General features: G+C 44.2%; 3 protein-coding genes across 14 annotated transcripts; 1 reads left to right on the top strand and 2 right to left on the bottom strand.

Annotated features, from left to right (window-relative positions):
• Positions 1 to 7,517: 7,517 nt before the first annotated feature.
• On the bottom strand, positions 7,518 to 17,359 carry LOC141154483 (cholesterol 7-desaturase nvd-like). The gene is made up of 7 exons (XM_073640472.1): positions 16,930 to 17,359; positions 11,100 to 11,288; positions 10,529 to 10,707; positions 9,927 to 10,052; positions 9,438 to 9,557; positions 8,809 to 8,985; positions 7,518 to 8,680 (listed from the first exon to the last, which is right to left on the bottom strand). Exons 1-7 carry the CDS (start codon positions 17,345 to 17,347, stop codon positions 8,519 to 8,521), a joined length of 1,371 nt encoding a protein of 456 aa, XP_073496573.1. The 5' UTR covers positions 17,348 to 17,359; the 3' UTR covers positions 7,518 to 8,518.
• Positions 17,360 to 73,058: 55,699 nt separating this feature from the next.
• On the top strand, positions 73,059 to 193,082 carry GRIN1 (glutamate ionotropic receptor NMDA type subunit 1). 12 transcript variants are annotated; one of them, XR_012247439.1, is made up of 21 exons: positions 73,059 to 73,933; positions 93,745 to 93,879; positions 94,005 to 94,181; positions 104,145 to 104,207; positions 105,100 to 105,200; positions 107,475 to 107,596; positions 107,735 to 107,909; positions 109,333 to 109,477; positions 109,779 to 109,862; positions 149,034 to 149,169; positions 149,253 to 149,380; positions 150,154 to 150,318; positions 155,445 to 155,563; positions 155,825 to 155,937; positions 156,523 to 156,671; positions 157,886 to 158,043; positions 159,122 to 159,283; positions 178,175 to 178,284; positions 180,038 to 180,218; positions 185,667 to 185,712; positions 191,815 to 193,082. XR_012247439.1 is itself a non-coding variant. In XM_073640484.1 (21 exons), the coding sequence occupies exons 1-20, from the start codon at positions 73,484 to 73,486 to the stop codon at positions 182,012 to 182,014; spliced, it is 2,841 nt and encodes a 946-aa protein (XP_073496585.1). In that variant the 5' UTR covers positions 73,059 to 73,483; the 3' UTR covers positions 182,015 to 182,060; positions 191,815 to 193,082. The 12 variants fall into 12 exon arrangements, 11 of the variants coding, with proteins under 11 accessions (XP_073496585.1, XP_073496579.1, XP_073496574.1 ...); XM_073640484.1 differs by lacking the exon at positions 185,667 to 185,712 and adding an exon at positions 182,012 to 182,060 and having other exon boundaries at positions 180,038 to 180,183; XM_073640478.1 differs by having other exon boundaries at positions 180,038 to 180,183.
• A 7,228-nt stretch (positions 193,083 to 200,310) lies between these two features.
• On the bottom strand, positions 200,311 to 206,652 carry LRRC26 (leucine rich repeat containing 26). Its single transcript, XM_073640486.1, has 2 exons — positions 205,762 to 206,652; positions 200,311 to 202,825 (listed from the first exon to the last, which is right to left on the bottom strand). Exons 1-2 carry the CDS (start codon positions 206,372 to 206,374, stop codon positions 202,518 to 202,520), a joined length of 921 nt encoding a protein of 306 aa, XP_073496587.1. The 5' UTR covers positions 206,375 to 206,652; the 3' UTR covers positions 200,311 to 202,517.
• Positions 206,653 to 288,358: the final 81,706 nt, after the last annotated feature.

A 288,358-nucleotide genomic window follows, 5' to 3' on the forward strand; every position in this document is an offset into this window, starting at 1 on the left:
TGTAGGATTTTCCTACTATAGGCTAACTGTTGGCCCGATATGTGCAGATTGTGTTCACAGAAGGTGCAGAAACTAGACCAGGTTGCGGCCCTACATATCTGGTCCACAGAGGCTCCTGCCCTCTCGGCCCAAGAAACGGAGATTGCCTGAGTGGAATGTGCCTTAACATCCTCCAGAGGAATTTTTTCTCATGCCATTCATATGCCAGGGCAATGGTGGAAGTGATCCACCTGGCTAAAGTAGCTTTCAATGTCTTCTTGCCTTTGTTCCTGCCTAAGTACTGAACAAAGAGCTTTAAATCTTGTCCCAGGGTTCCGTAACTACAACATAACATATAATTGACGACCTTACGTCCAGTGCATGGAACAATCTTTATTCGTACTCCCATGACAGCACCACGAGAGAGAGGATCCGCCCATCAAGGACAGGAAACCTAAAGGTTAAAAAGGGCGGCACCTCTCTCCCGCCTCAGTTTAGGTTTCCTGTCCTTGATGGGAGACCTCTCAGGCTTACCTGCAGGATGAAGATGGTCTCTTGCCCCAGATGGAATCGACAGGGTCTTTGGAGCAGTGAAGGTTCCCACCCTAGGTCGGTCCTGGAACTCTGTTGACGCCACGGCAGGGCTCATTGGGGCACCTCTGTGTGCGCTGCGGCAGGCGTGACATCCCCTCTTGTGGAGGTAGATGTCCGCCATGTGTGGAGCCGCATGCGGGCATCCTCAAACCCCCCCCCCCCGCTATACTGCGCAGGGAAATCACAATCGGCCCAGGTGGGAGGGAGATTGTCGTTATTTTTCCCAGCTTGGGAACATATTTCACATAGTAATTGGATTTTGAGCCTGATTAGATTTGGTCTTAAATTTCAATTTCAAACTCTTCCTTACAGAAGATTCATGATTGTTCCCTCTAGTTCCTCTCCAGAGCGGCAGACTGCCCTCGTATCGGAAATTCAAGTCCTAATAAAGAAAAACATCCTGATTGAGGTTCCGGATTCAGAAGAGGGTCACAGATTCTACTCCACGCTTTTCCTGGTCCCCAAACCAGATGGATGTTTCAGGACAATCATAAATTTAAGATCCTTAAATAGCTTTCTTAAAATAGACACCTTTAAAATGGAATCCTTAAAAACGATAATAAAATTACTTTTTCCCCACTGTTATATGGTAGTTCTGGATCTTAAAGACGCATATTACCATGTTCCCATTCATAAGGACTATCAAAAGTATTTGAGGGTGGCCATTGAAATAAGTGGGGTGGTTAAACACTTTCAGTATACTGCACTTCCCTTTGGGTTAGCTATAGCCCCGCAAATTTTTACCAAACTAGTGGCAGAGGTTATGGCCCATATAAGAGAAAAAGACATCTTAATAATCCCTTACCTTGATGATTTCCTGATAGTGGGGAACTAATTTGTTCAATGCGAGGCCCACCTTCAGGTAACTATTTCTGTCCTGGAAGGACTAGGTTGGTTTCTAAATCTGGAAAAATCTATATTGACTCCACTAAAAGCTCAACAGTTTCTAGGGGTCATTTTAGATTCTGAAAGACAGTTATGCTATTTATCAGAAGAAAAGATTGCAAAAATCCAGGGCTTAGTAAGAAATTGTATGGATAGACCCTCTATGTCACTCCGTAAAGCCATGTCATTATTAGGAACCTTGACCTCGAGTTTTACCGCAGTGCGTTGGTCCCAATTTCACTCCAAGGGCACTTCAATGGGATATATTGTATAACGATTCAATCCTAGATGGACATCTAGACCGGGAGTTTACCTTGGCCCCTCGCTCCTTACAATCCCTTCGTTGGTGGTTGGTACACACTAATCTTTCTAGGGCAGTCCCTTGGGAATGTAAACCTACTGCAGTCTTGACTACAGATGCAAGTGCTACAGGTTGGGGAGCTCATTTTGAAGGTAACTTAATTCAGGGGACCTGGTCAGAAAAAGGTACTTTTTTCCTCAAATGTTAAGGAACTTTTGGCAGTTGGTTATGCGTTCAATAAGTTCCTTGTATATTTACAGGGCCAGGATGTCCGTATACTATCGGACAATCAAGTCTCAGTAGCATATATAAATCATCAAGGGGGAACCCGTTCAAAAAACTTAATGAGAGTAGCGAACAAACTTCTTCAGAATGCAGAGGATCATTGTCTCTCCCTTTCTGCTGTTCATCTAAGAGGGAAGGAAAACGTCACAGCAGATTTTCTCAGTCGTACTTCCATAAAAGAAGGAGAATGGTCCTTGAACCCTCAGATATTCTCCAGGATTGTGGCAAGTCTTCCAACAGTCGACTTGTTTGCGACTAAATCCAATCGAAAGGTGACGGCGTTTTGTTCCCTAAACCCCAGGGAAAGACCCCTGACAGTGGACGCCTTCATGGTTCCTTGGGAGTTCCCTTTGGCGTATGCATTTCCTCCCATGATCCGGCTTCCGTCAGTCATATGGAAGATCAGGGCAGACAAAGCCAGAATAATCCTCATATGCCCCTTTTGGCCAAAGAGACCGTGGTTCCTTTGCCTCCGGAGAATGTCCATATCAGACCCCTGGGTTCTTCCGGAGATTCCGGACCTTCTCACGCAGGGTCCGGTTTCCCATCCTCCAGCCTCAAATCTTCATTTAACGGCATGGAATTTGAAAGGGCGCTGTTAACCAGCAAAGGTTTCTCCACAAATGTAGTAAACACTCTCTTATGTAGCAGAAAACCCGTTACTACCCGCATCTACGCTAGGACTTGGAGGAAGTTTCTGTCCTTTTCGAAATTTAAACCAGAGGATGGGCCCCCTATTGGGAAAATACTAGAATTTCTGTAGCGGGGTTTGGAACAGGGCCTTACCACTAGTACATTGAAAGTACAAGCTTCGGCTTTGGGAGCTTTGTTTTCTTCCGATATAGCGGCTAATTAGTGGGTAGCACGGTTTATAAAAGCTTCTTTTAGGTGTAGACCTATTATTAAAACTAAATCCTCTCCATGGGATTTAAATCTAGTTCTAAATGCCTTGACTAACCCTCACTTCGAGCCCCTAGCTTCAGCCTCCCATAAAATTCTTCTTCTTAAAACAGCCCTGTTAGTTGCCCTGACTTCAGCCAGAAGAGTAAGGGACATACAGGCTCTTTCTATATCCCCACCATTTACTCAAATTCTGGATGATAGAATTGTATTAAAACCTGACCCAGCCTTTCTTCCAAAGGTAGTCACTCGGTTCCATAGAACTCAGGAGATTAATCTTCCAACTTTTTGTTTTCCCCCTAAAAATCAGGAAGAGTAGAAACTACACACATTAGATGTTAGGAGGTGCGTACTTAAATACCTGGAGGTTTCACACAGTTTTAGGAAAGATAGTTCCCTATTTATATGCCATCAGGGGGCTAGGAAAGGTTGTAAAGCTTCAAAATCTACGATTGCGAGGTGGATTAGAGAGGCCATCTCCCTCGCCTATTCCTCAGGGGATAAGGAAGTACCGGAGGGGTTGAGGGCTCATTCCACCAGAGCAGTAGCAACCTCCTGGGCCAGAGAAGACAGGGGTTTCCATCGAAGACATTTGTAAGGCTGCCACCTGGTCTTCTCCCTCCACCTTCTATAGGCATTATAGATTGGATTTGGGTGTCTCTTCTGATCTCACCTTTGGGAGAAGGGTGCTTCAAGCTGTGGTCCCTCCCTAATTTCCTTTCGTTTCTGTAATTCTCTCGTGGTGCTGTCATGGGAGTACGAATAAAGCCTTAGTTACTTACCGGTAACGGGATTTTTCGGAGGCCATGACAGCACCCTTATATTCCCTCCCTACACTGGTGTTTTGCACTTCCGTAGAGTTAATTTCCCTTTTTGCACCCTCGGGGGGAAGTTAGTTAAAGTAATTGGTTTAAAATGAATTTGTTTTCTTGTTATTAACCTTGGCGGTCCTCTCATGCTCTGTTAACTAAACTGAGGCGGGAGAGAGGTGCCGCCCTTTTTAACCTGTAGGTTTCCTGTCCTTGATGGGCGGATCCTCTCAGTCATGGTGCTGTCATGGGCTCCAAAAAATCCCGTTACCGGTAAGTAACTAAGGCTTTCCTTCTCATTCCTTGACTGTTGACAAAATGAAGGTAGAATGATCTCCTGGGGATAGGATCCATGGTACCCCTTTCTGGAGCTTTGTTAGGGGTGTCCACCATGACAGTGAAGACTTTAGACTTGAGTATATGTTCATCTTTCTGTATAGTCCGGATGACTGTCTGTTCCAGGCTGTCAGAACTGCTTCCTGCAGGCCTATTGAGTGGGTCTGGCTTTACTGTACACTTCAATCTCAAGATTCTCATTGCATACTTGACCAACACTCTTTCCTTCCTCGGGAAAGATCAAATTCTGTTTCTGATTTCCTCCATTTTTATAAGGAGTAGAAAGGATATCCTTTCTGCGTGTCCGGTTCTAAATTGGACTTTTCCCAATTGCTGAACCATCCTTGATTCTTGAGTGAGAATAGTCTCGGTGAGATGCTGATTTAGATGAGTCACCAAGTCCACCACCAAGGGAAGATTGTCCAAATATGGGACGATACTTATCCATTTCATTCTCAAGAAAGCCACAACCTTTGTCATTAGTTTTGTAAAAATACGAGTTGTCGAGGAGAGGCTGAATGTTAGGCACTGGAATTGGAAGTGCTGGATTATTCCAATACACCAGTGCAAACTTCAGGAATTGTTGACAAGGGAGATGGATAGCCGCATGATAACGTGCACATTACTGAATCCCTTCCTATTAACGAGATAGTTGATTTTATAGTCTCCATTTTGAACTTCCTGTACCTGACCCACTGATTTAGGGGCTTTAGGTTTATAATGGTAAGGTATTTTCCTGAAGTTTTTTTTTTTTCTTTTAATGGAGAAGAGACTGGAATAGTGGCCCTGACCAATTTCAGAGTGTGGTGCTGGAATGACTGCTCTGGACCCCATCAGATACCTGACATCTCCTAGGATTCTTTTTAAGGAGGTTGGGGATTGAGGTAAGGTGAGGCAAAACTTTTGTGAGGGGAGGTGGGGGTTGGGTAAATTCTATTCTGTAGCCTTCCTCTACAGTTTGTAGAATTCACCAATTTTCGAAGTTGACCTACCAACCCTCCAGCAAAAAAAAAAAAATATTCAGACCTTCCCCCCACCGTCAAGGTCTCCCTGATAGGACTAAAGCTAAACTGGGTAGCTCTACCCTTACCTCCACCTTCCTGTTTTACCCTTCCATTTGAAATCATGACTCTAGGATTGATGGGACCTATGAAAGGATTGCTAGCACCTAGTCTTCGCTTCAGGGAACACTTTGTCAGATGCCCTCTCCAGGATCTCGTCTAACATGGGACCAAATACTTGTAGACTTGAAAACAGGATGGTGCAGAGCTTATTTTTTGAGTCACTACCCCCAACCATGTTAACCAGATGGCCCACCTTGACAAGTTAGACAGGATGGTGCTTCTAGCTACAAACCTTACGGATTCCGCTGAAGCAGGCGCTGCGAACTGTGTTGCCATTTTTAGCATGGGAAGAGATTCTATTACAATCTCCCTTGGAGTATTGGATTTTAATTGGGCTCTTAGCTCATCAATCAACAGACACATGGACCTAGCTACCGTGGAGGCAGCTATGTTGGCTCTAATGATGGTGGTTGATGCCTCCCAGTTTCTTACCAACGACTCTGCCTTACTATCCATAGCATTTTGGAGTCTTCAAAGGGGATTAAGGGTTGTTTTTGTTTTGCCGCTCTGGCACTCAGAATATCAATTTTTGGGCTCTCTTCCCAAATCTTAACTTCCTCTGGATCAAAGGGGAGATGAGTTTTGAAATCTCTGGGAATGACCAGCCTCTTTTCTGCATCTTCCAATTCTTCCATAATCATGGCTTATGCTTGTTGACTGGGGACACACTTTCGCTGGGTGCTTAGTCCTCCAAACATCTAGTGCACCACCTGAGAACCTTCATTGTACTCCGCACCACATGTACCAAGTCACCCATGTCCTCAGATAAGAAATATTTGTCTCCTCGGAGGGGATCTGGGGTGTTACCTAGTCTTCTAGGCCCTGATCAGAGTAATAAGAACACTTCCTCCTCTGATGATTCAGCCATCTCCCATCTAGCATCTAGCCCTTTTATGACAGGATGTGCTCTGAGCTGTCCAAGTGGGTACTGGACTAGAGACCACACTGTACTTCCTCCCTGTTCATGGATTGCATGTCAGTCATGAATGAGGTTTGTTCCTCTTTAAGAACTTTCATCATACATTCCCCACATAAATATGTGGCGCTGGCAGTTTGGTGTTATAAGCCGGACATCTTTCAGATTTCTTCCTGGAAGAACCAGCTACTAAAGAGGCTCTTCTATCCTAGATTTAAAATGACAGGAGACCTACAATTTAACTAAAACCTCTATCAGGAGGGTTACTGGGGCCAATAAGGTTCTAAAACTTACAATGTCCAGGTATTGTTCAGACGGTGTCTGAGTGTCTAGGATTAACATCCATGGTCTGACTGTGTACAGCAATCACCTCTCCAATAACCCTTTTATACAGTCCTACCTTGTCCCAGGTGCATGGCATGCTCACAATGCCCTTGCGTTCCATGCTAGAACACACTGAGTGGTTAATTTCCTCTGTTCCCCTTAAACCAGGATAGGTGCTCCACCCTGGAACGCACACGCGTCAGCAGAGTCCTCTGGAAATGCATTCCACCTCGGAATGTGCATCACCGGATGCAGCGTGACACCAAGAGCCCTCCACTGAGGGAAGCTGCGAAGCCACTTCACTCTGACCTAGCTGAGGCACCCTTACCCAGCAAGGTATCAGCCCAGAGCCTCTTCACAGGGGAAAAGGAAGAGATAGATCCCAGGTAAATCTTTGTGTTGATGCACATTCAAGTCCTGCTAGGGACAGGAAAAAAAAACACTGAGGGGTATGGGGGGGGGGGTTTAACCTCTGTTTCCTGTCCCTAGAGGATGAGGAGGACTACCTCTTGACATGCTGCCATGAGAGACTTCCTAGAAAGTAAAGTTTACATTGAATAATTGGAAGGACATATACAAAGTAGCAGGAAGAGAGGAGGAGAGAAAAAAAAAAAAAAAGTAATCCGGTCGCTAGAGAGTGACATGGTTGCAGGGTGTGGATATCAGTGTGTTGACAGCAACCTCATCAGAAAGTTTTACACCCAGTGACCAGTCAGTGGCACAAGATGTGATGCTGCAACTAGGCACAGCCCAGGGCTGAGCTCAGAGGACTGACAATTACTTCACTATTAATAATTCCTCACCACTTTCTATACATTACTCCCCAACCATTATCACAGTAAGATAATCGGGGGACCGGATCACATTGTTTTTCTAAGCAACTGTTCATGAATAATCAAAATTCACATCTTTATCAGCGATTAACAGTATCAGAGCCCAGCATTGACCTTGTGCTAGTACACTACATACAAGAGGAGATCCCACTCTGAGTTGTAGCCCAGATTTTTTTCCTGCTTTACAAAACGGACAAACAGAAATTAATTAATTCTGTGCAGATTCAGACAGAGGTTTAAAAACTGGTTTTATTGCTGGGTGGAGTAGCCATGCTGGCATCAACAACTGCATAGAGTATAGAGACAATGCTCATACATTAGAGGCAGGAGGGAGTTTAAAAAAAAAAAAAACAAAAACAAAATACCAGGTAAAACATTTATGTACAAACCAAATCACAAACAACCAGGACCAAAAAGGTCCTCAGACACTGAGCAAACCTGCCAAACTCACCTCACCCAGTCCTGATCCAGGAAAGGGGAGTTTATCGGGCTACTTGCCACCCACCCAGTGATGACAGCCCACCAGCTCCATAAGACAAGTGACACCGACTCCACCCCTGCTTAGTTTTTATATACAGTGATTCATACAGTTTATACAATTCAACCATTTTCATGAAAAAAAAAACAAAAAACACATTACCCATGATTCCCAGCACATATTAAGCCATACTGAACCAGAAAACCCAACATAAAAGAGGTGATCTTCTTGGTGTCCAGTCATACTGTGGTACAGTTCCTCAGGGGTTTGGTCTCCAAGGCACCACGCACCATCCCTACGTTACAGTGTCATTCCAGCTGAACTGAGCTTTTTGGTACTTGGTAATGTCTGTTACCCAGAGTCCTTCAGTCCAGCATTGGTGACTCAGGCTACAAGTCCTGGTTGTACCATGAGATTTAAGTGCACAGGGGCATCAGCACAAGAACTAGGAAAGACCCTTTGGCACTTTGAGTAAAGGGAAGACAGTCACGATTTACATGCTATAGGCACTTGAAACACCAGAAGAATTTCCAGATCAGCCCAATGGCACCAAATGCCATCCAAGGATTTCAATACTGTGTCCGTTCAGCCCCACAACCAACCACGAGGCTCTGGTGCTCAACCTAGTGGTGAATAGAGTGTGCAGAAGTCTTTGCTTTGTGTAAAAACAAGATCAATAAATATGAGAATATTCCATACCGTCCTTTGGATAACTTTCTATAATACAATGTCTTTGGTATCAATCTCTCCCTCTTCACCAATCCAAGCCATCCTCTTGGAAAGAAAGTTGGGGGCTGTTTTCACTGTAAAACTGTGAATACCAGCGGCGGTGTTTCTGGATGGCAGAGTCCTCCTTCACCAGAAGCGGCTTAGAAATATATTTCTTGTTGTTCCAGACCATCACATCCCGCTCAAACTGAAAGACAACCAATGTTTTAGTCATTGCAATAAAGCTAGAACCTACTGCTCTCCTCCTCTACATGGGACAACTCCAGTACAAGTAGTCTGCAGACTACGCCACCCCCCCCTCTCGCTGGCACCTACCTGGATGCACTCTGCCTTTAGAATAAACTTGGGGACGATGGCAGGGATATTCTTCTGGTAGTAGATGCTGTGGGATACTTTCTGTAGCAGGGGTTCCACTGGCGTCACACCCTGCAGAATGATCCCTTGGCCAAGGAAGGCATGAGAGAAATGCAAGAACACAATACCAGGGCCGACCTGTGGAGGTGAAGCAGAGGCTGTGAGCAAGGAGAGAGGCCACTGGATGGCACCAGGGGGACAGATCACACATTTACCTAATCAGGGGAAAGAAAAAAACCACACACACACACACACACACACACACACAATCACACAATAAGCCATTGTGTTATGGAGCCACGATTTTAAGCCGGCGGACCCTTATCCAATGCAGGCACAAGTCTCACATTACCAAGACCACATCAAGTGTAGCTCAGCAGAAGCAGCCTAGATCTGAGCTTCCTCATCTATAGTCAGGGATATGATTGGTATCTTTTGAGGTTTTCAAGGAAAAAAAAAAAATCTATACATTGTCACCTTGCTAGAGAAAAGGAGAATAAAGGATCTAAGCAGCCAGCGCTTCCTGATGGCAAATATCCAGCGGATGAAACCGGTGACAAGCAGGACATCACCAAGTCTAGAGATCTCACCTGGCGGGCAACAACATCCACATCAAGCAGGGAGAGGTGTTTCCCGAAGACCATAGAGGCATGATGGAGGAACATCTGAGAGCAGTGCTTGTTGGGGGCCGATTCTGGTTCCCACCGGACCTGGAATCAGGAAAGCTCTAAGTGGAGATATCACACAGGTTCCTGACTGGGGCAGAGGCAAGGAGCGGCCTAAACTCTACCCAATGACAACACTGACTGGATCAATGTTCCCATCCCCCACCAGTGTCACTTTGCATCCCAATTTGCTTGTATATGGGCAGTAGCCATTGTGTTGACCATAAATACCATTCATCTTAATATCCACCATGGCTCTGATCTGGCCTGGACATGTAGTCATGGGGCCTTTAACAATTCTCAGTCACAGACTCTCATCTCTGACTATACTCCACTAGGTTGAGGTCTCTGATGTGCCTCCACTAGGTCCACTGGTGCACAACGTTCTTCAGCAACAGCCTGGAGGATTCTTACCTTCCAAGTGTGCTTGAAAAAATCCCAGATCCGTGACTTTGTGTATCGGAGATCGATCCCACTCAGAATACCAGGTTCATGCAGGAAAGTAAGATGAGCAATGTCTGCAGCATTCTCTGGGATCTCCTGCAATCAGATAAGGCATATGGTGAAACCTCAGCACTGTAGGCAGCGAGGACATTGCTGCACGTCAAAGGAAACTTCATAGATTTGCATATACATAGCATGGTGGGTAGGAGGGCTCTAGAATTACAAGCTATTGCAGAGCAAGGGGCCTGTATACAGTTCTTGCAGGGCAGGGAGAATCTGGGAAAGGCTTACTAGAACTGCCATCGTTGGCAAGGGGTGAACTCAAGCAAATAGCCTAAAGTGGCTGATAACCGCGAACAATAAATCGTATTCAATCAAGTCAATGACTGCAGGTTTGGGCCCTCATGTGGTTTTGGTTCAATGGTGACAAATAATGTTAAAAGTGGAAGTTTGTGAGTTTAATGTCACCACATTCTCCATGTGTGGAGCCACATTCCAGAACAGGAGCGGCTGCATTCTCCGTAACAATCAATGGGAACAGGAGAGATGAGCAGGTGGACAGCACCCCTCACCTCTATATGAGAGTTGACGTAATGCTCGGTGCGACCTCGATATATCCACTTCTTACTGGCGATCTCAGCCTGCTCTGGGATTTTCCACGTAGGGGCAATCCGGTCACAGTGATACCAGATGAAGATCATCGCATTAACATCACAGCACGGCCAGGTCTTGATTTTGGCAAATTCTGGGACTGCAGGAGATTGTCATGTTATAATGTTATAGAGTCCTAACCATGACCCTCAGCAGTGTCCACAGTTAGAAGACTTGGCCTCTGTCACCCAAAAACAGTGCACAGGTTGTGCGTGGTGTTACAGTGCAGACCCATCAGACTTGAGCTGCAAAACCACCACCTGTCAAGGAAGTCAGTGGCCATGGAGTCCATACCCCATAGTATAATCCAGGTTTATTTCCCTCCCATGTGATGCATTATGTATTGGTTGTCAGGCATGAACTCTTCACATCCTGTCTGGGTGACCCCCATTTATCTACGAGAAGTTCTGCTATACAGTGCACTGCACATCCACAGCACACACTTGTTTTAAGGCTCAGGTATTCAGATAGTTTGCATACAGCGCTTCCTACCTTTTTCAGCATATGGAATCCTGGAACATTTGCCATCCTCTCCACGGAACTGCCAACCATGGAAAGGACATTCAATGCAGTCTCCGACCACTCTACCTCCCACAGCAAGATTTGCACCAAGGTGAGGGCAGTAAGCATCTACAGAGTATACTTTGCCATCCAGGGTACGGTACACTGCGATCTGCTCACCTGCAAGACCAGAAGGGTGCCATGAGTCTACTGGAACAGCCAGACTGTCAATGAGCAAGTACTAGCACAAAAGAAGGATTTTCTGCATCGATACCCTGTTACTACGATTTGGGCTCAATCAGCGTCCCCCCTCTTCCATAGGAAACCCATGGGTGCATGCTCACTGGCAGGCCATGTTAGTCTATAAATCTGGTAACAAGTGACATTTAAGGCAGAATGTACAGAGCCTTACCTCTATGTGTGACATTCCTCCTGGCCACCCAGGTTCCCTCCCAACCCCCCCGATTCCCACGAGCCAGGCTCCCTCCCAAACCAACCCCCCCACCATCCCCACGAGCTAGGCTCCCTCCCAACCCCCCCCCCCCCCCCCCAACACCCACGAGCCAGGTACACACACACACACACACGGCTCCCTCCCAACCCCCCCCCCCATCCCCACGAGCCAGGCTCCCTCCCAACCCCCCCCCCATCCCCACGAGCCAAGCTCCCTCCCAACCCCCCCCATCCCCACGAGCCAAGCTCCCTCCCAACCCCCCCCATCCCCACGAGCCAAGCTCCCTCCCAACCCCCCCCATCCCCACGAGCCAAGCTCCCTCCCAACCCCCCCCATCCCCACGAGCCAAGCTCCCTCCCAACCCCCCCCATCCCCACGAGCCAAGCTCCCCATGCACCCATGAGCCAAGCTCCCCCCCAACCTCCCCATGCACCCATGAGCCAAGCTCCCCCCCATCCCAACCTCCCCATGCACCCATGAGCCAAGCTCCCCCCCCATCCCAACCTCCCCATGCACCCATGAGCCATGCTCCCCCCCATCCCAACCTCCCCATGCACCCCCCCATCCCAACCTCCCCATGCACCCATGAGCCATGCTTCCCCCTCCCCCCAACCTCCCCATGCACCCATGAGCCATGCTTCCCCCTCCCCCCCAAACTCCCCATGCACCCATGAGCCATGCTTCCCCCTCCCCCCCAACCTCCCCATGCACCATGCTCCCCCTCCCCCCAACCTCCCCATGCACCCATGAGCCATGCTTCCCCCTCCCCCCCAACCTCCCCATGCACCATGCTCCCCCCAACCTCCCCACGCACCCATGAGCCATGCCCCCCCCCCCCATGAGCCATGCCCCCCCCCAACCACCCCACACACCCATGAGCCATGCCCCACCCCCCCACGCACCCATGAGCCATGCCCCCCCCAACCTCCCCACGCACCCATGAGCCATGCCCCCCCCCCCCAACGCACCCATGAGCCATGCCCCACCCCCCCAACCACCCCATGCACCCATGAGCCATGCCCCCCCAATGCACCCATGAGCCATGCCCCACCCCCACGCACCCATGCGCCACCCCCCCAACCACGCCACGCACCCATGAGCCATGCCCCCCCCATCCCAACCTCCCCATGCACCCATGAGCCATGCTCCCCCCCATCCCAACCTCCCCATGCACCCATGAGCCATGCTCCCCCCCCCCATCCCAACCTCCCCATGCACCCATGAGCCATGCTCCCCCCATCCCAACCTCCCCACGCACCCATGAGCCATGCCCCCCCCAACCTCCCCACGCACCCATGAGCCATGCCCCGCCCCAACCTCCCCACGCACCCATGAGCCATGCCCCCCCAACCTCCCCACGCACCCATGAGCCATGCCCCCCCCACACACACACACGCTCCCCCCCAACCTCCCCACGCACCCATGCTCCCCCCCAACCCATGAGCCATGCTCCCCCCCAACCTCCCCACGCACCCATGAGCCATGCTCCCCCCCACGCACCCATGAGCCATGCCCCCCCCCACGCACCCATGAGCCATGCCCCCCCCACACACACCCATGAGCCATGCTCCCCCCCAACCTCCCCACGCACCCATGAGCCATGCTCCCCCCCCAACCTCCCCACGCACCCATGAGCCATGCCCCCCCCCACGCACCCATGAGCCATGCCCCCCCCCCACACACACCCATGAGCCATGCTCCCCCCCCAACCTCCCCACGCACCCATGAGCCATGCTCCCCCCCCAACCTCCCCACGCACCCATGAGCCATGCTCCCCCCCCCCCCAACCTCCCCCCCACACACCCATGCTCCCCCCCCCCCCCAACCTCCCCACACCCATGAGCCATGCTCCCCCCCCCCCAACCTCCCCACACACCCATGAGCCATGCTCCCCCCCCCCCCAACCTCCCCACACACCCATGAGCCATGCTCCCCCCCCCCCCCCAACCTCCCCACACACCCATGAGCCATGCTCCCCCCCCCCCCCCAACCTCCCCACACACCCATGAGCCATGCTCCCCCCCCCCCAACCTCCCCACACACCCATGAGCCATGCTCCCCCCCCCCCAACCTCCCCACACACCCATGAGCCATGCTCCCCCCCCCCCCCCAACCTCCCCACACACCCATGAGCCATGCTCCCCCCCCCCCCAACCTCCCCACACACCCATGAGCCATGCTCCCCCCCCCCCAACCTCCCCACACACCCATGAGCCATGCTCCCCCCCCCCCCCAACCTCCCCACACACCCATGAGCCATGCTCCCCCCCCCCCCAACCTCCCCACACACCCATGAGCCATGCTCCCCCCCCCCCCCAACCTCCCCACGCACCCATGAGCCATGCTCCCCCCCCCCCAACCTCCCCACGCACCCATGAGCCATGCTCCCCCCCCAATCTCCCCACGCACCCATGAGCCATGCTCCCCCCCCCAACCTCCCCACGCACCCATGAGCCATGCCCCCCCCCACGCACCCATGAGCCATGCCCCCCCCCCACACACACCCATGAGCCATGCTCCCCCCCCAACCTCCCCACGCACCCATGAGCCATGCTCCCCCCCCCAACCTCCCCACGCACCCATGAGCCATGCTCCCCCCCCCCCCAACCTCCCCCCCACACACCCATGAGCCATGCTCCCCCCCCCCCCCAACCTCCCCCCCACACACCCATGAGCCATGCTCCCCCCCCCCCCAACCTCCCCACACACCCATGAGCCATGCTCCCCCCCCCCCAACCTCCCCACACACCCATGAGCCATGCTCCCCCCCCCCCAACCTCCCCACACACCCATGAGCCATGCTCCCCCCCCCCCAACCTCCCCACACACCCATGAGCCATGCTCCCCCCCCCCAACCTCCCCACGCACCCATGAGCCATGCTCCCCCCCAATCTCCCCACGCACCCATGAGCCATGCTCCCCCCCCAACCTCCCCACGCACCCATGAGCCATGCTCCCCCCCCCCCCAACCTCCCCACGCACCCATGAGCCATGCTCCCCCCCCCAATCTCCCCACGCACCCATGAGCCATGCTCCCCCCCCCAATCTCCCCACGCACCCATGAGCCATGCTCCCCCCCCCCCCAACCTCCCCACGCACCCATGAGCCATGCTCCCCCCCCCCCAACCTCCCCACGCACCCATGAGCCATGCTCCCCCCCCCCCCAACCTCCCCACGCACCCATGAGCCATGCTCCCCCCCCCCCCAACCTCCCCACGCACCCATGAGCCATGCTCCTCCCCCCCCCAATCTCCCCACGCACCCATGAGCCATGCTCCCCCCCCCAATCTCCCCACGCACCCATGAGCCATGCTCCCCCCCCCAATCTCCCCACGCACCCATGAGCCATGCTCCCCCCCCAACCTCCCCACGCACCCATGAGCCATGCTCCCCCCCCCAACCTCCCCACGCACCCATGAGCCATGCCCCCCCCCCACGCACCCATGAGCCATGCCCCCCCCCCACACACACCCATGAGCCATGCTCCCCCCCCAACCTCCCCACGCACCCATGAGCCATGCTCCCCCCCCAACCTCCCCACGCACCCATGAGCCATGCTCCCCCCCCCCCAACCTCCCCCCCACACACCCATGAGCCATGCTCCCCCCCCCCCCAACCTCCCCCCCACACACCCATGAGCCATGCTCCCCCCCCCCCCAACCTCCCCACACACCCATGAGCCATGCTCCCCCCCCCCCAACCTCCCCACGCACCCATGAGCCATGCTCCCCCCCCCAATCTCCCCACGCACCCATGAGCCATGCTCCCCCCCCCAATCTCCCCACGCACCCATGAGCCATGCTCCCCCCCCCAACCTCCCCACACACCCATGAGCCATGCTCCCCCCCCCCCAATCTCCCCACGCACCCATGAGCCATGCTCCCCCCCCCCCCAACCTCCCCACGCACCCATGAGCCATGCTCCTCCCCCCCCCAATCTCCCCACGCACCCATGAGCCATGCTCCTCCCCCCCCCAATCTCCCCACGCACCCATGAGCCATGCTCCCCCCCCCAATCTCCCCACGCACCCATGAGCCATGCTCCCCCCCCCAATCTCCCCACGCACCCATGAGCCATGCTCCCCCCCCCCCCCCCACACACACACACACACACACACACACACACGCCATGCCCTCCCCCAACCTCCCCACGCACCCATGAGCCAGGCTCCCCATGTGTCATCTCACACTCCTGGCACAGATAGCATTTATCCAATCTGCCATGTCCTGGTGGGATGCATAATTGACATTACTGCAGACGTTAACATTGTATAAGGGACTGTGAGCGGCATGGCACAAGACAAAGCATGTTCTGTAGTTAAATACTGAATAGACTAGAGGACCCCAGTGAGGAGCAACACACCTTTCCTCCCATGAGGTGTTCTTCCCATAGATCAGAGCCCTCACGTAACCGGCCTGCAACCAAGGCAAATTGGACGGAATATGAGTAGATTTCATTTCTATAAACCATATTGCCATTTCACTGCAGTCAGCAGGGATCTTTAAAATGTTACTGATGTTATTAGAAAATTATAGCACTATTAAGATTATGCTTCGAGACTGAAAAGCACTTGTGACCGGCTGACAACTACTTCTATTGCTCCGCAGAGGAGCTGAGAACTTTCTGCAGAATGAACTCGCTCCTCTAGAATTGCCTCTTCTTAATGGTACAAGACACAGACTGCTCCGACCCCACATTCCTGACTGCGGGAAACTGGTTCTACCAGAATAACCGAGTACAGAACAAAGGTAACTATAGTGGATGATTACCCTCACTGGGATTATCACCACCATCATTGTCAGTATGGACCACAGAGCAGGGGCCGGGAGATGGCACCTGCCCTACATGACAATGTCACCGCACGCTGATGGGAGAAGGTCATCTAATGATTAGACAGCTGAACTAGACATGTCACCCCTGCCACAATGCAATAGATTTACCAGTGCTTCAGTGGAAAGCCAGATGACAAACTCCACTCCGCTACATCGGTGAGTTACCATTACCCTAAGATCTACACCGGGGCTTAGTGCTGGATCCTGTGCAGCGAGGAGGACCAGTCCAAGCTCTGCCCCATGCACCAATGCCCTTATGCCAGTCCTGCTACTTACATGGCAGGAGCAGTGTGATCACTGGTGCAGCTCTGCTACACTATCATCCACCTCGCGCCCTGCAGACTATCATCCCCTGAACCCTCCACACCACTAGCTGCTGGGACTTGTAGTGCTCCTCCATCTTCAGAGGATTGGGCACTCTAGGGAACATCCTGCTCACACACAGCGGGCAGCTCGTTACAATGTGTCTGGGCCGTCCACACTGACACTTGTACCGAGCCCTCAGTCCACCAGTGACCGGCAGCAGCGCTCTTACCGCATACGGTGAGGTTGTGCACGGCTCCGGGCAGCAGCAACGGGGAGTCCAGCACATGGTACCAGCCGTTGGGGTAGACCGGGGGCAGGTCTCCCTTCTTCCGCCTCCTCCGGACCATGTTGGCGGTCTGCCCCCGGCTCCTGCCCCGCTCCGGGATGTAGCCCACATCGTCCGGGCTCCGCAGCACCTCCAGCGGGCGGCTCAGCAGCCGCCACCCCCAGAGCCCGAGCGGGAGCAGCAGCAGTGACAGGCAGAGCAGCAGAGGGCTCCTGGCGGGGGAGCTGGAGGCTGCGGAGCGGGGCAGCTCAGGCAGCAGGCGGGCGCTGAGGAGCAGACTCCCGGCACTGGCCAGCAGCACGGCGCCGAGCACACACAGCACGGACAGGGAGAGCAACGACCGCGGAACCGACTCCATCATCCCCGCCGACACCTGTGTCACAGCCCCGCCCCCGCTCCGCCCTCTTATACCTGCCGCCTCCATGGCAACCGTAGCTACCCAGAGCCGCTGCCTGGTCACATGACCCATACACCTGCGCTACGTGCCAACGTCCACCTCTGACCACGTGATCAAAGAAGCACCTCCACAACTAGCACTTCCATAATGATACTCTGATCCACCGTCAGAGGTCGCAAGAAATGGGGACAATGAGCCTCATGCCAGAAACACCATTGTGGTCCCTCCTGCTACCAGATCTCAGCACCAGGCGACATGTCGCCACTGGTCAGCGCTTATTTACATCTGTGGTACATTTTACCTTTTTTGTGCCTTTTTCTAGACTGTTTTACTCATCAACTAAATCTGCAGTTTTTCCATTCATTGAAAGACAAAACCAGATCAGAGAAAAAGTATAAGGCTGTGTGCCTACGATGCGTTTTTCATGCGTTTCTGCTGCGGAATTTCCGCCGCGGAAACGCATCAAAAACGCATGGTAATCCGCACCCCATGGTCCCCAATGGCATTCCGCAATGTCAATGCACATGCTGCAGATTTTTCCGCAGCGTTTCTGCAGCGCAAATAAATCCGCAGTGTGTCCATTAATTTTGCGGAAGCGCCGCCATTGACTTGCATTGAGACGCATAGAATCCGTGTCTGTACATTTGTACAAGCGGATTACATGCGGTTCAATGTGCGGATGGTACCCAGGTCTGGAGGAGAGGAGACTCTCACCCAGACCTGGGTACCATTGTACCTGTGAAAAAAAGAATAAAATAATAAATAAAGTTTATATTCACCTGTCCAGCGGCCCCTGCAGCGCTTCTCCTTCCAGGACCTGAGATGACGTCGCGGTCATGTGACCGCAGGCTGTCTCACGATGTGCCGGCAAGCCAGGAAGGAACCAGGAAGGAGCGCGACGGCACACGCCGGGGCATCGGGGGTAAGTATAGCTTTATTTTTTTATTTTTACGGTCACACTATATAAATCCATGCCTTTTGCATGGATTTATATAGTGTGACCTAGTTGTCAAGCACTTTCCAAGTGATGCTATCGCATGGAAAGTGCTTGTCAGTCCGCATGCGGAAACACATGCGTTAACGCATGTGGGTACGCATGTGAATCCGCATGTATTCTGCAGGAAAAACGCATGTACAATCTGCATGCGTTTTTTCTGCCAGGGAGATGCAGAAATGCTGCAGAAATTTCTGCTTCATTTCTGCATCGTGGGCACATAGCCTAATAGAAACAAGTCACCAATTCTGCATTTATCACCCACTCCTGGTTTTGGCTCCCACTCCTGAGAAAAAATACTGACCAAATACTGATAGTGGGGTTGTGGCCAAACAATGGTAATTCCATCTCTGGAGGATGGCGCGGGGCCAGGATGCGGTAACACCCACCATCGGTGTAGCAGAGCCGAGCGTGGCACTGCACCATCCGGACCATACTAATTACAGACTCAGCTCTGCTGCATCTGTTTGGTATCCTTGTGTCAGATCGTCTGCTATGTGCAGAGAACTGGGTCAGGACTGCGGCGTCCACAGAGGGGGCACGATTTAGGAGGAATTCATCTTTTAGCCGTCCATCAAATGATGCAGTTGCTAAGGAGATGGGCCTGGTTGCTAGGGAACAGGACGGAGCAGTCAGCGAGCAGATACAAAGCGTCAGTGGAAACAATCAGGATTTGTGATGAGAAAACAGGTTTAATATCAGACTAGAGAATCCTGTAGCCGGCGGCGGCCATAGTGAGATGTCAGGGAGGCCCAGGATGGCCGCACCTCAGCGAGGGCATGTAGAGAGTGATACCACCAGCCCACTCCATGTGTGCCGGACACATTGTACGCGGATGTAATGCACCATGCCAGCTACACCAGCTGTACACCTATTGGCGCACATCCTACAAGATACTGTAGGTTCTGGTGACCGAATGATTCCCACTGGTCGCCCCTTCTATTCTGCTCTCTACCTTGGACAAGGAGCCTGGGTGGGCTACAGCACTATGCAAGTCCAAGAGAACCATGGCCTGTCACCCCTGAAATATTGTCCGGGGGCCACTGCACAGGTTCTGGATGCCGGGCTGGTATGCGCACCTCAGCTTCCAGGGCTTTCTCCCCCCTCAACTCAACCTTTCTGAGCTCTCATGGTCGGCCTTCAGGAGCGTGGGTGTATGAAGACCCCCATGATGAAGACAGCCATATCACTTCAGGGGAAGGGGTCCGACCTGGTGATTCTCATCTTTTCTACAGCACTCAATCCAAGCCGCCAGCTGAGGGAGACCGCAGTAAGGAGAACCCCGGATCTGTTGAGAGCTAAAGCCAAGGGACATGTAATCCAATCTGCTTATGAGGTCCTTGAGGTTCTTAACCAGTGATCTCACCCACTTTCTGTATTAATTGCTCCTTCAAGTCCATTTCAGGTCTTTCCAGACCAAGCTTTTTGTTTTTACTTCATAGATATCAATTCATATCCACCAGGGGCTGACATACTATTGGTGGAAGCTGTTCGGTCTACCAGGGGCCCAGGAGGTAAGGGGGCCACTACCATCTCCAAAGCAGGTGGACTTGTGTATTTGATGGGCTATTGGACTGTGATGGGCCCTTATCCTGTTCTTGCAAAGGCGTCTCTTCTATCTGTCTGCTCCTCAGTCCATTCTATAGCTGTCAGCAACCTATGGCACGTGGGGCATGTTTAGGGTGTATGTAAAAATATGCGCTCATTGATACTACTGCAGAGTGGCAGGGTTTCGGCTGCAGTGACCAACGGACTGTCGCTGTGGTTAAAACCCTTGTTGGCCAATGACTGCATGACTTTGGAGGGTTAGCCATTGACAAGCTGTGGGTGAAGGTTCTTTAGGCGCAGCCAGATGGTGTACTAGAATGGCTACCTTTGTCACAAAGATAACCAGGTGGGTATAATACCAGGCTGGCCAGGTGCATAATGCCCAATTAAGCTTAATAGGAGAATGCCAAGGTATGCAATGGGCAAGTGTGGCTGAGGCTGGTTAGGTGCACAGAGCCCTGGCACAAAGCGACACTGTACCTGGCATCACGGCTGGCACTAAATTGTGGACATGCCCCTCCGTGCTGGGTTATCAGAGCAATTCTGATAATACCGTGATATTATGAAATTGCTATTTGAGCCATTCCCGCACTCTCTTTATGATTTTAGGGACGTGCTGCGCAGCACATGGTTGGGTCACCAGCTTAGCGTGTCATTGTGTACACAAGTCTCGGAGCAGCCTGTACAACCTCAGCCCTGCAGGAATCTTTACGAGAACAGAAAAGAGCTCAGCGGCTTCATTCATTCTCTCAGCTGCAGGGAGGGGGAGCAGCGCTTGTTTCTCGTGTCATCTTCTATAGCTGGGATCTTCAGAGAGCGGAGAAAATTTGTACAGTCACAACTACAATGTTCTATTGCATTACTGCTACCAAACCACAGATGCTCCATACAACACCAGAGAGACCTGGGGGGCACCAACCCCACAGTCGGGAAGTGACTGTATATGGGGGGACTGCTAGATGGCAATGCTGCTGGAGAAACGAAATCATCATACAAGGTCTATTGAATGCAATGAGCCTTCTCTAAAGGAGTCCTCCGACCATGCAACCTTAGTAGAACTGCACTGCACCTGAACATCATAGTCATGCACTCATAAATAGCTTGGAAGACTTGTTTCTCCAGGCACCAACAGGATAACCACTGGGTATACGTCTGGATTTGACTGTGCCTGGTGACATTGGCAGGGCACACACCCTTCAGTCTTGACTTTGTACCTGGATACAGAGAAGCTGCTTCAACTTCTGCAAACAAACCCTGACATTGTTACTGGCCGCCTGTTCTCAGGTTACTTGGGTTCAATGGCAGCTAATAATCACAGCACCCAAGATAATTTAGAGTAGGGGCTCCGAATATTGGTCCTAAGCTACCCAGCACACTTGTAAGAGGGGCTTCTCATGATAACATAACTGTGCGTCCTTGGCTTGGCATTGGCATTAGTAGCCTGTAACTATGCCAAGTCCTTAGTACTAATCTTAAAGACAAACTCTGATTGGCGCATGAAATCATTCCCACTACCCATCCTTGCTTTGACCAAGCACCACAAATGCAATAAAGAGGAGGAAGATTTCCTAAGAAAAGGAATCGCAGGACAGCGCTAACTGAGCATAGTATTAGATGAAATTATATAGGTGAAAGAAAAAATCTCACCTTTGAAGGTTGTGCAACACAGGACACAGCTCCATAGTGTAAAATGACTACGAGATATTGCAATCAGGTGCAGCCCTCCTAATCGGCTTCAGGCGTCTCCAAGTCAGGGCCTGGCAGCCAATGAATAGCAAAGGTGAGATGACTAGGTGACTTGGCGCTCTAAAAAGACAACCACCATCAATTCAATGCAGCTTTATTTAAAGCATGAATAAAAATACAACGCGTTTTGGCTGTATCCGACCTTCATCAGGTATGTACAGGCAGTAACACTTAGCAGATTTAAATACACATCCTAAATTGGATGGACGGAGTTACCACATACAAATGCTTCTCACTAAATTAGAATATCATCAAAAAGTTAATTTATTTCAGTTCTTCAATACAAAACGTGAAACTCCTATATTATATAGAGTCATTACAAACAGAGTGATCTATTCCAAGTGTTTATTTCTGTTAATGTTGATGATTATGGCTTACAGCCAATGAAAACACAAAAGTCATTATCTCAGTAAATTAGAATATTTTATAACAACAACTTGAAAAATGATTTTAAAATCTGAAATGTATGTTCAGTAAATGCCCTCAATACTTGGTCGGGGCTCCTTTTGCATCAATTACTGCATCAATGCGGCAATGTGGCATGGAGGCGATCAGCCTGTGGCACTGCTGAGGTGTTATGGAAGCCCAGGTTGCTTTGATAGCAGCCTTCAGCTCGTCTGCATTGTTGGGTCTGGGGTCTCTCATCTTCCTCTTGACAATACCCCATAGATTCTCTATAATAGATTCTCTATGGGGTTAAGGTCAGGCGAGTTTGCTGCCAATCAAGCACAGTGATACTGTTGTGTGTAAACCAGGTATTTCTACTTTTGGCAGTGTGGACAGGGGCCAAGTCCTGCTGGAGAATGACATTTCCATCTCCAAAAAGCTTGTCGGCAGAGGGAAGCATGAAGTGCTCTAAAATTTCCTGGTAGACGGCTGCGCTGACTTTAGTCTTGATAAAACACAGTGGACCTACACCAGCAGATGACATGGCCCCTCAAACCATCACTGATTGTTAAAACTTCACACTAGATCTCAACCAGCTTGGATTGTGGCCTCTCCACTCTTCCTCCAGACTCTGGGACCTTGTGGAGTGTGTCAATGACTGCTTTCTGGACATCTGTCAAGTCAGCAGTCTTCCCCATGATTGTGGAGCCTACTGAAACAGACTAAGGGACCTTTTTAACCGCGTAGGAAGCCTTTGCAGGTGTTTCTTGTTAGTTATTGTAATTTACTGAGATATGACTTTTGTGATTTTATTGGCTGTAAGCCATAATCATCAACATTAACAGAAATAAACACTTGAAATAGATCACTCTGTTTGTAATGACTCTATATAATATATGAGTTTCACTTTTTGTATTGAAGAACTGAAATAAATTAACTTTTGATGATATTCTAATTTAGTGAGATGCACCTGTATATGTGTACTTAATATAATGTATATATAGCTCTGGCAAAAATTAAGAGACCACTGCAAAATTGTCATTTTCTCTGATTTTTCTCTTTCTACAGTCATGGCCAAAAGTTTTGAGAATGACACCAAAATGATATTTTCACATGATCTGCTGGCCTCTGGTTTTTATTAGTGTTTGTCTGATGTTAATATCACATACAGAAATATAATTGCAATCATATTATGAGTACCAATAGGTTATATTGACAGTTAGAATGAGTTAATGCAGCAAGTCAATATTTGCAGTGTTGCCCCTTCTTCTTCAAGACCTCTGTAATTCTCCCTGGCATGCTCTCAATCAACTTTTGTACCAAATCCTAACTGATAGCAGTCCATTCTTGCATAATCAATGCTTGCATTTTGCCAGAATTTGTTGGTTTTTGTTTGTCCACCCGTCTCTTGATGATTGACCACAAGTTCTCAATGGGATTAAGATCTGGGGAGTTTCCAGGCCATGGACCCAAAATCTCTATGTTTTGTTCCATGAGCCATTTAGTTATCACCTTTGCTTTATGGCAAGGTGCTCCATCATGCTGGAAAAGGCATTGTTGGGCGCCAAACTGCTCTTGGACGGTTGGGAGAAGTTGCTCTTGGAGGACATTCTGGTACCATTCTTTATTCATGGCTGTGTTTTTAGGCAAGACTGTGAGTGAGCCGATTCCCTTGGCTGAGAAGCAACCCCACACATGAATGGTTTCAGGATGCTTTACAGTTGGCATGAGACAAGACTGGTGGTAGCGCTCACCTCTTCTTCTCCGAATAAGCTGTTTTCCAGATATCCCAAACAATCGAAAAGGGGATTCATCAGAGAAAATGACTTTGCCCCAGTCCTCAGCAGTCCACTCCCTGTACCTTTTGCAGAATATCAGTCGGTCCCTGATGTTTTTTCTGGAGAGAAGTGGCTTCTTTGCTGCCCTCCTTGAAACCAGCCCTTGCTCAAAGAGTCTCCGCCTCACAGTGCGTGCAGAAGCACTCACACCAGCCTGCTGCCATTCCTGAGCAAGCTCGGCACTGCTGGTAGTCCAATCCCGCAGCTGAAACAGTTTTAAGATACTGTCCTGGCGCTTGCTGGTCTTTCTTGGGCGCCCTGGAACCTTTTTGACAACAATGGAAGCTCTCTCCTTGAAGTTCTTGATGATGCGATAGATTGTTCACTGAGGTGCAATCTTTGTAGCTGCGATACTCTTCCCTGTTAGGCCATTTTTGTTGCAGTGCAATGATGGCTGCATGTGTTTCTTTAGAGATAACCATGGTTAACTGAAGATAAACAATGATACCAAGAACCTGCCTCCTTTTAAAGTGTCCAGTGATGTCATTCTTACTTAATCATGACTGATTGATCGCCAGCCCTGTCCTCATCAACACCCACACCTGTGTTAATGGATCAATCACTAAAACAATGTTAGCTGCTCCTTTTAAGGCAGGACTGCAATGATGTTGAAATGTGTTTTGGGGGTTAAAGTTCATTTTCTGGGCAAATATTGACTTTGCAAGTACAGTAATTGCTGTTAAGCTGATCACTCTTTGACATTCAGGAGTATATGCAAATTGCCATTACAAAAAATGAAGCAGTAAACTTTGGAAAAATTACTATTTGTCTCATTCTCAATACTTTTGGCCATGACTGTAGGTATATTTTTGAGTAAAATGTACATTGTTGTTTTATTCTATAAACTACTGACAACATGTCTCCGAAATTCAAAGCTAAAAATTTTGTATTTATTTGCAGCAAATGAGAAATCGTCAAAATAATAAAAAAGAAACAGTGCTTTCAGACCTCAAATAATGCAAAGAAAACAAGTTCTTATTCATTTAGAAATAACAATACTCATGTTTTAACTGAGGAAGAGTTCGGAAATCAATATTTGGTGGAATAACCATGATTTTTAATCCCAGCTTTCAAGCGTCTTGGCTGCTTTCCACCAGTCTTTCATGCTGCTTTTGGGTGACCTTATGCCGCTCCTGGCACAAAAATGTAAGCAGTTCTTTGTTTGATAGCTTGTGACTATCCATCTTCCTCTTGATTACATTACAATGGGGTTCAAGTCTGGAGATTGGGCTGGTCATGACAGGGTCTTGATGTGGTGCTTCTTCATCCACACATTGATTGACCTAGATGTGTGGCATGGGGCATTGTCCTGCTGGAAAAAAACAGTCCTCAGAGTTGGGGAACATTGCTTGAGCAGAAGGAAGTGTTTTTCAAAGATAACCTTGTATGCGGCTTGATTCATACGTCCTTCGCAAAGATTAACCTGCCCAATTCCAGCCTTGCTGAAGCATCCCCCCCGATCATCACCGATCCTCCACCAAATTTCACAGTGGGTGCAAGACACTGTGGCTTGTATGCCTCTCCAGGTCTCCGTCTAACCATTAGACCACCAGGTGTTGGGCAAAGCTGAAAATTAGACTCATCAGAGAAGATTACCTTACTCCAGTCCTCTATGGCCCAATCCTTATGGTCTTTAGCAAACTTCAGCCTGGCTCTCCTTTGCTCCTCATTGATGAAAGGCTTTTTTCTAGCTTTACATGACTTGAGGCCTCTAGGAGCCTGTTACCAACTGTTCTTGCCGCGCACTTCACCCCAGCTGCCATTTGCCATTCCTTTTGTAGGTCACTTGATGTCATCCTGCGGTTGCTGAGTGACATTCGAATAAGATGACGGTCATCCTGGTCAGTGGAGAGTCGCTTTCGCCCTCTGCTGGTCTGTAGCTTTGTTGTCCCCAATGTCTGCTGCTTCACCTTGTAATGGACTGCTGTCTTCGAAATTTTAAGGATGGAGGCAACATGACGCTCACTGTATCCCTCTGCTAGTAAAGCCAGAATTGAGCCCTTCTTTTCCCACTCAAGACTTTTCTTTTCAACTCCTTTGGCATGGTTAAAAGTTATTTTTTCAATCAAATTTCTTTTGGGCTATTCCTAGCACTTGTTTTGTCCTCCAGCTTGTCCTATTGCAAGAGGATTGAGAAGACCACAGCAGTGTTTTTTAGACTTTCCCTCGTTACATAAGATTTGGTTCAGGTGATCACCTAATCAGAAGCACATTAAGTAGAATGAGGTGTACTTTGGTTGGAATTCAACGGACACTGGAATGGAATGGCTGTCAGAGATGTAGAGATGGGGATTTTTAGGAAACTGTGCCGTGGTCTCTTAATTTTTACCAGAGCAGTATATATACACTGCTCAAAAAAATAAATGGAACTGTAAAATACCATGTCGCAGAGATCACTGAACGAAATATTCCAGTTGCAAACCTTTATTCATTACTTAGTGGAATGCGTTGAGAACAATAAAACATAAAAATGATCAATGTAAATCAAAATTAATATCCCATGGAGGTCTGGATTTGGAATGATACTCAAAATCAAAGTGGAAAATCAAATTATAGGCTGATCCAACTTCAATGGAAATGCCTCAAGACAAGAAAATGCTGCTCAGTATTGTGTGTGGCCTCCACGTGGATGTATGACCTCCCTACAACGACTGGGCATGCTCCTGATGAGGTTGCGGATGGTCTCCTGTGGGATCTCCTCCCAGACCTGGATTAAAGCATCAGTCAACTCCTGGACAGTCTGTGGTGCAACGTGGCATTGGTGGATGGAACGAGACATGATGTCCAGGATGTGATCGATTGGATTCAGGTCTGGGGAACGGGCGGGCCAGTCCAAAGCATGAATGCCTTCATCATGCAGGAACTTCTGACACACTTTAGCCACATGAGGCCTAGCATTGTCCTGCATTAGGAGGAACCCAGGACCAACCACACCAGCATATGGCCTCACAATGGGCCTGAGGATCTCATCCCGGTACCTAATGGCAATTAGGGTACCTCAGGCTAGCACATGGAGGGCTGGGCGGCCCCCCAAAGAAATGCCTCCCCACACCATTACTGACCCACTGCCAAACCGGTCATGCTGGAGGATGTTGCAGGCAGCAGAAAGTTCTCCATGGCGTCTCCAGACTCTGTCACGTCTGTCACATGTGCTCAGTGTGAAGCTGCTCTCATCAGTGAAGGGCACGGCGCCAATGTTGAATCTGCCAATCTTGGTGTTCTCTGGCAAATGCCAATCGCCCTGCACGGTGTTGGGCTGTAAGCCCAACACCTACTTGTTCACATCAGGCCCTCATACCACAATCATGGAGTCGGTTTCTGACAGTTTGAGCAGAGACATGGATGTTAGTGGCCAGCTGGAGGTCATTTTGCAGGGCTCTGGCTCTGCTCCTTCTATTATTCCTTGCACAAAGTAGGAGGTAGCGGTCCTGTTGCTGGGTTGTTGCTCTCCTATGGCCCCCTCCGCGTCTCCTGGTGTACTGGCCTGTCTCCTGGTATCTACTCCATGCTCTGGACACTGCTGACAGACACAGCTACCCTTATTGCCACAGCTCCCATTGATGTGCCATCCTGGATGAGTGGCATTACCTGAGCAACTTCCGTGGGTTGTAGACACCGCCTCATGCTACTGTACCTCTAGGGGTGAGAGCAATGAAAAAATTCAAAAGTGACCAAAACAACAGCCAAAAAGGATGAAAATAGAGAAATGGTCTGTGGTCACCACCTGCATAACCTCTCCTTTATAGGGGTGTGTTGCTAATTGCAGGAACTGCTGACACACTCCAGCCACATGAAGTCTGGCATTGTCCTGCATTAGGAAGAACCCAGGGCCAACCGCACCAGCATATGGTCTCACAAGGGGTCTGAGGATCTCATCTCGGTACCTAATGGCAGTCAGGCTACATCTGGAGAGCACATGGAGGGCTGTGTGGCCCTCCAAAGAAATGCCACCCCACACCATTACTGACCCACTGCCAAACCGGTCGTTTAGAAGGATGTTGCAGGCAGCAGATTGCTCTCCACGGAGTCTCCAGACTCTGTCACGTCTGTCAAATGTGCTCAGTGTGAACCTGCTTTCATCTGTGAAGAGCACAGGGCGCCAGTGGCGACTTTGCCAATCCTGGTGTTCTATGGCAAATGCCAAGCGTCCTGCACGGTGTTGGCCTTTGAGCACTACCCCCATCTGTGGACGTCGGGCCCTCATACCACCCTCATGGAGTCAGTTTCTAACCGTTTGTGCAGACACATGCACATTTGTGGCCTGCTGGAGGTCATTTTGCAGGGCTCTGGCAGTGCTCCTCCTGTTCCTCCTTGTACAAAGGCAGAGGTAGCAGTCCTGCTGGTGGGTTGTTGCCCTCCTACGGCCCCCTCCACGTCTCCTGGTGTACTGGCCTGTCTCCTGGTAGCGCCTCCAGCCTCTGGACACTAAGCTGACAGACTCAGCAAACCTTCTTGCCACAGCTCACATTGATGTGCCATCCTGGATGAGCTGCACTACTTGCAACTTCTGTGGGTCGTAGAGTCCGTCTCATGCTACCACAGTGTGAAAGCACAACCAACATTCAAAAGTGACCAAAACATCAGCCAGAAAGCATTGGTACTGAGATGTGGTCTGTGGTCCCCACCTGCACAACCACTCCTTTATTGAGTGTGTCTTGATAATTGGCAATAATTTCCATTTATTGTCTATTCCATTTGCACAACAGCATGTGAAATTGATTGCAATCAGTGTTGCTTCCTAAGTGGACAGTTTGATTTCACAGAAGTTTAATTTACTTGGAGTTATATTCTGTTGTTTAAGTGTTCCCTTTATTTTTTTGAGCAGTGTATATACAGTACAGACCAAAAGTTTGGACACACCTTCTCATTTAAAGATTTTTCTGTATTTTCATGACTATGAAAATTGTACATTCACACTGAAGGCATCAAAACTATGAATTAACACATGTGGAATTATATACTTAACAAAAAATTGTGAAACAACTGAAAATATGTCTTACATTCTAGGTTCTTCAAAGTAGCCACCTTTTGCTTTGATGACTGCTTTGCACACTCTTGGCATTCTCTTGATGAGCTTCAAGAGGTAGTCACCGGAAATAGTTTTCACTTCACAGGTGTGCCCTGTGAAACGAGTGGCCATCATTACTTTAAGAAATGAAGGTCAGTCAGAGCGAAAAATTGGGAAAACTTTGAAAGTGTCCCCAAGTGCAGTTGCAAAAACCATCAAGCGCTACAAAGAAACTGGCTCACATGAGGACCGCCCCAGGAAAGGAAGACCAAGAGTCACCTCTGCTTCTGAGGATAAGTTTATCCGAGCCACCAGCCTCAGAAATCGCAGGTTAACAGCAGCTCAGACCAGGTCAATGCCACACAGAGTTCTAGCAGCAGACACATCTCTTCAACAACTGTTAAGAGGAGACTTTGTGCAGCAGGCCTTCATGGTAAAATAGCTGCTAGGAAACCACTGCTAAGGACAGGCAACAAGCAGAAGAGACTTGTTTGGTTGGACATTAGACCAGTGGAAATCTGTGCTTTGGTCTGATGAATCCAAATTTGAGATCTTTGGTTCCAACCACCGTGTCTTTGTGCGACGCAGAAAAGGTGAACGGATGGACTCTACATGCCTGGTTCCCACCGTGAAGCATGGAAGAGGAGGTGTGATGGTGTGGGGGTGCTTTGCTGGTGACACTGTTGGGGATTTATTCAAAATTGAAGGCATACTGAACCAGCATGGCTACCACAGCATCTTGCAGCGGCATGCTATTCTATCCGGTTTGCATTCAGTTGGACCATCATTTATTTTTCAACAGCAAATGACCCCAAACACACCTCCAGGCTGTGTAAGGGCTATTTGACCAAGAAGGAGAGTGATGGGGTGCCACTCCGCTGTGTGTGGAGAGTGCTCCTGGGAAGGGAGGAGAGCCAGGCGGAGGTGACCGAGCGGACCGGGAGGACCAGTAGGAGGCGAGCGGAGAGACGAGCGCAAGAGAGCGCTGTGGCAGCGTGCAGTGCCGGCCAGCGGAGGGTGCCAGGTGGTGGTGACCAGGAGGTGATCAGGAGGACCGGTAAGAGGCGACCGGAGGGACAAGCGCGCTGTGATAGCGTGCAGCGTCCCTATAGGAGGTGAGTGAGGGGCAGAGGCCGCGATAAGCGGCCCTACTGAACCCAAGTGTGTACTGTACTGTATTGTATTTGTATCTGTATTGTAATTGTATTGTATTCCCTAGTCCATATTTAATTGATTACCCCCCGTCCATATTTAATTGATCACCCCCGTCCATATTTAAATTGATTCCCCTGAACACCCCCGTCCATATTTAACTGATCCCTCTGACCACATTAAATTGACCCCCCCGTCCTCATTTAATTGATCCCCGACCACCCCCCGTCCATATTAAAGTGATCCCCCTGACCACATTTAAATGATTGACCCCCCCAGCCCATAATTGATTGATCCCCCTTGTCCTATTTAATAGATTCCCCTTGTCCACTTTTACTCATCCCCAGTCCCTATCTATTTGTCTTATCCCCCACCATATTTAATTAACCCCTGTCCATAATTAATTGATTGATTCCCCAGACCACAATTAATTATTTCCCCAGTCCATATTTATTGATATTATTGATACTTATTGATCCCCAGTCCTTAGTTAATTGACCCACCGTCCATACCTATATATTTGCTTTACCCCCCATCCTATTTAATTAAACCCCCTGTCCATAATTAATTGATTGATTCCCTAGTCCACAATTAATTATTTCCCCAGTCCATACTTATTGATCCCAGTCCATAGTTAATTGACACACCGTCCATACTTAATTAATCCACCTGACCCACTCAGCTGATTCCCCGTCCATACTTAATTGATACTTAATTGATCCCCCGTCCATACTTAACTGATCCCGCGCCGATATCTAATCGATACACTTGCACATCCCTAATTGATCCCCGTCCATACACCTATATATAAATAATTGTGTTTTGTACTTGTACATATATACTGACTGTATCCCCATATTTAGAATGACGTCCATGTTGGCCGGAGCCGTGCAGTGTACATCTTGCGCAATGTATGCATTCCCTGAGCTACCGCTCAGGGATCCATACTGCTGCGAGAGATGTGAGCATATCGTGCACTTGGAAGCCCAAATCCTGGATCTAAGTGCTCAGATAGCGGTACTGAGGAGCATCGACAACATGGAACGGAGTTTGCTGCTCACCGAGCAGACACTCAATGGGTCAACACTGGGGGTGGAGCTTAGTGGGGAAGCGCAGGCTGAACAGGCAGGGAGCTGGGTAACAGTTAGAAGGGATAGAGGGAAGAAGTATAGGAAGGCTGGTTCAGAACCGGCATTATTGGAGCACGACAGATCCTCTGACTGCCGGGGGAGTGTATGCTCCAGTAATGAGGGGGAGGGGGGAAGTGTAGGGCAGGCTAGACAGGTCCTGGTAGTGGGTGACTCTATTATTAGGGGGACAGACAGGGCAATCTGTCACAAAGACCGGGATCGCCGAACGGTGTGCTGCCTCCCTGGCGCTCGAGTCCAGCACATCGCGGATCGGGTTGACAGGTTACTGGGTGGGGCTGGCGAAGACCCAGCGGTCATGGTCCACATTGGCACCAATGACAAAGTGAGTGGTAGATGGAGGGTCCTTAAAAATGATTTCAGGGATCTAGGTAGGAAGCTTAGGGCAAGGACCTCCAAGGTAGTTTTCTCAGAAATACTACCAATCCCGCGAGCCACACAGGAGCGCCAACGGGAGGTTAGGGAGGTGAATAAGTGGCTAAAGAGTTGGTGCAAGGCAGAAGGGTTTGGGTTCATGGAGAACTGGGCCGACTTCGCTGTCGGCTACAGGCTCTACCGTAGGGACGGGCTGCACCTCAATGGGGAGGGTGCAGCGGTGCTGGGGAAGAAGATGGCTAATAGGTTGGAGGAGTTTTTAAACTAGAGACGGGGGGGGGAACCAAGGAAATAGGTGGGATGTGAGGCAAGCAAGGGGGAAGGGGAGAAGTGAATATAATGAGGGTGGAGAGGGGGGTGGGGATAGTACAGTTAGATCGTTAGAGAAGAATAGGATGCTAAATAACCCCAAAGTTTTATCTTGCATGCTGACCAACGCAAGAAGCCTGACCAATAAGGCGGATGAGCTGCGGGCGCTTATATCGGAGGAGAGGTATGACATCGTAGGTATAACAGAGACTTGGCTAGACGATAGCTACGACTGGGCGGTAAATTTAACAGATTATAGTTTATTTAGAAGGGACCGGAAACAGGGGAAGGGCGGAGGAGTCTGCTTATATATAAAGTCACGTCTAAATCCCAGACTAAGGGAAGATATAGGAGAGGGAGAAGAGGGGGTCAAGTCCATGTGGGTAGAGATAGAGGGGGCAAAAAATAATAATAAAATATTACTGGGGGTCTGCTATAAGCCACCCAATATAACAGAGGAGAATGAGAAACTGCTATTAGGGCAAATAGACAAAGTAGCAAAACATAATGAGGTGATTGTAATGGGGGACTTCAACTACCCGGATATTGACTGGGAAACAGAAACCTGTAGATCGCAGAAAGGAAAAAGGTTCTTGACAAATATCAAGGATAATTATCTCTCCCAACTAGTGCAGGAACCAACGAGAGGGAAGGCAGTGTTGGACTTAATATTGACTAATAGGCCTGATAGAATAACTGAGGTACAGATAGGGGGGCACCTAGGTAATAGCGATCATAATATTATCAATTTCAAAATGCCCTTCAGTAGGGTTATCAATAAGGGAACAACAAAAACATTAAACTTTAGGAGGGCGAAGTTTGATCAGCTGAAAGAAAACCTTCAACTTATAGACTGGGACAAAGTTCTTAATCAAGGAAATACAAATAGTAAATGGGAAACCTTCAAAAGAATTCTGAATACTCAGTGCGAGAGGTATATACCGTATGGGAATAAAAGGGCCAGAAATAAGAGGAAACCAATATGGTTGAATAAGAACGTAAAAGGGGCGTTAAATAGCAAAAAAGAGGCATTCAAGAGATTAAAACAGGAAAACAGCAAGGAGGCACTAATGTGTTACAAGGAAAAAACGAGAACCTGCAAAAAACAAATAAAAATAGCAAAGGAGGAAACAGAGAGACTTATTGCTAGGGAAAGTAGATCAAATCCCAAACTGTTCTTTACGTATATAAATAGTAAAAGGATTAAATCGAATAATAATGGACCGATAAAAAGTGATGAAGGCAAAATCATAGAGAAAGATGAGGATAAAGCTAATCTATTAAATAAATTTTTTTCGTCAACTTTCACAAAGGAAAAAGAACTAACAGGCGAAATGAGAAGTGACAAACTTAATCCTCCACTAAGTATGACAAATCTAACCCAAGCTGGGGTACAGAAACGCCTCAGTAACATTAAAATAAACAAATCACCAGGACCTGATGGCATACACCCACGGGTACTAAGGGAACTAAGTCATGTGATAGACAGACCGTTATATCTTATATTTAAGGACTCTGTTGAGACTGGGTCTGTACCACTTGATTGGCGACAGGCGAATGTAGTGCCAATATTCAAAAAGGGAGCAAAAAGTAACACCGGAAACTATCGGCCGGTGAGTCTGACGTCCGTTGTGGGCAAAATTTTTGAAGGCTTTATTAATGAGGCAATCATGGAGCATCTTGATGCTAATAATCTATTAACCCCGAACCAACATGGATTCATGAGGAATCGCTCCTGCCAAACAAACCTGATTGACTTCTACGAGGAGGTTAGCTCTCGAGTAGATCAGGGGGAACCAGTGGATGTCGTGTATCTCGACTTCTCAAAAGCGTTCGATAGCGTGCCACATAATAGGTTGGTATACAAAATGAGAATGATGGGGCTGGGCGAAAATGTCTGCAAGTGGGTAGCTAACTGGCTAAAGGATAGAAGGCAGAGGGTGGTTATAAATGGAATATACTCAGATTGGGTAAGCGTCACTAGTGGGGTACCACAGGGGTCTGTACTAGGCCCAATGTTATTTAATATCTTTATTAACGACATAGTCAACGGGATAAATAGTAAAATATCAATATTTGCAGATGACACAAAGTTATGTAAAACAATTAATACAAAAGAGGATAGTGAAGACCTACAGAGGGATTTGGATAAGCTGGGTAGGTGGAGCATTAAATGGCAAATGAGGTTTAACGAGGAGAAATGTAAGGTCATACATATGGGAAGGAAAATGGAAGTCACCAGTACTCACTGAATGGGAAATCATTGGGGAATTCAGAGATGGAGAAGGACTTGGGCATCTTGATTGATAGCAAACTAAATTGGAGTGCCCAAAGTCAGGCCGCTGCTGTAAGGGCAAACAGGGTAATGGGATGTATCAGAAGAGGTATAGCTGCAAAGGATGAGAACATTGTTCTTCCACTGTACAAAGCACTGGTCAGACCACACTTGGAATACTGTGCTCAGTTATGGGCCCCAATATATAGAAAGGATATAAATGAGCTTGAAAAGGTACAAAGGAGGGCAACAAAATTAATAAGGGGAATGGAGGGACTGCAATACCCAGAGAGGTTGGCAAAACTAGGACTATTCAGCCTGGAAAAGAGAAGGTTGAGGGGGGACATAATAAATGTGTACAAATATGTTAGGGGACAGTATAGAGACCTTGCCCGGGATTTGTTCAAAAGGAGGGATATTACGGTAACAAGAGGGCACTCACTAAGACTGGAAGAGAAAAGGTTTCAGCACCAGCATAGGAAGGGGTTCTTTACGGTAAGAGCAGTGAGAATATGGAATTCACTGAGTGAGGAGACGGTAATGTCGGATTCACTAAACCAGTTCAAGCGGGGACTGGATGCATTTCTAGATACCAGGCAGATTTCAGCGTATACTTAAAAATAAAATAAAATAGTAGGTTGATACAGGGATTTATTCTGACTGCTGGTTTCAGAGTCGGGAGGGAATTTTTCCTCAGGTGAAGATTGGCTAAATCATTTGGGGTTTTTGCCCTCCTCTGGATCAACTTTAGCAATTACAGAACTAACAGGTCGAACTTGATGGACGCAAGTCTTTATTCGGCTTTACTAACTATGTAACTATGTAACCTGGCCTCCACAGTCACCAGACCTGAACCCGATCGAGATGGTTTGGGGAGAGCTGGACCGCAGGATGAAGGCAAAAGGGCCAACAAGTGCTAAGCATCTCTGAGAACTCCTTCAAGATTGTTGGAAGACCATTTCCGGTGACTACCTCTTGAAGCTCATCAAGAGAATGCCAAGAGTGTGCATAGCAGTCATCAAAGCAAAAGGTGGCTACTTTGAAGAACCTAGACTATAAGACATATTTTCAGTTGTTTCACACTTTTTTGTTAAGGATATAATTCCACATGTGTTAATTCATAGTTTTGATGCCTTCAGTGTGAATGTACAATTTTCATAGTCATGAAAATACAGAAAAATCTTTAACCCCTTTACGACATAGGGCGTATTAGTACGTATCTGTACCCTGGGCCTTATAGACCAGATACGTATTAAAACGCCCTATCTTCAATGCGGCACCACGACCGAAGTCGCGGTGATAGCATTAAAATTCCGGTGCCATCTTACCTTAGGGTAGATGGCGCCGGCATCTCAGGGGTGTTGCCGCCCCTTCACACCCACGATCGCTGTGATTGGCTGTTAAATTCTGAACAGCCAATCACAGCATTTCTCACTGTTTCCGGCAATCAGATTGCCGGAAACAGTGATGTACAGCCTAGGATCGGTGCTCCTAAGAGCACCGATCCTAGGCTGTTGCCTAGTAACCCCAGCCCTCTCCCCAAACTGCTAGGATCGGTGCGATCGCCGATCAAATCGATCGCACCAATCACAGCGGGACCGCGCGGTAACAGGGCGGTCATGGGGCGGTGACAAGCTTGTGACCTGCCTGTCACTTCCCCATGACCCCCTGTGATGTCATAGAAGCGCCAGCCAGCTCTGATTGGAGCGATCGATGATGACATTGATCGCTCCAATCAGAGTACATGAACACAGGTGACAGGGCGGTCACAGGGCGGTGACCGGCTTGTGACCTGCTTGTCACCTCCCTGTGACCCCCTGTGGTGCGTGCCCAGGCCCCAGCCATCTCTGATTGGTGCGATCGATGTCATCATCGATCGCACCAATCAGAGTACCTGACCGGGAGGTGACCGGCCTGTGACCTGCCTGTCACCACCCTGTCACCCCCCTGTGACTGCCCTGCTGATCCTCACACTTGGTGAGGATTTCTACAGAGCGGTCATGTCTGATCTGCGCTGTGCTGGGCCTTGTAGTGCCACAGAATCTTCTGTTACACTACAAGACCTTTCTCCTACACTACAAGACCTTTCTCCTACCTGCTCCAGTCGCTGCTGCTGCTCCGGCATCCTGCTGCGGTCTCCAGGGTCCTGGATCTCTTGCTCCAGCGTCCTGCTGCTGTGTCCGGGTTGCTGGGTCTCCAGCTTCGGCGTCCTGCTGCTGTCACCAGGGTCCTGGGTCTCCAGCTCCTTATCCTGCTGCTGCGGATCCTGCTCCAGCGCCTCTTCCAGAACCTGCTGCTGATCCTGCTGAAAGAAGAACAGAGAAGACTTTGGTAAGTCTATCTCTGTTCTCCCCTCATCCACCCCCCCCCCTCCTCCTCACCCCCCCTCTTTTACCCCCAATCCTCCTCCCCCCCAGTTGTTTGTTTTTGTTTTTTTTCGTGCGTCCTGCAGCGGCCGAGCATCTACGTCACTGATCAACGTCCGTGCTCGCTGCTTTTCAGGACTTTTTCTTGTCCCTGTCAATTCCCCCCCCCCCACCTTTGCACCACATCCGCGCACACACCCAACGGCTGCTGAGAGTTGAGTGGTGACATAGTTCACCGATCCGCACTCGTGATCGCTGTTTGCACTACCTGCGGTAGTTCCTTTTTTCTCTTTTTTTTCAGAAAAAAAAGTTCACACCAAGCACACTGACACACACACACTCTAAATAAAGTACTGACACACACGTACCACATACACGAGAAAAAAAAAATGTCCGGCTCATCTTAAACTTGCTATAAAGCGGAGGAGGCATACGCTATTGTTGCCTCCAACACTGAGACTGACAGCGAGGGTGAGGATCCCACATTTCTTTACTTTTCCGACGCCTCATCGTCCTCCTGTTCCTCATCTTCTTCCTCTTCTTCCTTCTCAGGTGCTGCGGGACCGCCCCGCAGTCGTCGCAGGAGAGAAGATGTTCCAGCGCCCCCCCACTACTGACCCCATATGGACCTCGCCCCCCGAAAATTTTGAGCCACTGATTCCTGATTTCGTGACGGAATCAGGAATCAAGTTTGACACCACCGGCCTCACAGAAATAGACTTTTTCAAAGTCTTTTTCTCTGAGGATTTTATAAACCTCATGGAGGGCCAAACTAATTTGTATGCTCATCAATTTTTGGAACAAAACCCCTCTTCATCATTTTCTAACTGGTCTCCTGTAGACGCAGAAGAAATGATGACGTTTTGGGGCCTGGTCCTTCATATGGGGATCCTGAAAAAACTAGAGGTTCGGCAATACTGGAGTGTTGACGTTTTGTATAACACTCCAGTGTTTTTTTTTCCACTTTTTCATTTTTACGAATCAATTTGGGAAGCACCTGGGGGTTCCAAGTGCTCACTATGCATCTAGATAGGTGCCTTGGGGGGTCTAGTTTCCAAAATGGGGTCACTTGTGAGGGAGCTCCAATTTTTAGGCACACAGGGGCTCTCCAAACGCAACATGGCGTCCGCTAACAATTTGAGCCGATTTTCCATTCAATTTGTTAGCGGACACCATGTCGCGTTTGGAGAGCCCCTGTGTGCCTAAACATTGGAGAGGCTTAGCACTTGTTGGCCCTTTTGCCTTCACTCTGCGGTCTAGCTCACCCCAAACCATCTCAATTGGGTTCAGGTCTGGTGACTGTGGAGGCCAGGTCATCTGGCGTAGCACCCCATCACTCTCCCTCTTGGTCAAATAGCCCTTACACAGCCTGGAGGTGTGTTTGGGGTCATTGTCCTGTTGAAAAATAAATAATGGTCTAACTAAACACAAACCGGATGGAATAGCATGCCGCTGCAAGATGCTGTGGTAGCCATGCTGGTTCAGTATGCCTTCAATTTTGAATAAATCCCCAACAATGTCACCAGCAAAGCACCCCCACACCATCCCACCTCCTTCTCCATGCTTCACAGTGGGAACCAGGAATGTAGAGTCCATCCGTTCACCTTTTCTGCGTCGCACAAAGACACGGAGGTTGGAACTAAAGATCTCAAATTTGGACTCATCAGAGATTTCCACTGGTCTAATGTCCATTCCTTGTGTTCTTTAGCCCAAACAAGTCTCTTCTGCTTGTAGCCTGTCCTTAGCACTGGTTTCCTAGCAGCTATTTTACCATGAAGGCCTGCTGCATAAAGTCTCCTCTTAGTTGTTGAAGAGATGTGTCTGCTGCTAGAGCACTGTGTGGCATTGACCTGGTCTCTAATCTGAGCTGCTGTTAACCTGCGATTTCTGAGGCTGGTGACCTTTGTAGCGCTTGATGGTTTTTGCAACTGCACTTGGGGACACTTTCAAAGTTTTCCCAATTTTTCGGACTGACTGACCTTCATTTCTTAAAGTAATGATGGCCACTCGTTTTTCTTTACTTAGCTGCTTTTTTCTTGCCATAATACAAATTCTAACAGTCTATTCAGTAGGACTATCAGCTGTGTATCCACCAGACTTCTGCACAACACAACTGATGGTCCCAACCCCATTTATAAGGCAAGAAATCCCACTTATTAAACCTGACAGGGCACACCTGTGAAGTGAAAACCATTTCCGGTGACTACCTCTTGAAGCTCATAAAGAGAATGCCAACAGTGTGCAAAGCAGTCATCAAAGCAAAAGGTGGCTACTTTGAAGAACCTAGAATATAAGACATATTTTCAGTTGTTTCACACTTTTTTGTTAAGTATATAATTCCACATGTGTTAATTCATAGTTTTGATGCCTTCAGTGTGAATGTACAATTTTCATAGTCATGAAAATACAGAAAAATCTTTAAATGAGAAGGTGTGTCAAAACTTTTGGTCTGTACTGTATCTCTCTGATTTAAGGGCATAAAAATTCAAATTTTGAAAATTGCAAAATTTTCAAAATTTTCACCAAATTTCCGTTTTTTTCACAGATAAACGCAAGTCATATCAAAGAAATTTTACCACAATCATGAAGTACAATATGTCACGAAAAAACAATCTCAGAATCAGGGGAATCCGTTGAAGCGTTCCAGAGTAATTACCTCATAAAGTGACAGTGGTCAGAATTGTAAATATTGGCCTGGTCATTAACGTGCAAACCACCCTCGGAGGTAAAGGGGTTAAATGAGAAGGTGCGTCCAAACTTTTGGTCTCTACCGTATATGTATATATATATATATATATATATATATATATATATATATATATATATATATATATATACACTGCTCAAAAAAATAAAGGGAACACTCAAATAACACATCCTAGATCTGAATGAATGAAATATTCTCATTGAATACTTTGTTCTGTACAAAGTTGAATGTTCTGACAACAAAATCACACAAAAATCATCAATGGAAATCAAATTTATTAACCAATGGAGGCCTGGATTTGGAATCACCCCCAAAATTAAAGTGGAAAAACACACTACAGGCTGATCCAACTTTGATGTAATGTGCTAAAAACAAGTCAAAATGAGGCTCAGTATTGTGTGTGGCCTCCATGTGCCTGTATGACCTCCCTACAACGCCTGGGCATGCTCCTGATGAGGTTGCGGATGGTCTCCTGTGGGATCTCCTCCCAGACCTGGACTAAAGCATCCACCAACTCCTGGACAGTCTGTGGTGCAACGTGACGTTGGTGGATGGAGCGAGACATGATGTCCCAGATGTGCTCAATCGGAATCAGGTCTGGGGAACGGGCTGGCCAGTCCATAGCTTCGATGCCTTCATCTTGCAGGAACTGCTGACACACTCCAGACACATGAGGTCTGGCATTGTCCTGCATTAGGAGGAACCCAGGGCCAACTGCACCAGCATATGGTCTCACAAGGGGTCTGAGGATCTCATCTCGGTAGCTAATGGCAGTCAGGCTACCTCTGGCAAGCACATGGAGGGCTGTGCGGCCCTCCAAAGAAATGCCACCCCACACCATTACTGACCCACTGCCAAACCGGTCATGCTGAAGGATGTTGCAGGCAGCAGATCGCTCTCCATGGCGTCTCCACACTCTGTCACATCTGTCAAATGTGCTCAGTGTGAACCTGCTTTCATCTGTGAAGAGCACAGGGCGCCAGTGGCGACTTTGCCAATCCTGGTGTTCTGTGGCAAATGCCAAGCGTCCTGCATGGTGTTGGGCTGTGAACGTCAAGCCCTCATACCACCCTCATAGAGTCGGTTTCTAACCGTTTGTGCAGACACATGTGTGGCACCCCAGGGGTCTGGTTTCCACAGTAATAGCAATATTACGTCTGAGAGCAGGTGGGAGGTCTCCTGGTCAGGAATCCTATGCATGCCACACCTCCTGCCCAGTCCTGGGAGGGGAAGAACTTCCCCTATATAAAACTAGGGCTGAGGCAGGGTTAGAGAGAAGAAGAGGAGTCCCAGACAGAGACACAGTCTGGTCTGGAGTGTAGCAAAAGCTAGGAAAGAAAGATCAGGAGCTCAGTGGGAGCAGTGCTGAAAGGAATCAGGGGCTGGAAGCTGTAGAGCTCGCCCTGATTGAAGAGTTCTCACCGGACCCGGAGTCCGAGGCTGTGGGGACTAATCCTTACCCAGCAGCAGAAACCGACCGGCAGGGGATTTCAGGTCCTCTGGCCCAGAAACCCGAAGGCACGATCACACGCAAGGGACCAGCACCGCCGTCGTGGAGCGGAAGCTACCAGAAGGCCCCGAGTCACCGGCCATACGGGTGAGCACCACACGGTACACTCAGGGACGTGGGCTACTTTTACCTGCCTCTAGCAAGGTAGCCAGAAGGGTACAATTAGTTGGAGAGACCTACAACTCCGCCTGGCCAGGGGAGATCCTATCTGCTCACAGACTGACCAGGCCCCGATCGCTAGCCAGTACTCCGGGAGGGTCTACCTTTGCCACCAGTAAAGACCCTGAACTACACCGCACCGTCTCTGAGTGGTTCCTGGTGCCTGCGTGCAACTCTGCTAACCCCATCATTCACGTCGGCTGCCCTGAAGCCATACCCCTCCCGTTGGGGGTTATACCATCCACGCTGCACATCCGTACCACCGGCCTCAGCGGTCCGCCCTGCAGCGGCGGCTTCATAGCCGCATTCAACGGGTGGCGTAGTCGAACACTCTAACATCTACTGCTAAAGACTGCCATTTAGTTTGACACCCTGGGCACGGACCGGGTCACCGCCACGAGGACTACTACCCCCAACAGATCCGGCTCCGGGTATTCCCCGCGTGCGCAACGCTGCACCACAGCACAGGCCCAGGGGGCGCGTCAACTTTTGGCGTAGTCGGCAGGATCTCGTGCCCGCAACCACCGGGTACTGCGTGCCTGAAAAAGAGACTTTTAAACTTACCTGTGGTGAAGATTCCCGCCATCCGACGCCATCTTCTGCCTTCTTCCCGCCATCCGTGGAGTTTTCCCGCCATTGGACGCCATCTTGAGGGCGCCGCGCGGGAAGAAGAGGGGCGTGGACTCCGAAAGCGCGCGAGAACTGAAGCCCCGCCTCACGTCCGGACGTTGCGTAAGGTCCTGGAAGGAGCCCAGCAGACGCCGACGTCACAGGAGCGCGACGGAAGGTCCTCAACCCTGACGATCCACTGCGGAGCCGCGGCCTACGGAAGAGGATCATCGCAAGGTAGGCCACGGTCCACTAGGGGGTAGGAGGATGTCGGATACGGAGGAGAGCTTCACTGCCACAGCCACCGCCAGCGCCACCGCTGCAGCGGTCATGCCTTTCACGATGCCCTATATCCCGGGGGCAGCCTGGCTACCCCAGTACTCAGGGGAGTCTCATACCCTGAATGACTTTAGAGAAAAGCTGGATAGCCTCTTCCAGGTGTACCCCCTCACAGAAGAGCAAAAAGTGAGCATCCTGGTGGCCCAACTAACCGGGGCAGCCCAAAGGGAGGTAAAGTCCTGGCCACCTGGGAGGAGGACTGTAGCAGGGATATTAACCCGGCTGAAGGACACCTTTGATACCCGCACCTCAGCTGAGATAAAGCTTAGTTTCTACGGGTGCAAACAGCGAGCACATGAGAATATAAGGGACTATGCACTAAACCTACAAGAGGCCCTGAGGGCCATTAAGCAGGCCGACCCTGACGGCGTGGGAAACGAGGACAGGCTGTTGACCGAACAATTTATAGAGGGACTATATTGCAATGCCCACCGAACCCAGTTGCGGGCAATGGCCTTACAGGATCCTCATCTGGACTTTGCACAGTTCAAGGACAGAGCCATTCGGGTGCTCCGAGAACCGGCACCGGGTGGCGTTGTGGCCCACAGGCGCCCTACTACCGCTTACCACCAGGAGGCGGCGCCCTTGTCGGCAGGGCCTGTGGGAGCTGATGCGCAGGCTTTGAACAATGACCCGGCTCCAGACCTGCACCATCAGGTCCAAGAGCTAGCTAAAAGCGTAGCTGCGCTAACCCGAACTGTGCAGTCTTTACAGGTTGCTGCTCCAGGGAAGATCCAGCTGGCATCCGGACCGGAGGACATCCCGTGGCGTCGACCAAGGAGGACCCCACCGGCCAGAGGAAGACCCAGCGACCGATACAACGAGGACGGACAACCCATCTGCCGCCGCTGCAATCAACCCGGACATATGGCAAGGTACTGTCCTTTAAACTGGCACAACCTGGGGTAGAGGGCCAACCCCCAGGCATAAGATCATCAGGCCCATAGAACTGGCATGACAAATACGTGGGAGGACGTCCAGTCTTGCCTGTAGTACTGGATGGCATTCCTATGAGTGCCCTACTTGACACCGGGTCACAGGTCACCACCATCCCGTACGTGCTCTTCAAGCAGTACTGGAATGACTCGGATATAACCCGCTACCCTGACGACGACTTGAGTATCATTGCCAGCAATGGTCAGCCCGTGCCACAGATCGGATTTAAAGAGATGACCATTAAAATCGGTAGAGTCGAACTGGCAGCACAGGGACTGATCATTGTAGACATTGACAAGCGCGAGAGTCACCCAAAGATAACTCTAGGAACTAATGTGATTGAAAATTGTCTTGCAGAGGTGATTTTCATTTTACAGCAGGTTGCCAAGAACGCCAGCTCCGGCCAACAGCGAGTGCTCCAAAAAGAGATCCGGGCACTGATGCGGCGGCAACAGGTGGAACTCTCCGGTGGTGAGATTGGAAGCGTGAGAATGTGTGACCCTTTCCCTATTGCCATGCCCCCAAAAAGTGAAATGATGATTTGGTGCCGGGCAGCTATTGGTCTAAGAGGTAGAGACTACCAAGCAATGGTAGAACCCGTCTACTCAGACAGTAGGCCCACCATTTTGACAGCACGGGGGGTGGTTGATGTACGCCATGGGAGGGTGCCCGTTCGCATAATAAACATCGGGAAAAGGGAAGTGTACCTGCCCCGGTATGCTACGCTAGCCAAATTGTATACCATCAATCAAAATTCTGTACAGTCCGTGGAACCCTTGCCTCCATCTCATCCAGAGGAAGGTAACGGCTCTAAGAAAACAATAGAGGACTGGTGTCAGCAACTACATTTGGGTACTGACTCCACTCCCTCACACCAGAAACAGGGAGTCTATCGGGTGGTTCAAGAGTACGAGAGAGTGTTTAGTAAACACCCGTTAGACTTCGGGCGAGTAAAGGGGGTAGAACATCATATCCCCACGGGAGACCATCCTCCCATAAAGGAGAGATACCGACCCGTACCCCCTGCACACTACCAACACGCCAAGGGGATGCTTAGAGACATGAAGGAGGCTGGAGTAATCAGGGATAGCTGTAGCCCCTGGGCAGCTCCACTAGTCTTGGTTAAAAAGAAGGACAACACCATGAGAATGTGTGTAGATTACCGGAAAATCAACCGTATCACACACAAAGATGCGTACCCCTTACCAAGGATAGAGGAGTCTTTGGCTGCTTTAAAATCTGCTAACTTCTTCTCCACTTTGGATCTCACTGGCGGGTACTGGCAGGTTCCTGTAGCAGAGGCGGACCGGGAGAAGACCGCATTCACCACCCCGATGGGACTTAGCGAGTTTACCTGCATGCCGTTCGGACTCTGCAACGCACCAGGAACCTTCCAACGATTGATGGAATGCTGTCTGGGACACCGAAACTTCGAGACGGTCGTGTTATACCTGGACAATGTCATCGTCTACTCCAAGACCTACGAGGACCACCTGAAACACCTGGCAGAAGTGTTCGAAGCCCTGGCAAACTACGGCCTAAAGGTGAAACCCTCCAAGTGTCACCTCCTGAAACCAAAGGTGCAGTACCTGGGACACGTGGTGAGTGCTGACGGAGTGGCTCCCGACCCTGATAAGATCACCGCAATTAAGGAATGGCCAAGCCCCTCCAGCGTAAAGGAAGTGCGGCAGTTCCTCGGGTTGGTAGGCTACTACCGAAGATTCATTCCCGGTTTCACCAAAAAGGCAGCTCCTATGCAGGACCTCCTGATAGGCCAGTCCAGGAAGGCCAAGAACCAGAAGCCACCCTTCAGATGGGAGAAGCTGGAAGAAGAGTCCTTCCGCCAGCTGAAGATGGCCCTCACGGGGGATGAAATCCTGGCGTACCCTGATTACAGCCAGCCCTTTATCCTCTACACCGACGCGAGTAACGTCGGGCTAGGAGCCGTACTGTCCCAGATCCAGCAGGGGAAAGAATGGGTAATTGCTTACGCCAGCCGAAAACTGCGACCCACCGAAAGAAACCCTGAGAATTACAGCTCATTCAAGCTAGAGTTCCTGGCAGTGGTGTGGGCAGTCACCGAACGCTTTAGGCACTACCTCGCCTCTTCCCGGTTCACCGTGTACACGGATAACAACCCGTTGACACACCTGGATACGGCAAGACTCGGTGCCCTGGAGCAGAGATGGATGGCCCGCCTGTCCAACTATGAGTTCACGATCAAATACCGGGCAGGACGCTCCAATACCAACGCGGATGCCTTGTCCAGAATGCCAAACCTACCGGACGTAGGGGAAGATCCAGAGGAACTGGAAGAAGTTGAACTCCCCGCGTTCCACCGTCATGGGACTATCCAGTATTCCCACCGTGTAAGGGGTAAGCAATCTGCTACGTTCAACCCCTTACCTCATTACAACTGGGCGGAAACGCAAGACAGTGACCCCGCCGTCCGACTGGTGAAGGAGATGCTGACTCAGCCGGATGCCCGCCTTGACCCAGACGCTCCGGAGGAGGCCAAGCAACTGTGGGTTGAGAAGAGTTGACTGTTCCTTTACAAGGGGAAGTTGTGCCGCAGAATGGTTAACTCCCGGACGCATGAACTGATCTGGCAAGTAGTGGTGCCAAGAAGAGACGCGGCTATGGTACTGGAGGCATACCACGACGGAGCTGGGCACTTCGGATGGAAGAAGCTGGAGTTCCTGCTGCGCGGGCGGTTCCATTGGGTAGGCATGAGAGGAACCATCGAGAGGTGGTGCAGAGACTGTGGCCCATGCAACCTAAGAAGGAAGGACCGTGCTAGCCAGAAGACTCCCCTGCAGTCCATCGTCACCAAGCAGCCGTTGGAACTGGTAGCCTTGGATCATGTAAAACTGACCCCCAGCAGAAGTGGCTACGTCTATGCGTTAACCATCGTGGATCACTACTCCCGGTTCTTGGTTGTCGTCCCCGTCAAGGACTTAACGGCTCAAACAGCAGCTAGAGCCTTCCAGCAGCACTTCTGCCGTCCACACGGATACCCAGAGCAGGTGCTGATGGACCAGGGACCTGCCTTTGAAGCGGAGGTCTTCCAGGAGTTCTGCACTCTGTATGGCTGCCGGAAGATAAGAACAACACCCTATCATCCACAAACCAATGGACTCTGCGAGAAAATGAACCAGGTGGTGATAGATCTTCTGAAAACATTGCCCCTGGAAGAACGCAGTCTGTGGCCTGAGAAACTGCCTGATCTGGTGGACCTATACAACCACATCCCGGTAGGTTCTACCAACTGTACCCCGGCTTACCTGATGAGAGCAAGACCTGGTAAGCTGCCTGTTGATCTGGATATGGGAGTCCTGACACCCGAGGACACTTCACCAGAAGCAGACTGGGACACAGTGAGGCAGCAGCAGTACCGGAAAGTACAGGAGAGCGTTGAGCGAAGTCTCTGTCAAGCTAGAGAAAGACAGGAGAAGGCTTACAACCAGTATGCTCCCGCTGTTCCCCTGGTACCTGGAGAGCAGGTCTTGAAGAGGAAGAGACGGCTCCACAAGTTGGACGACCAGTGGGAGAAGGACCCGTACACCGTACTGCCCTCAAGCCATGAGAACCCGAAAGTCTGCACAATCAGTAAGGATGGAGGAGAAACCACAGCCATTGTATCCCGAGATCACCTGAAGAAGTGTCCCGAACAGCTACGGAACCCTGAAGAAGAACAAGAAGACCCTCGACCCGCAGAGGAAAGGGAAGATATGGTCAGTACTGTGCTCGGAGACTTCCCTCGGTCTTGGACTCAAGTCAGTGGCGTTGTTGTGGTACCCGTCCTCACCTTCCTCCAACCAGCATCTCAAGTACCTACGGAGAAACAGGTAGAGCTGGAAGAGCAGCCGGTCCAGGAGGCAGAAGACCCCACACAAGCAGACCAGGAGAATCAACCCTCTGCTTATAGTGAGCCTGCCGTACCCCTAGTGAGCCAAAGAGCCCGTAGACAGCGGCCCAGTTTACCTTTGACAGCTCCTACATCTTGTAGCTCAGGACCAGTCAGTAAGCTCCGTAGGTCCACTAGAGCCACTAGAGGCCAGTTGCCCGTACGTTGGAGGATCTAAAGTGTTTAGACTGTTTTATTTGTATTTACCTGTTTATTGTTGCTTGTAAATAATTATGTATTTCCAGTTATTTTATAGGTGTCAGTTATGGATTATCCGGAATCCTTTGTATATATGTTTGGAGCGTAACCCAGGAAAGGACTAAGACTGTTAAAGACTCGGGGTAGGACAGACCCCTACCTGGTTACGGCTCCCTGTTCCTTGGTGAAATGGACACCCTTGTTTTCTTCAAAAACTGCACCCGGTTGCGGACACGCCGTGACCATCATAATGTGTTTTTCTTTATTGTACTGTTTTTGTTTATAACTTGTTTTGTTTACAAAAATATGTTTAGTCCCGGAGTACTAAATTTCACTAGGGGGGAATGTGGCACCCCAGGGGTCTGGTTTCCACAGTAATAGCAATATTACGTCTGAGAGCAGGTGGGAGGTCTCCTGGTCAGGAATCCTATGCATGCCACACCTCCTGCCCAGTCCTGGGAGGGGAAGAACTTCCCCTATATAAAACTAGGGCTGAGGCAGGGTTAGAGAGAAGAAGAGGAGTCCCAGACAGAGACACAGTCTGGTCTGGAGTGTAGCAAAAGCTAGGAAAGAAAGATCAGGAGCTCAGTGGGAGCAGTGCTGAAAGGAATCAGGGGCTGGAAGCTGTAGAGCTCGCCCTGATTGAAGAGTTCTCACCGGACCCGGAGTCCGAGGCTGTGGGGACTAATCCTTACCCAGCAGCAGAAACCGACCGGCAGGGGATTTCAGGTCCTCTGGCCCAGAAACCCGAAGGCACGGTCACACGCAAGGGACCAGCACCGCCGTCGTGGAGCGGAAGCTACCAGAAGGCCCCGAGTCACCGGCCATACGGGTGAGCACCACACGGTACACTCAGGGACGTGGGCTACTTTTACCTGCCTCTAGCAAGGTAGCCAGAAGAGTACAATTAGTTGGAGAGGCCTACAACTCCGCCTGGCCAGGGGAGATCCTATCTGCTCACAGACTGACCAGGCCCCGATCGCTAGCCAGTACTCCGGGAGGGTCTACCTTTGCCACCAGTAAAGACCCTGAACTACACCGCACTGTCTCTGAGTGGTTCCTGGTGCCTGCGTGCAACTCTGCTAACCCCATCATTCACGTCGGCTGCCCTGAGGCCATACCCCTCCCGTTGGGGGTTATACCATCCACGCTGCACATCCGTACCACCGGCCTCAGCGGTCCGCCCTGCAGCAGCGGCTTCATAGCCGCATTCAACGGGTGGAGTAGTCGAACACTCTAACATCTACTGCTAAAGACTGCCATTTAGTTTGACACCCTGGGCACGGACCGGGTCACCGCCACGAGGACTACTACCCCCAACAGATCCGGCTCCGGGTATTCCCCGCGTGCGCAACGCTGCACCACAGCACAGGCCCAGGGGGCGCGTCACATGCACATTTGTGGCCTGCTGGAGGTCATTTTGCAAGGCTCTGGCAGTGCTCCTCTTGTTCCTCCTTGCACAAAGGCGGAGGTAGCGGTCCTGCTGCTGGGTTGTTGCCCTCCTACGGCCCCCTCCACGTCTCCTGGTGTACAGGCCTGTCTCTTGGTAGCGCCTCCAGCCTCTGGGCACTACGCTGACAGACACAGCTAACCTTCTTGCCACAGCTCACATTGATGTGCCATCCTGGAGGAGATCCCACAGAAGACCATCTGAAACCTCATCAGGAGCATGCCCAGGCGTTGTAGGGAGGTCATACAGGCACGTGGAGGCCACACACAATACTGAGCCTCATTTTGACTTGTTTTAAGGACATTACATCAAAGTTGGATCAGCCTGTAGTGTGTTTTTCCACTTTAATTTTGGAGGTGACTCCAAATCCAGGCCTCCATTGGTTAATCAATTTGATTTCCATTGATGATTTTTGTGTGATTTTGTTGTCAGCACATTCAACTTTGTACAGAACAAAGTATTCAATGAGAATATTTAATTCATTCAGATCTAGGATGTGTTATTGAGTGTTCCCTTTATTTTTTTGAGCAGTGTATATATATATATATATATATATATATATATATATATATATATATATATATATATATATATACAGTACAGACCAAAAGTTTGGACACACCTTCTCATTTAAAGATTTTTCTGTATTTTCATGACTATGAAAATTGTACATTCACACTGAAGGCATCAAAACTATGAATTAACACATGTGGAATTATATACTTAACAAAAAAGTGTGAAACAACTGAAAATATGTCTTATATTCTAGGCTCTTCAAAGTAGCCACCTTTTGCTTTGATGACTGCTTTGCACACTCTTGGCATTCTCTTGATGAGCTTCAAGAGGTAGTCACCGGAAATGGCTTTCACTTCACAGGTGTGCCCTGTCAGGTTTATTAAGTGGGATTTCTTGCCTTATAAATGGGGTTGGGACCATCAGTTGTGTTGTGCAGAAGTCTGGTGGATACACAGATGATAGTCCTACTGAATAGACTGTTAGAATTTGTATTATGGCAAGAAAAAGCAGCTAAGTAAAGAAAAATTAGTGGCCATCATTAATTTTGGAAATGAAGGTCAGTTAGTGCGAAAAATTGTGAAAACTTTGAAAGTGTTCCCAAATGCAGTTGCAAAAACCATCACGCGCTACAAAGAAACTGGCTCACATGAGGACCGCCCCATGAAAGGAAGACCAAGAGTCACCTCTGCTTCTGAGGATAAGTTTATCCGAGTCACCAGCCTCAGAAATTGCAGGTTAACACCAGCTCAGATTAGAGACCAGGTCAATGCCACACAGACTTCTAGCAGCAGGCACATCTCTACAACAACTGTTAAGAGGAGACTTTGTGCAGCAGGCCTTCATGGTAAAATAGCTGCTAGGAAACCACTGGTAAGGACAGGCAGCAAGCAGAAGAGACTTGTTTGGGCTAAAGAGCACAAGGAATGGACATTAGACCAGTGGAAATCAGTGCTTTGGTCTGCTGAGTCCAAATTTGAGATCTCTGGTTCCAACCACCGTGTCTTTCTGCAACTCAGAAAAGGTGAACGGATGGACTCTACATGCCTGGTTCCCACCGTGAAGCATGGAGGAGGAGGTGTGAAGGTGTGGGGGTGCTTTGCTGGTGACACTGTTGGGGATTTATTCAAAATTGAAGGCATACTGAACCAGCATGGCTACCACAGCATCTTGCAGCGACATGCTATTCCATCCGGTTTGCATTTAGTTGGACCATCATTTATTTTTCAACAGGACATTGACCCCAAATACACCTCCAGGCTGTGTAAGGGCTATTTGACTAAGAGGGATAGTGATGGGGTGCTACGCCAGATGACCTGGCCTCCACAGTCACCAGACCTGAACCAGATCGAGATGGTTTGGGGTGAGCTGGACCACAGAGTGATGGCAAAAGGGCCAACAAGTGCTAAGCATCTCTGGGAACTCCTTCAAGATTGTTGGAAGACCATTTCCGGTGACTACCTCTTGAAGCTCATCAATAGAATGCCAAGAGTGTGCAAAGCAGTCATCATAGCAAAAGGTGGCTACTTTGAAGAACCTAGAATATAAGACATATTTTCAGTTGTTTCACACTTTTTTGTTAAGTATATAATTCCACATGTGTTAATTCATAGTTTTGATGCCTTTAGTGTGAATGTACAATTTTCATAATCATGAAAACACAGAAAAATCTTTAAATGAGAAGGTGTGTCCAAACTTTTGGTCTGTACTGTATATATATATATATAAAATCTATATAAACCCCATTCTATCCACCGCACATGGAGACTGAATGAATCAATCTTACTGTCTGACGTCAATAAAAAGCGCATCCAAACCACCCTAACCAATTTCTTCTAAATCAACGCAACACCAGAAATCAAATTCTCAACCTTATGGGAAGCTCACAAATCAGTGATCAGAGGAGAACTGATTTCCATGACGTCCTACATAAACAAACAACACAAAAAACATACACAAACCCTTTACAAGGAAATAGCAGATCTAGAAACACAACACAAAAGAACTCTGCTGCATCAAACTTTGGAAGCACTTATGTGGCACCCCAGGGGTCTGGTTTCCACAGTAACAAGCAATGTTATGTCTGAGAGCAGGTGGGAGGTCTCTTGGCCAGGGATCCTGTGCATGCCACACCTCCTGCCCAGTCTTGGGAGGGGAAGACCTTCCCCTATATAAACCCGGGGCTGAAGCAGGGTTAGTCAGTCAAGGAGAGTAGAGACAAGAAACAGTCACAGGAAGAAACAGCAGAAGCTCAGTGGGAGCAATACTACTACAAGTCAGGGGCTGGCAGCTGCAGAGCTCGCCCTGACTGAGAAGCTTTCTTACCGGACCCGGCGTCCGAGGCTGTGGGGACTAACTCTTACCCAGCAGCAGAAGCCGACCGGCAGGGGATTTCAGGTCCTCAGGCCCAGAAACCCGAAGGCACGGTCACACGCGTGGGACCAGCGCCGCCATCGTGGAGCGGAAGCCATTAGAAGGCCCCGAGTCACCGGCCATACGGGTGAGCACCACACGGTACACTCAGGGACGTGGGCTACTTATATCCGCTTCTAGCAAGGTAACCAGAAGAGTACAGTCAGTTTGGGAGGCCTACAACTCCGCCTGGCCAGGGGAGATCCCATCTGCTCAAGGACTGACCAGGCCCCGTTCGCTAGCAAGTACTCCGGGAGGGTCTATCGTTGTTACCAGTAAAGACCCTGAATTACACCGCACCGTCTCTGAGTGGTTCCTGCTACCCTCATCTTCCACGTCGGCTGCCCTGAGGCCATACCCCTCCCGTTGGGGGTTGTACTATCACGCTGCACAATTCTGCACCGGCCTCAGCGGTCTGCCCTGCAGCGGCAGCTCCATAGCTGCAAATCAACGGGTGGCGTAGTCGACACTCAAATAACATCTATCAAGACTGCCACACACTGAGTTGACTCCCTGGGCACGGACCGGGTCCCCGCCACTCGGAGACTACAACCCTCATCTGATCCGGTTCCGGGTAAGCCCCCGTGCGCAAGACGCTGCGCGACACAGCAGGCCCAGGGGCGCGTCACTTACAGCTAAACGCCAACAACTAAAAGACTTATTAAATAAGCAATCTGCTAAACAATACCTTAATTGGAAAAATCGCATGTTTGTAAATGGTGATAAGGCTTCCAAATTGATGATGTCCTTAATTAACCCCTTAAGCCCCGCGGGTGGTTTGCACGTTAATGACCGGGCCAATTTTTACAATTCTGACCACTGTCACTTTATGAGGTAATTACTCTCGAACGCTTCAACGGATCCCCCTGATTCTGAGATTGTTTTTTCGTGACATATTGTACTTCATGATTGTGGAAAAATTTCTTCGATATCACTTGCGTTTATTTGTGAAAAAAACGGAAATTTGGCGAAAATTTTGAAAATTTTGCAATTTTCAAAATTTGAATTTTTAAGCCCTGAAATCAGAGCGATATGTCACACAAAAGAGTTAATAAATAACATTTCCCACATGTCTACTTTACATCAGCACAATTTTGGAACCAAAATTTTTTTTTGTTAGGGAGCTATAAGGGTTAAAAGTTGACCAGCGATTTCTCATTTTTCCAACAAAATTTACAAAACCATTTTTTTAGGGACCACATCACATTTGAAGTCACTTTGAGGGGTCTTTATGACAGAAAATACCCAAAAGTGACACCATTCTAAAAACTGCACCCCTCAAGGTGCTCAAAACCACATTCAAGAACTTTATTAACCCTTCAGGTGCTTCACAGGAATTTTTTGAATGTGGAAGAAAAAAATGAACATTTAACTTTTTTCACAAAAATGTTAATTTAGACCCAATTTTTTTTATTTTCACAGGGGTAACAAGAAAAAATGGACCCCAAAATTTGTTGTGCAATTTCCCCTGGGCACGCAGATACCCAATATTTGGGGAAAAAATACTGTTTGGGCGCACGGCAGGGCTCGGAAGGGAAGGAGCGCTATTTGACTTTTTGATTGTAAAATTTGCTTGAATAATTAGCGGACGCCATGTTGTGTTTGGAGAGCCCATGTGTGCCCAAACTTTGGAGCTCCCCCACAAGTGACCCCATTTTGGAAACTAGACCCCCCAAGGCACCTTTCTAGATGCATAGTGAGCACTTGGAACCCCCAGGTGCTTCACAAATTGATTCGTAACAATGAAAAAGTGAAAAAAAAAAACACTTTTTCATTTTTATGAATCAATTTGTGAAGCACCTGAGTGTTCCAAGTGCTCACAATGCATCTAGATAGGTGCCTTGGGGGGTCTAGTTTCCAAAATGGGGTCACTTGTGGGGGAGCTCCAATGTTTGGGCACACAGCGGCTCTCCAAACGCAACATGGTGTCGCTAACAATTTGAGCCGATTTTCCGTTAAATTTGTTAGAGGACACCATGTTGCATTTAGAGAGTCCCTGTGTGCCCAAACATTGGAGCTCCCCCACAAGTGACGCCATTTTGGAAACTAGACCCCCCAAGGCACCTATCTAGATGCATAGTGAACACTTGGAACCCCCAGGTGCTTCACAAATTGATTCGTAACAATGAAAAAGTGAAAAAAAAAACACTTTTTCATTTGTATGAATCAATTTGTGAAGCACCTGAGGGTTCCAAGTGCTCACTATGCATCTAGATAGGTGCCTTGGGTGGTCTAGTTTCCAAAATGGGGTCACTTGTGGGGGAGCTCCAATATTTGGGCACACAGCGGCTCTCTAAATGCAACATGGTGTCCGCTAACAAATTTAACGCAAAATTGGCTCAAATTGTTAGCGACACCATGTTGCGTTTGGAGAGCTGCTGTGTGCCCAAACATTGGAGCTCCCCCACAAGTGACCCCATTTTGGAAACTAGACCCCCCAAGGCACCTATCTAGATGCATAGTGAGCACTTGGAACCCCCAGGTGCTTCACAAATTGATTCGTAACAATGAAAAAGTGAAAAAAAAAAACACTTTTTCATTTTTATGAATCAATTTGTGAAGCACCTGGGGGTTCCAACTGCTCACTATGCATCTAGATAGGTGCCTTGGGGGGTCTAGTTTCCAAAATGGGGTCACTTGTGGGAGAGCTCCAATGTTTGGGCACACAGGGACTCTCTAAATGCAACATGGTATCCGCTAACAAATTGAATGGAAAATCGGCTCAAATTGTTAGCGGACACCACATTGCGTTTGGAGAGCTTCTCTGTGTCCAAACTTTGGAGCTCCCCCACAAGTGACCCCATTTTGGAAACTAGACCCCCCAAGGCACCTTTCTAGATGCATAGTGAGCACTTGGAACCCCCAGGTGCTTCACAAATTGATTCGTAATAATGAAAAAGTGAAAAAAAAAACACTTTTTCATTTTTACGAATCAATTTGTGAAGCACCTAGGGGTTCCAAGTGCTCACTATGCATCTAGATAGGTGCCTTGGGGGGTCTAGTTTCCAAAATGGGGTCATTTGTGGGGGAGCTCCAATGTTTGGGCACACAGGGACTCTCTAAATGCAACATGGTATCCGCTAACAAATTGAATGGAAAATCGGCTCAAATTGTTAGCGGACACCACATTGCGTTTGGAGAGCTTCTCTGTGCCCAAACTTTGGAGCTCCCCCACAAGTGACCCCATTTTGGAAACTAGACCCCCCAAGGCACCTTTCTAGATGCATAGTGAGCACTTGGAACCCCCAGGTGCTTCACAAATTGATTCGTAATAATGAAAAAGTGAAAAAAAAAACACGTTTTCATTTTTACGAATTAATTTGTGAAGCACCTAGGGGTTCCAAGTGCTCACTATGCATCTAGATAGGTGCCTTGGGGGGTCTAGTTTCCAAAATGGGGTCACTTGTGGAGGAGCTCCAATGTTTGGGCACACAGGGACTCTCCAAATGCAACATGATATCCGCTAACAATTTGAGCCGACAATTTGTTAGCGGATATCATGTTGCATTTGGAGAGTCCCTGTGTGCCCAAACATTGGAGCTCCCCCACAAGTGACCCCATTTTGGAAACTAGACCCCCCAAGGCACCTATCTAGATTCATAGTGAGCACTTGGAACCCCAGGTGCTTCACAAATTGATTCATAAAAATGAAAAAGTGTTTTTTTTTTCACTTTTTCATTTTTACGAATCAATTTGTGAAGCACCTGGGGGTTCCAAGTGCTCACTATGCATCTAGAAAGGTGCCTTGGGGGGTCTAGTTTCCAAAATGGGGTCACTTGTGGGGGAGCTCCAAAGTTTGGGCACAGAGGGGCTCTCCAAACGCAATGTGGTGTCCGCTAACAATTTGAGCCGATTTTCCATTCAATTTGTTAGCGGATACCATGTTGCATTTAGAGAGTCCCTGTGTGCCCAAACATTGGAGCTCCCCCACAAGTGACCCCATTTTGGAAACTAGACCCCCCAAGGCACCTATCTAGATTCATAGTGAGCACTTGGAACCCCAGGTGCTTCACAAATTGATTCATAAAAATGAAAAAGTGTTTTATTTTCACTTTTTCATTTTTACGAATCAATTTGTGAAGCACCTGGGGGTTCTAAGTGCTCACTATGCATCTAGATAGGTGCCTTGGGGGGTCTAGTTTCCAAAATGGGGTCACTTGTGGGGGAGCTCCAATGTTTGGACACACAGGGGCTCTCCAAACGCAACATGGCGTCCGCTAACAATTTGAGCCGATTTTCCATTCAATTTGTTAGCGGACACCATGTCGCGTTTGGAGAGCCCGTGATGTGCCTAAACAGTGGAGCTCCCCCACAAGTGTCCCCATTTTGGAAACTATACCCCTCAAAGATTTTATTAAGGTGTATAGTGAACATTTTGAACCCAGAGGTACGGCACATTATTTGTTTACATTAGGTAATCATATTGAATAAGTTTTCATTATTCTTGAGCGCAAGTGCTCGCTACTTGAGTTTGCATCGGGTACTCAGGTATGCACCATGTACAGCGTGTGCTCGAGTGACATGCTCGAGTCCCTGCTCCGCATGTTTCACGGTTATTAGACACCCAAAAAAAAACATGCGGGGATCGCTCGTGCATGGCAGGCAATCCCCGTAAAGTTTTTTGGCCGCGAAGCATATGGGGCAGAGACTCGAGCATGTCACTCAAATACCCACGATACTAAATGCATACCAGAGCACCCGATGCAAACTCAAGTAGCGAGCACTTGCTCTCAACACTAGTCGCCATATCGTCATCTTTTTTTCTTACTTTTGAAAAAAATCCCAACCCCAGCCCTAACCCTAGCACAACCCTAGCCCCAGCACAACCCTAGCCCCAGCACAACCCTAGCCCCAGCACAACCCTAGCCCCAGCACAACCCTAGCCCCAAACCCAGCCCTAACCCTAGCCCAATCCTAACTCAAGAGTTTATTTTTGACGCCGTTCCTTGTGCGGTATAAGTGATTAGACGACTTTATTCTTCGGGTCGGTGTGATTACAGCAATGCCAGAATCATATGGGGTTTTTATGACTGACAGCTGTCACACACTAAAAGACGCATTTTTTGTAAAATCTAGTTTTTGCATCGCCATATTTTGAGAGCTATAATTTTTCCAGATTTTGGCAGACAGTCATGTGACGGCTCGTTTTTTGCGGGATGACTTGACGTTGTTATTGGTGCCATTTTCAGGCACGTGACATTTTTTGATCGCTTTCTATTCCGATTTTTGGGAGGCAGAATAAACAAAAACCAACAATTCAGGAATTGTTTTTTTTTTTTTTTTTTTATTCTGTTCCGCGTGTGGTAAAATTGATGAGGCAGCTTTACTCTTCGGGTCAGTACGTTTACAGCGGTACCACATTTGTATCATTTTTCTATGTTTTGGCGCTTATACACAATAAAAGCTATTTTATAGAAAAAAATATTTTTTAGTATCGCTTTATTCTGAGAGCTATAACTTTTTTATTTTTCGGCTGATGGAGCTATATGGCGGCTTGTTTTTTGCGGGACGAGATGACGTTTTCAGCGGTATCATTTTTATTTATATGCGTCTTTTTGATCGCGTGTTATTCCACTTTTTGTTTGGCGGTATGGTGATAAAGCATTGTTTTTTGCTTGTTTTTTTTTTTTTTTTTTTTACCGTGTTCACTGAAGGGGTTAACTAGTGGGACAGTTTTATAGGTCAGGTTGTTCCGGACGCGGCGATACCAAATATGTGTACTTTTATTGTTTTTTTTTAATTTTTTTTATAATAATATTTATTGATGGGTACATTATATTTTTATTTTTGGTGTATTATTTTTTTTATTTTTTTATAATATTTTTGCACTTTTTTTTTTTTTTTTTTTTTCCACTTTCACACAGTTTATACACTTTATTACTTTGTCCCACTCTGGGACTTTCACTTTTTTTTTTCTGATCGCCTGCATGGCACAGGAATGGAGCACCATCCCTATGCCATGAAGGCTGTCAGAAGTGCACAGTGTGAAGATTGCTTGGAGATGCACTGCGCATGTCCAAGCAATCTTCCTGCTCTCTGGTGACCCGGATGTTGTCATGACGACATCGGGTCGTCATGGCAACACCCGGGAAGCCTTTGCAGACTGCGCTGGAAGCCGGAAGAGGAGGTGAGTATCGCCGATCACCTCCCCTTGCCCCCGCAATGCCGCGATCGACTTCGATCGACTTCGATCGCAGCATCGCGGGGGTTAATGTGCTGGGAGCGGTGCGTGACCGCTCCCTGCACATAGTACCGGGTGTCAGCTGTGACAATCAGCTGACACCCGGCGGCGATCGCGCCCGCACAGCCTGTGTGCGGGCGCGATCGCGATGACGTACTAATACGGGTCTGGCTCTTAAGTCCCAGGGCACAGACGCGTATTAGTACGTCAGATGTTATTAAGGGGTTAAAATTAGGCAAGTCCGAACCTATATTCATACTCCAGCGGCCACCGTACAACAGATCACAACATTATTACATCAGAATTCTTAAAATACTATTCAAATCTATATAATCTTTTTCCTGACGAATCTGCTCAAGAAAAAACTAGGAAACGTTTACACATACAATCCTTAACAAAACTCAAACTACCAAAACTTACTAAGGACCAACAAGTAGCATTTTCTAGGCCATTTGATATAAAGGAGGTTAGGTCTCTCCTGTGAAATAGCCCCAAAGGGAAGGCAGCGGGCCCTGATGGCCTCCCTATTACATATTATAAGACCTTCTCCTCGATACTTCAACCCCACCTTCTCAATATGTGCAATGGAGTACTCCAGAGTGAATCCTTTCCTTCCCAAACGCTTGAAGCCCACATCTCTCTCATACATAAAGAAGGTAAAGATCCGGAATGTTGTAGTAACTACAGTCCGATTTCTTTATTAAACGTTGGATCTCAAAACTTACGCTAGCATGCTGGCAAAACGTATAGCGGAATTTTTGCCAAAATTGATATCACTAGATCAATCTGGTTTTATTAAGTGAAGGGAGGGTAGGGACAACGCCTGGCGAGTTCTCCACTTGCTGCAGTACTCTATTCACCATAAACTTCCACTGGTGCTCTTAGGCACCGATGCGGAGAAAGCTTTTGACAGGGTAGACTGGACCTTCTTACAAGAGACACTTAATAGCTTTAATTTTCCTCCTGTTGTGACATTGGCAATACTCCAAATGTACTCTCATCCCTCAGCTAAAATTAAAATCAACAATTCCCTCTCTAATCCTTTCACCATTCATAATGGAACAAGGCAAGGCTGCCTCCTTTCACCATTTTTATTTATAATGGTGATGGAACCCTTGATTACATCCATTAATTTATGTAAAGACATAGTAGGGGTCAATATCGATGGCATCCACAATAAAACCATGGCCTTCGCTCATGACCTTCTCATCTCAATGACACAACCTCACAAAGGGATCCCGGCCCTTATGCTGATTCTAGACAAATATGGTTCCTTGTCCAACTTCAAAATAAATCTTTCCAAATCTGAAGCACTGGGAAAAAACATACCAATACACACCATAAACTGCTTTAAAACCCAATTTCCGTTCAGATGGCCAGAAAGTCACATCACTTATTTGGGCATCAAGATTAGTGCATCTTATAAAGACTTATTTAAACTTAACTATACACCTCTTCTTGTTACAGTCCCAGACTACATCAAGAAATGGAGGGCTCCTTATCTCTCTTGGTTTGGTAGAAAAAACCTAATTAAAAGCGTTCTTTTACCCAAATTTATTTACCTTTTTCAAATGCTTCCCATTTCTCTGTCCAAAACATGCTTATCCAAAATTAACTCACTCTTTTTTAATTACATTTGGAACAAACACCGACCAAGATTGAACTCTCTAACTTTATCGCTCCCCAAGAGATCGGGCAGTATGAGAGTACCCAATATCCATAAATACTACCAAGCCGCCATACACTCCAGAACTACTGAGTGGATCAGAAAAACGAGGGAGAAGCTATGGCTCTCCATAGAAGAACATATGTCATCTATACCACTGCGTTCAATAATACTGTCTAACCTCATTCTGACACATAAAATTACATTTCACAACCAACTAACCCAAACGACGGTCAAACATTGGTTAACAGTCGCTGACTCTTTAGCTCCCCTCCTATCTCCATTATCTCGAGCGTAGGACTTCCTCACCCCAAGCTCAGGAAAACCCAAATCACTTAATGCAGAAAGACATATAGAAACCTCCCCCTTAATAGATCAATTACTGAAGGATGGCTCCTTCATCACCTTCCAAGAAATGAAAACCTTGCCTACAATGTCCAACTTTAACTTTCTCCATTACGAATCCTTAAAAAAGGCAATTCCTCAAGCCTTGATAAAGGGAGATCCCTCTAGACCACTCACTGTTTATGAATATCTATGCGCACAAACAAACCTTCCAAATAAAATCTTCTCTTCTCTCTATAACATCTTACTCTTGAAGGATATTTCTCAGAAGAGAGCAGTCTTGTTAAAATGAGAAAAAGAGTTGGGTATCTATTTTATTGATTCCCAAATCAAACAAATATACAATTTCTCACATGGTCCTTCACAATGTGTCAGAGTTCAAGAGAATTCCTATAAAATAATCTCTCAATGGTACAAAACACCCATCCAGACTCATAAATGGTTTTCTACTACCCCAGACCTTTGTTGGAGGTGTGAAAAAGATAAAGGATCATACTTACACATATGGTGGAATTACCCGGTTATTCAAAGATTCTGGAAAATGATAGCTCAAACCCTATTTGAATTACTACACATACGCCTGACCTTAACCCCTGACCTTATCCCCTGAACACATATTCTTCAACCTCCCAATTAAATTGGACAAAAAGTTTCCATCTAAATTAGTCTCTTTTGTTCTATCGGCGGGTAAGCTGCTCATACCACCTCTTTGGCGTATACCTGATTTACCAAGCAAGAAGCAATTGCTTCTAAAAATCAACCAATTATTCCAAACTGAACAACTGGCAGCCTTGTCAATGCAAAATCTCACCTTCTTTCATCGGGTTTGGACTCCTTGGCAGAAATTTAGAAACTCTGACTCCTACCTATCCTCTATCACATAAACCGTCTCAACATTTTAATATATGCTATTTTTATTTTTAACCTCTTCATACAGTGACTGGACCCCCCCTCCCCCTCTCTTCACTTTTCCCTCTCATTCTCTTCCTCCTACCTTGTCTGTCCCCCCTTTTATATCCAAGTTTTCTCTCTCCTCATTACCCAGTTGATTTTTTGATTTTCTTATTTCTTTTTTACGCATCCTTATCCTTGTTTTTCTTATATTGTCATTACTTATATATAGAGACAATTACGTCTCTCTTTTATGTTATACATTGATCATATATTCAAATTGCATCATCTATATTACTATGTTTTGCTGCAATCTTCATGACAAATCTGTGTACCTACATTTCAAATATTTAAAATTTGTTGTACAGTTTTCTTTATACGATTTGATTCTGATTGAAAAATGTGTGTATGTTATTTATCTGTTATGTCTATTTCTTCAATAAATAAAACACTGAAAACAAAACAAATATATATAATCTTTATCTATCTGTCAGTTCCGTGTAAAAATGTGGGCACCCCTGGTCAAAATTACTGTTATTGTGAATAGTTAAGCAAGTTGAAGATGAAATGATCTCTAAAAGGTCTAAAGTTGAAGATGACACATTTCCTTTGTATTTTAGGCTCTACATTGGGTACGGAAAGTATTCAGACCCCTTTAAATTTTTCACTCTTTGTTTCATTGCAGCCATTTGGTAAATTCTAAAAAGTTAATTTTTTCTCATTAAAGTGCACTCTGCACCCCATCTTGACTGAAAAAAAAACAGAAATGTAGAAATTTTGCAAATTTATTAAAAAACAAAAACTGAAATATCACATGGTCATAAGTATTCAGACCCTTTGCTCAGTATTGAGTAGAAAAACCCTTTTGAGCTAGTACAGCCATGAGTCTTCTTGGGAATGATGCAACAAGTTTTTCACACCTGGATTTGGGGATCCTCTGCCATTTTCCTTGTAGATCCTCTCCAGTTCCGTCAGGTTGGATGATGAACGTTGGTGGACAGCCATTTTCAGGTCTCTCCAGAGATGCTCAATTGGGTTTAGGTCAGGGCTCTGGCAGGACCAGTCAAGAATGGTCACAGATTTGTTCTGAAGCCACTCCTTTGTTATTTTAGCTGTGTGCTTAGGGTCATTGTCTTGTTGGAAGGTGAACCTTCGGCCAAGTCTGAGGCACAGAGCACCCTGGACGAGGTTTTCATCCAGGATATCTCTGTACTTGGAAGCATTCATGTTTCCTTCAATTGCAACCAGTCGTCCTGTCCCTGCAGCTGAAAAACACCCCCATAGCACAATGCTGCCACCACCATGTTTCACTGTTGGGATTGTATTGGGCAGGTGATAAGCAGTGCCTGCTTTTCTCCACACATACCGCTGAGAATTATCACCAAAAAGTTCTATCTTTGTCTCATCAGACCAGAGAATCTTAATTCTCATAGTCTGGGAGTCCTTCATGTGTTTTTGAGCAAACTCTATGTGGGCTTTCATATGTCTTGCACTGAGGAGAGGCTTCAGTCGGGCCACTCTGCCATAAAGGTCCGACTGGTGGAGGGCTGCAGTGATAGTTGACTTTGTAGAACTTTCTCCAATCTCCCTACTGCATCTCTGGAGCTCAGCCACAGAGATCTTCTGGTTCTTCTTTACCTCTCTCACCAAGGCTCTTCTCCCATGATTGCTCAGTTTGGCTGCAAGGCCAGGTCTAGGAAGACTTCTGGTGGTCCCAAACTTCTTCCATTTAAGGATTATGGAGGCCACTGTGCTCTTAGGAACCTTGAGTAATGCAGAAATTCTTTTGTAATCTTGCCCAGATCTGTGCCCTGTCACAATTCTGTCTCTGAGCTCCTTGGGCAGTTCCTTTGAGCTCATGATTCTCATTTGGTCTGACATGCACTGTGAGCTGTGAGGTCTTATATAGACAGGTGTGTGCCTTTCCAAATCAAGTCCTATCAGTTTAATTAAACACAGCTGGACTCCAATGAAGGAGTAGAACCATCTCAAGGAGGATCACAAGGAAATGGACAGCATGTGACTTAAATACGAGTCTGAGCAAAGGGTCGGAATACTTATGACCATGTGATATTTCAGTTTTTCTTTTTTAATAAATTTGCAAAAATTTCTACATTTCTGTTTTTTTTTCAGTCACGATGGGTTGCAGTGTTCATTAATGAGAAAAAAAATTAACTTTTTAGAATTTACCAAATGGCTGCAATGAAACAAAGAGTGAAAAATTTAAAGGGGTCTGAATACTTTCCGTACCCATTGTATATATATATGTTGTGGTAAGACGCCTCACTCAGCCGCTTTCGGAAGTACACTCAGGAACTGTGTTTTCTCTGCAGGCTTTATTTAGTGGCATAAAGCCCTGCAGCTCCAGCAAAAATAAACACAGCCTTACTGGCAAAACAAAAGAAAAGATAAACAATAGCACAGTCCATAGCAGTGTGAGATTACCCACACAGGTTGTAGTCCCAGCTTTCAGCTCCTCTCTGAGCTGTGGCCTTCCAGTCTGGAATCTTTGCCACCAAACTCAACACCAGAGAAAAAAAAAACAGGACTGAACATTCCTGGAAGTATGGGGAATGACGTCCCTCACATCTCTATGTCATTCCCATAAAACCATGCCCTTTAAAAGAGTTAACCCCCCAGCATATAACATGCTGGCAGAAAGTTTATTGGTTCTAGTTCACAGAGGCTAGCAACCTGCGTGACACATACCTCCCCTCATACACCATACCAGTGACTCTGTCACAATATATACAGTTAATATATATATATATATATATATATATTTATATATATATATATATGCATATTCCACAATGGCCATAAATCAGAAAAACCTACAAGAAGCAAAATGAACATAAACCCTGCTGTAAATAAATAAAAAGCAAGTGCATTTAAATAAAATAGGGTTCTTAGGAACACTGTTTTTGATCAAAAATATTATAAAAGCTTTCCCACCGCGACAAGGTGAACCCGTTCGGGAAAGTCCTACACTGTCTAATATTAAAAACCTTACCATGCCTCAAAACTTACCTCTGTGTGAATAAGGGCAGACAAAGGACTGGGTCCTGAACTGTGGACACCTGTCAAGGAAAATCCTTTTAAATGTATTATCCAGCTCTAGGAAGGGAGGCCACACCCTAGTTTGCACAAAATGCAAAAATACAAAGAAAAAAACACAAAATTTGAGCTTGGTTTAAGTTGGTATACATGCAGCACATAAATGCATGTTTCACAATGGCCAAGAATCAGAAAAACCTACAAAAAGCAAAATGAACATAAACCCTGCTGTAAATAAATAAAAAGCAAGTGCATTTAAATAAAATAGGGTTCTTAGTAGCACTGCTTTTGATCAAAAATAGTATAAAAGCTTTTCCACCGCGACAAGGTGAACCCGTTCGGGAAAGTCCTACACTGTTTAATATTAAAATCCCTACCATGTGTCAAAACTGACCTCTATGTCAATTAGGTACTAACCATGCAGGGTGCCCAAACTTTTGCATTGGTCCATTTTCATTTTTTGTAATTTTTAAAATGTAAAAGATGAAAAATATATATATACATTTTGTTATGATCTGCTACAGGGACTAAGAAAAGACAGGAGAACTGTCCCTACAATAGAACTAAACTAGATCCCTACGATGTAACGGGGAACCTGATCCTGCGATCAGACCCGCTAAAGTCCTCGGCTAGTCTGTACGAAGACCTATAGATGTGAGGGAGGGATCCCTACAAGAACTAGGGACTGGGATAAGTTGGACACCTCCTAGCAGAAATAGTAACAGTCAAAGACAAACACACAACAAAAAGCATAGAGGTCAGAAGACCTAGCAAAACTAATAGAGAACGGCAACAGAGCACCAAGCTAGCTCAAGAGTAGTAAATACAATGAAGTCCAGCAAGACCAGGAGGGCGGAACCGGATTAAACAGGCAAAAATGGTCATGTGACCAGCAAACTAAAAAAAAACTAACAGGAGAGTTCTAACACATTTGGCCTAAAATACAAAGGAAATGTGTCATCTTTACTTTTAGGCTTAACTGTTCACAATAATAGTAATTGTGACCAGGAGTGCCCAAACTTTTACATGCCACTGTATACACATTGTATACAATAATTATTGAGCAAATCACCAATTTCCTAAGTAAATATATTTCTAAAGGTGCTATTGACATGAAATTCATGAAATGCTCTTTTTTCATTTGTTCAATATTTTTTTCTTGTGTCATTTCTCATTATTACACATAACTTAATTTATGGACAGCACAAACTATCTATCGACATTTGAATGAAATTACACTCTATGGCAGGGATGTCAAACTCAAATACACAGAGGGCCAAAATTAAAAACTTGGACAAGGTCACGGGCCAACCTTATTATTTATTGAAAAAATATCTACAATTGAGGACGTTTTTTCTGATCATTCTTTACAGAATAATGGGCCCCACATAGTCATCCATACATAATAATGGGCCCCACATAGTTCTCCATACAGAATAATGGGCCCCACATCAGGCCCAGCGTCAGCACCTGGGCAAGTGCATAGGCCCTGAGCAGGCGAGGGGGCTCCACTCGCCCTTTCTCAGGGCCCCGGCACTTACTTCTCCCCGTGCCTCCACAACAGGTCCTGTCTCTTCCGCGGCTGCTGCACTGTGACGTCTCATGTTAGAGGGCGCGGTGACGTCTTTCCACCGTGCTCTCTCCTGAGCAGTCACAGCGCAGAGCGGGAAGACGGTGACGTGGGTGAGGAGTCCGAAGCAGTGGCAGCAGGTGAGAAGTGAGGTGAGTATTTTATTTTTTTTTATATGTATGGAGGCATGGGGCATTATATGGGGGGGTTACAGCCTGCATGGGGCATTATATGGGGCCCCAGCAGGAGGCATTATATGGGGGCATCTGTATGGGGCATTATATGGGGGCACAGCAGGGGGCATTATATGGGGGCACCTGCATGGGGCATTATATGGGGGCACAGCAGGAGGCATTATATGGGGGCACCTGCATGGGGCATTATATGGGGGCACAGCAGGAGGCATTATATGGGGGCACAGCCTGAATGGAGCATTATATGGGGGCACAGCCTGAATGGGGCATTATATGGGGGCACAGCCTGAATGGGGCATTATATGGGGGCACAACCTGCATGGGGCATTATATGGGGGCCCAGCAGGAGGCAATATATGGGGGCAGAGCCTGCATGGGGCATTATATGGGGCACAGCCTGCATGGGGCATTATATGGGGGCCAGTATTCTGCATGGGGCATTATATGGGGACCAGTATTCGGTATGGAGCATTATATAGGGGCTAGTATTCTGTATGGAGCATTATATGGGGGCCAGTATTCTGTATGGAGCATTGTATGGAGGACCAGTACCCTGTATGGAGCGTTATATGGGGGCCAGTATTCTGTATGGAGCATTATATGGGGGTCAGTATTCTGTATGGAGCATTATATGGGGGCCAGTATTCTGCATGGAACATTTTATGGGATGCAGTATCCTGTATGGAGGATTATATGGGGCCCATAATACTGTATGGAGGACTATGTGGGGTCCATTGTACTGTATGGAGGACTCTGTGGTGCCCATAATACTGTATGGAGGACTATGTGGTGCCCATAATACTGTATGGAGGACTATACTGTCCGGTCTGCACTGTGCACTGTGAGGATTCGCCGGTTTCTGAGCTATTGTAGAATTTACAATAGATATCACCCCTGTAATGTAAGAAGTAAGTGACAAATTTGACCTTTTACTATATCTATATTTCTTTGCGGTATCTGTGCATCATGAATAGTGGTATGTGTTAAAGGGACCCACTGAGACTCTTTCGCCCAGGGCCCACAAAATCCTGGAGCCAGCCCTGCCCCACATAGTCCTCCATACAGAATAATGGGCCCCACATAGTCCTCCATACAGTGTAATGGGCCCCACATAGTCCTCCATACAGAATAATGGGCCCCACAAAGTCCTCCATACAGAATAATGGGCCCCATATAGTCCTCCATACAGAATAATGGGCCCTACATAGTCCTCCATACAGAATAATGGGCTCCACATAGTCCTCCATACAGAATAATGGGCTCCACATAGTCCTCCATACAGAATAATGTGCCCCACATAGTCCTCCATACAGTATAACGGGCCCCACATAGTCCGCCATACAATTTAATGGGCCCCAAATAGTCCTCCATACAAAATAATGCGCCCCACATAGTCCTCCTTACAGAATAATGAGCCCCACATAGTACTCCATACAAAATAATGGGCCCAACATAGTAATCCATACAAAATAATGGACCCACATAGTCCTCAATACAGAATAATGAGCCCCACATTAAAAAAAAAAAATACCCCGGTCCCCTGCTGCTCTGGTCTTTGCATTGTGTCTTCTGCAGCTTTTCACTGCTCGACACAGGGGGCGCGAAATCCAGGATGCCGATACAGTTGAAAGTCCAATGTTGGAGGATGGGGGGGCAGTGCCAGCGTCAAGAGCCAATAATCACCCTGAGGGCCAAATTTGGCCCACGGGCCAGAGTTTGACATATGTGCTCTATGGCAAGAGACCCAGGAGGACACCACTGCTGACACAGAGACATAAAAAAGCTAGACTGCGTTTTGCCAAAATGCATGCGTGTAAGCCAAAATCTTTCTGGGAAAGTGTCTTGTGGACAGATAAGATCAAGATTGAGCTTTTTGGTAAAGAACATAATTCTGTTTACTGAAAACGGAATGAGGCCTACAATGAAAAGAACACAGTACCTACAGTCAAATATGATGGAGATTCAAAGATGTTTGGGGTTGTTTTGCTGCCTCTGGCACTGGATGCCTTGACTGTGTGCAAGGCATCATGAAATCTGAAGATTACCAAAAGGATTTTGGGTCCCAATGTAGTAGCCAGTGTCAGAAAGCTGGGTTTGCGTCCTAGGTCATGGGTCTTCCAGCAGGACAATGACCCCAAACATACTTCAAGAAGCCCCCAGAAATGGATGGAAACAAAGTGCTGGAGAGTTCTGAAGTGGCAGCAATGAGTCCGGATCTAAATCCCATTGATCACCTGTGGAGAGATCTTAAAATTACTTTGGGAGAAGACGCCTTCACATATGAGAGACCTGGAGCAGTTTGCAAAAGAAGAGTAGTCCAAAACTCCAGTTGAGAGGTGTAAGAAGCTTGTTGTTAGTAATAGGAAGCAATTGATTGCAGTTATTTATTCCAAAGGGTGTGCAACCAAATATTAAATAGAAGGTGCCAACAATTTTATCCAGCCCTTTTTGGAGTTTGGTGTGAAATTATGTCCAATTTGCCTTTTTTTTCTTTTTTTTTGTGTTGTTCCAATACACACAAACGAAATAAACATGTGTATAGCAAAACATTTTCTAGATAGGTAGATAGATAGATATACAGTATGAATAAGAAGAATATAAAAACTGGTTGTATTGTGAGGAGGCAAATATTAAATTAAAATAAGGATCAAATCAATGTATCTTGGTTTCATTAATTCTGTACGATAAAAACTATATCTACAGTGGTGCGATAAAGTGTTTGCCCCCTTCCTGATTTCTTATTCTTTTACATGTTTGTCACACTTAAATGTCTCAGAATACAAAACAAATTTAAATATTAGACAAAGATAACACAAGTAAACACTAAATTAACTTTTTAAATTAAGGTCTTTATTATTAAGGGAAAAAGAAATCCAAATCTACAGGGCCCTGTGTGAAAAAGTGATTGCCCCCTCCCCCCCACACCTTAAAACATAAATTAACTGTGGTTTATCACATCTTTGGGAAGCTGAGTTCCCTAGCCACACACAGGCCTGATTACTGCCACACCTCTTTTCGCTTAATAGGATCTGCCTGACAATGTGGAGTAGACCAAAAGATCCTCAAAAGCTAGATATCATGCTGCGATTGCGATCCAAAGAAATTCAACAACAAATGAGAAACAAAGTGTTATGATCAGCTACAAGTACTAAGGAAAGAAAGGGAATCTGTCCCTACAATAAGACTAAGCTGATTCCCTACGTTGCAGCGAGCGACCTGTTCCTTGTGAACAGACCCGCCTTCATCCTCAGCTAGTCTGAACGCAGACCTATAGAATAAAGGGAGGAGTCCCTAAAAGAACTAAGGACTGGGACAAAATTGGACACCTCCTAGCAGATGTTGTAGTGGAGCAAAAGGACAAACAGACAAAAAGTACTTAGAGGTCCAAAGGACCAAACGAACTAGAGAGATAGGTACAAAAGCACCTGGCTAGATAGAGAGTCAAATAACACTGAAGTCCAGCAAAGCCAGAAGGGCGGAGCTGGAATAAATAGGCAGCAGGTCACGTGACCAAAAATAGAAAAAAACTAACAGGAGAGTTCTAACACAAAGTAATTGAGATCTATAAGTCTGAAAAAAAGGTTATAAAGCCATTTCTAAAGCTTTGGGACTCCAGTGAACCACAGTGAGAGCCATTATCCATAAATTGCGAAAACATGGAACAGTGGTGAACCTTCCCAGGAGTGGCCGGCCAACCAAATTTAACCGAAGAGCACAGCGTTGACTCATCCAAGAGGTCACAAAAGACCCCACAACAACATCCAAAGAACTGCAGGTCTCACTTGCCTCAGTTAAGGTCAGTGTTCATGACTCCACCATAAGAAAGAGACTGGGCAAAAATGCCATGCATGGCAGAGTTCCAAGACAAAAACCACTGCTGAACAAAAGGAACATAAAGACTCTTCTCAGTTTTGCCAAAAAACATCTTGATGATGGCCAAGACTTTTGGAAGAATACTCTGTGGACTGACAAGACAAAAATTGAACTTTTTGGAAGGTGTATGTCCCACTATATCTGGCGTAGAAGTAACATAGCATTTCAGAAAAGGAACATCATACCAACAGTAAAATATGGTGGTGGTAGTGTGATGGTCTGGGGCTGTTTTGCTGCTTCAGGACCTGGAAGATTTGCTGTGGTAAATGGAACAATGAATTCCGCTGTCTACCAAAAAATCCTGAAGGAGAATGTCCGGCCATCTGTTCGTGACCTCAAACTGAAGTGCACTTGGGTTATGCAGAAGGACAATAATCCAAAACACATCAGCAAGTCTACCTCTGAATGGCTTAAGAAAAACAAAATTAAGACTTTGGAGTGGCCTAGTCAAAGTCCTGACCTTAATCCGATGGAGATGCTGTGGCATGACCTTAAAAAGGCGGTTCATGCTCGGAAACCCTCCCATGTGGCTGAATTACAACAATTTTGCAAAGATGAGTGGTCAAAATTCCTCCAGAGCGTTGTAAAAGACTCCTTGCCAGTTATCGCAAACGCTTGATTGCAGTTGTTGCAGCTAAGGATGGCCCAGACAGTTATTAGGTTTAGGGGGCAATCACTTTTTCACACAGAGCCCCGTACGTTTGGATTTCTTTTTCCCTTAATAATAAAGACCTTCATTTAAAAACTGCATTTTGTGATTACTTGTGTTATTTTTGTCTAATATTTAAATTTGTTTTGTGTTCTGAAACATTTAAGTGTGACAAACATGCAAAAGAATAAGAAATCAGGAATGGGGCAAACACTTTTTCACACCACTGTATATACAACACAACTCAATAAAATGATAACATAACACATAAATTAATGTACAAGTTCCCTTTATATAAATTATATATTACTGAAGCCGATATGGTTCCAAATGCTAAGGAAAGCATTGTAATTTAATCATGTCTCGCACCTTGATTGATAGCATTCCTTTATATGCAATGTTTTTGGTCTCTTTGAATTCTCATAACTAATAGATTATTAATAATAATAGTTAATAATAGTTAAGTTGTGAGAATTCAGAGAAACCAAAAATGTTGAATATGAAGGAATCCTATTGGATTTATACATTGCAGAGTCTGCATCCTGATGGCTTTACTGATGTGGTGGAGTAAGTCTAATCCTTTACTTCTGCCTTCAATTTACTGCTGCGATCAAGGTGTGAGACATGATTAAATTGCAGCGCTCTCCATAGCATTTTTAAGCATATTGGCTTCCATAAAATATAGGTTATATAAAGGGCACTTGTACATTAATTAGTGAGGTATGTGGTATGTTATCTTCTATTTAGTTGTGTTGTATAGAAATATAGTTTTTTTTATAATTAATGAGACCAAGATGCAATGATTTGATCCTTATTTTTATTTTAAAAAAATAAACACACCTGTTTTATTGTTTTAACATTCCTTTGATTTATACTGTGTGTGTATATAATATGTATGTAAGGTATTCCCTTTTTTTCCAGCGGTAACTCCGCTAATTTAGGATGTGTGTTTAAATCTGTTGTTACCACCTGTACATTCCTGATGAAGGCTGGATGAAACCGAAACACATGAGAAGCAGGTGGTGAGAGAGCAGCAGTTCTTACTTCTTCCAGGTGTCAGTTTCGTCAGAAGGAAATGAAAGTGAAGCGGGCGCTGATTGGCTGCAGGGCTTACATGACATAATAACGTCACATGAACCCTGGTAGACCCTGCGTCACAGGAACAGCACCATCATCGAAGGTGAGTATAATTTTATAATAAGGATATTATTTTATACGGGGGAATATAGTAATAGAGAAGGGGTTGTCTGAGTAGTGGACAACCCCTTTAAGTACATTGACACGCCCCCATGCACTTCCATTCTGATGTGCATATGGTTTCTACACTAGATTTCTCATGTCCGCCACATCAGATCTCTACATATAAAGTATCATTATTGGGGAGAAGCGTATATAGCTGTTCCGCTACTTCCACTACTGACAGGTTCCATTTAAAAAGCTGAATATATTAACCATCTGCCAAAAAGAGAACTGGAGGCCAGTGCGACAGATGCTCAGGAGGGGTCTGTCAGGACATGCCAGGAGTACAGCAGGATGACATAGTATATAAGGCCTACTACATTATACTGTAGATAATGCTGTCCCCTGATATAATCTATAATTTCCTACTCCTGGAAGAAGCAGCGCTCCTATTGTTCTAAGCACTTGGTTTCCATGGTAACTGATCAGTGGGATTTTTAGCTGAGAATAGTGTGGGCCTCTGTAGAGAGAGTGTCGTTAAATATAGCGCCAGAAAGGAACGCCATTCGTATACATACACTAAGAATGAAGCTGAATTCCATGGGTGGTCTGTGTAATTGTGTTCTTTATTTCTGACCTGGGGTGAAGTGAGTGACAGATGAGAGGCCCCTTAATGCAGGTAAGAAATGTGGCCCAGAGGTGACCGCCCTAGGTCAAGCTGTCAGTGAAGAGCACATCAATCTTAAACTTCTCAGTAAATGCTCAGAAATCTCCTCACACAAGAAAGAAACAACTGAAGGGATGAGGGGGCTGCAGCACAATATCCTCCCCTCAGTGCCTGTCTGAGAATGATGCTGTGAGAGAGGAGAAAGAGCAGCAGAGCCAGGTACCAACTGTCCAGCTCCACACCAGGAAGAGCAGGACCCCATCACAAAGTTTCTGGTCTCACTGGAGAAAACAGGCTGCGGAAGACCCAGGAAAGCGTCTGAAACCCATTAGCAAGGTGAGACTTCCATCACTTGCTGTCCTTACAAAAGTAAAATTCCCGTAACAGTGACTAGTGACAGCCACATAGCCCCCAAAACAGTGACCGCCACATAGCCCCCAAAATAGTGACAGCCACAGCACCTCCAATAAAACACAGTATCCACATAACAGTGATAGCTGGAGCATCCGATACTAGTGACAGCCACATCGCCTCCATAACAGTGACTGCCACAGCACCCCAATTACAGTGACAGCTACATTGCCTCCATAACAACGACATCCACAGCACCCTTATAATGTGACATCCAAAGCACCCACATAATCGTGACATCCACAGCAACCCCATAACACTGAAAACCACTATCATAACATTGACAGCCAAAGTACCCCCATAACAGTGAAAACCACTATCATAACATCGACAGTCAAAGTGCCCCCATAACAGTGAAAACCACTATCATAGCATCGACAGTCAAAGTGCCCCCATAACAGTGAATACCATTATCATAACATTGACAGCCAAAGTACCCCCATAACAGTGAAAACCACTATCATAACATCGACAGTCAAAGTGCCCCCATAACAGTGAATACCATTATCATAAAATTGACAGCCAAAGTGCCCCCATAACAGTGGACTGTTTATTAAATTACTGGTGCCACAATACACAATGATCCTGTGGTTTCCCTTGACCCCGCATACTGCACACATGCTCCTGACATCCAGCACACACTGTCTGTCCCTCAGTAATTCTAGCTGCACAGTCCTGGGCCTCCTCTCCATAGCATAGCTTGAGTTATTAGGTAACTGGATGCACCTGGACTGTAACAAGCTACAGCTCCTCAGTGCAGACCTCCATTTCTGGGGGAAATCAGCCAGTGTTCATCATTACACCTCTCTGGGCAGTCCATACTCTATGTATACTCTAAACACACAGCTATCCATCATTCTGCTTCAGCCTCATAGTGCAGGACGATACTAAGGGGGTCAGTATCATCCACTAAAGTGCTCTGGAGGGAAGAGGAGAGAATCACTAATTGCCCCAATTACCTATTCACTCGCGTATTCTGCTCTAATTACTGCTCAAGACAATGGAAGGGGAAGAAGTAGGTCTATGCAATGGCAGCTGGTGCACTAGGGGTTAATGTAGCAGCGGGTCTGTGAGTGGGTTTGTTATTTGGGAGAGAGACCCCCCTCCTCTCTATTGGTGGAGACTGTGTCACTGCAGAGGAGACAAGAGAGAGGGAATCAGCCGCAGCTCTCATTTCAGCACCAAGGACAGCGGCAGCCGGCAGCCCCTCCATTTAACAGAGGTCTTCTGCACCCACCCCCATGTCCATCACTGATCATCCCTGACAGCACTGAGACACCCCACCATTCTGCCCTTGTCACCATCACCCCTAATATCATCTTCACCCCCTCCATCATAGACCCCCCAGTATCAGCTCTGCCTCTGAGCCCTGTGATGTCCATGCCAACCATCTGTAGACCTGACCATTGACACCATCTACTCCATTATCTCCCACATCTCACCATCCTCAGAGACACCTGAGATCTCAGGAGATCTGGAAGAGGAGTGACCAAGATTAATCCAGACTTCCACCTAGCAAGGACATTTATGCATGGTCTCCTCTCCTCTGAATGATCAAGACCTCGGCTCATCATTGACTACCATTCCTCCACCCACAGCCCACCCCTCCATCTTGCAGAAAATCAAGGTTTCTCCCAGACTGTGGCGTCTCGGCTTCACCCTGTTTGGAGCTGGGGAGCCCCCCAAATACAGGACGTTGGCTCAGCCGGGGTGTGCAAAACCCATGGACAGAATGCGCCTTTTCCTTTTGGCCGTTCTATTTTTGTTCTCATTCGCTAGAGCCGGGTGCGACCCCAAAATTGTGAATATTGGGGCGGTTTTGAGCACCAAAAAACATGAACAGATTTTTAGGGAGGCGGTGAACCAAGCCAACAAGAGACATGGCACCTGGAAGATCCAACTCAATGCCACCTCAGTCACCCACAGGCCCAATGCCATCCAGATGGCACTGTCTGTATGTGAGGACCTCATCTCCAGCCAGGTAAATGTGGGCAGAGACGGCCAGGGAATGGGCACTGGGTGATGTTGGGCAGGTGAATGCCATCTTATCATCAATATGATTGTAGGCATAATATGAGCAATCGAATCAATGAAGGCACTGGCATACTAGTTAGTAAGGGCATAAGAAAACGTATGGTATTATCAGTACTGGAGAACATGGGCCAATATGTGGCACAGAGTAATCTCTAACCAGGCTGTAATCTTTAACTAGGAGATCGATAATCTTCAGTAATCATCATATAAAGATTATTTACTGGGAGACTGGACTGTGGGTGTAATACTGTAAGATGTATCCACATCATGTATATGTATATATGTATATCTATAGTATACAATGTATCACATCATGTATATGTATATCAGGTCTATGGACTATCCTCCATAACCACACATCACATTTATGTATATCAGGTGCATGGACTATCCTCTACATACTACACATCATATTTATGTATATCCTCTATATACCACACATCACATTTATGTATATCAGGTGTATAGACTATCCTCTATATACCTCACATCACATTTACATACATCCTCTACATATACCACACAGCACATTTATATATATCCTCTATATACCACACATCAAATTTATATATATCAGGTGTATGGACTATCCTCTATATACCACATATCGCATTATGTATATCAGGTGTATGTACTATGCTCTATATACCACATATCGCATTATGTATATCAGGTGTATGGACTATCCTCTATATACCACATATCGCATTATGTATATCAGGTGTATGGACTATCCTCTATATACCACATATCGCATTTATGTATATCAGGTGTATGATCTATCCTCTATATACCACATATCGCATTTATGTATATCAGGTGTATGATCTATCCTCTATATACCACATATCGCATTTATGTATATCAGGTGTATGATCTATCCTCTATATACCGCACAGTGGTTGTATCTCAGATACAGTGTTTCAGATGATCCTGAAAGTCTACTTCCCACTCATAGTTTGCTTATGATCACAGCCCCCCATAGAGATGATAGTCTGTCTCTGGATATATAGGGCACTCCAGAATATGATAGGAGAGGTGTCCTAGGAGTGCTCCAATCTGTGATAACTGATATAGGTAAAACTAGGCACTCAGAAGGAAATAAGGTGAAAACGTGACGATTTTATTGTTATCCAGCACAGTTCATAAGATTATTTCCTTTGTGTCCTACTTGGACCTTCATCAGATAAATACGGATTGTGTCAGAAAATCCAGAGATTGCAGCGCTGGTGAAAGGAGACTATGTCACTGTGAGTGCCAAACCGGATAGTGCCATACCTGACAGTGTCATTCCTGACAGTGCCATACCTGATAGTGCCATACCTGATAGTGTCATTCCTGATAGTGCCATATCTGACAGTGCCATTCCTGACAGTGCCATTCCTGACAGTGCCATTCCTCACAGCACCATTCCTGACAGTGCCATTCCTGACAGCACCGTTCCTGACAGTGCCATTCCTGACAGTGCCATTCCTCACAGCACCATTCCTGATAGTGTCATTCCTGACAGCACCATTCCTGATAGTGCCATTCCTGATAGTGCCATATCTGACAGTGCCATTCCTGATAGTGCCATTCCTGACAGTGCCATTCCTCACAGCACCATTTCTGATAGTGACATTCCTGATAGTGACAGTCACCTTACACCAGCACTGCGATCTCTGCATTTCCTGACACAATCAGTATTTATCTGATGAAGGTCCAAGTGGGGCACAAAGGAAATAATCTTATGGACTGTTCTGGATAACAATAAAAATCATTACGTTTTCCTCTGATTTCCCGCGGAGTGCTGCCGAGTTCTCCCTGTATTAGTGAGTCTCTGGCGCACACTGCCCTGTAACACATGAATAGTTCTTATTTAATCATCACACTGTGACCATCCCGGCATGTGAGAGGTTAATTCCCTCCTATACATAAAGATACACCCCCTTCCTACTGCAATCCCGGAGGGGCATGGAGATTGTGAGGCTGAATCTTGTTAGTATCTATGTCTGCACACCGTACTGGCACTACAACTCCCAGCATATCCTGGCAGTCACAGTGATGCTGGGAATGCATTTTCCGGGGAGAAGGCTAGAATCCACCTGTGCGCAGTACCTAGGAGCACGGCACATGTGCACTGCTCCCGCCCCTTCCCTCTATGAGCTGCCTTGATGAATTCCAATGAAGCTCCATATTCCGCATTGCAGCGGGTTACCGGGCCGGATCACCGGATCCCTGCTGCACCGATCCGACCAATGCTGCGGGTGTCTCCGTGCAGCACAAGATGTCCTGTAGCGATCAGCAGCTTCATCTAGTTGTTACTCCAAAGAAAGTGACAAATTGTTGCTTTGCAAATGCGGCCATCATATCCCTCCATCGTGGAAGGAGTCAGAGCGATATTTGTATCAAAGTTTGACCTGCGACAATGGTATGACATAGCAGATGGCTCATAGTCCTCACCCTGAACTAACCTGGTAGTGTCTGTACCCGGGTGCAGGGTGATATAAAAGATATACAGCGTGTGCGACAGGTGGAGACCAATAGGGATGGAGACTTTCCATTATCCCAGACATGGACAAAGCGGTGTATATGGATTTATTGGTTATCATCACCTCATCTGTGTATTATCATTTATCTATCTATTCAGCTCCTATCTATCTGAGCTAGCATTTATCTATCCACTTATCAGTTCGTTTCATATCTATCAATTCATCTATTATGTATCTGTCTTATGTATGTGTATAATTTATCTATCTAAATATCAATTCATCAGATATATTAATTCATGGCTATTTATGTATATGTGTTCATCTAATATCTATCATTTATTTAGTAAGATTAATTTCATCTATCTCAAATCTGTCTAGTGAATCTATCTATGTCTATATCAATATTCTATCAATTCATTTCATATTTATCTATTTATTCATATTAATATATCAATTAATCTCATATCTATCTAAAGTATCATTTGTTTGCATATCATTTCAGATCTGTCTCTTTATTCATCTCATATTTATCTAACCTATCCATCCATCCATCCCCTCATCCATCCATCCATCCATCCCCTCATCCATCCATCCATCCATCCATCCATCCATCCATCCATCCATCCATCCATCCCCTCATCCATCCATCCCCTCATCCATCCATCCATCCATCCATCCATCCATCCCCTCATCCATCCATCCATCCATCCATCCATCCATCCATCCATCCATCCATCCATCCATCCGCCTGTCCTGGTGTACTCTGCTTCTACTGTGAAAGGAGGAACGGGCCACCCAGCAGCACAGAGAATTTCAGGAGAGCAATGTCATTTTATAAGAAGAAGAGAATGGGGAGGTCACAGACTGAGTGCAGAATATTTCAGGAGTGGATTGTGCTGGTCTTGTGGGGGGCTTTGACCATGTGATGATGTCAGTGAGAACAGGGCACATAGTGATGAGGGATGTTATTTTAAATGCGATTCTTGATGGATTTGTAAAATATGATTGTTTGATTTATCGTCAGTCAATGTGCTGACAGCTGGTAACGCTTCATCCTAATGAAGACCAGTGAATTGTCTCGCCGGATCCCAGGCGTCCATTAGAGATTTCTCACAGGGGAACGCTGAGAGTGTAGTAAATGAAATGCTATTATGTGGTGTGACTAGCAGAACAGCGGCCAATGTGGGAAATACAGTAATGCCATGGATGGGGGGCACAAGGGGCAGTCTGATGACTTGTTTATTTACCGGGCTGGTGTCTCACCTGTGGCTGACGTATCTACATGTCTAAACGAGCGGGTACACAAAAGAAATAGGGATCGTCTTCTGGAGGGCAGGCTCTTGTAATATGGACGTGTGCCACTAGCTGAGAGCTGGCAAGTTATTGGGGAAGGTTGCGTTTGGCTTCAGTAATTTTAATGATTTAATCTTTAGCCTATTTTGTGATGACTGATTCACTCAAATAATGTGCATGAAATCCCTGTCAACTCCACGACTTCATCAATGGCCAGACCACGATCCTGCAGAAAGGCTAACAGAACATTCTCACATTTTCATCAGTTTCAGTGGTGGAACAAGGTTGATCATCCATTGACATTTCACTTCCATAAAGCAAGGGAACTATTCATAAACTTGTGATTTACTCATGACAGCTTCATTGTAGGCTATTATAGCTAATAAGAGTTTCCAATGCATTTTTAACAGAAAAGGAAAAAAAAGCTTGATATTTGAATGTTGTTCTGCAATGATGGGAGCTGGGAACATTCACTGAACAGACAAAGCCTAACTAAAGCTCCACCATCAGGAAGACGGTTCCTGCTCCTTTCAGCTACTTTCTCAGTATAACATATATCTCTGCTGTTATTTGTGCTATATTTGGCTCTATAAAGGCCATAGTACTGAGGCCGAAACGTTGCATTTTTTTAAACTATGTTATTGCTTTAATAAAGGATTTATCACAGGATCATTCTGCTGCTTTTGATACATTTCTATGTAGAAAGCTACAGTATCTCCAAATGCATCATTACTACAGGTTAAGCCATCCATGAGAGACCTGTCAAATTTGCTTTTTAAGGCCACGGCCTCACTATCAGTATTTGGTCAGTATCTGGTCAGTATTTTTTCTCAGAATTGGGAGACAAAACCAGGAGTGCGTGACGAATGCCGAATTGGTGACTTGTTTCTATTATACCTTTTCTCTGATTGTTCCTCACCTGGTTTTGGCTCCCACTCCTGAGAAAAAATACTGACCAAATACTGATAGTGGGGCCGTGGCCTTACATTGTATTTGTGCACCCTCTACAAGAAGCCATACAGCTCAGAGAGCAGGACAGGGTGTGCACAGGGTTCTAACTTCTGCATGTAAACAAGAATCTTTCTATTCAGGCAGCAGTGAGATAGAAATGGAAGCACAAAAATATAAGAAATATAGGGGGAGTTACTATGTATTATATACAAGATATAAGAGGCGTTACTATGTAACAAGACATAGGGGGACTTACTGTGTATTATATACTGGTGTAGCAATGCTACTCACTTGGGAGCGATATGAGGTATGACAGGAACCATTTCTATTTAAAAGTTCGGCTGGTTTATTTCAGTCCTCATAAACCACATCACATGAAACTCAAATACAGCCCTTGTCCGTCACAAAGTAAAACATAAAGCAAAAAGTCCATTCAATAGTGCTGGTTAGCCCGCCTGGCTCAGAGTCCAGCTTTTTAGTCCTTTAGCAAAGGCACTCAATCCAGGAGATCTGCACACCTAAGACAAACCATTGGTGGAGATATGGTGAGCAGCCTTCTCTCCCAACTAATCAGCTGCTCACAATCAACCTATCATGGCCGATTAACCTATTTTACTCCTATATGTACTAAAGCATTACTTCAGGTTTATCTCCCATCCACTAGGTGTTCGACAGACACCTTACAAGAAATATAGAGGAAGTTACTATGTATTATATACAGTATATAGTGGGAGTTATTATGTATTATATACAGGATATAGCGGAGTTATTATTTACTATATACAGGATATAGGGGAAGTTACTATGTATTATATACAGGATATAGGGAGAGTTATTATGGACTATATACAGGATATAGGGGAAGTTAATATGTATTATATACAGGATATAGGGAGAGTTATGTACTATTTACAGGATATAGGGGAAGTTGCTATGTATTATATACAGTATGTAGGGGGAGTTGCTATGTATTATATACAAGATATAGGGGAAGTTACAATGTATTATATACAAGATAAAGGGGGAGTTACTATGTATTATATACAGAATATATGGGAGTTACTATGCATTATATACAGGACAAGTGACTATGTATTATACGCATATACAGCATATAGGAGGCGTTAATATGTATTATATACAGGATATAGGGGAAGTTACAATGTATTATATACAAGATAAAGGGGGAGTTACTATGTATTATATACAGAATATATGGGAGTTACTATGTATTATATACAGGATAAGTGACTATGTATTATATGCATATACAGCATATAGGAGGCGTTAATATGTATTATATACAGGATATAGGGGAAGTTACTATGTATTATAGGATATAGAGGGAGTAACTATGTATTATATATACATGATATAGGGGGAGTTACTACGCATTATATACAGGATATAAAGGGAGTTACTATGTATTATATACAGGATAAAGGAGGAGTTACTATGTAATATATACAGGATAGATAATAAGTTACTATGTATTATGTGAATATCTGAAGTTGTGGGTTGTAATAATCACATAGGCAGGTTAACAATGTAATTATTTTTATTACTTATGTCCATGGTCTTACAGCAATTCCGGGTAGATGGTCACTATGCAATGTTCCCAGTTCACAAGATCCCAACCCAGGATAGGTAGTTCCATTGCCCCCGTACCAGGTGATACCCACTGTCTCACAACTTTTGGTTGGCCCACAGCTGTTGTACGTGGTATAGTCTGCTTTAACGGCCCATGCTCCTCCAGACGACGGATCCCACAACTGTAGCACGTGTATCCAACTCCAGCCAGAAACAACCCCTCCATTTCCTCGTCAGTATTTTAAATACCCCAGGCCGCCCCTCCGGAATTGAGCCCGGCCCTCGGGAAACACCCCCCCAAAGCTACCTGTGCATTTGTGGATGTATTTTACTGATGCTGAGCCCATTATCTGGGACTGCATGTGAGACCCCTTCCGGTGACGGCTCCACTGGGTCTACTATCCCCATCCTCACAATAGACTAGTGACTGGGAGAACAATGGCTTGAGGCCCCTGAGACACTAACGAGATTAATGGAATGATTGCTCTACCTGATTACCAATCTGGGGTCTGGCCTTATGTATGCATAAGATCCAGCCCACACATCTTCCTCTGCTTAAGGCCCCGTCACACTAAGCGACGCTACAGCGATCCCGACGATACGACCTGTCAGGGATCGTTGCTGCGTCGCTATGTGGTCGCTGGTGAGATGTCAAACAGTCAAATCTTCCCAACGACGCAGCAACGATGCGGCGACCCGTAACGATCTGTATAACGATGCACGCCTATGTGTTTCTGTGTCTGGGTCGTTGACAAGGTCATTGGTTAGGGGTCAAACACACCGATGCATGCTACCCAGCGGGGCCTCAACGATCAAAGAAATGTCCAGACCATTCCGACACGACCAGCGATCTCACAGCAGGGGCCTGGTCGCTGCTAAGTGTCAAACGTAGCGAGATCGCTACTGAGGTTGCTGTTGCGTCACAAAACTTGTGACTCAGCAGCGATCTCGCTAGCGATCTCGCTTAGTGTGACGGGGGCTTTACTGTCACTGAATGGAAAAATTGATTCCTGAGGCTGAACTGACGAGCAAGCTAATCTCTAATAAAACACGCAAGCAAATCTCTAATAAAACACAACAATAAGATCAATGTAACCAGTGCTCTGTGCTGGAAAAAGTCCGCATCCCTTAGAGCTACTCTATGTGCATTGGTCCAATAGTCTTTGAAACAAGGCCAGCTCCTCACATATTATATACAGGATATAGGGTAAGCTACTATGTATTATAAAGAGCACATGTCAAACTCTGGCCCGCAGGCCAAATCTGGCCCACAGAGTTAATTTATTTGGCCTGCAATGCTGGCAAGGGGGTACCCTGAGTATATTTGGCCCGCACGGCAACGTACTTCCACCTGGCATCACACTTTCAAGTATATCACCATGCTAAATGCCAATACAGTTCAAAGCAATGATGGAGGAAGGAGCATCAGCTGATGCTCCCTCTCCCATCATTCCCCCTCTGCGTCTGACGTCTCCGTGCAGCAGGCGCGGTGACGTCATTACAATGCGCCCGCTGTAACGAGATGTGCAGAGGATTTGAAGACACCATGAACAGACCGGAGCAGTGGGGAAATGGGCAGAGGTGAGTAGTTTTTTTTAAATTGGGCGCATTACACTGTATGGAGCACTATGTGGGCCATTATATTGAATGAAGCACTCTGTGGGGCCCTGTATACTCTATAGAGGACTATGTGGGGCCATTATACTGTATGGAGCACTATATGAGTCCCATTATACTGTATGGAGCACTATGTGGGGCGATTTGTTACGAATAGTGGTTTTGTGCTCCCACCTGGGAACCATCCTCAAACTAATAGGCAAACAGAGTGAACCAACCAGTGTCTTGAGTCCTGTCTAAGATGTTTTTGCTCTCATACTCAGCATGATTGGGGATCATACTTAGCCTTGGCAGAGTTCGCCCTTAACAATAAACACAAGGGTTTGGGGATGTCTCCCTTCTTCTGTAATCTAGGATTCCATCCTAAGTCCTCTTGTTTTGATGGAGGGGACGATGTCCTTCCAGAGGTCTCCATTGACCAGGGAGGAGAGTGGTGCACTAGCATGTCTTTAATATGTTCATTAAACCCAGACAGGAAAGTACTACAAAGAGCGGTATCGTTCCACCCAGTCTCTATGGCCCACCTACGAAACTGGGAGCAGTAGTCCTCCGCAGTGAGGTCCCGCGGACATAATGACTTAGGATGGGATTCAGCTAAAGCAACCCAGTTAACCTCAAGGGATTTCAGCGTTTTTTTGGTTTTGCCAATTATTACCGGAGGTTTATTAAGCGTTTTTTCAAGGTGGTTGAGGGCCGGGAATACTCTTCACCCAACTCCCAGTAAATGGAAGGCGGATTTTGGCAGAACCCTTCCCAGGCTCACTGTCACTGGACAGCTGGTGTCTGGTGACGCAGCTAGTGCCTAGTCAAGAACCAGGTGAGTACCTCTGCAAGAACCCCAGGAAGTGAAACCAGAAGAGAAAATGAGAAAACCCCTGAAAAGATAGCAAGACTAATGCTAGCACCACTCACCACCAAGCACATAGGGAACTGCAATAAACAGAAAAGGACTGAGCAGGGAATAGGATTATATAGCCCTCCTGGGGAAGATGGGACGCTGTCATCCCTGGTTGTCAGGCAACGCAGGACGCTGTTTTGTTTGGAACTATGCAGTGGAGGGATGTTGTCCAGTCTGCTGTTGAAGCTAGCAGGGAGTGACTGTCTGGAGATGATTAGGAGGTAATCAACACCTGATCATTGGCAGGCTATATAATCCTGCTCCATGCTCAGTTCTTTGCTGTTTTTTGCAGTTCCCTGTGTGCTTGGTGGTGAGTGGTGCTAGCCTTAGTCTTGCTACCTTTTCAGGGGTTTTCTCATTTTCTCTTCTGGTTTCACTTCCTGGGGTTCTTGCAGAGGTACTCACCTGGTTCTTAACTAGGCACCGGAGCATCACCAGACGCCAGCTTTCCAGCTGGGTGAAGAGTATTCCCAGCCCTCAAGGGCTCGCCTAGCTGGGCAGCTAGTGCCAAGTGCGTCTGTGACTGCACCTTTGCTGGTTTGGTGTCAGTCTTGCTGGTTCCCTCTGCACAGTGCATAACACCATTATACTGAATGAAGCACACTGTAGGGCCTTTTATACTGTATGGAGCACTATGTGAGGCGATTATACTGTATAGAGAACTATGTGGGGCCATTATACTGTATGGAGCACTATATGGGTCCCATTATACTTTATGGAGCATTATGTGAGGCCATTATTTTGTATGGAGGACGATGTGAGGCCGTTATACTGTATGGGGCAGTATATGGGGCCCATTATACTGTATGGAGCACTATGTCTGGCCCTTAATACTGTATGGAGCACTATTTGAAGCCCTTTATACTGTACAGAGCACTATATGGGGCCATTACACTGTATGGAGCAATATGTGGTACCTATTGTACTGTATGGAGCACTATGTGGGCCACTATAATGTATGGAGCACTATGTGGGGCCATTATATTGTATTTAGAATTATGTGTGGGGCCCATTATACTGTATGGAGCACTATGTGGGGCCCATTATACTGTATGGAGCACTATTTGGGGCCATTATACTGCATGGAGCACTATGTTGTGCCCGTAATACTGTATGGAGGACTAAGTGGGGCCATTGTGCCATATGGGGGAGTTACTATGCATTATATACAAGATATAGGAGGAGTTACTATGCATTGTATACAAAATATAGGGGGCGTTACTATGTATTATATACAGAGTATAGGGAGAGTTACTATATTATATACAGGATATAGGGGGAGTTACTATGTATTATATACAGGACATAGGGGGAGTTAATATGTATTATATATAGGATATAGAGGGAGTTACTATGTATTATATACAAGATATAGGAGGAGTTGCTATCTATTATATACTGGATATATGAGGAGGTACTGTGTATTATATACAGGATATAGGGTTTGTTACTATTTATTATATACAGGATATAGGGGGAGTTACTATGTATTATATACAGGATATAGGGGAAGTTACTATATATTATACACAGGATATAAGAGGTATTACTATTTATTATATACAGGATATAGGGGGAGTTACTATATATTATATACAGGATATAGGGGGAGTTACTATGTATTATATACATGATATAGAGGAAGTTACTATGTATTATATACAAGGTATAGGGGGAGTTACTATGTAATATATACATGATATAGGGAGTGTTACTATGTATTATATACAGGATATAGGGTGTGGTATAGCGGCTTGTTTGGCTGTACACGGAGGTAGACACGGAATACTGTTTCTTTAAATTTCGGGTTGGTTTGTTAAAACATGTCATAGACCACCATGGAGTCCATAAAGTAAACACAGCCCATTTGGCATAATGGCAAAACAAAACAAAAAAAAGATGCAAAACAGTCCGTATATCGGCAAGGGTCTGGCCACTCAGGGTAACCACACACGGTTCAGATTTAGCCCAACACATGCAAGCTCCTCTCTGGAGTAAGCCTCTCCAGATACTGACCCACAGATGAGTCAAAAGGCTGGGTATTTATAGCCCAGACCACACCCTGAGGTGGAGATATGGAGAACAACCTCCCGCCCGCTCTATGGTTGTTCTCATAAAACATGCCCTTATAAACAACATGGCTGATTAACCCTCTCTGCACCTACCATGCAGGAGAAAATTTCCATGCTTCACATCACTGAAGCTAATAGCCTCAGTGTAACATATCTCCCCTCCAGTATTCAGCCAGTGACTCTGTCACATATCCCCCCCCTCTGCCCAAAGCCGGGGGTTTTGGCACCTTCACTAAACATGGAAGTCTGGACAGGGCATCTGCGTTGCCATGTAGTTTTCTGGGCCTCTGCTCCACTGAAAAACGAAAGTCCTGGAGAGCTAGAAATCACCAAGTCACCCAGGCGTTCTTCCCCATCCTTTCCCTCATTCATCTCAGGGGTGCATGGTCTGACAGTAACCTGAACTTTCGGCCTAATAGGTAGTACCTCAGGGTGTCAATTGCTCATTGGATGGCCAAGCACTCTTTTTCCACAATAGCATAGTTTTTTTCACAGGCAGATAGTTTTCTGCTTAGATATACAGTAGAATGGGATGATCCCCCCTGTTTACTTCTTGAGGCAACACAGCTCCTACCCCGACCTCTGAGGCATTCGTCTGGACTATGAACTCCTTATTGAAGTCTGGTACAATCAAAACCGGCTGCTTACACAGAACAAACTTCAATTCCTGGAACGCCATCTCCACCTCAGAGGACCATTTGACCATTGCCGTATTCGTACCTTTAAGCAGGTCGGTCAGGGGCGCGGCTATAATGGAAATATTTTGGATAAAATCCCGATAGTATCCCACAATTCCTAGAAATGCTTGAACCTGTTTCTTGGAGGCCGGTTGTGGACAATTTTGGATTGCTTCCACCTTCTTCACTTGCGGCTTTATTTTGCCCCTTCCGACGACATAGCACAAGTATTTCGCTTCTTCTTTTCCCATAGCGCACTTCTTGGGGTTTATGGTAAAGCCGGCCTTCCTCAGTGCATCCAGTACCGCCTGGAGCTTCTGTAGGTGACTTTCCCAATCTGGGCTGAAGATCACAATGTCGTCTAGGTAAGCAGTGGTGTACTTCTTGTACGAGGCTATGATCCGGTCCATGGCCCTCTGGAAGGTAGCTGGGGCTCCCTGTAGACCGAAAGCCATTCTGGTGTAGTGAAAGCACCTGTCAGGTGTAGAGAAGGCCTTTTTTTTCATTGGCCCTTGGTGACAGGAGAATTTGCCAGTAACCCTTTGTTAGGTCCAGGGTGGTGATGTATCTGGCTGGCCCTAACCTTTCAATAAGTTCGTCTACCCGGGACATCCGATACGTTTCAAATTCAGACACTTCGTTTAGCTTTCTGTAATTTTTACAGAATCGCCAGTCTCTGTCTGTCTTCGGCACAAGAACAATGGGTCTGGACCACCCGCTCTTTGATTGCTTGATGACGCCCAGGTTCAACATTCTCTGCACCTCCTTGGAGATCACCTTGCGGCGGGCTTCGGGGATTCGATATGGCCTCTGGTTCACCCTTACATGCGGTTCCATCAGGATCTCATGTTCCACAACCTGCTTACACCCTGGCAACTTCAAAAACAGGTCTCGGTTTCGCTGAAGCAGCTCTCGGCACTGTTGCTTCTGGGCCGGTGACAGTGTCTCTGCTACTGTGACATCCTTGGCCCTGGCTTCAGGATGGGCCCCCAGGCACGTAGTTTCCACCGATTCCCTGTCTCGCCATGGTTTGAGCAGGTTAATGTGGTGCACCTGGTATGGCTTTTTTCTTCCTGGTTGGTGTACCTTGTAGTTGATGTCACTCAACTTTTCGACCACCTCGTATGGCCCTTGCCACTTGGCCAGGAATTTACTTTCCACCGTGGGGATTAACACCAACACCCGTTCTCCAGGGCTAAACTGTCTCAGTCTCGCCGATCAGTTGTAGACCCTTGCTTGGGCCTCTTGGGATTGGTGGAGGCTCTCCCTCACAATTGGCATCACCTTCTCGATCTGGTCCTGCGTTTGGGCTACATGCTCGATGACGCTCTTGTGGGATGTCACCTCGGATTCCCATGTTTCCTTTGCAATATCCAGAAGTCCACGAGGATGCCATCCATATAGCAGCTGGAAGGGGAGAATCCCGTAGAGACCTGGGGAACTTCCCTAACTGAGAACAGCAGGTAGGGGAGTAGGCAATCCCAGTCTCGGCCATCCTTTTCCACCACCTTCTTCAACATGGACTTCAGGGTCTTGTTAACCTTTCCATGAGGCCGTCCGTCTGCAGATTGTACACGGAGGTCCTGAGTTGTGTAATTTGGAGAGCTTTACACAACTTCCTCATCATTTTTTAAATAAAAGGGGTTCCTTGGTCTGTCGGGATCTCCTTTGACAGGGCCATCCAGGAGAAAATATGTACTAGCCCTCGGGCAATACTGCTAGCAGAGGAGTTTCTCAGTGGTACCGCCTCCGAGTACCGTGTCGCATAGTCCATCACCACTAAAATGTACTGGTGCCCCCTGGCGAACTTAACCAGGGGCCCAACAAGGTCTGAGGCAATCCGTTCGAATGGGACCTCTATAATGGGCAATGACACTAGGGGACTGCAAAAGTGGGTTACTGGAGCAGTTAGATGACAGGTAGGGCAGGATCTGCAGAAATTAACAATGTATCGGTGACATCCTAGCCAGTAGAACCTCTCCAGGACCGGCTCTTGTGTTTTCTCTACTCCCAGATGCCCACCCTAGACATGAGAATGAGCTAGATCTAACACCCTACGCCTATGGGGACCCGGCACCAACAACTGCTCTATCACTTCCCCTCTTGGTTTAGTGACCCAATAAAGCAGCTCGTCACTTATGGTGAAATATGGGAACATGGTGTCAGCCCCCAGCTCTTGAGCAATCCCATTTATTACCGACACATTATCAAATGCATTCTTCAGTGTAACATCCTGAATTTGAGCAGTACCAAAATTTCCCCCAGACACCCCCAAATCCGGAATCTTGGCCTCCGGGGTCACAGTGTCGTCCTTGTCACCAGCAAGGACACACAGGGGGAACTCATCTGCCTCTGACTGCGACAGTGATGCATCATGGTGTAACCGGCTCCTGTTTGAGACACTTGGTACCCCCGCTTACTGCCACAAGTCCCAGAACAGGCTGAAGTCCCGCCCTATTATTACTGGGTGGAGCAGGTCCTTAACCACCCCAACCTAATGGAACTCAGCCCCACAGTCAGTTTGTATAGTCACTCTTGGAATAGGGTAATCCTTGGCATCCCCGAGAATGCACCGTGCACCCACGTTTTTCCCGGGGATCAACTGGTGTGGGAGTGTGGCCCTTATCAGAGTCACCAAACTCCCTGAGTCCAAGAGTCCTGCCACCAGTACCCCATTTATGGTCTCGGGACATGACTGTGGCCCCTCACCGGGCTGATAGTCCACACTGCAGGTGGGGTAGACACAGTAAGAACACCGGTGTCCCAGGCTACAGTCCATCTGCGCTGTGGTCAGGGGGCAGCGGGCGGCTATAGGGCCTGGGCCGTGACATTCCAACATATAATATCTCCCACAGGGATCTTGGACATTGCCTCCCCCACCCCTTTGGACCTTGAACGCCCTACCCCTTTTTGGGCCTACGCCCCCTGGTGAGTTCCCCAGTATGGAGTGGGCTGCTTTCCCAAGGAATCCTTGGCCCCCTGATACCTCTCAACCAGAACAACCAGTTCATCAGCGTTCTGTATTGGCCTTGGCAGGGAATGCACGACTCGGTCCATAACCACTCGCTCTACCATCTGGGTAGAGGACTCCGGCTGCAGCCATTTTTGGACCAGGTGCAGTAAGTCAAACATATGAGAGCGAGGGGTTTTATTATGGTAATACGCCCAGCGGTGTACCCACTGCGCCCTGACAGTCACCATCACCCCCAAGCGCAGCAGAATTTCAGGTTTTAATTTTTCATATTCCTTGGCATCTTGCAAGGCCAAGTAATAGTAAGCATTCTGGGACTCTCCCGTCAAGTATGGTGCCAGCACCTCTGCCCATTGCTCTGGTGGAAGCTTATCCCTCTCGGCGACCCTCTCAAATACCGTCAGAAAGGCTTCTACGTCGTCACCCGGGGTCATTTTCTGCAGCGCTCCCCTCGCCGCCTAAGGACCTTAGCGTTGGAGCTGTCACTGTGCACAAATCGCCTCAGTGAGCAAATCGATTTGCTGCAGCTGTTGTCGGCGTTGGTCCTGTTGCTGCTGCTGCTGTAACTGGAGCTGCTGCATAAGCAGCCTAATGGTCTCCTGTTGCGCCATCTGCTATTGCTGCTGCTGCTCCCTGTGCTGCTGTAGCTGCTGCTGGTGCTGTGCCTGCTGTGCTTGCACCAGATGCTTAGTTAGATCCTCCATTTTGTCCCACGTCACTTGCTGGTGTGGCGCCCTGCTGCGCATTGGTGCCACAGATCCTAGAGGGGTGCATGGACGTATTCCTCCACAAGAGGCCCTCGTAGCATGCACACACCTCCACCTTCCACCTCAGACCACAAGAGGGAGCCCATTAGGGATATAAATAGGGAAGGTGGAGCTAGGCAGTTCAGTCTGGAGTAAGTCTGAAGTCTGTAAGGAGTCCAGTTACAGTCAGTCTGCTGCACCCAGAGAGGAAGTTCCAGTCCCTCTAGAGACAGCCCAGACTCAAGGAGCTCAGGTTAGTGAGCCTAAGGCGTGCCGACGCCATAAGAGCGGAGAAGAGTAGCGAGGCCTACTGCCAGTGTGAAGCCTAGTGAGGGCCCCGAGCGTGTCCGAAGGCAAGTGGAGTAAGCGAGCTACATAGGGGGAAGAGGAGCTTAACCAGCTCACCCTGCAACCATATACCGGACACTGAGTCCGAGTCTGCAAGGATCTCTAGGACCAGCAGAAACAACCGGAACCACTGGCGAACTATATGTCCCAGGAATACCAAAAGCTGACTGTAATACCTGGGTCAGGAGTCACTGAGGCCCAAGAGACCGGAGAGTGTGAACTCCAACAGAAGGCCCTACCACCATGTAAGCCGGTGCAAGACAGAGACCAAGTTAGGCCTAGCTCCAGACAGGTCATAAACTTAACAGGAAAAGGCAGGAAACAGGAGGCCCCACACCCGCTCACTGGGGAGAGTCCTGAAATGCACCCTTCACCTTACAGTGCCCTGGATCGTGCCTGAAACACCACCAGTAAAGGTACTGAAGTGAACTGTCGTTCTTCTTCTGACCCGGCTGGGTCCCCTCTGTCCTGCATCCCCTCTCCTACGCTGCCCTGAGGCCCCGCTCCTCCTGTGAGGAGCCGCACCAACTAAGCTGCCAGATCACCGGCCTCAGAGGACTGCAGCAGCGCTGGTGACCCTCACCAGACACCACGGGTGGCGTTATGAACTTTTCCTATCCCATACACCTTTCCCCCATTATTCCTTGCTTTTTTAAGAGTGACCCCAGGGTACAGCCTCGGGAGCCGGCCACCGCGGCATCCCCCAAAACTAACAGCAAGGCCCGGGCGCCGAGTCGTCCCCATCCCCTGGGCGCGTCACTGGCTTATGGCAGACTTCACGCAGGACATGCAACACCTCTTGTAACAGTCACACGTGTTCGCTGGGAATGCGGCCCGCAATTCTCACACCACTTGTGATAAAGCGGCTTGCTCGGCTGTACACGGAGGTAGACACGAAACACTGTTTCTTTAAATTTTGGGTTGGTTTATTAAAACATGTCATAAACCACTCTGGAGTCCATAAAGTAAACACAGCCCATTCAGCATAATGGCAAAACAAAACAAAAAAAGATACAGTACAGTCCATACATCGGCCGGGGTACAGCCACTCAGCCACTCATTGTAACTACACATGGTTCAGATTTAGCCCAACACATGCAAGCTCCTCCCTGGAGCAAGCCTCTCCAGATACTGACCCACACCTGAGTCAAAAGGCTGGGTATTTATAGCCCAGACCACACCCTGAGGTGGAGATATGGAGAACAACCTCCCGCCCGCTCTATGGTTGTTCTCATAAAAAACGCCCTTTTAAACATGGCTAATTAACCCTCTCTGCCTACCATGCAGGAGAAAACTTCCATGTTTCACTGCTCATACACTGCTCAAAAAAATAAAGGGAGCACTCAAATAAAACAACCTAGATCTGAATGAATGAAATATTCTCATTGAATACTTTGTTCTGTGCAAAGTTGAATGTTGAAGGTGCTGACAACAAAATCACACAAAAATCATCAATGGAAATCAAATTTATTAACCAACGGAGGCCTGGATTTGGAGTCACCCCCAAAATTAAAGTGGAAAAACACACTAAGGGCTGATCCAACTTTAATGTAATGTCCTTAAAACAAGTCAAAATGAGGCTCAGTATTGTGTGTGGCCTCCATGTACCTATATGACCTCCCTACAACACCTGGGCATGCTCCTGATGAGGTTGCAGATGGTCTCCTGTGGGATCTCCTCCCAGACCTGGACTAAAGCATCCGCCAACTCCTGGACAGTCTGTGGTGCAACGTGACGTTGGTGAATGGAGCGAGACATGATGTCCCAGATGTGCTCAATCGGATTCAGGTCTGGGGAACGGGCGTGCCAGTCCATAGCTTCAATGCCTTCATCTCTCAGGAACTGCTGACACACTCCAGCCACATGAGGTCTGGCATTGTCCTGCATTAGGAAGAGCCCAGGGCCAACCGCACCAGCATAAGGTCTCACAAGGGGTCTGAGGATCTCATCTCGGTACCTAATGGCAGTCAGGCTACCTCTGGCGAGCACATGGAGGGCTGTGCGGCCCTCCAAAGAAATGCCACCCCACACCATTACTGACCCACTGCCAAACTGCTCATGCTGAAGGATGTTGCAGGCAGCAGATCGCTCTCCAAGGCGTCTCCAGACTCTGTCACATGTGCTCAGTGTGAACCTGCTTTCATCTGTGAAGAGCACAGGGCGCCAGTGGCGACTTTGCCAATCCTGGTGTTCTGTGGCAAATGCCAAGCGTCCTGTACGGTGTTGGGCTGTGAGCACAACCCCCATCTGTGGACGTCGGGCCCTCATACCACCCTCATGGAGTCGGTTTCTAACCGTTTGTGCAGACACATGCATATTTGTGGCCTGCTGGAGGTCATTTTGCAGGGCTCTGGGAGTGCTCCTCCTGTTCCTCCTTTCACAAAGGCGGAGGTAGCGGTCCTGCTGCTGGGTTGTTGCCCTCCTATGGCCCCCTCCACGTCTCCTGGTGTACTGGCCTGTCTCCTGGTAGCGCCTCCAGCCTCTGGACACTACGCTGACAGACACAGCTAACCTTCTTGCCACAGCTCGCATTGATGTGCCATCCTGGATGAGCTGCACCACCTGAGCAACTTCTGTGGGTTGTAGAGCCCGTCTCATGCTACCACGAGTGTGAAAGCACAACCAACATTCAAAAGTGACCAAAACATCAGCCAGAAAGTATTGGTACTGAGATGTGGTCTGTGGTCCCCACCTGCACAACCACTCCTTTATTGAGGGTGTCTTGATAATTGCCAATAATTTCCATCTATTGTCTATTCCATTTGCACAACAGCATGTGAAATTGATTGTCAATCAGTGTTGCTTCCTAAGTGGACAGTTTGATTTCACAGAAGTTTGATTTAGGCTGAGTTCACACGATGCGTTTTTCATGCGTTTCCGCGGCGTTTTTGCAGTTGCGTAAACGCCGCGGAAACGCATGAAAAACGCATGGTAGAAGGGCAGCAATGTTCCCCAATTGAAATCCGCATGTGCTGTGCCCATGATGCGGATTTTTTTTAATTTTGCGGAAACGCTGCTCTTTTGCCGCCATTGACTTGCATTAGACCGCATGGAATCCGCATCACTGTATATGTTGATGCACTTTTCATGCGGTCTAATGTGCGGATGGTACCCGGGTGTGGATGAGAGGACTCTCATCCAGACCCAGGTACCATTAAAAAAAAAAAGAATAAAATAAAAAATATATATATTCTCACCTTCTGACGGCCCGCGTAGCACTCCTGCTTGATTCCCCGCACTTTGCGGTTGAATGAAGAAGGACCTTCGCTGACGTCAGAGTCATGTGACGGGTCACATGACGCTGACGTCGGAAGGTCCTAAAGTCTTCACTGCCGGCAGCCGGGACCGAGCGAAGCCGGACACCGGGGGCCATCAGAGGGTACAGTATATATTTATTTTTATTTTTTGACATTCACACACTATATAAATCCATGCCGGTTGCATGGATTTATATAGTGTAAAGTTGACAAGCACTTTCCAAGTGATGCTAAAATCGCTTGGGAAGCGCTTGTCAAGCCGCATGCGGAAATGAAAGTGAAGAACGCTTCATTTCCGCATGTCCCTGGCAGGAAACCGCATGTACAATCCGCATGTACAATCCGCATGTACAATCCGCATGCGTTTTTTCCTGCCAGAGAGATGCAGAAACGCTCAGGAAAAAATCCTGAGCATTTCTGCATCGTGTGCACATACCCTTACTTGGAGTTATATTCTGTTGTTTAAGTGTTCCCTTTATTTTTTTGAGCAGTGTATCTCCCCTCCAGTATTCTGCCAGTGACTTTGTCACAAGGGATAATAAGCAAGTGTGTGGTAGTAATTCTAGGGGATCCCCCGTATTCACACATAACTCCCTAACTCACAATATATAAGTAGTTATCAGCAAGATGTGAGGCTAAATGAGCTAAAACATAACTTAATCACATCTGTTTAAAATAGACAATAATAAAAATATCACCTAGGTGTGACAACACTATATCCTGAGCTATAGCTATAACTATGACTTTGTAGCATATTTTTCACACCTGCCTAAAACCTTAGCACAGTATTCTACTGCATATAATAGATGGTATTGTACAGATTTACTTAAATTATTACTATTTTTTCTTTATATGTTTCATGTCCAGGTTTATGCCATATTGGTCAGTCACCCTCCGGCACCCACAGATCACCTGACGCCGACACCAGTCTCATACACTGCCGGATTCTACCGGATCCCAGTCATCGGGCTGACAACCCGGATGTCTATATATTCTGATAAGGTGTGTTACACCTCATTCTTATATAACACACAGTATATGTAATATATTTTGCATAGTATAATAAAATGATATTTTTCTGTTACCAGTGTGCTTGAGGCAGTTTCTCTCCGATTCTTCCTTTCCAGAGCATACATCTTTCGTTCCTGCGCACAGTTCCTCCATATTCCCATCAGGCGCTGGTATGGTTTGAGATGATGCGCATTTTTGGGTGGAATCACGTCATTCTTATAGTCAGCGATGATCACGAAGGTCGAGCCGCCCAGAAGAAGCTCGAAACCCTGCTGGAAGAAAAGGAGTCCAAGGTTAGTATGGGATGCTCCCGTTGACTTTTGTTTTAACCCCGTTATCGTTCCTCAGACTGTGACCTGTATGTAGATTTCTATACGTTAAGACATGTTTCTCTTCTCATTGTAACATGACAGCATTGTGCTTATACATCTAGAGTGTGTCACTAGCACCAGACGAACCTTTGTACTAGAAATCATTCCACATGCTTTGCCATAGGCCAAATCTCCTACGGTTAAGTCAATCAATGCAAGGGAATAGCCTGGAGCTTTGCAAATGTAATCACAACACCCTCCTCATGCAGATTTCACAACAATTTGGAGTCACATGGCAGGAACACCTCACGTGGCCAGCAACTTGGTGAATTGGCTAGCGAAGACTAAAAACAAGCTGGAACTTTTTGAGTTGTGTCCGCGCGGTGCCGATTCTCAGAGGAGCTCTTGCTGTTAAATCATCGACATTTGCTCCATCATCTCCATCCAACACGCTGTCAACATGGCTTTTGCTGACATTGCTCATGCGATAGATTGGAAACCCCCCCGCTGGCTGCTCAGCTCCCTGAGAAAATGCACTGTGCTCGATTCGGCTTAGATGACTGGACCCCCCAAAAAATATACAGGATGTATTAATGGCTTACCATGCTGCTGAGTCCACGATTCTGGCCAAGCAATTACATGTAGGCTGTACGCCATCGTACATACATGATACATGCTCAATACCACACGTTTCACAACTTTTGGACAATTTATTCAAGCTGTTAAATAATGGATTCGTGCGGGGATTAGAAGATATAATTACCACATCATTCTCCGATATTTTAAAGGGGATGTTCAAAACCACAATATTGATGTCTTACCCCTTGTGATAAGAAAAAACTGGATGGTGTTCCTTGGACAGGTCATTAATATCAGATCGGTGGGGTGCTGGCTGTTAGACTCCCACCGATCAGCTGTAACGAGGTCCTGCTGGCTCCAGGAATACACAGAAGTCTGAACACCACAGCGCCGTACATAGTGTACTGGCCATTCTCAGGCACTACAAGTCACTTCCTATTTAAACCAGTGGGAGTTAAACTGCAATAACCACTACACAGTGTATGGTGCTGCACTGTCCCCATACACTGTGTACCTCCTGCGAACAGCTGGGTGCCGCTGCCCCACCAGTTTGATTAGGTGACCTAAGTTATGGAACAGCCATTAATATCTAAGTCCTTTACAACCACATTAATAAAAGCTTATATGTTCTATCGGTTTGACACAGCTATGCCCCCATCTACCTATTTCATGGGCAATGTGGACCTGCTTTATTCCCCTTCTCCAAAGTCTCCATAGCTAATAATGTGGTAATAGTCTATGGGTCATGTTCTTTTAGAATACACAGAAAGGCCCGACTATCCCTCATTGGTGTGGTAGAGTTACCCAATACTAGGGGAAGGGACCTAATTTTGCTATTTACTATTGACCCATCTATATAATCCCATGGGCCATGATTTCTTCATAATAAGAACCAGTGATAAGAGATAGAGTGACTGGTAAGAAGTTATGGTAAGTAAGAATATTAACATAGTCAAAGGAGCACAGAGTATTTCAGCTGGGTCACAATTTATAAAATTAATGTAATGGGTACAGATAGTCAACCCAATATACTAGATATTTTAGGAAGCCCTAAGGAGCCATATCAGTCTCCTGTTCTTCTCTTCATATAAGATTTTAATTCATAGACATCTTTATCTGGGTCCTCCTGGTTTTCTTCAGTCATGTTTGGACTATGGCGGCACCTATAAGATTTTCCACCAGAAATGAGCTATTGGTGCATCTGTACCAAGTAAGTGACCCTCAAAATGATGGTCAGAGGGCTGGAGTCCTTTTAAAGGACTTCTCGGGTATTAGATAAAAAAAAAAAGTCTGCCAAAAATACTGCACCACTCTTTTCCATAGGCTTTGTCTGGAATTGCAGCTAAGTCCCATTGACAAAGTGTAAAGAGTACTATTTTTAATGAGTCAGGGGGGCGGAGCTTGCATTTTCAGGTCACCCGGATGGCATCATTCAGTGCATTTAATTGCACTACTCTAGCTCAGCTGTTGAAATACAATGTACAGGAATCAGTGCATGCTGGTGACAGACTTCCTTGATAGTATAGTTATGTATCTTCTCTGTAATCATAATGATCTGATCTAAGATCTTAAGATCTTAATTGGAAGTAATCCACTTTGATAAGAAAAGACTCAATGGTGTTGTTATGAGGCTTAAGGTGCCCACACCTTCAACAGTTGTCCTCCAAATGTTCTCCCTCCCTTTACACATGCAATCTTGGTCCGGCCAAGAACCCCTAAGAGAAAGATTAGAAAGGGGGGTTACTACGTATCTTACCTAGGCATTAAGGAACTATTGTGTATTTTCACTTTAATATAGAGGTATTTTAGGTCTTAAAGTGCAGATAAACCTATGTACCTACTAAGAAGGGATTTGCATAAATAGAAAATTAAAATCCCTTGCATGGCCTCATTTTCCAAATATTTTATTTAGCCAGTAGATTGCTAAAAGATGTTTCACGCCTAAAGGAAATATGCTGCATGTCGGAGAGTGGGTAGCCTGCGGCACTGCATATTCAGTCTAGCATTTGGGCAGGGTTTGCAGCGTCTCTGCATGCAGTGTCACAACAGCAGCGCCGCAACGTGACAGTGTTGCTTTCTGAGCTGCAGATGGGCGATTTGCGACGTTGCTTGGATAATGACCCATTAGTACATAGGTGTATGTGACATACACATGGCGACATCTCCCGGTAACAGCAGTTTGTTTGGGAGTCGTTATAGTGTGATAACGTCATACTCCTTCTCCATACACTCGGCTTTGTCTGCAAATATCTCTATTGTCACTGAAGCGAATATACAGCACGCACACTGCACTGGAATATAGGTCATTACATATCACATGTACATTAATATTAAATCCTAAAAATAAATACTAGATATAAAATCAGGGGCAAATATGGAGAATGTGACATATACGGTAATAAGAAAACAAGCAAATGTAGACATATTAAATCCAAAAATTATATTTTTATTATTTTAAAAATACATAGTTAATTTTATCATTTTTTATTAAAAAAAATATATATATTTTTCTATTTCTCAAGTTTTTTTTTTGTCTTGGTATTTTTATTTTAGAAATTATTTTTAATATTTTGGAAACTCATTGTCACATAAGGAAAAAAAAAACAATAAAAAAAATTAAAAGCACCGATACAATAAGAATGAACAAAATAAATTCATTGTAACATTTCAGGGATGAGTAATAATTATTGTTATTCATTACTAGTCCATTTCTGCAATAATACATTTTTCGGGTATGTGCACACGATCAGTGTTTGCTGCGGATTGGATGCAGCGGAAGTGCGCTGCGTGCAATCCATGGCGGACAGATGTTACAGTATAGTGGATGGGATTTATACAAATGCTATACCCACTATGCTTTCCTGTTCTCCTGCGGCTCACCCACGGAGACGGACTGTCAATTTCTCTTGCAAAGACGCTGGTCCGTGCAAGAGAAATTCTATAGTGCAAAGGATAGGATGCAGTGAAGCCGCATGTGTTCAACGAACACATGCGGCTTCACCTGCGTGCAGCGCTTTTGACGCAGTACAAGTATGCTGCGTTAAAAGCGCTGCCAAAAAAAGGATCGTGTGCACATACCTTCAGACAGCAGAGCACATTAGTCTTACACCTTCAATATGAGCTCATTAAAAAATTATTAATTTTCCTAATGGAGAGAAATTGCCTAATAATGAATATTAGTCTGCCTGAGGTATTTACATAAGGGTTCATGTTTTGTTTATTCATGAATTCTTTAATTGTGCACAAAAGTGAAAATAATTATTTATCAAATCTGCTGAAGAATTAAAAAAAAAATACAAAATACATACAAAAAAAATAAATATTAAAAAGATTAACACTTAAATGTTAAAAAGATTTACATATCACATTAGGAATGTCATTGGAAGTGCTACTGCTGGACACTTTTTCTCATTTTGCAACATTTACATCAAACTACGTGGACTTAAACTTTTTTTACCTAAATAATACATTTTAAAATAATCTATTAAAAGTTATTTTTTTTAATTAAATTAAACATATTTACAGTTTTAAAGGACTGAAAATGTTATGTAAATATCCAATTGTTTTATAATGATTACTTTTACTTTAATATTAATTCTTATACTTTACAGAATCTGTGATATTTGGCATTAATACATTCATGGAAATTAAAAATATATGGGCCAGTTGTTACAAAAATTATTTTATTTTTTTTATTTTTTTTTATTTCAAAAGTTTTTCAAATATTTTTGATATGCTGTAACCTGTGTTAACTACTGTTGATTGTTGGGGTCCAGATAGTAAGATCGTCACCTGTTGCTCACACCAAGAAACAATGGGTTCAGTCATGGGTCTTTATATGGCATTTCATGCACTTGAGCTCTTCTGCCCCTTGCTTTGAGCAGTCGGTGAGGATTCCAACAGTAATTAATATAAAGATTTAGTTAAAATTTAAATTAAAAAAATGAATATTTTTGAAACTTACCATTAGTAAACAGAACTCTCTCATGCTAGTCTCTGATATATAATTTGCGAGGATGCTGGTAGAATTATCATTGTATGTCCATAAGAGATATATAGATTAGCAATTATAATGTGGCTTCCATTTTTTTCACCCCCTATATAAAAACATTCTGCATTTTGGCCATAAAGACATTCATAGATTTTTTTTTATGCATCCCAAACATATGAAAGGTCCCTGGGGTACAACATTGCAGGGCAGTATAGGTAGGTTTTCCTTCACCCGGGGCACAAATGGCACATATTCAATTTACTGTCCTAGACCTGTAACTAAGGATCCTGGCTGAGGCCACATGTTGATGTCACCCATCAACTCAGGTCATTGCACACATAGCCCTCCTCCTAGCTATGGTTCTGTGACATGGAAATGAAATAATGAAATAAATCATCTAAGAAAATGTTTATTTCAGAGCTCAGCATTCTTATGAAGAGCTGTGAAATAAAACTTCAGAGTTTTTTTTTTTTTTTTTTTAAATAATTTTCTATTAAAAGGGTTGTCCCATAAGCAACATTCACCACTTACTCACAGGTGATTGCTGCACGTCCGATCGCTGGGATTTCTACTGATCATGAGGTCCTAAAGTCCCCTGCGTGACTTGGTCTAGTATAAGTAGAGGAGTGGTCACAAATGAGCACCACTGCTCCAATCTCACAAGAGACTTTGGGACCTCCTAATTGCTGGGAGTTCCAGCAGACGGGTCATTCCCACTCCGCAAGCAATCATACCATATCCACAGGATAGGTGATAAATGAGGTATCTTTCCCCCTTAAAAGAAATGTGGTATCAAACAACAACTTATTGTTTAAATCAGGATTCTATCTTAAATTAAATTTCTTAAAACATCTTTCATTTTTTGTTCAACTCTCCATATCATTATCTATATATGTAGAAAAAAAAAATATATATATATAATGCTGCAATTTAAACATTGGCTACTAGGAATAATACTGGACTCATACTTCCTTGTTTGTACAGATACTTCTCTGCTGTCATTCACATCACAGTCAAGGTAACAATGACTGATAAGTCCTCTATATACAGTAGATAACACAGGAGCCACCATTCACAATAGGTGATGTCACAGCTCACCTCCTCCTCCTGTACAATGACTGATAACACCTCTATATACAGTAGATAACACAGGGGACCCACCATTCACAATAGGTGATATCACAGCTCACCTCCTCCTCCTGTACAATGACTGATAAGATCTCTATATAGAGTAGATAACACAGGAGCCACCATTCACAATAGGTGATGTCACAGCTCACCTCCTCCTCCTGTACAATGACTGATAAGACCTCTATATACAGTAGATAACACAGGATCCACCATTCACAATAGGTGATGTCACAGCTCACCTCCTCCTGTACAATGACTGATAACACCTCTATATACAGTAGATAACACAGGAGCCACCATTCACAACAGGTGATGTCACAGCTCACCTCCTCCTGTACAATGCCTGATAAGACCTCTATATACAGCATATAACACAGGATCCCCCCATTCACAATAGGTGATGTCACAGCTCACCTCCTCCTCCTGTACAATGATTGATAACATCTCTATATTCAGTAGATAACACAGGATCCCCCATTCACAATAGGTGATGTCACAGCTCACCTCCTTCTCTTCCTGTACAATGACTGATACCACCTCCATATACAGTAGATAACACAGGATCCCCCATTCACAATAGGTGATGTCACAGCTCACCTAATCCTCTTGTACAATGACTGATAACATCTCTATATACAGCAGATAACACAGGAGCCACCATTCACAGCAGGTGATATCACAGCTCACTTCCTCCTCCTGTACAATGACTGATAACACCTCTATATACAGTAGAGGACACAGGGTCCACCATTCACAATATCTGATGTCACAGCTCACCTCCTCTTCTCCTGTGCTATGACTGATAACACCTATATATACAGTAGATAACACAGAATGCAGGGGGGGACATATAATTATAATTGGTGCAACCTGTCCAGCTGGCCCAAGAGGTAAGAGGGGCCCATTTTCACCTCCAAAGCAGGAAAAATTGTGCACTATGATGAGCTATTGGACTGCAAAGGGACCATATATTGTTCTTGCACCATAAATAAAACTGGATCCACCATTCACAATACATGATGTCACAGCTCTCCTCCTCCCCCTACTGTACAATGGCTGATAACATCTCTATATATTGTAAATAACACAGCATCCACCATTCACAATGGGTGATGTCACAGCTCACCTCCTCCTCCTCCTTTACAATGACAGATAACACCACTCTACACAATAGATAACACAGGATTCGCTATTCACTTTGGATGATGTAATAGCTCACCTCTGCCTCCTGTACAATTTCAGAGACTGCCTCTATGTAGAGTGGATAACACAGGGTCCACTATTCACAATGGGTGATGTCACAGCTCACCATGTCCTCCTCCTGTACAATGTCAGAGGCCGTATCTATATAGAGTGGATAACACAGCATCCACCATTCACAATAGGTGATGTCACAGCTCACCATCTCCTCCTCCTGTACATTGACTGATAACACCTCTATATGCAGTAAATAACACAGCATCCACCATTCACAATGGGTGATGTCACACCTCACCTCCTCCTCCTGTCCAATGACAGATAACACCACTTTATACAATAGATTACACAGGATTCGCCGTTCACTTTGGATGATGTAATAGCTCACCTCCTCCTCCTGTACAATGTTAGAGACCGCCTCTATATAGAGCAGATAACACAGGATCCACCATTCACAATAGGTGATGGCACAGCTCACCTAATCCTCCTGTACAATGATTGATAACGCCTCTATATAACAGTAGATAACACAGGAGTCACCATTCACAACAGGTAATGTCACAGCTCATCTCCTCCTCCTGTACAATGTTAGAGACCGCCTCTATATAGAGTAGATAACACAGGATCCACCAATCACAATAGGTGATGTTGCAGCTCACCTCCTCCTCCTGTACAATGACTGATAATGCCTCTATATAGAGTAGATAACACAGGATCCACCATTCACAATAGGTGTTGTCACAGATTACCTCCCCCTTCTGTACAATGACTGATTACACCTCTATATACAGTAGATGACACAGGACCCACCATTCACAATAGGTGATGTCGCAGCTCACCTCCTTCCCCTCCATTGACAATAACAATTTCCCATTCTACAGCATGCTCAGACAACGCTTCTATTAAAGCAGCGTCTGAGTCAGTCTATTGCTGCTAATGCCCATGTGAAGAGTAGAAAGTAAGAGTCTAATATCAGGCCTAGTGGCCAGTGTGAAACTTGCAAGATTTATATATATATATATATATATATATATATATATATATATATATATATAATATATATATATATATATATAAAAATATATATATATAGTACAGACCAAAAGTTTGGACACACTTTCTCATTTAAAGATTTTTCTTTTTTTTTTTTATGACTATGAAAATTGTACATTCACACTGAAGGCATCAAAACTATGAATTAACACATGTGGAATTATATACTTAACAAAAAAGTGTGAAACAACTGAAAATATGTCTTATATTCTAGGTTCTTCAAAGTAGCCACCTTTTGCTTTGATGACTGCTTTGCACACTCTTGGCATTCTCTTGATGAGCTTCAAGAGGTAGTCACCGGAAATGGTCTTCCAACAATCTTGAAGGAGTTCCCAGAGATGCTTAGCACTTGTTGGCCCTTTTGCCTTCACTCTGCGGTCCAGCTCACCCCAAACCATCTCGATTGGGTTCTGGTCTGGTGACTGTGGAGGCCAGGTCATCTGGCGTAGCACCCCATCACTCTCCTTCTTGGTCAAATAGCCCTTACACAGCCTGGAGGTGTGTTTGGGGTCATTGTCCTGTTGAAAAATAAATGATGGTCCAACTAAATGCAAACCGGATGGAATAGCATGCCGCTGCAAGATGCTGTGGTAGCCATGCTGGTTCAGTATGCCTTCAATTTTGAATAAATCCCCAACAGTGTGACCAGCAAAGCACCCCCACACCATCACACCTCCTCCTCCATGCTTAACGGTGGGAACCAGGCATGTAGAGTCCATCCGTTCACCTTTTCTGCGTCGCACAAAGACACGGTGGTTGGAACCAAAGATCTCAAATTTGGACTCATCAGACCAAAGCACAGATTTCCACTAGTCTAATGTCCATTCCTTGTGTTCTTTAGCCCAAACAAGTCTCTTCTGCTTGTTGCCTGTCCTTAGCAGTGGTTTCCTAGCAGCTATTTTACCATGAAGGCCTGCTGCACAAAGTCTCCTCTTAACAGTTGTTGAAGAGATGTGTCTGCTGCTAGAACTCTGTGTGGCATTGACCTGGTCTCTAATCTGAGCTGCTGTTAACCTGCGATTTCTGAGGCTGGTGACTCGGATAAACTTATCCTCAGAAGCAGAGGTGACTCTTGGTCTTCCTTTCCTGGGGCGGTCCTCATGTGAGCCAGTTTCTTTGTAGCGCTTGATGGTTTTTGCAACTGCACGTGGGGACACTTTCAAAGTTTTCCCAATTTTTCAGACTGACTGACCTTCATTTCTTAAAGTAATGATGGCCACTCGTTTTTCTTTACTTAGAATTTGTATTATGGCAAGAAAAAAGCAGCTAACAGTCTATTCAGTAGGACTATCAGCTGTGTATCCACCAGACCTCTGCACAACACAACTGATGGTCCCAACCCCATTTATAAGGCAAGAAATCCCACTTATTAAACCTGACAGGGCACACCTGTGAAGTGAAAACCATTTCCGGTGACTACCTCTTGAAGCTCATCAAGAGAATGCCAAGAGTGTGCAAAGCAGTCATCAAAGCAAAAGGTGGCTACTTTGAAGAACCTAGAATATAAGACATATTTTCAGTTGTTTCACACTTTTTTGTTAAGTATATAATTCCACATGTGTTAATTCATAGTTTTGATGCCTTCAGTGTGAATGTACAATTTTCATAGTCATGAAAATACAGAAAAATCTTTAAATGAGAAGGTGTGTCCAAACTTTTGGTCTGTACTGTATATATATATAAATATTAATCAGAAAAAAAAAACATGAAAAAAAAACCACATATAACATCTGATTTAAACAACAGGTCATTTTCTGAAGACACATTCCCTTTAAGTTGACCTCAACCCCCTGCGTACAACAGCTCTGCTGACTATGGTCCACGTTCACTGACATACATCATATGGTTTTTTTGCAAGCTCCAGTGTTATTATCACCCTTTAGCAGAGGTGGAGAGATGAGGTGGATGTTGGATTGCTTTTCTACACACCATATTCAACTGTTTATAATATTCTTCTGTGTCTACATATTTTCTCTGTGCACATTATTCATCAGAGTAAAAAAAGGAACTATGAAAACCTCGAACAACTTTCCTATGACAACAAGCGTGGACCCAAGGTATATATGCATGGAAAATGCACGTAGCCCACCGGTTCTAACTAAGTCACAGACACCCCAAAACCAAAAACAATGCAATCTAAATTCCTCCCTTGCCCCCCACCTAAATTAGGTGGTCCGTGACTGTCTGCTATTTTTGTGCAATCCGGTAATGGATTGGACAAGACAATGGAAAATGTAAGTGCTGAGCCTGCCCCTGCAGTGAACTCTGTTTATTCTTTGATGCTGGAGGGGCTAGCAAAAAATAAAATAAAAAAAATCTAAAAAAGTATTCTAATGTTAAAAAAATCAATTGTGGGCACCTCCAGCAGCTAAAGTTTCCTAGGAATGCATGTGAACCAATGAATTAACCTGCAAGTTTTTTTTTATCATTATTCATTTTTTTTTTAATTAAGGAAGATTTGATTCTACAGTCTAAAAAAAAAATCACTTTTATTCTTCAAAGGTCAATTCTGTGTTAAAAAAAAACAAAAAACATTTTTTTCTCTTTTTTTTATTTCTGATATATTCGTTTTGGTTTTTTGATTTTGGGACGAGGACACTCATTGGATTTTTTTTATCTTTAAATTGCATTTCCAGACTTTTTCTCCTAATATCTTATAAAATGCACGTCTCTTTTTTTTTTCTTATTTTTTTTTTTTGTTTTTCTTTTTGGGTCTTGGCGAACTTCAGTTTGCATGCAGAGTGCAAAATGAAAGCAAGGAAATAAAAATAAAGAAAAAAGAAAAAGGAAAAAATAATAATGAAAGAAAATATTGGACATAGATTTAATAAATAAAGGTCTCTCTTTACTTGTGAGAAGAGTGTGTAACCTTCTTTTTCTAGATAGCATGGCTCTCTCGGGAAGGTATGTATTACCCCTTCTAATTCCATTTGCTCACACTAATCACAGGCAGAAAAAGTTCTTCACTTTGAACCTGGGACCAAAAATGTGACCGCTCTTCTGACCGAAGCGAAAGGACTGGAAGCCAGAGTGATCATCCTCTCTGCTAGGTAAGCTGACACCCTCAACACCTCAGTCTGTGTCACTCACTGACATTTTGGAAATGTTACTTCTCTCTCTTCCCCCTATTTTTCAACAGAGCATCTTTTATATTACCTGAAGTTTTTCTTATAAACAGGACCTGCCTGCTATATTTAACACGTTAAGTAAAGCAAAGCTTAGACTGAAACATGTCTCCTGATGAACTTTTCAATATCTATTTTTTTTTCACTCCTAAAAATATTCTCATGATATTGTTATGATGCCATTAATATTTTGTCCTCAGCTCCTCGTTGCCCAGAAATATATGCATTATTGTCCTAGTTCATGTATCCTTCTTTGTTTTGTTACATTTTTAGTTGTTTGTTGTTGTTTTTAGTTACGCATCTGAAGTGTAGCGTACTAGGTTTCCCATTGGTTGGTGAGTTCTTTATCAATATTGGTTAAAAATATAATTCTGGCTGGGGACCAAACAATGAATCCAATGAAAACACATTGTTTAATAATCTCTGGTTGGCCAATTATTGATTTATATCTAGCTAATATCCATCTATTATAAATCAGTGTCATATCCGTCTACAGTATTGATCAATCTCATATCTATTTATCTATAGTATCTATTTATCTATCTAATATCAATTTATGAATCTCATATATATCTGTCTGTTTATCTATTCTCTTTATGTCACATCTTTATCAGTATTATTTCAAAATATATTCCTGGGTGGAGACCATCTCCAATAGCATCCAATGAAAACTCATTATAATTTCAGAATTTCTGGTTGGTTGTTTATTAATATCTATCTATCTATTTATCTATCTCATATCTATGTCATATTTATCTAATATCTATCTTTCTCATATCTATCTCCTATCTATTTATTGATCATCTATCACATATCAGTTGAGTATCTATTGCTCAAAAAATGGCAGCACTCCAAAATTGAGGTACATTTAGGTAGTTATTAATCCATGACTTACAGCATCAATGTATCACTTCCACCTGGAACCTTTCTTAAGTGGGTGGCACTGAAGCATCGCTACTGTAAGTCTTGGATTAATAAAGACATCTTCACTTTTTGTACCAGAATTTTTGAATTTTGAAGTGCTGCCATATTTTTAAACTATACCGATCGAAGACCCGATCAACGTCCTTGGATTTATCTACTATCTATTGTCTTTATTTGACATTTTTTTCAGTATTGTCTCTAAACATATTCATGAGTGTGGACCGTACCCACTAGTAACACAGGACAATTTCACCACTCTCGGTCGGATGATTATTGCTCTACCCTACTCTTTCAGCATATCCACCACAGATCCCACTGAAATCAAATCAGACATTGGATGGAGTAATAATACCAGAGATGGGGATTTGGTACATGTCACCGTGTAACCTGATAACTATTCCTGGGACCAGTGTTGCCTACTTTATTTTTTATTTTTTCTGGACAGCTTCTCAAAAAATCACGGACAGCAAACATTTTTTTACAGACACATTAGAAAACCATAATAAATCATAAAGATTATGAGTGACTTATGTCTACAGCTTATATTCTGATATGAAGACATCAGCTGCATTCACTAATAACTGCAAAAAAGGATGATAACCACAATCATAATAATCTGTATTAGTGATGAGCGAGAATGCTCGTTATTCGAGATTTACGAGAATGCACGGGTGTTTTCCGAGTATTTTCGGCGTGCTCGAATGTTATGTTAGAGTCACTCCGTGACCATGATTTGCGACTGTTTGACAGCTTTAGTACATGTGAGGAATGCCTAATAAACAAGCATTCCTCACATGTATTAAAGCTATCAAACAGTCGCAAATCATGCACACTATAGTGACTGTAGCATAACATTCAAGCACGCTGCAAATACTCGGCGAGAACCCGAGCATGCTCGCCGAAAGGGTTAACAGAACACGCTCGTTCATCACTAATCTGTATGAGTTTGGCAACCATGCCTGGAACATCTCAGTGTTTACTCCTCTGATGTAAACCATATGGTAACTCTAGACCTCATAGCTGTCTCATTTTCCCACTTTGATATTTATTTTGTTCTCTTAGTAAATAAGGTAAATATTCTGCTTCATACAGAGACTTGTAGCATAGCTAATTGAGGAATTGAGGTCAATGAACGAGTCCAGAACATTCCATGGTGGAATCTGAGATGGGAGCAGTCGCCCTTATTAAACTGCGCTCAATACTACGCGGGGCGGCAGTCCTCTGATGTCATGTATATGCTTTTTTTATCTTTGCCTTACCTTTTTTCCTTTTTAGCGAGGATGATGCCAGCACCATATATAAAACAGCAGCAGTCCTAGAAATGACGGGGCCCGGCTATGTCTGGTTGGTGGGTGAACGAGAGATCTCAGGAAGTGCACTGCGATATGCTCCTGACGGTAATGTAATGTGCTTCCTCGGATGTTATTATTTTTATTAACATTTTAGAGAATTGTTTGTTATGGTGGGTGAGGCCCAAAGCTATTGGATTATTGGGCGAAGGCCGACCTATAACGATCTGTCTCTTCTTCCCCCAGGAGTCATTGGTCTCCAGCTGATCAATGGGAAAAACGAGTCTGCTCATATCAGTGATGCAGTTGCGATTGTGGCTCAGGCGATTCATGATTTGTTTGAAAAGGAAAATATTACTGATCCGCCGAGAGGTTGTGTGGGGAACACCAATATATGGAAAACAGGGCCACTCTTTAAGAGGTGCTTATATATCTATCATAGGAGAGGGGGAGGAGGAAGGACCTGCTCCTTCATAATGGCACACCAGCATAATAAAGTGAGCAGGGTATCAGTGCTTCCTGTGTTCACCTGATAACACTTACTGCCCTTGTTGACCCTTTGGGTATTTGGATCAAAATACCTCTGAGATCAGTTTGAACATCACTTCTAACTCTGGAGGACAGGGAAGAGGGACCATCATATTTTTGCAGCTAAGCCACACACCTAACCCTGTCAAGCCCTTTTTGCGCAACCATACAGAAATAGCGGTTCTAGTGAAGACCCTTAATGTTTTCACACAATTTAATACCCCTTTTATGGCTTCCATGCTGTATGACCCCCCACAATGGACCCTCCATACAATGTGAAGTCTCATACACTGTGTGCAGAATTATTAGGCAAGTTGTATTTTAGAGGATTATTTTTATTACTGATCAACAACTATGTTCTCAATCAACCGAAAAGGCTCATAAATATCCAAGCTTAATATTTTTGGAAGTTGGAGTGGGTTTTTTTTCGATTTGGCTATCTTAGGAGGATATCTGTTTGTGCAGGTAACTATTACTGTGCTGAATTATTAGGCAATTTAATAAAAACCAAATATAATCCCATCTCACTTGTTTATTTTCACCAGGTAAACAAATATCAGTGCACAAAATTTAGAAATAAACATTTCTGACATGCAAAAACAAAAACCAAAAAAATTAGTGAACAATATAGCCACCTTTCTTTATGATGACACTCAACAGCCTTCCATCCATAGATTCTGTCAGTTGCTTGATCTGTTTTTGATCAACATTGCGTGCAGCAGCCACCACAGCCTCCCAGACACTGTTCCGATAGGTGTACTGTTTTCCCTCCCTGTAGATCTCACATTTTATGATGGACCACAGGTTCTCTATGGGGTTCAGATGAGGTGAACAAGGGGGCCATGTCATTATTTTTTCTTCTTTTAGACCTTTACTGGCCAGCCACTCTGCAGAGGGGCAGATCCCCAAACCAGGGAGTCTCCTGCTGGATCCTGGATGGTTAGGAGGCATAGTGTTGACTAAAATCAGTTAAAACTGAGTTGTTTCACAAACATCGAATAAGGATCCAAAGGAGCAGGGGGGACCTTATGAGTCAGAGATGTTAACAAACTTGGTACAACTCTCCAATCTGGGAAAGCGACCTTTACAAAGACCACTTTTGAGGCAAATTGTAGTGTGGATGGGTACACATCTGTATCATATCCCTATGACAAGTACTAGGTAGGAAGTGTTGTCATGAGGTTACAGGTGTATGGTAGACTCGCATAAAAGACACTCATGTGAAAATGTAATGTCGTTCGGTCGTTGCAAAAGTTACCGTGCTGGTGTTTTTGTGAATTGGGCAGGCCAACAGATTTCCATTTTATACTCTGTAGGGTGCTCATGTCTTCCAAGTATCCTGAGGGAGTAACAGGACGAGTAGAGTTTAATGAGGACGGAGATAGGAAATTTGCTAATTATAGCATCATGAACCTGCAGAACCGGAAACTCGTTCAAGTCGGTATATTCAACGGCAGTCATGTGAGTCGAGGCATGGGTGACATTTGGCAATCATATTTCATACCTAAAATAAATCCTACAAATCTATTTTTGGTTTTTATCTAGAATTTTTTTGACTATTTTTTTACTCTAATTTTAGATTATATTGTCATGAAAAGGGTCTTTGTCTTTAATTTTTACTTTTCATTCAATTTTCTGCTATAATTTGCAGTTAAAGGGTTCTTCAATCTTCCCAAATAATATGCAGCTACCTTTTTTGTTGCCCTGTCTAATGGGATTCTAGTTGATTCAGTTAATTTTTTTAATTTTTCCCCCTTTTTAGATTTTACAGAATGACCGAAAAATAATTTGGCCAGGCGGTGAAACAGAGAAACCACAAGGTTACAAAATGTCAACAAATTTGAAGGTAAAAGTTTTTTTTATTTAATTTTCCATGTAGAAAAAAATAGAAAATTCCTATTAAATTTAATGATAATTTATTATAATGATATATTGTGCCTTAAAATGAGTGGTTTATATCTTCAAGGGACACCACAGTCAAAACTGTGTTTATGCCTCATGCAGCAAACAAGGGGGCGTGGCATGAATGAGGGACTATAAGAACACGGTGTCATGTTCCACCCCCTTTTACTAGAAATAACACAGTATCAGTTTTACATGGTTTGATCTTTTAAATGTATTCTCTCCCTATTTGTTGGCAGAGGATTAATCTCTGTACTGTCCAACTGTTCAACAGTGTATATATATTTATTCAGGAACAAAGATAACACAGCTTACAACTGGTATTTCTTATAGCTTAGGATCTTAGCATCTTGTCTGTCAGAAAGGAAAAGAATGTGTTCCAGCTACACACACAATGATCAGGAACTTCCTGGGTTTTTTTTTAACGGTGAGTTATTGGCAATACAGTGGCATGTAAAAGTTTGGGCACCCCTGATCAAAATTACTGTTATTGTGAACAGTTAAGCAAGTTGAAGATGAAATTATCTCTAAAAGGCCTAAAGTTAAAGATGACATATTTCTTTTGTATTTTAGGTAAAAAAAAGTCATTTTTTACATTTTAAAAATTACAAAAAGGAAAATGGGCCTATGCAAAGGTTTGGGCACCCTTTGAGATTTTTGTGTGCTCAGACAACTTTGACCAAGGTTGTTTCAGACCTTAATTAGCCTGTTAGGGTTATGGCTTGTTCACTATCATTGTTAGGTAAGACCAGGTGATGCAAATTTCCCAACTTTATAAAAACCCAGCCTCCTCTAACTTGTGTCAAAAAACAGCAGCCATGGAATCTTCTAAGCAGCTGCCTAGCACTCTGGAAAAAAATGGTGGAGCCCCACAAAGCAGGAGAAGGCTATAAGAAGATAGCAAAGAATTTTCAAGTTGCCCTCTCCTCAGATAAAAATGTTAGTAAGAAATAGCAGTTAACAGGAACAGTGGAGGTCAAGATAAGGTCTGGAAGACCAAGCAAACTCTCAGTGAGAGCTGCTCGTAGGATTGCTAGGGAGGCAAATCAGAACCCCTGATTGACTGCAAAAGACCTTCAGAAAGATTTAGAAGACTCTGGAGTTGTGGTACATTGTTCTACTGTTCAGAGACACCTGCACAAATATGGCCTTCATGGAAGAGTCATCAGAAGAAAAAATCTCCTGCATCCTCACCATAAAATTCAGCATCAGAAGTATGCAAATGAACATCTAAACTAGCCTGATGCATTTTGGAAACAATTCTGTGGACCAAAGAGGTTAAAATAGAAGTCTTTGGCCACAATGATCAAAAGGTATGTGTGCAGAAAAAAGGAAAAGAACATCTCGTCAACTATTAAGCATGGGGGTGGATCAATCATGCTATGGGGTTGTATTGCAGCCAATGACACGGGGAATATTTCACGGGTAGAGGGAAGAATGGATTCAATGAAATTTAAACAAATTCTTGATGCAAACATAACACAATTTATAAAAAAGTTGAAGTGGAAGAGAGGATAGCTTCTACAAATGGATAATGATCCTAAACACACGTCAAAATCCACAACAGACGACCTCAAAAGACGCAATCTGGAGGTTTTACAATAGCCCTCACAGGCCCCTGATCTAAACATCATTGAAAATCTGTAGCTAGACCTCAAAGTAGCAGAGCATGCAAGACAACCCAGGAATCTCACAGAACTGGAAGAAGTGTCCAAGGAAGAATGAATGAAAATCCCTCAAACAAGAATTGAAAGACTCTTATCTGGCTACAAAAAGCATTTACAAGCTGTGATACTTTCAAAAGAGTGTGCTGCTAGGTACTAACCATGCAGGGTGCCCAAATTTTGCATTGGCCCATTTTCCTTTTTGTAAATTTTAAAATGTAAAAGATAAAAAAATACATATTTTTTGCCTAAAATGCAAAGGAAATGTGTCATCTTTTACTTTAGGCCTTTAAGAGATCATTTCATCTTCAACTTGATTAACTGTTCACAAAAACAGTAATTGTGACCAGGGGTGCCAAAACTTTTACATGCCACTGTGTAACACTATTGCTGGAGCCAGAAACTCATCCAGTATTAAACAGTAGTAAATAGTAGTTGATGCAATATATACAATAATAAGCATTACTACAACACCCCGACTCAACAACTACTTATCCTGTTAGTCCCATAGTGATTCTGAATACTTCAAACTTGGCTCATGGAAGTGGCTTTGTCATAACATCAGCTGTCATCTGCTCAGTCTCGCAATAAACAAACTCAATTATGCCACTTTCTATTAAATCATGCAGGTGATGATGTTTAACGTCAATGTGTTTGATTCTCACATTGATCTTCTCACTGCAAGAAAGTTTAATACATCCTTGGTTGTTTTCATAAATCACCTTCAGTTCAGTTGATGGCTTATCAAGATCGCCTAACAAATGACCTCTTGACTTGTGTAGGCTGCAGACTAGTGATGAGTGAACGTGCTCGCCACTGCTCAGTACTCGCCTGAGCATCACGGTGCTTGACAAGCTCAGCACTCGGCGAGTATTTCCGGGTTGCTCGGGCAGTAACTCAGGTCCCCGCACTGCATGTTTGGCGCTCTTTAGAGAGCCAATGAACATACAGCGATTGCTTGCCACGCACTGTAATGCCGTAGCCATGTTGGTTGTGGGCATTACAGTGATTGGCTGGCCGCACAGCGTCATCAGGTCTATATAAGACCTGGCGCCACTATGCTCGTCACAGTCTACCCTAAAACCAGGCAGAGTAGGGAGAGGTGCTGCTGAGTCAGGGAGAGATTTGCTTGTTAATAGTTAGTATAGGTATTCCACAATATATCTATATATTCATCTGAACTAACAGTTCTTCTGAGGACTAATCCAGCTGTATATATTCACTGGTGATAGCAGGAGTTAGGCAGGCAGGCAGTGTATGTGGCAGACTGCAGTGCACATAGTGTAAGTGTTACGCTCACGCCCGGACTGACTGGCGTGAGCGTGGTTAGTGGTCCCACTGGGCCACGAACCGAGGAGTGCCTGGAGGGGCGTGACTAGGCGCCTCACCAGATCCGATCACAAACACACGGCGGCTTCATCGACTCCGTGGTCTGAGGAGGGATGTGGGAGGTGACCCAGGTGCTACTCCAGGTCAGACCCCGGTCACAGCTGTTGACCCACACTGGGGAATGCAGGAACGGGCAGGCACGGCTGGTATGCAGACAGGCGGGTACTGGCAGGTATGCAGACAGGCGGGTACTGGCAGGTAGGAAAGCAGGCTGGATAGGGACCAGTACAGACTGGGATACAGGAACAAACCGCAGGTGCGGAGGACAAGCAGAGCAGAGCGAAACCGCAGGTGCGGAGGACAAGCAGAGCAGAGCGAAACCGCAGGTGCGGAGTACAAGCAGAGCAGAGCGAAACCGCAGGTGCGGAGGACAAGCAGAGCAGAGCGAAACCACAGGTGCGGAGGACAAGCAGAGCAGAGCGAAATCGCAGGTGCGGAGGACAAGCAGAGCAGAGCGAAACCACAGGTGTGGAGGACAAGCGAGGCAGAACAGAGCAGAGCAAAACCGCAGGTGCGGAGGACAAGCGAGGCAGAACAAAGCAGAGCGAAACCGCAGATGCGGAGGACAAGCGAGGCAGAACAAAGCAGAGCGAAACCGCAGAGCAGAAAGGTGCAGGCAGACAGGACAGGGCTGTGTTCACATGGAAGAGAGTGGGAAACACAGGAAGATAGTTAGAACACAGGAGGTAGATAAGGAGGCAGGGAAACGGGACAAGCAGAACCAGATACACACAAGGTACTTACAATAAAGTAGCGAGTGGACACAAAACTCACAAACAGAAGTACAGAGACAACGAGTTGGAGTTAGGTGCATGTTCAGACACTGCAGGAAAAGGGAAGGTATGGACATAGAGACAAAAAGGTAACGGGCTAGAACACAGTTCAGACAGGAACTGAACCAGGAACAAGATACAGGAACGAGCCTGGGAACTCAGCCCCTAGGGTGGCGGAAACAGACTAGAAGTCACAGATACAGGTAAAGGGCCTGGGTATACAGCCCCCAGGGTGGCATAAACAGACTAGAAGTCACAGATACAGGTAACGGGCCTGGGTATACAGCCCCCAGGGTGGCATAAACAGACTAGAAGTCACAGATACAGGTAACGGGCCTGGGTATACAGCCCCCAGGGTGGCGGAAACAGACAAGATACAGGACAGGACCTGGCAACTCAGTTGCAAGAAACACACTGAAAGAAAGTGTTGCTCAGGCCCCTCCTACTGGGTGGAGGGGGTTTAAGTATCCAGTGACTCACAGCAATAGGCTGGGGACGCATTAGGACTGCGCACACTGTAACTTTAAGAATCAGGAAGCAACAGAGCCGCCGCCCTAAGCAATCAGACAAGAGACATGCACACAGCAAGTAATAGAGCAAAGTGTGCAGCCTGGACTGATAGGTAAGTTGGCGGTCTTGCATGTTGGGAGATGGTAAGCCATGCCAGCACGCTGCCAGGGATGTTACAGTAAGAGGGTCCATAGCATGTTCCTGCTGCTGCTGTTCTTACAGATATTTATAGACATATCCCCAAATATCAGGGGCCAGGGCAATTTTTTTTTTATATTAATCCTGGTTATTTGCTTAAAAACCAAGGCAGGCAGGATATGTGACACACTGCAGTTCATGATACAGCACAAGAGGGTCCATTGAATGTCCTGTCTGCTGCTGCTGTAATAATTACAGATATTTGTAGACATTGCCCCAGGTACCAGGGGCCAGGGCAATTTTTTTTTTCTTAATCTTGATTATTTGCTTAAAAAGAAATCCAGAGTACACCTACAACTTTCTGCTCCATTAGCTTGTTAGCACTGCAGAATACAGCCAGATATTTTCCATATTACAGTGATAAAAATCCAGAAATTTGAACTGAACGTGGAAAATATTGGCCTCCTTTTCCATTTTGTTGCAGTGTGTCAGTCAAGCTATTCACACTAGGTCTCTGTGAAGAATAGTATTAGTAAACTACAGGCCTGCTATTTAAAACCGTGGTTCTCTGTCAGACGTATCACATATAACAGCGTTCCAAAATCAGCCATTTCTGCCTTCCACTTCGTTGCAGTGTGTCGGTCAAGCTATTCACACTAGGTCTCTGTGAAAAATAGTATTAGTAAACTACAGGCCTGCTATTTAAAACCGTGGTTCTCTGTCAGACGTATCACATATAACAGAGTTCCAAAATCAGCCATTTCAACCTTCCATTTCATTGCAGTGTGTTGGTCAAGCTATTCACACTAGGTCTCTGTGAAGAATAGTATTAGTAAACTACAGGCCTGCTATTTAAAACCATGGTTCTCTGTCAGACATATCACATGTAACAGCGTTCCAAAATCAGTCATTTCTGCCTTCCACTTCGTTGCAGTGTGTCAGTCAACCTATTCACACTAGGTCTCTGTGAAGAATAGTATTAGTAAACTACAGGCCTGCTATTTAAAACCATGGTTCTCAGTCAGACGTATCACATATAACAGCATTCCAAAATCAGCCATTTCTGCCTTCCATTTCGTTGCAGTGTGTCGGTCAACCTATTCACACTAGGTCTCTGTGAAGAATAGTATTAGTAAACTACAGGCCTGCTATTTAAAACCGTGGTTCTCTGTCAGACGTATCACATATAACAGCGTTCCAAAATCAGCCATTTCTACTTTCCATTTCGTTGCAGTGTGTCGGTCAACCTATTCACACTAGGTCTCTGTGAAGAATAGTATTAGTAAACTACAGACCTGCTATTTAAAACCGTGGTTCTCTGTCAGACGTATCACATATAACAGCGTTCCAAAATCAGCCATTTCTTCCTTCCATTTCATTGCAGTGTGTCGGTCAACCTATTCACACTAGGCCTCTGTGAAGAATAGTATTTGTAAACTACAGGCCTGCTATTTAAAACCATGGTTCTCTATCAGACGTATCACATATAACAGCGTTCCAAAATCAGCCATTTCTGCCTTTCATTTCATTGCACTGTGTCGGTCAAGTTATTCACACTAGGTCTCTGTGAAGAATTGTATTAGTAAACTACAGGCCTGCTATTTAAAACCGTGGTTCTCTGTCAGACGTATCACATATAACTGCGTTCTATAATCAGACATTTGTCGGGAATGTGTAAAATATTGTTCTTCATTTAAAATGGGCAAGGTGCGTGGCAAGGGATGAGGAAGTGGACGTGATGGTGCATGTAGAGGCTGAAGCAGAGGACATGACCGTGGGCAAGCTGAAATTGTGCCACAACAAACACCCACATCTTGTCACTCGACCTTCCTGTCCCAATTACTAGGGGACCGCAGCACACCACTATTGAACCTAGAGCAGTGTCAAAAGGTTGTTGGTTGGATAGCAGATAATGCTTCCAGTCACTTTGCCACCACCACCACCTTGACCGTCTTCCACACGGTCAAGTAAGTCTCAGTAGCGGTGAGTCTGGACCGCATATTCCTCACCCTGAACCTTCTTCCTCCCACAATGCTGAGTGCCTGGAGACAACTGATCACACACTTGGACACTCAGAAGAGCTGTTCACTTTTCCATTTGTAGATTCAGACCTCTCGCCCGGCCAGCTTCAAGCGAGTCAAGAGGAGAACGTGTGTAGCGATGCCCAAATATTTGAGCAGCCACGGTCACATGAAGGCAATGGTGGGAAAGTGCAATTACTGTCGCAAGAGGTGGATGATGATGATGAGACACAAAGTCAGGAGGAGGACCAGGGTGCGGAAGTGGAAGACAAGGTGGTGGATGATATATACTCAACCTGGCAGGGGGACATACAGAGCGAAGACAGCAGAACAGGGGGAGGGAGGCGTAGCACCACAACAGGCAGGAAGAAGCAGTGTGGTGGCCGCAGACACAAGGCGGGAAAGCGTTCCCCATAATGCCAACACGACGGGAGTTACCAGTACAGCTGTTAGGTCTTCCAGAGTCTGTTTTTTTTAAAGACTCTAAAGATAACCCCAAAAAGGCCATTTGCACCACCTGCCAGGCCAGCATCAGCAGGGGTAGCAAAACTAGCAGTGTGACCACCACCAGCATGATGAGGCACATGGCAGCAAAGCACTCGACTAAGTGGGCCGAACCCCAGGGTCCAGAAACAGTGTCTGCGGGTGACACCACTGCTTCTTCCGCTGTTGTGCGTGCACGCCAATCCCCTGTCCATGGCGTATGCGAAGATGCCTCCTGCCCTGCACCTGTCGTAGCACACTCTCAACTAGCACCATCAGCAAGCACGTCCACGTCCTTGTCCCAGCGCAGCGTTCAGTTGTCCATACCCCAGTCCTTGGAACGCAAGTGCAAATACGCAGCCAACGCCCCATAGGCCACACTACTAAATTCACACATGGAGATGGAAGCTTTCCGCAACCTGATGGCGGCAGCCGTCCCTCGGTTCTTGGTCCCTAGCTGCCACTATTTCTCCCGGTGTGCTGTCCCCACATTTGAGAGCACGTGCCTCACAACATTACCCGTGCCCTCAACAACGCAGTTACTGGGAAAATCCACCTAACTACGGACACGTGGACAAGTGCTTGTGGGCAGGGACGGTACATCTCGCTGACGGCACACTGGGTTAATATAGTGGAAGCTGGGACCCAGTCGGACCTTGGGACAGAACACGTCCTCCCGATGCTGAGGATTGCAGGCCCTGAGTCAATCAGGGTTGCCCCCACATTCTACAGCTCCTGCACCTCCTCCTCCTCTTCAGCCTCCATCTTCGAAATGACCACATCAGTCACAAACTAGAAGCACTGCAGCACTGCCTCGGCCAAGCGGCAACAGGCTGTGCTGAAGCTAATATGCTTAGGTGACAAACCGCACAATGCTAAAGAGCTGTAGACAGCTCTGAAAGAGCAGGCAAATCTGTGGCTGACATCGCTGACTCTACAGTCAGGCATGGTCATGTGTGACAATGGCCGGAACCTGGTGGCAGCTCTGAACTGAGGTGAGCTCACACACGTACCATGACTGGCCCATGTGCTTAACCTCGTGGTTCAGCGGTTTCTCAAAACCTACCCATATCTGCCGGATCTGCTTGTCAAAATGCGCCGCGTGTGTGCCCACGCTACAGCTTCCACCGCCCTTGCCGTGCTTCAGCAGCTATTGCAGCTTCCAGCTCACCGACTGGTGTGCGATGTCCCATGCTTTGGAACTCTACATTGCAGATGTTGGGAAAGATTTGTGAGCAGAAGAAGGCAGTTGTTGACTACCAGCATCAACAAGGCCGTCTGTATTCATGTCAGACTCCACACATAAGACCTAAGGAGTGGACATGGATGTCAGGCATCTCTACCATCCTTCAAAACTTTGAGGACTCCACCAAGATGGTGAGCGGCGATGACGCCAATTTTAGCGTCACCATCCCACTTCTCTGTCTTCTGAAACGCTCTCTGCTCACAATTAAAGAGGATGCATTGCAGGCGGAGCATGATGAGATGGAGCAAGGAACCAAACAGGGTGATTCCACACAGCCCAGCCTCATCTCATCCCAATGTGGATTGGGTGACAATGAGGAAGTGGAAGAGGAGGAAGAACAGAAGCTAGTTTCCTGTGCTATAGACGGTACTACCTGCACAACTGTCATACCATCTGTTCAGCGTGGATGGGCTGAGGAAAGTGAGGAGGAGGAAGATGAGGAGTAGAGCATGGTCAGTCGTCCTCTTGGTGAGGACACAGAAGTCTTGCCTGTTAGCAGTCTGGCACACATGACTGAGTTTATGTTACACTGCCTTTCCCGTGACCCTTGCGTTGTCCAAATTTTGGGTGACAGTCATTACTGGTTGGTGGCACTTCTAGAACCACGCTACAAGGAGAACTTTCTGTCTCTTATTCCCGCGCAGGACAGTCCTAATAAAATGGGGCAGTACGAGAAATTCCTTGTTGCGGAATTATTCAAAAAATTTCCATCTGAAAACGCTGGCGGCAGAGGTCACAGTTTGTTGGACAACCAAGGAGTACAGGCGACGAGACACAAATGCAATCCAGCAGAGGCAGGGGAACACTGTCAAAGTTATGGGACAGTTTTCTCATGCTCTGAGGCGGCCTGTGGGGGGCGCTCTGCTTACATATTCATCTGTATGTGTGACATGCAGAAGTAGCGCTGTTGCTTTAAAAGCATCCAGCAACTAGAGGGGTTAACATATAGCTCCCAACCGTCCCATATTCTGCGGGACTGTCCCAATTTCAGGGCTCAGTCCCGCGACCCGCCACGGCACAGCTGGGGTGTAGCTTCTCCTCCTTGGGGGTGGGGCTGCTCACTGGTCAGTGAATAAATTTAATTATATTACTCATCTCTTCTTTCTCCAGCAACAGCACCTGCCTGGGACTCAAACCAGGAACTCAGTATCCAGAGACTGCAGCTGTAAACATTGAGCTACAGCTCTCAATGATGAACATAGGAGGATTTAGTTAACTTGACTCTACAATGCAGTCAATGCATCTAGAAGCAGCTCATACAAGTCCATAGAAATACATTGTGTATAGCAATGTATTTTTATGGTACCTGTATACTGAGCAGAAGAAAATGATTATTTTTGCTTATAAATAAAAGTAGTGAATTTATGAGCATTTATAAAAAATAAATTTTTTCTGGAAGTCCCTGGGTCTTGATCCCACAACCTAAAAATATTAGAATTCTGTCTCCTTCATCTGTACTGCAGGCTCTGCCTACGCTGATAGAAATACACTGCTGTGTACAATGAATGCATTTGTATACATACATTGTACACAGCAGAATAAGAGATTTTTTTAGCCTATAAAATTGATAAAAAATAATTTAAAAAAAACATTTGTTGATGAAAAAAATATTGTAGTTTTTAATGCGTTTTGTAAAAAATAATGAACGTCACAAAGCAGCAAATAACATGGACGCATTTGGTGTCCCTGAAATAGTAACGACCTGCAGAACACAGCAATCAGATTATTTACGAGGATGGGTAAATGGCGTAAAAAAATGGCGTGATTGATATTTTTTCTCTATTAAACCCATAAAAAATGTAATAAATCAGTAATGCTAAGACCGTGCTTCCAAGTAGCGTAAATGCTGCGTTCTTTCTGTTTCTTTTTTTCTGCAGGTGTCCCCACCAGACAACCCAGTAACAATCTTCTGTGACTATTGTGTGTTTGCTGTGTTTCTTTTATGCGTTTTCCGCTTATTTGATGCAATTTGGGGGCAGATGTGAAGCAGAGTTTTTAACGCTTTTTAATACTACAGAAAAAGTCTGATTCTGCACTTAAAAATGCAGCAGCGTTTTTTTCTTTGTGCGTTTTTTTTCAGAAGATGCTTATAGAGAGAAAATGCTCCAAAACCGCAGAGTAGTGATGAGCGAGCCTATATAGTTAACCCTTTCGGCAAGCACGCTTGGGTGTTCGGTGAGTATTTTCGGTGTGCTCGGCATCTATGTTTGAGCCACCGCGGCTGCATGAGTAGCGGCTGTTAGGCAGCTGTGACAACTGCAGGGATTGCCTGTTTCTTAGGGTTAGCAATACACGCTTGCTCATCACTACCACAGAGTTCAGCAGTGTCTTCATACGCTTCTATATAGAACCTAAAAAAACACAGATAATTCATCAAGTGCACCAGAAACGCATCAAATAAGGGGGAGGAGATGGTTATTGTGTAGTTTGGTGCGGACATCTGCTGAAAACAAAAAACACAGTATTTCTGCAATGTGCGAACACGGCCTTACAGACACAAAAAATGATGAGAAAGTTCTGGCGGCTCTGACTGCAAATGAGGAACAAAAAATAATCTACAGGTCCCAACAAGCCATGAGCTTACGCAAAGATGACGTCAAGCTGCCCTAGAAGATTAGAGATTCACGGCCTCTCATCCACCCACCAGGTTGCACTGATCTGGACCAGAGACCTGTGAATCCATCCGCTCATCCCTAGTCCCAACTATGCCGGATACAGCGGACAGTCTCAGATTTGGGTCTACAACCTGCAGTCTCGGGCGTCTGCTGAATTTCCCTCACTACCAGCACCCATCTGACATCTTCTCCTGCCAGGGGGTGAATAATCGTACATGGGCGTGGATTGGGGTGTGGCCAGGGCGTGACCAAAATTTGCCACGGCACGCTATGCGCGCCGCACATTTGGCTCCTCTTTCTATTCTTCAAAAGTTGGGAAGAATGGTTAATACAGGAGACAGGGAGTGTTTTAGCAGAGCCCCAGGGAGATTGTGGGGAAGTTGTTTACCGTCTGGCTGGAGCCGAAGAGAAAGGTGGTGTGTGTGTGTTCTGTATCTCACAGAAGTGCCCCCATCAGTGAAAAGGATTCAAGTCAGGAGTGAAGCTGAGCACAGGTCAGGTAGAGTTCCTGAACTAGCAGTGCAGAGTATTGTCAGGCAGAAAGATAAGGACTGGAAGAAATGGTGTCAAAGGGATCATCTCCCGCCCCAACCCCCCCCCCCACATCTCACTGTGCTGTAAAGAAGGCTGTGTTCATTAATGTGCCTTTGCATTAGAACTGTGCTGTCCTGTACTACTGGGAAGACTGTGAACTGCTGAGCTGCTAAGGAAACTGGACTGTTTGTCACTGGAGCCTGTTGCTCATAAGACTTAACTTGCACTGGCTGTGCGGCTTCTTATTAAATGCTACTGTTCTACCATTTATGAGGACTCTTGTCAAGTGTGTCTGGTCAGCAAGTGAAAGTGTCTGTGCCTGAGGGTCAATACCCCTGTGTGCCTGAGAGAAGCTGCAGCACATGGTCTATGGTTGCCCTGAGTAACGGTTCCCCCAGTATTCCAAAGAATTCATGTAACCTGTCTCACCCCTATCTGAACCTAGCGGAGTGCGTGTAACATTGGTGGCCCGTACGGGGAGTTCTGAGCAGGAATTAGTGTGTAGAGGGAGAAGAGGAAAAGTGTCTGGAAAAATACAGCAGCACAGCACCTCAACTCAACTCTGCTACACCAGTTAAAGGGGACCAGCAATAAAGAAAACTCACTAGCAGCAATGGATGTGGAAATACAAATGGACTGAATTACTGAGCTGCTTCTTCAGTTAACCTGTGAAGAATTAAGTACAGTAGCAGAACACATAAAGATGTCAGAAAAACAGATTTCTAAAGCACACAAACGCAGGCAACTGTTAGCTGCCATTAATGCAAAAATGGATGAGCTGGGTAGAAAGAAGCTGAAGATGTCATGGGGACGTTCCTCCAGAAGCTAACACAGTTTCTAACCAGGTTGAAGTTGGAGGATGGAGGGGCGGCACCAATTACCAAAAGCGGGAATCTTCGTCCGCAGACAGAACTACAGGAATTGAAAGCACAATTCAAAGCCCTAACAACAGCCCTGCAGGAATCGACCAAAACCTCTGAATGGGTGACAGACTCAGACAGAACCTTTACCTTGCTCGGGTTAGATAAATCAGGAAACGGTTCTCTCTAACACCACAAATCATCATAAGGAAAGAATTCAAGATCATGGGACAGATTGGAGAGTGTGAACAGAAAGAGAGACTGTCTTATGCACCAGATCGATGCAGGTTTACAGAAAGGATACAAGCCAGATGAGATCATTGAGGCGGTGGTGAAAGCAATCAGCCCAGGATTGAACCTCAGTAGTATGCTAGAAATTAAGAGTCAACTGACCCTGTAACAGTTGAAGAAGGAGTCAGCTGAAGTTGGAGACTGTCAGTGGCCACTCCGAAGATCATCATGGAGACCCTCCAGTGCCGCCGAGAGGGAGCCTTAAATCACCAATATAAGAGAGAACCCCCAGCGCTGACTGGGAGGAAGTAACAGGAGATCTGCGAGCCGAGTTGATTGAGGTGAAAAAGTTGATTCGTTCCAGGCCAGAACCGGTATCCCTCAGACCCAGGAGTGGGTTCCAAATCAGAAGATACCCGGCTTGTGAAGCATGCCGTTCATCAAATCAGAGTACGGTGTGTGACCACTGTCTAAGATGTGGTGAGGAAAGCCATTATGCCAAGGAATGCCAATGGTCACGATCATTTGGGTTAAAAGACAGGAGGTTACCAGTGCGGGGTGACTGGTAACCGTGACACAGAAGAGGCCCCAGAAGCAAATCCAAATCTCACCAAACCCCAGAACGGAGCATGAGGTAAAACAGCTGCGTCAGTACTATCCCTAAGTGTGTTCCCTTCTACAACAGCTGCAAGGGAGACATGGGCATCAGTTACTTAATGCCCAGTGCGGAGGTCAAACAATGTACTCCTGGGAGGAGGATTCCTCGGTCAGTAAAGATAGCCTAATCGGTGAAAGGTGCTTTATACAGTTCCAGCTAGATGGACTCCTAGTAAAAGCACTGTGGGACACAGAAGCCCAAGCGAGCCTTTTAAATGAAGAATGGAGAAGGCGCTACCTGCCACACACTTGCCTTCGGTCACTAAAAGAACTCTTGGGTCCAGTGGAACTCCACGGCAAAGCCGTCAACCAGACCAAAATCCCTTTCATAGGCTGGGTGGAAGTGACTTTCCAACTCAGAGCCACGAAGAACAGCAACACCATTGAGATTTTGGTAGCTTTTCTCGTGACCAGTGATCAGAACATGGCAGAGGATCCTATCCTGGGGTATAATGTAATCAGTGAGATCATCACAAAACATAAGGCAGGGGCGCTGGTGGTGGATGCAATCGCCACATCGCTCACCATACCCAACGCCGTGGTGGAAAATGTGATTCATAAAGTAAAGAAAGCACAGAATACAATGGGCCTAAAAGAAGTCAAGGTAGGCTGGCACCCAACCATCATCCCTGCAAACCAAATGGTGCGGGTGAGATGTGGAGTCCGGGTAGAACCGGGAAGAAAAGTCCAGAAAAGACTGTTCGTGTCAAAAGACTCCTCAGTACTTTTGGAAGGCCTAGTTCAAGGTGAGACTGTGCTTATGATTCCTACTGGTGGGTTTGCTCGAGTGACAGTACCGGTGATGAATACTACGAGACACAAAATTAGACTGTGTTAGGTCACATCGAAACCGTTAAAACGGTATATCCAGCCAGTGTGAGACCAGCCTAGGGGTCTACCGTGAATTCAGTCTCCCCACCAATGAACAAGAGTTGCCCCAGGGAAGAAATTACACGACCCACCTCGGAATGCTGGGATCCCCCAGTACCTCTGGAACACTTGTGTGCTGAAGATCGAGCGGTAGCAAAACAGATGCTGAGAGAAGAGTGTCATGCATTCTTTAAAGATGACTCTGATATAGGTTGTATCCCATCGTTGCAGTTGAAAATCAATTTGAAAGACACAACCCCAGTAACCAGAAGTTACATGTCTGTGCCGAAACCATTACACCGTGAAGTGAAAGAGTATTTACAAGACCTAATCAACAGAAGTTGGGTCCAAAAGTCGAAGTCGTCTTATTCCGCTCCTAATGTTTGTGTTAGGAAGAAGGACGGTACATTGAGACTCTGCTGTGATTACCGGGAACTAAACCGAAAGTCAGTACCTGATCGGCACCCGATACCAAAGATCCAAGATATGCTGGATAGCCTATCAGGAAGTACCTGATTCTCTGTCCTCGATCAGGGTAAAGCATACCATCAAGGGTTTGTTGAAGAGTCCAGTAGACCTTTGACAGCATTCATCACACCGTGGAGATTATATGAGTGGATCCGCATACCGTTTGGGCTCAGTTCAGCTCCAGCAGAATTCCAGAGGAGCATGGAGACATATTTAGAAGGATTGAGGGACGATATCTGCCAGCCGTACTTGGATGACAATGTGGTACACAGCAAAACCTTCCGGGAGCATGTTGAACACGTGAGGACCGTATTTACAACGGTATCAACAACACAGAGTTAAGTTGACTCCAAAGAAGTGTGAATTGTTCAAAAGACAAGTCCGATTTTTAGGGAAAATTTTGTCAGGAGAAGGATATACCATGGACCCAGCAGAAATCGCTCCGGTACTGGCCTTAAAAGACAAGCGGCCCTCTATTGTCAGGGAGTTGAGGTAGATATTAGGATTCCTCTCCTACTATCGTACTTACGTTCGGAACTCCTCCAGGATTGCCGCCCCACTATACCTCTTATTGGGGGGATGACGGAGACAACAACATCCACGGGGAAAAAGAAGAACGCGGGTAGGACGGGGCTTAAAAGAAACAACGCTGTTTTGTCCCAACAGCCCATTCTCTGGACAGCAGACCACCAGGAGGTATTGGAAGAACTAGTAGACTACCTGGTAAAACCACCTATATTGGGATATCCTGATTTCAATTTACCATTTGTTCTTCATTGTGACGCTTCTCAAGTTGGACTGGGAGCTGCCCCGTAGCAGCATCAAGATGGAAAATTGAGGGTCATTGGTTACGGTTCTAGAACGTTGACAGACGCCGAGAAGAATTACCATCTGCATTCCGGAAAATTGAAGTTCCTGGCATTGAAATGGGCTATCTGTGAATGATTTAGAGATTATCTCTACAGCAAAGAGTTTGAAGTATACACTGACAACAACCCTTTGACCTATGTCCTTACTACAGCCAAACTGAATGCAACGGGTCAGGGAACTAGCTGACTTCAATTTCAGTCTCAAGTACAGGCCAGGAAAATGCAATGCGGATGCTGACGGATTGTCAAGAATGCCACTAGAGCCTGAGGAGTTCATCCAAGAATGCTCAGAGGAAGTCAGTCTGGAAGCAATTGAGAGCACTACCCAAGAAGTACAAGCTTATCAGGAGGAAGAGACACCATTGTGGTGTCTGTTGACGGTGGAAACCACCATAAGAGCAAGACAACAAGATCACCCCCGGTCTATTCAACAACTACCAAAAGGGAAAATCCATAGAGCACAACGGGAAGATCAGATAATTGGTAGAATACTACTTTATGTGGACCAAAATCAGTTTCCAAGTAAACGAGAGAGAGACAATGAGTCACCAGCAGTATCTGTTTTAATTAAAGAATGTGAAGACAGTATCCTGTATCGTAAAGGAGGAAAAAAACGGCAGTTGGTACTACCCAGAGTATTCCATAGGTTGGTCTTCAAAGAACTCCATGAAAACATGGGACACCTTGGAGTGGAAAGTACAACCAACTTGATCCGTGAACGTTTCTTCTGGCCATACATGCAGAGAGATATTGAGAGGTACGTGACCAGGGAGTGTGGGTGTCTGAAAGATAAACGTCCCAACACATCAACTGGGCACCTATAAGCAACATCCAAACTACATATTGTTATGTTCTGCTACCAAAGCTAAGGAAAGAGAGGAGATCTGTCCCTACTATAAGACTCAGCTGAATCCCTACGATGTAACAGGGAACCTGATCCTGCGATCAGACCTGCTAAAGTCCTAATCTAGTCTGTACGGAGACCTATAGATTTGGGGAGGGAATCCCTACAAGTACTAAGGACTGGGAGGAATATGGGACACCTCCTAACAGAAATAGCAGCAGACAGACGAACAAACAAAATAGATAGAACCTAGAGGTCCGTAGACCAAGCAAACTAACAGAGTTAGATACAGAGCACAGGCTAGCTAGAAAGTAGATATACAATGAAGTCCAGCAAAGCCAGAAGGGCGGAGCAGGATTAAATAGGCCAACAAGGTCATGTGACCAGCAAAGGAAAAAAAACCTAACAGCAAGGTTCTAACAGTACCCCCCCTTCTAAGAGGATCCTCCGGATCCCCTAGGACCAGGCTTATCAGGAAATCTCCTGTGAAACGCTCTGATAAGTCTGGACGCGGAAACATCATCTGACCTCACCCAAGAGTTATCCTCGGGTCCGAAACCTTTCCAGGCCACAAGATACTGCAAACTACCTCTATACCGTCTAGAGTCAAGGATGCGAGAAATTTCATATTCCCCGTCCTCCACCACCGGAGGAACAGAGGCAGAGGCGTCACCATCCGACACAACAGCTTTTTTTAACAGAGAGACATGAAAGACCGGATTAATTCTCCAGGAGGTAGGAACCTCCAACCTAACAGCAGATTGGTTGACAACCTGAAGCACCTTAAAGGGCCCTACAAACTTGGGACCCAATTTCTTAGAAGGAATCCTCAACCGCAGATTCCTAGAGGACAACCAAACCATGTCACCAACAGCGAACAAAACCTCCTGTCGTTTCCTATCAAAGTAGTCTTTAGATTTTCTGTTGGCCTCCTGAAGATTACCACGCACATCCGTCCAAACTCTTTCCATTCATCACCCTCCTTCATGCGCAACAGATTGTATGCCCCCTTAAGGTCAATTTTAGAGAACCACTTGGCCCCCAATAACTGGTTAAACAGATCAGGAATCAATGGCAGTGGGTAAGGATTGCGTACCGTAATTTTGTTAATCTCACGAAAATCCAGACAAGGACGTAAACCGCCGTCCTTTTTTTTTACAAAAAAAAATCCAACCGCCACAGGAGACTTAGAGGGCCTAATGTGACCGGCGGCCAAACTTGTCTGTATGTATTCCTCCAAAGCCTTCCTCTCAGGAATAGTAAGGTTAAATAAACGACTTTTAGGAAGAGTCGCTCCAGGGACAAATTCAATAGAACAATCATAGTCTCTATGGGGAGGCAAAACCTGCGATTCTTTCTCAGAAAAAACTCTCCAAAAATCCTGAATAGGAACAGGCAATTCTCCCCTATCCAAAGCTGCAATACGCCCGTTACAACACTTGTCATAACATTTATGGCTCCAGGATTTAATTTCACTGGTAGACCAATCCAGTACAGGATTGTGAAATTTTAACCAGGGCAAACCCAATATTACTGGAGAAGGCAAGTTATTCAACACTACCAAATCCAATTTCTCATGGTGAACACCATTAATAGTGAGAGGAAATTCACTGACCTTGAGAGTAATATTCTTCAAAGGGGAGCCATCCACAGAAACCACAGCAATGGGGGATGATAAAGGTTCAGGTTTTAAATTGAGTTTTTCCACGAATCCCCCATCAATAACATTCAGTGTAGACCCGCAATCAACAAACACCCGAAATTCCATTAATTTTTCCTGAGCAATCGTGGAAGCAGCTAAAAATATACCCTTGGAATTTAAACAGGCAATACGGGCGTGACTGACCATTTTTTTTTCTTTCTTCATACGAAGCTCACAGCCTTTAATCAAATGACCAGATTTTCCACAATAGAAGCACAAGCCTTCTGAAAAACGACGGTGTTTTTCTTGAGAGCGAGGTGCCACCGATCCAATCTCCATCGGTTCACCACTGTTAGTACACACATTATCATAACCAGAAACTGACATAGCAGAGGATTTGCTCTCATTAACCCTAGCACGCAGTCTTCTGTCCACCCGTATAGCTAATTGCATAGCCTGTTGCAAATCCTCAGGTGTAGGATAAGCAATTAGCAGGTCTTTAACCTTTTCACTGAGCCCAGCAAGAAATAGACTTTTCAGAGCAGAATCGTTCCACCCTGTTTGAGTGGACCAACGACGAAAATGTGTACAATATTTTTCCATATTACCTGATCCTTGTTTTAAACGTCTCAACTCAGTCTCAGCTGATGCCACACGGTCAGGATCATCATATAATAGTCCTAAAGCAGAAAAAAAACTATCCACTGATCTGAAGCATGTATCACTAGGTTGCAAAGAAAAGGCCCACTCCTGAGGCTCTTTGCGCAAAAGTGACATTATGAACCCTACGCGCTGGGATTCATCCCCAGAGGACTTGGGTCTCAAACGAAAATACAATAAGCAAGCATTTTTAAATGAAAAAAATTCTCGATGTTCACCAAAAAATAAATCCGGCAAACATACCTTAGGCTCCAAGAAATATGCTCCAGGACAGTTACTCACGTGCTGACGGAGCTCGGCCACTTCCAGAGAGAGTCCCTGCAGGTGTTTAGCCAAATCCTGAACCGACACCATGATGGAACAAAAAAAAATCTTTCCTTAGAGAATTTACAGGCTGGACTTACTGTTATGTTCTGCTACCAAAGCTAAGGAAAGAGAGGAGATCTGTCCCTACTATAAGACTCAGCTGAATCCCTACGATGTAACAGGGAACCTGATCCTGCGATCAGACCTGCTAAAGTCCTAATCTAGTCTGTACGGAGACCTATAGATTTGGGGAGGGAATCCCTACAAGTACTAAGGACTGGGAGGAATATGGGACACCTCCTAACAGAAATAGCAGCAGACAGACGAACAAACAAAATAGATAGAACCTAGAGGTCCGTAGACCAAGCAAACTAACAGAGTTAGATACAGAGCACAGGCTAGCTAGAAAGTAGATATACAATGAAGTCCAGCAAAGCCAGAAGGGCGGAGCAGGATTAAATAGGCCAACAAGGTCATGTGACCAGCAAAGGAAAAAAAACCTAACAGCAAGGTTCTAACACATATCCATTTGAGATGGTCTCAATAGACTTTCTACATCTCGAGACGTGCAAGGGTGCTTACGAATACATCTTGGTGGTGATGGACCATTTCACTCGATTTGCTCAAGCATATGCCACCACCAATAAATCAGGTCGAACAGTGGCAGAGAAGATCTTCAATGATTTTGCTTTGAGGTTTGGATTCCCTACGAGGTTACACCTCGACCAAGGAAGAGAATTTGAGAGCCAGCTCTTTGCCAAGATAGGAAAGTACTGAAGAATTCAGAGATCCCACACAACACCCTATCACCCAGAGAGTAATGGACAAGTTGAATGTTTTAACTGGACATTATTGTCGATGTTGCGCACTTTAACAGCTGACGAGAAGAAAGACTGGAACAGTTCCCTGTCAAAAGTGGTACATGCCTATAACTGTACAAAGAGCGATGCAACGGGTTACTCACCCTTTTTCCTATTGTATGGACGATCGCAAAGACTGCCAATCGACATCATGTTCGATAATCCGGTGTCAGAGACTTACAGAACATATCCGGAGTACGTTCGGAAATGGAAGGAATGGATGGCAGAGGCATACAACATAGCGTCCAAAGTGGTTACACAAGGATAGAGCAAGAGTAAGGCGTAGTGCTGAGCGAATTTGTTCGGCATTTCAAATTTGTGTTCGTGTTCAGGGTTCCGGCTTGTTCGCGCCAAAAAAATTGGCTCTGCCCACAAACATCCCTGATTTGCCACCCTGTCACGCAGATGTCATCTGCGTGACAGCGTGGCAAAATCAGGGATGTTCGTGGGTGGAGCCGATTTTTTGGCGCGATCTGCGTGACAGCGTGGCAAATCAGGGATGTTCATGGGCGGAGCCGATTTTTTGGCGCGAACAATCCGGAACCCCGAACACGAATTTGAAATGCCGAACAAATTCGCTCAACACTAGTAAGGAGTACTATGATCGAAAATGTTATGGAGCAGAATTGGCACTGGGAAGCCGGGTGCTAGTAAAGAACGTACGTGAGAAAGGCGGTCCAGGAAAACTTTGTTCGTACTGGGAAGACAAGGTGTATGTGGTCGTAAGGAGGAAAGCTGATGACAGCCCAATTTATGAAATCCGATTTGAAACGGGAGACAAGAAAACCAGAATAGTCCATCGGAATTTACTACTACCTTGTGATTATCTCCCACAACAAGACTTACCAGAAGTAGGCCGACATCATCCGAGATCGACTAAAGGACCACCACAGGCTGAAGCTCCGAAGGTGGATAGTGACCTTGAAAGTTCTGATGGAGAAGAACGCACCGTTGTATTTCTCGGACTGGCAAGGAGAGGAATGTACCATCCTCAGGAGAGTGAACTATGTCCCGAGGCTCCAGAGTTTGTACCAAGGAGTACAGATGAAGCCCAATTCAGATCTGATGATCGAACACCGGCCCCTGAAGAGACTGATCAAAACTCAGGAGGAGCGGAATTACCAGACCGTGCGGAAACAAACGACTCAGGAGAAGTACAGGAACTTACAGAAGCAGCTCCAAGAGCATCTGAGGAAGCACGGGAAATGAGTACGGCAGAAGAAACTCCTGTGACCGAAGAACCCGTAGTATCTGAGGAACAACCCATCAGGAGGATGTCGACTCGAGAAGTGAGGCGGCCCGTGATGCTGACATATGAGACACTTGGTGAACCCAGTCAAGTGCAAAGGACTGTAGACTGGAAACAGGTATCTCTGCCTGCGAACCAGGTAAGCCCACTTGAGTGGAATTCACCACCAAGAGGCAAAATGGAAGATGTTGCCTGGTGGAAAGACTTGTTTTCATGGTTTGATTTTTCTTCAAAGACTTTGTAGAAACAAAGAACTGTTAAAGGCTAGAGAGAGAGAGCTCGTTGAAGACGTACGAAAAGCTCCAGCTTAAGAGATGCTGATTGTTTTAATTGTGTTAATTGTTTATTTCTTACAGGCGTCCTACAAGAAAAAGGTCATAAGAATAGGTTGTTATCAATGTTTATGAACGTTATACCAATTTGTCAATGCCAATTTGTATATAAAGCTATCCAACTTTCACCACTGTCTCAGAATTGGTCAGATTGACCAATTAGGGAGAATGTTGATGACGACATTTAAAAAGGAGGGAAGAGCGTGACATGTAGAAGTAGCGCTGTTGCTTTAAAAGCATCCAGCAACTAGAGGGGTTAACACAGTCACAGGAGACAGGGAGGGTTTTAGCAGATCCCCAGGGGGATTGTGGGGAAGCTGTTTACTATCTGGCTGGAGCCAAAGAGAAAGGTGGTGTGTGTGTTCTGTATCCCACAGAAGCATTCCTGCAAGTGAAAAGAATTCAAGTCAGGAGTGAAGCTAAGCACAGGTCAGGTAGAGTTCCTGAACTAGCAGTGCAGAGTATTGTCAGGCAGAAAGATAGGGACTGGAAGAAATAGTGTCACAGGGATCATCTCCTTCCCCAAACCCTCCCCATCTCCTCCATCTCACTGTGCTGTAAAGAAGGCTGTGTTCATTAATGTGCCTTTGCATTAGAACTGTGCTGTCCTGTACTACTGGGAAGATTGTGAATTGCTGTGCTGCTAAGGAAACTGTACTGTTTGTCACTGGAGCCTGTTGCTCATAAGACTTAACTTGCACTGGCTGCGCGGCTTATTAAATGCTACTGTTCTACCGTTTATGAGAACTCTTGTCAAGTGTGTCTGGTCAGCAAGTGAAACAACCTACGTGTCTGTACCTGAGGGTCAATACCCCTGTGTGCATGAGAGAAGCTGCAGCACATGGTCTATGGTCACACTGAGTAACAGTTCCCCCAGGATTCCAAAGAATTCATTTAACCTGTCTCGCCCCTATCTGAACCTAGCGTCATGCGTGTAACATATGCTCTTATGACAGCTCACTGATCGTTCACTGACCTGCCTCCTATTTTACATAAGGCATCTAGTAGTGCGGGGCTAGGTAAAATAGGAGGCAGGTAAGTGAAGGCACAGTGAGCTGTCATAAGAGCATACAGATGATTATGTAAGCAGGGCACCAGATAGAGCGCCCCCCACAGGCCGTCCTGAAGCACGGGCATATCATTATCTTCAAACTGAAAGTAAAGATCACACAAGAGCCACAGGACCGATTTCATCAATCAAGGAATCATTTTAATCAGTGTAATGTCACCCACCTAATAGTGTAGGTAGTTTACTGAGCACAATCCTGCTGACAGGTGCACTTTAAGTCACCAGCCCAGTCTGCATCCACATAGCTTGTATGTTCTAGATCTTCTGTTGCATATATCTTTAAATTTATGTCTTGAGTCTCTTTCAAGTATCAAATTACTCTTACCAGTCTTTTTGGTGCGGTTTTTCCACATATTTGCAGAGAATTCCAATTGTTGCTGCAATATCTGGTCGAGTCATAGTTGCTATGTATAGATGTGCCCCCACTGCCTGTCTATTTCTCATTGTTAGGTAAAAGATCATCTTCTCCTTCCAACTTTAAGTAAGATGGCTCCATTGGGGTTGATAAACCTTTGGCTTCTGACATTCCAAACTGATTCAGAATTGAGTTGATTTTTGCACTTTGGTTTAGAATAAAGCTTCCATCTTCTTCTCTTTGGACCTGGATTCCTAGATAATATGTCACATTTTCAAGGACTTTAGTTTCAAAATGCTGATTCAGAATTTTAGTCATCTTTGCAATTTCTGTTTCCTCTTGATGAACCAGAATCACATTGTCCACATATAAGAGAATATACTTTCCGTCTGTACATTTTGTGTATAAACACGGATCTGCTTGACCTCTTTTAAATCCTTTTTCCAATAAGACTTTGTTCATTTCGGTGTTCTACGCTCTTGCAGATTGCTTAAGGCGATGGAGAGATTTTAGTATTTTGCAAACGAGATTCTCTTCACACTCTTTGATATAACCCTCAGGTTGAGTAATGTACAAGTCCTCTTCAATGTTACCATTTAACCTCTGTATGACCTATGACATATAGGTATGTCATAGGTCGCACCTTTTCATCAGCTAACATGTGCCCCTAACAGCTGTGGGTAGAATCGCGATCCATCCGTAGCTGTTAACATGTTAAATGCCGCTGTCAATCTCTGACAGCGGCATTTAACATGATCACACCGGGATCGTGTCATTAGCTCCGCCCATTGGCATGCCCGTGACATGATTGCAGGCCGCCAATGGGTTGGCATGACAACCCGGGGTCTGCAGGAGACCCATGTGGTTGTCATTGCCGAATTGCTGTGAGCGGCGCCCAGTGGCCAGCGCTCATAGCAGATGATCATTTCTGCTACACATAGCATGGCTGAAGTTATGTGTAACTCAAGCGATCAGATGATTCCAGCTTCAAATCTCCCATGGAGACTATTGAAGCAAGTATCAAAAAAAAGTTTTTTAAAAAAATATAAAAGTACAAATCACCCCCCTTTCATCCCATTCAAAATAAAACAATAAAAAACAAAACAAAATATACACTGCTCAAAAAAATAAAGGGGACACTTAAACAACAGAATATAACTCCAAGTAAATAAAGCTTCTGTGAAATCAAACTGTCAACTTAGGAAGCAACACTGATTGACAATCAATTTCACATGCTGTTGTGCAAATGGAATAAACAATAGATGGAAATTATTGGCAATTATCAAGACACCCTCAATAAAGGAGTGGTTCTGCAGGTGGGGACCACAGACCACATCTCAGTAGCAATGCTTTCTGGCTGATGTTTTGGTCATTTTTGAATGTTGGTAGTGCTTTCACACTCGTGGTAGTGTGGCGCTCCTGAGGGTTCAGTCGCCACAGGGGTACTGCACCTCAGAAGGAGGTGTGGTATCTCCTCTCCCAGGTAAGGATGGAGTACCTCACATGACCCCAACCACACACTCAACACTACACCACTCCAGTTCTGAAGGGGGTCTAAAGCACCATAGTGCTGCCCCGGGCCTGAATGGAGGAGTTGGGGGGAACCAAAGTTAAGGGGAACCACGTAGTGAGTGAGGGTGGAGGAAGCACTTTACTTAGGCACTAATTAGAATCATAAAAGTACAGACCAAAAGTTTGGACACACCTTCTCATTTAAAGATTTTTCTGTATTTTCAAGATTTTGAAAATTGTACATTCACACTGAAGGCATCAAAACTATGAATTAACACATGTGGAATTATATACTTAACAAAAAAGTGTGAAACAACTGAAAATATGTCTTATATTCTAGGTTCTTCAAAGTAGCCACCTTTTGCTTTGATGACTGCTTTGCACACTCTTGGCATTCTCTTGATGAGCTTCAAGAGGTAGTCACCGGAAATGGTTTTCACTTCACAGTTGTGCCCTGTCAGGTTTAATAAGTGGGATTTCTTGCCTTATAAATGGGGTTGGGACCATCAGTTGTGTTGTGCAGAAGTCAGGTGGATACACAGCGGATAGTCCTACTGAATAGACTGTTAGAAATTGTATTATGGCAAGAAAAAAGACGCTAAGTAAAGAAAAACGAGTGGCCATCATTACTTTAAGAAATGAAGGTCAGTCATTCCGAAAAATTGGGTAAACTTTGAAAGTGTCCCCAAGTGCAGTTGCAAAAACCATCAAGAGCTACAAAGAAACTGGCTCACATGAGGACCGCCCCAGGAAAGGAAGACCAAGAGTCACCTCAGCAGACACATCTCTACAACAACTGTTAAGAGGAGACTTTGTGCAGCAGGCCTTCATGGTAAAATAGCTGCTAGGAAACCACTGCTAAGGACAGGCAACAAGCAGAAGAGACTTGTTTGGGCTAAAAAACACAAGGAATGAACATTAAACCAGTGGAAATCTGTGCTTTGGTCTGATGAGTCCAAATTTGAGATCTTTAGTTCCAACCACCGTGTCTTTGTGCGACGCAGAAAATGTGAACGGATGGACTCTACATGCCTGGTTCCCACCGTGAAGCATGGAGGAGGAGGTGTGATGGTGTGGGGGTGCTTTGCTGGTCACACTGTTGGGGATTTATTCAAAATTGATGGCATACTGAACCAGCATGGCTACCACAGCATCTTGCAGCGGCATGCTATTCCATCCGGTTTGCGTTTAGTTGGACCATCATTTATTTTTCAACAGGACAATGACCCCAAACACACCTCCAGGCTGTGTAAGGGCTATTTGACCAAGAAGGAGAGTGATGGGGTGCTACGCCAGATAACCTGGTCTCCACAGTCACCAGACCTGAACCCAATCGAGATGGTTTGGGGTGAGCTGGACCGCAGAGTGAAGGCAAAAGGGCCAACAAGTGCTAAGCATCTCTGGGAACTCCTTCAAGATTGTTGGAAGACCATTTCCGGTGACTACCTCTTGAAGCTCATCAAGAGAATGCCAAGGTTGTGCAAAGCAGTCATCAAAGCAAAAGGTGGCTACTTTGAAGAACCTAGAATATAAGACATATTTTCAGTTGTTTCACACTTTTTTGTTAAGTATATAATTCCACATGTGTTAATTCATAGTTTTGATGCCTTCAGTGTGAATGTATAATTTTCATTGTCATGAAAATACAGAAAAATCTTTAAATGAGAAGGTGTGTCCAAACTTTTGGTCTGTACTGTATAACTGGAGGCCATCTTTATAACAAGGTCTTTGGTCGTGGGTTCTTGGTACGGCAAGTCAGCACAAGGCTGCAGCCAGCTGAGGGTCCACGGTTCCTGGTCTCAGGCCTCGAGACGGGGGTTTGGGGCAGAGTTATAACCGGCTCTGTCCCCGGTCAGAGTCCACCCAAGAAGGCCCAGGAGGGGAGCAGAGGAGTTAGGCTCCACAGGCGAAAGGATCTCAGGGGGTGCGGAAGGAGCGGAGTCGCCACCTGCATACCTTATTCTGGCCCTGCCAGAGAGACCCTGCCGCAAAAGGGGGTACTGGTCCCCGATTATCTGACTTTGCACTTCACGTCTCTGTCAGAAAAGTCCGGAGGCTTATGTGGATCCCAGGGTGATACGGACGGAGGGGTGTCGCCACCTGTATGCCCTAATCTGAGTTTATCCAGAGGGACCCGGCCTTACGCCACGTTCTCACCACCAGTCACCAAAAAGGGCACCCAGTCAGTCCTGGAGCTACACGCTACCCACAAGGGACATCACAGTACCCGTACGGGACTCAGTGGGGGACACAAGGCGGGAAAAGTTCAACAAGAGAGGAACACACTAAAGCGGGGGTCCTGTCAAGCGCTCCTGAACTACCTGGAGTGTGTTGAACCCCACCCTGGCGGCCGCAGCTCGCCGTGTGACAGCAGAGAGAAGCTCTGAGCTGACAAATCGCCACAGTGAGTAAAGACTTGGATGACTTCAACTACAGCCTTTGTCTGTTCTTTCCTCCGCGGCTGTGCACCCGCCAACGCTCTATTCTACACCCTCTCTCTACGCTGCCCTGAGGCCCCGCTCCACCTGTGGGGAGCCGCACCCACTAAGCTGCCTGAACACCGGCCTCAGAGGACTGCCGCAGCGCTGGTGATCCTCACCAGACACCACGGGTGGCGTCACGAACATTCCCCTATCCCATATAAGTTTCCCCCCTTTTCTTCTAAGAGTGACCCCAGGGTACGGGCCCGGGAGCCGGCCACCGCGACATCCCCCGGGATCAGGCAACAACAAGGCCCGGGCGCCGAGTTGTCCCCATCCCCTGGGCGCGTCAGTAGCATGAGACAGACTCTACAACCCACAGAAGTTGCTCAGGTAGTGCAGCTCATCCAGGATGGCACATCAATGCGAGCAGTGGGAAAGAAGGTTTGCTGTGTCTGTCAGCGTAGTGTCCAGAGGCTGGAGGCGCTATCAGGAGACAGGCCAGTACACCAGGAGACGTGGAGGGGGCCATAGGAGGGCAACAACCCAGCAGCAGGACCGCTACCTCCGCCTTTGTGCAAGGAGGAACAGGAGGAGCACTGCCAGAGCCCTGGAAAATGACCTCCAGCAGGCCACAAATATGCATGTGTCTGCACAAACGGTTAGAAACCGACTCCATGAGGGTGGTATGAGGGCCCGACGTCCACAGATGGGGGTTGTGCTCACAGCCCAACACCGTACAGGACGCTTGGCATTTGCCACAGAACACCAGGATTGGCAAAGTCGCCACTGGCGCCCTGTGCTCTTCACAGATGAAAGCAGGCTCACACTGAGCACATGTGACAGACGTGACAGAGTCTGGAGACGCCGTGGAGAGCGATCTGCTGCCTGCAACATCCTTCAGCATGACCGGTTTGGCAGTGGGTCAGTAATGGTGTGGGGTGGCATTGTGAGACCATATTCTGGTGCGGTTGGCCCTGGGTTCCTCCTAATGCAGGACAATGCCAGACCTCATGTGGCTGGAGTGTGTCAGCAGTTCCTGCAAGACGAAGACATTGAAGCTATGGACTGGCCCTCCTGTTCCCCAGACCTGAATCCGATTGAGCACATCTGGGACATCATGTCTCGCCCCATCCACCAAAGTCACGTTGCACCAAAGACTGTCCAGGAGTTGGCGGATGCTTTAGTCCAGGTCTGGGAGAAGATCCCACAGGAGACCATCCGCAACCTCATCAGTAGCATGCCTTGGCGTTGTACGGAGGTCATACAGGCACGTGGAGGCCACACACAATACTGAGCCTCATTTTGACTTGTTTTAAGGTCATTACATCAAAGGTGGATCAGCCTGTAGTGTGTTTTTCCACTTTAATTTTGGGGGTGACTCCAAATCCAGGCCTCCATTGGTTAATAAATTTGATTTCCATTGATGATTTTTGTGTGATTTTGTTGTCAGCACATTCAACTTTGTACAGAAGAAAGTATTCAATGAGAATATTTAATTAATTCAGATCTAGGATGTGTTATTTGAGTGTTCCCTTTATTTTTTTTAGCAGTGTACATATTTGGTATCGCAGCGTACAGAATTGCCCGATCTATCAATATATAAAAAGAATTAATCCAATTGGTAAACAGCATAATGAAAATAATAATAAAACACCAGAATTAAGTTTTTTTGGTCGTCGCAACATTGCAATAAAATGCAACAACAGGTAATCAAAAGTCGTATCTATCCCAAAATTGTATCAATAAAAACATCAGTGCAATGCACAAAAAATAAGCTATCACCCGGCCCTGAACCCGAAATATGGAGACTCTACGGGTCTTGGAAAATAGCGCTACTTTTCTTTACAGAACTTTAGATTTTTTTATCACCACATATTTAAAAAAGAACCTATACATGTCTGGTATCTACAAACTCGTAATGACCTGGAGAATCATAATGGCAGGTTAGTTTTAGCATTTAGTGAAAAACAATTGTGGAATTGCACTTTTTTTGCAATTTCACCGAACTTGGAATTTTGTTCCCGTTTTCCTGTACGCTATATAGTAAAATCAATGCCCTCACATGGCCATATTGATAGAAAAATAAAAAAGTTATGGCTCTGTGAAAAAGAGGAGCAAAAAACGAAACTCAAAAACGGAAAAACCCAAGGTGGTGAAGGGGTTAAAAAGGCAGTTTTGATGTCCAAATGTCTGCCAAACATCTTTTGTACAGGAGCTATAGCCATTAGAGTCATGAATGTGGTCTGCTTAGCAACTGGAAAAAATGTGGCATCATAATCTTCACCATATTTCTGAGAATATCCTTTTGCGACTAATCTTGCTTTAAACCTGTGAACCTTGACTTCAGAGTCATACTTGCTCTTAAAAACTCATTTATATTTGATTGCTTTCTTGCCTTTTGCTAGTTTGGTGAGTTTCCAAGTTTGAAGTTAATGAGGGGACTTCATTTCCTTATTAGCAGCATTAATCCACTTCAGTTTTCCATGGACAGTTAGTTATTGCATCTAATCCCATGACTGTGGCTCTAACTCAGGTAGTGTTTTGACAAAGTAGGATAGATGCTTGGCTAGTATACCCTTGTTTGATCTCGACAATCTCCTGACTTCAGGTTCACCTGATTCTTCCGTTCCACCTTCAATGGTTGAAAAACCTAACCAAACTTCTACATCCTTTTCCTTCAGCTGGACTACTGGTATGATGTCATAAAACTTGAGCGACACAAAGTTCTCATCAATCACTATATCTCTGCTTATTGTGACCTTGCTCATTTCTGGGTGCAGGCTTCTATATCCTTTCTGGGTTTCACTGTAGCCCACCAGGATACCTTCTTTTGCATGAGATTCTCACTTGGTATGTTTTTCTTTGAGAATATGTACAAATATTTTACTTGTAGTTCAGGCTTCTTGCTGTTCCATTGCTCAAATGGAGTTTTCTCAGTAGCTTTACCTGGTAGCCTGTTTTGAAGATAGCAAGCTGTTATGATTGTTTTGCCCCAATATGTGGTTGGCACATCTGTGTCAAATAACGTATTTCTTCCACTTTCACAAAGTGTCCGGTTCCTTCTTTTTGCTACACCATTTTGTTCAGGGTTGTATAGTACAGTGGTCTGAAACAAGATTCCATTTTTCCTTAAAATGCTTTGTGTCTCATTACTTGTATATTCAGTTCCATTATCTGCACTCAGAATTTTTGGCATTCTGCCAAATTTGTTACATATTTCAGTCAGAAATATTTCAAGTTTCTCTGGAACTTCATCTTTAATGTGAAGCAGATAGACAACTGTGTATCTTGAATAATCATCGATCAATGTGAGAAAATATCTTCTCATCTTTCTAAGAGTTTGAGTACTCATTGGACCACAAACATCTGTGTGTATTAAGTCCAGAAGCTGTTTTGATTTTGTAGTGCCATTATTAGGAAAGGATTTTCTTGACATTTTAGATAGCTAGTACATTTCATTGTCTGATTACACAGATCGACTGTAATACAATAAGCAAGTTGTTTTTGAACTAACTTTCTTATTGCTTCTGGTTCTCTATGTGCAAGACGCCTATGCCATACATGGATACAATTCTTGTGTTGTTCATGTTTAACAGTGTTTACACTTTTCTTGCATTTTAGCTGATACAACTCATCTTGGATTTTCCATTCTGTGTGAATTTCTTTTTTGTTAAAATAGTTTTTATTGTGGGGATTTTTAACATATAACAGGGGAAAAAGGGAAGACATAATAAGCATACAGTACAGACCAAAAGTTTGGACACACCTTCTCATTTAAAGATTTTTCTGTATTTTCATGACTATGAAAATTGTACATTCACACTGAAGGCATCAAAACTATGAATTAACACATGTGGAATTATATATAAAAGCAAAAGGTGGCTACTTTGAAGAACCTAGAATATAAGACATATTTTCAGTTGTTTCACACTTTTTTGTTAAGTATATAATTCCACATGTGTTAATTCATAGTTTTGATGCCTTCAGTGTGAATGTACAATTTTCATAGTCATGAAAATACAGGAAAATCTTTAAATGAGAAGGTGTGTCCAAACTTTTGGTCAGTACTGTATATAATGACCAATACAAATTAAGATTAATAACAATGTAAAGTATCACCCCAACTATCTAAGGGGGAAGGGAAAAACAAGGAGAAAAGTCAGGATTAAAGAGGGAAGAAAAACGGACTTTCTTTTGAAAAGATACAACTTCATTTTCCTTATCTTGTGAGTTTCTTCACAGATAACAGATTAGGGACATAGAACTTGTCCTTTAGGCTACGGCCCCACCATCAGTATTTGGTCAGTATTTATCCTCGGCTGCGTGCACACGATGCGTTTTTCATGCGTTTATGCTGCATCAAAAACGCATGGTAATCCGCACCCCATGGTCCCCAATGGCATTCCGCATGTTCTATGCACATGCTGTGGATTTTTCCGCAGCGTTTCTGCAGCGCTCATAAATCCGCAGCATGTTCATTAATTTTGCGGAAGCGCAGCGGAAGCGCCGCTATTGACTTGCATTGAGACGCATAGAATCCGTGTCTGTACATTTGTACAAGCGGATTATATGCGGTTCAATGTGTGTATGGTACCCAAGTCTGGAGGAGAGGAGACTCTCACCCAGACCTGGGTACCATTGTACCTGTGAAAAAAAGAATAAAATAATAAATAAAGTTTATATTCACCTGTCCGACGGCCCCTGCAGTGCTTACCTTCCAGGACCTGAGATGACGTCGCGGTCATGTGACCGCAGGCTGTCTCGCGAGATGCCGGCAAGCCAGGAAGAAACCAGGAAGGAGCGCGACAGCACACGCGGCGGCATCGGAGGTAAGTATAGCTTTTATTTTTTTATTTTTACGGTCACACTATATAAATCCATGCCGTTTGCATGGATTTATACAGTGTGACCTAGTTGTCAAGCACTTTCCAAGTGATGCTATTGACGCGCCCCCTGGGCCATGTTCAGGGGATACCCAGAGCCGGATCTGACAGGGGTAGTAGTCCTCGTGGCGGTGACCCGGTCCGTGCCCAGGGTGTCAAACTAAGTGTGTGGCAGTCTTTGTAGATGTTGTTAAGTGTCGACTACGCCACCCGTTGATTTGCGGTCACAAGGCCGCCGCTGCAGAACAGTCCGCTGAGGCCGGTAGTATGTGTGCAGCGATGGTGGTATAACCCCCAACGGGAGGGGTATGGCCTCAGGGCAGCTGGTGTGGATGATGGAGGTAGTGGTAGTGCAGAAAGGAGAGTCAGAGGCGTGAGATGCAGTTTCAGGGTTTTTACTCACAGTAGTTCTTTCAGTCACTCTGGCCTTGAGTGACCACCCGAGCCGTGCTGCATTCACCAGGTGTGGGACTCGGCTAACCCCCAGGCAGTTCCGGAGCGTGGTCCTGAGCTTCCCTCTCACTCTCTCTACTGGCCGTTCCCACCAGGGATCCACTTTTGTCCGGTTCCCTTGGGCCTCCTGGTGGCAAAACCTTCTCTGGCTTTCCTGGCCCTACTCGTGGTGTACCTTCCTGGTGGATGTGGTGAGGGTCGTGGCAAAGCTTGACCACGACCTCCGGTTCCTGGCTAAGGGTTACTTTTGCCTCCGCCAGCTTGGGATCCGGTGCCCTCTTCTGCCAACCCTTCACCCTTTTGGCTTAATTCTGGGATCTCAGGGTTCCCTCTGGCTCTGCGTCTCTGGGCCTTTCTTCTCCTCTGCAGGCTTAGCCCTGGAGCTGGGTCCAGCCGGAGCCACAGCTCCCTGTCAGCCCTTCTGGCTGAGCTCCTCTGCTCGGCTTCTCCTCAGGCTGAACTGACTGACTGACTGACTGACCCTGATCTAAGATGGTGCCCACCATATATACTCCCTCTATGTGTGAGCCCAGGTAACTAGCACCCAATGAGCTCCTAACTCTATGCCCAGAGCCCCTCCCCTATCTGCCCCTACACTACTGGGATGTTCCACCCCCCCTCCCACTCCAGCCAGGGACAGACGCTGTCGTACCTGCACATTTATCTGGTGGGAGTACCGTAGTTCTGTCCCCCGGAAATGGGATGTATGTAGTGCATGCAGCCTACTGAGCTCAGTCCCACACTCCATCCTTACCCGGGAGTGGAATACCACACCTCTGGGTCGAGGTGCAATACCCCTGTAGCAGCCGAGTCCTCAGGGTGCTACACTATCACCTGGAAAGTGCTTGTCAGTCCGCATGCGGAAACACATGCGTTAACGCATGTGGATACGCATGTGAATCCGCATGTATTCTGCAGGAAAAACGCATGCACAATCTGCATGCGTTTTTTCTGCCAGGGAGATGCAGAAATGCTGCAGAAATTTTCTGCTTCATCTCTGCATCGTGGGCACATAGCCTATTTGTTAGCCAAAACCAGGTGAGGAACAATCAGAGAAAGGGTATAATAGTAACAAGTCACCAATTCTCCATTTTTGACCCATTCCTGGTTTTGGCTTACAAATACTGAGGAAAAATACTGACCAAATACTGATAGTAGGGCCGTAGCCTTAATGGGATCTTTGTGCTTTGTGTTGGGGAGACTTGACAATTATTGTAACCATCTCCTATTCCCTCGGAATTCATATACTGACCAGTAGCCAAGATCACTTTCTCTGACTTACTTTGGTCAAGCTTAGAGAAGAAGCTTCTGTCATTAGTCACTTGACTAGTTGCCCCAGAGTCTATACACTATACATGCTTTGATGTACTTGCATTAAGATTAAATGCAGCTTCAGTACTTGAAGTGTGATATTCTTCAGTAATGGCACTCTTAACCCTTTGATGATTATTTTGCTTTTTCAGCTGATTCATTCTAGCTTTCTAGACTCTACAGTCAGCCTTTAGGTGCCCTGATTTCTTTCAGACAAAACACTCACGTGTTTCCTTCAAATGACTTTTATTTTTGGGTAGATCTTATATTTTTAAAGCCGATTCTTCTTTGTATACCTCACTGCTGCTTACACTTTCTGTCTTTCTCTCATACTCATCTACAAGCTTTCCTCTGATGTACTCCAATGTAAGCTTATAATTTGGGCGTTGTAAGGCGGCGGTGTTCACACTGTGCAGTAACTGAGGCAGTGACCCAAGCAAGTCCAACATAAACAGCTTTTATTCAGCAACTCACGGGTAAACAGAAAAGTCCTCCAGTTCGCAGCCGGGTTAACACAAGTCCATAACAACAGTTGCCGGGGGCAATGGCCGCACCGGGCCGCTCAGAGCCTGACGGGTGCAGAGACTTCCCAGGCGTCGGTTCAGCTACTCACAGGTCCGCTGAGCTTTCCTGCTATCCTCCTAGCAGGTCCCAACACTGAACAGCACTAACCCTTAGAGCAGGATTTTTAAAGGACCTGTGGCAAGAGCCACTGGAAAACCCGGGTTGGAGGGAGGAGGCCGCCCCACTGCCTTCCTGTAGCCTCCCCCAAGAAATGAAGGCCCTGCCGGGTTTTACTTAAATTGCCTTAGCCAGATAGCCTGACCAGGTCAATGCTCACCTTCATTCCTGCATTGCAGCTGCAGCTGTGTCTGTGACTGCCATGCACTCCAACAGGTTTAATAGGTCTCTGTACATATTCTGGGGGATATATAACGTCCCTCGTATATGATCCCGGTCACTGCTTCACAGCATGCATCTAGTGCAGTTACAAGTGTGTCATACCTTTCTGGTAGACCGCTTAGTAGTAGTGCAGCAACATGAAAATCCTTTAGATCTTCCCCAATGCTCCGCAGGCGCTCCGCAATTTCTAGAGAATTTCTTATGTAATCCTGCATATCTTGGCCCTTATTTAGCTTAGACTGATACAGCTTTCTCATTAAATAGAGCTTATTGCTGAGATTTATACTTTCATGTACTTTCTGCAGCGGTTCCCACATTTTTTTTGCAGCTTCATATTTACATACATGCACAATCTGATCATCATATATACTGAGGGAGATAGTTATTTGTGCTTTTTGATCCTTCTCTACCCAGTCTTCTAGTAGTAGGTCAGGTCTAGACTCCTGTGTGTATTTCCACATACCTTCTCTTATCAGCAGCATCTTTACCTGAATTTCCAGGATTGGTAGTTCTGGTTAGTCAGATTTGTCACTGTGAACTTCACAGAGTTGCTGCTGGTGGCCATTTTTGCTTCTTCTTCTTAGTACACTTTTCTTCTCTCTCCTCTGGGCTGTTCTCTGGGTCTTTCAGTTTCTGGGCCCATAACCTGTTGACAGCAGATTAATCTCTATACTGTCCAGTCGTTCAACAGAGAATATATATTTACTAGCTATTGAACCCGTTCTACACCCGGATGTGGAGCATTTTTATTGGTATATGGTCTCCCATGCTGGTATGTGCTGCCCCTCTCTTGGTATTTGTGCTGCCCCCATCCCGTCCCCACCATCCTATTCTGGTATGCATGGCATCCCTCATCCCTATCCTGGTATGCATGGCACCCCTCATCCCTATACTGTAATGCATGGCACCCCTCACCCCCAATCCTGATATGCTTGGCACCCCTCACCCCCAATCCTGGTATCCATTGCACCTCTCAACCCCAATCCTGGTATGCATGGCACCCCTCACTCCCAATCCTGTTATGCATGGCACCCCTCATCCCTATCCAGGTATGCATGGCACCTCATCCGAATCCTGGTATGCATGCCCCCCCCCCACATCCCTATCCTGGTATGCATGGCCCCCTCATCCCCAATCCTGGTATGCATGGGCCCCTCATCCCCAATCCTGGTATGCATGGCACCCCTCATCTCCAATCCAGGTATGCATGGCACCCCTCATCCCCAATCCTGGTATGCATGGCACCCCTCATCCCCAATCCTGGTATGCATGGCACCCCTCATCCCTTATCCTGGTATGCATGGCACCCCTCATCCCCAATCCTGGTATGCATGACACCCCTCATGCCCAATCCTGGTATGCATAGCACCCCTCATCCCCAATCCTGGTATGCATGTCACCCCTTATCCTCAATCCTGGTATGTATGGCACCCCTCATTCCAAATCTGGTATACATTGCACTCCTCATCCCAATCCTGGTATGCATGCTCCCCTCATTGCAAATTTGGTATACATGGCACCCCTCATCCCAATCATGGTATGTATGGTACCCAATCCCTCATCCTGGTATGCATAGCACCACTCATCCCCCAATCCTGGTATGCATGGCACCCCTCATTCCAAATCTGGTATACATTGCACCCTTCATCCCAATCCTGGTATGCATGCCCCCCTCATCCCAAATTTGGTATGTCTGGTACCCCTCATCCCTATTCTGTTATGCATGGCACCCCTCACACCCCGATCCTGGTATGCATGGCACCCCATCCCTCATCCTGGTATGCATGGTACCCCTCATCCCTATTCTGGTGTGCATGGCACCCCTCACACAACTCATCCTGGTATGCATGGTCCCCTCACCCCCCAATCCTAGTATGCGTGTTCCCCTCACCCACCAATCCTGGTATGCATGGTCCCCTCACCCCCAATCCTAGTATGAATGGTCCCCTCACCCCCCAATCCTGGCATGGCACCCCATCCGTCATCCTGGTATGTATGGTACCCCTCATCCCTATCCTGGTATGTATGGCACCCCATCCCTTATCCTGGTATGCATGGTACCTCTCATCCCCCCAATCCTGGTATGTATGGCCTCCTCATCCCCCAATCCTGGTATGCTTGGCACCCCTCATCCCTATCCTGGTATGCATGGTACCCCTCATCCTGGTATGCATGGTACCCCTCATCCCTATTCTGGTATGCATGGCACCCCTCACCCCCCAATCCTGGTATGCATTTTTCCCTCACCCCCCAATCCTGGCATGGCACCCCATCCCTCATCCTGATATGTATGGTACCTCTCAACCCTATCCTGGTATGTATGGTACCCCTCATCCTGGTATGCATGGCACCCCATTCCTCATCCTGGTATGCATGGTACCCCTCATCCCTATTCTGGAATGTATGGCACCCCTCATCCCCCAATCCTGGTATGCATGGCCTCCTCATCCCCCAATCCTGGTATGCATGGCACCCAATCCCTCATCCTAGTATGTATGGCACCCCTCATCGCTATCCTGGTATGCATGGCACTCCATCCCTTATCCTGGTATGCATAGCACCCCATCCCTCATCCTGGTATGCATGGTACCCCTCATCCCTATTCTGGTATGCATGGCACCCCTCACACCGCAATCCTGGTATGCATGGTCCCCTTATCCTCGATCCTGGTATGTATGGCACCCCTCATTCCAAATCTGGTATACATTGCACCCCTCATCCCAATCCTGGTATGCATGCTCCCCTCATCACAAATTTGGTATACATGGCACTCCTCATCCCAATCCTGGTATGTATGGTACCCAATCCCTCATCCTGGTATGCATAGCACCACTCATCCCCCAATCCTGGTATGCATGGCACCCCTCATTCCAAATCTGGTATACATTGCACCCTTCATCCCAATCCTGGTATGCATGCTCCCCTCATCCCAAATTTGGTATGCATGGTACCCCTCATCCCTATTCTGGTATGCATGGCACCCCTCACACCCCGATCCTAGTATGCATGGCACCCCATCCCTCATCCTGGTATGCATGGTACCCCTCATCCCTATTCTGGTGTGCATGGCACCCCTCACACACCTCATCCTGGTATGCATGGTCCCCTCACCCCCCAATCCTAGTATGCGTGGTCCCCTCACCCCCAATCCTGGTATGCATGGTTTCCTCACCCCCAATCCTAGTATGAATGGTCCCCTCACCCCCCAATCCTGGCATGGCACCCCATCCCTCATCCTGGTATGTATGGTACCCCTCATCCCTTTCCTGGTATGTATGGTACCCCATCCCTTATCCTGGTATGCATGGTACCCCTCATCCCCCCAATCCTGGTATGTATGGCCTCCTCATTCCCCAATCCTGGTATGCTTGGCACCCAATCCCTCATCCTAGTATGCATGGCACCCCTCATCCCTATCCTGGTATGCATGGCACCCCATCCCTTATCCTGGTATGCATGGTACCCCTCATCCTCGTATGCATGGTACCCCTCATCCCTATTCTGGTATGCATGTCACCCCTCACCCCCCCAATCCTGGTATGCATTTTTCCCTCACCCCCCAATCCTTGTATGGTACCCCATCCCACATCCTGATATGTATGGTACCCCTCAACCCTATCCTGGTCTGTATACCCCTCATCCTGGTATGCATGGCACCCCATCCCTCATCCTGGTATGCATGGTACCCCTCATCCCTATTCTGGAATGTATGGCACCCCTCATCCCCCAATCCTGGTATGTATGGCCTCCTCATCCCCCAATCCTGGTATGCATGGCACCCAATCCCTCATCCTAGTATGCATAGCACCCCTCATCCCTATCCTGGTATGCATGGCACTCCATCCCTTATCCTGGTATGCATGGCACCCCATCCCTCATCCTGGTATGCATGGTACCCCTCATCCCTATTCTGGTATGTGTGGTACCCCTCCATCCTGGTATGCATGGTCCCCTCACCCCCCAATCCTGGTATGTATGGCACCCCTAATCCCTTTCACGCTGCACACACATACAAAAAAATAAACACTTATACTCACCTTGCTTCCCTGTGCTCCAGCGCTGCTGTGTCCTGTTCTGCCGGAGGAGGAGTGTGGTGCCGGAGTACGAGTGTGCCTACACTGAGCTGTCCGGCCCATTTTGCTGAAGACACACTGCAAATGTGTCTTCAGTAAAATGGCGCTGGATAGCGCTATGCGCATGCGCCGATTCCGATGCCTCCCTCCTGCCCCGGTCTCCGGCGAAGAGAGGCGCCGCGGCAACGCTCCTCCCGGTCAGGTAAGTATGGCACCGGAGATCGCAGTATGCGTTCAGTGTCTACGCATACCGTGATCTCTGGCGCCATACACACTCCTCTTACCTGTAAAGGCTGGATGTGGTCTTCTGTCTGGAGCCAGACTGCGTAGGCGTGTCACGCTTGCGCAGTCTATAAAGGCTTCAGACAGAGACACATATCCCCGGTTATATTATAGATTCAGTAACAAAGATAACACAGCTTACAACTGGTATTCATTATAGCTTAGGATCTTAACATCCTGTCTGTCAGCTTGCAAAGTTAATATAAAAGAATGTGCTCTAGCTACACACACAGTGAGCCGGAACTATCTGTTTTGTTTTGTTATTTTAACAGTTAGTTATTGGTAATACAGTGGCATGTAACAGTTTTGGCACCCCTGCTCAAAATTACTGTTATTGTGAACAGTTAAGCAAGTTGAAGATGAAATGATCTCTACAAGGTCTAAAGTTAAAGATGACACATTTCCTAGTATTTTAGGCAAAAAAAAAATACTCAGTGAACAGGAACATCCTATTTTTATTTATTTTTTGCTTTTTTTTTTACAATGCGTTATTGGCAATCTCACATTATTGATGGAGACAGAAACTCGTGCATTATTAAACAGTAGTAACTAGTAATTGATTAAATATATACAATAATAAGCATTATTCCAACACTATCCTCAGTTTATTCACTGCCGTTTCTCCCACAGATAGTTACCATTCATCAGGAACCCTTTGTATATGTGAAGCCGGCACTGCCGGACGGGTCCTGTAAGGAAGAATATGCCATAACTGGGGACCTGATCAAAAAAGTGCCATGTTTAGGACCCAACGACACCATTCCAGGTAGAGGATTTTTCGAGTGAGTGGACTTGACTCTTTCTCTATATTATTATGCTATATTCTGATCTCTATCATTCTCTTATTAGGTCGACCCACTGTACCCCAATGCTGTTATGGCTTCTGTATTGACTTATTACTCAAACTCGCAAAGGAGATGAGCTTCAATTATGAGTTTCACCTAGTGGCTGATGGGAAATTTGGTACCCAGGAGCGGGTGAGTTGTGTGGAGGTCATAGGCCAATTATTCACATCCATTATTTACCACAATTTATATGTTAACCATTCTAGCCATTAGGATTGTACCATGAATGGAGAGGGACTTATACAAATATGCCTCAAAGCAGTTTTTTTTTTAAAAAATTATACCCAAAGTGATAGGAAGGAGGTCCGTGATTTGTAAAGCCGTGGGCCTAAATCATGCCACAAACACTTTAATACAAAGCTGCACCCTTCCATTTAAAGTCATATTTGACACTTATCAAGCTGAAGGTGGGGCAGACAAGGACTCACATACACCTGAAGTCAACCCACATATAAATATAAGATGTCCTTCCCAAAGGGCCACCCTTGGGTAAAGTATTGGACCCTGTTTACACCCCTGGTTGAATGGGCTGCAATGACAGGCAAAGTAAGAGATTAGATCTGCATGTAATTATTCACCTTGTAGATATGCGTGCTTAGTCTGGCAAACGTGCAGGAATTGGAGCTACATGAGGGCATTTACTATGAATCCAAATGAAGTGGCTGACCCTGCAGGCCGGGTGGGACGACATGCCGCTGGCTCATCCACTTGTCAGATTCCGTGCAGCTGCTGGTGGATTAATCTGGGATAATACCTGACAAATTCACTTTTCCTCTTAGACTCTTCTGTTGTCAGATGTTCCTAATGTTATAAAACTTGTACTTGTAATCATCTTAGATTAATCTGATAAGAGGTTCCGTCCATGCCAAGATTGAGAATAAAGCAAGGTCATCGTTTCATTCCAGGTTAATAACAGTAATAAGAAAGAATGGAATGGGATGATGGGCGAGCTACTGAGTGGGCAAGCTGACATGATCGTTGCCCCGCTGACCATCAACAACGAGCGTGCTCAGTACATCGAATTCTCCAAACCATTCAAGTACCAGGGGCTGACCATCCTGGTGAAAAAGGTAGGAGGGGTAGAATTTGGTGGGAATGAGCAACAGCAATATGGGGTCTTCTACTGGTGCTAGTCACCATGCGTTTCTCAGAACCAGACAGTCCGGAGCTCATCAATCGTCCTACCAATCTTGCAGAGAGATGTGGCCTTTGGGCTAATTTACCTTACTGTGGAGGTCCACATGGAAAAGGAAACTTGTGGATGGAAAATCGGGAGGTAACATATCCTCTTTTACAGGCCATACCCCCTCCTCTCAAACACATTTCAGTTCCCTGAATGAGCGTCTGAATGCCAGAGCTGAGCCTGATGAAATTCAGGGAGCGATGCTTTCCTGGTGGCTTTGCAACACCTGGAAGCTTTGCCAATTCTTCTGAGAATGCGGGTTGTCTACCCTTTTCTGGGAGCCTCCAGAAAGGTCTATGCATCCTACTCCATGTGTATTGGGGTAGACATGTTGGGGCAACCAATTAAAGGCATTCTCTGGAACAAGGTAACTAAAGTTCATAGACTTTGCACTATGTAGTTTGTTTATGTAATGAGCAGAATACCAAAAGAAAAAAATCTTTACAAAAACAAGTCTATCTGGCTACGAAGCGAAGCATGACTTTTATTTCTAGGGTAAAGAATGCAAAGTAAAACATAATAAGTGTTCAGATAAAATGTAAAAAATCTAACATTCAAATAAGCAAAACAAAATGCACTTTGCCCTAAATAGAACAGAGGAAAAACATTGACCTACAAGAATCTTACTCAGAGATTTAAGGGGTTTTCCAGGACTTTGATATTGTTTGTCTATACTCAGGATAGGTCATCAATATCAGATTGGTGGAGGTTCTACATCCACCACCCTCAACGATCAAGTGTCACAGGGTCCTGCAGGGGCTGGATGTAAACATTGTACAGAACAGCACAGCTTCGCACACCGTGTAGTGGTCGTTCTCAGGTACTGCAGCTCAGCTTCTACTGAAGAGAAGTGAGCTACTGAAGTGTGACCTGAGCTGCAATACCTGAGAACGGCCACTACATGGTGAATAGAGCCATGCTTTTCCGGCTTCATACACGGTGTACTTGCAGCTGCCAAGAACCCGCTAACATGTGATTGGTGGGAGTGCCAGGTGTCTACTGCCCACTGATCTGATATTGGCTACCTATCCTACAGATAAGTTGTCAGTATAATAGTCCTGGCCAATCCTTTTAATCAAAGCTTGTGGGGTCACCTCATAATTATTGATTTATGCAGTGGAAGGAGACAAATACCATGGTAATATTTTCATAATTCTAATACCATACAGGACCATAGAGTGCATACATAACAGTGCCATCACAGTGTCACGCAGTGCCCAAATAATAATGTTATATAATGTTATATATAATATATAAATAATAATGTTACAGCAGGTGATGTAATTTTAGACCATAAAAGAAGCGGATTGTGGCAATTGTCCTATTTCTCCCCCCACCTATCCACCCCATTTGATTCTGATCATGCTAGTGTTCTTCACATGGTAAAAGAAATGCCAATAATAGATGATACATACAGTACAGACCAAAAGTTTGGACACACCTTCTCATTTAAAGATTTTTCTGTATTTTCATGACTATAAAAATTGTACATTCACACTGAAGGCATCAAAACTATGAATTAACACATGTGGAATTATATAGTTAACAAAAAAGTGTGAAACAACTGAAAATATGTCTTATATTCTAGGTTCTTCAAGGTAGCCACCTTTTGTTTTGATGACTGCTTTGCGCACACTTGGCATTCTCTTGATGAGCTTCAAGAGATAGTCACCGGAAATGGTCTTCCAACAATCTTGAAGGAGTTCCCAGAGATGCTTAGCACTTGTTGGCCCTTTTGCCTTCACTCTGCGGTCCAGCTCACCCCAAACCATCTCGATTGGGTTCAGGTCTGGTGACTGTGGAGGCCATGTCATCTGGTGCAGCACCCCATCACTCTCCTTCTTGGTCAAATAGCCCTTACACAGCCTGGTGGTGTGTTTGGGGTCATTGTCCTGTTGAAAAATAAATGATGGTCCAAATAAACGCAAACCGGATGGAATAGCATGCCGCTGCAAGATGCTGTGGTACCCATGCTGGTTCAGTATGCCTTCAATTTTGAATAAATCCCCAACAGTGTCACCAGCAAAGCACCCCCACACCATCACACCTCCTCCTCCATGCTTCACGGTGGGAACCAGGCATGTAGAGTCCATCCGTTCACCTTTTCTGCGTCGCCCAAAGACACTGTGGTTGGAACCAAAGATCTCAAATTTGGACTCAACAGACCAAAGCAGATTTCCAGTGGTCTAATGTCCATTCCTTGTGTTCTTTAGCCCACACAAGTCTCTTCTCCTTGTTGCCTGTCCTTAGCAGTGGTTTCCTAGAAGCTATTTTACCATGAAGGCCTGCTGCACAAAGTCTCATCTTAACAGTTGTTGAAGAGATGTGTCTGCTGCTAGAACTCTGTGTGGCATTGACCTGGTCTCTAATCTGAGCTGCTCTGTTAACCTGAAATTTCTGAGGCTGGTGACTCGGATAAACTTAGCCTCAGAAGCAGAGGTGACTCTTGGTCTTCCTTTCCTGGGGCGGTCCTCATGTGAGACAGTTTCTTTGTAGCGCTTGATGGTTTTTGCAACTTCACTTGGGGACACTTTCAAAGTTTTCCCAATTTTTCGCACTGGCTGACCTTCATTTCTTAAAGTAATGATGACCACTCGTTTTTCTTTACTTAGAATTTGTATTATGGCAAGAAAAAAGCAGCTAACAGTCTATTCAGTAGGACTATCAGCTGTGTTTCCACCAGACTTATGCACAACACAACTGATGGTCCCAACCCTATTTATAAGGCAAGAAATCCCACTTATTAAACCTGACAGGGCACACCTGTGAAGTGAAAAACATTTCCGGTGACTACCTCTTGTAGCTCATCAAGAGAATGCCAAGAGTGTGCAAAGCAGTCATCAAAGCATAAGGTGGCTACTTTGAAGAACCTAGAATATAAGACATATTTTCAGTTGTTTCACACTTTTTTGTCAAGTATATAATTCCACATGTGTTAATTCATAGTTTTGATGCCTTCAGTGTGAATGTACAATTTTCATAGTCATGAAAATGCAGAAAAATTTTTAAATGAGAAGGTGTGTCCAAACTTTTGGTCTGTACTGTATATGTAGAAAATGAAATTACAAATTGTCACAAATAACAGCCGGGTAGGGGCGTAGTTCGCAGATTCTACCGCTGCCACCAGTTTGTCAGGGGACGCAGCTCTGCTGCCTCCAATCGTCAGTGCAATTACGCAATTGTCTGATGAGTGATGGACAAGGCAGCGGCTGCTTCCGCTACTAGGCCAGTTATTGGGGAATTCACAGTCAGCGCATGGTATATACACCTCCGATTCCAACACATGGAATATATATATACCCCGATGCAATCACTGCCAACTCCACAATAACAAAAAGTAGCTACTAGCTGCCACCACCAATCGTTTATACAGGTCGATCGGACACCACATTACAGGTAGTGTATGGCTTCAAGGGTGCGGTTTACAGAGCAAGAGGAAAAGAGCTATTCAATTTTATATATTTAATACTGAAATGTAGGTATTGTTTATAAAAAAATATACAAAAATGATAGAATGGGAACAAAACAATACAGTATATACAATTACATAAAATAAAAGGGATAACAAAAGAAAATTACCAAAGCTGATCTCACGAAAATGGCTCAGAGCTTAGAGGACAGAGGTACTCCTTAGGAAAACAGATAGAACTACAGCATGCTGCACCTTCCAGGACTGACAAATGACCAAACCCAAATTCTATTTTTTATTAGATCAAGGTTAAGCCCACATACCTTCTTTTGGTGAGCTCATGTGGGGGCTGGTTGTTTGATGTACTATGTCTTTCAGAATGTTATGAAATCCCCAACTTACATGATTTCTTCACCCCTGGAGGTCCCAGGCTGTAGATATAGTCGTTATGTTTCCTATTGCGATTTTACCTTTATATAGAGATGAAACATGTCCTGGATAGCATCATCCATCTGAAGTTGGAGGGTTTAGAATGGCCTTACAGTGATGTGAGTGAATGCATTATGTTAGTTCCTTCGCTGTGACACGCAAAAAATATATCTTCCATACATATCGGATCAATGCAAACCCCAATATTCATCACTGATCACTGGCTCCAAAAAGTCTGGGAGCCATGCTTTGATCAGAGGAAGCTTATGCCTGGGAAGCATACTTTCCTGCCTCCAATGTGGAGTCCTACTTTAATGGAGGTTGAAATGTTAGTTCTTTCTCTCTTCCCCTGTTATAATTAATCCCATATGTTCAATGTGAGGGTGATATGTGCCCTCTCCAGATATGTCTTATGGATTTTAATTTTCCACTATGACACACATATGTACAGTTGGTATAAGTAGTGACATGGATCATGCTGGTATAACCTGGGCATTGCTATATAATAATATATTGTATGTACAAGCTGTATGACCTGGGCATCTTCTGTACATAATTATATATGTACAGCTGGTATATCCTGGGAATCTCCTGTATATAATTATATATGTACAGCTGGTATAACCTGGGCATCTCCTGTATATACATTATATATGTATAATCTGGGTATTTCCTGTATATAATTATATATGTAGCGCCTGTAAGACCTGGGCATCTTCTGTACATAATTATATAAGTATAGCAGATATATCCTGGGCATCTCCTGTATATAATTATATATGCACAGCTGGTATAACCTGGGCATCTCCTGTATATAATTATATATGTAGAACCTGAAAGACCTGGGCATCTCCTGTATATAATTATGTATGTATAGCTGGTATATCCAGGGCATCTCCTGTATATAATTCTATATGTATAGTTGGTATAACTGGGACATCTCCTGTATATACATTATATATGTATAATCTGGGTATTTCCTGTATATAATTATATATGTAGAGCCTGTAAGACCTGGGCATCTTCTGTACATAATTATATATGTATAGCTGGTATATCCTGGGCATCTCCTGTATATAATTATATATGTATAGTTGGTATAACCTGGGTATTTCCTGTATATAGTTATATATGTATAGTATTAAATATAATAACAATAACTTCTATTGTTACAGGAAATCCCCAGGAGTACACTGGACTCATTTATGCAGCCTTTCCAGAGTACTCTATGGCTCCTGGTTGGCCTTTCTGTACACGTGGTGGCTGTTATGTTGTATCTACTTGACCGGTTCAGGTCAGTCTTACAGCTTGATTTGCAAACTTTATACTATTGAAATTACTTAAAGATCAATGATCCCTAGTATCATGTAACTCTACACATAATGTCCTAATGATTCCTCCAGTGCTGAGCCCTACATAAAGCCTCGCTTGTTGCGTCTCAATTATGGTCTGGAGTTCTCGACACCCTCTATAGCCTACTAACATGAATATCGATATTCTATATGTACGTGGTTTACCCAGGCTGACTTACCCAATGTAAAACTTTTAATTCCAGTCCGTTTGGTCGTTTCAAAGTGAACACTGAGGAGGAAGAGGAGGATGCTCTGACACTGTCTTCTGCTATGTGGTTCTCCTGGGGTGTCCTTCTGAACTCTGGAATTGGAGAAGGTGAATTTAATATATGTGATATAAGTAGATCTATTCATAATTAGTAGTAAGTATTTCCCATGTGTAGCTTGATATCGCCTCTTATTACTTGCCCCCTAGCACGCAGTCTATGGGGCTAATGCCATTTTCAATGTGACGCACAGGAGCAACTATCCAATGCTTACCATAAGGAAGGAAGCCGCTGTCAGATGAGAACTGCTCCTTTTCAATAACGTATTATTTTTACCAGTTCTGGCCACCAAGAGTTGTTTCTGACGTTGACTATCGGCATAGTCTTAATGTGTGTCTTATCATATTTATCTTTGGTATTCCCTGGACTTCTAGATTTCTTGCTGATAAAGTGTTTTTCAGCACACGGTCATTTATTAGTATAGTAATAAGTATAGTGCTACAGTAAATAATGTTGTAGCACTTGGCAGCCATGAATGCTTATTTCCCAGGATAGAACACAGAATTAAGTACCGGCAATCTGCTTCCCTGCATTATATTCTGCATTGTTAGCTCCCCCAGTAAGGATCAGAATCGAAATCATCGATAAAAATCAAATGTTCCCATGGCATAGATTAATGATGTCTTCTTTCACAGGGGCACCAAGAAGCTTCTCTGCCCGGATCTTGGGGATGGTATGGGCTGGATTTGCTATGATCATTGTAGCCTCCTACACTGCTAACCTGGCTGCCTTCCTGGTGCTGGACAGGCCGGAGGAAAGGATAACGGGGATCAATGACCCCCGGGTGAGTAATAGGACACAAAATATGGACACCAGGATACGACAGCAGAAAACAATAGATAGTGCATGAACCAATGGTGGATGCATTGAATGGCTTAAGGCTTTCTCACCACACTCCTGTTCCCCACTGCCAATCAGTGGCATGAGGCGGCGTAGGTTAGGAGCGGGTCTTGTAGACATGCCTAGCAAACTATTGTGGATGCACCCTTACAGTAAATGGGATGGGGTGAGATTTCCCGTTATCCTGTATCTAGAGAGGTGCGTCGGAGTTTAGATTGGCATCATTGCCCTTGTCATTGACTGATACAGGACATCAGACAGGAGCGGCTTAAATATCGAACACCATTCTCTAACAGGTACAGCACAATGTGACTGCCGAGCAGATAAGCCTCGCACGTTGTCTCCTCGTTGTGATTTATTATGTACGGGAAGGGAAATCCTTCCAAAGGGTCACAGAATTTCACTGTATATGAGACATTGGACAAGAGACTGGTTTCAAATAACAGAGTGTCGCTCCTTCAGGAGGACCCGGCACATTCGTACATCACATGGACATCCAGTTAAAATCTATGAGAATTGTGTAATGCTTCATTTGTTCTGTGGTGGCGCTGCAGGGAAAGTGAACACTTGCTGACAATTTCACTCGTAAATTACCACTGGGAGATGGGGAGATCTCAGAAGTTGGATTTGCAAGAGGGGGCTCTGCTCAAATTTGGCATAACAGAGCGATCAAAGACTCTAAAGAGAGAATCCATGTCAAACTCTGCCCCTCCTGTCCTGAAATAGCCAAAATACAGTGCTCCTTCAGTAAGATTTTAAAGGGTTGATCCCATTTTGTGGACCCCCAGTGATCCTGAGAATGGGGCTCTGCTGCCCCATATTGAATGAAGCAGAGGTGCACATGCTCAATCACTGCTCCGTTCATCGTCAATGGGACCTCTGGAAAAAGCAAAGTAAACCATTTGGCTATTTCCAACAGTCCAATAGACAATGAATGGAGCTGAGGTCGAGCATGTGCACCTCTGCTCCATTCACTATGGGGCTACAGAGCCCCGTTCTTGGATTGTCAGGACCAAATCCTATGGACAGAGAATAACTTATTTTTTTGTTGTTCCAAAGTTTTGGAAATTCCTAGCACAAAAAAACAAACTAACTCGTCCATTTCTACTACTTTGTCTTTTTTTTGCCTTTTGTATCATTTATTGTTTATCTCTGCAGCTTCGTAACCCCAGTGATAAGTTCATCTATGCCACGGTCAAGCAGAGCTCTGTGGACATTTACTTCAGGAGACAGGTGGAGCTGAGCACGATGTATCGGCATATGGAGAAACATAACTACGAGAGTGCAGCCGAAGCCATACAAGCAGTGCGCGATAAGTAAGTACCCCTCTGTCTATCACACTGCATTGTGGTCCTGCAGGAAACCTGTTGCACAAGTGAAATCCGAGAAATCCAGCTCTCTGCGTCCGGATACCGATAATAACGAGGAATGTAAACGGACAGCATTGCTCGCTTGAGGTTATTGTAGGGCTCTTACAGAAATGTGTGACAATACGTGGTAGAATGACATAGAGGTAGTGTCTGAGTGTGTCCCCTAGGGGGCACTGCATCCTATAATTGGAAACACTTGTTTATAATGCCCCGCCTAATCTCACATGAAATTTACTATCTAAATTCACAGATTTACCCACGGGATGTTATATAATGGTGGATGTATTTCTGGGTGTCTGATATTGAACCATATGTAGGCAAGATCATATTAAGGAATACAAATACTTTCAGATGGCGAATGCTACATGGAGGGCTTGATACAAATTTTGCATTGGAGCTGAAAATCTTCAAGTTAAAATGGTTGTCTGGGGGTGTCCCAGAGGTCTGACCCCAGTGATCATAAATCGCTAAGATATGTCTTTACTGTACAAGGTGGGATTACTACTCTAAAGAGGTTGTCCATAAAAAAACATACCAACCATCCACAAGATAGATGACAAATTTTTGATCACTGTTGTTCTGGCCACTGGGTCTCCTAATGATCACTAGAACGGGGGTCCGAAAGTCCCCTGTGTGAATGGAGCAATAATGAGCATTTGTGACCCTGATCTATTCACTGTCTGCAGCAGAGATGGGCACGCATTCGCCACTACTCCATTTAGAAAGCAGATTAACACCCCCATTGCCAGAATCAACCCTCATGTACTGTATCATCTATCCTATGTTATTTATGGGACAAGCCTTTAATTCTCTAAGAATAATGATTTTTTACTAATAACTTCAATTTACAGACGTAGTACATTCCCAGCATGCACAACACAACCACGGGATGCATTTTTGTAGCGAAACCTGATGTAGACATTTATAAGGGCATTTATCACAGACATTTATGGGATCTACAACCATCATAAAAAACAGGGTGCAGAGACGTTTTTCCTTGAGTTGTCCTTTTGGTCTCTCTCAGTAAACTCCACGCCTTCATCTGGGATTCTGCCGTACTGGAATTTGAGGCTTCCCAGAAGTGCGATCTGGTCACTACCGGAGAACTGTTCTTCCGTTCTGGTTTTGGAATCGGTATGAGAAAGGACAGTCCTTGGAAGCAGAACGTGTCCCTCAACATTCTCAAGTATGTTCCAGACTTATCTAAAGCTGCCAATCACTAGTCTACCGATATCAACAGAGATTCAAAAGTTCAATATCTGTAATGCTAACTAAGTGTAAAAATACAGCTCTCACTAAATACCTTATTGATCTAAATATCACTTTTTTCATGCCTCTAGACAAAGCACAGATTTCACTCAACACATACAAGAATATAGCTACTATAATACTGCCCCTATGTACAAGAATATAACTACTATAATACTGCTCCCTACGTACAAGAATATAACTACTATAATACTGCCCCCTATGTACAAGAATATAACTACTATAATACTGCCCCCTATGTACAAGAATATAACTACTATAATACTGCCTCCTATGTACACGAATATAACTACTATAATACTGCCCCTATGTACAAGAATATAACTACTATAATACTGCCCCCTAGGTACAAGAATATAACTACTATAATATCACCCCCTATGTACAAGAATATAGCTACTACAATATCACCCCCTTTGTATAAGAATATAGCTACTATAATACTGCCACATGTACAAAAATATAACTACTATAATACTGCCCCTATGTACAAGAATATAATTACTATAATACTGCCCCCTATGTACAAGAATATAACTACTATAATACTGTCCCTATGTAAAAGAATATAACTTCTATAATACTGCCCATATGTACAAGAATATACCTACTACAATACTGCCCCTATGTACAAGAATATAACTAGTATAATACTGCCTCCCTATGTACAAGAATATAATTACTATAATACTGCCCCCTATGTACAAGAATATAACTACTATAATACTGTCTCTATGTACAAGAATATAACTACTATAATACTGCCCATATGTACAAGAATATACCTACTATAATACTGCCCCTATGTACAAGAATATAACTAGTATAATACTGCCCCCTATGTACAAGAATATAACTAGTATAATAATGCCTCCCTATGTACAAGAATATAAGTACTAAAATACTGCCCCTATGTACAAGAATATAATACTACAATACTGCCCCCTATGTACAAGAATATAACTACTATAATACTGCCCCATGTACAAAAATATAACTACTATAATACTGCCCCTATGTACAAGAATATAATTACTATAATACTGCCCCTATGTACAAGAATATAACTAATATAATACTGTCCCTATGTACAAGAATATAACTACTATAATACTGCCCATATGTACAAGAATATACCTACTATAATACTGCCCCTATGTACAAGAATAGAACTACTATAATACCTCCCCTATGTACAAGAATATAACTACTATAATACTGCCCCTATATACAAGAATATAACTACTATAATACTGCCCCTATGTACAAGAATATAACTACTATAATACTGCCCCCTATGTACAAGATATAACTACTACAATACTGCCTCCTATGTACTAGAATATAACGAATATAATACTGCTCCTATGTACAAGAATCTAACTACTATAATACTGCCCCTATGTACGAGAATATAATACTACAATACTGCCCCCTATGTACAAGAATATAACTACTATAATACTACCCCTATGTACAAGAATGTAACTACAATAATACTGCCTCCTATGCACAAGAATATAACTACTATAATACCACCCCCTATGTGCAAGAATATAACTTCTATAATACCGCCCCCTATGTACAAGAATATAACTTCTATAATACCGCCCCCTATGTACAAGAATATAACTTCTATAATACCGCCCCTATGTACAAGAATATAACTACTATAATACCACCCCCTATGTACAAGAATATAACTTCTATAATACCGCCCCCTATGTACAAGAATATAACTTCTATAATACCGCCCCCTATGTACAAGAATATAACTTCTATAATACCGCCCCCTATGTATAAGAATAGAACTACTATAATACCGCCCCTATATACAAGAATATAACTACTATAATACCACCCCCTATGTACAAGAATAAAACTTCTATAATACCGCCCCCTATGTACAAGAATATAACTTCTATAATACTGCCCCCTATGTACAAGAATATAACTACCATAATATCGCCCTCTATGTACAAGAATATAACTACTATAATACTGCCCCTATGTACAAGAATATAATACTACAATACTGCCCCCTATGTACAAGAATATAGCTACTATAATACTGCCCCTATGTACAAGAATATAACTACTATAATATCGCCCCCTATGTACAAAAATATAACTTCTATAATACTGCCCTTATGTACAACAATATAACTACTATAATACTGCCCCCTATGTACAAGAATATAGCTTTTATAATACTGCCCCTATGTACAAGAATATAACCACTATAATACTGCCCCCATGTACAAGAATATAGCTTCTATAATACTGCCCCCTGTGTATAAAAATATAACTACTATGATACTGTCTCTATGTACAAGAATATAGCTTCTATAATATTGCCCCCTATGTACAAGAATATATCTACTATAATACTGCCCCCTATGTACAAGAATATAACTACTATAATACTGCCCCCTGTGTATAAGAATATAACTACTATGATACTGTCTCTATGTACAAGAATATAGCTTCTATAATATTGCCCCCTATGTACAAGAATATATCTACTATAATACTGCCCCCTATGTACAAGAATATAACTACTATAATACTGCCCCCTGTGTATAAGAATATAACTACTATGATACTGCCCCCTATGTACAAGAATATAACTACTATAATACCACCCCCTATATACAAGAATATAGGTACTATAATACTGCCCCTATGTACAAGAATATAACTACTATAATACCGCCCCCTATGTACAAGAATATAACTACTATAATACCGCCCCTATGTACAAGAATATAACTACTATAATACCGCCCCTATGTACAAGAATATAACTACTATAATACCACCCCCTATGTACAAGAATATAACTTCTATAATACCGCCCCCTATGTACAAGAATATAACTTCTATAATACCGCCCCCTATGTACAAGAATATAACTTCTATAATACCGCCCCCTATGTACAAGAATAGAACTACTATAATACCGCCCCTATGTACAAGAATATAACTACTATAATACCACCCCCTATGTACAAGAATATAACTTCTATAATACCGCCCCCTATGTACAAGAATATAACTTCTATAATACTGCCCCCTATGTACAAGAATATAACTACCATAATATCGCCCTCTATGTACAAGAATATAACTACTATAATACTGCCCCTATGTACAAGAATATAATACTACAATACTGCCCCCTATGTACAAGAATATAGCTACTATAATACTGCCCCTATGTACAAGAATATAACTACTATAATATCGCCCCCTATGTACAAAAATATAACTTCTATAATACTGCCCTTATGTACAACAATATAACTACTATAATACTGCCCCCTATGTACAAGAATATAGCTTTTATAATACTGCCCCTATGTACAAGAATATAGCTTCTATAATACTGCCCCTACGTACAAGAATATAACTACTATAATATTGCCCCCATGTACAAGAATATAGCTTCTATAATACTGCCCCCTGTGTATAAAAATATAACTACTATGATACTGTCTCTATGTACAAGAATATAGCTTCTATAATATTGCCCCCTATGTACAAGAATATATCTACTATAATACTGCCCACTATGTACAAGAATATAACTACTATAATACTGCCCCCTGTGTATAAGAATATAACTACTATGATACTGTCTCTATGTACAAGAATATAGCTTCTATAATATTGCCCCCTATGTACAAGAATATATCTACTATAATACTGCCCCCTATGTACAAGAATATAACTACTATAATACTGCCCGTGTGTATAAGAATATAACTACTATGATACTGCCCCCTATGTACAAGAATATAACTACTATAATAACTTCCCCCTATGTACAAGAATATAGCTTCTATAATACTGCTCCTATGTACAAGAATATAGCTTCTATAATACTGCCTCCTATGTACAAGAATATAATTGCTATAATACTGCGCCCTATGTACAAGAATATAACTACTATAATAACTTCCCCCTTTGTACAAGAATATAACTACTATAATACTGCCCCTATGTGCAAGAATATAACTACTATAATAACTTCCCCCTTTGTACAAGAATATAACTACTATAATACTGCCCCTATGTGCAAGAATATAACTACTATAATATCCCCCTATGTACAAGAATATAGCTACTATAATACTGCCGCTATGTACAAGAATATAACTACTATAATACCGCCCCCTATGTACAAGAATATAACTACTATAATACTGCCTCCTATGTACAAGAATATAACTACTATAATACTACTTTTATGTACAAGAATATAACAACTATAATAACTTCCCCTTATATACAAGAATATAACTACCATAATACTGCTCCTATATACAAGAATATAACTACTATAATACTGCCCCCTATGTACAAGAATATAACTACTATAATACTGCCCCCTATGTACAAGAATATAACTACTATAATACTGCCCCCTATGTACAAGAATATAACTACTATAATACTGCCCCCTATGTACAAGAATATAAATACTATAATACAGCCCCTATGTACAAGAATATAACTACTATAATACTGCCCCCTATGTACAAGAATACAACTACTATAATACTGCCCCCTATGTACAAGAATATAACTACTATAATAACTTCCCCCTATGTACAAGAATATAGCTTCTATAATACTGCTCCTATGTACAAGAATATAGCTTCTATAATACTGCCTCCTATGTACAAGAATATAACTACTATAATACTGCTCCTATGTACAAAAATATAACTACTATAATACTGTCCCTATGTACAAGAATATAACTGCTATAATACTACGCCCTATGTACAAGAATATAACTACTATAATAACTTCCCCCTTTGTACAAGAATATAACTACTATAATACTGCCCCTATGTACAAGAATATAACTACTATAATATCCCCCTATGTACAAGAATATAGCTACTATAATACTGCCCCTATGTACAAAAATATAACTACTATAATACCGCCCCCTATGTACAAGAATGTAACTACTATAATATTGCCTCCTATGTACAAGAATATAACTACTATAATACTACTTTTATGCGCAAGAATATAACAACTATAATAACTTCCCCTTATATACAAGAATATAACTACTATAATACTGCTCCTATGTACAAGAATATAACTACTATAATGCTGCCCCCTATGTACAAGAATATAACTAGTATAATACTGCCCCCTATGTACAAGAATATAACTACTATAATACTGCCCCCTATGTACAAGAATATAACTACTATAATACAGCCCCTATGTACAAGAATATAACTACTATAATACTGCCCCCTATGTACAAGAATACAACTACTATAATATTGCCCCTATGTACAAGAATATAACTACTATAATACAGCCCCTATGTACAAGAATATAACTACTATAATACTGCCCCCTATGTACAAGAATATAACTACCATAATATCGCCCCCTATGTACAAGAATATAACTACTATAATACTGCCCCTATGTACAAGAATATAATACTATAATACTGCCCCTATGTACAAGAATATAACTACTATAATATCGCCCCCTATGTACAAAAATATAACTTCTATAATACTGCCCTTATGTACAACAATATAACTATTATAATACTGCCCCCTATGTACAAGAATATAGCTTTTATAATACTGCCCCTATGTACAAGAATATAGCTTCTATAATACTGCCCCTATGTACAAGAATATAACTACTATAATACTGCCCCCATGTACAAGAATATAGCTTCTATAATACTGCCCCCTGTGTATAAGAATATAACTACTATGATACTGTCTCTATGTACAAGAATATAGCTTCTATAATATTGCCCCCTATGTACAAGAATATATCTACTATAATACTGCCCCCTATGTACAAGAATATAACTACTATAATACTGCCCCCTGTGTATAAGAATATAACTACTATGATACTGCCCCTATGTACAAGAATATAGCTTCTATAATACTGCCCCTGTGTACAAGAATATAACTGCTATAATACTGCCCCCTATGTACAAGAATATAACTACTATAATAACTTCCCCCTATGTACAAGAATATAACTTCTATAATACTGCCCCCTATGTACAAGAATATAACTAATATAATAACTTCCCCCTATGTACAAGAATATAGCTTCTATAATACTGCTCCTATGTACAAGAATATAGCTTCTATAATACTGCCTCCTATGTACAAGAATATAACTACTATAATACTGCTCCTATGTACAAGAATATAACTACTATAATACTGTCCCTATGTACAAGAATATAACTGCTATAATACTGCGCCCTATGTACAAGAATATAACTACTATAATAACTTCCCCCTTTGTACAAGAATATAACTACTATAATACTGCCCCTATGTACAAGAATATAACTACTATAATATCCCCCTATGTACAAGAATACAGCTACTATAATACTGCCCCTATGTACAAGAATATAACTACTATAATACCGCCCCCTATGTACAAGAATATAACTACTATAATACTGCCTCCTATGTACAAGAATATAACTACTATAATACTACTTTTATGTACAAGAATATAACAACTATAATAACTTCCCCTTATATACAAGAATATAACTACTATAATACTGCTCCTATGTACAAGAATATAACTACTATAATACTGCCCCCTATGTACAAGAATATAACTACTATAATACTGCCCCCTATGTACAAGAATATAACTACTATAATACTGCCCCCTATGTACAAGAATATAACTACTATAATACAGCCCCTATGTACAAGAATATAACTACTATAATACTGCCCCCTATGTACAAGAATACAACTACTATAATAATGCCCCCTATGTACAAGAATATAACTACTATAATAACTTCCCCCTATGTACAAGAATATAGCTTCTATAATACTGCTCCTATGTACAAGAATATAGCTTCTATAATACTGCCTCCTATGTACAAGACTATAACTACTATGATACTGTCTCTATGTACAAGAATATAGCTTCTATAATATTGCCCCCTATGTACAAGAATATATCTACTATAATACTGCCCCCTATGTACAAGAATATAACTACTATAATACTGCCCCCTGTGTATAAGAATATAACTACTATGATACTGCCCCTATGTACAAGAATATAGCTTCTATAATACTGCCCCCTGTGTATAAGAATATAACTACTATGATACTGTCTCTATGTACAAGAATATAGCTTCTATAATATTGCCCCCTATGTACAAGAATATATCTACTATAATACTGCCCCCTATGTACAAGAATATAACTACTATAATACTGCCCCCTGTGTATAAGAATATAACTACTATGATACTGCCCCTATGTACAAGAATATAGCTTCTATAATACTGCCTCCTATGTACAAGAATATAACTACTATGATACTGTCTCTATGTACAAGAATATAGCTTCTATAATATTGCCCCCTATGTACAAGAATATATCTACTATAATACTGCCCCCTATGTACAAGAATATAACTACTATAATACTGCCCCCTATGTACAAGAATACAACTACTATAATATTGCCCCTATGTACAAGAATATAACTACTATAATACAGCCCCTATGTACAAGAATATAACTACTATAATACTGCCCCCTATGTACAAGAATATAACTACCATAATATCGCCCCCTATGTACAAGAATATAACTACTATAATACTGCCCCTATGTACAAGAATATAATACTATAATACTGCCCCTATGTACAAGAATATAACTACTATAATATCGCCCCCTATGTACAAAAATATAACTTCTATAATACTGCCCTTATGTACAACAATATAACTATTATAATACTGCCCCCTATGTACAAGAATATAGCTTTTATAATACTGCCCCTATGTACAAGAATATAGCTTCTATAATACTGCCCCTATGTACAAGAATATAACTACTATAATACTGCCCCCATGTACAAGAATATAGCTTCTATAATACTGCCCCCTGTGTATAAGAATATAACTACTATGATACTGTCTCTATGTACAAGAATATAGCTTCTATAATATTGCCCCCTATGTACAAGAATATATCTACTATAATACTGCCCCCTATGTACAAGAATATAACTACTATAATACTGCCCCCTGTGTATAAGAATATAACTACTATGATACTGCCCCTATGTACAAGAATATAGCTTCTATAATACTGCCCCTGTGTACAAGAATATAACTGCTATAATACTGCCCCCTATGTACAAGAATATAACTACTATAATAACTTCCCCCTATGTACAAGAATATAACTTCTATAATACTGCCCCCTATGTACAAGAATATAACTAATATAATAACTTCCCCCTATGTACAAGAATATAGCTTCTATAATACTGCTCCTATGTACAAGAATATAGCTTCTATAATACTGCCTCCTATGTACAAGAATATAACTACTATAATACTGCTCCTATGTACAAGAATATAACTACTATAATACTGTCCCTATGTACAAGAATATAACTGCTATAATACTGCGCCCTATGTACAAGAATATAACTACTATAATAACTTCCCCCTTTGTACAAGAATATAACTACTATAATACTGCCCCTATGTACAAGAATATAACTACTATAATATCCCCCTATGTACAAGAATACAGCTACTATAATACTGCCCCTATGTACAAGAATATAACTACTATAATACCGCCCCCTATGTACAAGAATATAACTACTATAATACTGCCTCCTATGTACAAGAATATAACTACTATAATACTACTTTTATGTACAAGAATATAACAACTATAATAACTTCCCCTTATATACAAGAATATAACTACTATAATACTGCTCCTATGTACAAGAATATAACTACTATAATACTGCCCCCTATGTACAAGAATATAACTACTATAATACTGCCCCCTATGTACAAGAATATAACTACTATAATACTGCCCCCTATGTACAAGAATATAACTACTATAATACAGCCCCTATGTACAAGAATATAACTACTATAATACTGCCCCCTATGTACAAGAATACAACTACTATAATAATGCCCCCTATGTACAAGAATATAACTACTATAATAACTTCCCCCTATGTACAAGAATATAGCTTCTATAATACTGCTCCTATGTACAAGAATATAGCTTCTATAATACTGCCTCCTATGTACAAGACTATAACTACTATGATACTGTCTCTATGTACAAGAATATAGCTTCTATAATATTGCCCCCTATGTACAAGAATATATCTACTATAATACTGCCCCCTATGTACAAGAATATAACTACTATAATACTGCCCCCTGTGTATAAGAATATAACTACTATGATACTGCCCCTATGTACAAGAATATAGCTTCTATAATACTGCCCCCTGTGTATAAGAATATAACTACTATGATACTGTCTCTATGTACAAGAATATAGCTTCTATAATATTGCCCCCTATGTACAAGAATATATCTACTATAATACTGCCCCCTATGTACAAGAATATAACTACTATAATACTGCCCCCTGTGTATAAGAATATAACTACTATGATACTGCCCCTATGTACAAGAATATAGCTTCTATAATACTGCCTCCTATGTACAAGAATATAACTACTATGATACTGTCTCTATGTACAAGAATATAGCTTCTATAATATTGCCCCCTATGTACAAGAATATATCTACTATAATACTGCCCCCTATGTACAAGAATATAACTACTATAATACTGCCCCCTGTGTATAAGAATATAACTACTATAATACTGCCCCCATGTACAAGAATATAGCTTCTATAATACTGCCCCCTGTGTATAAGAATATAACTACTATGATACTGTCTCTATGTACAAGAATATAGCTTCTATAATATTGCCCCCTATGTACAAGAATATATCTACTATAATACTGCCCCCTATGTACAAGAATATAACTACTATAATACTGCCCCTTGTGTGTAAGAATATAACTACTATGATACTGCTCCTATGTACAAGAATATAGCTTCTATAATACTGCCCCTATGTACAAGAATATAACTGCTATAATACTGCCCCCTATGTACAAGAATATAACTACTATAATAACTTCCCCCTATGTACAAGAATATAACTTCTATAATACTGCCCCCTATGTACAAGAATATAACTACTATAATAACTTCCCCCTATGTACAAGAATATAGCTTCTATAATACTGCTCCTATGTACAAGAATATAGCTTCTATAATACTGCCTCCTATGTACAAGAATATAACTACTATAATACTGCTCCTATGTAGAAGAATATAACTACTATAATACTGTCCCTATGTACAAGAATGTAACTGCTATAATACTGCGCCCTATGTACAAGAATATAACTACTATAATAACTTCCCCCTTTGTACAAGAATATAACTACTATAATACTGCCCCTATGTACAAGAATATAACTACTATAATATCCCCCTATGTACAAGAATACAGCTACTATAATACTGCCCCTATGTACAAGAATATAACTACTATAATACCGCCCCCTATGTACAAGAATATAACTACTATAATACTGCCTCCTATGTACAAGAATATAACTACTATAATACTACTTTTATGTACAAGAATATAACAACTATAATAACTTCCCCTTATATACAAGAATATAACTACTATAATACTGCTCCTATGTACAAGAATATAACTACTATAATACTGCCCCCTATGTACAAGAATATAACTACTATAATACTGCCCCCTATGTACAAGAATATAACTACTATAATACTAACCCCTATGTACAAGAATATAACTACTATAATACAGCCCCTATGTACAAGAATATAACTACTATAATACTGCCCCCTATGTACAAGAATACAACTACTATAATACTGCCCCCTATGTACAAGAATATAACTACTATAATAACTTCCCCCTATGTACAAGAATATAGCTTCTATAATACTGCTCCTATGTACAAGAATATAGCTTCTATAATACTGCCTCCTATGTACAAGAATATAACTACTATAATACTGCTCCTATGTACAAGAATATAACTACTATAATACTGTCCCTATGTACAAGAATATAACTGCTATAATACTGCGCCCTATGTACAAGAATATAACTACTATAATAACTTTCCCCTTTGTGGAAGAATATAACTACTATAATACTGCCCCTATGTACAAGAATATAACTACTATAATATCCCCCTATGTACAAGAATATAGCTACTATAATACTGCCCCTATGTACAAGAATATAACTACTATAATACCGCCCCCTATGTACAAGAATATAACTACTATAATACTGCCTCCTATGTACAAGAATATAACTACTATAATACTACTTTTATGCACAAGAATATAACAACTATAATAACTTCCCCTTATATACAAGAATATAACTACTATAATACTGCTCCTATATACAAGAATATAACTACTATAATACTGCTCCTATGTACAAGAATATAACTACTATAATACTGCCCCCTATGTACAAGAATATAACTACTATAATACTGCCCCCAATGTACAAGAATATAACTAGTATAATACTTCCCCCTAAGTACAAGAATATAACTACTATAATACTGCCCCCTATGTACAAGAATATAACTACTATAATACTGCTCCTATGTACAAGAATATAACTACTATAATACTGTCCCTATGTACAAGAATATAACTGCTATAATACTGCGCCCTATGTACAAGAATATAACTACTATAATAACTTCCCCCTTTGTACAAGAATATAACTACTATAATACTGACCCTATGTACAAGAATATAATTACTATAATATCCCCCTATGTACAGGAATATAGCTACTATAATACTGCCCCTATGTACAAGAATATAACTACTATAATACCGCCCCCTATGTACAAGAATATAACTACTATAATACTGCCTCCTATGTACAAGAATATAACTACTATAATACTACTTTTATGTACAAGAATATAACAACTATAATAACTTCCCCTTATTTACAAGAATATAACTACTATAATACTGCTCCTATGTACAAGAATATAACTACTATAATACTACTTTTATGCACAAGAATATAACAACTATAATAACTTCCCCTTATATACAAGAATATAACTACTATAATACTGGTCCTATATACAAGAATATAACTACTATAATACTGCTCCTATGTACAAGAATATAACTACTATAATACTGCCCCCTATGTACAAGAATATAACTACTATAATACTGCCCCCAATGTACAAGAATATAACTAGTATAATACTTCCCCCTAAGTACAAGAATATAACTACTATAATACTGCCCCCTATGTACAAGAATATAACTACTATAATACTGCTCCTATGTACAAGAATATAACTACTATAATACTGTCCCTATGTACAAGAATATAACTGCTATAATACTGCGCCCTATGTACAAGAATATAACTACTATAATAACTTCCCCCTTTGTACAAGAATATAACTACTATAATACTGCCCCTATGTACAAGAATATAATTACTATAATATCCCCCTATGTACAAGAATATAGCTACTATAATGCTGCCGCTATGTACAAGAATATAACTACTATAATACCGCCCCCTATGTACAAGAATATAACTACTATAATACTGCCTCCTATGTACAAGAATATAACTACTATAATACTACTTTTATGTACAAGAATATAACAACTATAACTTCCCCTTATTTACAAGAATATAACTACTATAATACTGCTCCTATGTACAAGAATATAACTACTATAATACTGCCCCCTATGTACAAGAATATAACTACTATAATACTGCCCCCTATGTACAAGAATATAACTACTATAATACTGCCCCCTATGTACAAGAATATAACTACTATAATACTGCCCCCTATGTACAAGAATATAACTACTATAATACAGCACCTATGTACAAGAATATAACTACTATAATACTGCCCCCTATGTACAAGAATACAACTACTATAATACTGCTCCTATGTACAAGAATATAACTACTATAATACTGCCCCTATGTACAAGAATATAACTACTGTAATACTGCTCCTATGTACAAGAATATAACTATTATAATACTGCTCCCTAAGTACAAGAATATAACTACTATAATACTGCCCCCTATGTACAAGAATATAACTACTATAATACTGCTCCTATGTACAAGAATATAACTACTATAATACCGCCCCCTATGTACAAGAATATAACTACTATAATACTGCCTCCTATGTACAAGAATATAACTACTATAATACTACTTTTATGTACAAGAATATAACTACTATAATACTGCCCCCTATGTACAAGAATATAACTACTATAATACTGCCCCCTATGTACAAGAATATAACTACTATAATACTGCCGCCTATGTACAAGAATATAACTACTATAATACAGCCCCTATGTACAAGAATATAACTACTATAATACTGCCCCCTATGTACAAGAATACAACTACTATAATAATGCCCCCTATGTACAAGAATATAACTACTATAATAACTTCCCCCTATGTACAAGGATATAGCTTATATAATACTGCTCCTATGTACAAGAATATAGCTTCTATAATACTGCCTCCTATGTACAAGACTATAACTACTATGATACTGTCTCTATGTACAAGAATATAGCTTCTATAATATTGCCCCCTATGTACAAGAATATATCTACTATAATACTGCCCCCTATGTACAAGAATATAACTACTTTTATACTGCCCCCTGTGTATAAGAATATAACTACTATGATACTGCCCCTATGTACAAGAATATAGCTTCTATAATACTGCCCCCTGTGTATAAGAATATAACTACTATGATACTGTCTCTATGTACAAGAATATAGCTTCTATAATATTGCCCCCTATGTACAAGAATATATCTACTATAATACTGCCCCCTATGTACAAGAATATAACTACTATAATACTGCCCCCTGTGTATAAGAATATAACTACTATGATACTGCCCCTATGTACAAGAATATAGCTTCTATAATACTGCCTCCTATGTACAAGAATATAACTACTATGATACTGTCTCTATGTACAAGAATATAGCTTCTATAATATTGCCCCCTATGTACAAGAATATATCTACTATAATACTGCCCCCTATGTACAAGAATATAACTACTATAATACTGCCCCCTGTGTATAAGAATATAACTACTATAATACTGCCCCATGTACAAGAATATAGCTTCTATAATACTGCCCCCTGTGTATAAGAATATAACTACTATGATACTGTCTCTATGTACAAGAATATAGCTTCTATAATATTGCCCCCTATGTACAAGAATATATCTACTATAATACTGCCCCCTATGTACAAGAATATAACTACTATAATACTGCCCCTTGTGTGTAAGAATATAACTACTATGATACTGCTCCTATGTACAAGAATATAGCTTCTATAATACTGCCCCTATGTACAAGAATATAACTGCTATAATACTGCCCCCTATGTACAAGAATATAACTACTATAATAACTTCCCCCTATGTACAAGAATATAGCTTCTATAATACTGCTCCTATGTACAAGAATATAGCTTCTATAATACTGCCTCCTATGTACAAGAATATAACTACTATAATACTGCTCCTATGTACAAGAATATAACTACTATAATACTGTCCCTATGTACAAGAATATAACTGCTATAATACTGCGCCCTATGTACAAGAATATAACTACTATAATAACTTTCCCCTTTGTGGAAGAATATAACTACTATAATACTGCCCCTATGTACAAGAATATAACTACTATAATATCCCCCTATGTACAAGAATATAGCTACTATAATACTGCCCCTATGTACAAGAATATAACTACTATAATACCGCCCCCTATGTACAAGAATATAACTACTATAATACTGCCTCCTATGTACAAGAATATAACTACTATAATACTACTTTTATGCACAAGAATATAACTATAATAACTTCCCCTTATATACAAGAATATAACTACTATAATACTGCTCCTATATACAAGAATATAACTACTATAATACTGCTCCTATGTACAAGAATATAACTACTATAATACTGCCCCCTATGTACAAGAATATAACTACTATAATACTGCCCCCAATGTACAAGAATATAACTAGTATAATACTTCCCCCTAAGTACAAGAATATAACTACTATAATACTGCCCCCTATGTACAAGAATATAACTACTATAATACTGCTCCTATGTACAAGAATATAACTACTATAATACTGTCCCTATGTACAAGAATATAACTGCTATAATACTGCGCCCTATGTACAAGAATATAACTACTATAATAACTTCCCCCTTTGTACAAGAATATAACTACTATAATACTGACCCTATGTACAAGAATATAATTACTATAATATCCCCCTATGTACAGGAATATAGCTACTATAATACTGCCCCTATGTACAAGAATATAACTACTATAATACCGCCCCCTATGTACAAGAATATAACTACTATAATACTGCCTCCTATGTACAAGAATATAACTACTATAATACTACTTTTATGTACAAGAATATAACAACTATAATAACTTCCCCTTATTTACAAGAATATAACTACTATAATACTGCTCCTATGTACAAGAATATAACTACTATAATACTACTTTTATGCACAAGAATATAACAACTATAATAACTTCCCCTTATATACAAGAATATAACTACTATAATACTGCTCCTATATACAAGAATATAACTACTATAATACTGCTCCTATGTACAAGAATATAACTACTATAATACTGCCCCCTATGTACAAGAATATAACTACTATAATACTGCCCCCAATGTACAAGAATATAACTAGTATAATACTTCCCCCTAAGTACAAGAATATAACTACTATAATACTGCCCCCTATGTACAAGAATATAACTACTATAATACTGCTCCTATGTACAAGAATATAACTACTATAATACTGTCCCTATGTACAAGAATATAACTGCTATAATACTGCGCCCTATGTACAAGAATATAACTACTATAATAACTTCCCCCTTTGTACAAGAATATAACTACTATAATACTGCCCCTATGTACAAGAATATAATTACTATAATATCCCCCTATGTACAAGAATATAGCTACTATAATGCTGCCCCTATGTACAAGAATATAACTACTATAATACCGCCCCCTATGTACAAGAATATAACTACTATAATACTGCCTCCTATGTACAAGAATATAACTACTATAATACTACTTTTATGTACAAGAATATAACAACTATAATAACTTCCCCTTATTTACAAGAATATAACTACTATAATACTGCTCCTATGTACAAGAATATAACTACTATAATACTGCCCCCTATGTACAAGAATATAACTACTATAATACTGCCCCCTATGTACAAGAATATAACTACTATAATACTGCCCCCTATGTACAAGAATATAACTACTATAATACTGCCCCCTATGTACAAGAATATAACTACTATAATACAGCACCTATGTACAAGAATATAACTACTATAATACTGCCCCCTATGTACAAGAATACAACTACTATAATACTGCTCCTATGTACAAGAATATAACTACTATAATACTGCCCCTATGTACAAGAATATAACTACTGTAATACTGCTCCTATGTACAAGAATATAACTATTATAATACTGCTCCCTAAGTACAAGAATATAACTACTATAATACTGCCCCCTATGTACAAGAATATAACTACTTTAATACTGCTCCTATGTACAAGAATATAACTACTATAATACCGCCCCCTATGTACAAGAATATAACTACTATAATACTGCCTCCTATGTACAAGAATATAACTACTATAATACTACTTTTATGTACAAGAATATAACTACTATAATACTGCCCCCTATGTACAAGAATATAACTACTATAATACTGCCCCCTATGTACAAGAATATAACTACTATAATACTGCCCCCTATGTACAAGAATATAACTACTATAATACAGCCCCTATGTACAAGAATATAACTACTATAATACTGCCCCCTATGTACAAGAATACAACTACTATAATAATGCCCCCTATGTACAAGAATATAACTACTATAATAACTTCCCCCTATGTACAAGAATATAGCTTATATAATACTGCTCCTATGTACAAGAATATAGCTTCTATAATACTGCCTCCTATGTACAAGACTATAACTACTATGATACTGTCTCTATGTACAAGAATATAGCTTCTATAATATTGCCCCCTATGTACAAGAATATATCTACTATAATACTGCCCCCTATGTACAAGAATATAACTACTTTTATACTGCCCCCTGTGTATAAGAATATAACTACTATGATACTGCCCCTATGTACAAGAATATAGCTTCTATAATACTGCCCCCTGTGTATAAGAATATAACTACTATGATACTGTCTCTATGTACAAGAATATAGCTTCTATAATATTGCCCCCTATGTACAAGAATATATCTACTATAATACTGCCCCCTATGTACAAGAATATAACTACTATAATACTGCCCCCTGTGTATAAGAATATAACTACTATGATACTGCCCCTATGTACAAGAATATAGCTTCTATAATACTGCCTCCTATGTACAAGAATATAACTACTATGATACTGTCTCTATGTACAAGAATATAGCTTCTATAATATTGCCCCCTATGTACAAGAATATATCTACTATAATACTGCCCCCTATGTACAAGAATATAACTACTATAATACTGCCCCCTGTGTATAAGAATATAACTACTATAATACTGCCCCCATGTACAAGAATATAGCTTCTATAATACTGCCCCCTGTGTATAAGAATATAACTACTATGATACTGTCTCTATGTACAAGAATATAGCTTCTATAATATTGCCCCCTATGTACAAGAATATATCTACTATAATACTGCCCCCTATGTACAAGAATATAACTACTATAATACTGCCCCTTGTGTGTAAGAATATAACTACTATGATACTGCTCCTATGTACAAGAATATAGCTTCTATAATACTGCCCCTATGTACAAGAATATAACTACTATAATACTGCCCCCTATGTACAAGAATATAACTACTATAATACTGCCCCCTATGTACAAGAATATAACTACTATAATACTGCCCCCTATGTACAAGAATATAACTACTATAATACAGCACCTATGTACAAGAATATAACTACTATAATACTGCTCCTATGTACAAGAATATATCTACTATAATACTGCCCCCTATGTACAAGAATACAACTACTATAATACTGCCCCCTATGTACAAGAATATAACTACTATAATACTGCCCCTTGTGTGTAAGAATATAACTACTATGATACTGCTCCTATGTACAAGAATATAGCTTCTATAATACTGCCCCTATGTACAAGAATATAACTACTATAATACTGCCCCCTATGTACAAGAATATAACTACTATAATACTGCCCCCTATGTACAAGAATATAACTACTATAATACTGCCCCCTATGTACAAGAATATAACTACTATAATACAGCACCTATGTACAAGAATATAACTACTATAATACTGCTCCTATGTACAAGAATATATCTACTATAATACTGCCCCCTATGTACAAGAATACAACTACTATAATATTGCACATCTTTCAGAATCTGAATTTAGAATGTGATATGCATTGCCTTTAAAATTGGACAGCACCAGATGTGTGTATAAGGGAATTGTATGTGTCTTTTCACTTCTGGGCTCAGATAATATGGAAGCACTGTATACTTTGCGATTGACTAGCATCCACCATTAATAAAAGATAATGGATTCTAACTGTATATGATCTTTCTTCCCTAGATCACATGAGAATGGTTTTATGGAAGATCTTGATAAGACTTGGGTCAGATATCAGGAATGTGACTCTCGCAGCAATGCCCCAGCTACATTAACGTTTGAGAACATGGCAGGTAAGTAATAATGTTTGGAGCTTTTTATCAGGCGGGGTCAGGGCTAGGTCTTCCTTCTTCCACTTTACCAAAGTACAGTGACTTAATGATGCTCCCTGAGGAACTCAGCACCAAGGGAACATGAATCCCACCGCCTCCTCAGCTGTGCTCTCAGCATCATAGGTTGCTCATACACATACAGTATAATAGCAGTTGGCGCTCCTGCCTGCACAGTGACATGGGATCAGCCACGTGGAAATCTATCATGCTGAACCTTTATTCTCTATGACATTATCACCTGTTCAGTGGATAAGCGTTCATTTATGGAGATTCCTTTAGTTTTATATTGTAGATATATTTATACTCTTTGTTTTAGTTTTTGGTGTTTCTTAATATTACTTTTGTATTATTTGAAGGACTTAAAATAATTCCTATGTTTTTCTCATACAATCCACATGACAAGAGATAGCTAATGAATGACATCTGTTCATTTATCCATTTTTTTTAAAGGTGTCATTAGAAAATGACCTATTTAAATCAATTCTTGTGTTACAGTTATTTTTAAAAAAATGGCCTTTTTTCACAACATAAGCTTTATAAAAAAAGAAAAAAATAAGAAATCTTGCAAATTTTCACTCTGGGCACTGAAGCCATTTTAGACTCATCTAGTCCTTTATCAAAGAGTTTACAGCAGTCTCATTATCATCAGAGGTAGTTACAATGACAGGTAACACCTTTATACACAGCTAATAACACAGTATCCACCAATCATAAGTGATGATACAGCTGACACTGCTCCTCCTCCCTTCACAATGACCTTTACACATGTACATGTGAATTTCCTAAAACAACAGGAAGTTCAAGCTTAAAAAGCCCTAGTGGCCAGTGTGAAAACTGCAGTGTGAAAATTCTTATTAGTTTTTTTTAATTAACATTGTGATATGGGAGAAAAAAAACATTGGCAAAAATAAACAAAAATATAAAAAGGATCCTGATTTAAACAATAGGTAATTTTCTGATTGCACATTCCTTTTAGGCCACGTTCACACTTTCAGTATTTGGTCAGTATTTTACATCAGTATTTGTAAGCCAAAACCAGGAGTGGGTGATAAATGCAGAAGTGGTGACGTGTTTCTATTATACTTTTCCTCTGATTGTTCCTCTCCTGGTTTTGGTTTACAAATACTAAGGTAAAATACTGACCAAATACTGATCGTGTGAACGTGGCCTTAAGCAGGAAACTATAAATGTAGGCAACACGGTGGCTTAGTGGTTAGCCTTATTGCTGTGCGATGTTGGGTTCTTGGGTCCTACTCACAGAATCCAAAGACATCCTAATAAGAAATTTAGATTGTGAGCCTCAATAGGGACAATGAACTATGACAATGTATGTAAAGAGCAGCGGAATATGTTGCCACAATATAAGCAGCAATAATAAATAAATGTAACGCACAAAGTCACAAATGGTAATGGAAAAAAAAAATAAAGATGCCATATAACGGATAAATGTACAATACATATAATCTGCTGAGAGATAAAACTGGATAAAATAATCTAATTAGAAATCTCTGAAAAGAATATGCACTTAAATGAAAAAAAGAATAGTAAAGAAAACAGGAAAAGATACAAAAAGAACCTTAGAGTTTTCAATTAAGTAAATAAAATAAAAAAAGTAAAAAAGAAAAGTTTTTATTTTTTCTCATTTAAGGCATTTTTACATTTATTTTTTTATGTTACAATTTTTTTTTCTTACCTGTTTTTTTTTTCTCCCCAGGTGTCTTTATGCTTGTCGCTGGTGGTATTGTTGCCGGAATCTTCCTGATATTTATTGAAATAGCGTACAAACGTCACAAGGATGCCCGGAGGAAGCAGATGCAGCTCGCTTTTGCCGCCGTGAACGTTTGGCGAAAAAACCTGCAGGTATGACAAAACGTTTTAGAGAACTTAACCAACAGGTGCGTTTCCTGTTTCTTTGTCAGAGCCCAGATTCTTCACCATGGTCCAGTTCTCGTCTTGTCCAGTCTACATTAAACCTTCTCCATTTCACTGTGGATTTTCGGGTGTAACCATGTTACAATGTGTTGGTTTTTCGTCTTAGTTTCTGTGTTATGACCGGGTCAGTGTCAGAAGTTGACTGACAATCGGGCTTCCTGACACTGAAAGGGTCATTTCTGTCTCACATTTATTTTTTATTTTTTTCTTAAAAAGACATTTGTTGTCCATTGTGAAAACAAGATACTAAAACTGCAGTTAGGGAAACAGCAAGGAAAGACATATTCTGGTTGCTATAGAGTCACTGCCTAACAACAACAGAATTTTATATGAGGTTGTCAGGTAACAAAATCCCTAGCAACCAGCAGTTTTTAAATTCAAAATCTTTACTTACTCTTCTTCTTGACATATCCAAATGGATATTAGGTACAATCTGTCCATTACTTTGCTTCAATGTCTTAAAGGATTTTTCCACCTAAACATACACATATAGTCTATAAGAGAGAGACTGATATGTTTGTGTTAGTGTAAAACCTTGCTACTGCTTCACTGATCTTGATAGAGACCCGAGACTGGTTGCTAGGGAAAAGCTGCCTGACAGCTTCTTATAAAATTCAGTTGTTAAGCATTTGATCTATAGCAACCAATCTGTTAACTGAAAGTCAGTTTATTCCTATGAGGCCATAGGAATAAAGAGAAGAAGTTGGCAGATTTAAGTAATAAACAAGGGTCTCTTCAATGTCACGCCTTGAGTGGAAAAACCACACAAAATAATTTGTGCATCCTGACATTTATCAGCTCTTGAATGTTAAAAATATAAGGGGATGTATAAGTCATATTAGAATCATAGAATGTTAGAGTTGGAAGGGACCTCCGGGGTCATCGTGTCCAACCCCCTGCTCAATGCAGGATTCACTAAACCATCTCTGACAGATGTCTGTCCAGCCTCTGTTTGAAGACTTCCATTGAAGGAGATCTCGCCACCTCGTGGCCGCCTATTCCACTCATTGATCACACTCACTGTCAAAAAGTTTTTTCTAATATCTAATCTGCATCTTCCAAAGCAGTGGCAGAGTGTGGATTGCCAGCACCCCTGAACTCAGTTATTATACCCCCTTAAAAAGCTATGATCCACTGAGTGCCACCTCCAGAAGTAATAATGCTACCTATGTACCACACCTGACAAAAAAATTACATTTATACTCACCTACTTACAGCTAAGAGTCCCCTTCTTCGTCCACAAGGATGGGTGTCACAATGTCCTGTTGATCTGTCATTGGGCTGTGACACCTATGTCTGTGGCCTACAGGATGGAGATTGGTAGGGCCTATGGCTCTCTGCTCTAACACAGGATCAAATTGTATTGGACTATGTCCATGCCGATAAAATGTCTCTCAACCCAGAGATCCGGGGCACGTGGCTCCAAGTCTGGGTTATGTGCACTGCAATTTGGTCTTCTGCGCTAGTGACCTCACTTCCTGAGGGCGCAAAATTTCAAAAGCAAAATTAAAGTAGAAGTTTTGCGCCCGTAAGAATTTTGAACCCAGAGCAACCACCCATGTCCCCTCTTCAACTATGTCACTGTTCCAGTTATTTAAGTACATGGGTGTAAACTATGATAAAACCACATTAGATTCACAAACAACAAACTTTTTTTTCTTCTAGTTAACATATTGTGTAGTATATTATATTATTATATGTACCAGAAAAAAGCACAAAAAAAAATTATTTACTAGAAATTATTTTTTTATTTCAGTGATCTATCCGGTGAATACTGCAGTTTTAGTTTTTGTCTTTTGTAGCAGGTAATACTATTTCTCTATGTGTTTGTGTATACAGGAATTCATATTCTGTTGAATGTGATGTCAGACTAACCCTTCCCTTTCAGCCGGGGCAACAAAGAATCGTGACCAAGTGAATCCATTTCATTGATGTTATATTGGACTGCACTTTCCTGATGGTCTACAGCATCCACATGGGTTCTTTACTGTTCCATACAACCTCATATATTTCCATACGACCTCCATATACCACACTGAAACACAGCCCCATGGCTATCACACAACCATGTGTCTCAGTCACCAAGATATTGAGGCTCTTCAAACACCGACTGACCATTGCCGCAGAGTCAACCCGTTCCTCCACATATGTTGGTGACAAATGGATAATGAACCCATGTCTGTCCTGTAGCGTAATAGATGATAATTAGCTGCCATGTTGCTGTTAATCTACTGTTAAAAATTGAAGACAGATACTGGTGATTATAAAGTTCATATGAATATATATATATATATAAAAAAAATTACAGGTTTGTGGAAAAAAAGAAAAAATAAATAAAGTGCAGTTGCAATCTACATAATCAAGATTAATCCATAATATTGTGGTGCATGTGCTCTTTCTGTGAGGTCCCGCAGACCTGGGAGACCTAGACAATGATTTATGGGGAGAGGGAGATATAATAACAGGGTAAATGCAGCATATAAAAACTAAAAAATATCCTTAAAGGGGTTACTACTTGATTAAATATTAAAAGGGTTAAAAAATATTGTTTTTTGCCTTGCATTGCAGTCCAGCTGCATTGAAGTGAGTAACCTGGCATGTAATACCACAAGGAACCTATGGACAGGAGTGGCGCTGTCCTGGAAGAAGGCAGCTTTGTTTTGCCAATCCTGAACAATTTGTTCTGTTAGCTCACACAAAATTTACGTTTGATAAAGTATTTTAAAAAATGATCTTGTGCTTAGCTATTCGATACCTACATGTTATGCCGCCCCCTGCTGCCCTTTTCATTACCTCTAGAACGTCCACCAACATGTCCATTGATGGTGAGAAGAAGCCAATACTAGTACGCTGATTCCTATTGGGAAGAACAGTAGTAGCAATCACTCTGCAGACAGTATACTAGAAGATGCCAGTGGTGGGGCTGAGCTACTGAGCACGTGTGACCACCGACACTGGGCACAGTGTGGTGGACATTCTAAGAGGAAATTAGAAGAGCGTCATGAGGCGCAATAACAATATATGGACATAGGAGTATTTTTTTAGATCATTAAAATTGAAAAAGTAACATACTGTAATACTTAAGAAAGAGTAATGTAATATTTATTTAAAGGGCTAACCCCTTTAAGTAGAGGGGGGGATCAGAGGTGCACTGTGACGTCTAGATCAGATGTGCACTTTACGAGAGTCAAGAGTCCATACATGTAATTTCAGAAATATTTTTTTTTAGTATTTGATTGTAAGATACAGTACAGACCAAAATTTTGGACACACCTTCTCATTTAAGATTTTTCAGTATTTTCATGACTATGAAAATTGTACATTCACACTGAAGGCATCAAAACTATGAATTAACACATGTGGAATTATATACTTAACAAAAAAGTGTGAAACAACTGAAAATATGTCTTATATTCTAGGTTCTTCAAAGTAGCCACCTTTTGCTTTGATGACTGCTTTGCACACTCTTGGCATTTTCTTGATGAGCTTCAAGAGGTAGTCACCGGAAATGGTCTTCCAACAATCTTGCAGGAGTTCCCAGAGATGCTGAGCACTTGTTGGCCCTTTTGCCTTCACTCTGCGGTCCAGCTCAACCCAAACCATCTCGATTGGGTTCAGGCCTGGTGACTGTGGAGGCCAGGTCATCTGGCGTAGCACCCCATCACTCTCCTTCTTGGTCAAATAGCCCTTACACAGCCTGGAGGTGTGTTTGGGGTCATTGTCCTGTTGAAAAATAAATGATGGTCCAACTAAACGCAAACCGGATGGAATAGCATGCCGCTGCAAGATGCTGTGGTAGCCATGCTGGTTCAGTATGCCTTCAATTTTGAATAAATCCCCAACAGTGTCACCAGCAAAGCACCCCCACACCATCACACCTCTTCCTCCATGCTTCACGGTGGGAACCAGGCATGTAGAGTCCATCCGTTCACCTTTTCTGCGTCGCACAAAGACACGGTGGTTGGAACCAAAAATCTCAAATTTGGACTCATCAGACCAAAGCACAGATTTCCACTGGTCTAATGTCTATTCCTTGTGTTCTTTAGCCCAAACAAGTCTCTTCTGCTTGTTGCCTGTCCTTAGCAGTGGTTTCCTAGCAGCTATTTTACCATGGAGGCCGGCTGAACAAAGTCTCCTCTTAACAGTTGTTGTAGAGATGTGTCTGCTGCTAGAACTCTGTGTGGCATTGACCTGGTCTCTAATCTGAGCTGCTGTTAACCTGAGGCTGGTGACTCGGATAAACTTATCCTCAGAAGCAGAGGTGACTCTTGGTCTTCCTTTCCTGGGGCGGTCCTCATGTGAGACAGTTTCTTTGTAGCGCTTGATGGTTTTTGCAACTGCACTTGGGGACACATTCAAAGTTTGCCCAATTTTTCGGACTGATTGACCTTCATTTTTTAAAGTAATGATGGCCACTCGTTTTTCTTTACTTAACTGCTTTTTTCTTGCCATAATACAAATTCTAGCAGTCTATTCAGTAGGACTATCAGCTGTGTATCCACCAGACTTCTGTACAACACAACTGATGGTCCCAACCCCATTTATAAGGCAAGAAATCCCACTTATTAAACCTGACAGGGCACACCTGTGAAGTGAAAGCCATTTCCGGTGACTACCTCTTGAAGCTCATCAAGAGAATGCCAAGAGTGTGCAAAGCAGTCATCAAAGCAAAAGGTGGCTACTTTGAAGAACCTAGAATATAAGACATATTTTCAGTTGTTTCACACTTTTTTGTTAAGTATATAATTCCACATGTGTTAATTCATAGTTTTGATGCCTTCAGTGTGAATGTACAATTTTCATAGTCATGAAAATACAGAAAAATCTTTAAATGAGAAGGTGTGTCCAAACTTTTGGTCTGTACTGTATATTATATACATAATTTTGGATACAAAGTAGGTATAGTATTAAAAAAATTATATAAATCTAGTAGAGCAGGGTAATAAACTTCTCATTGTATGGTCTATAGAGTGTGGCCTGCTGAAAAAGAAAAGTGGTAGAGAAATTAATTAGTGACCCAGATTCTTTATAACCTCATATATAGGTGTGTATATATATTTATACACACTTTTTTGGATCGAAATATTTAAAATTGCTTTTGATTTTTTTTTCTAAATTTTGTTGCACCCCCTCAAAAAGTTTAGCCTGAATACAGATGGTAAGAGCTAATTTCGGGTGTCTGGTCTCTTGGGAACACTCTCCCTTCGTGTTTGTCCAGGGAGAACTCTGCTGGACAGAGGTAGTAGACTGTCACGAGCACCACAATTTTCACTTGCCAACCTTCTAGAAATCCCCTGCACCCCGTGTCAACGTAGGGGAAATTTTTCTTTGTACATGTTACGTGTGCATGTAACTCTGTGGGGACTGTGAAAAAAAAAAAAACAATCTTACAATCTGAGACCTTTCCACAGGTGGGAACTACAGAAAACAAAAGTCTGTCACGTTACTAGAAGGAAGGCAAGTGGAAAAAATCTATTTGTTTAAGCAAAAATTTGGATTTGGGATAATACATGGAGCAAAATATAGCCATTCCATGCCATCCATTCCGCTTAAACCCCATTTGTGCATGCTTATCTAAAATGAGAACAACAAATCCCAAAATTTATCCCATCGATGGTGCCCAGGCACCTATGGAATGAATTTTTGTTATACTCAAAGTTGGTATAACAGAACAAGCCTCATCTTTTTTCTTTTCTCTCCCACCTTTTATGATTTCACAACATTTTCTTATGCAATGTCAAAAATAGCTAATGCTTCTCTATTTTATTTGCCTTTTCTTATCTTTCTTTTTAAAAAATTATTATTTTAATTTTTTTTTTGTTTATTTTTTGGCTTTTGGAAAAAACAAAAAAAACAAAAACAAACAAACGCTTTGCGCCAATGCACCATTAAAATTTTTGACTACATTTTTTACAGAAATCTCATACAATGGCTGCTTTCTAATGCCGTCTTCTATCTTTCTTGTGACATTGCCTCCAGCTTAAAGATCCTCACCTTCTCTAGTTACCCGCACAGTCCTTACACCCCTTACCTTCTTAGAATTGACCATTGTCCAATGCCAAAGTAGAGATTAGCGATAACATTTATGGTCACCGTAATTTTTCTTTACAAAATTGGCATTTTAATATGGACTGGTGGAACTTTAATGTATCTCTCAAAAAGATTTACCCTAATTAACGAAGGCCATATGTAAAGTGGTAGTAAGTAGAGATAGATACACATGACCCCTATTTTGACTTCAGAAGACCTTGGTGGATATCACCCAGTACCGCTAAAGAACTTTCTAATATGTAACTGGTGACCAGTTTGTTGACATATTCCCTCCTGATGGTGAATCCACCCGTAGCTACACTCTTAAGTTGCCACAAAAGATAGGCCAACACCTCATCAGCTTGGACTATATTCAGACTAGCGGTAGTTGAAGTAGAGACACATTAGGTATCTAATTGCTTATACATATTCATTTTAGGATAGAAAAAGTGGTAGAGCAGAACCTGACCCTAAAAAGAAAGCCTCTTTTAGGTCCATCACCTCAACCCTGGCCTCCAGCTTCAAGAGACGTAGGTCCTGCAAAGACACGGTAAGGAAGAAGAATCAGCTCTCTCTCTTTCTCTCTCTCTTACTCTTTCTCTTGCTTGCACTCTCAGAGGAAGAGCTTTGCTCTCTCTTTTTCTCTGTCTCTCGCTTGCTCTCTTTTCTGTATGGCTCAACCTCTCCATCTTCTCTTCTGACTCTACGTCTTTGTCTTCCGCTCTTTCTATCTCTCTGTTCCTTAATTTTCTCTACCATTTCATTGGTTGCCAAACGCCCATCCAGAAGCTGCGCATTGTACATGCAAGTACATTCCAGCCCCATGTTTTTGTCAACAGTCAGTCAGTCATGGAAAAAAAAAAAAATCTAAGCAAATTTAATTTTCTGGTCTCCATCAAGAAAAGTGGAGCCGTTCTATAAGTTTTTGGTCAGTTTTAAGACACTGCTAAATGCATATTTTTTTATTCTTTTTAAAAAATGAAAATAAATAAAATACTTTGCGTTTATTGGTGCCAATCTCAAACTGAGACTTTTTTGTGTTTATTTTTTCTTCTCTTTTATTTTTTCTTTTTATTTTTTTTACGTGTTCCTTCCTGTTCGTTGTTGTACGCCTTCTGGACACACTCTACTTTTGTTATTTTGGCAAAGTTTCACATCACTGAGAGTCATGTTCGTGTTACAAGTTTGTGTACTTTTTTTGTTTGTGATGACAGCGTTTTGCTGATGAGACCCCTTCTCTTTCCCACACCAAGAAATTAAACCCCTTTTAACTCTCAATACCTTTCCAGATATGTTCCATTAATTCCAAATGCAACAATTTGCTTGATTAAAGACCTTACAAAACCTTCTTTATAGGATTATACCAACACAAAAAAACAACTCAGAATTGTCGAATTGTATGTTACCGGTTTTTACTGTGTTTATAAATGTGAAAAAAAAATGTGAAAAAAATAATTGTGTGGATGTACCATGTGCTAGGTTTGTATACCTTGTAAATTGTCACAGTTTAACCAAACTTGTATACCCTATGTCCGCTCACACTTTTATAACATACATTCTATACATATCAGGTTACCTACTACTCAGCACAGGCAATCACCTTAAGTAATGGATAAATGGGTGCCCACTTAGACTGCACCATTAGGGTGGTATTTTCCAAACTTTCCAATATATGCTACAAACAGGGTGAAACATATTATGGATTACCAATCCAATGACGATAGCAGCGCAGCTATTGGCCATTGTGAGGGAGCAGAGTTAGTGACATGACAAGCCACACTGTGGGATCCCATCCATACTGAAGTATTTTGTCATCCTCTGTGGCATAAAACTGATTGTACACATTGACTACAGTAACATACATAGGGTGGCCCATGTTTCAAAAAAATCCAAACGTCTTCTACATATCTTTTCGGTGGTGAGTGGCTCATTATTAAATTAAGACTCAGGATAAGGAGGCAGAGCAAGGTTTAGAAAAAAAAATCTTGGAAACTGTATACTAATTAGTCCAGAACAATCTTCTGGACACGTTCGGACCACCTGATCCTAGAACTGGCACATGCTCAATTTCTTTTGCCCTGTTTTGGGCAGAGATATTGACTTTCTTCTGCGCATGCATCAATGTCATTTTTAGGACATTAACTTCATAATTCACTATAGCCGCAGCTGTGCAAAACGGAGGCCAACTCTTTGAAAGGCTTGGAGGCTACAATTGGGGCGAGTGATAAAATTGATTGCCCAGAAACGGTGGATACACATGAGCCAGTCCTTATCTGTCCAGGGGAAATCTAGAAAGAGGGGCATGTAAGCTAACGTAAGGACATCACCTATATCAATCACGAGGAGATGCGTTGGAGGATTCAGACGGCTGCTTGCATGATTTGTACACACCCAGCGGACTCTTCTGAACTTATTAGCATGTATCAAAAGGAGTTTTACAAACTACTATTTCCAATATATCGACTAACCAGAAAAGTAATTTCAAGCCAGAAAGAGTAGTAGAAGTGGATTAGAAAGGAGACACTTGGGGGCAGGTTTCCTTAAAAAGCCTTAAACACATGGCAATTAGATAGATAAGTGCTCTCAAAATCCATCAAAATGACCACCAAACTTCGATCAATGTTACATAGAAAAGGAATCTTAGTAAATTAATAAAATACAACTTTAACGTCAGAGAATTTAGCATATTGTAGAAAATCAGCAATCTCTTGACTAGGCCTTTACGGATATATGGCTCCTCTAAAAAAATATTTACTGTGATACTGCTTCTGAATTATTCTCCTATCACATAGGCGGTTGGGGTGTTACTACCAAAAGATATAGACAAGTGCACAAACAATGCAGTAGACAACACTATTGTTCCTGACTTCAAAGATGAACCCTGCCTATATCAAAGCTCATACGGAGCCCAAAGTTATTTGGACAAAGGACTCGATTTGAAATCTAAGCACCTGTTTGGGGCAAGTTTGATACCATTTTTTGGTAGTTCAGACAGCTGCCTTGACGGAGTCACAAATCTGTGGTTCTTTTACCAGTCAAATAGTGACTTATAGGGTAGTTACCTATCAATGGTGCTTCCGATTTTATCCGTCCAGGGGAGAGATTTTGCACGCTTCTCCTTTTAAAGGGGTTGTTTCAAGAGAGCAACCTCTGCCTTTTGCCCTATTAGGATTTGTAGATGAGGGGTCCTATAAAAAGAGTAGCCCCAGGTCTGACTGACGGAGCACATCTCTGCATTACATAGATGGCCAATGCATGGCTTCCTGTGGTCTTTACTACCATGATTATAGAGGGTTAGATATGCTGGATTTCTTATAATCTGCTAATCGCTATCCCGTATGAGACATCATTAATAAAAGCTGTTAATCCTCGATGTAATGATACAACTATTACTGTGAGGCTAGGATCGCCATGCAGTCACCATACAGAGTCAGTCGGAGACAGCAGTAATACAAGCACTTATTGAGCGTGTGCTTTGACGGCAGCAGAGCATACAGAGCGCACACTGTGCACAGATCAGACAGCCACACAATGGTGCTTTTTCTTCTGACACATTGTGGCTTTTCTTTGCCTTTCACTGAGTTTGCGGAACACATTCTCCCCTGCCAGGGCGGCACAATAGAAGACAGATGTATTTTTAACCTTCTATTCTAGATAGAAATAAGAGAAGGATGCTGGGATGGGAAAGATGGAGGCAAATGCTGAAAATCCCAGACTCAGTCTTACACTTGATTCATCCATCCCTGTACTTATTACCATACAGAAGACCTTTCACAAAGAAGGGAGTCTCTCAGATAGATTACACCTACTAAACCATCTATAGGGTCGGGAAGAGGACTTTAAGATACAGTATGTTGAATCATACTATATATTGTTAGGTAAATGTACCCCAAAAGCCTTAGCTAATGATATTAGAAAAAGAACAAAAATTACTTACATCCATCACCTCTAGATAAGTATTCAAGCACACTTTAAAGGGGTTTTCCAGGCTCAACAGAAATGTCCGCACTCACTATATATGAATGCAGACTGACGAATCCTGCCAGTGTGCAATGTCCACTCTGTCAGAGTAGCCCTCTATTTCCAGCACCGGAGGGCGGTCACATGTTCTTTTGAGAGAAGCAGATGAGAATCTAGACAGCACGTGATCTCCCACTCAGGCTGGAAGTAGAGGGGAATCCTGACAGTGTGCACATCTGCACTCACACAGAATGACTGCAGAAACTACTCTTGAACCTGGAAAACCCCTCAAAAGGTCTGTAGGAAAAAGGGTCATCCGTTACAGTGTGTCCACATAATGAACCTTTGTATCTTGCACATAGGAGTATTATAGTAGTTATATTCTTGTACATAGGAGCAGTATTATAGTAGTTATATTCTTGTACATAGGGGCAGTATTATAGTACTTATATTCTTGTACATAGGGGGCAGTATTATAGCAGTTATATCCTTGTACATAGGAGCAGTATTATAGTAGTTATATTCTTGTACATAGGGGGCAGTATTATAGTACTTATATTCTTGTACATAGGAGCAGTATTATAGTAGTTATATTCTTGTACATAGGGGGCAGTATTATAGTAGTTATATTCTTGTACATAGGGGCAGTATTATAGTAGTTATATTCTTGTACATAGGGGCAGTATTATAGTAGTTATATTCTTGTACATAGGGGCAGTATTATAGTAGTTATATTCTTATACATAGGGAGCAGTATTATAGTAGTTATATTCTTGTACATAGGAGGCAGTATTATAGTAGTTATATTCTTGTACATAGGGGCAGTATTATAGTAGTTATATTCTTGTACATAGGGACAGTATTATAGTAGTTATATTCTTGTATATAGGAGCAGTATTATAGTAGTTATATTCTTGTACATAGGGGCGGTATTATAGTAGTTATATTCTTGTACATAGGGGCAGTATGATAGTAGTTATATTCTTGTACATAGGGGACAGTATTATAGTAGTTATATTCTTGTACATAGGAGACTGTATTATAGTAGTTATATTCTTGTACATAGGAGCAGTATTATAGTAGCTATATTCTGGTATATAGGGGGCAGTATTATAGTAGTTATATTCTTGTACATGGGAGCAGTATTATAGTAGTTATATTCTTGTACATAGAGGCAGTAATATAGTAGTTATATGCACTTAAGGGGCAGGATTTCAATAGTCATTTTGTCACCATATACATATTACATAGCAACAGGGATTTTATACACTCTCTCTTTTTTATAGGACAACTTTTTGCACTTCCCATACATTACCACACTTACATCTTCCAGTTGTAATACATATCAAATAGATGACAGTGACCTCCAATGTGTGTCCTGTATATTGTTATTAGTGTAACAAATGTTCTAAGCAGTCAGTAAACCATCAGAGTATATAACTGGCCCACCGTATTGTCATTTTTACAGACATAAAACTCTGCAGAATGAAACAGAAGCTGCATCGGCAGAGTCCAGGCTTGGCCCCAGTTGATCCTCACCTTTCCTCTCTGTATATTTGTATTTTACAGCAGTACCATCCAACTGACATCACGGGTCAGCTAAATCTGTCCGATCCCTCTGTTAGCACTGTGGTGTAGTACAAAGAAGAGAGACAGTGACTGTTCTGGCTTGTGGATGGTATATAATGGACCTAAGAGCAACGCAATTCACATTTGCATAACTGGTAAGAAAGAGGTCACAACAGGATTCTGGGACTGCATGTTTTCCACATATACCCCCCTACCCCCTCTGCTCACTACACCTGGCTCGATGGTTGGATTTTACGCTACAAACATTTACTGGAGAGAAATGAACTGATGTTTTTTTTTCACCTACTAAATTTGCCCTTTTCTCCACCTTTTTTCCTATTTTTTTTATCTGTAAATCAAGCATTTAAATGGACGAACTGAACAATATTTGAATATTTTTATTTATTTATTTTTATGTTATTTTTCTATATTTTTTTGCTGCTGTATCTGTGTTATTATCGTAATGCAAATCATCATCACCTCCTTTTTTCCATCAGCAAAAAATGTCTTAATACGCATGGGATGTATATTTCCGCACATGTATTATACGAAATGTGAAAATCTTTGACTCTGGTCTCAACAGTCTCTTAGGTTTTACTTTTCCAATTAAAGAAGCCCTCCTCCTCCCATCAAAATTTTTATCCTCTTAATATATTGCAGTCATCATATTATATAGCGCTGTGTACTTACAATTGCTCATTTTGCCTTTCTACCCAGCTAATTCTTCTCTTTTCCATTAGGTCTATGACATCATATGACTAGCTGAGTCCTTCTAAGCTACATGTAGAAACAAAAGGTCAATTTTCACAGTATGACTCATCAGTTACTGCAAAAGTTAATGGTAGGGGGAGCAGCTGGGTCAGAAGTTGGGGGAATGATTTGTACAGGGACAAGAGACTTCCTGTTTCTACATAGAGCAGAGAAAAGAGAAGAACTAGCCCAGTAGAAAGACAAAATGAGCAATTGTAAGTACATAGTGCTTTATATTATGATGAATGCAATAGAGTAATAGGATAAACATTTAGATGGGAGGAGTACTTCCTTAAAGGGCTTGTCCCAAACCAGCAACTTATCACCTATCTGGAGGGGATCTGGGGTAGTCCCATACGTGGTGAATAGAGAGGAGCATTTTGGTGCTTTATTTTTGGAATCAGTGGGATCAGCTCAGCTGTGGATAGGTGATGAAGGGCTTGTCCCAACTCGGGAAGTTAACAGGTCAGAAAAAAAAAAAAAAAAAAAGTATTTTTTTTGTTTTTGCTGGGAGTGATGCAGCTCTTGTCCATGGTTTGGGTGCCATATTGCAGCTTATTTCTTTCTATGTCATTACCGTAGGCCTGAGGTGTAAGACCAGACACCAACCATGGACATAGTTGTTCAGTTTCTGGAAAAGATGCAAATTTTTTTTTTTTTTTTAATCTTTGACAATTCCTTTAAGCACTTATTCTTTTGTAAGTTTATCTAGATTTAACAACCATTTGTAAAAAGATGGCCAATCAGATCAGAACTCTCATTTCCGGAACTTGGGTTAAAAATGACAGCTGGGATCGGATTGATTTCACATCCATGTGAATGTAATACTGGGCCATCACTACATTTTTTTTTCCAATTTTCGCTATGTATATATGTAAGACGGAAGTAAATATTTTTCACAGGCATCCTAATTCGTCATTGCTTGGGGTTATCACATGTAATCTCTGTGGGCGGCCATTTTTTAGGAAAAATTATATTTTCAAGCACCTTACCTTTTAATTTAGCTATGTCTCCATAAAGTGATATTCCTGGTTATAAAAATGGTCATTTCATGGATTATCTGTAACCTGTAAATGTGAGAGAAAATTGACATTCGTTGACAATATTACACCGCCATTTACAGTTATTACTATTATATTTATTTTTATGACTGTAGTTATATATAATTGTCCGACTCCCTCTAATATCAAAAGGAGATATGTGAGATAAGTGCAGCTGTGATGTCATCTTTGCATAGGCCTGGGGTCTTCACCCTGCGGCTCTCCAGCTGCTACCAAAACTACTGACCATCCCGATTCAGACCAGTCAAATTCGGCTCGCCCCACATTGAACGGGGGTAGGGCTTATGCAATTCTTTCCCAAAAGTGTGTGTTTCTGGCAGGGTCGAGGGAGTTCCTTGGTGGAACTGGAGGTGGGATTTAAACAGCCCTGCAACTCCCAACAGCCATAAGGACATGCTAGGAGTTGTAGTTTCCCAGCGGCTGGAGAGTTACAAGTTATAGAAAACAGGTCTATGCCATATAATAAATTAAGGACTAATAGATTATTATTTTTTTAATGATCTGCTCCACTATCAGGTTTTGATGGAATTGTTTTCATATCAGAACCTGGACCCATTTGAGATCCATCTACTTCCCTGGTAGACCATACTAATTGCATTTGTAGTAGCAAGCACCATATTCACATTTTTGTCCACAAAAATACAGAAATATATCCAGTTCCAGATTGGGATCCTTCGGGCCCACCAGGGAATATGAAATTGACATGCGGGGATACTCTGGGGGTGTTAATAAGCTGCCGTGGTCGTATCCCTGCCATGTCGGAGTTAATATAAGGTGGAGGGAGTTAAAATACGGCGGCGGTAGGTCCAGACAGTCAGCGCTTCTGTGCTGAAACGGACACATCGCTGCGTATTCCCAGCTCCGGACACAGCGCAGGGCTTCTGTGCCGACAGCTTTCACTTGTCACAGAAGCGCTGCGCTGTGTCCGGAGCTGGGAAGTTCGCATCGCTTCTGTGACAATGTATGAAAAGCCGGCAATTCAGCAGCGGCATAAGCCGGCACCCGACAATTTAGAATAGAAAGAATAGAGCTTCACACATAGATTAGATAGATAGAAACATGTCAGTCACATATATATGAAGTACAGTGACAGTATTGCTTACTGTACTTGTCATTTAGTGTAAAGGATTTATTAAAACAAATATTAGTGTTTTCATGCACCGTCTCTTTAAAAAAGCCGGCCGGCAATTCAGCAGCGGTACCCGACAATTTATAACAGACAGAATAGAGCTTCACACATAGATTAGATAGATAGAAACATGTCAGTCACATATATATGAAGTACAGTGACAGTGCTGGTTACTGTACTTGTCATTTAGTGTTAAAATAAAGGATTTATTTAAAAAAAAATTGGCGTGGGGTTCCCCTTAATTTTAGGCTCTAGCGGAGGTTAAGCAGACGGCTGGGGCAGATGTTTGAAGCCTGGGAAGGGGGTAATACCCACGGAGCTTCCCAGGCTACTAATATCAGCCCCCAGCTGAATACCTAGCCTTTACTAGCTATTAAAATGGGGGACCCCCCAAAAAAAAATGACGTGGGGTCCCCCCTAATTTAATAGCTAGCAAAGGCTAGGCAGACAGCTGGGGGCTGATATTAATAGCCCAGGAAGGGAGCCATGAATATTGGCCCCCTCCCAGGCTAGAAACACCAGCCGTCAGCCGCCCCAGAAATGGCGCATCCATAGGATGCGCCAATTCTGGCACTTAGCCTCGCTCTTCCACGCTGCCCTGGTGCGGTGGCAGGGGGTAATAGGGTTGGGGTTGATGTCAGCTTATAATGCCAGCTGACATCAAGCCCAGGTTAGTAATGGAGAGGCGTCTATAAGACACCCCCATTACTAACCCCATAGTCAAAGTTAAAAAAAACACAAACACCCAGAATAAAGTCCTTTAATTGAAATAAAGACACAATCCTTTATTGTTCTAAATTAAACCATACTTACCATCACGCCCATTCCAGCTGAAGCCAACGATCTCCTGCAATAAAAGAAAAATAATAAACCAACCTCATCCTTACCTCTCCATGGTTCCCACGACAGCTTCAGCTCTGCTACATCGAGATGACAGGCTGGACCGCAGCAGAACGCCGCCATCCAGCCTGTCATCCCGCAGACACTGAGAAGCGCAGGCATGCTTGCGCTCCTCAGTGTCTGGCTGTGACGGCATCCAGATGAGCCGACAATGAACTCAGCTCACCTCCTGGACGTCCGTCACTGACAGCGTGGGAAACTTCTACTGCGCATGCGGGGAGCAGGAGAATTTTCCCACGCTGTCAGTGACGTGCATGAGGTGAGCCGAGTTCATTGGACATGATCTCGGCTCATCTGGATGCCGTCACAGTCAGACACTGAGGAGCACAAGCATGCCTGCGCTTCTCAGTGTCTGCCGCATGGCAAGCTGAACGGCAGCGTTCTGCTGCGGTGCAGCATGTCATGTGAATGTAGCAGAGCTGGACCGGTCCTGGGAACCATGGAAAGGTAAGGATGAGGTTGCTTTATTATTTTACTTTTATTGCAGGAGATCGTTGGCTTCAGCTGGAATGGGCGTGATGGTAAGTATGGTTTAATTTAGAACATTAAAAAATTGTGTCTTTATTTCAATTAAAGGACTTTATTCTGGGTGTTGTATTTTTTTTAATTACTTTACTAGAAATTCATGGTGGTCATGTCTAATATTGGCGTGACCCCATGAATTTCGGGCTTAGGGCCAGCTGATAATGCCAAGCTGGCCCTAACCCCTTTATTACCCAGTGAGCCACCGCACCAGGGCCCTGGATGAGTTGGGTACAGCGCCAGAAGATGGCGCTTCTATGAACGCGCCATTTTCCGGGGCGGCTGCGGACTGCAATTTGCAGCGGGGGGGGCCCAGAAAGCTTGGGCCTCCCTGCGCTGCAGATTCCAGCCCCCAGCTGCCTAGTTGTACCTGGCTGGACACAAAAATAGGGCGAAGCCCCACGTCTTTTTTTTTTAATTATTTCATGAAATAATTAAAAAAAAAAGGGCTTCCCTATATTGTTGTGTCCGGCCAGGTACAAATAGGCAGCTGGTGGTTGGGGGCAGCCCGTTCCTGCCTGCTGTACCTGGCTGGACACAAAAATATGGCGAAGCCCACGTCAACATTTTTGGGAAAAATTAATTACAAAATTAATAATAATTTAGGGACTGCATCTTTATTAACCCCTCAATTGTCATTTAGTGTTAAAATAAAGGATTTTTTAAAAAGAAAATTGGCGTGGGATCCACCATCATTATAGTCTCTAGCGGAGGTTAAGCAGACGGCTGGGGCAGATGTTTGAAGTCTGGGAAGGGGGTAATACCCACGGAGCTTCCCAGGCTACTAATATCAGCCCCCAGCTGAATACCTAGCCTTTACTAGCTATTAGAATGGGGGACCCCCCCAAAAAATGACGTGGGGTCCCCCCTATTTTAATATGTTTATGAGTGACAGTTTTCCTGCTATATACCTGCATGTCATAAGAATTTAAATTAAAAAAGGACCATGTTAAATTCAAATCTGTTTTTTTTTAATTTTTACCGGTGTTTGGTATGCGTTGGAAAAGGGGTAGTCTTATACGGTGAATATATCCTAAACTCTATATTTTAACAGGAAAGTAGGGGGGTCGTCTTATACACCAGGTCGTCTTATACGCCGGAATATACGGTATATAATTTACTTGTCAACTAATAGAATATTACCATATCCCAACAATTTCTCAGTTGTCCGGTCAGGCTGTGCCTTGTCATTTCTGCTCCATCATGACAGGATGACAGGCACCGACAGCATTTTGTGGGCTCTACCAACTTATAATGGAGTCTGTTTGGTTTCGTTGTGGTGTCCGCCATCTTGGTGGAAGAAATAGTGCTGCATGCTGCGCAATTCTTACCGCCAAATGGGACAGAATCTGTGTTGGATCCTCAGACGCCGATATAAATCCACTATAGACCATAATTATTGGTTGTGTAGAATTTATAAAATGTTGCTACCCAAATTTACATATAACAAATCGATGGACCATATGTATCAAAAAGAGAGATGTGAACCAATCAGAATGCACTTTTAGTTATTTTTTTTATTGCCTTCGGAAAATGACAGATTGATAGCTTGCTTTGAGCAACTTTTTGGCCAGTTGATACACAAGGACATGTATTTTCAGGTTCCTTCCCCTAGGTTATTGAGGCCATTTTAAGTCTTTGAGTCCCGCCTATCAATTCAATATTAAAATTACCAAATTCACAACTAATATTTATGGCCGCCTCTGACACCTGGGAATGCATAGGACTCATGGAGTTGTAGCTCTATAGTATGACAAGTGTTGGAACAGCCCAACTTTACAAATTATATTTTCCCTCTGGATACAGAAAGTCTAACTATTTGGCAAAATGAAAGATTCTTATAGTCCGCCACCTAATAGTCCAATGCTAATAAAATGTTTGATAATTTAATTCAGAACTTTTCCTTACCTCAACAATCTGATTTTGAAGGCATTTTGGTTTTTAGAAGTGATTTTCTGTAACATGACGGTTATTTGACATTATTATATCTATACAATGTATGAAGTCATCGCCAAATGATTATTTTCTGTGTTTATTTGAAGGTTTTCTTATAGCCAATCTTGCTGGTCATGTATTCACCTACTCGATGGTTTCTTATGACGTCTTTTCGTCATCTAAAGCAGTAGCAATTTACTTGCCAATTTCATCCTGATTGAGTGTTTTTTTTAGATGACTGTGGCTAGTAAACTAGTTGCTGCCACTTTGTGTGTACCATTCGTGCATTCACATATATTTTATTAATACATTAAAATTCTCCCCATATATTTATTGTGATAAAAATCCCATACTCCCCACGTAAAGGCCGATTTCACACATTTGAAATTCACGATCCGAATACTGACCGCCATGTCCGGACTATCTGTGGTCTCTTGCCCTGAACTCAAAAGTCTCATGGGTTGAGTTCGGGTCAGGAGACCCGCTGCCAGTCCGGAGATTGAGGTCAGTACTCAAAATGAGAATGTCAGAGAAGAGCGACCCGCCTAAGGATAGGTTCCCATGGGGCATTATCTTGATATATGGTGCAGTAAAGAAGCATGTTTCACCCTTTATAATGCAAATAACATCCGCAGGATACATTGAAATGCTACGGATACATTTTTTGGAGAAAAAAAATAAATCTATAAATACCAGCAAGATTTCGGTCTCGATAATCCAGATGGAAAATCTGCTGCATTTATGTTACATGGCAAGCTACCCTAAAGGTTAGTTTTACTGCAAAATGAAAGTATGAAAAGTCAGCTGGCGCTCGTTCAAAAGCTCTTTTTTGCATGACCAATGCAAACTCTTTATTGCGAATACGACCATTCAGTCCCCACAGAGCGTGCGTATTGTGAGCAGCACACATCCTGTTTACATGGGGCGATGTGCTGCTTACAAAGATGATATTTTAAAAGATACAATTGATCTACGAAACAGAATTGTGCTAGTTTACCGTCTGATCAATGACATGTTTACACGGGCCAACGATCAGAAACAATTTAAAAAAAGGCCTTTAATCGGTAGGAAATTTAGACCTCTGGACCTATACAAATGCCCAGCCTCTCTAGGTATTACAGAATAAAAGAACTGCTGTCAGCCACAATGACGGGCCAGGAGCTTTTCTGCACCATGACCAAGGGGATTTCTACTTTGAGACAATCTTTGATTTGTCCTGCTGCTGAAACCTTTAGCAATCACCTTTGATCCGCAAGAAAACTGGCAGAAAGTGTACCATTTCCCTACAGGTGAAATAAATGATTGCATGTTAAGGAAATTAATAGCATAGCCCCTCTCATTTATGGACATGCCAGGTCCTCCAGGTGAGAGATGCTCTTTGCAGTCCCTCTTATATTTTTTTGCCTCTTTAGAATGGGTTTTCTAAACATCCCCTTTAACTCTTGATAATTTAAATATTGCTATCATCAGATTTCATTATTATTTTTCTTTCCTTTTTTTTTTTTTTCCTTTCTATTGTATGTATTGGTAATACTGTAATATTTGATTATTAAAGATGTGTTCCTTATGATTTGCTGATTTTCTGCATATTTACCTCCACTATATTGTATGTATGACCATCATATACCTAATTTCCTCACTATAATTAACTATAGTCTAGATTGGTCTTTGTGCTACATGATAAAAAATAATATAAAAATTGACTGGGAAATGACATATGATGACGCTTTGGACTACATACAATGTTCCCTTGTGCATGCATCGTATCGCTGTCTATGTGTAATTACACTCCACAGAACATTTAGTGCATGTAAGTCTGTAAATGACGGGTTATATTCCCTGAAGTAATAAGATTTACAGTAATCAGGCTTACTCTACCTCTGACCAGTTGTGGTAGAACTACATGTCCCTGCCATGATGTGACTTGTAGTTCCACAACTACTGGCGATCACAGGTGCTAAGCCATCATTCCAGGTTTGAGTCTCTAGTATGAGAGTATGAGGGGTGATGTCAGATGTACGTTTATATATATATATATTTCCTATATAAATATATATTGCTATAATTTGTTTTTACAGATTTGTATTTCGGACTATATTCTTGAGTGCTCAGTCATTAGGTTCTCTTGGTAACCGTTTCTGTATACTCAATGTGAAAATTATTTAAAGGAGATTTATAAATAAAAGTTCTTGAAAAATATAAGTTTTCATGTATTTAATTCCTCTGATTTTTTTTTTTTTTACATCCTGGAATATGGGAGGATTCAGCCTGAAAGATACAGAAGTCTTCTTCCATCGCCATTTTCCTCTTGCCAGTCCCCCTCTGTTTTCGGCTGAGTTAGTTTGGATTGGTTTTGGCTGAAGGTTGGGGTATAGTTTGCTTGGTCACAATTACACACGCATAGAAGCAGTTTTGGATTGTGGTCCCATGGTCCTAACAGAGTCCATCAAGGCAGAATATGTGTTTGTCCACCCATAAATACAGCCCCGCTCCATTTGTACAGACTCCAGCCCACACCATTCATATAAACCTCCCGAGAAAACTATATAGACCCCACACAACAATTCAGCATCAGATCAGGCCAACCTAAGTGTGCCTGCACAATGCATGTGACTCGCCCCCTGGGCCGCGGGGCACTCGGAGCCAGGCAATAGGGAGACGATGGGGGTAGTAGTGGCAACCCGGTCCGTGGCTCAGGGTGTTCAGACCAGTGGTAGTCCCTTTATAAGTTTTAAGTGATGTCCGACTACACCACCCATGGATTGAGGTCAGGGTTAACCACCGCTGCAGTGCAGACTGCTGGGGCTGATAGTGTGTGCAGCTGAGACTGTATAACTCCCCACGGGAGGAGTGTAACCCCAGGGCAGTGCAGTGGATGGTGGGGGTGATGGTGAGGAGAGTCCCGGTACCATTAGTGCTGGAGGAGCAAGGAACACACAAACAATGTACTGCAGTCCAATGCCTTTTACTCACAGTTCATATGCTCCGGGTCACTTCTGCACAGGCAATGACCGCCCAAGCCGTGCTGCGTCCACCAGGTGAGGGGCTCAGTCTACCCCCAGGCAATTCATTAGCATGGCACAGAACCCCCTTTTATCCTTTCTCTGGCCTGCCTCACCAGTGACCAACTTTTGTCCAGCTGCCGCGGATCTGCGCGGGTAAACGTGGGCCCCGTTCCCCGCTGTCCTTTATGGTGCCTTTCTAGCAGGTTTGATGAGGTGTCGCACCAATAAATGATCACGACGTCAAGTCTTTGGCTGAGGGTAGTTTCTCCTCCATCAACTTGGGATCCGGTACCCTTAATCTGCCTGACCCTTCACCCTGTATTCTCATGGGTTCTTAGGGTCCCTTCCACCTTCTTGTTTCTGAGCCCTTCTGTTTCTCTCTCTCTCTTCTCCTTCTTTCCTGTTCCTTCTCTTCTCAGGCCCCGGCCTTTTCTCTAGGCCTGCCTCTGAGCAGAGCTCCTACAGAGCCTCTGCTCCGAGCTCCTACAGAGCCTCTGCTCCCTGTCTTCTCTGACTGAACTCCCTCTGACCGAACTGACCCTGATCTAAGATGGTGCCCACCTTTTATACCTCCCTCTAGAACATGAGCTCAGGTGACCAGCAACCAATGGGCTCCTGTCTACGCTCAGGAACCGTCCCCTCCTGCTCCTACATCACTGGGTTTTCCTCCCCCCTCCCCACTCCAGCCAGGGACATGGTCTGTCGTGCCTGCATTACTGTCTAATGGGAGCACCGTTGAACTGTCCCTCGGAAATGGGGTGTGTGTGCTGTATGCAGCTACCTGAGCCCTGGTCCATACTCCATCCTTACCCGGGAGTGGAATATCACACCTCAGGCAGAGGTGCAATACCCCTGTAGCGGCCAAACCCTCGGGGCGCTACACATGCTTTATGGACCAGGGTTGTGCCTGGTGATGCAGCATCATCCTGGCCCTGCGTCATGGTTTCTGCAGCACCCCCTACTGGTCGATTTCGGCTTTACTCAAAATACCTGGCAACTCTTCTATAGGTATAAAAGGTCTTTTCTTTTTATTGGCACCTGCCAGACATTCTGGGAAAGTAGGAAATTGTGTCCCAAAGTCATCTATAAATGAGGTTCTTCTGATGGACCTGTTTGGTCCGGAGAGTGGATGACTGTATTTTCTAGTACGCTGCCGGGCCAGTCCAACCCTCCATTGAGCAGTCAAAGCCCTTTTCCAAATTGTAGTGGAGACAAAATGGATGTCTACTGTGTAATACATATAATATATTTTTGGATTGCAATATGTGACAGAGGGGGTCATAGAAGAGGAGATTATGATGTTGAAAATACCGTAATATATTGCCTTATTTTGTAACTGAAGGGTTCCGGAAAAAAAAATTTAACAAGAAAAGACTTGGGCAGGTTAGGTCACCACTTTCTCTATATACGACATACTGGTATGTGCTGGCCGTTGGTTACGCTCTCCCGCTTCCTGACTGCCTTCCTCCTATACACATGTGGTTTTCTCTTGGTCTTTAGTAACAACCGTTCATAGGAAACAATGAGTGACCCAGTTGCCAGGCAAAGGACGATGCTGCTCAGGAAAAGCGCCATGCCAATTAACAGGAAATATAGGTATTCATACAGTGTGAAGAAGTGCTGGCAGTGGTCAAAAGAATCCCTCTCAATTTCCAGGATTGGATACTGGTTCAGATATTTTGGGACCCCACATAAAGTTCGTTCTTTCTCTGAAAGACAAACAAAAAAACTAAAATTAAAAAAACAAAAACAAAAAACTATTTTGTAGAGGCGTACCTGATAAAACTATGGTCCTTCCACCCTTAATCCCCACAACAATTTAAAGCTACTTCTGGTTCACATCTTAGTCCAATAGATCTGGGAACTGTCCTGATTTTTCAGTATTGTAACTTGTAGGGCTGTGGAGTTGGAGTCGTGGAGTTGGTGTCCATTTTGGTGGAGTTGGAATCGGTAAAAAAAATGGACCGACTCCAACTTCTAAAATATTTAATAAATTGGGTACAGTAGTTCAATGCAGTATGAGCTGTAAATGTTTTCATAAGAATTTGGGAAAGTTATGAAATGTCCTATAAATGTCTGTTCTGTTCCTGATCTAGGGATCTCGGCGTTTAGTTGAGATGAATCTGTGCTGCACTTTATGTACACGCTCAGTAGTGAGGCCGGGCTGTGGAGTCAGGAGTTAAGGAAATCGAGGAGTCGGAGGTTTGGCTTACTGACTCCACAGGCCTGGTAACTTGCCTTCTCATGGGTGGTTCTTCTTCATTCACATTCTCCCAGCACTATGAGTGCAAGAACTTCCTTTCCTTCAATTCCCAGTCTAAGTTGCTCCTAGCAAAGTCCAATTGCTTACCTGCCCTAATCTAAAAGTCGCCTTTCTGTTATACATGTATGTAAATAGCTCTCAAAGTCCCCCAGGAAACCCTCTACTACTTCTTGTAGAGACAAAGACCCACCCCACATTTCCTGTACAAAGACCAGCCCCCTCTTCTTGTACCAACAAAGAAGCTCAGCCACTTCATGTAGAGTAAAAAGGCCTGCCCACATTTCCTGTAAGCAGACAAAAACCCACCTCCACTTCCTGTAGAGACAAAAACCCACTTCCTGCAGAGAGAAAAAAATGCCCTTAACTTCTGTAATCTGTCTTGGTGACTCTACTACTAGAGATCGCCTACATTTGACAACAAGGAATTTACAGCGCCCCATTGTAGTGTTTATTGTAGGTCGGATCCCACCAATCTTCACCTATCCTGTGGAAGGTCATACATTTTTATTACCAGAATACACATTTAAAATGAGGTGCTGCTTGATGGTTTTAGCCAAATGATCATCTTTTAGGGCTGTGAACATAAGCTCACCTCAATCACAACATTTAGTAGGTGCCCTACTTGGGGTTTGTCAAGTACTTAGAATACAGTAGTCTTATCTAGAGAATGGTATATTACATCTTTGTGAGCTGGATCCAGTCTCACAAATAATGTAAAGTCTTCCACTCAATTATTGAACAAGAAGCCATCCTAAAAAAGACATGAAAAGAAAAAAAAAAGACGACGTTGAAGCTGGTAGTAGGAAGCGCTAGGATGTCAAAATGAGGGGCAAACAGTCCATGAGCTAAAATTAAAAAGTAAGCCAAAGCAGCTCTCCAGTAACCCCAAAAGGGGTGAAATGTGGAGAATGCAACAGGTAAAAGCTGGTGATAGAAAGCGCTAAGGCAGATAAAATTCAGCAATTGCTACCTTTATTGAAGTCCTTGTAAAAACACAACACGTTTCGACGGCATACGAGACGTCGAAGCGCGTTGTGTTTTTACAAGGTAGCAATTGCTGAATTTTATATGCCTTAGCGCTTTCTATCACCAGCTTTTATGTAGCACCCTGAGGATTCGGCTGCTACAGGGGTATTGCACCTCAACCCAGAGGTGTGATATTCCACTCCCGGGTAAGGATGGAGTGTGGAACTGAGCTAGTAGGCTGCATGCACTACACACATCCCATTTCCGGGGAACAGACCGATGGTACTCCCACTAGAGAAATGTGCAGGTACGACAGTGTCTGTCCTTGGCTGGAGTGGGAGGGGGGTGGAACATCCCAGTAGTGTAGGGGCAGATAGGGGGAGCAGCCTGGGTAAAGCTAGGAGCTCATTGGGTGCTGGTCACCTGGGCTCACACATAGAGGGGGTATATAAGGTGGGCACCATCTTAGATCAGGGTCAGTCTGTGAGACGTCAGTCAGTCAGCCACAGTCAGTCAGTCAGACAGTCTGTCTGAGAGCCTGAGAAGCAGAGCAGAGGAGAAGAGAGAGAGACCCAGAGGCGCAGAGGGGACCCCAAGAGCCCATAAGAGAGCTAATAGGGTGAAGGGTCGGCAAAAGGGTACCGGATCCCAAGCTGGCAGAGGCTACAGCACACCTTAGTCAGGAACCGGAGGTCGTGGGCAGGATCTGCCACGATCACCCACTAAATCCACCCGGAAGGCAGACCAAGAATAGGGTCAGGGAGCCCAGAGGAGGCTTGACCAACAAGAGGCCCGAGGGAGCCGGACTTAGGTGGATCCCTGGTGGGAACGGCCAGAAGAAGGGAGAGACAGAAAGGAGCTCAGGACAACACTCCGGAGTTGCCTGGGAGTTGACCGAGTCCAGGACCTGGTGGACGCAGCACGGCTTGGGTGGTCACTGCTGTACACAGTGACCCGAGCAACACCAGTAAGTAAAACCCTGGAACTGCATTTTATGTCTCTGAGTCTCCTTGCTGCACCTTCACAACCACCATCCTCCACGGCTGACCCCCTGAGGCTATACCCCTCCCGTTGGGGGTTATACTACCTAAGCTGCACACACATCACCAGCCTCAGTGGACCCTGCTGCAGCGGCGGCCTTTTGACCGCAAATCAACGGGTGGCGTAGTCGACACAAAGAACTCTAATAACATCTGTAGGACTGCCACACACTGAGTTTGACACCCTGGGCACGGACCGGGTCACAGCCACTCGGAGACTACAACCCCCATCTGATCCGGCTCCGGGTATCCCTAACAGCACTGGCCCAGGGGGCGCGTCATTTACATGTTGCATTATCCTAAAAAAGGCGGTCTCTATAACTTTGCCTTAATATACCCTTTCCTGTAGGACAAATTATCTTAAGTAGACTCTTACCATAAATTTTCTCTGCGTTTTCTATCATCCAAGACAAAAGATACTGAATCTGACAGGTGCATACCCAGGGGTTTCCATCCAATCTTAGCTGTGTTAAGGCTGGTAGATTATATAAAATGTCCACCCTCATGCCAGTCAGGGCGTTGTTGTGTATATAAAGAGCAGTAAGATTTCCGAGGGTCTCCACAACATTCCCAGACAGCCAGGAGATCCTGTTGTTCCCCAAGTTTAAGGTTTTTAGACTGGATAATGGCTTGAAAACCTCTGGTTTTAGGATGGCTAACTGGTTGCTGCTGAGATCCAAGTAGCTAAGGTTTTGAAGGTTCATGAAGGCTTGAGAATCAATGGAGAATATTAGGTTATTCTGTAGCTCTAGGCGATTAAGGTGTGGACAATTATGAAATGATAACATCTTAAGGGCAGTGAGCTTGTTATAGGCGAGGAGAATGGTATGAGTGTCCTCATTCAGATCCTCTGGAGTGAAATAGAGACCTCTTCCATAGCAGTCTACAACTCCTGGAGAACAGCTGCAGATATCTGGACATCTGGAGGTCAGTAGGCTGTCCAAACACAATAGAGTCATGAGGATGATGATCTTCAGCAATCCCTTCATATCGGCAATCAATCTTCGGTCAATCTTCAAAAAACATACAAGATCCCCAAAACTGTCTGCAAAATACTGATCTCCTCCATTTCATGGCTGCATACTGTTCTGCCCAGATTTCCTTAAAATCGTCTTACAAGTTTAAAACCGAAAACTTCCTCCAAACTTGTGCTAATTTCTTAAGTAAATGACGGGTCACATGAGCTGTACAAATATTAACCGGGATTAATGTAAGGTTATGTGGCAGCCGAGTTCTTGCTCATTGTTCTCCTATTGAAAGGGATAATTAACTCCACCCAACAGGATAGAGAAAAAAATATTTCTCACCCAGAAAGGGCAGAACATAGGAGAGTAGGGAGGTGGACGGACGAACCGGCAAAATTTTAATTGTTTAAATTACTATACATACCTTCGATTCAGACCACGACTTATTTAGAGGTAGGTGGGGGGATCCCAAGCAGATGACCCCTATGACGCTCACATACTAAAGTAGCTATTTCTCCTGACTTTCCCCCATACAGATACTTGCTTATCTGTGACATGCATGCATGCGTTCTCCATGGGCAGAGGTGAATAAAGCACTGGACATCACACTCACTCTTTGTTCTGCCATGATCCGCTGGTAGGAAGAGCCTGACATGTATTCCCCTCCTCTCCCCCCGTGATGGGCGACTAAATGATGATGCCATGGAGTTCAGCCAGGTCTCATGACTAATTTTTCAGCACCAGCTTTGATGCCATCACTTTATAACGTAGTTGGGTTTTGCCTCTGATAATGACAGTTTAGCCGAAATAAGTGTTGGGACTGTTTTTCCATACTTAGTGTTGCCCCACCCATTGTGAAGGTAAACAGCAATTAAAGGGGCTTGGTTGCAGGTCATTTTTAAGATTGGGGTCTGACCTCTAGACAAAGACAAAAACCTGATTTAAAGAGAACCTGTCATTTCCTATCTACTATCTAAACTACCCCTATTGTGTTGTTAGTGATACAATGTGCATCACTAACACACTTTTTTCATTAAAATCGGCTTTAATATAATGAGTAAAAGCTACTTTATAAAGTTATATCCTACCTTCTCATTCAGTCATAGGGGTGTGATCCTCTCTTTTAGTCATCGTTTGGCGCTGCCCACGCATTTGAATTGTCCATGCTCCTGGCTAGCGCTGATGTAGGTATGGGTCATTTGCGCAGTATTTGTCATCCGCAGCCGCGCATTGCATCTCTGGGACCCTTTAAACAACAGGTCATTTTCAGATGACACATTCCCTTTAATTTAGGAGAATTTAATGAAGCAGAAAATGAAATTACTTTTAATCAATGCAGAAATCATCAGCATTGCAGTAGCAATGAATGTAAAACACAATGTGAAATGAACCTACTGGAACCCTGCCCGGATTTTAACAGCCGAGTCGTTGGTAAACACAACCCCTGGCATCCCATGTGTAGATTCCCTGGGAAATATAGAGTTTAATAATCAGTAAATACTTGTGGTTTTCAGGCCTGAGACGGGGATTTCAATTCTAAACATGTTTGGGTGAATAAGATTGACAACTTGAAATGTTTTGTGGTGTTCGTATTGCCAGCTTGCTATAGAACAAGGCGCTAATCAAATACCAGCATTGTGACCTGTAGGGGCGTTCTACAAGGCGAACGATTCTCTAACATAATATTATGAGAATGTTTGTCTTACAAGTAGGAAAATATCCAATACCAGGTACAAAGAAAGTAAAAGATATTGCCCTTTAAGTCACGATTACTAACAAGGTATTTTAGCACAGGTCATGTAACGCAGACATGTCCTTGGGGAGATGGGGCCCAGCCGTGGTTTATCCAACTCACTTTGTAATTGGGCAGCAAGAACCCATGCAGAACTCCCCTCTGCAATACTGGCAATCATGTAGGAGGGATTAGGATGGGGTTCACATTCGAAGGCCAATTTGCTAACCTTGAAATAAGAGTTTTACTACTTCCTGGGATTTAAATGACATAATTAATTCTATTACCCAAACACTGACCTGTTTACAAAACTTTATTCCTATTCTTCTGACACTTTAACAAGGTGGTTAGTATAAGCTACTGGGTGATCAAATAGGAGCCAAAAGGAAATTAAGTATATGCCCTGTTCACACAATGCCTTAGCCTTCCATCAGCTATATGCAGTATAACACAAAAGTGAGTACACTCTTCACATTTTTGTAAGCATTTTATTATGTATTTTTATAAGACAACACTGAAGATATGACACTTTGACACAATGTAAAGTAGTCAGTGTACAGCTTGTGTAACAGTGTAAATTTGTTGTGCCCTCTAAATAACTCAACACACAGACATTAATGTAATAGAGGAGAACAAGCGTTTATGCTACTAATAAAATATCAAATTTGATTTATTTCACATTAAAAAGTAGAACAAAAGAGAACATATATCAATAATGACAAAAGCAAGTGGGCACACTTGCCGTTACAGTGAAAAGATCCCTGAAAAATAGGTCCAGAAATGCTGCCAAGATGCAAAAATAAGTGCATACAAAAAGAGGACGTGCTGCCTGGTTTTAAGCAATGGGTACTTACCTTTTCTTATTTAATTAAGCATTGCAAATAGAGTGTTATTTGTACTTCTTTCTTAAATGATACAGATGCATGTGACGCACCCCTGGGCCTGTGTCGCGCAGCGTTGCGCACGCGGGAGCTTACCCGGAGCCGGATCTGTTGAGGGTAGTAGTCTCGTGGCGGTGACCCGGTCCGTGCCCAGGGAGTCAGACTAAGTGGCGCTGTATTAGCGGTAGATGTTGGACGACTACGCCACCCATTGAATGCAGCTATGGAGCTGCCGCTGCAGGGCAGACCGCTGAGGCCGGTGGTAGGATTGTGCAGCGTGATAGTATAACCCCCAACGGGAGGGGTATGGCCTCAGGGCAGCCGACGTGGACGATGGGGGTAGCAGGAACCACTCGGAGACGGTACGGTGTAGTTCAGGGTCTTTACTGGTGACAAAGATAGACCCTCCCGGAGTACTGGCTAGCGATTGGGGCCTGGTCAGTCCTTGAGCAGATGGGATCTCCCCTGGCCAGGCGGAGTTGTAGGCCTCCCAAACTAACTGTACTCTTCTGGCTACCTTGCTAGAGGCGGGTAAAAGTAGCCCACGTCCCTGAGTGTGCCGTGTGGTGCTCACCCGTATGGCCGGTGACTCGGGGCCTTCTAGTAGCTTCCGCTCCACGACGGCGGTGCTGGTCCCATGCGTGTGACCGTGCCTTCGGGTTTCTTGGCCAGAGGACCTGGAATCCCCTGCCTGACGGATTCTGCTGCTGGGTAGGAGTTAGTCCCCACAGCCTCGGACTCCGGGTCCGGTAAGAAATCTTCTCAGTCAGGGCGAGCTCTGCAGCTGCCAGCCCCTGACTCCTTGTAACACTGCTCCCACAGAGCTCCTGATGTTCTGTTCCTATATTTGCTTCTTTTCTCTGTCTCTACTTCTTCTCTACTCACTAACCCTGCCTCAGCCCCAGTTTTATATAGGGGAAGTCCTTCCCCTCCCAGGACTGGGCAGGAGGTGTGGCATGCATAGGATTCCTGACCAAGAGACCTCCCACCTGCTCTTAGACATAACATTGCTGTTACTGTGGAAACCAGACCCCTGGGGTGCCACACATGTCTTTACCTCTTTGCAATAGGCAGCTAATTATCAGTGTCTTGCTTTGAATATCGCTGGATAATACAGGGAATATCCTTCATTATATTACTATTGGTTATACACATAAATGCCATTGCTTTATGATGGGACATGCATCAATCATGTCATATAATTATTAGATTATTCTCTTTTTTTGCATGCACTTATTATTCCATCTTGGCAGCATTTCTGGCCTTATTTTTCCAGGATCTTTTGCATCTGTCATTATTTATATACAGTTGTGCTGAAAAGTTTACATACCCGGCAGAATTTTTCCTTTCTTCGCCTTGTTTCAGAGAATATGAATGATAACAAAAAAACTTTTTCTCCACTCATGGTTATTGGTTGGGTGAAGACATTTATTGTCAAACTACTTTCTCTTTTTAAATCTTAATGACAACCAAAAACATCCAAATGACCCCGATCAAAAGTTCCCATACCCCAGCTCTTAATACCGTGTATTGCCCCCTCTAACATCAGTGACAGCTTGAAGTCTTTTGTGGTAGTTGTGGATGAGGTTCTTTAATTTCTCAGATGGTAAAGCTGCCCATTCTCTCTTGTTCTTTCTTGTTATACTTTTTAATGTAAAATCAATAAAATGTGATATTTTACTAGTAGCATGGACTCTTGTTGTCCTCTATTACATATCTTATTGTGCTTCTACAAATATATAGCTACTACAAATGATTGATCAATATATAAAACTGGAATATTTTAGAAACACAGCCATTAAAGTCTAAACCACTGGCAACAAAAGTGACTACAGCCCTAAGTGTAAATGGCCAAATTGTCAATATCATGTGTGCCCACCATTATTTTCAAGCGCTGCCTTAACTCTCTTGGGCATGGAGTTCACTAGAGCTTCACAGGTTGCCACTGGAATCCTCCTCCACTCCTCCATGACGACATCACGGAGCTGGTAGATGTTAGAGACCTTGCGCTCCTCCACCTTTCATTTGAAGACGCCCCACAAATGCTCAATAGGGTTTAGGTCTGGAGACATGCTTGGCCAGTCCATCACCTTTACCCTCAGTTTCTTTAACAAGGCAGTGGTCATCTTGGAGGTGTGTTTGGGGTTGTTATCATGTTGGAATATTGCCCTGCGGCCCAGTTTGAGAAGGGAGGGGATCATGCTCTGCTTCAGTATGTAACAGTACATGTTGGCATTAATGGTTCCCTCAATGAACCGTAGCTCCCCACATCCGGTAGCATTCATGGAACCCCAAACCATGACTCTCCCATCACCATGCTTGACTGTAGGCAAGACACACTTGTCTTCTGTACTCCTCACCTGGTTGCCACCACACTCGCTTGACACCATGTGAACCTAATAAGTTTATTTTGGTCTCATTAGACCACAGGACATGGTTGCAGTAATCCATGTCTAGTCTGCTTGTCTTCAGTAAAGTGTTTTCGGGCTTTCTTGCGCATCATCTTTAGAAAAGGCTTCCTTCTGGGATGACAACCATGCAGACCAATTTGATGCAGTGTATGGTGGAGTGTGGTCTGAGCACTGACAGGCTGACCCCCCACCTCTTTAACCCCTTAATAACATCTGACGTACTAATACGCGTCTGTGCCCTGGTACTTAAGAGCCAGACCCGTATTAGTACGTCATCGCGATCGCGCGCGCACACAGGCTGTGCGGGCGCGATCGCCGCCGGGTATCAGCTGATTGTCACAGCTGACACCCGGTACTATGTGCAGGGAGCGGTCCTACACCGCTCCCAGCACATTAACCCCCGCGATGCTGCGATCGAAGTCGATCGCGGCATTGCGGGGGCAAGGGGAGGTGATTGCCGATACTCACCTCCTCTTCCGGCTTCCAGCGCAGTCTGCAAAGGCTTCCCGGGTGTTGCCATGACGACCCGATGTCGTCATGACAACATCCGGGTCACCAGAGAGCAGGAAGATTGCTTGGACATGCGCAGTGCATCTCCAAGCAATCTTCACACTGTGCACTTCTGACAGCCTTCATGGCATAGGGATGGTGCTCCATTCCTGTGCCATGCAGGCGATCAGAAAAAAAAAAGTGAAAGTCCCAGAGTGGGACAAAGTAATAAAGTGTATAAACTGTGTGAAAGTGGAAAAAAAAAAAAAATGTGCAAAAATATTATAAAAAAATAAAAAAAATAATACACCAAAAATAAAAATATAATGTACCCATCAATAAATATTATTATAAAAAAAATAAAAAAAAAACAATAAAAGTACACATATTTGGTATTGCCGCGTCCGGAACAACCTGACCTGTAAAAGTGTCCCACTGTTAACCCCTTCAGTGAACACGGTAAAAAAAAAAAAAAAAAAAACGAAGCAAAAAACAATGCTTTATCACCATACCGCCAAACAAAAAGTGGAATAACACGTGATCAAAAAGACGCATATAAATAAAAATGATACCGCTGAAAACGTCATCTCGTCCCGCAAAAAACAAGCCGCCATACAGCTCCATCAGCCGAAAAATAAAAAAGTTATAGCTCTCAGAATACAGCGATACTAAAAAATATTTTTTTCTATAAAATAGCTTTTATTGTGTATAAGCGCCAAAACATAGAAAAATGATACAAATGTGGTACCGCTGTAAACGTACTGACCCGAAGAATAAAGATACCTCATCAATTTTACCACACGCGGAACAGAATAAAAAAAAAAAAAAAAAAACAATTCCTGAATTGTTGGTTTTTGTTTATTCTGCCTCCCAAAAATCGGAATAGAAAGCGATCAAAAAATGTCACGTGCCTGAAAATGGCACCAATAACAACGTCAAGTCATCCCGCAAAAAACGAGCCATCACATGACTGTCTGCCAAAATCTGGAAAAATTATAGCTCTCAAAATATGGCGATGCAAAAACTAGATTTTACAAAAAATGCGTCTTTTAGTGTGTGACAGCTGTCAGTCATAAAAACCCCATATGATTCTGGCATTGCTGTAATCACACCGACCCGAAGAATAAAGTCGTCTAATCACTTATACCACACAAGGAACGGAATCAAAAATAAACTCTTGGGTTAGGATTGGGCTAGGGTTAGGGCTGGGTTTGGGGCTAGGGTTGTGCTGGGGCTAGGGTTAAGGCTGGGGTTGGGATTTTTTTCAAAAGTAAGAGAAAAAGATGACGATATGGCGACTAGTGTTGAGAGCAAGTGCTCGCTACTTGAGTTTGCATCGGGTGCTCTGGTATGCATTGAGTATCGTGGGTATTTGAGTGACATGCTCGAGTCTCTGCCCCATATGCTTCGCGGCCAAAAAACTTTACGGGGATTGCCTGCCATGCACGAGCGATCCCCGCATGTTTTTTTTTGGGTGTCTAATAACCGTGAAACATGCGGAGCAGGGACTCGAGCATGTCACTCGAGCACACGCTGTACATGGTGCATACCTGAGTACCCGATGCAAACTCAAGTAGCGAGCACTTGCGCTCAAGAATAATGACAACTTATTCAATATTATTATTATTTATTATTATAGCGCCATTTATTCCATGGCGCTTTACATGTGAAAAAGGGGGTATAATACAAGAACAATTTCAATAATCATGAACACAATGTGACAGCGACTGGTACAGGCGGAGCGAGGACCCTGCCCGCGAGGGCTCACAATCTACGAGGGATGGGTGAGGATAAAGTAGGTGAGGGTAGAGCTGGTCATGCAGCGGTATGGTGGAGCGGTGGTTACTGCAGGTTGTAGGCTTGTCGGAAGAGGCGGGTCTTCAGGTTCCTTTTGAAGGTTTCCACGGTAGGCGAGAGTCTGATACGTTGGGGTAGAGAGTTCCAGAGTAGGGCGGAAGCACGGGAGAAATCTTGTATACGGTTGTGGGAGGAGGAGATAAGAGGGGAGTAGAGCAGGAGCAATATGATGACCTAATGTAAACAAATTCTGTGCCGTACCTCTGGGTTCAAAATGTTCACTATACACCTTAATAAAATCCTTGAGGGGTATAGTTTGGACACTTGTGGGGGAGCTCCACTGTTTAGGCACATCACGGGCTCTCCAAACGCGACATGGTGTCCGCTAACAAATTGAATGGAAAATCGGCTCAAATTGTTAGCGGACGCCATGTTGCGTTTGGAGAGCCCCTGTGTGCCCAAACATTGGAGCTCCCCCACAAGTGACCCCATTTTGGAAACTAGACCCCCCAAGGCACCTATCTAGATGCATAGTGAGCACTTGGAATCCCCAAGTGCTTCACAAATTGATTTGTAAAAATGAAAAAGTGAAAAAAAAAACACTTTTTCATTTTTATGAATCAATTTGTGAAGCACCTGGGGTTCCAAGTGCTCACTATGAATCTAGATAGGTGCCTTGGGGGGTCTAGTTTCCAAAATGGGGTCACTTGTGGGGGAGCTCCAATGTTTGGGCACGCAGGGACTCTCTAAATGCAACATGGTATCCGCTAACAAATTGAATGGAAAATCGGCTCAAATTGTTAGCGGACACCACATTGCGTTTGGAGAGCCCCTCTGTGCCCAAACTTTGGAGCTCCCCCACAAGTGACCCCATTTTGGAAACTAGACCCCCCAAGGCACCTTTCTAGATGCATAGTGAGCACTTGGAACCCCCAGGTGCTTCACAAATTGATTCGTAATAATGAAAAAGTGAAGAAAAAAAACATTTTCATTTTTATGAATCAATTTGTGAAGCACCTGGGGTTCCAAGTGCTCACTATGAATCTAGATAGGTGCCTTGGGGGGTCTAATTTCCAAAATGGGGTCACTTGTGGGGGAGCTCCAATGTTTGGGCACACAGGGACTCTCCAAATGCAACATGATATCCGCTAACAAATTGTCGGCTCAAATTGTTAGCGGATATCATGTTGCATTTGGAGAGTCCCTGTGTGCCCAAACATTGGAGCTCCCCCACAAGTGACCCCATTTTGGAAACTAGACCCCCCAAGGCACCTATCTAGATTCATAGTGAGCACTTGGAACCCCAGGTGCTTCACAAATTGATTCATAAAAATGAAAAAGTGTTTTTTTTCACTTTTTCATTATTACGAATCAATTTGTGAAGCACCCGGGGGTTCCAAGTGCTCACTATGCATCTAGAAAGGTGCCTTGGGGGGTCTAGTTTCCAAAATGGGGTCACTTGTGGGGGAGCTCCAAAGTTTGGGCACAGAGGGGCTCTCCAAACGCAATGTGGTGTCCGCTAACAATTTGAGCCGATTTTCCATTCAATTTGTTAGCGGATACCATGTTGCATTTAGAGAGTCCCTGTGTGCCCAAACATTGGAGCTCCCCCACAAGTGACCCCATTTTGGAAACTAGACCCCCCAAGGCACCTATCTAGATTCATAGTGAGCACTTGGAACCCCTAGGTGCTTCACAAATTGATTCGTAAAAATGAAAAAGTGTTTTTTTTTTCACTTTTTCATTATTACGAATCAATTTGTGAAGCACCTGGGGGTTCCAAGTGCTCACTATGCATCTAGAAAGGTGCCTTGGGGGGTCTAGTTTCCAAAATGGGGTCACTTGTGGGGGAGCTCCAAAGTTTGGGCACAGAGGGGCTCTCCAAACGCAATGTGGTGTCCGCTAACAATTTGAGCCGATTTTCCATTCAATTTGTTAGCGGATACCATGTTGCATTTAGAGAGTCCCTGTGTGCCCAAACATTGGAACTCCCCCACAAGTGACCCCATTTTGGAAACTAGACCCCCCAAGGCACCTATCTAGATGCATAGTGAGCAGTTGGAACCCCCAGGTGCTTCACAAATTGATTCGTAACAATGAAAAAGTGTTTTTTTTTTCACTTTTTCATTTTTACGAATCAATTTGTGAAGCACCTGGGGGTTGCAACTGCTCACTATGCATCTAGATAGGTGCCTTGGGGGGTCTAGTTTCCAAAATGGGGTCACTTGTGGGGGAGCTCCAATGTTTGGGCACACAGGGGCTCTCTAAACGCAACATGGTGTCCGCTAATTATTCAAGCAAATTTTACAATCAAAAAGTCAAATGGCGCTCCTTCCCTTCCGAGCCCTACAGTGCGCCCAAACAGTGTTTTTTCCCCAAATATTGGGTATCTGCGTGCCCAGGGGAAATTGCACAACAAATTTTGCGGTCCATTTTTTCTTGTTACCCCTGTGAAAATAAAAAAAATTGGGTCTAAAGTAACATTTTTGTGAAAAAAGTTAAATGTTCATTTTTTTCTTCCACATTCAAAAAATTCCTATGAAGCACCTGAAGGGTTAATAAAGTTCTTGAATGTGGTTTTGAGCACCTTGAGGGGTGCAGTTTTTAGAATGGTGTCACTTTTGGGTATTTTCTGTCATAAAGACCTCTCAAAGTGACTTCAAATGTGATGTGGTCCCTAAAAAAATGGTTTTGTAAATTTTGTTGGAAAAATGAGAAATCGCTGGTCAACTTTTAACCCTTATAGCTCCCTAACAAAAAAAAATTTTGGTTCCAAAATTGTGCTGATGTAAAGTAGACATGTGGGAAATGTTATTTATTAACTCTTTTGTGTGACATATCGCTCTGATTTCAGGGCTTAAAAATTCAAATTTTGAAAATTGCAAAATTTTCAAAATTTTCGCCAAATTTCCGTTTTTTTCACAAATAAACGCAAGTGATATCGAAGAAATTTTTCCACAATCATGAAGTACAACATGTCACGAAAAAACAATCTCAGAATCAGGGTGATCCGTTGAAGCGTTCCAGAGTAATTACCTCATAAAGTGACAGTGGTCAGAATTGTAAAAATTGGCCCGGTCATTAACGTGCAAACCACCCGCGGGGCTTAAGGGGTTAACCTCTGCAGCAATGCTGGCAGCACTCAGACATCTATTGTGAAAAGACAACCTTTGGCTATAACGCTGAGCATGTGCACTCAGCTTCCTTGGTCGACTATGCCGAGGCCTGTGCTGAGTGGAACCTGTCTTGTTAAACCGCTGTATGGTCTTGGCCACCATGCTGCAGCTCAGTGTCAGGGTGTCAGCGATCTTCTTATAGCCTAGACCATCTTTATGTAGAGCAACAATTCTTTTTTTCAGATCTTCAGAGCGTTCTTTGCCATGTGGAGCCATGTTGAACTTCCAGTGACCAGTATGAGAGAATTTGAGAGTGATAACACCAAATTTAACACACCTGCTCCCCATTCACACCTGAGACCTTGTAACACAAATGAGTCACATGACACCGGGGAGGGAAAATGGCTAATTGGGCACAATTTGTCCATTTTCACTCAGGGATGTACGCACTTTTGTTGCCAGCGGTTTAGACATTAATGGTTATGTGTTGAGATATTTAGAGGGCATATTTTAGTGTATACAAGCTTTACTCTGTTATACCAGCTGTACACTGACTACTTTATATTGTATCAAAGTGGCATATCTTCAGTCCCATGAAAAAAATATAATAAATTATTTTAAAAAAATGTGAGGGATGTACACACTTGTGTTATACTGTACATTGAAAGTACTGCACAACATATACCTCTGACAGAGTGATCCCACGTCTACTGTGCGCTACTGACGGGTTTTTTTGCTAGATAAAGGTATGTGTAAATGAAGAGTTGTTTAAGTGGAAGATACTTCAGGAAACATCAATGTTTTTGTGCTGCTTTTAAAACACTACAAAAGAGGCCAGATTTCTTCCGTCTGTCTTTTTGGACTCCCCATACACTTCTGTACTTAATTTGTGGCATCTTCCAAGCTGAAGATGCCAGAAAATGGTCAGGTCACCTCTTATAAAATTGTTGAGTGTCGTAGTGGTCAGTTTACGGAAATAAAAAAAAAGTGTACAGCCATATATTGGTCCAAAAAGACAGGCTTTTACCCTGTGTTGGGTGAATGTAACACTTTAGCTACATTGGAGTACAATCACTGAGCATTTCTCAATGTACACTGCTCAAAAAAATAAAGGGAACACTGAAATAACACATCCTAGATCTGAATGAATGAAATATTCTCATTGAAAACTTTGTTCTGTACAAAGTTGAATGTGCTGACAACAAAATCACACAAAAATAATCAACGGAAATCAAATTTATTAACCAATGGAGGCCTGGATTTGGAGTCACCCACAAAATTAAAGTGGAAAAACACACTACAGGCTGATCCAACTTTGATGTAATGTCCTTAAAACAAGTCAAAATGAGGCTCAGTATTGTGTGCGGCCTCCACGTGCCTGTATGACCTCCCTACAACGCCTGGGCATGCTCCTGATGAGGTTGTGGATGGTCTCCTGTGGGATCTCCTCCCAGACCTGGACTAAAGCATCCGTCAACTCCTGGACAGCCTGTGGTGCAACGTGACGTTGGTGGATGGAGCGAGACATGATGTCCCAGATGTGCTCAATCGGATTCAGGTCTGGGGAACGGGCGGGCCAGTCCATAGCTTCAACGCCTTCATCTTGCAGGAACTGCTGACACACTCCAGCCACATGAGGTCTGGCATTGTCCTGCATTAGGAGGAACCCAGGGCCAACCGCACCAGCATATGGTCTCACAAGGGGTCTGAGGATCTCATCTCGGTATCTAATGGCAGTCAGGCTACCTCTGGCGACCACATGGAGGGCTGTGCGGCCCTCCAAAGAAATGCCACCCCACACCATTACTGACCCACTGCCAAACCGGTCATGCTGAAGGATGTTGCAGGCAGCAGATCGTTCTCCATGGCGTCTCCACACTCTGTCACATGTGCTCAGTGTGAACCTGCTCTCATCCATGAAGAGCACAGGGCGCCAGTGGCGACTTTGCCAATCCTGGTGTTCTGTGGCAAATACCAAGCGTCCTGCACGGTGTTGGGCTGTGAGCACAGCCCCCATCTGTGGATGTCGGGCCCTCATACCACCCTCATGGAATCGGTTTCTAACCGTTTGTGCAGACACATGCACATTTGTGGCCTGCTGGAGATCATTTTGCAGGGCTCAGGCTGTGCTCCTCCTGTTCCTCCTTGCACAAAGGCGGAGGTAGCGGTCCTGCTGCTGGGTTGTTGCCCTCCTACGGCCCCCTCCATTTCTCCTGGTGTACTGGCCTGTCTCCTGGTAGCGCCTCCAGCCTCTGGACACTACGCTGACAGACACAGCAAACCTTCTTGCCACAGCTCGCATTGATGTGCCATCCTGGATGAGCTACACTACCTGAGCAACTTCTGTGGGTTGTAGAGTCTGTCTCATGCTACCACGAGTGTGAAAGCACAACCAACATTCAAAAGTGACCAAAACATCAGCCAGAAAGCATTGGTACTGAGATGTGGTCTGTGGTCCCCACCTGCAGAACCACTCCTTTATTGAGTGTGTCTTGATAATTACCAATAATTTCCATCTATTGTCTATTCCATTTGCACAACAGCATGTGAAATTGATTGTCAATCAGTGTTGCTTCCTAAGTGGACAGTTTGATTTCACAGAAGTTTGATTTACTTGGAGTCATATTCTGTTGTTTAAGTGTCCCCTATATTTTTTTTAACAGTGTATATACTTAATGTAGGGCTACAATGTGATGTGATCAGAGCCCTAAAGAAGTGTGGACTGTAGGTAAAATATACTAGCTTCAGCATGTTTTCAAGACCCCTACTCTTACGGACGCTCATTGTTTGGCACCACTCACTTTCACATACGGAGATGAGCAGCGGTGGTGATGTTGCATGGGCAGATACGTGCCAGCAGGTATCATATACTTATCCTATTTTAATGGATAAGACACAATACTTTGTCAGAGGCAAGCCTATAAAAACCCCATAAAAATTACTTTCCACTACAAAGATATCAACACGAAAGTGGAGCAAAGCAGTACAGTACAGTATAATCAGGCCTATACTGCCCCCTAGTGAATGTTTAGTATATGCAGAAGCTTGATGGTAGCAATGTTCATACATGTCACATCTCTGCTGCATGTTAATGATGAGTGAAATATAAACGTATGTGCCAAAAGGGAGTGGAAAAGAAAGGGGACGTCCTCTTTTCCCTGTCAGCTGGTAGGAAAGCCCACAGACAGACAATGTTATATAGCACAAGCTATACAGAGATCCTATAAAATAAAAAATGTCAGCAAAAAAATAAAACACTTAAAGTGGAATCCTAACTAAGGCTCCTCAGCTGTTACAGGGCTATAATTTCTAGCAGAGCAGCTTAGGATTTGCAGCTGGCAAGTCCTAGGTTGGAGGTAGAGGTCTAAATAGAGTCAGATCCATGACTCTCCCAACCTACAGAGACTCCACTTACTCTTACCACTGTGATTTCTAATAAGCCTTTTGGGATCTCTGGATTGTCAGATGTTCTTGGCAGTTGATATAACGAGTATAAGTAGTTCTTGGGGGTGACCTGCTATAACCAGTGATCAGGGTTGTGATGCTGATGAAACTAATCAGGAATACTGGAGAAGAACCATTTACTACTGAACAGTCCCGCAGATGATATTCTCAGACTGGAAACATCCACCCGTTATCTGGAAAGAGGCTGCGGCATCGAGGCTGCAAAATTCTAGAAGAGATGAAGGTAATCACACGGTGAGATTATTATAGTCCTATGTAATATTGCTGCTGTCTTGCATAAACCTACTGGCGATTAGAATTTTTTATCTCTGCTACTCAATGGCCCCCAGTAATCAGCCTCAAAGGGCCCCATGGAGAGCACTTGATGTTTCTTCCTGGATCATCCAGTTGCCAGTTGTTAATCTGCATTCTGTGCTGCTGAAACCTTCACCGGTAACAACCACGTGCTTAGGAAGCAACATGACATTTCACCATGTGGCCATTCATTAGGCCTCCATACACAGAGAAAACTTGGCCAAACCTGCTTGTTTTGGCAGGACCAGTCAACCATATGATATGTATGGGGGTCTCCCAACTCCGTGATGGATATAAGGATTTGGCTTTTGGAAAATTATATATATATATATATATATATATATATATATATATATATATATATATATATATATATATACACATACACACACACATACGTTTATAACAGAAGTGAAGGTGGGTGGTCTCTTCAATGTCAGGTTGGCGCCCTTTTCCCCTCTCATAACTCCTTCATACCTTACCCCTAAGGGCAGCCCCATTATTTTCCTGCACTTTGTTAACCCCTAAGTGGCCCAAAAACAACTCACAGTCCTAGGCCCTTTCCTTAGTCAGATCAGGGCCTTCTAGGAATTGATAGAATATAATTTCAAGATTCTAGGACTTGTGTTTCCTGGGATTTAGGCGTCGTTCACACTCGGGTGTGTGTTTCATTATTACTTGGCCGCGTTCCTTCATCTATTATCAGCTCCAGAACAACATCCATAAATATAATATAATATATGACAGCACAACATCGAAGGGAGGAAATGATTCTCATCAGTGATATTCTGAGAAAATGAACTCAGAGCGGTACTCGCAGCTCAGCAGACAGTATCACACAGGACGGGATTAGATACACGGCTCAGCAGACAGTATCACTCAGGATAGGATTAGATACACGGCTCAGCAGACAGTATCACTCAGGATAGGATTAGATACACGGCTCAGCAGACAGTATCACTCAGGATAGGATTAGATACACGGCTCAGCAGACAGTATCACACAGGATAGGATTAGATACACGGCTCAGCAGACAGTATCGCACAGGATAGGATTAGATACACGGCTCAGCACACAGTATCGCACAGGATAGGATTAGATACACGGCTCAGCAGACAGGATCACACAGGATAGGATTAGATACACGGCTCAGCAGACAGGATCACACAGGATAGGATTAGATACACGGCTCAGCAGACAGGATCACACAGGATAGGATTAGATACACGGCTCAGCAGACAGGATCACACAGGATAGGATTAGATACACGGCTCAGCAGACAGGATCACACAGGATAGGATTAGATACACGGCTCAGCAGACAGGATCACACAGGACGGGATTAGATACACGGCTCAGCAGACAGGATCACACAGGACGGGATTAGATACAGGGCTCAGCAGACAGTATCACACAGGATAGGATTAGATACATGGCTCAGCAGACCGTATCACACAGGATAGGATTAGATACACGGCTCAGCAGACAGTATCACACAGGATGGGATTAGATACACGGCTCAGCAGACAGTATCACACAGGATAGGATTAGATACATGGCTCAGCAGACAGTATCACACAGGATAGGATTAGATACATGGCTCAGCAGACAGTATCACACAGGATAGGATTAGATACATGGCTCAGCAGACAGTATCACACAGGATGGGATTAGATACACGGCTCAGCAGACAGTATCACACAGGATGGGATTAGATACACGGCTCAGCAGACAGTATCACACAGGATAGGATTAGATACATGGCTCAGCAGACAGTATCACACAGGATAGGATTAGATACATGGCTCAGCAGACAGTATCACACAGGACGGGATTAGATACATGGCTCAGCAGACAGTATCACACAGGACGGGATTAGATACACGGCTCAGCAGACAGTATCACACAGGACGGGATTAGATACACGGCTCAGCAGACAGTATCACACAGGACGGGATTAGATACACGGCTCAGCAGACAGTATCACACAGGATAGGATTAGATACACCACTCAGCAGACAGTATCACACAGGACGGGATTAGATACAAGGCTCAGCAGACAGTATCACACAGGATAGGATTAGATACACAGCTCAGCAGACAGTATCACACAGGATAGGATTAGATACACAGCTCATCAGACAGTATCACACAGGATAGGATTAGATACACCGCTCAGCAGACAGTATCACACAGGATAGGATTAGATACACCGCTCAGCAGACAGTATCACACAGGATAGGATTAGATACACCGCTCAGCAGACAGTATCACACAGGATAGGATTAGATACACGGCTCAGCAGACAGTATCACACAGGATAGGATTAGATACACGGCTCAGCAGACAGTATCACACAGGATAGGATTAGATACACGGCTCAGCAGACAGTATCACACAGGATAGGATTAGATACACGGCTCAGCAGACAGTATCACACAGGATAGGATTAGATACACGGCTCAGCAGACAGTATCACACAGGATGGGATTAGATACACCGCTCAGCAGACAGTATCACACAGGACGGGATTAGATACAAGGCTCAGCAGACAGTATCACACAGGATGGGATTAGATACAAGGCTCAGCAGACAGTATCACACAGGACGGGATTAGATACAAGGCTCAGCAGACAGTATCACATAGGATAGGATTAGATACACAGCTCATCAGACAGTATCACACAGGATAGGATTAGATACACGGCTCATCAGACAGTATCACACAGGATAGGATTAGATACACGGCTCAGCAGACAGTATCACACAGGATAGGATTAGATACACGGCTCAGCAGACAGTATCACACAGAATAGGATTAGATACACTGCTCAGCAGACAGTATCACTCAGGATAGGATTAGATACACGGCTCAGCAGACAGTATCACACAGGATAGGATTAGATACACGGCTCAGCAGACAGTATCACACAGGATAGGATTAGATACACGGCTCAGCAGACAGTATCACACAGGATAGGATTAGATACACGGCTCAGCAGACAGTATCACACAGGATAGGATTAGATACACGGCTCAGCAGACAGTATCACACAGGATAGGATTAGATACACGGCTCAGCAGACAGTATCACACAGGATAGGATTAGATACACGGCTCAGCAGACAGTATCACACAGGATAGGATTAGATACACGGCTCAGCAGACAGTATCACACAGGATAGGATTAGATACACGGCTCAGCAGACAGTATCACACAGGATAGGATTAGATACACGGCTCAGCAGACAGTATCACACAGGATAGGATTAGATACACGGCTCAGCAGACAGTATCACACAGGATAGGATTAGATACACGGCTCAGCAGACAGTATCACACAGGATAGGATTAGATACACGGCTCAGCAGACAGTATCACACAGGATAGGATTAGATACACGGCTCAGCAGACAGTATCACACAGGATAGGATTAGATACACGGCTCAGCAGACAGTATCACACAGGATAGGATTAGATACACGGCTCAGCAGACAGTATCACACAGGATAGGATTAGATACAGCTCAGCAGACAGTATCACACAGGACGGGATTAGATACACAGCTCAGCAGGCAGTATCACACAGGATAGGATTAGATACACGGCTCAGCAGACAGTATCACACAGGATAGGATTAGATACACAGCTCAGCAGACAGTATCACACAGGATAGGATTAGATACACAGCTCAGCATACAGTATCACACAGGATAGGATTAGATACATGGCTCAGCAGACAGGATCACACAGGATAGGATTAGATACACGGCTCAGCAGACAGTATCACACAGGACGGGATTAGATACACAGCTGCATTAGATTTACAGATAAAAGCTACAACTTGTGCAGCAAAAGACGCAGTCCGATATGACGCCATCGACCGAAAAATAAACAAGTTATAAGTTTAGGAAGGTGAGAAGGAAAAATGGAAAGTGAAGTTCCCCGCTGCCCCGTATACCGGAGCGGCCCTCCCTGCTGAGGGGGACGGATACTGACGCCGGCCGTAGACCGGGGGTTACACAGGATAGCGGTGTTTCTATCTCCTCTTTAAAGCTGTGACAATACACACGCCATCGTGTACAAGTCGTCAGTTTTGCAGTAAGTACGAAAAATTTTAAACGGTGACAGAAAACTCCATAGAAACGACGGTCAGGGCGAGAATTATTAGTAAACTAAACCTTTACCTGAGGTAAAAAAAAAAGCTAATCCTGAATAGGGTTCACCAAATCTGTGTTATAACACTTCTCCCACTCAGCCTGACCCTCCACCATATTCCTCAGCTGCCCCTGTCATTTCCAGAACCTTCCCTTACCTCAGCCACTTCTCCTGTCAATCAACCAAGATACCTCCTCCTCATTGGCCACAGATTGGTCTCAGAAAGTGGGCGGGTTCAGAAATCCTTAGTAATAGCCTGCTGCTTTGCTGAGGCATATATCCCCTGAGTTACCAGTAGAGGCACTAAAACCGTTCCTATATTTTTACATCCATTTCCTCCCAACCAATCAGACTTCAAGTATCATTTTTCTTGAGCTGCTTAACAATTGAAAGCTGTGATTTGATTGGTTGCTAGGTAAAAACCTGTTGGAAATAGAAGTTGTGGCCTGATCGGTTGCTATGGGCAAACTGTATGGCTTTCAGTAATGTAAAATGGCTAATGAGTAAAGAAACAATATTATTATTACTGTGGGCGGGGCTTAGCTTAAAAAATGGCTTAAAAATGTGCAGACAATCTAAAATTGTTGGTCATAGAGTCCGCCCCTTTGCCACAAATGTCATCATGACCATGAATTTTAAACACACATCTGTGTTTCCAGGTCTCCCAAGCAGAATATTGTTAATAATCTGGTGGTTTTCTCATAGTTTCCTGTACGATCAAAAAAAGCAGGGTGACAACCTCTAAATAAGCAATGATGGCAGCCATATAGGTGGTCACCCAGCTTTCCCAGGAGCAGATAATTACTGAGAAAGTTCTGAATGTAAATACGTATACGCTGTGTATTCTCATGTACATCACCATGGGATCAATGGTGCTCTAAAAATAAATAATAATATTCGTAATATCACCGTGGATGTCGGCCTAGAGAGGCGCGGTACAGGCCTCGGTCAGTGACTGCTGGGGTTGTGTAATATCCCATGTCACCATGCAGAATAACCGGATATCTCCCTGCACCGCTTGTGGGTGACACGCCAGGAATTCATATCTCTCTGTAAAACAGAAAAACAAGAGAACATGAAGAACAGGTTTACTTTCTGACTACTGTCAGCCATTTTTCTCAGTCACCCAGGGTGAATAAACCACATACAGGGGAGTACAGCGGAAATCTCGTCCTGGCACTGTTTAAGCCCTCATTCACACGTCCCTGTCTCCAGTACATGTGGTGTCCATTTCCACACGTACTGGAGACACATACACATGCAGACTCATTCAAATCTATGGGTCTGCGCACGTCAGTGTGTTTCCATGGACTGTGTGTCCATGGGCAAAACACGCTGACTTATCCGTTTTTTTTTCACGCCGCATGGGCCTCAAAATGTCACACACGTGTACACTGATGACATCCGTGTGCCGCATCAGGCTCACACGTACCGGCACCTGGGTATCAGCGGTACAGTTAGCGCTGTTCCTAAGCGCCGGGTGCTGGAGGAATCTATCATCATTCTCCCCTGCTTGCACTGATATCAGCACGAGCAAGTGACAATGTTGAGAGTAGTATTCTGCCCCCACTGTCTCCAACAAGTGTAAAAAAAACAAAACATTATACTCACTATTACACCCTGTAAACAAACCAAAAATAAAAAAACACAATATCCCTCACCTGTCTGAAGTTTAAATAATCCAGTGTCCCACGCCATCTGTTTGATATTTCTTCATCAGCGAGACCAGCAGCTTGACACGACCGCACACGCTGAGGAGCAGGGCAGAATGACTCAATGCAGCGATCGGGTCCCTGAACTGCGCTGAGCTCACTGAGTGACAGAACACTGCTCAGCTCAGCGCAGTTCAGGGGTCCGCTCGCTGCATAGTCATTCTGCCCTGCTCCTCAGCGTGTGCGGTCGCCTCAAGCTGCCGGTCTCGCTGATGAAGAAATGTCAAACAGATGGATTACGGCGTGGGACACTGGATTATTTAAACTTCGGACAGGTGAGGGATATTGTGCTTTTTTATTTTTGGCTTGTTTACAGGGGACGATGGCTTGGGAACAGCGCTAACTGTACCACTGATTCCCAGGCGCCAGTGTGATATTGATGCAGCGCACGGTTGCCACATGTATGTCACACAGGTACACACGGACATCTCCGGTACTGTTTTTTCCAGTACCGGAAATATCAGGACGTGTGCGAGAGGCCTTAAATGTTTCACAAAACAAAATGTAAATATTTGACAAAGATAACACAAGTAAACGCAAAATGCAGTTTTAAATGAAGATCTTTATTATTAAGGGAAAAATAAATCCAAACCTACTGGGCCCTGTGTGAAAAAGTGATTGACCAATAAACCTAATAACTGGTTGGGCCACCCTTAACAGAAACCTTTGTAATCAAGAGTTTGCGATAACTGGCAATAAGTCTTTTACAACGCTCTGGAGGAATTTTGGCCCACTCATCTTTGCTAAATTGTTGTAATTCAGCCACATTGGAGGGTTTCCGAGCATGAACCACCTTTTTAAGGTCATGCCACAACATCTCAATCGGATCAAGATCAAGACTTTAACTTGGCCACTTCAAAGTCTTAATTTGCTGGTGTGTTTTGGCTCAATGTCCTGCTACATAACCTAAGTGCGCTCCAGCTTGAGCATGAACAGATGGCTGGACATTCTCCTTCAGGATTTTTTCGTAGAGAACAGAATTAATGGTTCCATTTACCACAACAAGTCTTCCAGGTCCTGACGCAACAAAACAGCCCCAGACAATCACACTACCACCATCATATTTTACGGTTGGTATGATGTTCCTTTTCTTAAATGCTGTGTTACTTCTACTCCAGATGTAATGGGACATACACCTTCCAAAAAGTTCAACTTTTGTCTTGTCAGTCCACAGAGTATTCTCCCAAAAGTCTTGATGATAATCAAGATGTTTTCTGGCAAAACTGAGACAAGCCTTTATGTTCTTTTTGCTCAGCAGTGGTTTTCAACTTGGAAATCTGCCGTGCATGCCATTTTTGCCCAGACTCTTTCTAGTGGTGCATTCATGAACACTGACCTTAACTGAGGCCTGCAGTTCTTTGGATGTTGCTGTAGGATCTTTTGGGACCTCTGGGATGAATCGTCGCTGCACTCATGGGGTAATTTTGGTCGGCTGGCCACTCCTGGGAAGGTTCACCACTGTCCCATGTTTTTGCCATTTGTGGATAATGGCTCTCACTGTGGTTCCCTGGAGTCCCAAAGCTTTACAAATGACTTTATAATGTTTTCCAGACTGATAGATCTCAATTACTTTGTTCCTCATTTGTTACTGAATTTCTTTGGATCGCAGCTTTTGAGGATCTTTTGGTCTACTTCACTTTGTCAGGCAGGTCAGTCACTGTGACTCCGCAGCGCCTGCGCACAAGATCACTGCTGAAAACAACATAGCAGGGAGAAAAAAGTGCGCCTCGCGTTAAAGGTGATGTGCACATACGCAGGATTAGGAAGAAGATACTGCACGTCACAGGGCAAAAAAAAAGTAGGCTCGGATTTCTTCCCGTCCCCCGACCCGCAAGGCATCAGAAAACGGATTGAATAAAAGCAACCAGACCTCTAATATGAGGCATACAAGTAAGTATGGATTCACTTTTCTATCACCTGTATGCCCATATTAGAGGTCAGATAAGTGCCAGGGGTGACAGATTCTCTTTAAGTGATTTCTTGATTGAGAGCAGGTGTGGCAGTAATCAGGCCTGTGTGTGGCTAGGGAAATTGAACTTGGCTTCCCAAAGATGTGATAAACCAGTTAATTTATGTTTTAAGGGGGGAGCAATCACTTTTTCACACAGGGCCCTATAGGTTTGGATTTCTTTTTCCCTTAATAATAAAAACCTTCATTTAAAAACTGCATTTGTGTGTTTACTTGTGTTATCTTTGGCAAATATTTAAAATTTGTTTTGTGATTGGAAACATTTAAGTGTGGCAAATATGCAAGAGAATAAGAAATCAGGCTGGTAGTGTGTGGGATAGGGGGAGCAGGGTTAATCCTTTTGTTGCCAGAGTTCTTCTTTAATGAAGCCCTTTATAGAAATGGCAGAATTATGATAGCTGGAAGCCTTGTCCTGTATCACCGCTGAACAGATGTGCATTTCCAACATAACAAGCACCTTTATAAATTTACGCCTCATTTCCGCTCCGACGAGGTTTCCGTATGATGAGTCCTCTCCCCACTCTGCTGGTAAACGTCTCATTAAAAAGGCACATAGGAGATAAGAGCATGTAATTATGTCATCATAACCCTGGAAATGCTGCTGAGTCCTAATGGACAACGCAAATAATTGAGTGTGATCGGAATCCTCCTACAGCGTGGAGCGACTGGTTTACCGCTCCCCATTATTAGTCCTGGTGGTGTCCTGTTCTGGTACACTCTAAACACTTGTTTCTTAGCTATATCTGCAATTGGGAAACTGACATTTTCAATATTACACCTCCACAGTGGATGTAACCAAGCTTTTCCTTGCAAATCTCCCTAAAACACCAGGCAGCACATTGATAGCTAAAACAGCTCTACAATGTGAGGGCCATGCAGCACCTGCAGCTTCTCTTATCTCACCACCTAAGGGTTTTAGTGACTTAAGATGCGCACAGCTGCGTGCAAAACAGCAAGCTGTGCATGTTACAGGTATTTAAATGGGTTGTACATTAGAAAAACATGGCTGCCTTCCTCCAGAAACAGTGCCACATCTGTAAGCAGATTGCGTCTGGTATTTTTAATTGATTCACTTCAATAGAGCAAAGCTGCAATATCAGACACAACCCATAGTTGGGCATTTTGCTATTTTTGTAAGAAATCCTTGAAAGTCCTCATGGCCAGGGTTGCACATGGCTCTCTGCGTACATGTAGCACACGTCTGAGGTGTCAGAGAAGCAGCTTCCTAAATGTCACAGCGTATTTCCTCTACATCACTAGAAATTAGTTGCTAACAGCTTGCCAACTTTTAAAGGGGTTGTCCAGGACTTTAACATTGATGGCCTATTCTAAGGATATGTCATCAATGTCTGATCGGCTGGAGTGCTGGGTGGCACACACCCACCGATCAGCTGTTCCCGATGTCGGTGGCAGTTGGAACTGTTAAGTTACAAAGCTGCACAGCGCCGTCTAATGTATAGTGGCTGCGGCAGGGTACTGCACATCCACATCCTATTGAATAGGAGACAGATGTGCAGTACCTGGCAGCGACCACTGTACAGTCAACAGAGCTATGCCATGCAGCTCTGTAACTGTGTCGTTCTGGCCACCATCAACACCGGGTACAGCTGATCGGTGAGGGTGCCAGGTATCGCATCCCCACCGATCAGACATTGATGACCTGTCCTAAGGATAGGCTATCAATGTTAAAGTCCCGGACAACCCCTTTAATGGCCACACAGTTTACCACTAATTGCTAAGCTGCCACTTTTTCAAGATCCAACTTCAAGTGCAGCCCAGTAATTAGCCGCAAAATATGGGCACTACCAATAAAGCATTTGTAATAGTACCCCAATTCTTTCCTGACGCTTAATTAAATTTTGCAATTTTCCCATTATTCTACCCCTATAGTCTTCTAAAATTGCCCCTTTAGACACCTTAGAGCCAAGGGTGCACATATACCCTAGAGAAATGGAAGCTGCTAAGTAACCCATGTAGGAAGGGCCCACAAGTCCCTCTTATTGTGCTAAAAATGGGCCCAGATGTTCTAATCTGTGACACCACATAGACATGTCTGGGGTATTGTACTGGATGTAGTCATCATTCTCAGGCTGCCAGCTAAAACCTGTATTACTGGTCTATAATCTGCTTATTATTATGGTATAACTCCAGGGCAAAAACATTGAGAATTCAGATTTCACCTTATTTACTCCACATTCAAATTCTTCCCTACCTAAGGTACCACCTTGTGGAGATATTGGGGGTCTTATTTGCCTACTTCTCATGCAGAATAATTCTGCATTTACTCACTCCGGCAGCATTAAATGTTTTAGTATATAATGAAATGTTTTGCAACTTTCTTACAGATTTTGTTTTTCAATTCCTCCCCTTGCTTTCCGTGAATGGGGACTGAAAGAGGCTGAAATTCTCTACAGACATGATATCACCAGCAGCACACATTCCTACACTGGTCTGACAGTTTGTTATAATGTATCACAAGTTCAGAGCATTGATTAGACTGGCTGCAACTGTAACAAACTCACAGCTGATAGTATTAGATCTGTTCTGTCTGCTGTTAATGAATAGGAACTCTCTTTACATGCACTTGCTGAAACCAGATCAGATGTGATACTTTTCACAAAAATGAGCTACACTTGCATCCAGACTATACAAGTATCAGAAGCTGAGAGCAGCACAAACTCCTCTCCTTCCCAATTATGTTGCAATGCATCAGTGCAGATGCAATTTTAAGACCTATTGAATTTGATGATTTGCTGTCATTGAATGGGAACAACTTTCACTTCTCACAGCTGAGGATTTGGTACAATGTATCCAGTACAAGCAATCCAGTTAGAAGGAAGGCTAAGCACAGCCGCTTTGCATGCTACTCCTGCCCTAGTTTACTACAATGTATCAGTGCTGACTGTTTTGAAAACAGAGGATTGTTTATAGTAGACTGGATACAAGTGTAACATACTCTCAGCAGTGGGTAAAATCCGATCAGGACAGGATGTCTTAAAGTACATGGACTACAGGTCTCAGCAAACATGGCATGTAAGGTCTTACCAATGAATGGTGGCTGCCTGCAGCAAGGAGGGCAGGACCCTCCCAGCCAGATAACTACTCACCTCCTACCATAGGAGCAGCTCAGATCTGTGGTTGTCGCTGACTATACATCAGGATCAGGTAAGACCCAGCTGCTTTATACTCCCAGACCCTAAACCATATCATACCCCCTGAACTGGACAACTGTATATGCAGACACTCCCTCACTATCAGGTCTGTGTCTAGCTTTCCTTTATACCATTTTCTATGTATCCTTACGTTCTGTCTTAAATGCATTAATGAATATATGCCCAGTATTACTACGCTCACTCTGCATGCTGGATGCATCACTTAATTGCTGTCTTTTTGAGGGTCCATATATTAGATTTGGCATTTTTTTCTCTCCTTTTATTTTGTATAAAGTTGCATAGTCCAATATTCCCTGTATTACATTTTCTGTCCTTCACAATGCACAAGTCCTAATTCCATATATGAAATAATAATGCTCCTAAAACATAATCATACTTATGGAACATTCACACTATCAGTATTTGGTCAGTATTTTTTGGTTTTGGCTTACAAATACTGATGTAAAATACTGACCAAATACTGAACGTGTGACCGTGCCCTTAAGCAGTAAACTAGAAATGTAGGCAACACGGTGGTTTAGTGGATAGCCTTACTGAACGTGTGAACGTGGCCTTGAAGACACTGTCAGCACAGAATGACTGTTCAAGCCCAGGCGCTCGGTGCACCCTTGGTGTAGTCAGTCATTTAAATACATCTTCGCACCTGCTTTGTTTCTATTAATCTTCGCTCTCCTCTGGCCCAATGAAGCCAGATCTGTCAATCAAAGCAGAGGCGTGGGTGGGAAGGGGTATTTAAATGATTGGCCCCCGCCGTGATGCACCGAGTGGTGGTACTTAATTTGGACTGTCATTAAAGAGACTCTGTCAGCACACAATGACTGTTCAAACCAAGTACAGGCACTCAGCACTTCATGGCTGGGCCAATCATTTATGTACACTTTCCCATTTGCTTGGTTTCCATTTATCTCCGCCTCTCTCTGGCCCTATACAGCCAAAGCTGTCATTCAAAGACGAGGGGGGTGGAGATTGAGGGAAAACAAGCTGGTGGGAAGGTGTATTTAAATGATTGGCCATGATGCACCGAGCAGGGGGACATAGTTGGAACCGTCATCCTGTGTTGACAAAGTCTCTTTAAATCAGACCTGTCATCAGGACAAAAGTGGCAAATTTTTGTTCCTTTTTTTGCAATTTTTATGGTTTCTGCCAAGGGGGCATGGCTCACAGGGGTATAATGTAGATCAGCCTAAAGATATGCCTCCAGAGCATCCTGTGAGCCCCTTCGCCCCTTTGAAAAAGACCATACAAAGTAGCACTAAATAAAAAGGACCAGATCCCTGGAACTGTATGGCGGATTTAAGACAAACAAAGACCAGTATACTCCGGGGAACAGCGGGAATAAAATAAGAGCAAAAACTGGACACTTTAAACCTGATGACAGGTTTTCTTTAACAAATGTCCTAGAGAAGTAATGCTGAGCTTGTGTAAGTTGTAAATGGTCTTTCCTTACCCCTAAATACATATAGGATATAAACCTGAACTACTTCACAAGATCTATATGATGGATACAAATTTTCATTTATCTCTACATAGGTCTATGAACCCAGTACAACTTCACTACTTATATTCTATGGACACAATTCTTAGTGTCCATAATTAAGATTATGTGCCCAGTTTCTGATAAATGCAGCTCTTACCTATCCTCCATCATTAGATCAGAGTCTATGCCCAGTACAACTTCATTAGTTCTATGTGATGGATATAACTCTCCATATCTCTGCTTTATCATCATATAGGCATATACATTATGTAATTGTAGCTGTAGTTTCAGCATTGCACTTATTGATTTCTGCACACTTTAGTGAGATAGATCAGTATTCTGCATAAACTAGGGAAGTGCACAGTAAAACTTCTCTGGATCTGGGATCAATAATTAACCTTGAACATATTATTCTACTATCCTGGCAAGACACTTGCTTATTGTCCACGCTCCTATATATCACTTCTGGCTCCCAGCAATGGAAATTGATTTGTTTAATTAGCAGAAAGCAGCTACACGGTAATTTTTAGAACTACTGTGTATATCCCATGTCATAAATTATACATAAAGTAGATTTCACAAGAACGAATCAGGATGTAGCTCTCATTTTGCTATTGCAAATGATTATGCAGCAACCCTATTGGTTGCCAGGGAGAACTTACTTTTTTTGTAGTTTAAGGTTATAAAATGCAAGAGATATGCCAGTCTAAGCAAGTTATCCATTCACGTATCCACTGCTGGGACCCCCACTGATTGTCAATTGAGAGAACTTGAGTCTCCTGTCAAAAGTCTAATAGAATAATAGTTACCCTTTATGAGAAGCAGCGCTGCAGTATAAAGCAGTGGAACTCCTCATCTCAGAGATTTTAGAATAATGATGTGGATTACGACAAGCACCCAGTCAGATTACAGCTCTTAAAATCAAAGTGGGACTGGTTGCTATGAAGAACGCCTCAAATTTAGGAGTTTCAGATGTTACTTTTTCATTCCCCTAATAGATCTGGAATCCAATTTGTGACAACCAAAATGGCCACCAGTAAAGCTCTCAAAGGCAGTGTCACCCAGCTTTCATGCACTTAGCTGATCCTATGATCAGAGTGGTCTACTGGAGGGACAATAATTATATAGAATCTGTGGGAAAACGTGTAAGTGTTCAGTTTCCCTGCAGCACTCCCATAGGTGAAATGGAGTATTACATGGTGTCTATGCAATGCTGGGTGGTAACTACTGTGGAAGCCATAGAGTAGTCTACTTCATACTTCCCATAATTCTCTCTGCAGGATATATGGCCGGTAGACGATAGCGCCCCAAGATCGGCAGTAGACGATGCCTTCCATACAGTCCAAGATTCTGCTCATCGAAGATGAAGAAGAAAGTGCAACCTCCCTCCAGCTCTTCTCTAAGTCGACATGTTCTTACCATAGTCTTAGCCCGACGTGCTGGGTGGCAGTGGTGATGGCAGCCATATTGGTCATTGTATTTATGGTGATGTTACTTCTATGGAACTACAAGTGCATTGTGATCGATCACCTCTGCCAGGGAATTGATGAGTTGGAGACCCCAATATTTACCAATGACTAAATCCTGGACAGAAGGAAATCCATTTTACAGTGTGTCAACATCTGAGGTGTAAGGGATCTGCAAATGACAGCAGCTGCTCTAACACTGGGCAGCAAATGTGTGTCTGACAGCTGACCGCTCCGATTCTGGGTGAGTATTTCCACCAGGAAGGAAGACTAGAGGCTGCCTGGCCCTATTGATGCCACTTTTTGGGGAGTTAACAAATAACTCTGGATGGTTAAAATTCAATCAGTCTGGTCCTTTGAAAAGTGTAAAGGATTAGGAAAACATGGCTGCTTTCTTCCCAAAACAACCCTGCACTATAGGTTGTGTGTGGTACCACAGCTCAGCCCCCCTCAGCAATACCAGACGCAACCTGTGAACAGATGTGGTGCTGTTTCTGGAAGAAACAGCAAAGTTTTTCTAATCCTGGACAACCCCTTTCGAGGCCAAGTTAATGTAAAAATTTGGCTGGTTCCTTCCTGTCTGCAGTCACGTGACCTACCTGTTCAGCACTGAAACTGTCTTCTGAGTTCCCACAATGCACTGCTTTCTCCAGCAGGAATCTGAATTTCATGCCTGGAAAGAGAATAAAACTTCATATAATTAAAAAAGCAGAAAAAGATGCCGAAGCTACGGATCTGGAAAGATATTCAAAACTCAATGAGGATTTAATCTGCGAATGTATTGTGGAAAAGTAGAGTGTTCCTTTAAATCATAAATGTAGTCCTGGAACATGGGAAAAGGGGACTCCAGATTTTATGAAATTAAAATAATCATATTTTCTTCTTTTCTGTCCTTCTTTGGTCTGTCCAATGAGAAGAAATAGAAGTCTAGCGCCACCTGTGTCTGGAGGACTGAGCTTCAGAAATCCCTCCTGTCCAGTCAATGTCTCTCTTACAGTGGCAGACTTCATAGGAATTGGATCCCTTTTAGCTGACTATTCAATAGCTGGATCCGATGTGCATGGGAGACAAGCAGCTGCCAACACATCTGGTGCCGCATATCTCTGGGGAAAGCAAATGAAACTTGACAACCTTATTTGGCTTTTCATGCAAGGACTTGGTGGGGGACTGGGGGTTGTTAGGCCTGAGAGACATTAAATTGCTAGATTTACATAAATACATCCTGCTTCTACAAAAGCCATAAACAGCTTGTATCATCTTTTTAACAGTGTTGCTGACACCAGATCTTCATACACTTGCAGAGAGAAACAATGTTCTGCAATGATTAATTTCTGGATATATCTATATATTACTTGGAATTCTGTTTGTGGTACAGAGCTGAAAACCATCTCCAGAGTAAGTTCTACCTGCAGCCATCACTAGAAGGAGCTTACTGCAGACTGTTATCAGTTACCTCAATGTACAAACGGTAAGAATGAAGCTCCCCCTAGTGGTGTATTCTGTAAAATAAAAAATCTTATCATGTACAGTGGGTACGGAAAGTATTCAGACCCCTTTAAATTTTTCACTCTTTGTTTCATTGCAGCCATTTGGTAAATTCTAAAAAGTTCATTTTTTTCTCATTAAAGTACACTCTGCACCCCATCTTGACTGAAAAAAAACAGAAATGTAGAAATTTTTGCAAATGTATTAAAAAAGAAAAACTGAAATATCACATGGTCATAAGTATTCAGACCCTTTGCTCAGACACTCATATTTAAGTCACATACTTTCTATTTCCTTGAGATGGCTCTACTCCTTCATTGGAGTCCAGTTGTGTTTAATTAAACTGATAGGACTTGATTTGGAAAGGCACACACCTGTCTATATAAGACCTCACAGCTTACAGTGCATGTCAGACCAAATGAGAATCATGAGCTCAAAGGAACTGCCCAAGGAGCTCAGAGACAGAATTGTGGCAAGACACAGATCTGGCAAAGGTTACAAAATAATTTCTTCAGTACTCAAGGTTCCTAAGAGCACAGTGGCCTCCATAATCCTTAAATGGAAGAAGTTTGGGACCACCAGGAGTCTTCCTAGACCTGGCCTTAAAGCCAAACTGAGCAATCGTGGGGGTAGAGCCTTGGGGAGAGAGGTAAAGAAGAACCCCAAGATCACTGTGGCTGAGCTCCAGAGATGTAGTAGGGAGATTGGAGAAAGTTCCACAAAGTCAACTATCACTGCAGCCCTCCACCAGTCGGGCCTTTATGACAGAGTGGCCCGACGGAAGCCTCTCCTCAGTGCAAGACATATGAAAGCCCGCATAGAGTTTGCTCAAAAACACATGAAGGACTCCCAAACTATGAGAAATAAGATTCTCTGGTCTGATGAGACGAAGATAGAACTTTTTGGTGATAATTCTAAGCGGTATGTGTGGAGAAAACCAGGCACTGCTCATCACCTGCCCAATACAATCCCAACATCACCTTAAGTGTCCATTGCTTAAGTGTGTGAAACATGAATTAATCCTGAATTGAACCTGAAGTGAACTGAAGGTAACTGGATACTAAGTCAAAGTAAACTATGTTTGTGTTTGTTTTTACTCTCACCACCTTAATCCTTCACTTTTTCCAACCACCCCTAATCCCTACACCTAGTAATGAACTCTTCATCTCTCCCTCCATTCTCCCCACCCATCTCACCTCCTCCTCAGAGCTATTCCTCAAAATACAATCCTTTGTCTCCAAACACAGACAGCCACCTCATGCCCTCTCCTGCTCCCACCTACTAACTCTTTCTCTGCTCCTCCTCACTGCCGGTGACATCTCTCCACATCCCGGCCCTCCTTACCACATCCCTACAATCACTTCCACCTCCTACCCACGATCTATCCCAAACTCTCGTAACCCTTCTAACCTTATACCCATCCGCCCAGCCCACGCTTCCCCAGTCCCTCTAACAGGAGCTCTATGGAACGCTCGCTCCGTCTGCAGCAAACTTTCCTACATTCACGATCTCTTCATCACCAGCAAGCTTTCCTTCCTCGGCATCACTGAAACCTGGCTCACCTCCTCTGACACGGCCTCTCCTGCTGCACTTTCGTATGGCGGATTCCACCTCTCCCATACCCCCCGCCCCACCGGCAAGCACGGTGGAGGAATTGGTTTCCTCCTCTCAGATAACTGCTCCTTCACCCATATCCCACTGCCGCCCTCAATTACTCTCCCCTCTTTTGAAGTGCACTATGTGCGCATCTACTCCCCCTCCATCCTCCAACTGGCTGTCATTTACCGCCCCCCAGGATCAACCACCACTTTCTTTGACCACTTCACCACTTGGCTACTTCATTTCCTCTCCGTTGACATCCCCACTATCCTCATGGGAGACTTCAACATCCCCATTGATACTTCCCTCTCAACTGCCTCTAAGCTTCTATCCCTCACTTCCTCCTTCGGTCTTACTCAGTGGTCTTCCACACCCACCCACAAAGACGGCCACACACTGGACCTCATCTTCACCCGCCTTTGTTCCCTATCTAACCTCTCTAACTCACCTCTCCCTCTCTCTGACCACAACCTATTTACATTCTATACCCTCTCCAGGGCAACAATCCCCACTCCACAAACTTGCATACCCTCGCAGAAATCTCAAACACCTTGACCTACACTCACTCTCTGAATCCCTTCTCCCTCTTACAGACATTAGTTCCTTACATGATGCAGATGTTGCTGCCACTTTATACAACACCACAACAGCTGCAGCTCTCGATTCGGTCGCCCACCCTCACACATACCAAAGCTCGCACAATTAACAGACAACCCTGGCACACCAGCCTAACTAAAGAACTGCAACGGGCCTCCAGGGTTGCTGAGCGTAGATGGAAAAGGTCCCACTTCAATGAGCACTTCATTGCATTCAAACAGTCCCTCACTAACTTCAAGTCTACACTCACTGCAGCAAAACAAACATACTTCGCATCTCTTATATCCTCCTTGTCTCACAACCCCAAACAACTATTCAACACCTTCAATTCTCTCCTCCGTCCCCCAGTGCCTCCTCCCTCTCCTCTTATTTCAGCCGAAGACTTTGCCTCATTCTTCAAGCAGAAGATTGACACCATCAGACAAAGCTTTTGCCTAAAGCCCCCACAGCCCCTCCCCACACCTACTCAACCCTCCTCCTCCAAAACCACCTTCTCCACCATTACGGAAGATCAACTTTCCTCTTTACTCTCCAAATCACACCTCACCACTTGACCCAATTGCGTCCCACCTCATCCCAAACCTTACCACTATCTTCATCCCAGCCCTAGCCCACCTCTTCAACCTGTCATTAACAACTGGTGTCTTCCCCTCATGCTTCAAACATGCCTCAATCACACCCATCCTCAAAAAGCCCTCCCTTGACCCATCCTCTGTGACTAGCTATCGCCCCATATCACTTCTCCCCTATGCCTCAAAACTACTGGAACAACACGTCCATTCTGAGCTGTCCTCCCACCTCTCCTCCTGCTCCCTCTTCGACCACCTACAATCTGGTTTCTGACAGTACCATTCTACTGAAACTGCACTGACTAAAGTCACCAACTACCTACTAACCGCCAAATCTAAGCGACACTACTCTGTCCTCCTCCTAGACCTGTCATCTGCCTTCAACACAGTGGACCAATTCCCTCTTACTACAAACTCTCTCATCTCTCGGCATCACAGACTTGGCCCTATTATGGATCTCCTCATACCTAACAGACAGGACATTCAGTGTCTCCCACTCACACACCACCTCCTCATCTCGCCCCCTATCTGTCGGTGTCCCCCCAAGGTTCAGTTCTAGGACCCCTGCTCTTCTCCATCTACACCTTCGGCCTGGGACAGCTCATAGAGTCTCATGGCTTTCATTATCACATCTATGCTGATGACACACAGATCTACCTCTCTGGACCCGATATCACCTCCTTACTAACCAAAATCCCACAATGTCTGTCTGCTATTTCATCCTTCTTCTCTGCTAGATTTCTAAAACTTAACAAGGACAAAACAGAATTCATCATCTTTCCGCCATCTCATTCACCCCCCCTAACTGACCTATCTATCAATGTCAATGGCTGTCCACTCTCCCCTGTCCATCAAGCTCGCTGCCTTGGGGTAACCCTAGACTCTGAACTCTCCTTCAAATCACATATCCAAGCCCTTTCCACTTCCTGCCGTCTCCAACTCAAAAATATCTCCCGGATCCGCACATTCCTCAACCATGAATCTGCAAAAACACTAGTGCACGCCCTCATCATCTCCCGCCTTGACTACTGCAACCTCCTGCTCTGTGGCCTCCCTTCCAACACTCTTGCACCCCTCCAATCCATCCTAAACTCTGCTGCCCGACTAATCCACCTGTCCCCCCGCTATTCCCCGGCCTCTCCTCTCTGTCAATCTCTTCACTGGCTCCCCATTGCTCAGAGACTCCAGTTCAAAACCCTAACCATGACATACAAAGCTATCCACAACCTGTCTCCTCCATATATCTCTGACCTATTCTCCTGTTACATACCCGCACGCAACCTCCGATCCTCACAAGATCTCCGTCTCTACTCCCCTCTTATCTCCTCCTCCCACAATTGCATACAAGATTTCTCCCGTGCTTCCCCCCTAGTCTGGAACTCTCTACCCCAACACGTCAGACTCTCGCCTACCGTGGAAACCTTCAAAAGGAGCCTGAAGAACCACCTCTTCCGACAAGCCTACAACCTGCAGTAACCACTGATCCACCACACCGCTGCACGACCAGCTCTACCCTCACCTACTGTATCCTCACCCATCCCTTGTAGATTGTGAGCCTTCGCGGGCTGGGACCTCGCTCCTCCTGTACCAGTCGCTGTCACATTGTGTTCAAGATTAGTGTAATTGTTCTTGTATGTATACCCCTTTTTCACATGTAAAGTGCTATGGAATAAATGGCGCTATAATAATAAATAATAATAATAATAATAACAGTGAAACATTGTGGTGGCAGCATCATGCTATAGGAGTGTTTTTCAGCTGCAGGGACAGGACGACTGGTTGCAATTGAAGGAAACATGAACGCGGCCAAGGACAGAGATATCCTGGATGAAAACCTCTTCCAGAGTGCTCTGGACCTCAGACTTGGCCGAAGGTTCACCTTCCAACAAGACGATGACCCTAAGCACACAGCTAAAATAACAAAGGAGTGGCTTCAGAACAACTCTGTGACCATTCTTGACTGGCCCAGCCAGAGCCCTGACCTAAACCCAATTGAGCATCGCTGTAGAGACCTGAAAATGGCTGTCCACCAACGTTCACCATCCAACCTGACGGAACTGGAGAGGATCTGCAAGGAAGAATGGCAGAGGATCCCCAAATCCAGGTGTGAAAAACTTGTTGCATCATTCCCAAGAAGACTCATGGCTGTACTAGCTCAGAAGGCTGCTTCTACTCAATACTGAGCAAAGGGTCTGAATACTTATGACCATGTGATATTTCAGTTTTTCTTTTTTAATAAATTTGCAAAAATTTCTACATTTCTGTTTTTTTCAGTCAAGATGGGGTGCAGAGTGTACTTTAATGAGAAAAAAATGAACTTTTTAGAATTTACCAATGGCTGCAATGAAACAAAGAGAGAAAAATTTAAAGGGGTCTGAATACTTTCCGTACCCACTGTATTCCTGTATACAGGGAGCACCCCCTAGTGGTGGCTGCAGACAGAATCTTATTATGTATCTCTATATAAAGGAGCTCCCCCTAGTGGTGAGTGCAGACAGAATCTTATCCTACAGAATCTTATGCATGGATCTCTCCCTAGTGGAGGCTGTAGACAGAATCTTATCATGTATCTCTGTATACAGGGAGCTCCCCCTAGTGGTGGCTGCAGACAGAATCTTATCATGTATCTCTGTATACAGGGAGCTCCCCCTAGTGGTGGCTGCAGACAGAATCTTATCATGTATCTCTGTATACAGGGAGCTCCCCCTAGTGGTGGCTGCAGACAGAATCTTATCATGTATCTCAGTATACAGGGAGCTCCCTCTAGTGGTGGCTACAGACAGAATCTTATCATGTATCTCTGTATACAGGGAGCTCCCCCTAGTGGTGGCTGCATACAGAATCTTATCATGTATCTCTGTATACAGGGAGCTCCCCCTAGTGGTAGCTGCAGACAGAATCTTATCATGTATCTCTGTATACAGGGAGCTCCCCCTAGTGGTGGCTGCAGACAGAATCTTATCATGTATCTCTGTATACAGGGAGCTCCCCCTAGTGGTGGCTGCAGACAGAATCTTATCATGTATCTCAGTATACAGGGAGCTCCCTCTAGTGGTGGCTACAGACAGAATCTTATCATGTATCTCTGTATACAGGGAGCTCCCCCTAGTGGTAGCTGCAGACAGAATCTTATCATGTATCTCTGTATACAGGGAGCTCCTCCTAGTGGTGGATGCAGTCACATGTTTATATTATTTTTCCTGCAGAGCATTTGGAGCTCCATTTTAGAAATATGGAGGCATTGAAGGTAGATATTAAAAACATTCACCTGTAATTGGCATTTGCACAGTGCTATGCATGATAGAGGTTTATAGTCCTATTACAAGTGCTCAGTGCAGCCAGCAGAACACAGCAGATGGTGTAATAATCTGGTCATGGAGCTGACGGAAAACTCTATGGTGACACTGACAACAGAAATAGAAAATTAATTGGTGGAAATTTACTGCAAGTTCAACAGTTCTAAGCAACCAGTGCCATGGTATAGTAAATATCCTATAATTATGCTCTAGTTTGGAGTCACTGTTGCCCTATAATATGAAGGACAGTGAGGTCTCTATTATTTGAATCCTAAAACCGGGGGATATTAACAACAAGCAATCTGAGAATGGAAAGCTGCAGTGTAAAGCATAGGGAAAATAATCATCACAATCTCTCCATTCCTTTGTTGCATTTCTTTTATGTAACATTGCTTTTCTATCTATATACTGGAACCCCCCCCCCCCATTTCTAGGAAGAATGAATAAAATAGAGGGGCTCTATTATCCATGAACCTCGAGATGGGAAGCAATGAGTTACGGTTGGCATAAGTTAAAGTCGGTATCTTATTGCAACTATTTTCACACATGCATGGAAGGTTTAGAAGCAAACATGTCAGATTCCCTGAGCTGGACAGGGTTCAGCGGGGAAGGTATTTAGGACAGGCATATCCTACTGGGCTGGAAGCAGGGGCCAGCTGAGGACAGCGCAACACGGATACGCTGTATGGCTTCATATACGGACGTCAGTAAGCTCTTTACTGCAGCAAAGATATACAGTAGATGAAGGATGGGGGAGTCAGCAAGAAGCCTTTTACAGGGGCTTTCCCATGTGCAGATGCCTAAAGTGGGACAAGGAGGGGGCTCAACGGTCACTGGCAATTAACAAGGGTTCAAGATGGCACAACCTTGATTTATGGGGGGATTTGCTGTGTATGATTACCATGAAAAGCTGTGTCTTCTAAATTCTTCTGGATGCAGATAAACTATGAAAAATATTCTGGTTCTTTCCGGAAAGTTCCTACGTAATCGTACCATACAGTACTGAAATAGCAGTACCATTGAGTGCCAAAATAATAGTATCATACAGTACAGAAATAATAGTACCATATTGTGCTAACATAATAGTACTATACAGTGCTAAAATAATATTACCATATGGTGACAACCTAATAGTACTACATGTTGCTAACATAATAGTACCATACAGTACTAAAATAATAGTACCATACAGTGCTAAGAATGAATACCACAGAGTGCTGAAATAATGGGGCCAAAATAATACAAACTATACAGAGCTATAAAGCAGTACCAGACAGTGCTAAAATAACAGTGTAACAATAGAACATTTCCAGCTGATTCTTGATTAAAATGTTTCAAAAACTTTTATTCTGTATCGTAAATATTGGCACTCACAATAAAGCCCAGCATGTTGTAGTTTCCTACACAGTTTAGACTAAAAAAAGTCCTCAATCATGGATGATGAAAAACTTTTTTAGTCTGAAACACTAAGGAAACTACATAATGCTTGGATTTTCTACTTGTTATGCTGTCTTGGGCCACAAGGGGTAGACGTGTCATTTCTATGCTGAGAAGCACTGAAAGCCTCAACTAAGGTGAGCTGGATTACTGCTCTTTGCATTTGACTAAAATAACAATATACTATCAAGCTGAAATAAAAGTAGCATACAGTGCTAAGAAAAAGATACTAAAAAGCCAAAAATAATATAAAACAAAACTGTGATACGATAACAGTGTCAATATAATATTATTACACAGTGCCCAAATAATAGTATTATATAATGCTAAAATAACAGTACAACACATTGCTGAAATAATAGTACCATGCAGTGTGAAAAAATATTATTGTATATTAGTACATAATATTATCACAGTGTCCAAATAATGGTAATGTTCACTGGTATGCTAACAGTACCATAGAGTGCTGAAATAATAGTATTATAGGGTGTCAAAACAACAGTGCCATAGTGAACAGAAATAACAATACCATACAGTGTTGAAATAATAGTACAAAACTTTGCTGAAAAAAACAGTGCCATAACGTGCGAAGATAACAGTACCGTACTGTGCTGAAACATTGCATATGGTTATAATATAATAGTATTATACAATGCTAAGATACCAGTACATTACTGGGCTAAAATAATAGTACCATTCTAGGCTGAAATGACAGTAAAATAGTACTATACTGTGCTGAAATAAAAGTGCTCTACAGTGCCAAGATATCTGTACCATGCTGTGTTGAAATGTACCCTGCAGTGCTAAAATAATAGTACTATATAGTGCTACAGGTAAGAGTACCATACTGTGCTAGAATAACAGTGCCATACCAGGCTGAAATGATAGTAACATAGAGTGCCAAAGTAATACAATGCAATGCTAAAATAATAGTACCATACACTGCCACTCGTATGGGCATCTGAAATAGCGATCAGCAGCCAAAGCAGTCTTAGCCGGGGTCCTGCAATCCGGAGGTCTTGAAATGTAAGAGTGTTATGCTTGTTTGTTTTCTCTTTTTCATGCTTTTGGCAGTATTGTGAAGAAAAATGGCTTATGGCTCTGTGGCTGTATAACCACAATATAACCACAAGATGGCAGTATTACAACAGAAGTCTATGACTTAGGTGTTACTTTTTGTATATTGTTACAATTTGTGAGTCCTAGAGGAAAATGTGTCAGGAAAAACCATAGATATAACATGACTGTATGTGTGTCATTCACTTGAGACAAAAACTGCCATTTTCATACAAAAAGTGGTACCACTGATGGTCCTTCATTATTCTAACATGGCCGCCTATGTGTTCACATACTAAAAGCCCCGCAAAATAAGGAAATGTAATAGTGTTGGGGGCAGTAACGTCACTGTGTCGTTTTCAATGTATTTTGGACTATGTGCTTTGTTTTGAAAGACAAAAATCATTGCTGTTTGACCTTTCCCAAAAGGGGGTCCCCAGCTCTTGAACTGGTATTCAAGATATACCCGTGACAGAAAACAAATTCTTATGGAGTTTCCCTTTATTCAAAGAGAAGTTTCATGTTACAAGTCTGCCCCCTAATGGAAAAAAATGTAACACAACACCATGTGAGAACAGGAAATTGGGATAAAATTTCCATAATTCAAAATTAGGGTCTGGATTACTGGAAATTCTGGATTATCAGAAGTGTACACTAACTCAACTAGCTTCACTTTGCCTGTAACCGCTCACCTCAAACCAGACAGCAAATATTAGAAGTCCAGACAATGTCCTGGTCATCTGACAAAGGGGATTATACTACAGCTATTGAATTATTGGAGTTTCTATAAGATTGGGTTCCTGGTAGGGAGGTCTTTTGTGAATGTTTTTATGTCTGAGTGATGCAGCTAACAGGTTAATAGATTTTTCCCATGGTTGTCTTACGCTCCCCCCTCCATCAATCTGTCAGATGTAACAGGTTGTTGTGAGGGCTGCCCCGTATCACCTTGGTCGGGGCGTCAGTCTTGTCAAGCTGTCTGACTTTACTGCCAATGTCAACTCTGCTAGGAAAGCGGAGAGATGGCTCAGAGAAGCCTGACACTGTAATGTGACCCCCTACCTACGTCACACCATAGACCTTTATAGAGTTAGGGGGCCAGGAATGAGAGTGTGCAGACTCCGGCAACTACAGAGGGAAAGTGTCAATCACCTGACCCCGGCCCAGATGAGGTTACACTTGTCCATGTCTAGAGATGATGGGATTTGCAACAAGTTGCAATGAATTCATGCATACTATGTGTATACATGTATACTGCATGAACAAGTGAGCAATGTGGTTAGGGAATACCCAAATATATTTTATATGGCCTTGCTCAGGAGCTTATAATAAGGGGTGAGGCCTCCATGACTGCCCCAGCCATGAGTAAGATGTGAGTCTCACCTTATGTGACATAACCTGCAATCAGGGGCGTACATAGAAATCATGGGGCTCCATAGCAGAAGCTCTAATTAGGACCCCCCCCCCCTTCCCACAAAAAATAAATGTTTGTCTGTGTCACAGAAGAGCAGATCTCACAACTTCCCAGCCTTTACATAGTAATTTTCCTCCTGCTGAAGTCCTAGATTCCTCTTTCATTGCTCCCATAAAGTATGATGCCAATAAAAGTGCCCCCAAAACACAGTATGATACCCCCATGGTGCATTCCTCCACATTAGCCTCCACATGCACAGTATAATGACCTTATTGTACCCCACTTCAACTCCCAAGGCAAAGTATGGTGACCCCAACACAGTATGATCCCCCAACTGTGATCCCCACACAGCCCTCCATGCAGTATAATGGGCCTACATACAATATAATGGCCCGCACTAGCCCTCCAAACAGTATGATGGACCCCACACAGTATGAAGGACCCCACACAAACCTTCACACTGCGTAATGGCCTTCACTACCCCTCCAAACAGTATAATGGCTCCACACAGCCCTCCAAACAGTATTGTGGATCCCACACAACCCGCCAAACAGTATGATGGATCCCACAAAAACCTTCACACCGTATAATTGCTTTCATACAGTATAATGGCCCCCCAAATAGCCCTGAAAATATTATAATGGCCCCACATAGCCTTCCATATAGTATAATACGCCACCCATAATTCTCCATATAGTATAATGCACACCCTATAGTCCTCTATACAGTATATTACACACCCCATAGGGTAAATTGCAGCCCCATATAGCATAATGCACCCCACAGTCCTGCAGTATTATGGGCACCATGTACTCACTGATTTTAAAATACCATATATTTTAAATAACCCGACCCGAGTATAAGCCGAGGCCCCTAATTTTACCACAAAAAAAATGGGAAAACGTTTTGACTCGAGTATAAGCCTAAGGTGGGAAATGCAGCAGCTACTGGTAAATTTCCCAATCCTGCTGCGCATGGCTCTCTCATCACCAATCCTGATATACGTGGCCCCCTCATCCTTCAATCCTGGTACGCATGGCACCCTTTATCTCCCAATCCTGGTATGAGTGGCCCCCTCATCCCCCAATCCTGGTATGTTTGGCCCAATCACTTTACACATAAAAAATAAACACTTATACTCACCTTCCTTCCTCACCTCTGCTTCAGCGCTGCGTCCTGTCTGCCAGCAGCTCATGCCAGCATCTGAGGCGCAGCGCGCGCTCTCAGACGCTGAGGTAAGCTGCTGCTAGCATATTCACTCCTCTCCTCTATGGGCGTGGAGAAGAGTGAATATGCATTCTCTTTAGTAGCGGGCACTGTCAGCTGGAACTGCAGCTCAGCGCTCCTCCGTGCCCGCTACTAAAGAGAATGAATATTCATTCTTCTCCACACCTATGGGAGTGTAGAAGAGAGAATTTTCATTTCTCTTTAGCAGCGGGCACACGTGGTAGCTGCAGCAGCAGCTACTGCGTCTGCCTCGGTCCTCCGCCACCGCAACCCTCCCTCCCCCAGGAAAATAGAATACTCACCTATCCTCCTCGTTCCCCCGCTGCTTCGGGGCCCCCCGGGCTTATGGGCCCCCCCGGATCATGGGCCCCATAGCAGTGGCATGGCCTGCCTGCCTGCAAGGGAATAAGGGAATGAGGTGGCACCAGCAGGAGTGTAACTATGATACCGGTGCTTCTCACAAAATTAGAATATCATCAAAAAGTTAATTTATTTCAGTTCTTCAATACAAAAAGTGAAACTCATATATTATATAGAGTCATTACAAACAGAGTGATCTATTTTAAGTGTTTATTTCTGTTAATGTTGATGATTATGGCTTACAGCCAATGAAAACACAAAAGTCATTATCTCAGTAAATTAGAATACTTAAAAACATTTTTCAAGCTGTTGTTATAAACATTCGTAATGTTGTCCTACTGAAATGTATGTTCAGTAAATGCCCTCAATACTTCGTCGGGCTCCTTTTGCATCAATTACTGCATCAATGCGGCAATGTGGCATGGAGGCGATCAGCCTGTGGCACTGCTGAGGTGTTATGGAAGCCCAGGTTGCTTTGATAGCAGCCTTCAGCTCGTCTGCATTGTTGGGTCTGGGGTCTCTCATCTTCCTCTTGACAATACCCCATAGATTCTCTATAATAGATTCTCTATGGGGTTAAGGTCAGGCGAATTTGCTGCCAATCAAGCACAGTGATACTGTTGTTTGTAAACCAGGTATTGGTACTTTTGGCAGTGTGGACAGGGGCCAAGTCCTGCTGGAGAATGACATTTCCATCTCTAAAAAGCTTGTGGGCAGAGGGAAGCATGAAGTGCTCTAAAATGTCCTGGTAGACGGCTGCGCTAACTTTGGTCTTGATAAAACCCAGTGGACCTACACCAGCAGATGACATGGCTCCCCAAACCATCACTGATTGTGGAAACTTCACACTAGACCTCCAGCAGCTTGGATTGTGGCCTCTCCACTCTTCCTCCAGACTCTGGGACCTTGATTTCCAAATGAAACACAAAATTTACTTTCATCTGAAAACAACACCTTGGACCACTGAGCCACAGTCCAGGCCTTTTTCTTCTTGGCCCAGGTAAGACGCTTCTGGCGTTGTCTATTGGTCATGAGTGGCTTGACACAAGGAATGCGACACTTGTAGCCCATGTCCCGGATATGTCTATGTGTGGTGGCTCTTGAAGCAATGACTCCAGCACCAGTCCACTCCTTGGGAATCTCCCCCAAATTTTTGAATGGCCTTTTCTTTACAATCCTTTCCAGGCTGCGGTTATCCCAGTTGCTTGTGCACCTTTTTCTACCACACTTTTTTCTTCCACTCAACTTTCCATTAATATGCTTGGATACAGCACTCTGTGAACAGCCAGCTTCTTTAGCAATGACCTTTTGTGGTTTACCCTCCTTGTGGAGTGTGACAATGACTGCCTTCTGGACATCTGTCAAGTCAGTAGTCTTCCCCATGATTGTGGAGCCTACTGAAACGGACTAAGGGACCTTTTTAAACGCTTTGGAAGCCTTTGCAGGTGATTTTTGTTAATTATTTTAATTTACTGAGATAATGACTTTTATGTTTTCATTGGCTGTAAGCCATAATCATCAACATTAACAGAAATAAACACTTCAAATAGATCACTCTGTTTGTGATCACTCTATATAATATGAGTTTCACTTTTTGAATTGAAGAACTGAAATAGATTTAACTTTTTGATGATATTCTAATTTTGTGAGAAGCACCTGTAGGTGCAGAGGTTGCAGTTGCATCTGAGCCCCAGAGCCTAGGGGGACCCAAAAGGTTCGTCTGGACCATATGATGGGACCAATATAATTATAGACCCATAATAGTTGTAAGCCCTATTGGACATTTTGCACTGGGCTCACAAGTTTCCAGTTATGCCACTGGGCAACAGTAATGTCACAAGATACAGTGGCATCTCAGAGGTATGATGAGGAGGAGTTGGAGCTATGATCAGGGTAGTTTTGGACATGGGGCTAGGATATCCAAGGGTGGGGCCTGAAAATTGAGAAGGCTATACAGAAAAAATGGAACAATTTCAACCTTGTCCAGTTATGAAAGCTTATAGTTACTACAATATACCAGTGAACAGTTGTAAGTCAGGATTGTACACCAGAGGTGTGGGGGGCTCCAAGACAAAATTGAGATTTCTACCGCTGTTTAAAAAATTGTCTAAACTGATACACTGTAACAAGCCTCGTGGGGGAACAGGGAACAAGATCAGAATGAGTTGTCAGATACTGAATGTGGCCATTCACTAACAGCCAGTGGCATACCGCCCAATGGTGGCAGGCCATGCGACTGCTATGAGGCCCATGAGCCGGGGGGGGCCCCGAAGCAGCGGGGGAACGAGGAGGATAGGGGAGTATTGTATTTACAGTATATACTTGAGTGCAAGCTGAGTTTTTCAGCACATTTTTTGTGCTGAAAAAGCCCCCCCTCTGCTTATACTCAGGTATATACTCGAGTATATAGAAATTCCGTTGGTGGATAGTGGAGGGATGCGGTGGCAGAGGAGCGGGGCACATGCTGTAGCCGGCTGCTGCAGCTACCACATGTGCCCGCTGCTAAAGGGAAATGAATATTCCCTCTTCTCCACTCCCATGGGCGTGGAGAAGAATGAAAATTCATTCTCTTTAGTAGCGGGCACGGAGGAGCGCTGAGCTGCGGCTCCTGCAGACAGTGCCCGCTACTAAAGTGAATGCGTATTTACTCTTCTCCACGCCCATAGTCCCGACGTGGAGAGGAGTGAATATGCCGGCAGCTCACATCGGCGTCTGAGAGTGCATAACTGTGACGCCATGCACTGCTCAGATGCTGACATGAGCTGCTGCAGCAGAACATGACGCAGCGCTGGAGCAGAGGTAAGGAAGGAAGGTAAGTATAAGTGTTTATTTTTTATGTGTGCAGTGATGGGGCCATGCATACCAGAATTGGGGGATGATAAGGCCATGCATACCAGAATTGGGGGATGATAAGGCCATGCATACCAGGATTGGGGGATGATGAGGCCATGCATACCAGGATTGGGGGATGATAAGGCCATGCATACCAGGATTGGGGGATGATAAGGCCATGCATACCAGGATTGGGGGATGATGAGGCCATGCATACCAGGATTGGGGGATGATGAGGCCATGCATACCAGGATTGGGGGATGATGAGGCCATGTATACCAGGATTGGGGGATGATGAGGCCAAGCATACCAGGATTGGGGGATGATGAGGCCATGCATACCAGGATTGGGGCATGATGAGGCCATGCATACCAGGATTGGGGGTGATGGGTGCCATGCATACCAGGATTGGGGGTGATGGGTGCCCTGCATACCAGGATTGGGGGTGATGGGTGCCATGCATACCAGGTTTGGGGGATGAGGGGTGCCATGCATACCAGAATTGTAGGATGAGGGGGCGATGCATACCAGGATTGGGGATGAGGAGGCCATACCTACCAGGATTTGGGATGAGGGGGCCATACATACCAGGATTGGAGATGAGGGAACAATGCGTACAAGGATGGGGAAATTTACCAGTAGCTGCTGTATTTCCCACCCTAGGCTCATACTTGAGTCAATACTTTTTCGCAGTTTTTTGTGGTAAAATTAGGTACCTCGGCTTATACTCAGGTCGGCTTATTTAAAATATACGGTATTTTAAAATCAGTGAGTACGTGGTGCACTATGCTGTGAGGACTGTGGGGTGCATTATACTATATGGGGGCTGCATTTTACCCTATGGGGTGTGTAATACACTGTATGGAGGACTATGGGGAGTACATTTATATTTTATGCAGTACTATGGGGAATGCATTATATTCTATGGAGGACTATGGGGTGCATTATACTATATGGAAGACTGTGGGGAGTGCATTATATTCTATGGAGGACTATGGGAAGTTCATTATACTATATGAAGGATTATGGAGGGCGCATTATACTATATGGAGGAGTATGGGTGGCATATTATACCATATGGAAGGGTATGTGGGGCCATTATAATATTTTGAGGGCTATGTGGGGGGTCATTATACTGTATGAAAGCAATTATTCAGTGTGAAGGTTTGTGTGGGGTCCATCATACTGTTTGGAGGGCTAGTGCGGGCCATTATACTGTATGTAGGCCCATTATACTGTATGGAGGGCTGTGTGGGAGTCTTAGTTGGGGGATCATACTGTGTTGAGGTCACCATACTTTGCCTTGGGAGTTGAAGTGGAGTACAATAAGGTCATTATACTGTGCATGTGGAGGAATGCACCATTGGGGTATCATACTGTGTTTGGGGGGCACTTTTATTGGCATCATACTTTATGGGGGCAATGAAAGAGGAATCTAGGACTTCAGCATCAGGAAAATTGCTATGTAAAGGCTGGGAAGGTGTGAGATCTGCTCTTCTGTGACACAGACAAATATTTATTTATTTTTTTGTGGGGGGGGGGGCAATTAGAGCTTCTGCTATGGGGTCCCATGATTTCTATGTACTAACAGCAAACACAATTCTTGAGAAAAAAAAAAAAGAGAGAGAAGAGTTGCAAATTGTATGCAAATGTGTGTAATGTACAGTAGGGAAAATAAGTATTTGATACACTGCCGATTTTGCAAGTTTTCCCACCTACAAAGAATGGAGAGGTCTGTAATTTTATTGCAGGTATGTGGCGCCCAGCTGCGCTTGGTACCACAGATCCTAGAAGGGTGCATTAATGGAATCCTCCACAAGAGGCCCCCATAAACATTCACACATCTCCACCTTCCACCTCAGACCAGCAGAGGGAGCCGTTAGGGATATAAATAGGGAAGGTGGAGCCAGGCAGACAGGTGATTCAGCAGTTCCTCTGGAGAGTTCAGCAAGTACAGATCTGAATACAGAGTCGAGCTCAGTTAGTCTGGAGTGCACAGAGAGTGAAAAGCTGTGTGTGCAGAGAAGCACGAGGGTTGCTGTGTAGGCAAGCTAGGCCTCCAGCGGTCCTGAAGCCCTGTCTAGACTCAGGAGCTCAAGTAAGTGAGCCCAAGGTGTGCCGACGCCTGTAAGAGCGGTGAAGAGCGGCATGCTGCCGTTAGTGTGAGTAGCCTAGTGAGGGCCCGAGCGTGGCCGAAGGCGAGTGGAAAGTGAGTAGCAGTGGGGGCAGAGGAGCTTACCCAGCTCACCCCCAAACATATACCGGACACCGGGTCCGAGCTTACCAGGATCTCTACGACCCAGTAAAGCATAACGGGAATCCCTGGAGAACTACAGGTCCCAGGTTCACCAGAGAGCTGATACGTAACAGAGCCAGGAGACACATAGGCCCCGTAAGCTGGGAGCGTGCACTCCAAGAGAAGGCTTCCGAACTTCCATAAAATTAACAAACAATCCCCTTTTAAAAGCTGACCCCAGGGTACAGGCCCGGGAGCCGACCACCACGACATCCTCAAGGCCAGGCAAAGGCCCAGGTACCGAGTCGTCCCCATCCCCCTGGGCGAGTCAGGTACACTTCACCTGTGAGAGACAGAATCTAAAAGTAAAAAAATAGAAAATCACATTGTATGATTTTCACATAATTAAATTGCATTTTATTGCATGAAATTAGTATTTGATCACCTACCAACCAGCAAGAATTCGGGCTCTCACAGACCTGTTAGTTTTTCTTTAAGAAGCACTCCTACTCTGCACTCATTTCTTGTATTAATTGCACCTGTTTGAACTCGTTACCTGTATAAAAGAGACCTGTCCACACACTCAATCTATCACACTCCAACCTCTCCACCATGGCCAAGACCAAAGAGCTGTCTAAGGACACCAGGGACAAAGTTGTAGACCTGCACAGGGCTGGGATGGGCTACAGGACAATAGGCAAGCAGCTTGATGAGAAGATAACAACTGTTGACACAATTATTAGAAAATGGAAGAAACACAAGATGACTGTCAATCTTCCTCGGTCTGGGGCTACATGCAAGATCTTGCCTCGTGGGGTAAGGATGATTCTGAGCAAGGTCAGGAATCAGCCCAGGACTACATGGGAGGACCTTGTCAATGACCTGAAGAGAGCTGGGACTACAGTCTCAAACCTTACCGTAAGTAACACACTATGCCGTCATGGATTAAAATCCTGCAGGAAACGCAAGGTCCCCCTGATCACGCCAGCACATGTCCACGCCGGGTTGAAGTTCACCAATGATCATCTGGAAAAGGTCATGTGGTCAGATGAGACCAAAATAGAACTTTTTGGTATCAACTCCACTCGCTGTGTTTGAAGGAAGAAGAAGAATGAGTACAACCCCCAAGAACACCGTCCCAACCGTGAAGCATGGTGGGGGAAACTTAAAACTTTGGGGGTGCTTTTCAGCAAACGGGACAGGACAACTGCACTGTATTGAAGGGAGAATGGATGGAGTCATGTATCACTAGATTTTGGCTAACAACCTCCTTCCCTCAGTAAGAGCATTGAAGATGGGTCGTGGCTGGGAATTCCAGCATGACAATGACCCGAAACGCACAGCCAGGGCAGCTAAGGAGTGGCTCTGTAAGAAGCATTTCAAAGTCCTGGAGCGGCCTAGCCAGTTTCCAGATCTGAACCCAATAGAAAATCTTTGGAGGAAGCTGAAACTCAATGTTGTTCAGTGACCTCCCCAAACCTGAAAGATCTAGAGAAGATCTGCATGGAGGAGTGGGCCAAAATCCCTGCTGCAGCGTGTGCAAACTTTGTTCCAAACTACAGGAAATGTCTGACCTGTGTAATTGCAATCAAAGTTTTCTGTATCAAATATTAAGTTCTGTTTCCTATTGTATCAAATACTTATTTCCTGCAATAAAATGCAAATTCATTATGTAAAAATCATACAGTGTGATTTTCTGTTTTTTTATTTTTAGTCTCTCACAGGTGAAGTGTACCCTCAATAAAAAATACAGACCTCTCCATTCTTTGTTGGTGGGAAAACTTGCAAAATTGGCAGTATATCAAATACTTATTTTCCCCACTGTATTTATTAACAAACACATGCACATTTTAAATCAGAGAGAGGTAGGAAGCATTCAAGATCCTGGGAGACTCCAAAACGCAATCTACGCGTTTAGAACAATATTGTTCTTAATCATGGCAAGATATTGTAATATACAGGGTTGTCCAAAAGTAGGTGGACAGAAAGTGTAAAAAGGTTATGAAGGGGGAAATTTATCAAACATGGTGTAAAGTGAAACTGGCTCAGTTGCCCTTAGCAACCAATCAGATTCCACTTTTCATTCCTCACAGACTGTTTGGAAAATGAAAGGTGGAATCTGATTAGTTGCTAAGGGCAACTGAGCCAGTTTCACAGATCTAGTTTTCACAGATAGATCTCACCCAAATCTGTTTTCTTTTCAGATAATTCAGATAACACATAATGGTAATTAATTTAAATACAGATCAAAGAAAATGGATTTTAACAGAGTATTGGAAATCTCAAAATGCTGAAACCGTTAGAGCAGATTGGGTTGAAACATTTGGTACTCAAGCCCCAAAGAGACAAACCATTTAACGCATTTGTGACAAATTCAATGCCACTGGCTCAATCCTTAATGCTCCAAAAACTGGTCGACCCAAAACAGTCTGTACAGAAGATAATAAACAACTTGTTGCTGAAACATTTGTTCAGAGTCCAAAAAAGTCCACCAGAAGAGCCTCTGTGGAATTGGGAATTTCACGAGCTTCTATCATGCGAATCCTGAAATCTATTGGGTGGAAAGCTTATCGTCCACGTCTAATTCATGGTTTATTGGAGGATGAACCAGACAGGCGGCTGCAATTTAGTGAGATTGTGCTTAATGAAATTGAAAATCCAGTAATTTTAGATAACATTATGTGGAGTGATGAAGCTTCTTTCACATTCTCCGGCCATATTAACAGATATAATTGTATTTACTGGTATAATGAGAACATGCATTTAACATTAGAGCAACAACTAAAGGAGCCTGGTGTCAATGTTTGGGGTGGTATTTCAAGTTTTGGTGTTTTAGGACCAATATTTTTTGATGTAACAGTCACAGGAGATAAGTATCTCGAAATTCTAATGAATCAAGTTGTTCCCCAGTTACAGAAACAGCTTAATTCAAATGACCTTTATTTCCAACAAGATGGGGCCCCTCCACATTATTCAAGAGGAGTCCGCGAGTGTCTTGATGAAACATTTCCTAATAAATGGATTGGCCGAAGAGGCCCACTTGATTGGCCGGCACGTTCACCAAACTTGACCCCAATGGATTTTTTCTTTTGGGGAGTACTCAAGGACAAAGTTTATAGTCGAAAACCAAAAAGTGTCAGTGATTTGAAAAATTACATAAGAGATGCATTTCAAGAAATTAATACCCAAAGAGACTTGAGCAAAAAAGTTTGTTGAAGCGTAAGAGGCGACTTCAAAGCTGTGCAAATTGTAATGGAAAACAGTTTGAGCACCTGCGGTGATAAAATTTAAAGGGCTTTTGTATTATTGTTCAGAATAAAATTTAATTGTCAATGTTATGCTTGTGTTAGTAAATATAATTTTATATATAAATCAAAATAAATGTTATTATTCTCTGGCCACCTACTTTTGGACCACCCTGTATATTGTTTAAAACGCGTAGGTTTCAACTTTTGCTGAATATGTCACTGTAGTCCATGATTTGTTTTTGTCCCATTTAAACTAATAAATAAGGATTTTTTACACACACACACACACACACACACACACACACACACACACACACACACACACGTGCTGGATTGCGTTTTGGAGTCTCCCAGGATCCTGGATACTTCCTACCTCCTTCTAGTATCACCTGCACGCTGGCAGGTTCCTTGTACTGTGCATGAGTGAGATGCCTAAGGAATTATACTGGTGAGCTACATACTTTTCTTTTGCACAAGGAATGGGGCCTCGGTGACTGTACCACCCATGAGCAAGATGTGCATCTCTCCTTAAATTAAGGAATAGGGCAAAAATGGGGCAACTGTATTGTGACAAGGACTCCTTTAGGTACAGTGTTGTCTTGTAGGTATGATGAGAAGGAGTAGCTTTGGATGAATGATAAAGATGGGGAATTATGGAGGTGGTGTTAGGATAATCAGGGGTGGAACATGATAAATGAGAAGCCATGCAAAGGCTGTACAAAAAATGGCTTAAAAAAATGAACAAAATCAACCTTGTCCTGTTACCACAGCTCATGGTTTGCCACAATGTACTAGTCCAAGGAGAAAATAAAGATTCCTACTGTTTCTGTGTGATTCCTTAAACTGATACACTGTAACAACCCGTGTGACTGTGGGGGCGATATAAAGTTGTTGGGCTCTGAGTGTAACAAAGAATAATCCCATTCACTAACAGCAAGCCAAGATCTTGGAAAAAAAAGAGAGAAAAAAAATGAAGTGTTTTGTAAAGTTGCAGAACTTTTCAATGATTAAAGGGCTTCTCCGATGCTGCTCAATTCCACATCAGGTGGTGAGCGTCGCTGATGGTGTTGGGTCTGCACGTACCTGCCAGAACGCCTCCAGGTATCCTGCACCTGCTGTACTCATTAGAATAGGAATAGTGCACAATACCTGGCTTTATTTAAGCAATAATTCGCTCTACAGCACTAAATCTAGAATCCAGCAATTCCATGATCTGGAATGTTCTTAGTAGCATTCCTGTCACCTGTAATAATGTTTCATAAGAGTCACCTTGAAAAAAAATCACCCAGACATCATTACAAAAAAATCAATGCAAAGGATCATAATTCTGTCCTCATGGAGGTTCGGGGTTCCTGATTGTCAGCATGAGGCAAGGCCATATATCACTAGAATAGGGACAGATGAGATTTTGGGAGAAGAGATAGATGATAACCTTTGCAGAAGCAAACACAGTAGTGTCAACAGGAGCCGACATGAACAATTAGCCAGTACTTTACACACATCGGTGTCACCAACAGTTACAGGCCCAATAATTCCCCCCTGTCCTGCTATGTGCGGCCTTCACATTCTGCCCATTGTCAGGACAAAGTTATGACATTCACGATGGAACGCGGTTAAAGACCCCATACCGGAGAGTTACCAGGCAGCGCGGCGTGTGAAATCTCCGCCAAGGGAAGGGTAATTAGCGTTGAAAGATCAAGGGGCCTGTGAAAATATTAGGCATGTTTAAGGCGTCAATGTGCTGAGATAACGACCTTCAAAGAGGCACAATGGCACAGAGGCTGGCCAGCTGTAAGTATAGTACGTGAGGCTAGGTTCACACTGGGACATCGAGGGCAACTGAGAAATTGGGTGCGGGCAAAAACAGGGTGCTTTCCCTTTAAAGGGACTGTCTTCTGCAGCTATTGGTTGGCTGCAGTGGTCACGTGTCTGTCCAGACAGAGCAGGAAGCAGGAAATATGTCAATCAAGAAAAGCATTGGAACCAGAAATATGTGGGGTCTATAAGCCGAGTATTACTATTTGTCATATTTTACATAACTGTTTTTATTTTGTTTTTTAAATATTAAAATATTTGAAGTGAGTAGACAAACCTTTGAGGAGCGCTCCCCACCACACTTCAAAATCCCTTTCACTTGGAAGGCTCCTGAAACAATGGCAATGACAGACTCATCTGCTGCAGAGATCCCCAGTTATCTGCTGTGATCTCTGCAAAAACATTGCAGGAGTGGCTTAATTCCTCTGCAGCGCCCCCATAAGTGAAGAATTGCACAGTTCTCATGAGCTGCAGCAGTCCCGTTGCCATATTGGGGTCCGTGTCGGACCTAAATCTGGGGGGTGAGGTCCTACCTCCTGCACCATCAGCTTTGTTTCAGTATCTGTGTAGTTTATGTAGTGATTGTGAATGTCAAGAGTGTGCTGAGTGATACAAGCTGTCACATTCATCTACTGGAGAGAAAATATCATCGGCCACCGATACATAGAATAGATGATACACAAATCACAGGACAGATATGATCATCTACTCAGAGCGACATCATAGACCCTGCTCTAATAGAAAGCACAAGTCCATGATAGCTGATAAATATCAGCAGATGAGTCAAGAGATGGAGAAATGCAACAGATCATCACCCTGGATGTAGCAAATGCAATCATATTTCTGTATAATATTAATTTACTACAGTAAATACGTAGGACTAGTATAATATTAGTTATATTGTTGTACATAGGGGGCAGTATTATGGTAGTTATATTGTTGTACATAGGGGGCAGTATTATAGTAGTTATATTCTTGTACACAGGGGGCAGTATTATAGTAGTTATATTCTTGTACATAGGGGGCAGTATTATAGTAGTTATATTCTTTTACATAGGGGCAGTATTATAGTAGTTATATCTTGTACATAGGGGGCAGTGTTATAGTAGTTATATTCTTGTACATAGGGGGCAGTATTATAGTAGTTATATTCTTGTACATAGGGGGCAGTATTATAGTAGTTATATTCTTGTACATAGGGGGCAGTATTATAGTAGTTATATTCTTGTACATAGGGGGCAGTATTATAGTAGTTACATTCTTGTACATAGGGGGCAGTATTATAGTAGTTACATTCTTGTACATAGGGGGCAGTATTATAGTAGTTATATTCTTGTACACAGGGGGCAGTATTATAGTAGTTATATTCTTGTATATAGGAGCAGTATTATAGTAGTTATATTCTTGTACACAGGGGGCAGTATTATAGTAGTTATATTCTTGTACATAGGGGGCAGCATTATAGTAGTTATATTCTTGTACATAGGAGCAGTATTATAGTAGTTATATTCTTGTACATAGGGCCAGCATTATAGTAGTTATATTCTTGTACATAGGAGCAGTATTATAGTAGTTATATTCTTGTACATAGAAGTATTATAGTAGTTATATTCTTGTACATAGGGGGCAGTATTATAGTAGTTATATTCTTGTACACAGGGGCAGTATTATAGTAGAGAAAAGGAAGGTACATCCAGCACTGGGTCCTCATAAAAAATTCTTCTTTATTGCAATTCCATAAAAAACTCCAGACAGAGTAATCGCTTACATGTTTCAGGCAGTTACGTCCTCCTTAGTCATTGCATACATAGTTCTATTCTTGCACATAGGGGGCAGTATTATAGTAGTTATATTCTTCTACATAGGGGGCAGTAGTGTAGTTATATTATTATACATATGGGGCAGTATTATAGTAGTTATATCGTGTATAGGGGCAGTATTATAGTAATTTTATTCAATCCATAATACTGCCGTGTGTCATTAATTGTAGTCGTGACCAGGTTATGTACAGTACTAGACCTTCTCCATGATCCTAAACATAGGCCATTACATGACTAGTACAAGTGGCTTGTTAAGAGCCCTGATGACGGACTTGTCATTAATACTGCTCACATTACACTGTTGTTCGGCACTTTTGGCCTGGACTGTGGATCTGAGCTTTTGTTCTCAGACTGTGAAAGGATGAAGGATGGTAAAGGACAAAGTAAAGTTGTAAACACGATGTAACCTACCACACAGAAAGGAGCAAAAATAGCAGGCAGCCATAAAAAGTTTTGTCTTCGGAGCCTTGAAAGGAATCTGCCATAGGAAACTACAAGCATGTTAATCATCCGTAATGCAAACATCTCACCCTGCACTTAGCAACGTATAAACCGCGGCATCAGCAAACAATGCAGACGAGAGGCCATTATCACACGAGGAAACTTACCGCCAGAGTACAAGAAGCTTCAGGATTTACAGAAAATAAAGACTTATTGACACATTTGCAGCTACAGAAATTTCTCCATTATTTTAGAAACTTGTTGGAGTGTTCGTCCTGAGCTTCCAGGTTCATGATTATAATGCTAGATTTACAGTAAAGACTGACACGTACTGTAAAGCAGAAGAGAGAGAAGAATATGAAATTTTTCCCAGAATCCATAAAAATGTAAATCTAGGTGGCACCCCCTGTGAGCATTATAATGGTAACCATGTGCCGCTAATTTGGTAAGAAGTAAACAATGGTGCAGCAGTCTCAGGGAGCGCCAAAGGAATACTGGACAATTTAATAGATGTCAACCGACTTTTATTCTTCCTCCAATACCACTGCCACAACGCGTTTCAACGGTCTAAGCCGTCTTCATCAGGTGGGGTGGTATTGGTCTAAGCCGTCTTCATCAGGTGGGGTGGTATTGACCCCACCTGATGAAGACGGCTTAGACCGTTGAAACGCGTTGTGGCAGTGGTATTGGAGGAAGAATAAAAGTCGGTTGACATCTATTAAATTGTCCAGTATTCCTTTGGCGCTCCCTGAGACTGCTGCACCATTGTTTACTTGTGATATATCTCCATACGGAGCCAAAGCGGCAGGAGCAGCTGGGCATATTTGGATGTGTGAGGACCTGCGGTTATCCAGCCACCGGGTTAAACTACTGAGGACCTGTGGTGACGTGGTATCTGGTCCAGCAGGATCGTGTGACCACTTGAGGGGCACGGAGTTGCGAGGCAAACACCGACAGGACGGTACTACAAATAGAGGCGACCCGGAGCCTCATTAATCACACGCTTAATCTTGGTTGTGTAGACGTACACAACCATCACAGGTGAGTGTACTGGCACTTTTTAAATTATTTAAATAGCCCTGTGAGTCTACACATGCGCCCTTTCTTTTCTTTTCGCAGCTAATTTGGTAAGAGACTGATGCAATTCAAATAATCTGGACTACTTTTCCAAAGGGTTCAACCCCTGAGACCACCACCAATCCCGAAAATTAGGGGTATAGCACTGCATTACTTTCTAATTTTTCTCTGGACAGAAGCCTCAGACATCTGGCTGTGCAGGGGCCTTCAGCTGGCCCCAGCCTCTTGGATATGGCTGCCTTGCAGTTCCCTGGCGCAGGTGGGTGGCCATGGGAGAAAAAAGATCAAGGTCAAATTTTGTGGGCCACCCAAAGATCAGACACTCACCGATCAGAATGTGATACTATATTCTAGAGATATAGAAATATACAGTATATAAAGTTGAAACCAGAAGTTTGCATATGTTACACGCACGCCGCTAGGTTCAGATAGGGGCGAGACAGGTTACATGAATTCTTTGGAATCCTGGGGGAACCGTTACTCAGGGCAACCATAGACCATGTGCTGCAGCTTCTCTCAGGCACACAGAGATATTGACCCTCAGGCACAGACACGTAGGTTGTTTCACTTGCTGACCAGACACACTTGACAAGAGTCCTCATAAACGGTAGAACAGTAACATTTAATAAGAAGTCGCACAGCCAGTGCAAGTTAAGTCTTATGAGCAACAGGCTCCAGTGACAAACAGTAGAGTTTCCTTAGCAGCACAGCAGTTCACAGTCTTCCCAGTAGTACAGGACAGCACAGGTCTCATGCAAAGGCACATTAATGAACACAGCATTCTTTACAGCACAGTGAGAAGGTGGAGGGGGGAGGATTTGCTGAGGGAGATGATCCCTGTGACACCATTTCTTACAGTCCTTATCTTTCTGCCTGACAAGACTCTGCACTGCTAGTTCAGGAACTCTACCCAGACCTGTGCTTAGCTTCACTCCTGACTTTAATCCTTTTCACTTGCAGGAGCGCTTCTGTGAGATACAGAACACACACAGCACCTTTCTCTTCGGCTCCAGCCAGAGAGTAAACAACTTCCCCACAATCCACCTGGGGCTCTGCTAAAACACTCCCCTTCTCCTCTGACTGTGTTAACCCCTCTAGTTGCTGAATGCTTCTGGAGCACAACACTTCTTGTCTCATGTGTTTGTGTTACTTCTAATAGTAGCTGAATGCTTTTAAAGCAACAGCACTACTTCTGCATGTCACACATACACTATATAAAAAGAAACATATGCATGTTTTTCTCAATATCTGACATGAAATCAGAATAAACCTTTCCCATTTTAGGTCAATTAAGATTACCATAATTTGTAATATTTGCCAAATGCCAGAATAATGAGAGAGAGAGAATGTTTTAAGGCATTTTTATTACTTACTGCAAAATCAAAAGTTTACATCCACTAAGATTTCTATGCCTTTAAACAGTTCTGGGCTGCCCATATGATGATGTCATGTGTTTGTAAGCTTCTGATTTTTTGGCAACATCTGAGTTAATTAGAGACACACCTGTGGATGTATTTTAATGCATACCTGAAACACACTGCTTATTTGTACAGCATAATGGAAAAGTCTAAAGGAATCAGCCAAGATATCAGGAAGAGAATTGTGGTCTTGCACAAGTCTGGCTCATCCTTGGGTACAATTTCAAGATACCTGAAGGTGCCTCGTTCATCCGTACAAACAATTATACGCAAGTACAAACAAGATGGGAATGTCCAGCCATCATACCGCTCAGGAAGGAGACGGGTTCTGTGTCCCAGAGATGAACGTGCTTTGGTCCGACATATGCATATCAACCCAAGGACAAAAGCAAAAGACCTTGTGAAGATGATGGCGGAAGCTGGTAAGATTGTGTCAATATCTACAGTGAAATGAGTACTGTATCAACATTGGCTGAAAGGCCACTCTGCCAGGAAGAAGCCATTACTCCAAAAGAAACATAAAAAAGCCAGATTAATGTTTGCAAATGCACACAGGAACAAAGACCTTAATTTTTGGAGGCATGTCCTGTGGTCTGATGAAACTAAAATTGAACTTTTTGGGCCTAATGACCATTGTTGCGTTTGGAAGAAAACAAAATAGATGGCATCATGAGAAAAGAAGATTATGTGGCAATACTGAAGCAACATCTCAAGACATCATCCAGGAAGTTAAAGATTGGGAGGAAATGGGTCTTCCAAATGGACAATGACCCGAAGCATACTGCCAAAATGGTAACAAAGTGGCTTAAGGATAGCAAAGTCAATGTTTTGGAGTGGCCATCACAGAGCACAGATCTCAATCCTATTGAAAATTTATGGGAAAAGCTGAAAAGGCAGGTGCGATCACGGCGCCCTACAAACCTGGATCAGTTACTCCAGTTTTGTCAGGGGGAATGGGCCCAAATTCTGACCAACTGTTGTGAGAAGCTTATGGAAGGACATCCCAAACGTTTGACCCAAGTCATTCAGTTTAAGGGCAATGGTACCAAATACTAATGAACTTGTATGTAAACTTTTGACTTTGCAGTAAGTAATAAAAATGCCTTAAAACATTCTCTCTCTCTCTCATTATTCTGGCATTTGGCAAATATTAAAAATTATAGTAATCTTAATTGACCTAAAACGGGAATGGTTTATTCGGAAGCTGGGGGTTATCATTAGGGTTACTATATTACAGGCTGTGAGGGTGAGGATGACATTGGATAGGTGATTTTTTTATTTCTTTTTGAAGGTGGAGACGAGTTTAATGTAGTGAGGAAAAAACTTCAAGAGAATAGGGGAAGCTCTAGAGAAGTGCCAAATGAGAAGAATATAATAGAGTCCTAGGACACATGATCATGGTGGATAGGGAGGTATTTGTGGATAGTCAATTGCATCGTAGGGGACGAGGAGTTTAGGGTGAAGCACATAGTTTTTTCTAAACAAACATATTATGGTGTACGAGTTTTGAGTTTATCTACAACTTATGGTCATGGTCTTCGGTCTCCCAGTCAGGAAGGGTTGATGTATGTAGATGTTGCTCACGTTCAGGTGTTGTATCTGGTCTTGTTCAACAGGAAAGCATTACACTAATCCGCTATACTGTGGAATATATACATCCCTCCTAATGGACATTTTTGGTGACCCTAATGCATGTGATGACAGTTCTAATGAAGGGCATCTTCGCTGTCTTTGTGCAATGCTCTGTCAAGCCTTGGCATGGTGAATGTATGCGAGGGGCGATCATGTGGCTGTTATTCTTGATGGTGGATAAACACGGCTGGTAGCATGTCAGCTATTTTAATATGCCGTGTCAGCTATAGATTACAACTAAAAGCATAGGCATAGGAAAAGCCAACAAAAGGGTAGATTAAAGCCCCAAATATTTTAATTTTAAACAATACATACATGTATATACATACTGTATAAGATACAAAAAAACAGTGCTGCTATAAAATGCAGGGACATATAGTGAAAGGCTATGTGCCCACGATGCAGAAATGCTCCGGATTTTTCCTGAGAGTTTCTGCATCTCCCTGGCAGAAAAAACACATGCGGATTGTACATGCGGATTGTACATGCGGATTGTACATGCGGATTGTACATGTGTTTTTCCTGCCAGGGACATGCGGATGTGAAGCGTTCTTCACATGCATTTCTGCATGTGGGTTGACAAGCGCTTTCCAAGCGATATTAGCATCACTTGGAAAGTGCTTGACAACTAGGTCACACTATATAAATCCATGCAAACGGCATGGATTTATATAGTGTGACCCCAAAGAATGTCAAAAAATAAAAAAATAAATCTATACTTACCTTCCGATGGCCCCCGGAGTCTTGCTTCGCTCCGTCCTCCCTTGCCAGCAGCTCGCGAACACTACACTGAAGGACCTGTCGTCACATGACTATGACGTCAGCGCAGGTCCTTCAGTCCACCGCGATCTGCCAGCAAGGGAGGACAAGCGCAGCGGGGGCCGTCAGAAGGTAAATAGGATATTTATTTTTTATTTTATTCTTTTTTTTACAGGTTCTATGGTACCCGGGTCCGGAGGAGAGTCTCCTCACCTCCACACCCGGGTACCATCCGCACATTGAAACATTTGGATTCTGCATCTACATATACAGTGATGCGGAATCCAAGCGATTCAATGCAAGTCAATGACGGCGAAAACGCAGCACTTCCGCAAAATAATTGGTAGTGCTGCGTTTTTTTCCTCAACGATAACCCGCAGGGGAAATTTCCGCAGCATGTGCACAGCACATGCGGATTATCATTGGGGGACATGGCAGGCCTTCTACCATGCGTTTTCTAAGTGTTTCTGCAGCATTTTTGCCGCTGCGGAAACACTTAAAAAACGCATCATGGGCACACAGCCTGTAAAAAAAAAAGAATAAAATAAAAAAAAATATTAAAATATGTTTACCTTCTGACGGCCCCCGCTGCGCTTGTCCTCCCTTGCCGGCAGATCGCGGTGGACTGAAGGACCTGCGCTGACGTCATAGTCATGTGACGGCAGGTCCTTCAGTGTAGTGTTCGCGAGCTGCCTGCAAGGGAGGACGGAGTGAAGCAAGACTCCGGGGACCATCGGAAGGTAAGTATAGATTTATTTTTATATTTTTTGACATTCTTTGGGGTCACACTATATAAATTCATGCCGTTTGCATGGATTTATATAGTGTGACTAAGTTGTCAAGCACTTTCCCTAGTGATGCTAAAATCGCTTGGAAAGCGCTTGTCAACCCGCTTGCGGAAATGCATGTGAAGAACGCTTCAAATCTGCTTGTCCCTGGCAGGAAAAACGCATGTACAATCCGCATGTACAATCCGCATGCGTTTTTTCTGCCAGGGAGATGCAGAAACGCTCAGGAAAAAATCCTGAGCATTTCTGCATCATGGGCACATAGCCTAAATAGGTTTTCCTGATAATACTAATAGTAATACAGTATGGCACTAACGTGTAAAATGTTGGTTAAATGTGGCGTCCCCGCCACCTCAACGTATGTTTCTTCTTTCGGCAAGAGGTGTGTCAGCTATAGGTAGAGAGCATGCTATTAATACCAGCATCTGGTGTCTGACCTACCCGACATAGCTAGCTATAGGGGGTGCAGAGGTAGCAGTTACATCTGGGCCCTCGTGCCTGACACGTAATTACACCATACTTGTCGATTCTTCCCCAAACTGTCTTGGATGCTTCCAGATGAAGGGGATGCCTTCTTGACTTGTAGAAGAGTTGTCAACTTTTTCCTGGTCGCCACTGAAACCTCCCAGAAAGCAGAGCTCCTGAAATGTTCCTTGAGCTTAACGCTGGAAAGCTTCATCGTAAGAGTCCCAGCGTCTAAACGCACTCACAGGGGGAAGTTAATGGGATGGGTGAAGTGGGGTATGGGCTGAACAAGGACATGTGGCTATGAAATTCCGGTTCAAAAATTTACCAAGTGTGATTATAAAAGATATATATTGGGCTGGGAGAAGGGACATATTAGTCATTCTGTCCCAGGGGACAATATGAAAACACAAAAGGGCACTGGAAAAGCAGATTAGGGTCCCAAAAAGAGTCAAGGGCTTGAGGGTTCTTTTCATTTCATACAGCTCATGTCTCATTTTTTGCCTTAACTTGGAAATTTACAGGTTGCCATGAACTTTCTAGGTTCCAGTGCCCCATCTTCTGTTTCTTGGCCACTACTGCAACAAGACTGGTATGGTAGGGAGGAAGGGCAACATTTCCTAAACTAGGCTTCCTTTACTAAACTTCTCTTCAGTACCGCAGTCTAATCCTGCCTGACTGCCGTTATCCAACCATTGCCTTGTTTGATTACTTTACATCTACTTCTTAGTATCGGATATCTAATCCAGCCTGATCTCCATTAAGATCAGTGGCCTGTTTTACTGGGCTCCTATTTCCCCAGCTCACCTACCCTTCCTGGCACATTTTTATACTAGTACCTTTCCCACTGTATCTTCTGTACCTGTAGTATACCTTGTAGATCGTGGGGTTACCTGGAGGAACCCCTGAATTTTTAGTTTCATCGTTGAAATTGGGGCTTCATGGTCTACAGTATGGTGATCTATATCTTTGGCCGGTATTGTTGAAACTCAAACACTAATTCACCAAGTATTCAGTCACGTTCCCAGACATTAGACGACTAGAACTGGTTACCATGCAGATACAGTATGAGTGACAGACCACCATTTCTGACCCAAAGAAATTTCTGAGAGCATAAACATTAAGGGGCTTGTTCCATACAAAACACCCCCCATCGCCCTCATGCACCGCCAGGTTGTGATGAGAATTGTCAACAGCACCTGTCTGGAGTGTGTACAAAACAAAGGCCTTACCAGTCACAGTTGTCATGCATTCCTGAGGGGCGGACATGACAGTGCAGGAAGACTATCTGAGGAATGGGCTATATCTTGCAGGGGTTATCAGCAACGTAAACAGGAGTCTGTAGGCAGAAGCTGCCCGGCCTTTGGAATGGCATTCGTCCAGCGGAAAATTAATTGTCCCTAGCCTAATTTGGGGCTGATAGCAAGTGACATCACGGGGCGCCTTCCATTACTAGCCAAGATGACCATGACCTTATATAGATCGCTACCACTGGCACCCTATGGTCGACATGTAGAGGCGTCACATCCTAAATAAGTCTTATAGGGTGGAAATCTCAAATTAGGAGTCAGAGGGCCCCAACTTATACCAGTGATGAATCATCATTGGTAAAAGCTCCAAGCCACAAGAGACAATGTTAGACCATCATAGCTTTTTGGAGAGCTGATGTTGAACCTTCACACGTGCCTTTCTCCCTTTCAATCCTAACTTATGGAAATGATGGCAACGTGCAAGTGCTGAATACCTGATTGTGGAGGACCCATGGGGCTTGTGGGGCAAAGGGAAAATACATTAGTAGATACTTCAACAGGGAGATTATTTGCCTGTATGGGCTAATTCTCCTGATCAGAGCCTACAATCTGATTTATTTCTGTATGGAAGGCAGCTTGCTGCTGCAGAAACCTACCTCTTGCTACATTCCAAAAGTAAAAAGTGGGACCAGGAAGGAAGATGGATCTCTGGTTTCTCTACTTTATTGCCACGAAGGCATGAGAACAAATGATCATATATTCTTAGTGAATTGGCCTTGAGCCTCTCAAGCTTTAGGACTGACGACTGCCTACACATTAACAATTGTTGGAATTGATCAAGGAGGGACTTTTTCATTTTTTAATGTCCAATCATCTGTGTTACAGAAGTTGAAAGCAGGGTTTAGAGGTGAACGTACACTGTGATGCTCACAGGGGGACATTACGTTGTCATCGGTCACACTCGGCCGACAGTGGTATCTATCCAATAATCTTGCTGCTGCCGAATAATCTTCCTCTCTATCTGTTTACACCACACAGATCTGCGTATAGGAGCATGTACTTAGGGTTAAACACATGTAAATTGTTAAATTGTTTAAACCATTGTCAGAATTGTAGTACAGCTTTTCATTTAGGTGATGAGAGGTCTCCAACTTGTGGCTCTCCAGCTGCTACAAAACTGCAACTCCAAGCATGCCCTGACAACCTGCGGAAGAGTAGCTGATGACTTATCTCAACAGGGAACGCAGCGGCAGTGACGCTGGGGAGGATCAGATATATCACAAGTGCTGGACCTGTTAGGGTCTGAAGGGTGCTGAGATCGGTCAGAGGGCCCAGGGTCACTGGGGTCTTTTGACGGATTCTGGTGTTTTTTTTAAGGATTCTTGGGTCTTTTAAAGGATACTAGATCCTGATAAGGTCTTAGGAAGGCTGCTGGACCTGTTACTGTCCTTTGAAGGGTGCTAGGGTTTGTCATAGGGCCCAGAGTCATAACTCATAAGGGTCTTTTTAAGGGATTTTGGTGTTTTTTTGAAGGGGTCTTGGGTCTTTTGAAGGATGCTAGATCCTGATAAGGTATTATGCAGGGTGCTGGACTGTTTACTGTCCTCTAATTTGTGCTGAGGTCACTCATAGGCCCAGGGTGACTAGGGTCTTTTCTAGGGTTTTAAAAGGTTGCAGGATCCTGATAAGAACTTATGAAGGGTGCTGGACCTGTTATTCTCCTTTAAAGGGTGTTGGGATTTGTTATACGGTCTTTTCAATATTGCTTAGCTCCATTGAAGGGGTGTGACCTAAATATGAAGGGGTGGGACATATGTCTAGAAATGTGGTACTCTGTCCAGCAGATTATAATTAAAGGTATTTTTATACTCTTGTTCTCATCATTTAAGTAATTATGGTACTTTTACCTAAAACGTGTACTGTACCTTCAAAAAATTTGCCGCTATGCTCGAAAATAAAGACAGAAAAGTTCAAAACTCACGAAAGAACAAAATATATGTAAAATTGTCTAACAGTAGCTGTTGTTCGGCGTGACACCTTGACGCGCCCAGGGGATGGGGACGACTCGGCGCCCGGTCCTTGTTGTTGCCTGATCTTGGGGGGATGTTGAGGTGGCCCGTACCCTGGGGTCACTCTTAAAAGAAGGGGGGAAAGTTATATGGGATAGGAAATGTTCGTGACGCCACCTGTGGTGTCTGGTGAAGATCACCAGTGCTGCGACAGTCCTCTGAGGCCGGTGTTCAGGCAGCTTGGTTGGTGCGGCTCCCCACAGGTGGAGCGGGGCCTCAGGGCAGCGTAAGTGTAGGGATGCAGGACAGAGGGGACCCAGCCGGGTCAGAGGAAGAACAGAAGAATAGGCATGCACACCGGAGTTCACTTCAGTACCTTTACTGGTGGTGTTTCTGGCACGGTCCAGGGTACTTCAGGGTGGAGGGTGCATATCAGGACTCTCCCCAGTGAGCGGGTGTGGGGCCTCCTGTTCCTTGCCTTTCCTTGATAAATTTCTGACCTGCCAGGAGCTAGGCCTAACTTGGTCTCTGTCTTGCACCTGCTGACCTGGTGGTAGGGCCTTCTGTTGGAGATCACACTCCCTGGTCTTTTGGGCCTCCGTGACTCCTGACCCTGGGACGTAATCAGCTTTTGGTGTTCCTGGGACATATAGTTCGCCAGGGGTTCCGGTTGTTTCTGCTGGATGTAAGGAATCCCTGCAGACGCGGACCCGGTGTCTGGTAAATGGTTTTGGGGAGAGTTGGTTAAGCTCCTCTGCCCCCTATGTTGCTTGCTTACTCCACTCGCCTGCGGCCACGCTCGGGCCCTCACTAGGCTCCACACGGGCAGTAGGCCTCGCTACTCTTCACCGCTCTTTTGGCGTCGGCACGCCCTAGGCTCACTAACTCGAGCTCTCTGAGTCTGGACTGAACTGACTGAGCTCCACTGCAGGCTAGCTTCTGCAGGAGCTCCTCTCAACAGACTGACTGCCTAACTCCACCCTCCAGTATATATATCCCTATCCGGGCTCCCTCTGGTGGTCTGAGGTGGTAGGGTGGAGGTGTGTGAATGCTATGAGGGCCTCTTGTGGAGAAGTCCATCCATGCACCCCTCTGGGATCTGTGGCACCAATGCGCAGCAGGGCACCACACACCTCACTTCATGTCCTTATGGTATAGCAATCTGAACAACTGGGAGAACAAAGTTCTTGTCTGTGGTGAGCTGACTTGTTGGGATGACAAAGATTCGTTAAGCATCTTGTCCTAGTTTGACTTTTTTTGTAACTTATTGCATGCAGCAAAGTTCAAAAATGTTTAGCGTTGCTCATTTCAACCATTCAGATTTCAAATTTATTTTTTTTCAATGATAAAAAAGGGTTGTGATTGGTCACTATGGAAATCACTAAAATGTTTGTTAGAATTATCTTTTACAGAAGACCGGTTACTTTCCATAAGTATGTAATTATTTTACCTGATGTAAATGCTGCCGTTCTCCTGAATCTGGAGTTGTGTTTCTTTTGTTCCTGCGCCTCTCCGTTCCTGAGCCTCTCCGTTCCTGAGATATGGTCATCTATTCCCTGTATTTAAATCTTGTCTTTTCAGCTAAGTGGGCGTAGTCCTTATGAGGACACCCACAGAGAAGATTTGAGGACCGCATTCACTTGGCCAGAAGAGCTACTGGGAAGAGGAGGCCATATCTCTGGAGCGGAGAGGTGCAGGCAAAATATAAAAACAACACTGGATTCAGGAGAACAGCTGCATTTACACAATGTAGAAAAAATACATATTTACGGCAAGTGACAACTCCTCTTTATTAGCTTATAATATGGCTCACAAAGGAAATTCCTGGCTGATATGTCCTACTAATGTACACACGTGGAGAGATGTCTCTAGGAGCAATAGAGTGAGGCCACTAATTAAGCCCATCTAGCAAATCAATGTATGACATTTTCTGCCATTGGTTCCAGCAGGGCAAGTATAAAACCTAGTGAAATTTCCCATGGTTCTAACAGGTTATCACTGGGTGTTTCAGACCCCCTGATTAGTGGTTTGGCTATGTTTAGATGTTTCCTTAAATAAGTCCTTAAAAAAGTACATTTTGTATTTTATTTTTTAATCTTTCTCATGGTATTTGTCTTATAGGAAAATTAAAATCCATAAACACATCATTAATTATAACTGGGGAAGTGAGAGAGAGCTGACAATTCAACCTCCATTGAAGTAAGTGCCTCCTGCAGTGACCATGTAATTACAGGAAGGAATCTGATGAGAACCACCCAAAAATGCTAGAATTCGTATACACAGAGGCGGAAAAGTACAGGGGCTTCCTCTGTTCAAAGTACTCAACTTCCTCAATTCAAAGGATTGTCTGAAACACTTTGGAGCCAGTGGTCAGTGATGAATATTGGGGTTTGCATCGATCCATTATTTATGGGAGAAATATTTTTGGCGTTGTAACGAAGGGACGAACATAATGCATTCACTTACATCATCATAAGGCCATTCTAACCTCTCCAACTTAATATCTGTCAGATGGGTGATGCTATCTACGCCATGTTTCACCTCTATAGAAAGGTAAAATCAGAATAGGAAACATGACGGCAATATCTACCGCGTGGGACCTCCGGGGGCAAACAAATCCTGAAAATTCCGGATCTCATAAAATTGAAACAGACCTAGCACGGCCCACAACCAGCCCACACATGAGCTCACCAAAGGGAGGTATGTGGGCGTAACCTTGATCTAATAAACGTGAGAGTTTGGGTGTCTGTCACTGTTCATTCTGGAAGACATAGTTCGCAGTGAGAGTTTTCCATTTCCTGCAACATCAGGTTTAGTACTTCCTTCATTATTCCTTTTTATTTTATGTAATTGTATGTACCGTACCGTATTGTTTTGTTCCTATTTTGCTCTTGTCTCTTGAGATGTGCACTTCTCGGCTATCTTTTTAGCCATAAGTGGGGGCAGGGCCGCCATCAGGGCATTACTGCCCTTACTGCTGTATGGGGCCCTTTGAGCAGAGGGGCCCGGGCCCAGTCAGGGCCCCTCCTCTTGTGCTTCTGCTCACCGGGTTCCAGGTTGTGACAAAGTGCAGTGCGCCGGGGGCGCTGCCATCGGCGGCGCACAGCTCAGGGCTGGGAGCTTTCCTGGTGCTCCGCGGCCATCAAAGTATCTGAACAGCTGCGCAGCTCCAGCTCCCTCCACCTTTTCCAAGCTTCTGGTCAGATGACGGCGCGTATGCGAGGATGTCGCATACGCACCATGATGTACGTGCTCCACTGGCCGTTGCCAGGACAGCAGAAGCGGAGCTGCGCCTGCAGGGCATCATAAGTGAGGTAAGTATAAAAACCTTTTTTTTCTTTATAAAATGGTTTGAATGGGTGAGGAGGGGGACTACAAATGATGAAGTGAGAGGGGGAGGAGGACCGGGGACTGCAAATGATGGAGTGAGAGGGGGAGGGGGATAGGGGACTGCAAATGATGGAGTGAGAGGGGGAGAAGGACAGGGTACTGCAAATGATGGAGTGAGGGGGGAGGGGGACGGGGACTGCAAATGATGGACTGAGGGAAGGGGGGGACTGCAAATGATGAAGGGGAGGGGGACTGCAAATGATGAAGTGAAGGGGGACTGTAAATGATGAAGAGAGAGGGGGGCTGCAAATGATGATGTATTGAGACTGGGGTGTGGGGGATAGTCAATTTTTACGAATTGAGGGTGGGGGAGAGCAAATGATGAATCGGGGTAGAGGAGAGTAAATTATGTATTGAATTGTGGGGGAGAGCAGTTGATAATGAATAGAGGGTGGGGGTGGAAGGGGGGCATGTAAATCTAATGAATCGAGGGAGCGTTGCGGATGCAGTGACTGGTATTGAATTGGTGAAAGAGTACAGGTGCTAATTAATTTATATATTTATAAGTTGGGGAAAGTGGCTATTTATAGTTAGTGGGGGCACAGTGGTGGATTACAATTTATATTTGGAATGGTGGGTTGCATAATAACTAATTATATATTAATGGTGGGTGCACATCTGTATTCAGCTGCGTAGTGTAGAAGTTGGGGACTGTGCGCTGGAATCGGTGCTCTAAATAACTGTGTGTTATTTTATGCAAAGATGAGTCCTGGCTGGAAAAAGTGATGGCGGTCTGCACTGGATGAAAAGCGAGGATGAATATCTTCAAATTCGGTGAGTCAGTGGGTTACCTGTACACTGACACTATACACTATATACTACATACAAAGCTCCTTTGTATAATGTCACTGGTGATCCCTGTATTTCCTGTACACTGACACTATATACATAGCTCCTGTGTATAATGTCACTGGTGATCAATGTATTTCCTGTCCACTGACACTATATACAGAGCTCCTGTGTATAATGTCACTGGTGATCACTGTATTACCTGTACACTATACACTATATACAGAACCCCTGTGTATAATGTCACTGGTGATCAATGTATTACCTGTACACTGACACTATATACAGAGCTACTGTGTATAATGGCACTTAGTATTGTGGGTTTTTTTAAATTAATGATCAGTATTGCAATATTCGGTCACTATGTGGTGGTAATATGTGGTCTGGGCATGATGTGGTGGTATTTGTCCCTTGTATGCGGTATTATTCGGTCACTATGTGGTGGTAATATGTGGTCCTGCCATGCTGTGACGGTATTTGTCCCTTGTATGTGAGATTATTGCTCATTATAAAAAATGTATGTGACACATTCCCTTAAAGAAAAAAATATATATACCTAAAAAGAGTATTGCATATTTTAAGAAATGTTTAATAGGTTAGAGTAGAGTAGGGCCCGGCCAGAAGAGCCTACCTTGTCGTGGTTGCGGCTTAAAAAATCTTTTGGCCAAAACAAAAACTGCTGGCTATGCATGTGATCTGGTGTTCGATGAAAACTGTTATTGTGTGATTGGTGAGGATGTGGTGCAGAAGTGGAGTTTTTCCAAGAGATGGGATTGTGGAAGGTTTGAGGGGTGGAGGCGGAGCTGGGATGCAGCCAGGCCCGGCGTCAGTACCCGGCGCACCCGGACAAGTGCTTGGGCCCTGAGCATGCGGGGGGGCCCACTCGCCGTCGGGCACCGCTGCACGCTATGGGACCCATGAGCGGAGGAGAGCAGTGCCAGTGTTCGCCCCCAGCCCCCCCCCCGCTTGCTCAGGGCCCCGGCACAATACTTACCTCTCCCCGTGCCTCCGCAGTAGGTCCTACATCTTCCGCTGCTGCTGCACTGTGACGTCTCAGGTCAGAGGGCGCGATGACGTCTTTCCACCGGAGCAGTCACAGCGCAGAGCGGGAAGACTCAGAGGAGTCCGGAGCAGCGGCAGCAGGTGAGGAGAAGTGAGGTGAGTATTTGATTCTTTTTTTTTAATGTATGGAGGCGTGGGACATTATATGAATGGGGGTGACATCCTGCATGGGGCATTATATGGGGGGGTGACATCCTGCATGGGGCATTATATGGGGGGGCATCCTGCATGGGGCTTTACGGGGGGAGCATCTTGCATGGGGCATTATGTGGGGGAGGGGGACATCCTGCATGGGGCATTATGTGGGGGGGGACAGACTGTATGGGGCATTATGTATTTGATTTTTTTTTTATGTATGGAGGCATGGGGCATTATATGAGGGGGGGTGACATCCTGCATGGGGCATTATATGGGGGGGTGACATCCTGCATGGGGCATTATATGGGTGGGGCCTCCTGCATGGGGCATTAGGGGGGAACATCCTGCATGGGGCATTATGTGGGGGGGGACATCCTGCATGGCGCATTATGTGGGGGGGCAGCCTGCATGGGGCATTATATGGGGGGGGGACAGCCTGCATGGGGCATTATGTAGGGGGGGACAGCCTGCATGGGGCATTATGTGTGTGGGGGGAACAGCCTGCCTGGAGCATTATGTGTGTGGGGGGAACAGCTTGCATGGGGCATTATGTGGGGAGGTGACATCCTGCATAGGGCATTATATGGGGGCATCCTGCATGGGGCATTAGGGGGGGAACATCCTGAATGGGGCATTATGTGGGGGGAGCGACAGCCTGCATGGGGCATTATGTGGGGGGGACAGCCTGCATGGGGCATTATGTGGGGGGGCAGCCTGCATGGGGCATTATGTGGGGAGGGGAAACAGCCTGCATAGGGCATTATGTGTGGGGGGAAAACAGCCTGCATGGGGCATTATGTGGGGGGGGGGGGCAGCCTGCATAGGGCATTATGTGTGTGAGGGGAAACAGCCTGCATGGGGCATTATGTGGGGGGGAAACAGCCTGCATGGGGCATTATGTGTATGGGGAGAAACAGCCTGCATAGGGCATTATGTGTGAGGGAGGTGCAGCCTGCATTGGGCATTATGTGGGGAGGGACATCCTGCATGGGGCATTATATGGGGGGGGCATCCTGCATGGGGCTTTACGGGGGGAACATCCTGCATGGGGCATTATGTGGGAGAGGGGGACATCCTGCATGGGGCATTATGTGGGGGGGACAGACTGTATGGGGCATTATGTATTTGATTTTTTTTATGTATGGAGGCATGGGGCATTATATGAGGGGGGGGTGACATCCTGCATGGGGCATTATATGGGGGGGTGACATCCTGCATGGGGCATTATATGGGGGGGTGACATCCTGCATGGGGCATTAGGGGGGAACATCCTGCATGGGGCATTATGTGTGGGGTGGGGACATCCTGCATGGTGCATTATGTGGGGGGGGCAGCCTGCATGGGGCATTATGTGGGGGGGACAGCCTGCATGGGGCATTATGTGGGGGGGGGCAGCCTGCATGGGGCATTATGTAGGGGGGGGCAGCCTGCATGGGGCATTATGTGTGTTTGGGGGGGAACAGCCTGCATGGGGCATTATGTGTGGGGGGGAACAGCTTGCATGGGGCATTATGTGTGAGGGGGGGGGGCAGCCTGCATTGGGCATTATGTGGGGAGGGACATCCTGCATGGGGCATTATATGGGGGGGGGACATCCTGCATGGGGCTTTACGGGGGGAACATCCTGCATGGGGCATTATGTGGGGGAGGGGGACATCCTGCATGGGGCATTATGTGGGGGGGACAGACTGTATGGGGCATTATGTATTTGATTTTTTTTTATGTATGGAGGCATGGGGCATTATATGAGGGGGGGGGTGACTTCCTGCATGGGGCATTATATGGGGGGGGTGACATCCTGCATGGGGCATTATATGGGGGGGTGACATCCTGCATGGGGCATTAGGGGGGAACATCCTGCATGGGGCATTATGTGTGGGGTGGGGACATCCTGCATGGTGCATTATGTGGGGGGGGGACAGCCTGCATGGGGCATTATGTGGAGGGGGGACAGCCTGCATGGGGCATTATGTAGGGGGGGGAGCAGCCTGCATGGGGCATTATGTGTGTGGGGGGGGACAGCCTGCATGGGGCATTATGTGTGGGGGGGAACAGCTTGCATGGGGCATTATGTGGGGAGGTGATATCCTGCATGGGGCATTATATGGGGGCATCCTGCATGGGGCATTAGGGGGGGAACATCCTGAATGGGGCATTATGTGGGGGGGAGGGACAGCCTGCATGGGGCATTATGTGGGGGGGACAGCCTGCATGGGGTATTATGTGTGTGGGGGGAAACAGCCTGCATGGGGCATTATGTGGGAAGGGGAAACAGCCTGCATGGGGCATTATGTGTGTGGGGAAAACAGCCTGCATGGGGCATTATGTGGGGGGAAACAGCCTACATGGGGCATTATGTGTGGGGGGAATCAGCCTGCATGGGGCATTATGTGGGGGGGGGGGACAGCCTGCATGGGGCATTATGTGTATGGGGAGAAACAGCCTGCATAGGGCATTATGTGTGTGTGTGGGGGGGGGGGCAGACTGCATTGGGCATTATGTGGGGAGGGACAGCCTGCATGGGGCATTATGTGGGGGGCACAGCCTGCATGAGGCATTATGTGGGGGCACAGCCTGCATGGGGGCTAGTATTCTGTATGGAGCGTTATATGGGGGCCAGTATCCTGTATGGAGCATTATATGGGGGCCAGTATCTTGTATGGAGCCAGTATCCTGTATGGAGCATTATATGGGGGCCAGTATCCTGTATAGAGCATTTTATGGGGGCCAGTATTCTGTATGGAGCATTATATGGGGTCCATTATTCTGTATGGAGCAATATATGGGGCCCATAATACTGTATAGAGGACCAGGGGTGGATTAAGAGTAGCAAGGGCCCCGGGCCATTTAGAAGGCGCGGGCCCCCCACCCCACATACACACACCTGATGTATCACGTGACATGTCACATGATCCCCTGTGATAGATCATGTGATAGTTCACATGAAATTAATTTAGCACAATATTAATTATAATAATTTTTTTTTAGGCTGTGTGCCCACTACGCATTTTTTAAGCGTTTCCGCAGCGGCAATTCCGCTGCAGAAACGCTTAAAAAACGCTTGGTAGAAGGTCTGCCATGTTCCCCAATGATAATCCACATGTGCTGTGCACATGCTGCGGAAATTTCCGCTGCGGATTGTCATTGCAGAAAAATCCACAGCGCTAACAATTATTTTGCGGAAGCGTGGCGCTTTCGCCGCCATTGACTTGCATTGGAACGCATGTAATCCGCATCACTGCATCTGTACATGCAGAATCCATGCGTTTCAATGTGCGGATGGTACCCGGGTTTGGAGAAAAGAAGACTCTCCTCTGGACCCGGGTACCATAGAACCTGTAAAAAAAAGAATAAAATAAAAAATAAATATTATACTTACCTTCTGATGGCCCCCGGTGTCTTTATCCGATGCGTCCTGGCTTGCCGGCAGCTCGCGATGATCTGAAAAGGACCTGCCGTGACGTCATTTAGTCATGTGACGGGTCACGCGACCGCTGACGTCGGCAGGCCATCAGAAGGTAAGTATATATTTATTTTTTACCATTCTTTTATGGTCACACTATATAAATCCATGCCGGTTGCATGGATTTATGTAGTGTGACCAAGTTGTCAAGCACTTTCCAAGTGATGCTAAAATCGCTTGGAAAGCGCTTGTCAACCCGCATGCGGAAATGCATGTGAAGAACGCTTCACATCCGCATGTCCCTTGCAGGAAAAACGCATGTACAATCCGCATGTACAATCCGCATACGTTTTTTCTGCCAGGGAGATGCAGAAACGCTCAAAAAAAATCCGGAGCATTTCTGCATCGTGGGCACATAGCCTTACATTAATTGTATGACTCAATATTGAGCACACGTAGCCATCTATACACAGCAGGAGGCCGCACGTAGCCATCTATACATGGCAGGAGGCCGCACAAAGCCATCTATACACGTCAGGAGGCCGCACATAGCCATCTATACACGTCAGGAGGCCGCACGTAGCCATCTATACACGGCAGGAGGCCGCACGGAGCCATCTATACAAAGCGGGAGGCTGCACGGAGCCATCTATACACAGCGGGATGCCGCACGTAGCCATCTATACACAGCGGGAGGCCGCACGTAGCCATCTATACACAGCGGGAGGCCGCACGTAGCCATCTATACACAGCGGGAGGCCGCATGGCACCATCTATACACAGCGGGAGGCCGCACGTAGCCATCTGTACACAGCGGGAGGCCGCACGTAGCCATCTATACACAGCGGGAGGCTGCACGGAGCCATCTATACACAGCAGGGAGCCGCACGGTGCCATTTATACACAGCGGGAGGCCGCACGGTGCCATCTATACACAGAGGGAGGCCGCACGTAGCCATCTATACACAGCGGGAGGCCGCACGGCGCCATCTATACACAGCGGGAGGCCGCACGGAGCCATCTGTACACAGCGGGAGGCCGCACGGAGCCATCTATACACAGCGGGAGGCCGCACGGAGCCATCTATACACAGCGGGAGGCTGCACAGAGCCATCTATACACAGCGGGAGGCCGCAAGTAGCCATCTATACACAGCGGGAGGCCGCAAGTAGCCATCTATACACAGCAGGGAGCCGCACGGTGCAATCTATACACAGCGGGAGGCCGCACGTAGCCATCTATACGCAGCGGGAGGCCGCACGGAGCCATCTATACACAGCGGGGGGCCGCACGGAGCCATCTATACACAGCGGGAGGCCTCACGGAGCCATCTATACACAGCGGGAGGCCGCACGGAGCCATCTATACACAGCGGGAGGCCGCACGGAGCCATCTATACACAGCGGGAGGCCGCACGGAGCCATCTATACACAACGGGAGGCCGCACGGAGCCATCTATACACAGCGGGAGGCCGCATGGAGCCATCTATACACAGCAGGGAGCCGCATGGTGCCATCTATACACAGCAGGAGGCCGCATGGCGCCCTCCCCCAAAGACAGCAGGAGGCCACACGTAGCCATCTATACACAGCATGGAGCCGCACGGTGCCATCTATACACAGCAGGAGGCTGCACGGAGCCATCTATACACAGCGGGAGGCCACACGGAGCCATCTATACACAGCGGGAGGCAGCACGGAGCCATCTATACACAGCGGGAGGCTGCACGGAGCCATCTATACACAGCAGGGAACCGCATGGTGCCATCTATACACAGCGGGAGGCCGCACGGCGCCCCCCCAGAGACAGCGGGAGGCCGCACGTAGCCATCTGTACACAGCGGGAGGCCGCACGGAGCCATCTATACACAGCGGGAGGCTACAAGTAGCCATCTATACACAGCGGGAGGCCGCAAGTAGCCATCTATACACAGCAGGGAGCCGCACGGTGCCATCTATACACAGCGGGAGGCCGCACGTAGCCATCTATACACAGCGGGAGGCCGCACGGAGCCATCTATACACAGCGGGAGGCCGCACGGAGCCATCTATACACAGCGGGAGGCCGCACGGAGCCATCTATACACAGCGGGAGGCCGCACGGAGCCATCTATACACAGCAGGGAGCCGCATGGTGCCATCTATACACAGCGGGAGGCCGCACGGCGCCCCCCCCAGAGACAGCAGGAGGCCGCACGGCGCCCCCCCCAGAGACAGCGGGAGGCCGCACGGAGCCATCTATACACAGCGGGAGGCCGCACGGAGCCATCTATACACAACGGGAGGCCGCACGGAGCCATCTATACACAGCGGGAGGCCGCATGGAGCCATCTATACACAGCAGGGAGCCGCATGGTGCCATCTATACACAGCAGGAGGCCGCATGGCGCCCTCCCCCAAAGACAGCAGGAGGCCACACGTAGCCATCTATACACAGCATGGAGCCGCACGGTGCCATCTATACACAGCAGGAGGCTGCACGGAGCCATCTATACACAGCGGGAGGCCACACGGAGCCATCTATACACAGCGGGAGGCAGCACGGAGCCATCTATACACAGCGGGAGGCTGCACGGAGCCATCTATACACAGCAGGGAACCGCATGGTGCCATCTATACACAGCGGGAGGCCGCACGGCGCCCCCCCAGAGACAGCGGGAGGCCGCACGTAGCCATCTGTACACAGCGGGAGGCCGCACGGAGCCATCTATACACAGCGGGAGGCTACAAGTAGCCATCTATACACAGCGGGAGGCCGCAAGTAGCCATCTATACACAGCAGGGAGCCGCACGGTGCCATCTATACACAGCAGGAGGCCGCACGTAGCCATCTATACACAGCGGGAGGCCGCACGGAGCCATCTATACACAGCGGGAGGCCGCACGGAGCCATCTATACACAGCGGGAGGCCGCACGGAGCCATCTATACACAGCGGGAGGCCGCACGGAGCCATCTATACACAGCAGGGAGCCGCATGGTGCCATCTATACACAGCGGGAGGCCGCACGGCGCCCCCCCCAGAGACAGCAGGAGGCCGCACGGCGCCCCCCCCAGAGACAGCGGGAGGCCGCACGTAGCCATCTATACACAGCATGGAGCCGCACAGTGCCATCTATACACAGCAGGAGGCTGCACGGAGCCATCTATACACAGCGGGAGGTAGCATGGAGCCATCTATACACAGCGGGAGGCTGCACGGAGCCATCTATACACAGCAGGGAGCCGCATGGTGCCATCTATACACAGCGGGAGGCCACACGGAGCCATCTATACACAGCGGGAGGCCGCACGGAGCCATCTATACACAGCAGGAGGCCGCACGGAGCCATCTATACACAGCGGGAGGCTGCACGAAGCCATCTATACACAGCAGGGAGCCGCACAGAGCCATCTATACACAGCAGGGAGCCGCACGGAGCCATCTATACATAGCAGGGAGCCGCACGGTGCCATCTATATATAGCGGGAGGCCGCACGGAGCCATCTATACACAGCAGGGAGCCGCACGGAGCCATCTATACACAGCAGGGAGCCGCACGGAGCCATCTATACACAGCAGGGAGCCGCACGGTGCCATCTATACACAGCGGGAGGCCGCACGGTGCCATCTATACACAGCGGGAGGCCGCACGGAGCCATCTGTACACAACGGGAGGCCGCACGGAGCCATCTATACACAGCAGGAGGCCGCACGGAGCCATCTATACACAGCGGGAGGCTGCACGAAGCCATCTATACACAGCAGGGAGCCGCACAGAGCCATCTATACACAGCAGGGAGCCGCACGGAGCCATCTATACACAGCAGGGAGCCGCACGGTGCCATCTATATATAGCGGGAGGCCGCACGGAGCCATCTATACACAGCAGGGAGCCGCACGGAGCCATCTATACACAGCAGGGAGCCGCACGGAGCCATCTATACACAGCAGGGAGCCGCACGGTGCCATCTATACAAAGCGGGAGGCCGCACGGAGCCATCTATACACAGCGGGAGGCCGCACGGAGCCATCTGTACACAGCGGGAGGCCGCACTGTGCCATCTATACACAGCAGGGAGCCGCACGGTGCCATCTATACACAGCAGGGAGCCGCAAGGTGCCATCTATACACAGCGGGAGGCCGCACGGCCCCCCTCCAGAGACAGCAGGAGGCCGCACGGCGCCATCTATACTCAGCAGGAGGCCGCACGTAGTCACGCACGCAGTCACGCACACAAACATATGCAGATATATACATACAGGCATAAACACATTTGAAACACAAAAATACATATAAACAGACATCACACAATGATATCTGCCTGCACACACATACATACATACACATACACACACACACTCACTCTCACACATACACACTCTCTCACACACACACACACTCACCATCCCCCGGCTCGGCTCCAGTCCTCCTGGCTCCTGCTCCTCTCCGGTGGTAAGTAGCAGTGCAGGCCGGGCGCGCACTGCGTGACGTCACAGCTAGGAGACACGGCCGCGCACAGGGCCGTGTCTCCTAGCAGTGACGCGGCCGGGCCAGCACACAGGGAAGTTAACTGCTGCAGTGCTGGCCCGGCCGAAGAAGAAGCAGCGGCCGTGCACCGCTGCTGGGGGAGTGGTCCGGGGCCCCCCCCCGCCACTGTCTGCCGGTATGTGCCGCGGGGCCACACATATAATGAGGGCAATCCGGCCATAGCCCCCCCCCGGAGCCCCGGGCCCCCTGGAGACCTGAGGCCCCGGGCGGTAGCCCGGATTGCCCTCATTATAATCCGCCTATGTAGAGGACTATGTGGTGCCCATAACACTGTATGGAGGACTATATTGTCCGGTCTGCACTGTGTTCTGCGAGGATTCGCCGGTTTCTGAGCTATTGTAGAATTTACAATACATATTGCTCATGTAATGTAAGAAGTGAAATCTTCGACATTGTACTATATATATATTTCTTTGCGGTATCTGTGCATCATGAATCGTGGTATATGTTAAAGGGGCCCACTGAGACTCTTTCGCCCGGGGCCCACAAAAACCTGGAGCCAGCCCTGGGTGGAGCCTAGGTGGCGATTCAAAGGGGGCCCGAACTTTACCAGTATGGGGCCCTGAAATACCTGGTGGCAGCCCTGAGTGGGGGTCTTAGGACCTGAACCCCCACCAGTCTACAGGCAATTTAAAGTGGCTGAAAAAATAATGTGTTAAATGTTTAATTACTCTTTAAAATAATTTTATTACATATATTTAATTCATGAAATTATCAGAAAATGTTTAACTTTGAATGATTATTTCTAAGGAAACAAATAATTTATTATCATGCATGACCTGTGAAATGAATTGAATGAACTTCACTTATTATTAAATTATTATAGAATTTAGAATTTATTGAGTTTAATATAGAATTTGACTGAGTTACCCGAACCTAACCCTTTTATTTTTTGGCCGGCGATTACTTGTATGATTAGTCATCTTTGAAGAATTTTTCAATCGTTAATTTCATGGGAATGTCTTTGGAGGATGAGATAGATATCTATGGATGACTAATGAGACAGTTCTGAGACTTTCCTTCGCACAGTCCCATTATTTGTGAATTATTTTTAGAATCTGGTATCATGTAATGCCTCCAACCTTTTTGATTCAGTTTTTTAGGATTAGTCATGTGTGTTATCAGTCAAGGAGTCGTGATTGTCTTACTGAAGATGTCCTGATTTAATTTTTGCTCGCATCCAAGTGTGTATTTGATCCCACACAACCAAGGAATGAGTGGCACTCCAAAACCAAAGGGTCAAGAATGTACTTTGGGGCCATTGGAGGGACAGGGCTCAACCTTGGTTTATCCCATGTAGATGTCCGCACCAAACTACACAAGAACAATCTTCTCTGATTATTGAAACTTTGCTGCATATTTTATGCCTTTCCCCTTTATTTGATGCATTTCTGGTGCAGATGTGAAGCCCCCGTTTTAATGTGTTTTTTTTATAGTACAGAAAAGTTTTGATTCTGCGCTTAAAAAAGTATCTGCAGTTTTTAACATGTGTTCTTTTATGCTCCATATAGAAGACGAGAGAAAAAAGCACCAAAACCGCACAGTTCAGCAGCGTTCTTGTGCGCAGTTTTCATGAAATCACATCCACGTTGCTGGGACAGTTAAACAATTTAAAGAATTTTTGTGCAAAAAAAGCAACAGAAAATACGCAGCATTTACGCAACATGTGAACAAGGTCTACATTTAAAAGCAAAGTGGATGCGATTCCATAAAATCTCTGCAATCTGTGGTCTGAAGATGCTGCTGAACTCTGTGGTTTTGGTACATTTTTTCTCTATAGACTTTTTCTGAAAAAAAAAAAACCCCGCATGAAATAAAAAACAGTGTTGCATTATTAAAGGCAGAATCAAAGCTTTTCTGTACTATTAAAATAGCGTTAAAAACTCTGCTTTATATCTGCCCCAAATTTGCATCAAATATGGGGGAAAACGCATAAAAGAAATGCAGCAAAAACACAATAATCAGAGAAGATTGTTATTGCGTCGTGTGGATGCAGACACCTGCAGAAAACGTGCAGAAAAAAGCAGCAGAAAGAACGCAGCATTTTACGTCTGAACACGGCCTCAGCATTACAGTTTTATTACATTTTTTATGGGTTTAATAGAGAAAAAAATATCAAATGCGCCATTTTTTTTACATCACTTATCTATCCCCGTAAATAATCTGATCGCTGTGTTGTGCGGGTTGTTATGATTACAGGGACGCAAAATATGTCCGTGTTATTTGCTGATTTGTGATTTTTAATGCGTTTTTTTCTCCAGACTGATCTCTGTATTTGTTGAGAGGGTTGGATCTGGGGTCTGTATTTATGTAGGGGTCTGGTCTGGGGTGTGTATTAGTTTAGGAGAGGTCTGGTCTTGGGTCTGTATTTATATAGGGGGTCTGGAGTCTGTATTTGTTTAGGGGGTCTGATCTGGGGTCTTTATTAGTTTAGGGAGGTCTGTATTTATATAGAGGTCTGGTCTGAGGTATGTATTAGTTTAGGGGGTCTGCTGTATTTATATAAGGGGTCTTCAGCAATTTAAGGGGTCTGGTCTGAGGTCTGTGTTAGTTTAGGGGGTCAGGTTTGGAGTAAATATTTATTTTGCAGTGTAATGAAGAGGGTCATATCCACTATATTGATTCAAATGCGATAGCTTAGGGAGGTGTCCAATAAAATGGCCGTTGAATACTTTTCCTAATATCCCTGATGTCCCTTAAAGAGGCAGCAGATTAGGCTACTGGTGAAACAATTACCGAGGTGGCAAACCTGGCACCATAATGAGGTGGGCAAGTTCCATCGATTCTCTGGGCCCCTGTTTTTTTCAGATCACATCTCTTTACAATATAAATTCAGAAGTTTCTAGAACAATATATGTCTGCGTCTATAGTTGACGTCCATGCTTTACATAGAAGGCTGTGGGTGTAGAAGATGCACGTGTGTCCGCGGGGAGGAAAGTGCTGGCGACATGATGGCATTTTCCAAAACATTTCTATAAGGGGTCAGGAATTGTGATAAGGTGCAAGGGTATAAATATTGGCGGGTGTCGGCGCTACTACATGAGGTATTAATGCATGGATGTGCTACATTACAATGGGGGGATGAGTAGTGAAAAGGATCTGATCCAAAGATATCACTTTACTCTTGTGTTCTGAGGAAGTTCAAAACCCAATTGGGGGAGGCCCAGTGTGTCTCCATTCCCCTCTTGTGGTTTGTACAGGATGGCGCTTATCGGGCCTCATTCATCAGAACTGCTATGGGAAATACAGACAATCAGAGCTCAGCTTTCATTTTATCTCAGCAACCAATCAGAGCTCAGCTTTCATTATACCAGAGCAACATATCAGAGTGCTGAGCCCTCACTTACCAGAGCAACCAATCACAGCTCAGCTTTCACTTACCAGATCAACCAATCAGAGCTCAGCTTTCATTCACCACATCAACCAGAGCTGATGTATTTATTTTTTTTACCCAGCAACCATTTAAAACTCAGCTTCATTATACCAAAGCAGCCAACCAGAGCTCAGCTTTCATTTTACCTCAGCAGTGTAAGAGATGTCTGAGGCCGTCGCCTGCTTCCTGTCGGCCGGGCGGTTCTATAATGAGGACAATGGTGTCGTGTGTAAGTAAAACACGGGGTAATGTGATAGCGGAGGCCGATGTTCACACAGAAACACACAACGGTTCTGCCGGTCAATTTCCGGACCTACCATCTCCTGCAGCATACATGGCAGAAGTGGAGTACCACAGGATCCGAAAGTTGCTGGGCAAGTGCCATATGGTGGCAGATAAGGGAGCGCCAAAGATCATGTCCGCTGTCAGAGTTTCCCTTTAACGCCGCCACATGGCACCACTTAGAAACAGATGGGAAAGAAATGTTGTTTTCTTTCTTTTTATTGTGCAGGGCTTCCCAGTGTAACATTTGGATGGGACAGCAGGAATGTGGGGGCCGCGGGTGCCACTGTATGGCCAATTTTTCTTCCCATAGCTGACCTTTTACCTCTCCTGTCAGAGGTGGCAGCTGTCCCAGACGAGCGATGGTGACGGGGGAGATGGCTCATCTGTGCCGCAGGTCAAGGGAAAGGCCTTATCTCTGCTGTCTACCTGCAGAGGCGCTCAGGGCCGGGACCCCACTCGTGTCTCTGAGGTGGGCACCGCGCCATCTCCAGTGTCTGTGCCATCCTGCTATTGGCTACGGCCACCTATACGCATGTATCCTGTAATATTCAGAAACGGAAAATAATTGTGTGACGCTCCCTGTAGGCAAAACTGCGGCTACAGGATGCACATTATTTTGCAATGCCCAGTTGTTAGTGCCAATGTTCCCAAGAGTACGTTGTCACAACTTCCCCCGGCACTAGATGCCTCATATGCCAGGGCAGATGCCCTCATGTTGTACTGTATGGAGGAACGTGGGGGTGCATTATATTGTATGGAGGACCATGGGGGTGCATTATACTGTATGGAGGACCATAGGGGTGAATTATACTGTATTGATGACCATGGAGGGTGTATTATATTCTATGTAGGACCATGGGGAGTGCATTATACTATATGGAGGATTATAGGGGGCGCATTGTACTATATGGAGGGCTATGTGAGGCCATTATAATATGTGGGGGTCCATTATACTTTATGCAAGCAATTATATTATAATAATTATACTGTTTGGAGGGCTAGTGCGGGCCATTATACTGTATGTAGGCCCATTAATTTGCATGGAGTGCTCTGTAAGGGTCACAGTTGGGGGATCATACTGTGTTAGGGTCACCATACTTTGCCCTGGAAGTTGAGGTGGGGTACAGTAGGGTCATTATACTGAGCATGTGGAGGAATTCATCATGGGGGTATCATACTGTGTTTGGGGGGGGCACTTTTGTTTGCATAATACTTTATGGGGGTAATGAAAGAGGAATCTGGGTCTTCAGCAGGAGGAAAATTACTATGTAAAGGCTGGGAAGTTGTGAGATATGCTCTTCTGTGACTCTGACAATTACTTAATTTTTTTTTGGGGGGGGGGGGGCCCAATTAGAACTTCGGCTATGGGGCCCCATGATTTCTATGTACTCCCCTGCCCATAATATGCCAGACCCTTGAGTCCATTACATCCCCTAGAGAGAATACAATGCACACATCACAGATACTCTAGCATTTCCTAGCCACAGATACCCTAAATTCACAGATGGTCCACCAAGCCAGACCTCTGAACTGCACAGAGGTCTTCAATAGTACCCATCACCGACTGCCTGCCTCAGGCAGCACTATATGCCAGATCTTCAAACTGCACAAGTCTTCTATAATACCCAACAAAGATGCCTCTACAGTGCCAACCACAGATCTCCTAGACTGCTTACCATATTTCCTCCATTTGCCAACCACAGATGGCTCCTAGACTGCCATACACAAAGATCATCTATTGTCACATGAGCCATATTTTTAACCACAAAGGCCATAATTTCAACCACAGATGTCCTTATATATAAGATCTTTGGATCTCATCATAGTACCAGCACAAATTGCCCCCAAGAGTGTATAGCACATACATCCCAACTATAAGCACATTTAGCCCCTTTTGCCAGCCACATACATATGCCCTCAGTAGTCCCAGACTTCCACTATATTGTCCCATTTGACCCAACTCCAATAATAGATGATTTCTATATGCCAGCCACAGAACGATTGCAGTGCCAGCCATGTTTCAACACCCATTTTCTGGGCATAGATTTCCCTTATAGTGCCAACCACAGGGT

The sequence above is a fragment of the Phyllobates terribilis genome, unplaced genomic scaffold, assembly GCF_046119375.1.
Source record: "Phyllobates terribilis strain yellow unplaced genomic scaffold, ASM4611937v1 Scaffold_7__3_contigs__length_470593459, whole genome shotgun sequence".
NCBI lineage: Eukaryota > Metazoa > Chordata > Amphibia > Anura > Dendrobatidae > Phyllobates > Phyllobates terribilis.

Bases quoted from the DNA above. Each gene is read 5' to 3' on its own strand.
- GRIN1 (XM_073640473.1), top strand. From the start codon at position 73,484: ATGGTCTCCTCTCCTCTGAATGATCAAGACCTCGGCTCATCATTGACT. The intron at 93,880-94,004 runs GTGTGTTACACC...CTTCCTTTCCAG, and splicing joins TGTCTATATATTCTGATAAG to AGCATACATCTTTCGTTCCT. The intron at 104,208-105,099 runs GTATATATGCAT...CACTAATCACAG, and splicing joins ACAACAAGCGTGGACCCAAG to GCAGAAAAAGTTCTTCACTT.
- LRRC26 (XM_073640486.1), bottom strand. From the start codon at position 206,374: ATGAAGGGATTGCTGAAGATCATCATCCTCATGACTCTATTGTGTTTG. The intron at 202,826-205,761 runs GTAAGAGTCTAC...TTTGTCTTTCAG, and splicing joins AAACGCAGAGAAAATTTATG to AGAAAGAACGAACTTTATGT.
- LOC141154483 (XM_073640472.1), bottom strand. From the start codon at position 17,347: ATGATGGAGTCGGTTCCGCGGTCGTTGCTCTCCCTGTCCGTGCTGTGT. The intron at 10,053-10,528 runs GTGAGGGGTGCT...ATCTGATTGCAG, and splicing joins ACGTCAACTCTCATATAGAG to GAGATCCCAGAGAATGCTGC. The intron at 8,681-8,808 runs GTAGGTGCCAGC...GTTGTCTTTCAG, and splicing joins TAAAGGCAGAGTGCATCCAG to TTTGAGCGGGATGTGATGGT.